This window comes from Canis lupus, chromosome 2 (genome assembly GCF_011100685.1).
Source record: "Canis lupus familiaris isolate Mischka breed German Shepherd chromosome 2, alternate assembly UU_Cfam_GSD_1.0, whole genome shotgun sequence".
Lineage (NCBI taxonomy): Eukaryota > Metazoa > Chordata > Mammalia > Carnivora > Canidae > Canis > Canis lupus.
This window is the reverse complement of record NC_049223.1, coordinates 57,228,004-57,514,261: the sequence shown is the minus strand read 5'-3', so window position 1 is coordinate 57,514,261 and position 286,258 is coordinate 57,228,004. Positions and strand designations below refer to the sequence as shown.

General features: G+C 44.3%; 6 protein-coding genes, 5 long non-coding RNA genes, 2 other non-coding genes and 1 pseudogene across 35 annotated transcripts in view; 7 read left to right on the top strand and 7 right to left on the bottom strand.

The window, feature by feature from the left end:
• The window catches only part of GINS3 (GINS complex subunit 3), an 11,019-nt gene extending 612 nt beyond the window's left edge, over nt 1–10,407 (top strand). The window contains exons 2-3 of the mRNA XM_038530905.1: nt 7,067–7,300; nt 8,935–10,407. Coding sequence (XP_038386833.1) covers nt 7,067–7,300; nt 8,935–9,165 — 465 coding nt within the window. The 3' untranslated portion in view covers nt 9,166–10,407. The remainder of the gene's footprint in view (nt 1–7,066; nt 7,301–8,934) is intronic.
• Nucleotides 10,408–59,673: 49,266 nt separating this feature from the next.
• NDRG4 (NDRG family member 4) lies at nt 59,674–99,389 on the top strand. Of its 8 annotated transcripts, none has more exons than XM_038530898.1 (17): nt 59,674–59,799; nt 78,502–78,596; nt 82,635–82,679; nt 89,998–90,103; nt 90,325–90,445; nt 90,537–90,599; nt 90,746–90,806; nt 91,900–91,986; nt 92,066–92,122; nt 92,472–92,575; nt 93,420–93,476; nt 93,554–93,605; nt 94,549–94,596; nt 94,774–94,809; nt 94,912–94,963; nt 95,086–95,160; nt 95,250–96,370. In XM_038530898.1, the coding sequence occupies exons 2-17, from the start codon at nt 78,525–78,527 to the stop codon at nt 95,516–95,518; spliced, it is 1,305 nt and encodes a 434-aa protein (XP_038386826.1). In that variant the 5' UTR covers nt 59,674–59,799; nt 78,502–78,524; the 3' UTR covers nt 95,519–96,370. The 8 variants fall into 8 exon arrangements, with proteins under 8 accessions (XP_038386826.1, XP_038386825.1, XP_038386829.1 ...); XM_038530897.1 differs by lacking the exon at nt 59,674–59,799 and adding an exon at nt 60,237–60,388; XM_038530901.1 differs by lacking the exon at nt 59,674–59,799 and adding an exon at nt 60,238–60,388 and having other exon boundaries at nt 95,263–95,488.
• Nucleotides 99,390–100,615: 1,226 nt separating this feature from the next.
• On the top strand, nt 100,616–104,772 carry SETD6 (SET domain containing 6, protein lysine methyltransferase). Of its 2 annotated transcripts, none has more exons than XM_038530895.1 (9): nt 100,616–100,679; nt 100,801–100,971; nt 101,081–101,225; nt 101,305–101,446; nt 101,579–101,773; nt 101,891–102,011; nt 103,359–103,539; nt 103,701–103,843; nt 104,018–104,772. In XM_038530895.1, exons 1-9 carry the CDS (start codon nt 100,653–100,655, stop codon nt 104,321–104,323), a joined length of 1,431 nt encoding a protein of 476 aa, XP_038386823.1. In that variant the 5' UTR covers nt 100,616–100,652; the 3' UTR covers nt 104,324–104,772. The 2 variants fall into 2 exon arrangements, with proteins under 2 accessions (XP_038386823.1, XP_038386824.1); XM_038530896.1 differs by having other exon boundaries at nt 100,625–100,679; nt 100,870–100,971.
• Nucleotides 104,773–105,146: 374 nt separating this feature from the next.
• Nucleotides 105,147–206,031, bottom strand: CNOT1 (CCR4-NOT transcription complex subunit 1). 7 transcript variants are annotated; one of them, XM_038530888.1, is made up of 49 exons: nt 205,883–206,031; nt 180,103–180,378; nt 168,473–168,580; nt 167,796–167,894; nt 167,304–167,372; nt 167,168–167,222; nt 166,479–166,682; nt 165,109–165,277; nt 162,646–162,772; nt 162,387–162,497; nt 160,738–160,908; nt 159,990–160,117; nt 157,828–158,068; nt 155,775–155,894; nt 154,523–154,645; nt 154,138–154,289; nt 142,608–142,758; nt 141,205–141,406; nt 139,996–140,142; nt 138,733–138,857; nt 138,028–138,314; nt 137,012–137,090; nt 134,754–134,984; nt 134,294–134,434; nt 133,223–133,402; nt 131,361–131,477; nt 130,905–131,015; nt 130,495–130,572; nt 130,136–130,313; nt 129,206–129,336; nt 126,910–127,206; nt 126,100–126,240; nt 125,903–126,007; nt 124,813–124,932; nt 123,483–123,674; nt 122,585–122,727; nt 121,975–122,083; nt 121,518–121,687; nt 120,622–120,874; nt 118,145–118,393; nt 117,289–117,452; nt 116,971–117,088; nt 115,168–115,269; nt 111,756–111,929; nt 110,846–110,995; nt 109,881–110,061; nt 108,014–108,146; nt 106,381–106,515; nt 105,147–106,225 (listed from the first exon to the last, which is right to left on the bottom strand). In XM_038530888.1, exons 2-49 carry the CDS (start codon nt 180,202–180,204, stop codon nt 106,147–106,149), a joined length of 7,152 nt encoding a protein of 2,383 aa, XP_038386816.1. In that variant the 5' UTR covers nt 180,205–180,378; nt 205,883–206,031; the 3' UTR covers nt 105,147–106,146. The 7 variants fall into 7 exon arrangements, with proteins under 7 accessions (XP_038386816.1, XP_038386819.1, XP_038386818.1 ...); XM_038530891.1 differs by having other exon boundaries at nt 120,643–120,874; XM_038530890.1 differs by having other exon boundaries at nt 140,011–140,142.
• Nucleotides 112,880–120,234, top strand: LOC119870303. Its single transcript, XR_005355703.1, has 2 exons — nt 112,880–113,158; nt 119,443–120,234. It is a non-coding gene; the product is annotated as an uncharacterized LOC119870303 (long non-coding RNA).
• LOC119870563 lies at nt 132,178–132,315 on the bottom strand. Its single transcript, XR_005356230.1, has one exon. It is a non-coding gene; the product is annotated as a small nucleolar RNA SNORA46 (small nucleolar RNA).
• On the bottom strand, nt 142,175–142,310 carry LOC119870566. The gene has a single exon (XR_005356233.1). It is a non-coding gene; the product is annotated as a small nucleolar RNA SNORA50 (small nucleolar RNA).
• Nucleotides 149,090–151,448, bottom strand: LOC102154058 (annotated as a pseudogene).
• LOC111092669 lies at nt 205,840–207,484 on the top strand. The gene is made up of 2 exons (XR_005355702.1): nt 205,840–206,560; nt 207,191–207,484. It is a non-coding gene; the product is annotated as an uncharacterized LOC111092669 (long non-coding RNA).
• Nucleotides 207,485–215,950: 8,466 nt separating this feature from the next.
• On the bottom strand, nt 215,951–218,168 carry LOC111094661. The gene is made up of 2 exons (XR_005355017.1): nt 217,986–218,168; nt 215,951–216,012 (listed from the first exon to the last, which is right to left on the bottom strand). It is a non-coding gene; the product is annotated as an uncharacterized LOC111094661 (long non-coding RNA).
• Nucleotides 218,169–232,443: 14,275 nt separating this feature from the next.
• On the bottom strand, nt 232,444–244,864 carry SLC38A7 (solute carrier family 38 member 7). Of its 9 annotated transcripts, none has more exons than XM_038530880.1 (12): nt 244,803–244,862; nt 244,072–244,212; nt 242,122–242,543; nt 241,271–241,469; nt 240,899–241,043; nt 239,709–239,807; nt 239,062–239,119; nt 238,732–238,846; nt 237,274–237,421; nt 236,712–236,911; nt 235,840–235,894; nt 232,444–234,452 (listed from the first exon to the last, which is right to left on the bottom strand). In XM_038530880.1, exons 3-12 carry the CDS (start codon nt 242,389–242,391, stop codon nt 234,350–234,352), a joined length of 1,392 nt encoding a protein of 463 aa, XP_038386808.1. In that variant the 5' UTR covers nt 242,392–242,543; nt 244,072–244,212; nt 244,803–244,862; the 3' UTR covers nt 232,444–234,349. The 9 variants fall into 9 exon arrangements, with proteins under 9 accessions (XP_038386808.1, XP_038386810.1, XP_038386809.1 ...); XM_038530882.1 differs by having other exon boundaries at nt 244,072–244,209; nt 244,803–244,861; XM_038530881.1 differs by lacking the exon at nt 244,803–244,862 and adding an exon at nt 244,541–244,796.
• Nucleotides 244,865–248,650: 3,786 nt separating this feature from the next.
• LOC119870302 lies at nt 248,651–250,025 on the top strand. The gene is made up of 2 exons (XR_005355701.1): nt 248,651–248,918; nt 249,321–250,025. It is a non-coding gene; the product is annotated as an uncharacterized LOC119870302 (long non-coding RNA).
• On the bottom strand, nt 249,530–274,734 carry GOT2 (glutamic-oxaloacetic transaminase 2). Its single transcript, XM_038530878.1, has 10 exons — nt 274,529–274,734; nt 261,008–261,164; nt 258,599–258,727; nt 257,187–257,246; nt 256,282–256,443; nt 255,951–256,055; nt 254,544–254,694; nt 253,860–254,025; nt 251,703–251,853; nt 249,530–250,765 (listed from the first exon to the last, which is right to left on the bottom strand). The coding sequence occupies exons 1-10, from the start codon at nt 274,615–274,617 to the stop codon at nt 250,643–250,645; spliced, it is 1,293 nt and encodes a 430-aa protein (XP_038386806.1). The 5' UTR covers nt 274,618–274,734; the 3' UTR covers nt 249,530–250,642.
• LOC111092647 lies at nt 274,212–276,988 on the top strand. Its single transcript, XR_005355700.1, has 3 exons — nt 274,212–274,703; nt 276,044–276,383; nt 276,922–276,988. It is a non-coding gene; the product is annotated as an uncharacterized LOC111092647 (long non-coding RNA).
• The last annotated feature ends 9,270 nt before the right edge of the window (nt 276,989–286,258 follow it).

The following is a 286,258-nucleotide window of genomic DNA, read 5'->3' as shown; positions in this document are numbered from 1 at the left end:
CACGTCTGTCTTTAAACCAAAGCTTTGGTTCTGTAGGAGGACGTGATACGTCTCGGAGCCGCACGCGGCGAGGTTCGTGCCTGCGCAAGGATGAGGGCTCCTCCGCGAGCGTCCACGGGCCACGCGGGCGTGGGTGGAGCGAGGGAGAGGCTCCCTCCACGACGCCTTTGATCCTGCGACCCTGTGCTTGGACGCGGCCGCACGCTAGGGATCGGGCCAGGACCGGTTGTGCACCTGCTCAGGGCCCCGCCGCCCGCGGTGCGCTTAGGACTGCAGTCTGGAGCTGTGACTGCGCACGCAGGTCCGTCCCGGCAAGGGCTCGTCGGCGTTATTGTTATCTTCTCTTTCATCTACATTTTGTTTGGAAGGGTGTGTTACTTCGGCATATTTGTTTTGTTTTGTTTTGTTTTTTTTATCGAAGTAATGCATATACGGCGTTTTAAAGGTCAGAGGGTACCAGCAAAATTTATGTCAGAAACTAGTAGTAGGTTCTGCCTTGCTTTCCCTCACTTTCTGGCGACTTTTTAAATAGTTTCTTCAGGATTCGCCTTTGCTTTTCTTTCTTTTTTTTTTTTTTTAAGATTTTGACAGAGAAACAGGACAAATAGTAGGAGCCGCAGGCGGGGGGGGGGGGGGGGAGCAGAACCCCTGCTGAGCAGGGAGCTCAGCGTGGGGCTAGATCCCAGGCCCGGGGGTCACGACCTCAGCCCAAGGCACAGGCGCAAGCTAGGCCTGAGCCACCTCGGCGCCCCACTTCTGTTTTTAAATAAGAGTCTTAAGCTTGTTTTCTTGATTTGTAAAAAAATAAATTATTTCTTGGCTTTGCGTTTTAGTAGATAAAGGATTTTGTACTCCTACACACTGGTAAACTGAGATGCACTGCCCTTTTTTACTTTAATTAATTAACATATAATGTATTATTAGTTTCAGAGGTAGATGTCAGTGATTCATCACTTGCATAATAACACCCAGTGCTCATTGCATCACGTGCCCTCCTTAATGTCCATCACTGGGTCACCCCACCCCCTCCCCTCCAGCAACCGCTCCTCTTGTTTCCTGTGAGGAGTCCGTTATGATTTGTCTCACCCTGATTTCTTTTTTTTTTTTTTTTTAAGATTTTATTTATTCATTCATTCATTCAGAGAGAGCGAGAGACACAGGCAGAGGGAGAAGCAGGCTCCATGCAGGAAGCCCGATGTGGGACTCGATCTCAGGTCTCCAGGATCACACCCCAGGCTGCAGGCGGCGCTAAACCGCGGCGCCACCGGGGCTGCCCTCTCACTCTGATTTCATTTTATTTTTTTCCTCTCGTTTTATTTCTTCTTCTCTTCCCCTATGATCCTGTTTTATTTCTTAAATTCCGCAAAGGAGTGAGATCATATGATAATTATGTTTCTCTAATTGAGTTATTTCACTTAGCATAATACTCTGATTCCATCCATGTCATCACAAATGGCAAACTTTTTTTTTTTTTAAGATATTATTTATGTATTCATGAGACACAGAGAGAAAGAGAGAGAGGCAGAGACACAGGCAGAGGGAGAAGCAGGCTCCATGCAGGGAGCACATCGTGGGACTCGATCCTGGGTCTCCAGGATCACACCCTGGGCTGAAGGAGGCGCTAAACCACTGAGCTACCCAGACTGCCCAGACTTCATTTTTTGATGGCAGAGTAGTATTCCATTGCATATATATTCCACATCTTCTTTATCCCTTCATCTGTTGATGGACATTTGGGCTCTCAACGTAGTTTGGCTATATGTCCACAATAGCTCTGGACATTGCAGCTATGAACATTGGGGTGCAGGTGCATCGCTGCCCATACTTTATTCATATTACCTTCTTTTACCTAATGTCACTTTGTGTTCCAGGATTCCATCTAGGAATCCCCATTGCATTTAGTATCTTGTCTCCTTAGGCCACTCTTGGCTGTGACAGTTTATCAGCTTTTCCTTGTTTTTAATAACTGACAGTTTTGTGGAGTGCCAGTCAGATAATTTGTGGAATGTTCCTCTATTGGGATTAGTCTGACATCTCCCTCATGGTTAGATTGTAGTGACAGGTTTTGAGGAGGAAGAAAACAGAGGTAAAGTGCTGCTTTTATCGTATCATATCAAGAGCTCATGCTGTCAGCATGACTTATCACATTGATAGAACCTTGATCACCCAGCTGAAGTAGTGTTTCTCAGGATTCTTCACCGTAAAGCTACTTTTTTCCACCCTCCATACTGTTCTTTTTGGGGGGGAGTCATGCACAGCTTCACTTAAGGAATAGGGAGTTACGTACTTCTTTTAGGGCAGAGTGTCTATGTAAATTATTTAGAATTCTTCTGTATGGGAGCTTTGTGTAGGAAGGTTTTTAAGGACGTGTTTAATTTCATTTGTAGATATAGAACTATTCACGTTTTCTGTTTCTTCCTGTGTTACTCTTGGTATATTGTTTTCTCCCCTAGGAATTTGACAATTTCATTTCCATTTTCAGATGGAGTGGTACAATATTCGAAATCTCCTTTTACTGTCTTTTTGACATCTGTAGGATTATGTTGGTGTCTTGGTTTTTTATTCTTGATAAGAAATGCCCCCTTCATTAGTCTTGCTAGGTGTTTATCAATTATATTAGTGTTTTTTTTCTTCAAATTTTTTATTTATTCAAATTTTTTATTTAAATTCCAGTTAACGTACAATGAAATATTAATTCAGGAGTAGAATTCAGTGATTCATTACTTACACATAACACCCAGTGCTCATCATAACAGGTGTCCTCCTTAATCCCTATCACTCATCTAGCCCATCCCCCACCCACCTACCTCCATCAACCCTTGTTTTGTTTGCTATTGTTAAGAGCCTTTTATGGTTTGTTTCCTTCTGTCTCTCTTTTTTCCCCTCTCCCATGTGTTCATCTGTTTTCTTAGGCTTTTATTTGTTTTTTAAGATTTTATTTATTTGGGAGAGAGAGAGTTCAGAGCAGGGGCAAAGGGAGAGGTAGAAGCAGACTCCCCTGCTGGGCAGGGAACCTGATGTGAGCCTCAATCCCAGGACAACCCTCCCCCCCTCCCCCATCATGACCTGAGCCAAAGGCAGACACTTAACCTACTGAACCACCCCAGTGCCCCTGTTTTATTAGTGTTTTAAAAGAACTTACAGCTCTGTTAGTTTTCTCCTTTGTACCTTTGTTTTCTAGCTCATTAAGCTCTTAATTAGTTCTTTCCTTCTACTTTCTTTGGACTTAATTTTCATTGTTTCCTACCACCACCACCCTCAGCACTAACAATGCATTTTGAGATGGGTCCCCAGGTTATTGATTTTTCTTCCTGCCTTTATGCATTTTCTAGCTCTACATTTCCTCAGAGCACACCTTTAATTGCATTCCACAAGTTTTGATTTGTTGTATTTTATTTTCATATCAATGAGTTCAAAATAATTTCTAATTTCCCTTGTGATTTCTTCTTTGACTCATGGGTTATTTAGAAGACAAGTGCTTAATTCTAAACATGTTGGGATTTTGCTCTTTATTTTTTGCTTTCGATTTTTAGCTTAATTCATTCCACTGTAGCCAAAGAATGTAATCTGAATGATTTCAGTCTTTTGAAAGTTAAGGCTTGCTTTATACTCCAACATAACACTTAACCATTCTATATGCACTTGAACCAGATGTGTATTATGAAGTCATGGTGTGTGATAAATAATGTAAGGTCAAGTTTGCTGTTTGTTTTGTTGAGATCTTTTATATTCTTACCTTTTGGCTGTTATTTATCTAAAGAGATATGCCAAAGTCTCCCACTCAGATTATAGATTTGCATGTTTCTCCTTTTACTTCTGTCAGTTTAAACAGCTACCTGTCTTTTTTTAAATTTATTTATTCATGAGAGACACAGAGAGAGGGAGGCAGAGAGAAAGGCAGAGGAAGAAGCAGGCTCCATGCAGGGAGCCCGACGTGGGACTCGATCCCGGGTCTCTAGGATCATGCCCTGGGCTGAAGGCGGTGCTAAACTGCTGAGCCACCCGGGCTACCCACCTCTTTTTCTTGTGGATATGATGATCCTGTTATTCTTGTCAGATGTCCTTTTTATCTCTAGTATGCTTATTTCCTTTGACTACTATTTGCATGGCATTTTTTCAACCTTTCTGTGTCTTTATATTTAAGATATATCTCTTTTAAACAGCGTATAGTTGGGTTTTGTTTTTCTTTGGTTTGACAGTTTTCCAATTGGTGTACTTAATTTGTTTATATTTAATTATTGATATGTTTGTGTTTATTTTTGCCTTCCTACTATTTACTTTGTGTCCTGCATTTCCATGTTTCTTTCTGGGATCATTTTCATTCTCCTTTCAAGATTTCCTTACTCTGTGTCTTCGGGTCTGTCTCCATTTCTGTCTGTACAAGGATCCCCAGGACCAACCCTGGGTTTGATGATTCACTAAGAGAACTCATAGGACTCAGCATACAGTCATACTAATGTTTAAATTTTAATATAATAAAAGGATACAGAGCAAAATCAGCAAAGGGAAAGAGTGTGTGGGGTGAAGTTTGCAAGAAGCTGGACACAAGCTTCCAAGAGTCCTGCGCCAGTGGAGTCACACAGGATGCACTGAATTTCTCCAATAATGCATTATGACCATGTGCGTGAAATATCGTGACCAGGGAAGCTCGTTAGACTTCCTAGTTAGAGGCTCACTACCCAAGGTTTTATTGAAGGCTAGTTACATAAGCACTCTACCTAACATATATCAAGATTCCAGGCTCCCAGAAGGAAAGCAGGTATTCAGCATAAAGCACGTTGCGTAAACTGTTTAAGCACAGTGACTCACTCATATCCATCCTGAGAATACTGGGAACCCTCCTGAAACCCAAGTTCTAGGACACCCACCAAAGACCAACCTTGTAAGCAGGCCCTTCCTAGGAGGGCAGTCTCAGGCTATGTTAACTTTCTGTACACTTCCTATCTGGAAATGTCATTATTTCACCTTTGCTTTTAAAGGTTATTTTCACTAGGCATAGAATTTTAGATTTGCGGTTATTTCAGGCCTTTTTAAGAAGCTGTCATTCGGGATCCCTGGGTGGCCCAGCCTTCAGCCCAGGGCGTGATCCTGGAGTCCCGGGATCAAGTCCCACATCGGGCTCCCCTTATGGGGCCTGCTTCTCCCTCTGCCTGTGTCTCTGCCTCTCTCTCTGTGTGTCTCTCATGAATGAATAAATAAAATCTTTAAAAAATAAGATGTCATTCTATTTTCATTATTTTGTGGCTTCCATCTGTTGAGAAGATGACTTTGACTCTTTTTGCTCCTTTTGTAAAAGAGATGTGAAAAAAAAAAGAGAGAGATGTGTTCCTCACTCCCACCAGCAGGACCTTCTGGGATTTTCTCTAGGTCTTCATTTTTTCAGCAATGTAAGATGTGCCTAATTGTGATTTTATTAATATTTATCCTACTTGGTGTTCATAATGTTCCTGGAATCTGTGATTTAATATCTCTTTTTAGTTTGGAAAATCCATGGCTTTTGTCTTTTCAGATACTTTCTTTGCTTCAATGTACTCCTCTCTTTCCAGGCTTCAAATTCCATGCAGGTTTGACTTCTTTCTTTCTTCCTTTTCTTTCTTTCTTTCTTTCTTCCTTTCTTCCTTTCTTTCCTTTCTTTCCTTTCTTTCCTTTCTTTCTTTTCTTTCTTTTCTTTCTCTTCCTTCCTTTCCTTCCACCATATTCCATATGTCTCTTACGCTCTTTTCTCTATTTTCCTTTTATGCTTCAGTTAGATAGTTTCTATTTACCCTTTTTTCAACTCATGACTGTGTCAAATCTGGTAAGCTAGTTAATGTGACTTAATCTATTTTCTTTTCTTTTTCTTAAGGGGTGGAGGGGCAGACGGAGCACTATTCTCTCTGATAGTGCTCAGAGAGAATCCTGATGCAGGGCTCAATCTCACATCCCTGAGATAGTGATCTGAGCCAAAATAAGAGTCAGAAGCCTAATGGACTGAGCCACCTAGGCGCTCCCTACTGAGTTTGTTTGTTTGTTTGTTTTTATTCATAGAGACACACAGAGATAGGCAGAAACACAGACAGAGGGAGAAGCAGGCTCCATGCAGGGAGCCCAATGTGGGACTTGATCCCCAGTCCGTGATCACACCCTGAGCAGATGGTTGACTGCTGAGCTACCCAGGCGTCCCTCCCTACTGAGTTCTTAAAGTTCAATTCTTGCATTTCTCAGATCTGGAATTTCCATTTGATTTTTAAAAATTTATTTAAAGTTGGTGCCTAATTAGTCTTAATATTCGGTACCAGATATTGGACTTATTTCTCTCTCTGTCCCTTTTTTCTCAAATCTTGGTCCCTTATGTACTGGCTGCTTGGCAGCCTTGAACTCAGGATTTGTCACTCCGGCCCTGTGAGGTTGGCAGAAAGCTCTGCTCACACACACCACAGAGCCATTCCTACCTTTTGCAGCAGTTTTATGCTGTTGCTGCCTCCTTTGATTCAGTTATGTTTGACTTATATTTTTTTGGACATTTCTCTTCATTTCTGGTCTATCATGGCCATCTCACCATATTTCCCAATTCTCTTAATGTTTTAAAAATATAGACATTTATCTTTTCTGTCACCTCTGAAGCTGTGAAGCGGGACAGAGAGGCGCTGTGGCCTGAGCTCAGGCTGATGCCACTTTTCCTGGGAGCCCCCAGCACCCAGGCTGGTGATTAGCACACAGTAGGCCCCCAGCACATGTATGAGCAATAGATATTCATAGGAAGCAAAAATGTTTATTATACTTCTGAAGTATCTGCAATTAGAAGTTTTTATTTGTGAGTTAGAAAACTTTCCCTTTACCCCATTCTTCTGTTCTGTGCTTTTGTGGACTAAATCCATTTCTCTCACCATTCCATCATGACATTTATGAAACTTCAGCCCGTGCAGCTCAGTTTTTCAGGTCACATCCAGATCTTCTGTGTTTGGTAGCTCTGCCCCCAAAGAGAATAGGCAGCACTGATAGTGCTCAAGCTGTGTATATTTCCTTTCTGCCACACACATTTACTATGGTATTTGCTCTTAAAAATCTCCATTCTTGTCTGAGGCAGGGCTCCAAGCTTGAACTCCCCTTGTGGCTGGCGAAGGGACTTTTTGACAACAAGCGGCGGATCATTTCTGTGGAACTTCCCAAGATCTACCAACAAGGTTGGAGGACAGTGTTCAGTGCCGATGCCAATGTGGTGGACCTCCACAAGCTGGGGCCACATTTCTATGGGTTTGGCTCCCAGCTCCTGCATTTCGACAGTCCAGAGAATGCAGACATTTCCGAGTCTCTCCTGCAGGCAAGTAATTAATGTGAAAAGCCAGGACACTGCACATGCCCCGGAGCTGGCATGGCAAAAGCCCCAGACTTGCATCATTTATACAGTTAGTGTATTTGTCATTCCATGTCAACCAACAGACTGTGTTTTCCAATGATATACATACTTAAAAGTGATTGGTCTGGGCTCTTCATATTTGTTTATTAAGAATTGGGAAAAAAAAAAAAAAAAAAAAAGAATTGGGACCAGCAGGAAGTCCTGGAAATAAGAAAGGGATGATGGTTGAGCACACATGACAGGCACTCAAATGCACCCCAGCCCAGTCCAGCCCCAGGACTGGCAGGAATGCATGTGTTCTTGTTCACTTCCCTTGTTCTGGGGTTAAGATGTGGCCCTGCCATGTACTCACTGTGTAATTTGGTCAAGTCACTTAACCTCTCTAGGCTTCTCAACTTTTACCTGCTAAATGGAAATATAATAGTACTAAAACTATCACATCGCAGTGAGATGATGTCGTGCTATTTCATAAATGGTGCCTATTACTGTCAGGTTACAGATAAAGTAATGTTTTATGTATATTATCATCCTTACTATATGACCTTATTTTAACTTTCCATAATTACTTTTTATCCTGCTAATATTAGAAGAAACCATCCTTCCTACCTCCTGTTTTACTTCCTCATTTCTAGCTTTAGAAGAACTGGAGGCTGAAGACACATTTTCTCCCTGGGCTGTGCACATGCCATCCATCAGGCTCAAGGGTTGTTTGGCCTAATATGTACAGGTGCTGTTTTTAATGTGGATAAGAAAGAAAAACTTTGTTGCAATCCATTCAGATAATACCTAGACTATAGACAGTTGGAGCTTAGGAAACTTGAACAGGAAACTAAAAATGAGGAAGACCCATTGGTCTAACAATGTCACCAAAGCATGTTCTTGACCAGGAACACTGCCCTTTGTTAGTGAGTTCTGTGTTTTCTTTTCCCAACACTGCTCTGAAGTCCTATAAAGTTGCTTATATAGGAGGTGACATTGCCATGAGGCAGTTGATGAAACTTCAGCAGGGGCTTATGGTTTGGCCTCAGAGCCCTAGGGTAGAATGACACTCCTAGATCACACGTGTCTCTGTCCTGCTCTCAGACTGAAAAAAAAAAAATAGAAAATGTATTCAGTTAGATCAGTTTCTGGTTAAAACCTGTCATCATGTGTCACAGGACATTATTATGGCCTTTGTCACTAATAACAGATGGGTAAGGCTTTTCGAGGAGCTTACTCTTCCTAGCCATTTGCTAGGTGCTCTACATGTGTTCCTTCACTGGTTTCCTGACAACCATTGGATTTTCCTAACAGTCCATTTCACAGATGGGGAAATTGAGATGTAGCAATGTCATATAACTTCCTCGAGTGGTAAAGTTGCCTCAGACCTCCTTCCGACTGAGTCCGAGACCAAACCCTTTCCCTCCATGACTTTTAAACGTTCAGGGATGGGGCCACCAGGTTGGCTTAGTCAGTAGAGCATGCAACTCTTAACTCAGGGTTGTGAGATCGAGCCCCACTTGAACTCAGTGTAGAGATTACTTAGATACAAAATCTTTAAAAAGAAAATGTTAGCCATAAAGATGGATCTGATTTCTCTTACTCCCTTCTCCCTCCAGACATTCATTGGACGATTTCGCCGCATCATGGACTCCTCCCAGAACGCTTACAATGAAGACACTTCAGCTCTGGTAGCCAGGCTCGATGAGATGGAGAGGGGCTTGTTTCAAACAGGACAGAAAGGACTAAATGACTTCCAGTGTTGGGAGAAGGGCCAGGCTTCTCAGATCACAGCTTCCAGCCTTGTTCAGAACTATAAGAAGAGAAAACTCACTGACATGGAAGGCTGAAGGCCAGGAGAACACAGAAGTGCTCCTGGTGGAGTTATCACTGTGTGTCCTTGAAAGGAGCCTCGCTGACTTTGTCTAGGACCAGAACCGTGTCCCATGTCATGACTTATTCCTGGCAGCAGTCCCAGGAGTGGGACCATCTGGTTGGGACATGCTGAAGGATGTCCCTAGCCTGTAAGGCTTACAAAACTATCCTATCCTGCTGATCCACAGCCAGGGAGAAACCTAAGTCCTCCAGAAATAGGGGTAGTTAATACATGCATTGCAATACAGTTGGAACTGGGATCCCTCATGCTTGGGAGTGTCACAGCCTCCCATGTCCACTTTCAATGGCTCCAAAGCGCAGGTACAAATGGGCCATCTTAGCCTGCTCATAAATATTCTCTCAAGCCTAACTGCCCCATCTTCCTTGTGTTTGTCCAGAGGACGGCACCCCCAAGACACCGGCCTTACCTGTATCTCCTGCCTCTGGGGAGTTATCAGTTTCCAAAAACAGTTGCCACGAATAAAGGAGAAAAAGGAAAAGGCAGATGAATGGCAGGGCTTCTAAAGAGAAGGCAGTGCTTTCCTCCTCTGTCATCAGGGCAGGGACTGAGCGTCTCAGAACTCAGCAGTCAGCCTGGGGTGGGGGCGGGGGGAATGATTAACCTGCGCCTGTCTTTTGGCTTGAGAGCTTCAGAACCACCTGCACAGCAATCAGTTCCCTCCCTAGAAGAGCCAACAGGGAGTCATTTGGAATTGCAAAGTAGTTATTAAAGGGTGTTAGCCAGCCCTTATTACTACATTGAAAGCTGGACTTTTAGGGTTGCTGGTTAGGAAGAGCCCCGTTTGAGAAGCTTAACATGACAAATTTAAGTGGGCAGGAGGCCGTGACTATGTTTCTCCTCTTCAGTAAATTCAGCAGCTTGACTACGGAGAGGATTCCTGACCATTTATCAAGGATCTGTTTAAGCAAGCACAAAGCTCTTCCTCCGAAGATCAAGGCAGAAATGCTGGCTCAGGAAGAGGCCTCATTCCCTGCAGGCCAGCATGTGAAGGGTAGTTGTGCTGCCACCAGCCTCCCACGAGTGACAGTTGTCTTTGTCATTAGAAATTATAAAGGGGTTTGGGTATCCAGATTGTGCACGTCTCCCTGCAAATTTAGAATGCCACAATGGCTTTTTAAATGCATGTTTCAAGATGAAACCAATGTTTTTATAATTTAATTTTGATGCTAAATAAATGATCTATTTTGCACATGAATACATTTTGTACAAGTATTATTTCTGTAACTCGAGTACTACAGACGATCAAAGTGATCAGAGAATTTTGTCTTTGATCAAATTCAACAGTAATGCCCAATTAAACCTGTGTGTCAGTGACTCCTCTTTTGTTTGCACCAGACTCATGAATGTGAGGTACGTTCTCTGTAGGAACAAGACGTGTCCCGGAAAGGTGGGACTTCATTGCTAGCATAGCATTTACATATAGCCAGGGCCCTGGAGAGGATTCATAGGGTAAGAAGAGCATATCATTTCATTTTTGGAGTCACTATTTTCACAGATAGCTTTGTATTTAAAGTCTGGCCAAAGGCAGCTGCCATTTTTTTTCCTCTTACTGGAAAAACAAATGCGCCAGAGTCACATGCCAGGGCTATGTGGGGATGCATGTGCAGAATTTATTCCCTGTTTTACGTTTTGAACAGATTATTACAAATAGCTTTTGAAACCTATTTCCAGTCACAAGTTTGCCTTCAAGCCTTTCAATTACTACCCTTCTTCCCTGCGGTCCTTCCCAAATCAGGCTTAGAGATCACTATTTCAAAAAGAGTCCAAAATGATTCACATAACAAATTACTCTTAAAATCAAGGAGTGGGGGAAATGTATGTCCTTTCCCCTTAAGGCTTTGTTCCCAGGTAACTGGCCTTAAGTACAAAGACCTCACCATATTCAGGTTTTTTTCCCTGAGACCATCTGGGCTGCAGAAGGAGTGGGGGAAGTCTTGGCCTCCTGGGTCAGTCCCTTGACCTCTGAACTTTAGAGAGCCCCAGGCTCAGTCCTGGGTCTCCCCTAGCGGTTCTCATCTCTGAGGGCATCTCATCCCATCTCAAGCTTTAAATACCATCTATGTGCTGTTGACTGCCCAAAATTTTATCTCCAGCTCAGACCCCTCCCTCCCACTCCAGATTTTGCATCCAGCCACCTGTCTGACATTTCTACTTAAACATCTGACCTAACATCGCTGAAATTGAGCTAGTATTCCTCCATCTGCTCCTCCTATAATCTTTCTCTTCCCTGTTTCTGACTAAGGCCAGAAAAGTACTCCCTGTTGCAGGGGACAAAAACCCAACTACTTCCTTGGCCCTTTCCTTACTCTCTGTGTCTTTTGGTTCTACCTTCAAATCACTTGCACAACCTGACCATGTCTTACCCACCTTAAGACCTCACCATAGCAGCCAGAATGGTCTTATTCAAAAATAAATCAGATCTTATTCATTCTCAGCTCAAAACCCTATCTCTGAGAAAAAGGTCATTCCACCATCCCAATCCCTTTTGTTAAAAAGTTCACTTAACCCCAGTGATCTGGTGTAGAAATTGTTTTTAATCTGCTTTTTGAAAGATTTATTTATTTGAGAGAGAGAGGGTGAGCAGGAGGAGGGGCAGAGGAAGAGACTCTCAAGCAGATTCCCCACTGAGCAGGGACACCTTGCCCCCCCACCCCCCCGCCCCCCATGCAAGGCTGTCTCAGGACACTGAGATCATAATCTGAGCCAAAATAAAGAGTTGATGCTTAACCGCCTATATCAGACACCTCTGGTGTAGCAGAAGTAATTTTTTTTTGGTTTGTTTTTGTTTTAAAGATTTTATATATTCATGAGAGACATATACATAGGCAGAGACACAGGCAGAGGGAGAAGCAGGCTCCATGCAGGGAGCCCAACGTGGGACTCGATCCTGGGTCTCCAGGATCACCCCCTGGGCTGAAGGCAGGTGCTAAACTGCTGAGCCACCCAGGCTGCCCTAATTTATTTTAAATAAAAATTTCACATTCTGCCTAAGAAATTTTTTAGTATCTTAGAGAGTTTCTCATTAATGTCTCGGCACCACTGGACCTGAAAAATTTCTGGAACGCTGCACCTGAAGTAGTGAAATCAGAATGCAGAAGTACTGAGTGATGTGCTCGAGCACTGTGAGTCTATCTGTTCTCTTCGGTCCCCTGCCCATCCTTCAAGAAATCCCCAAAAGTGCTTTTTTCACCTTTATGCTTGAAACAGTTGTGCTTAAATGAAAATTAATATTTTACACATTTTAGCAAAGGAAAATGACTATGCAGAGGCCATATGTTTCTGAAAGTAGATATCTTTGTATTTAAGAGAAAAAATCTATACTTGAAGTAACTGGTTGAACAAAATGTAGGATAGATGCTTAACTATAAGAACCTTAATTTTACAACATTTACCTAGTATGGGCAAACTGAAATTTTTTTATATTGGATACACACTGCTTGATAATTTCTTTTTTTTTTTTTTTTGCTTGATAATTTCTAAAAGACCATTAAATACCCTTAACCTAAAGACAGGTGTCTAAATTTGGAGTTCTCTTGCTCACTCTTGATACTACTATTTTGACTGAGCAGTAAGCCTCCATATGAATCAAGGGTAAGCCTGAGACAATGCAGAACCACACTCTCTTACTTCGAGCAAATGATTAACAAAGGTGACGGGCCCAGCCAGCTTTTGTTTGAGCTCATTTTGTTGATTTTTCCAGGCTTGTGCATTTCTGTCTAACTCAGAGACACTGAGACCCAGCTTATTGCCTGGCAGCCTTACTTAGGAAGAGCATTCTTCTTTCGGGGTACTCTCTCCTGTTGCCTGTGCTGGGTCTAGGAAGGTACCAGTGGGGCTGCCCCCAGAAGCCAGAAGTCACCTTGTGTGTCTTCCGAGATCAGAGTCAAGTCGGCTAAAGGGGCATCATTCCATTAAACCTCTTTTATTTGGGAGTAGTTATAGATTTATACGACAGTTGTGGAGGCAGCATGGAGAGGCACCCTATCCTTCCCCCAGTGTTCCCCCACATCTTATGTAACCATGTGCATTTATTAAACACTGTTAACTAAGCCACAGGCTTTATTGACATTTCACCAGTTTTCCCACTAATATCCTTTTCCTGTTCCAGTATGCAATTTTAGAATCATCTTGCATTTAGGGGGCAGTCATTTTTGAAAGCAAAAAAGGACATCAGACTCTTCCCTACATTATTTTCAGGAGTTTAGGGTATTGGAAACATTTCATTGCATCGATACAGGTAAGGGCGGCCAAGTAGGGGCCTTTTAGGCCTTGTCCAAGAGCAAGCTGCTGGTCAGTTCATCAAGAAGGCAGAGAATCTGCTTTTCACCGGAAAATTTTACTCCCTTATATTTGGATCTGATGGGGAAAGGCCTCTTTGATTTTACTTAAAATTTTAGCATTCTCTCTCGACAGCAATAACATAATTCTCTCTCCTTTCCCTTCTGGTGCATACTAGCTAATTTTCTTTGTGTCTAAATGAGTTTAAAAAGAGCACAGCTTTATACACCAACATTATTAACAAGTGTCAGGACAGCTCTGAAAATAGTGCCTGGGAACTGCTAGTGTTTCAGAATCCATAAAGGGAGCACACAGAACCAGCTAATCCTGGCAGATATCTCCCACCTATGCCCAACTGGAAAAAAAAAAAAAAATCCCAGAGTTTTAAATCTTTATGACATTCTTTGCTCCTGTATCACCCTTGAGAGTTTATTTGATTCTCACATAATTTTCATGATTCCCTTTGTGCAATGAAAATTCTTCCCTGAGGACAGTTTCTTTGCTTTGGATACAAAAAAGCAAATGAGTGGCTAAGGAATACAGATTCAAGTGCAACCAGTGAGACAGGTCAGAGAAGGAGGCGGTGTGATTCATTGAAGGGAACGTGTGGTGAAGATGCATGTTGACACTTGAAGACTAGAGACAAACCTGTAATTAGAGTCGGCATTTGCCAGAACCGTAGGATGGGAAAGGTGACAACAGTTGTTCCCAGAGAATGACCTTATGTTAAATGGAAACAAGAGGGCTTGGCAGTCAGCTATCTTATAGGATCAGGAGCAAAACACTTACAAAACTTTTCAAAAGACACTGTCATTTTCTAATTTAGCATTTCGTGCTCATGTCTTTATCTAAGATTCCAGATAAATATTAAGTAATGTGCCTCTTTTCAAATCATTGGGAAGCCCAGGAGAGGTTTTTCTTGGGTTTTAAGCCAGTTCAGGCCTTGAACCACATTTTGGAGGATTCTCCTGGCTGACTGTCCAGATCATTTCAAATATCTTTAAGGGGAGCTGTCCATATAACATGATGCAGCCATGTTTCTGTATGGCCAGCAATGAAAATCAAGTTCTGCAATTTTTAAGGCATTTTCAAAAGACATTAGCCCAAACTGACCAATATCACTCCATTTTAAAAGACTGTTAGCTCCATTGACTGTTGTGATTTTAAAAGGCTTCCCTGCCACTGCAATAAAACAGAGAAAGCATAAGAAAAAAAGTGTCAAGTTATGTATCTGTTTTTGTCAAAGAAACAGTGTAGCTGAGTTACATGGAGATGATGGTCTTACCTTACTTATTTATAGCTTGAGGCATGCCCACCTCCTCAGTGTCATCCACGGGATGCAGCAAACTTCCATGAGGACCTGTACCATATAACAGATCTCTCAGGAAAGAGGTCATGTCTTCAGGCCCCTGATGTGGTCATTAATTCTGGAAAGCCAAAGAAAGTGAACTAATGTAGGGATGACCTCTTGATTGTATTCTCTGTGGGACCCCTTTGTTTAGTGATTCCATTCCTGTCCTTTCTAGACACGCATTCCGTGTCTGACTTGGGCCACAGTGCAGGAAGGTATAGGCTAAAGAGTTCTCACAGTCCTGGGGTGGTGGGGGAGTTGGGTCAGGCACAGTTCACCATCTGGCTCTTTCCTCCTGTCCACAGGGTCTTTCCTGATGCCTCCTCTCACCAGCCTCCAGCCACCACTCTGGGTTCTAGGCCCAGAATTTGTTTTGGAGGCAGTGACACGCCTGCTTTTTCCAAATTCCTCCCCAAATAAGCAGATGTTAGAATAATGGAGTGTTTGTTATGAGGTCTCCCTAAACTGGTAGCTGTGACACAATAGCTTAGAGCTGAAGGGACCCAGGAGGATTAACTAGTACAGGTTGTAAAAAATACTTTTTTAAAAAAGTAATCTCTACACCCAACATGGGGCTCAAACTCATGACCCTGAGATCAACAGTCACATTGGCTGTCTGAGCCAGCCAGGCACCCCATAAAAATTTTTTTTTATCGGGTTATATTTACATGTAAATACACATGAAAGAATCTGTACTTTAGATTATGAAGCATTACAACATGAAACCCCATGAACTTCCGCTCATTTAAGTTCTAGAACATAATCAATGCTTCTTGGTTCTTTATGCATGGTTTCCCTGTTGCCTCCTACCCCAGAGTAACCATTATCTTGGATTTTACACATATGACTCTCTTGCTTTATATGTCTAATTATATTATTTTGGTTTGGTTTCAAACTTTGTCAAATACCATGCTGCATGCACCTTGCCTCTTTTACTCAATTTTATGTTTTAACTTCCAACCACCCTATTGTAGCTCCTTTTTACTGCTGAACATTATCCTACTATGGGAATATGTCACAATTTCTAAGCCTTCTCTCATTGCTGGACATTTGGTTCACATCCAGTCTTTTTTCCTATCACAAACATTGTCACTGCGCACATTCTTTGACACATCTGGGTCATTTATTTGAGAGCTTCTCTCGGGTGAGTTTCACCCAAGAGTGAAATTGCTGGCTGGTAGGTTCTGTGGGTGCTTGACCTCACAAGGTAGTGCTGAAAGGTACCAATCTGCTCTCTGATCAGCTATGTTTAAGAGTCCTCATTATTAGAGTTCTTAACTTTTGCCCATTTAATGAGTATGAAATAACTCATTGTGATGCTAATTTGCATTTTGCTCAACACTAATGAAGCTGATTTTTTTTTTTATATGTTTACTGGACGTTCATGCTTCCTCTTCTCTGAAATGTCTTTTTATGTGTCTTGCCTGTTTTTCTAGTAGGCTTTTGTCTTCTCCTTACTGATCTATTGGACTATCCTGGATACCAATCCTTTGTTGATTTTCCATGTTGCAAAAATATCTCCCAGTTTGTTGCTTGTCATTTAATTTTCTTTGTTGTATCTGTTGATGGATAGAAAAATTCTTAACCTACTTTTTTAGTTGAAGAGAGAATAGGCACAAAGAAGTGATAGGAACTCCTCAATACAAACATGTTACTGCGGAAGAACAAAGTTGGACCCTTACCTAACACCATATACAAAATTTAACTCAAAATGGATTAAAAATCTAAACATAAGACCTAAAAGTATAAAACTCCTAAAAAAATAGGGAAAATATTCATGATTTTGGATTTGGTAATGAATTCTTGAACCTGACACCAAAAGCCTAGGTGACAGAAGTAAAAATACTTAAATGGGAGTAAGCACTTCTGGACAGCAAAGGAAATAACGTGAAAAAGAAAACATGGAATGGGAGAAAATATTTGCAAATCATGTATCTGAGATGAGGTTAATGTTCAAATATATAAACAACTCCTACAACTCAACAACAAACCAACCTGATTAAAAATTGAGCAAAGGAGTGTATAGACATTTCTCTAAAGATGACATACACATGGCCAATAAACATGAAAAGATGCTCAACATCCCTTATCATTAGGGAAATGTTCATCGAAACCACAGTGAGGGATCCCTGGGTGTCGCAGCGGTTTAGCGCCTGCCTTTGGCCCAGGGCGCGATCCTGGAGACCTGGAATCGAGTCCCACGTCGGGCTCCCGGTGCATGGAGCCTGCTTCTCCCTCTGCCTGTGTTCTGTGTGTGACTATCATAAAGAAAGAAGAAAGAAAGAAGAAAGAAAGAAAGAAGAAAGAAAGAAAGAAAGGAAGGAAGGAAGGAAGGAAGGAAGGAAGGAAGGAAGGAAGGAAGGAAGGAAGAAAGAAAGAAAGAAAGAAAGAAAGAAAGAAAGAAAGAAAGAAAGAAAGAAAGAAGAAAGGAAAGAAAGAAAGAAAGAAAGAAAGAAAGAAAGAAAGAAAGAAAGAAAGAAAGAAAGAAAGAAAGAAAGAAACCACAGTGAGATACTATCTCACACTCATTAGAATGGCTGCTATCGGGATCCCTGGGTGGCGCAGCGGTTTGGCGCCTGCCTTTGGCCCAGGGCGTGATCCTGGAGACCCTGGATCGAATCCCACGTAGGGCTCCCGGTGCATGGAGCCTGCTTCTCCCTCTGCCTGTGTCTCTGCCTCTCTCTCTCTGTGTGTGACTATCATAAATAAATAAAAATAAAAATAAAAAAAGAATGGCTGCTATCAAAAAACAAAAACAAAAAAACCCAAAACAGAAAACAACAATTTCCAGCCACTGTGGAAAACAGTATGACGTTTCCTCAAAAAGTTAAAAATGAAATTATCACATGATCCAATAGTCCTACTTCTGAGTATATACCCAAAAGAACTGAAAGCACAATTTTGAAGTAATATTTGCATACTCATGTTCATCGCAGCATTATTCACAATAGCCAAGACCTAGAGGCAACTCAAGTGTCCATGGATGGATGAATGGGTAAACAAGATGTAGTAATGCATACAGTGGAATACTATCCAGCCTTAAAAACAAAAGAAATTTTGACCCCTGCTACAATGTCCATGGACCTTGAGGACATCATAGTAAGTGAAATAAGCCAGTCATAGACAGACAAATACTTATATGAGGTATTTAAAATAGTCAAACTCTTAGAAACAGAAAATAGAGTGGTAGTTGTCAGGGGCCAAGGGCAGAAGAAATGGGGAGTTGTTCAGGTATATAGTTTCAATTTTGCAAGTTTAAAAAGTTCTGGAGATCGGTTGCACAACAATGAATATACATAACACTACTGAACTATACACTTAAAAGTGGTTAATATCGTAAGTTTTATGAAATATATTTTTCACCACAATTTACATTTTTTAAAGTTTTTTTTAAAGATTTTATTTATTAATTCATGAGAGAGAGAAGCAGAGACACATGCAGAGGGAGAAGCAGGCTCCATGCAGGGAGCCTGATGTGGGACTGAATCCTGGGTCTTCAGGATCACACCCTGGGCTGCAGGCGGCGCTAAACTGCTGAGCCACCGGGGCTGCCCCCACAATTTACATTTAAAAAAAAATTTAAATATCATAGCTAATAATAGCTGTCATTTATTGAGCACTTACTCTGTTCCAGGCACTGTGAACGGACTTTGTATGCATTATCTCATTTACTCTTCTCAACAACCCTGAGGGATAAATTACTATTTCCCCTCATTTTCCTGGGAAAGTGGCTCAGTGAAGTTAAGTAACTGCTCAGTGTCACACAGCAGCAAACGCTGAGCCCAGGGCTGGAACCCAGGTCCAGTTGACTCTGAAGGTTGAACTCTTCACTGCTCTGCCGACTTACGCAGTGAGCCGCAGAGCCAGGCCAGGAGCCATGGGAAGAGCCCTCTTCCCAGCACACCACCAGGTGTCTCGTTCTTTAGCTGTGGTCCTTCCAACACAGCTTCTGCAGGCATCACCATGCTACTACTCCTAAGCATCGCCTTTAGGGAAATTGGCCCAACTCCTATAAATAGGAGTCCTAAAAAAATTTTTTTTTTAAAAAGGAGTCCTCTTTCTGTTTCAAAACACTGCTCATGTCTTTGACAATTCATGCTCATTCTGGAGATTGGAAGCTGCTATTTTTGAAGATATTTTGCATTGCGTCTTGCTCCAGGGGCCCTTGGTATCTCAATTGACAGAACACAGTGCAGCCCTCTGGATTTGATTATATGTGTCTAATCTGCAACTTTGGCTGTTCCCAAAATTCCCCTCCCTTCCTCTCTGTTCCCGCCCCAACCCCTCACTCAAAACAAAGTGCTGGGTTGGGGGGGGGGGGTGTTCCTGGGTGGCTCCGCGGTTTTGCGCCTGCTTTTGGCCCAGGGCACGATCCTGGAACCCCGGGCTCGAGTCCCGCGTCTGGCTCCCTGCATGGAGCCTGCTTCTCCCTCTGCCTGTGTCTCTGCCTCTCTCTCTCTCTCTCTCATAAATAAATAAAAATAAATCTTTAAAACAAACAAACAAGCAAAACAAAGTGCTGGGTGGTTGGTCTGTTAGAAGGGAGGTTTGCAGGAAGAAGAGCCCACAGAGCAAGGCTGGCTGGTTTCTGACCTCTTCCAATGTGGATTTCACTGAGAGCAGAAACCCCATTCATTTGCTTCTCTGATGAGGATCCACTCGGAGCCAGTGCTAGACGCCAGGTCTACAGTAGGGAGTGGAATGCTCACCCCTGCTGCCTCCTGGGGGATTATATCTGTGACAAGACCTGTCATGAATTAAGGGACATGTGAAAGGGAAGAGCTGGAGGGAGCTTCTTTAAATGGTACATTCATGGAAGGCCTCTCTGAGGAAGGATGTGGAGCCTGCCAACTGAAGAGCCCAGAGAAAAATGTGCCAGGCAGTAAATGTAGCAAGTACCAAGGTCCTGTGCAGGAAAGGATGAGGTCTGTAGCTTGGCCTATTCTAAGAAAAGGAGGCCTGGGTGGCAGGTGCATGGAAGACAAGGAAGGAGAGTGACAGAGGGGAAGGTAGGAGGAAGTCAAGGGGTAGGAAATAGGGGCTAGATCCTTTGAGGGGTAAATACAACAGACCCCCACCCTGTGCATGGAGCTGATGGGTAGAAGGTGGGGGAACACTACTGAGTCATCGCAAGCAAGACCCCAGGAGAGTCTATATAGATTGCTTAAGAACCTATGGCACGAGGACCCTCCCCAGTCAGTGTGTGTCTCGGGGCAGTGACATTTAAGCAAAATCCTAGCAGTGGTTCTCAAAGTGTGGTTCCTGACTAAGAGGACTGGCACCACCTGTGAATTCTTTGGAAATGAAAATTCTCAGGCCCTACCCTAGACCCACCGGATCCCCCACAACACGAAGCACAGAACCTTGCACCCAGTAAGTGCTCTGTTATTGAATGGTCGACTTACAAGCCGTCCAGTTCCAGAAGGTGCTCCTGTGTTAAGACACAGAAGTGCAGTGGGCACGGTGCACCAGCGGGTCACACCCACCCTGCATGGAATGAGGACACGGTCAGGCTCATGTGGGTATAGCTGATTTCAAGGTGCAAAGGTAGAGACAGAAATGCATCTCTATAGCCAAGTGAAACTTCACACTTGGCCTCCTGGGGCCCTGGGGTGGTGCTTAAACTTTTACAAGGTGTGAAAGGAATGAACATTTGCTACTGGTGGTTGGAAGCCCTTAACCAGTTTCAAGTTACAAAAATCAAGCAAAAGGAAAAAAAAAAAAAGGCAGAAGGGAAATGATGTTATGTTCAAGCTCAGCTCAAGACCAGCTGCAGCCAATGTTGCCAGATTACCTGCTAAGAAAACCCATCATGGGGTTAAGAACCAGCCCAAGACTTCAGCCCCAAGAGGCCTTTATTTTTTTATTTTAAAAAAATTGTATTTATTTATTTATTTAGCAAAGTGAGAGCACAAGCAGGGCGGGCAGCAGGCAGAGGGAGAGAGGGAAGCAGATTCTCCGTGGAGCAGGGAGCCCGACGCGAGGCTCAATCCCAGGACCCTGAAATCAGAATGTGAGCCAAAAGCAGACCACCAGCTGACGGAGCCACCCAGGTGCCCCCACAAGGCTCCTTTAGGAAAGAAAGTGCTCTGCCTGCAAATAGAATAGCTTCACTTAAAAAAAAAAAAAAAAAAAAAAGTGTCTTGTCCACAACAATGCAGAGCATCAGGCCTGACACCTTGATTGCTCTGATAGAAACAAGTTAATGGGGTTTTGAACCCAAATAGGCATGGAGTCCCCTACTTTTGCAAGCAGAGGCACTGCAGGGTTCTAGTCCCACAGGTGTTAGGGCTGGGCCCCCTTTGGCAGCGGGACCCTGTGGAGAGACACAGAAAGGGAATGAGTTCATGGACTCAGGACCCGGAGAGTCAACAAAAAGCAGAACTCTGTGGCCTGTTCTATCCTAGATTCAGGCAGATGCAGACCGAGTCATGTCCCTGAAATCACCAGAGGCAGTGAAAGCTTAGGGGTGGCAGCCCTATGGGCTGTGCCCCCAGCGCCAGCTGTGTGTAAGGCCTTCCCCTGCTCCTCCAGCCAATTCAAATCTTCACAAGTTAAATAACGGATCAGTTTCTATGTCACTGGTGGTTTGGGACAGGGCCATTTAGTAGTAAAGGGCCCCGGCTCTGGACTGAGGCCACCTGGGTTCAAATCCCTGCTTTGCTTGCGTTTGCTGCCTGATATAGGGGCAACTCCTTACCTCTGAGCCTCACTTTCTCCCTCTGTAAAATGGGCTCATAGTCGTACTTACCTTGTAGGGTTTTGAGGAACCCTCAAAAGGGCGCATGGAGGCCCTCAAGGAACGGTGGCTGGTGGGGAGATTGGGAGGTGAAGGGGAAAGGAAGATGTCGGGTGAGCATAGACTGCTGAAGATGGGCAGGCGGGCGCACAGAGCCTGGGGCGCCCGCAGGGTGGGGTGCTCCAGAGGGGCCCTCCCTGGGGAGTCTAAGGAGCAGCGGTCCAGGGAGGCCGGGAGGCGGGAAGGCTGGGAGTGTGGTCCCCAGGGCGGGGCTGCAACTCGGCCCTGGGAGGGAAGAAGTGACGGGCGCTGTGGAGATGGGCCTGAGTGAGACCAGGCGAGGCTTTGGGGACGCGGCCAGCATGTGGTCACAGAAGCAGTGGGCACGCGGGGCGGGGCCCTGTGCAGAGGCTGGAGGTCACTGCGGCTGCGGCGGGGCGGCCGGGCAGGAACACCTCGCAGGAGGGAGGAGGCCCTGCGGTGATGGGGTGAGAGGAGGGGGTGCCGGGCCAGAGGGGTGGGGGGCGGAGAGAGGACGCGTGACCGCTGGCTGTACGGGTGAGACACCTACAGAGTCCAGATGACCTGCAGGTTCCAGGAAGCCCCAGGACGACACAGGTCTGGGCCAAGATCCTAGGTGCCGTCTGGTTCACCTCCGCCCTTCTCCGGGGGCCTTACGCGTGCCGCCGGGCCTTGCGGGGTCTCACTAGACTCCTGTCCCTCAGTCCCCGCCCCCGCCCGCCTGTCCCACCTTTTACAAAACGGCCCGCCCCTTGCTGGTGACTGAGCCTGTTTCTGGTCCTGAGCGGAACCAAGATCCCAAGCCCTTCCTGAGACACTGTCAGCTGGGAAACGGAGCTCTGGAGCAGCCAGTGGAGAGGCATCTTGGGGTTTGGAAGCTTTTTAAATTTTAAACGATGTCATAGTTTGACCGTGTGCTTTTTACATAAATAATACGTGTTGGTGCATATATAGACTCGGGAAAGATTCAAATCATCCAGAACAAAACAGAGTCCCCTCCTCCACCAGCTCCCACCCCCCAGCCAGCGCCCGGGGCCTCCCCGGAGACACCCGCACCAGCCAACCGCTGGCTTCCTGCCAGGCCCTTGGCAGCCCCCTGACGCCGCTTGCCCAGCCCCGATCTAGGGGACCTCGTTATACATCCTGTTCCACTGCTTCCCTCCAGGGATCTGTCGACTTAGGCTTTTTTTTTCCTTTCTCTGTAACTGCTATGCTGCTTTTATAGTATGAAAATAATCATATTTTATTTAACCACTCACCTTCCCTGAAAGCTTTTAGAAATTACCACAACAGGGGCATCTGGGTGGATTGGTCTGCAAAGCGTCTGCCTTCAGCTCGGGTCATCATCTCAGGGTCCTGGAATTGATCCCCACATGGGCCCCCTGCTCAGCGGGGACCCTGCTTCTCCCTCTACCACTCCCCCTGCTTGTGCTCTCTCTCTCTCTCTCTCTGTATATATATATATATATATATATATATATATATATATATCAAATAAATTAATTAAATCTTCAGGGACGCCTGGGTGGCTCAGCGATTGGGTGCCTACTTTCAGCCCAGGACATGATCCCAGAGTCCCAGGATCGAGTCTCACATCAGGGTTCCTACGTGGAGCCTGCCTCTCCCTCTGCCTATGTCTCTGTCTCTCTCTCAATCTGTGTCTCTCATGAATAAATAAATAAATCTTTTTTAAAATCTTCAAATAAAAAAAAAAGAAATTTTCACAACAGCGTAGTGAATTTCACTGGACCTGAATTCAGACTCATATGCAAAGATATCTTTTTTTCCTTTTCTTTCAAGTTTTTTCCTTTTCTTTCAAATTTTTTCTTTTTTAAAAAATTTTTAAAGATTTTATTTTTATTTATTAATGATAGACACAGAGAGAGAGGCAGAGACATAGGCAGGACTCGATCCCAGGGCCCCAGGATCACAACCTGAGCCAAAGGCAGATGCTCAACCACTGAGCCACCCAGGTGCCCCACAAAGATTTCTATAGAGTACGTTCCTGGAAATGGAATTGCTCAAAGGGTGTGTACTCCTAAAATGTTGGTACCTACTACCCAATTATCTTCCCAAAAGCTGTCTTTTCCTTTAAAAGAAAATCTCCTTAATTACAAAAATAACTCATATTCTTATAAAAACTATACAGAATATAAACAAGACCAGAAAATAAATTTTAAAACACTCATAATTCCATTACCCAGAAATGACAACTGTTAACATATGATCTGTTTGAGTCCTTTTAGTATGCATATATGTACGCACAAATTGTTATGAAAATGTGGTCATAATGTATACCCTTTTTAGAAACCTGCCTTTTGCAGTTAAGTATATATCACAAAGATCTTCACAAGTCATTCAAGATTCTTCCTTGGTGACATTCAAGATTGCCTAACATGGTTTGAAGGCAAGAAAGACAAAGCTTATGCGGAAGGAGGGAAGCTAAAAAGAATTTTTTTGAAAGACTGCTAAAAACATTATTGACAGCCCATGTGTAGGCTATATTCACATGCATCTGTTTATGTAGAAAAAATATTCTACAACCCTAGTTCTTAGACATCTTTGAGAATCTGGTAAAGCTGTTTTCTTCCCAGTAATGTGTATGAGCACATAATTTGTATGTAATTTCGGGGGCCCATCCTCCCCACCCCCACCAAAAAATCCCTAGTCTACAGCATCATTTTATTTTATTTTATTTTTTTAGAGAGAGAGCATGTGAGCCGGGTAGGGGGGTAGAGAATCTTAAGCAGGCTCCATGCTCAGCTCAGAGCCAGACACAAGGCTTGATCTCATGACCCTGAGATGACTCGTGACCTGAGCCAAAATCAAGAGTCTGATGCTTAACCAACGGAGTCACCCAGGCGCCCCCACACCATCATTTTAAACAGTTGCATTGAATGCCTCAGTATGGGTGGAGCATAGATGATTTAACCCATAGAGTTTTTAAAGAATATGGACTCTTGAGTCAGACACCACATCAAATGCTGGTTGTATTTCATATTCCTCCGTCCCTCTGTCTGCCTGTGTCCTGGCTTGTAAAATCCAAACAGTAACAGGTCGGTTATAGGGTAGCTGTGAAGTTTAAAGTGTCCGTATGTGTAAGATGTTTAGAACAGGGTCTGGCACATGGTAAGTGCTAATTAAATGTCAGCTCTTATTGTTTCCAGAGTTTGGCTTTTGCAACATTTCTAACTATACCCTTGCACACATCTGTGATTACTTCCCAGGGATAAATTTCTAGATAGGGAGTCGCTAGGTGGGATTAGCATATTTATAAGATTTGAGATACATAATGTGAAACTCCTCTATAAAGATTCAGATTAAGTAATGATTCTTTTTAAGATTTTATTTACTTATTTGTGAGAGATTGAGAGAGAGAGAGAGAGAGAATGAGAGGAGCCCAAGCTGGCAGTGGGTGCGGGGAGGGGCAAGGAAGAGGGAGAAGCAGGCTCCCCGCTGAGCAGAGAGCCCCTTGCAGGGCTCTATCCCAGGACCTGAACTCATGACCTGACCTGAAGGCAGACGCCTAACCTAACCAACTAAGTCACCCAGGCGCCCTTTAATGATTCTATGGCTGGGTTCACAATGGTAAGTAAAAGGACCAAACTCCCTGCCCCTAAGGGGCTTACATTAAAAGGTAGGTAGACAATAAACAAAATAAAGAGGTAACCTATTTGAAAGTGGCAAATACTGCAGAGAAAAATTAAGCAGGTTTGAGAGGTGGGAAAGCTGGGACAAGGTGAGCATTGCAATTCTAAAGAGAGTGGTCAGGGAAGCTCCCTGAAAAGATGACACTGGAGCAGAGACCTAAAGCCAGGATGTAGAGAGGAGGACATCTGGGGGTGGAGTGTTCGGGCAGAGGAAAGAGCAAGTGCAAAGGGCCTGGGGCAGGAAGTGCCAGGGTGTGCATTAGGGGAACTTGGAAGGGGAGACGACAGGGCTAGAGGAGGGCAGGGACATGTCACAGAGGGCTGGGCAGACCAAATCCAACTTCACTTTGGGAGCAGTTCTACTTTTGTGCAACTAGAGGTCTAGGAAGGATGAGGTAGGTGTTCAAGGAGACATTTAGAACAACTTGAAATTATGCTTTCCTTGTTTGCAGTCTATGCTGAAAGGAAGTGATAATTCTCTTAATTGCCACCCCCCCCCAAAGAGAATCAGAGGCTCCCTGTTTTCTGAGCAAAACATGTGACTGTTTCAAATACTTAAGTCCAGTCTCTTTTTCCTAGAACCCTGAGAACCATGAATAAAATGAAAAGACACAAGATTGTTTTGCTTGTTCCCGGGCGGTGTTCCTAGACAGCCCATTTGCCAGGTGTGTGACTTCGAGGCAGTATTTACCAGGGGAATTTAGGGCTGTGAATCTGAGATGACACTGCCAGGGTGGAGGGTCCCAGGTCCTCACCCCTCCTGTTTTCCCTGCACCCCACGGAGCCCCAGCCACAGAGACACATGGAGAGGGCAGAAAGGCGTCCCCGAGGCTGCAGTTCAGGCAAAGAAGTAGTGAACCATAAGTTCATCATGGGGCCCACTGTGGCTGAAATAGTGACCTTGAATTTCTACCCACTTCTCGAACTGCAGAACCTCTGGGATAAACTAGCACTTCCCAGGGGCTTGGGCAGGACCAGGGCTGAGCTGAACCAGTTATAGATGAGGGGAGATGAATTTTTTCGGTGTGGACTTGAGGCTGGTGGCGGTGCCTGCTGCCATATAGGGTCAAAGACAAACGCTGGCAGGATGCTTGCTGTCCTGTTCAGGCTTCATCTACACCTTTCAAGGCGCTCCCCTTTGTAACTTGGCCTGTCACCAATGCATCACTGATCACCTGCGGCAGACAGGCCCAGGGCAGGGTGCCAGAGGAGGGCTCTGAGGGACCACGTCTTCAGAAGCTGCCAGTTCCTGCGGCAGGTTGGGGGGGTTGGGGACACTGGGCTCCGTGCCCCACGAGCCTTGCCTTCTCCAAATTAACATCAAGCAGCCTGTTGGTTTTCTCCACCTGTTTTCTTTTTTCCGCTCATTTTTCCCTTCCTTCCTTCCTTCTGTTTTGTAGATGGTACAGTTTTATCATTATGAAATGGGATTAGGCAGGATAACCTGTCCTCATAACTATATCTTAGTTTAATAAATCAGCAGAAATAAATTCTTGTTGGGAAAAATCAAACTGCAAAAACATCTAGATAAAAAGAGCAAACATTCACTGCCTGCACTCTCTGCTTTTCCTCTCTGGAGTTAGTCACTGTTAACAATTTTTTTTTTATTTTTTTTATGATAGTCACAGAGAGAGAGAGAGGCAGAGACATAGGCAGAGGGAGAAGCAGGCTCCATGCACCGGGAGCCCCACGTGGGATTCGATCCCGGGTCTCCAGGATCATGCCCTGGGCCAAAGGCAGGCGCCAAACCACTGCGCCACCCAGGGATCCCAGTCACTGTTAACAATTTAATGTTTACTTTCCAGATATTTGTTTTTCATGCACACATGTATTTCAGTATATTGTTTTCGTACAGAGAGGGACTATAAAGTTCTCCTGTTTAACTTACTGCTGTGTTCCTAGTTCCTGGCACATGGTATACACTGGAAATACTTATACAACAAGTGAATTTTGAAGTTCTGAAACTTGTCTCTCACTCAGATGTGCACCACGACATCCTTCCATGTCCTCTAGCTCATTCTTTTCACGGCTGCATCGTGGCCTAGAGAACGTCTGCACCATGGTTTAACCAGACATCAGGCTCTCTGTGTGTTTTCAATATTTGAAGTCCTGTTCCTCTGTCCTCACACACTCCTGTGAGTGTTTCTGCAGACAACTGTGGTCAATAAAATAACAGCCTCCCAAAGATGCCCGTGTCCTAATCCTCAGAACCTGGGGATCTGTTTCCTTACATAGAAAGGACTTGCAGGTATGAGGAGTTAAGGGTCCCAAGATGGGTGTGTCTCCTGGACGAGCAAGTGGGCCTCCTATAATCACAGGGCTCCTTATAAGAGAAGTTTCAGCAGGTGACATGAGAGAAGGCAGGGGTTGGAAGAATGTCCTTGTTGGAAGGAGGCCACGAGCCAGAGAACACAGCCGCTGGCAGCTGGAAGAGGCAGGGAAATGGCTTCTCCTTTAGAGCCTCCAGAGAGCATGCAGCCTTGCCAGCCTGTTCAGGACTTCTGACCTCCAGAACTGAAAGATAATCAGTTTGTGGATTTTTTTTTTCAGATTTTTTTCCTGTGGTAAAATATGTGTAACATAAAATTTACTTTCTCAACCATGTTTAAGGATACTGTTCAGTGGCTGGTAAATACATGCCTAATGTTGTGCAACCATCAACACCATCCATCTCCAGAATTCTTCGGCTTGTAAAGCAGAAACTCTGTACCTCTCCAACAGTGACTCCCCCTTCTCCCTTCCCTGCCGCCAACCAACTGACTTATTTCACTTAGTATAATGTCCCCAAGGTTCTTCCATGTTGTAGCAGGGGTTAGAGTTTCCTTCCTTTTTGAGGCTGAATAATATTCCATGGTGTGTTGGTGGATTTCCAGAGGGAGTCACACATTTTTAGCTGAGACCCCATGAGGTGGCAGCTGATTCCAAGCAGAAAACCCAGCTGAGGATGCATCAACGAATTTGAATCAGTTGACAATGTAAAAGATATCCATGAAAAAAAAATCAGTGACAATTCTACCTAACTCATGCTGTTTAAACTTAACAAAGGGGTTTATAACTGGATTTCAGAAAGAAACCAAGTCTTTTTAGTTTTGTTTTTTAAAAAATATAAATGGGCTAGATCAAAGTTGACTTGATGTAGAATTCTAAGAAACAAGTGGGTAATGACTAGGGGTTATACCTGCCATTGGAGACGCAAACACGCGAAATTCTATGCTCTTGGTGGGTCAAAACTAGTGTGTAAAGTTCTAGAGAAGCTTTAGAACAGTTCAGAAAAAGTAACTCCTACCCACAGATGTTCTACAGACTTTGGTCATTGCGGATTCTTTCCATTGCTGTGCTATTTACTTTTTTTTTTTTTTTTTCACTTTTAAAATTATCCACTCATCTGTCAATGGATATTTGGGTTTCTTCTGTTTGGGTGATTGTGAATATGCTGCTATAAGCATGAGTCTACAGATACCTCTTTGAGACACTGTTTTCAATTCTTTTGGGTCTATATGCAGAAATGAAACTGCTAGGTCATACGGTAATTTTAATTTAAATGTTGTGAGGACCCTTGTGCTGTTATCAATAGTGGCTATACCATTTTATGCCCCCCCCCACCAAGATGCACAAGGGTTTCAATTTCTCCGCATCTTTACCAACACTTGTTTCCTGTTTTTTGATACTAGCCATCCTAATGGCTGTTAGGTGGTATCTCATTGTAGTTTTGATTAGCATCTCCATAATGATTAGTGATGTTGAGCATCTTTTCATGTGCTGTTGGCCATATGTTTACAAGTATCTCCTGTTTTTCAAAAGTTCACGTTATGCCACTTTTCTGGAAGACTTATTTGAGAGAAAACATGTGTGCACTTGGGGTGGGGGTGTACAGAGGTAGATGAAGAAGCAGGCTCCCACAGTGCAGGGAACCCCACTCAGGGCTAGATTCCAGGACTCTGGGATCATGACCTGATCCAAAGGCAGGCGCTTAATGACTGAGCCACCCAGATGTCCCATCGTTTGTCTATTTTTAAATTAGGTTGTCTTTTGTTGTTCTCTATATATTCTGGATATTAAACCATATATATATGTGTATATATATACACATATATACACATATATATATGATTTGCAAATAGTTTCTCTCATTCTTGTGGGTTGCCTTTCTACTTTGTTGATGGTATATTTTGATGTGCAGAATTTAACTTTCATGAAGTTCAGTTGATCTATTTTTCCTTTTGTTGACTATAATTTTGGCATCTTATCCAGGAACTCATTGCCAAATCCAATGTCATGAAGCTTTTGTCCTGCTTTTCTTCTAAGAGTCTTATAGTTTTAGATTTTATATTTAGGTCTTTGATCCATTTTGAGTTAATTTTTGTATGTAATGTTAGGTAAGGGTCCAACTTCATTCTTTTGCATGTGGCCATCTAGTTTTCCCAATACTATTTGTTAGAAAAATTGTCCTTTTCCCATTGAACAGGCTTGGCACACTTGTCAGAAGTCTTTTGACCATATATATGTGGGGTTTTTTTCTGGGCTTTCTATACTACTCCATTGTTCTATATGTCTTTATGCCAATGCCACACTATTTTGATTACTGTAGCTTTGCAGTAAGTTTTGAAATCATACAGTGTGAGTTCTTCAGGTTCGATCTTCTTTTTCAATAATGTTTTTGCTATTCCAGGTCCCTTGAGGTTCCAAATGAATCTTAGAATAGAATTTTCTATCTCTGCAGAAACATCACTGGGATTTTTGATGGATTGCAATGCATCTGCAGATCACTCTAGGTAGTAATGACTTCTGAACAGTATTACGTATTTTAATCCATGAATATGGGATGTGTTTACATGCATCTCTCCTTTATTTTTTCCAGCAATGTTTTATAATTTTCATTGTACAAATCTTTCGCCTCTTTGGTTAATTCATAAGTATGGTATTCTTTAGGATACTATCATAAATGGAACTTTTATAATTTCAGATTGTTCGCTATTAATGTACAGAAATGCAACTGACTTTTATGTGTTGACTTTGTATCCTGCTACTTTGCTGAGTTCACTTATTACTTCTAACAGGCTTTTATTCTTTGTGCAGTCTTTAATGTTTCTTACATATAAGGTCCTATCATTTTACTTCCTTTCTAACTTGGAAACCCTTTATTTCTTTTTCTTGCCTAACACCTCTGGCTGGAACTCTCAGTACTGCACTGAATAGAAGTAGTGAGAGTAAACATCTTTGTGTTGTTTCTGATCTTAGAGGAATAGCTTTCAGTCTTCCACCATTGAGTATGATGCTTGGAGGTGGGTTTTGCCTAAGTGGCTTTTATTCTGTTGAAGTAGTTTCCTTCTATTCTTTAAGTGTTTTTATCATGAAAGGGTGTTGAATTTTGTCAAATACTTCTTCAGCAACAATTGAGATGATCATGTGGTCCCCTTCCACCTTCATTCTATGAGTGTGGTGTCTTACATTGACTAATTTTTGTATGTTGAACCATTCTTGCATTGGGGAAATAAATCCTGCTTGATCATGGTTTATAGTCCTTTGACTATGCTGCTGAATTCAGCTTGCTAGTATTTTGTTGATTTTTCCAACAATGTTCATAAAGGCAATTAGTCTATAGTTTTGGTTTTTTTATTTTATTTTATTTTATTTTATTTTATTTTATTTTTTTGCTTGTAGTGTCTCTGGCTTCAGTATCAGGGCAAGGCCAGCCTCCTAGAATGGCTTAGGAAATACTCCCTTGTCTTCAATTTTTTTTTAGAAAGCTTGAGGAAGGCTGATAGTTCTTTAAATGTTTGATAGAACTAACAAGTGAAACCATCAGGTCTGGGCTTTTCTTTGGGGAGATCTTTTTTTAAAGATTTTATTTATTTTGGGAGAGAGTGAGAGAAAACACGATCAGGGTGAGGGGCAGAGGGAGAGGGAGAGGGAGAAGCAGACTCCCACTGAGCAGAGAGCCTAGTTCAGGGCTTGATCCCATGGCCCAAGGATCATGACCTGAGCTGAAGGCAGATGTTTAACTGACTGAGCCATCCAGGTGCCCCTTTTAGGAGATTCTTAATGACTGGTTTAGTCTCCTTACTAGTTACAAGTCTGTTCAGATTTTCTATTTCTTCATGATTTAGTTTTGGTAGGTTTTATGTTCTTGGAATTTGTCCATTTCATCTAGGTTTTCCAATTTGTTGGCCAGCCATTGTTCACAGTAGTCTCTGTGTCCTCCTTATTTCTGTAAAATCAGTAGTAATGTCTCTTCTTTCAGTTCTGATTTTAGTCATTTGTCTTTTTCTTTTTCTTAGTCCATCTAGCTAAAGGTTTGTCAATTTGTTGCTCAAAGAACCAATTTCTGGTTTGTTGATTTCCTCCCCTTCTATTTTTTCTATTTTCTTTTTTTAAGATTTTACTTTTTTTTTTTTTTTTTTTTTAGGTAATCACACCCAACTTGGGGTTTGAATTCACAACCCCAAGATCAAGAGCCACATGCTATACTGGCTGTGCCAGCCAGGCCACCCATTTCTATTTTCTATCTCATGTATTTCTGCTCTAATCTTTATTATTTCCTTCCTTCAGCTAGCTTTGGATTTAGTTTGCTCTTTTTCTAGTTCCCTAGGCTGTAAAGTTAGGTTCTTGATTTGAGATCTTTCTTGTTTGTTTATAACTATGACTTTTCCCTTAGGATTGTTTTCATTGCATTATAGTTTTTGTATTTTGTGGGTTTGTTTTGTTTTCATATTTAAGTATTTTCTAACTTCCCTTATGATTTCTTTGATCCATTGTTCACAAGTGTGTTTAGTGTCCACAGATTTGTTGAATTTTCCAGTTTTCCTTCTGCTTCTGATTTCTGACTTTGTATTGTGTTTGGAGAAATCTTTTTAAATCTATTGAGACTTTGGCAGCCTGGGTGGCTCAGCAGTTTAGCGCTGCCTTCAGCCCAGGGAGTGATCCTGGAGACCCAGGATCAAGTCCCATGTCGGGCTCCCTGCATGGAGCCTGCTTCTCCTCCCTCTGCCTGTCTCTGCCTCTCTCTCTCTCTCTCTCTCTCTCTGTGTGTGTGTGTGTGTGTCTCTCTCATGAATAAATAAAATCTAATAAATAAATAAATCTATTGGGACTTGATTTTTGTGGCCTAATATATATATATATATAGTCTATCCTGAAAAATCTCTGTGTACTTGAGAAGAATGTGTAGCTATTGGTGGTAGTTTAGAGTGTTCTATATCAGTTAGATCTAGTTGGTTTATTGTATCTATTTCCTTCTGTCTGGTTGCTCTATCCATTATTGAAATTGAGCTATTAAAATCTCCAACTATTACTATAGAACGGTTTCTCTCTTCATTAATTATTTTTTGTTTTGTCTATTTTGATTGTCCTTAGATATGTAACTGTTATATCTTGGTGTATTCAGATTTTTAATACATATTGTCCTTCTTTATTTCTTGTAACATTTTTAAAAATATTTTATTTATTTATTTTAGAGCTAGGGAGCATGAGCAAGGAAAGAGGCAGAGGGAGAGAGAGAATCCCAAGCAGACTTCATGCTGAGTGCAGAGCCTGACAAAGGACTCAATCCCAGGACCCTGAGTTCATGACCTGAGCAAGAATTAAGAGTCAGAGACTTATCTGACGGAACCACCCAGGATCCCTGTCTTGTAACCATTTTTTTATTTGTTTCTTTTTTCTTTTTTTCCCATTTTTTTTTATTTGAAGTCACTTGTAGACTATTAGTAGAACCACCTTGTTCTCTTTTGTTGACTGTTTGCATGGAATACCTTTTACATTCTTTTGATCTATTAATGTTTGAGTCTAAAGTGAGTCTCTTGTAGACCACATATAGTTGGATCACATGTGTTTATCCACCTTTGCCAATCTTGATCTTTGGTCCATATAAAAGTAACTATTGGTAAGGAGGGACTTCTGTCATTTTTGTTTTCTTTATAACTTAGAGCTTTTTCTTTTAACTCATTTGTCCCTCATCCCTTTGTGTTGACTTTTTTTTTAATTCTTCATTTCCTTTTGTGTACTACTTTATTTGTAGTTACCATGGGGATTACACTTGATATCCTAAAGTTATAACACTCTACTTTAAATTTATACAAGCTTCTATAATATACAAAAACTGCTCCTTTACAGCTCCACTCTTGATGTTATCACAAAATTATGCCTTTATATATTATATACCCCAAAATGTAAATAATTATTTTTAATGCATTAGTGTCTTAAATCACACAGGAAACAGTGGAGTTACAAGCCATTGCTAGAATACTAGCTTTTATAATTGACCAGGTATTTACCTTTATTGATGTCTTTGTTTCTTCTTATGGCTTCAAGTTACTGTTTAATGTCTCTTCATTTCACCGGTAGGACTTCCTTCAGCATTTCTGGCAGGACAGGTCTAGAGGCCACAGACCTCTTCCATTTTCTTAATCTGGGAGTGTCTTCATTCCTCTCTTTGAGTGACAGTTTTGCTAGATATAGGAGTCTTGGTTGACAGTTTTTTCTTTTAACACTTTGAATATATCTGCTTACTGCCCTCTGGCCTCTAAAAGTTTCTGATGAGAAATCTGCTGATAGTCTTATCAAGGATCCCTTGTACATGATAAGTAGCTTTTCTCTCCTGCTGTTTTTGAGATTGTCTTTGTTTTTTGATGGTTGGTGTGTCTTGGTGTGCATCTCTTTGAATTCATTTTACTTAGGTTGTTGAGCTTATTGGATATTTATATTCATAAAATTTAGAAAGTTCCCATCCATTATTTCTTTGAATGTTCTCTCTAACCACCACCACCCCCAATTCTTTTTCTCTTTTTATGCTGGCTCTTCCTTCTGGGACTCCCACAATGTGTATCTTGTCCACTTGACGGTATCCCACAAGTTCCTCAGCCTTCATTTACTTCAGTCTCTTTCTCTTCCTCAGATTTGATCATTTCCTGTGTCCTATCTTCAAGATCATTCAAGATTTTTCTGCCTGCTCAAATCTGCCTTTGGGGGATACCCAGGTGGCTCAGTGGTTGAGCATCTGCTTTTGGCTCAGGGCATGATCCCGGGACTCCTGGGAGCAAGTCCTGCATTGGACTCCCTGCATGGAGCCTGATTCTCCCTCTGCCTGTGTCTCTGCCTCTCTCTCTCTCTCTCTCTCTCTCTCTCATGAATAAATAAATAAAATATTTGAAAAAAAATCTGCCTTTGAATCCCTCTAGTGAATTTTTTACTTCAATTATTGTACTTCTCAGCTCAAATACTTTTTTCTTCTTATGCTGTCTATCTTCTTATTGATATTTGGATTTTGTTGATATATCATTAGCTTAAATTTCTCCACATCTTCCTTCTGTTTCTTTGAGCATCTTTAAGATAGTTGTTTTTAACGTGTTTTAAGACTCTTGTTTCATCTAGTATAACTGCCACCAGGTCTTTGGGAAAGAATGTGTTGATGTACTTTTTTCCTTTGGGTGGATTGTACTTTTCTGTTTCTTTGTAGGCTTTATAATGTTTTTGAAAAAATTTGGACATTTGAATTTAATAATGTGGTAACTGTGGAGATCATATGTTCTTCATTCCCCAGACTTGCTCATGTTTTGTTTTTTAACTTTATGGCTTTTGTTTTTCTTTTTTGATTACTATAGACTGTCTCTGTGCCAAGGATCAGCCAAAAGTGTAAATTTAAGGTCTTGGGTCTTTTTTAGCTTTTCCTTGGACATGTGTGGTCATTTTCCATTTTTGTGGAAATATGCAGTTGTTATGCAGTTGTTTTTAAATATGCAGTTGTTTTTAAATGTCTGTGATTGGCTAATTCTGTGTGTCAGCTTAACCGTAATAAAGAATGCCCAAATAGTAATGGTATACATTATTTCTGGGTGTGTTTGTGAGGGTATGTCCAAAAGAGATTAGAAGGGGTTCAGTAGGCTGAGTAAAGATCCATCTTCACCAATGTGAGCAGGCATTGTCCAATGCCTTGGGGATCCAAATAGGTAGCAGAAAACAAATTCTCTCTTCTTGAGCTGAGATGTCTATCCTCTCCTGCCCTCAGATATTCGCTCTTCTGGTTCTTGGGCCTTCAGACTCAAGGACTCATACCAGCAGGCCCCCCACCTCTGAGGCTTTCAGCCTCAGACTGAGTGATACCAGTGACTTTCCAGATTCTCCAGAGGTCACTGGACAGAGGTCCCTGGACTTCTAACCCTCCATAGCAGGAAGTAATCCTTAGGTACATATATATAGGAGATTTATTATATCTACATATAACATATAATATATTGGTTCTTTTTCTTTGGAGAACCCTGACTGATACACTGTCCTAGCCTTAATATCTGGCTCCCAGAAGTAGAAAAAGGTAAATGTGAAGGGGGTAGAGGAAGGGTGCTGGACCTTTAAATCCCTTGGAAGTCACTTCAGCTGGAGGGGGAGGGGTTACAGCAACAGGGGGAGATGCCACAACAGTGGTGCTTTGTCCCTTTATCTACACCTCTGTGATCAAAAGCAGTAATCAGCACTCAGAGCATAGGTCTCTGATATTTGGAAAACAAGGTCCTTTTTTCCCTACTCTGGCCCCTATAAGCTGTTCCAGGAATATGGACACAGTGGTCTACCATGGGGTTGAGGGATGGGTACTTCTAAGCTCTGAGCTGAAACTGACCAAGTAAACTATAACTGACCTGTCCAAACCCTTCCCCTGGAAGTTATAAGCCTTCAATAGATTCCAGAGATCCAAAACACATCAGACAGACCCTGTCCATGCAACTTTTGTCTAGGTGGGAAGACCCACTTCAGGTGCTTCCTATTCCACTGTCTTTTCAGGGTCCTCTTAATATATATTGTTTTAATCAACTAGTTTGTAATAATTTGTCATAGCAGCAATGAGAAAATAATTCAACAGGAGACCCGAAATGACATTGCTGGTTCAGAAGATAAGGCCATTCTCTTCATTCATTTATCATCATTCACGTACCCATGGTTTGTATCCCAGGCCCTGTCTTCCAGATAATTTCTAAGGTGTTTGTGTCCTTCTCAAAATGTCAATCCCAGAATGACCCATCACTCCAGACCCTGCTGACTGGAGCAAAGTAAGCGTTTTCTAGATTTGATCAGCACATCTGGGAATCTCACATTAAACTATGCTCATCGAGCTGAAAATGAACTGAACACCTAAAACTTCTTCCATCACATCTCTTCCATCCTGTTCTTGAGTCCTTGGTCTGTTTTTGACTTCGGGGCAGGACTTTGATTCCTCCTAAACTTCATGTTGTGTCAACAAACAGTGAAATATTAGAATTGCCCCTATCACATTACTGACTAGTTCCTTGTTCTCATTTCCATTCCATGTGCTCTCAGAGAATGGAAAGACCAGGTATATTTGGCCCATTAAATCTCAGAGAAAGGCTGCTAAGAGAGGTACCATCATAAATAATAGAGTAGGAAAAAGCCTCTATTATAAATTAAAAAAAAAGGTTCAACTTCAGCGCCTAATTTGTATGGGAAGAATTCACAGGAAAGCCAGCCTAATGTGCTCCTAGCCTTGTGCCTTTCTCCATTTGACCTAAGAACAGCAGACACCCTCACTCCCCTACCCCCAGGACTTCACGGACCATAAGGACCACAATGGCCAAGAAGAAGAAAGTCTGAGTGGGTCCCTCCCAGTGGCCCAGAAGCATGAGATGACAAATAAGTGACCATCTCCATAATTACTGTGCCACCCAGAGGCCCCTGGTTGTGTCTACTCTAAAGCAAGGGTAGATGAGGCTCAGGGCTTTAGAATCTGACCCAGGTTCAAGTCCTGGTTCTTCTATGGTATTGGCCTCATGACCTCAGGCAATTGAGCCAGGCTGGCAAGACTCTGGCCTTGGACTCCTCTCACCCTTGCCACTGCTTGCATTCTAGTGCAGCACCCATACCCCCCCAACCAGTGCACAAATGTGCCAAGATATGCCCAGAGTTTGGGGCTCAATCAGTCTACAGAGAAGGAGAAATCCTCTGCTGCTTTACCAAAGTGGCTGTAGAAGGGATAGCCAACTCCTAGGGCTTCCCCCACTTGCCGTTATAGTAATTTCTGGTTTCTCCATCCATTGAGCATTCCTTCATTTATCACATGCTAAGTGGGAGCTGGCCAGGCATGTACTAGGCTCTGTCACGGGCCACAGCGGTGGATGGGACAGCTCCTCCTTCCTAGGGTTTTTCCTCTACCTGCTGTTTGAGCCCTTGAGCCTGCAGCTGACCTACCCAGGAAGGACAAGCAACTCTCTGATCCTCAGGCTTGATTCCTCCTCTGTCAACAGGGTTCACAGCAGTCCCCATGTCCTGGTGTGATCATGGAGGACCATAGGAAATGGAGAAGGGAAGGTTAGTAGCTGGAACTGGACCATTATCTAGTAAATGGTAAGTATCTTAACATTATTATTGTATAATCATTATGTTTTACTAGAATAATAAACCTCCTCAGGGCAGGTCTGATGTCAGACTCTTTGGTTCATTTCCCTTCTAGAATATAAGGTGGAAGAACATTCAATTAGCAGTGACAGGACCCAAGTTCAATGACTTTGCCATTTATTTATGTAATCATCCACTGACTCTGGATTGAGTTCCCACTCTGCTGAGCTACAAAGGTGAACACAGCAGACAAGGCCCCTGGCTTTATGATGCTCACAGTCCATGGGGAGAAGCAAGAACTCAAAAAGTAAGCCCCTGAGTTAATTTCAGAGAGTGATCAGGGCAGGAAGACAACACAGTGACAACCCAGGTAGTGAGCAAGAGGGGGCGGACTTAGCGTGGTACCTGTCAGGTGCACCCAGACATGGCACGCTCCAACGGGTGAGGGAAGGGAATTGCTGAAGGGACTATACAGTGGTGTGAGCACAGTGGTGCACCCAGGACTAGCCCCGGTGGGACACCAGTACCTCTCCTGGCTGAAAGGTCAAGGAGAGGAAGCCACCACCAGAACCAGGGAGACCTACATGGTCAGCTGGTCTGAGACATGAAAACATGTAGCAGTGACTTCAAACTTTAAAAATACATACATACATACATACATACATACTTTGGTCTCCTTTGTTGGTGACAGGCCAAGGGGTTCCTACATGTTTTCATGTCTCAGACCAGCTGACCTGCTGGATGCCCTAGTACTGTGGTGGCAGTGCTGCTGTTTTGCTCCAGGCTCACTTCCCTGGCTTCCAGGAGCCTGGTCAGTGCAGATTCCTGGCCCTTGGAGGGCTGTGGAGCCCAGCGACTTAGTGTGTGGGCTTGGAGCCAGGTGAGCTCAGGTTCAAACCCTGCCAGTGCAGGCGCCAAGACCTGGGCCTGTCTGTCCCTCACCCCTGCTAGCATCCTCATTTGTAAAATAGCACAGAGTACCACGCAGGCAAGGCTGGTCGGGGCACAGAGGAACCCCACAGGTGCGGCAGGCTGAAAGTGTCCCCTAGGCTCCTGGGTTGAAGCACTACCCCCCGGTGCAATGGCATTTGGAGCTGGGGTCTCTGGGAGGTAATTAGGATTTGAGGGGGTCATGAAGGTGGGCCCTCATGGTGACATGAGTGCCCTAACGGAAGACAGAACCTGCATATCTCTTTGCTTCCCTCCTCCTTACCTCTTCACACACTGGAACAAGAGGATCTGTGAGCCTGCAGCAAAACGGTGGCCACGCCCAAGCCAAGAGGAGAGGTCTCAGAATGAAACCTACCTTGATCTTGGACTTCTGGCCTCCAGAAGCGGCAGATTATAAATTTCTGTAGAAGCCACCCAGTCTCTGGCATTTTGCTAGGGCAGCTTGAGTGACGATGGCCTGGCTCCAGTCATGGTGAGAGGGTGCACTTCCACAGCTTTGGGTTCATTTCTTCCAATAGCTTCAGGGCTGGGTACCGGCCAGCTGGGGAGCTGCCACCACTGTCTGAGCTTCCTTACAGCCAGTGACTGGCACTGCAGCGCCCGCCCACCTGCGGCCCAAGCCGAGCACCCAGCTCCTCTGCCGCTTGGCATCAGACTCCCTGTGTACACAGCCCCAAGCTGGTGGGATTGGTGCCGGGTCACTGTTCCCACAAGCCCTGCTCCAGGGGAAGCCCACTGCAGGGCTCCCAGTCCCTTCCTAGCCACCCCTCCAAGTCTGAGGGATGTCTAGAACCTGCAGGCTGTGTGTGTGTGTGTCCGTAACCGTGTGGGCTGGATTCTTTCCTCATGTTTTACTCTAGACCAAGCTCTGCTGCGAAAGAGGAGGGGAAGTTGAGAGGGGCTCACCTTTGGGACAGAACCCAATTTCTAGAGTGGGAGAAGCCACGAAATGGGTGGGTGCCCAGAGAAAGAGGGTGCCCCAGCAGGCAGGTGAGCAGAGCATGGCACCAGGAAAGTCACTTCACCACACAGGTATTAAGTGGCCACTGTTTGCCAGGCATGGGGTGGTAGGGCAAGGAGGAGCCATGGGATACACATGGGTCACAGACCAGGGAAGCATGGAGATCAACAGCCCCCCATCGAAGCCTCACTCCTCCACTTAGTATCCATAAGAAGCCACGAACATCTATTGTTTTCTGTCAACATTCTCTACCTGCCCATACCTATACTCCTATTGTCCTCTGGGAAGCCACCCCTTTGACTCACATGGTCACAGAGAAGCTGAGTTTGAGCCCAGTTCCCAGGATCCTCCTTGGCCCAGGCCAGTCCATGCCTCCCATTCCCCTGGCCCAGGCAAGAGCAGGCACACAGCCAAGTCGAAGCCCTGGACGCAACCCTGGTTGTGCATGAGTTCCTGCTGGACCGGAAACTGGAGAGGAGGTAGGTGCCAGAACTCCTGTGTCCATCTGGCCACGAAACAAAACCTGGAAGTAAAGTGAACACTGGAGAAACAAGAGCCAGAAATGAGGAGGAACTGAGGACTGTGGCATCTGCATCCCTGGATTAGCTGTGCCTGAACTAGCTCTATCCCCACACCTCCCAGCTCTATGAGCAGATTAGCGGTTTCTTAAATTATTTTTTAAGATTTATTTATTTTAGAGAGAGAGAGAACATTCAAGCAGGCTCCCACTGACTGCAGAGCCCAACGCAGGGCTCAACCTCACAACCCCAAAATCATGACCTGAGCTGAAATCAAGGGTCAGCCACTCAACCGACTGAGCCATCCAGGTGCCCCTTAAATTATGTTTTATAAGCCCCTTTGTTAGATTTCCGCCCCATACAACTGTTCTAACACACATACATACCCAAACCAATGGCAGATTTCTAAACTTGGAGTACAGCAAGACCACAGCATACCAGGTTGTGCCTGACTACTCAGGGCTGGTGGGGACGATCAATAAGGGGCAGGTTTGTCATCAGCATTGGAGAATATCTAATGTGGGCAGAAAAGATGCTCACCTAAGTGGCTTTGTGGATACCAGATAGAGCCTGACCTTTGCCCCCTCCTTTGAGGGGGCCACCCAGGCAGACTGGTTATCCCATTAGGTACCTTCAGCCTCCCACCCCCATATCCTGGGATGGCCCCAGTTCCAGGCGTGTTCGCTAACCCCAGGATTAATGCATTTAATTCCTCCAGGAATGGGATTCTTAGGTCAAGAGAGGGACAAGGAAAGGTACATTTTCAGAAAGAAGCTGGCAAAGCAGTAAAAGGAATCCCATGTCCAGATGGGGAGTGGCAGGAAGCTGCTAGATCTCTGTCAACTAACAGGCCTGGCACACAGAGATGTCAATATACGATGGAAATGAATGAATGAATGAATGACCAGACCTCACAGAAGATCAGAGTATGGAGATGGTTATTATGCAAAGAATTTCCCAAGACCTCAAAAGACCTTGGGACGTCACTTGGCATAGTGCGTCTCAAGTTTGTCATTCAGATTTTCACCATGTTTGCTTGCCACCAGTTTTATTTCAAGTAACCCACTCTTTAAAACTTCAATGCACAGTGGCAAGTCCGAATACAACACAGAGGAAATAATTCTAAGTCTAGGGCCTGTCTCTCTTTGGTAAGAACCATTAACAAGAGCTAGAGAGATTTTTAAGACCATCAGCACCAAACAGAGACTTTCTCTTTGTATAATCAGCGCTGAAAGGAATAACTCCCCATGAGATTTACGGCCACTTAAAACCATATGGTACATCTTGGACGTCATAAGAGGTATGTGCCTTGGGCTGTGGGGACACAGAAGCATGGAAATAGAGGATGCAGCAAATCTGTGGCTTGCAGTCTCGAGTCTGGGACCTCCCAGCTGGTCTAGTGACCCTGCCGCCCTTCAGGGCTGCCCTTTGGGACCATCGTCTCCCTCTTCAGGTTGAAGTTCTGGTCCTGGATTTCTCTGCTTGATTCACAGGAGGCCAGCCAGGGCTTGGAGGCCAGGCTGGGTGGCTCAAAGCCCTCTTGCCCCACTCCCCATCTTTCTACAAACTTATTGACTACCATCATTTCAAAGTAGCAATGAACAAAAACAATATTTCAAATCATCTGCAATAACCATAAAGTAATATGAAAATGCCTAGTATCACTGGAACCGGGGCACTGGCTCTGCTGACCCTACTGGGGTTTGCAGTTAGAGGTTAGTGAAAAGAAGGGTGTAATTTTGTTAGCATTGGTTTAAAATGTAGATTTTATTAAGCATAATAAAGCCAGAAGATTAAGAGATGATTGCCCTGAGGGAGAGATCGTTACAGATCCCCAGAAGATGGGTCACATGGGGAGGCCCTGGGCTCAGTCAGCAGGCTGGGGGAGCAAGAGGAAACCAAGGCCACAAGCCTTTGTTGTGGTTTCAGTGAATCATCTATTTTGAATCCTTTCAGCGGCTCTGAGGTGTAGGAGCAATCTCTGGTTGCTGGTACCTTGCCCTGGGGAGGTGAAGATATGAGAATAGTGGCCCAGAGTGTTAAGAGCCCAATAAAGAGGTGGTTGGGGGGACGCCTGGGTGGTTCAGCAATTTAACGCCTGCCTTTGGCTGGGGGTGTGATCCTGGGGTCCCTGGATTGAGTCCCACATCGGGCTCCCAGCACGGAGCCTGCTTCTCCCTCTCCCTGTGCCTGCCTCTCTCTGTGTCTCTCATGAATAAATAAATAAAATATTAAAAAAAAAAAAGAGGTTGTTGGGGTATGGGTTTAGATTTAGAAGGTTTTAGGTTGAAAGATGTACTCATAGGCTAGACATTTGCCATCTCCAGGAATTAACTAGCCCTGGGACGCACAATCTCTCTAGGCTTGGCAAGTCCCCAGAGGTTAAAACATCAGGAATACGTAGTTAATACAGCCACCCAAATTCATAGGCCCCCTGAATTTGACCCAAGGCTGCCAGATGGAGAATCCTGAGAAAACTCCCCACTGTAAAAGGCAGCATTAACACTTGAGAGTCAGAGATCCCAAACAGTGTCTTTGAGGGGCAAGCAGGAGACATTGGTGAGTGAAATGAGCCAAGTGAGAAGGATGGCAGGGTGGGACTGTGGGACTCATGCCCCAGCCAGTGGCCGGTATGACCTGATCTTCTGAGCCTTCAGGAGATGCCTGATACCTAGACTGTGTGTGTGTGTGTGTGTGTGTGTGTGTGTGTGTGTGTGTGAGAGAGAGAGAGAGAGAGAGAGAGAGAGAGAGAGAGAGAGAGAGAGAGAGGAGAGAGAATCCCTGATTTTTAAATGTTTGCAAAGATTTTTTATAAAGTAAACACTGCATAAATAAGCACATCTCTGAGTTGCAAGAGGCCACCGGCCACCAGCCATGGTTTGCCCCTGTCCCTGTCTGCTCCCCTGGCCCCCCTTGGGACTTTCTCATTCATGGGGACGTTTTTCTTTTAATTTTATTTATTTATTAATGAGAGACACACACACAGAGAGAGAGAGGCAGAGACACAGGCAGAGGGAGAAGCAGGCTCCATGCAGGGAGCCGGACGTGGGACTCGATCCAGGGTCTCCAGGGTCACGCCCTGGGCTGAAGGCGGCGCTAAACCGCTGAGCCACCGGGGCTGCCCAGGGGACTCTCCTCTTGCTGCAGGAAACCGTGCCTCTGATTCTGGCTTGGTTTCTTTCGTGTAAGGAGTCACACCTCAACATCTCTTCCAGGCTTAATTTTTCCGTGGTATTCTAGGGAGCAAGGAGAGTTTGTGGGATGATACAATACAGCTTTTTAAAGACTGTTTTCCTCTAAACTTTGAAGTTCAGCCCCAAGTCCCTCGGGTTCTCAGACTATGGGTTTCCTCACTTGTCCAGTGAAAGCTGAGGACAGTAACCCCACCCAGGCCGCAGTCCCTCCCCAAGGAGGGGCCACTGGCAGTAAACAGGCCAAACACTGTTGCGTACTGTGAGCCAGTACTGAGTCGCCCAGCCTCACCTCATCAGGCCTCCCTACCACCTTCCAGGTTGGCTCTGTGATTAATCCTACCTCCCTGACAGGGAAGTGGAACCAGAACACCAGGGACCTGCCAGGGAGTGTCCTGAGGCAAAGCCACCCAGGGGCTGGGAGATGAGAGATGGAAGAAGCCCTCTGCCCCTGGATAAGGCTCAAACCTGGAGGGATGTAGAAAGCAGAACGGATGGATCAGAGGTTCAATCATAAAATAAGAAGGATCATTGTTCAGCCATACGCTTGTTTGAGGAGGGAATCCTGATTCTGTCAACAAGGTGAGCGCCCCGAGACCGGCGCCTGCCAGGGTGGACGCTAGCAGAGGCTCGCTGTTCTCCAGTGAGGCCGTATGCAGAAGCTAGAGCTGCTCAAACAAGTATCACAGACCGAGGGTGGGGGGTGGGGGGTGGGGGGTGGGGGGGTTGGGGGGTGAATAAATCCCACAAAAGGGATTTATGTTTTCACAGTCCTGGAGGCCAGAAGCCCAAGATCAAGGTATCTGCAGGTTTGGTCTCTCCTGAGCCCTCTCCCCTTGGCTTGTAGATGGCCTCCTTCTCCCTGTGTCCTCACATCATCTCTCTGTCTGCATCCACGTGTCCTCTATAAGGACACCCACCTTAGAGGATTACAACCCACTCTAATGATGCCATCTTAACTTAATCACTTCTTTAAAAACACTTCTGAAGTCCTGGGGACTTTAACATATGAATTTAGAGGAGAACACAATACAGCCCATAACAAAGGCACATGAAGGTGGCACAGGGGACTGCTCACTGCTCTCCAGGGAGGCACACTTGGGGGGTGGGGTTTGCTGGAGGGGAGGCAGAGCAAAGCCCCACCCCCTAGCCCAGGGTGCACTGGGTTCACCAGGATGCTATGATGCCCTCAGGAGCTCAGCCCCAGGCCAGCTCCTAGCACGCAGGAATAGTGCTATAACTGAGTCCTAGCCAGGTAGATGATTCAATGTGAAACAAGCAAAAGATGTGAACAGAGCATTTGCAAAAGAGGATACACACATGGCCAACAGTACAAGTGCTTAGCATCATTATTCATCAGGATAATGCACATTCAAACCACCGTGAAAAGCTAACCCTCGCCAGAAAAGCTAAAATTCAAGACTGACAAGACCAAACGTTGGCAAGGATGTGGAGCTGGTACAACTCTGATAACTTGTCTGTGGGAATATAAAATGGTTCAACCACTTAGGAAAACAAAATGATGATGATCCTTAAAAATCTAATTATATACCTACTCTGTGACTCAGCAATTCCTCTTAGTAATTAGCCAAGAGAAATGAAAACATATACAACCAAAAAAGTTGCACAAGAATATTTATAGCAGCTTTCTTCATAATAACCCCAACACTGGAAATGGCCCAGGTGTCCATCAACAGGAGAGTGGATCAAGTGTGGGGTAGCCAGACAATGAAATTCCGCTCCGCAGTAAAAGAGGCACAAACAATGATACACAGAACAATATGGATGAATCTCATAAATATCATGTTAAATGGAAGAAGCCAAATGAAAGAGGATATATTCCAATGACATTAAGGTCTAGGAGCGGCTGGATAATGCACAGGACAACCTCCAAGAACAATGAGTTACTTGGACCAAAATCTCAATGGCTCTGAGGTTGAGAAGCCTCAACTAAACTAATTTACGGTGGGGAAAAATCAGAACAGTGGTTGTCTCTGGGAGGTGGAGACTAGGATTGCCTGAGGCTGGACATGAAGGGATTGTCTAGGTGACGATAACATCTCATATTTTGACAGCAATTTGGGTTACCCCAGTGTATGCATCTGTCAAAATTCAACAAACATGTGCTTAAGATTTTTGCATGTCACTATAAAGTTTACATTAAAAGAAAAAAAAAACAGAAAAGGTTGAAGTTTAATTAATGATGTGTATGCTGAAGTGTTAATGGAATCACACTGCTGCCCACAGTTTACCTTGAAAGACAAAAAAAGAACATGGATGAAGGATGGATAGATAGATCTAGTTAATTTTTTAAAATTTATTTATTCATATGAGAGAGAGAGAGAGAGGCAGAGGGAGAAGCAGGCTCCATACAGGGAGCTCGATGTGGGACTTGATCCCAGGACTCCAGGATCACACCCTGGGCCGAAGGCAGGTGCTAAACCACTGAGCCATCCAGGAATCCCCAGATCTAGTTAATTCTTAAGAAGAATAAACACTGGGCAGCCCAGGTGGCTCAGCAGTTTAGCTGTTTCTCCCTCTGCCTGTGTCTCTGCCTCTTTCTCTGTGAATCTCTCTCATAAATAAATAAATAAAATCTTTTTAAAAAAGAGAAAAATATAAAAATTATTTAGTGAACATAATAGCCTGGATCTTGTTTTCTCTCTTTTTTTAAAAAATATTTTTAAATTTAATTTATTTGAGAGAGTATGAGAGAGAGTGAGATCCCAAGCAGGGGGAGGGTTAGAGGAAGAAGCAGACTCCCCACTCAGTGGATCAACATGGGGCTGGATCCCAGGACCCTGGGATCATGACCTGTGCTGAAGACAGATGCTTAACCAGTTGAGCCACCCAAGCACCCCATTGTTTTCTCTTTTTAAGCAGAGTTCTGCTCACTTTCTGCTTCTCTGACTGGCTTTAACAAGTTCATAAAAGTTCATTTAACAAGTTTATAAAAGTTTATTTCACAAATTCATAAAAGCCAGACTTGCTGTGATGGTCTGCCTGAAGGATCAGATCCCTTCAGAATCTGATAATGCACATTATTTTTAATGATAGTAACTTTATTATTGTTTTATTATTGGAATGTACATCCTCTTATGTAAAAATCATGGGAAGTAAAACAAGAGACACATTAAGAAAAAAAATCAGAGACACATAAAGAAACAAAAACTCCCTTAAAATCTGCCACTCAGGGGTGCCCAGGTGGCTCAGTTGGTTGAGTACCTGACTCTTGGTTCCAGCTCAGAGCCCCATCTCAGGGTCATGAGATCAAGATCCACATAGGGCTCTGCGTTCAGCACAATGTCTGGGGAGATTCTCTCGCTCTCATTCCCCCTCTGCACTTCTCCTTGGCTCGTGCGTTCTCTCTAAAATAAATAAAATCTTAAAAAAAAAAATCCACCACCCCAAATTAACCACTGTTAGCATTTGGTGAACCAAATGCACCAGTAAGAACCCAAGCTGCCTCTTTTAAAAATGATCCGGTACTTTTTATTTTTTGATTTCAGACTGTCCTGTCTGGTTGCTGAGCCTGGGCACCCAGACAGCTGAGCTCTGGCCCTTGGTGAACAGACTTTCTGGTCACAAAACGCAAGTCCCAGCTCTGAAATCTACAGGGCTTGTGTGAGCATGGGTTCAAAGGAAAAATAGCAACATTGGGAAAATATCTGGAGGGTAATAAAATGACAGCCCAGTGAACAAATTTTTAAAGCACACTCATATTTGAAAAACAGAATTATTAATTAGCACACGGGAACACATTAGACATGACACAGCTGAGTTTCCAAATGTCTTTTTGGAAATAATTAACTCCTGGCGGCAGGAACTGAGTACATTCGCTGCAGGTGGGAGGTAGCTACAGGACTAGAAACTGGAAGGTGGCCCTGGCAAAGGGCTGTGTGGAAGGCGCTTGGGGAGCGGTGGTCCTAGAAAAGCAGGCATTTCTACTGGCACCAGAAGGCACCTCAGAAAAATGCTTAAGAACACAAGGTGGGAGATCTGGGCCAGCCTCTGCTTTACCACTTACCGGCGCTAAGATTGCCAGCAAGTTTCCTAACTTCCCCAAGCCTTGGCTTTCCCATGTATAAGACAGGAATCATCTAGATTCCTACTTCGTAGGATAGTGGTGACAAACATATAGAACATTTCAGATGAATTAGCAGTCTGTGGCCTACACTCAAGGCTTGCAGGTGATGACTGTGGTTGCTCCTATGATGAATAAGAAGGAAGAACAGGCGTGCATCCAGGAGGCTCACAGCTGATTCTGGAGAAGGGAGGGACTGAGCACTGTGAAGGTCACCAAAATGACTTGGAACTTTAACATAAGACTCTTGCTGATTCACTAGAGGCAAGAAACCACTCAGTGAGATTTAAAACAGGCAGAGTAAAAAATAAAATAAATAAATAAAATAAAACAGGCAGAGCTAACCTCAGGAGCCTCTGAGAAAATAGATTGATCCCAGTGAACTAGTCAGCTATTGCTGTAGTGCTGCTGGATAACAACCATCTCCAAAATTCAGGGGCTTACGTTCATGAGTGTTTGTGTTTTGGTTTGGTTTGCTTTGGTTTGCTTAGGGGGTCTGTAGATGGGCTGGTACAGCTCTGCTTCAGTCCCTAGGGCCTTGCCAGGCCACACTCCCTGCATCTTATTCTGTGGCCCAGGTCATATAGGCAGTGGCTACACATTGTGTGTCCTTTACAAGTCAACAGGCAGGAGAGAGCAAGAGCCAACCCAATCTCAAAAGTACATGTGTGGCCTCTGCTGGCATTGCATTGGCCAAAGCAAATCACAGCCAAGCCTGAGGTCAACAGAGGTAGAAACTTAACACTCACCTGAGGAGGGGGGTAAGGGCAGCAGGATGGGGGGGAGGGATACATAGCAAACAACATCGCCGTCAATCTCTCATATCTGGAATAAGCAGCCCTGTGGACCAGGAGGTGTTTAGGTGTCTAGGTACGCAGAGCTGGCTGCACCAAGTACCGATGCAATGATGGGGATGCTGGCACTTGGGGCTCACTGGATTGACCACACAGATACCCCAGCTGTCTCATTGCTCTCAGGACCTGAGAGTTTTGAGTTTAAAAGTGGGAAGGAGAGGGGCACCTGGCTGGCTCAGTCAGAAGAGCATGCAACTCTTGATCTTGGGGTTGTGAGTTTGAGCCCCACGTTGGGTGTAGAGATTACTTTTTTTAAAAAATCTTTATAAAAGAATAAAATGGGGAGGAGAAAGACAGAGATGCCTGCTCTCTGGTTTTATGTGTTAATTCCTTTTCCAGAATTCCATGGTGATGTTAAGCAACTGCTAAATTCAGTTATTACCCATTTTATAGACATGAAAACTGAGGGGAAGTTGACCCTGCTACTGTCTAGATACCAGCCAGTTTGGTCTGTGGAACCCTTTGCTTCTCCTTTCCTCCAGGGGCCCTTTCTCCCAAGAGCCCGTGATCCAAACTCATCCTGCCTTGCCTACAGGGAGGCAGGATATGGTGCATTGTCCAGAGACATTTATCAGCATTTACTGGCCTTAGGCTTTTTGCTGATTGCTTTACACATTCTGTTAGTCCTGTAAAGATCCAGTGATGTAGTTAATGAGGAGGAAAATAATGTGCAGAGAGAGGAAGCAACTTGTTCAATGTCACACAGCTCCGAACTGTGGGGTCCAGCAGTTTTAGGGTGTCTTGCCCCAACCCTAACCCTCCACCTGAACACCTCTTCCCAGTGCCCCCAGTAAAGAAGGGAGAAGAAAATCATCCTTTCTCATTGGGCTCTCTGGTGCAAGACCCAGAAGAGGTAAGTCAGAGGTGTCCAGCTGTTAGTACTTTATCTCTTTCCCCACCACCACACACACACACACACACACACACACACACACGCACACGAACACATACCAACCACCCACTTGCATGTGCTGGCCATGTCGGGTGGGGGGGATGGTGAGTTTGGACTTTGCTGCTGCTACTGCTTTGCTCAGAGAGCTGGGAGCTTGCTGAAAGTGTCGGCTGGCTTGGCAAAGAGGAAACTGCTCACAAGGTGGTTCTCGTGGGTGGGAAGAGGGGACAGGCTGTGCCAGACACCAGGATCCTGCTGAGACCCAAAGAAGCTGCATGGGGGGAAGGGAGAGAAGAGAGGGAGGATGAGGGCAAGGAGTTGCCCTTGGTCCTTTCCAGGGGACACAGCGAGGTCACGACTGTGGCAGGCAGCATCTGGGCGCCTGCAGGAGGTGAGTAATGGGTCATAAATAATGCATCACAGTAAGGCAGAGGAGAGCTGATAGAAGAGAGAGACTCTGGACTTGGAGCCAGGAGCCAGGGGCAGGAATCCCACCCTTGCCTCGAATGGCTGGGTGCCTCCCTCTCCTGAGCTGTTTCCCACGATGTAAGGCAGGGGCCCTACTCATAATGACTGGCCACCTCAAGGATAATGAGAGAGGGTGTGTGAACAGAAAGGTCTGTGTAGTGTTCCTGCTATTGTGGCCACTATGCCATCTAGAAAGGCAGGAGATCACAGTGGGTAAAAACAGAAACTCTGAAGCCCCACTGCCTTCATTCACTCTCAACCATGGGCTATGTGAGCGGACAAGTGACTTTACCTTTCTAGGCCTCTGTTTCCTAATCTGTAAAATGGACATAATGATAGCACCTGCCCCATGGAGTTTTGAGGAGAACTGGAAGGGGTTAAGGATGCTTAGCATTTGGAACAGTGCCCGACACAGTGAACTATACAAGAGCTGGCTGTTCCCTCCTCTGGCCAATTGGCACTACCATGGTACTTGCATGCCAGGGCTTGTTAGGGACTGGTTGTGTGTTCCCTCCCCAAATTCATATACTGAAGTCCTAACCCCCAAGGTGATGGATGGTATTAGGAGGTGGGGCCTTTGGGAGGCAACAAGGTTGTGAAGGTGGAATCCTCCTAAGGGGGTTAATCACCTTATAGAAGAGACTCCAGAGGGCTCTCTCCGCTCCCCACCATGGGAGGAAACGGCTGTCTGCAACTCTGAAAGGACCTTTACCAGCCCCTGACCATGCTGGCACCCAGGTCTCAGACCTCCAGCCTCCAGAACTACAGAAAAGACACCTCAGCCTTTAGTTTTTGTTAGAGCAACTAGAGATGACTGAGACAGGGAAGTTGAGCTGCTGTGTGTGTGTGGGGCGGGGGGGGGGGGGGGGGGGGCGGCGCGCTTAGGATGCTTCCCTACAGTATGTGATGTCCCTGATGACTATGGAGGCAGCAGGTGCAGTGCCCAGAGATGGCACCCTTAGGCCTAAGGCTGTGGGTGCTCCAGGATGCTAACTCTCCCTGCCTAGCATCAGTGCTCCCTTGCTAGCCAGTGGCTCTGTACCCCTAGAAGGCAGCTCATGTCTTCCCTGCGGCCCCGCCCAACCCAGTCTGCTGAGCCAACGGCTTTGTCTCAGGCTCAAACTCTAACCCATCTTAAGGCTTGAGACCTCCCCATTAGGCCTCTACTGTAATAAACCCAAAATATTTAAAAAGCCCTTTTATGTGTCTTTTCTGAGAGGAAGTGGGGTGCTTACAGTCATAATCCAATTCAATTCGATGGTCATGGAATAAGTGACCACCAGGTGTCATCTTTGGCATCAGGAGGGACTGGCCTGGGTTTTGATGGTGACTGAGAACAAGACTTAGAGCCACACAGATGTATTTTCTTACAGATCTCCAGGTCCAAAATCTGAAATGTGTCTCACTGGACCAAATTCAAGATATCTGTGGGCTGCATTGTTTTTGGAAGCTCTAGGGGAGAATCCACTTCCTTGCTTTCTCCAGCTTCTAGAGACTGCTTTCCTTGGCTGGTGGCCTTCCCTCATCTTCAAGGCAGCAGTGCTGGCAAGCCACATCCTTCTCCCAGTGCCGTCCCTGGCTCTCTCCTGCCTCTCCCCCACTTTTAAGGACCCTTGCAATTACATTGGGACCACTCAGAAAATACAGGACAACCTTTCTATGTTGAAATCACCTGATTAGTGGCCACCTGGGTGGCTCAGTCGATTGTCTGCCTTTGGCTCAGGTGGTCGAGCCATTTACTTCACTTCTCTATACCTGCTTCTTTATCTGTAAGATCAGAAAAATAGTCTATGGCCATACCACCCTGAACACGCTGAATCTGGTCTGTCAGAAAAATAAAGTGGCTCTATGCCTGACACACAGTAAGGGCTTAATGAACGGTAGAGTATTAATCCTGGTATATTATTATTAAGCACGAAGAGGGGAATCAGGGAATCAGGGAGTTAGGTGAGATCTAAATTGACACCCCAGGGATAAGCAGGATTAGCCAGGGGCAGTGTCAAAAGTAAAAGGAAGGGTCCCAGGCAGAGAGAATGCATGTGCAAAGACCCTGTGGTGAACAGGCCTCTCAATCTTCGTGAGACCCTGAAACCACACCAGGTCTCTTCATGCTATGTGTGTATATGAGTTGTGCTTCCTCCCCAGAAATCCAGAAGCCATAGGGGTCCCCTGATTTCTCAGCATCCAGCTCTAGGGTGATTGGATATGTCACTGTACCTACTTTACTCATCACAAGAATCCTCACTGGCCCCACACTTTGTGCCTGGAGCCACAAGACTCATCATCCTATCAGCCACTAACCAATGGGCCTTGACAAGGTGCCAGGCCCCGGGCTGAGGCCTCTTCAGTTACAGCGTTTAACTCTTCATGGCTTTATCATAGACCCATGTGATAAACGAGAAGACTTGCCTAAGGTCACGCAGGTAGTAGATGCTGGAACCAAGGGCTGTCTGACTCCACATCAGGAGGACCACACAGGCCAGCAGCCTCAGCCCTGATGGCTCAGCCCCATGCATGGGGCCTGCACACAGGAAAACGGGATGAGGCGGAGCCTTGGAAGAATAGTTGGTCTACCCTTGATTCGACTTAGGGAGGCCAGAACCCCAGGTGAAGGCCAGGGCAGGGGGCGGGGCATTTGCTAAAAAGAACACATTCCTCTCTTTCCCAGGATAAACTGCAACAGCAGCAAGCCCCACGAGCAAAAGGGATGCATGGGCTTGGACACTTATACAAGGGTCCCAGACTGTGCCCTCCCACCCTCAGCAGGGCCAGGCGTTTCTCAGGAGCTGTGCAGGAGCCAGAGGGAGCATCTCAGCTCATCTGTTCCTTACCTGGGCACAAAGCTGAATAGATCAAAAGGGAAAACACACATGGAGGCTTCCTGTTAGATGGCTGGCTCCTGGCCCCCTACCTCATCCTCAAAGCAAGCAAAATTGGGCCAACTGTTTTCTCTTGGGGAGCACTGACCCATATCACATCATGATATTCAGCGTACCTTCCTAGAGTTAAACTTCCTTTCTTTTATAAAATCATGTAGATAATGGAGGGCAGTTTGGGTTTCCATTTGGCAGAATAAATGACTGGCGCCCATGTGGTAAGGGTCTGACCCAAGTTAGACTCTTAGTAAGGGTCTAGCCTACTAAGCTTGGGTTGCTCAGATCCTGCACATTCCAAAGAAAGGACTGGCTGGCCCTTGACAGCTCCGGAGAGATAACCTCTGAGGCTCTGGAATATCCTGCCTAATAGCAGCTTCTGTATGTCTGGAGCCTTGGGCCACACAGTATTAGTTAGCCCACATGGTTTGCAGTAACAATGTGACTTAAGGAGAATGCATGTTTGGGAGCATTTAAGGCCCAGGCCATGCTGTATCACTGACTTCTTGGGCCTGGACACTGAGTGGCTAAGGTCAATCATGTTGAAGCTGCGTTCTCATGTGACCAAGCCCAATACCTGGACACCAAGGCTCAGGCAAGCATGTCTGGCTGACACTTGGCACATGTTCTTGTACATTGGTGCCAGAAGAAGTAAGTCTGTCCCCATGTGACTCCACTGGCAGGGAGTGGGAGGTCCTGGAAGCTTGTGCCTGGTGGATCCTGGACACTGCTCATGCACCTTTTCTCTTCACTGATTTAACTCCATATCTTTCAATTAAAATCCATGGTAACTGTGAATGATACAAAAAGAAAAGAACTCACAAAAGCTATTAAGATTTTATTTATTCATGAGAGACACACAGAGAGAGGCAGAGACATAGGCAGAGGGAGATGCAGGCTCCCCACAGGGAACCTGATGCAGGACTCGATCCCAGGCCTCAGGGATCACACCCTGAGCCAAAGGCATGCTCAACCCCTGAGCCACTCAGGCGCCTACTTTTTTGAGCCCTGTGAGTTCTCCTAGCAAATCACTGAGCACAAAGGTAGACTTGGGGGCCCATGACATGGCATCATTCGTCACTTCCTTGGTTTCTTCAGTTTCTAGTATCAGGTGATACTCCGGAGGACTCTGCGGAGCCTGCTGTGGTCTGGAGAGGGGAGGGAGCCCCCGTCCCGGGGCAGTCCAGCCACAAGGCCAAGTAGTCCCCAGGTGTACCAGCAGCACGCACCCGGTGTAACTCAGGCCTGAGCCCAGTCAAGCACATTGCAGAAAAGGGGTTGCTTCTCCCCAGAACTTTCAGACAGAGGCTCCTCCAGACATGTGTGTCCTCTTTGTGAAGAAAAATGGCTTTGCTCTTCTCCAAGAGAGAGAACCTCAGCTTTTGTCTGCTTCCTGCCAGACTCTCCTCTACCTGGGAACTTGCTGGAGCCCAACCACAGGGAGGCTGTTCAGCTCTTGGGTCCCCTCCTCTCCTGAGGCGGGGAGTACTTGCTCAGGGCCAGCAGGAGAGTTAGGACAGAGGACAGCCTGGAGCACCACCCCCCCTCAGCAGGTCTGCCTCCTCCTAGAATGATTCCTACCCTTCAGGGGAAACTGAGGCAAGCTCAATTAACCCAAACTTAACTCTGGTCCTTGTGACAAAGTATGGACATAAAAACATTAGTTCCTGAGACTGGAGCCAAATAGCTTACCCCCAGTCCTGCCTCAGTTTGTCTTTTTTAAAACTTGCTATTTGAAATGATTATAGATTTATAGGAAGTTGCAAAAAAGTACAGGAAGTTGCAAAAGGTCCTATGTGTGGGGCACCTGGGTGGCTCAGTCAGCTAAGCCTCTGCCTTTGGCTCAGTTCATGATGTCAGGGTTCTGGGATCGAGCCCCAAAATGGGCTCCCTGCTCAGTAAAGAGCCTGTTTCTCCCTTTCCCTCTGCTGCTCCTTCTGCTGTGCTCTCTCTCAAATAAATAAAATCTTAAAAAAAAAAAAAAAAAAAAAAGAGAGAGAGAGAGGGGATAGGGTCCTATGTACCCTTCACTTTGTGTTCCCACTGGTAACATCTTACAAGTAAGTACAAGATCAAAGCCTCAGGTTTTATTTATTTTTTTAAGGATGATTTCAACTTTTTTAAGATTTATTTATTCATGATAGACAGAGAGAGAGAGAAACACAAGCAGAGGGAGAAGCAGGCTCCATGCCGGGAGCCCGACGCAGGACTCAATCCGGGGTCTTCAGGGTCACACCCTGGGCCAAAGGCAGCGCTTTAGCGCTGGTAGTTTACCACTGAGCCACCCAGGGATCCCCCAAAGCCTCAGGTTTTAAAATGGCATTGGTACAATCAGGAAGGTGAGGGCTGACAACTAGTTCACTCCTTCCCCAGAATTCCCCCCAAGAACCTGCATAGGTGTGAAAACAATCAGGGATTCTAAGCATCCATGGGCCTCCTTCTGAAGACAGATGGGCTGGCATTAGCAGAAGTCAAGAGACTAAGCAGCCAGGCAAAAGGTTGCTGCAGAGTGGCCTTAGGAGGTCATCCAAGAGATGTGGGCAAAGCCGGTCTCGAGTGGATTGCTTGCAACTTTGTTTCCAATAATGAAAAAATATCCTGAATGCCTGGCGATTGACAGTGGCCAAGAAAAGAATGAAGCTCCCACACAAGAAGAACAATGCAGCTATTGTGATGTTACTGTAGAATAACTTTTATCAAGGTAAATGTTCATGATATACCCCAGAGGGAATAAATGAGCATGGAAATAATACGTGCAGTATGATTCTTTGGGGGGAAACGAACACACACACACACACACACACACACACACACACACACACAAACTGCTGAAGGATATAACTCCCGAAATGTTAACATGTTAACACTGATTATCATTAGACAGTGGAATCATGGCAATGGAATTCCCTCTCCATCTTATAAATTTTCTGCATTGAATATATGTCACTATTAGAATTTTTTAAAATATTGCCAGATCCACCCCTTGTCTTGACTCAGCACAAACTTGGGGGGCTTCATGTGTCTATTAAAATTTCCGGGGCTGGGGGAGGGTTCTGCTTCCTCTGGGGTGGGTGGCGGGGGTAAGATGGTAAGGTGTCTGGAGTCACCCGGAGCACAAGGGCGACTACCTGCAGGAGAAGGGTCTTTGCATGCATGGGAGAAAGAAGACAACACGTCCACCAGTGAGTGGCCCAGGGTGGCCCAGGAGCAGGGAGCAGGTAATCTGGTGCCTGGTGAAATTCCAGAGACTAGATGCTCGTTCTCACCCACTTCTTTGTTCCAGTTTCTTTACCTTCTGCTCTCGCACATCCAGCATCCTGCACCTCCATTCAGGAGCTCCTGGCAGGGGCAGGGCTGCCTTGTGTCTAGCTCTGAGCCTCCCCGAGCTTTGCAAAAGGCCTGGGTGACCCAAGGGATGGTGGATGGATGGCATCTCCCCATCCCCACTTTCCCCATCTCTGCAGTCTCTGAAGCCTCTTCCTCCAAGAAGCCCTTGCTGAGCCCTGCAGGACCCCACCATGCTGCATGGTAACCTCAATCACGCATTTTAGCAGAGTCGACATCATACCTAAATTATGGGACGCTAACCTGGTTATGGGACACTAAGATGGCACTCCATCAGGTGCATAGACTTTAGCAAGGTCAATGTCCTGGTCAGCTCTGGTTCTCTAATGTACCCCACAGCACAGGCCTTGGCACCAAAGAGGCACTCAACCAATCCTATAAAAGAGAAGGGATCCACTCTTCTCCTCCTGAGGCCCTTGGACTCACGATCAGTGAGTGGGGAGTATCAGTGGGGAGTGGGGGGCAGTTCCTGCATCACCCTCCCCTGCTAAGAGAACAAGCCTCTGTGGCCCTGGGCTCATCTGCACCTCCGATCCCACCTGCTAGCTCTTCTTACTTGCTCCAGTCATGGTCACAAGGGGCCTGGAGAGGAATGGTGACTCAGCCCAAATCATCACCACAATGGAAAAACCCAGTCACCTGTCCTCCTGGCAACAGGACCAGAGCTGCCTCTGCATCTGGAAGGGCAGCAAGCCATAGTGTTTTCAAGGTCCTTTTGTCTTTCACCTGCTGAAAAATCAGACTCAACCATGGAGGAGCACCACCAGTTGACACTGTAGGTTCGCAGCGTGATATGAATCTCAGCGACCAGATGTGGTGTGTGCCATCCGTCAAACTCACAGTGGCTTCACAAGTCCGCCATCGTTGGAAGTAGGTGCTGTCACATTTTTGGCCACAGGCATCTGAGTTGTCCCTCCTGTAGGGCAGATCCCCCTCGTCCTAGAGGGTCTGAGAGCATCTTTTCCCAGCCTCCTTCGCAGCTTTGGCAGATGACCTGCTCTGGGTGCCTCGGATCAGACACGCCCAGGCTTGACTGTGATTGAGAAACGAGTAGCATGAGGAAGCCAGGGCCACACCGAGTCCCTCCTAGCGAGGGCGCAGCAGCAGCAGCAGTACCACCTCAGGCTTCAGAGGCAGCCATGGTCCCGCTGGACGGCAGTGTCCAGTGTCCTTGCCCACGGGTGGCACTGGCCACAGCATCTGTGCCTGGGGATGGCAGTGGCGGTTTTGACAGCAGACTAACACTGCAGTGTTGGGCCTCGATCCTGAGATCGCAAGAGCGGCCTGCCCTCCTTTTAACAAAGCATTTTTCTGCTTCAACTAGCCAGCATCAGGCTCTATTTCCTGCAACTGCCCAGACAGTTACGTATCCAGAATTTCCAGATGGGGAAATGAAGGCTCAAAGGGATCTTCAGAAATGCTGTGTCTTGTCTCCAATAGAGGTGCAGGCAGGTCTCCTACCCATTTTACAGATGGCAAAGGGGAAGTCCAGCACAGGCAGTGACTTACACAGCACTTTTCAGGTAATTAGGAGTGAGGCCAGGGGACACAATGTAGAGGTCCCCAGTCCCAGCCACCAGCTTGGCCCTCCACCCTGCTCTGCTTTCCTCTGTTCAAAGCCCCACCATCTGGCCTGTCCTCAAGCATCATGCCTCCTGCACAAGGTGTTAAAGAGGAAGAGAGCCTGGGAGCAAAAGAGATTGAGAGCTGGCCCTTCTGCTGCCTCAGCAGGGCTTCCTCTTTTCCTGGCCTGTCTCCTCCAGAAGGGGCCAGGACCCCCTCTCTAAGCACCTGTGCTTGGTGCAATAGCCCCACTCCCCAGGGGTTGGGGGGTGAGGGTTCTTACATTTCTTCATCTATATTGTCTGCTTTTAAGTGTTCAAACCTACAACCTGACCCACCTAAATGCTCGCTTGGGATTCGTGAATTATCTGAGCCTTGTGGATTGTGCACATCGTTTCAAGGCCTTCATAGATGCCATTCTGCACAGACAGACATGTCATAGTGTCAAAGCTTTTGTTAGGCAGCCCTAACACCCTCCTGGGGCCTGTATTCCCCTCCCCCCCCAAGGAATTCAGAACAGCCTAGACCTCATGAATTATGCTACCAGAATATTAACAATTAGTTTTCTGTGATGGCTAGGTCTGAATTTATTGAAAAGGGTGGAACTCAGGCACCTGGGTAGCTGAGTGGTTGAGTGTCTGCCTTTAGCTCAGGTTATGATCCCATGGTCCTAGAATTGAGTCCTGCATTGGGCTCCCCATAGGGAGCCTGCTTCTCCCTCTGCCTGTGTCTCTGCCTCTGTGTGTCTCTCATGAATAAATAAATAAAATCTTAAAAAAAAAAAAAAAAGAAAGAAAGAAAAAGGTATAACTCAGGGAAGCCTGAATCTCTAATACAGTCATAACAATTTAATCAATAACAACAGCAACTATTCAGTGAACACTTAAACCACACAACGAACCCTACACTAAAATTTTCTTTATGTCCTCTCATTTAATTCTTATAAGAACCCTCTGAAGGTTCATCATTCCAATTTCAGAATATGGCATGAAGGCTCAGAGACGGTAAGTAACTTGTTGGACATTACACAGCCAGGAAATTATAGAACCTGCCTGTGCTCTTAAGGACTGGCATATATAGAACCATAGTCTCCTGGATGTCTTGGACACACAGGTTTACTTTGTCACCACCGACCTTCCACAGCCCTCTTACAAAGGTGTAGAGTGAGAGGCAGGGATTTCCCCAAGGTGAGACCTGGGGGGCTGTAAGGCGAACTCAAGCTTGCTGGCTTTTATGTGGTTAATATACTGTATTCCAAGCAGGAGCATGTACCCCATCTCAGGCCACCAAATCTTACCAGCATCTTCAAGACAGATGAGTCAGTTAATTCAGTGTCATGGCAGCTTCCTCCACAGCCCAGAGCTGAAGGAAAGCCAGGACCTTACACAAGCCAGCCCGGACAGAGGGGAGGAGGTACTGCAAATCTTCTTGACCTCCCACCCAATGTCATCCTGGACCTCCGGATGACAGGTCCAACTCATTGACTCTGCGCAGAATAGGCTGTGTGATCCGAGAGAGGCGGATGGGTGGCCAAGATCACTGGGTGGGCCTCCACAAACTCCTGTCTCCAGAAGCACTGTTGTTGAGCGTCTTGACCAAGTAAATTCTTTCAGGTCATCAAATTTTCCTGCTCCCTACAGTAGGACTCTATCTAGGGACTTCAGCGCTGCCTCCTTTGGGGTGACAGGCGAGAGCAACTGGGCCAGACCAGAGTGAGCCCGAGGAAGACAAGGCTAGGCCAGTCCTCCCTCCCCCTTCCTGCTCAGACAATGAAGGGTGAACTGAGGAGAGCAGGAGCCCTGAGGCACCGAGCGGGACCCTGGGGCCCCAGAACATCTTTGCCTGGAAACCATCACTCCCTCCCCCGCCCCTATGAGCCCCTCCAAGGAAACCCCGGGGCTCTGAAAACTGGACGAGGCTCCAGGGCCCCTGAGCTGCTGGTTCGTTCCGACCGCCCTGGGCTTTTCCCGCCGGGCTCCCAGGCGCCAGGCAGGTGGGGCGCGAGCGGCAGCGGCGGAGGGGGCTCCCGTCGGGAACCTAAACAAAGACCGGGACGGAGGCCCCCCCCCCGCGGGGGTCCTACGCCGCGCGGCCGGGGGCAGGGGGGCGGGCGGGGGCCAGCGGCGGGGCGCCTCCCCGGACGCCCGCGGAAGGAGGGGGGCTGCGGCTCCGCCCGGGGACTCCGCGGGGCTCGGGCGCTCCCGCCGCCCCAGGAGGAGGAAGCCGGGGCCGGGGCCGGGGCCGGGGGGGCCGGGGCGGCCTGGGGCGCGGGGTCCCCGCTGCCTGCCGAGCGCCCACGCCCGCCACACCCACGTGGGCACGCCCCCGCGGCGCACCGCCCCCAGCCCGGCTCCGCCCCCCCCCCGCGGCCGCGGCGGCCCGCACCCGAGCCTGCACCCGCGTCTGCACCCGCACCCGAGCCCGCACCCGCGCCCGCACCCGCGCCCGCACCCGCACCCGCCGCGCCCAGGCCCGGCTCCCCGCCTGCGCGTCGCTCTTCCTCGCATCACCCTCGGTGAGTCGGCGGCGCCCTCGGCCCGTCTCCCCGCCTCCCGCCCCCTTTCCCCCCGCGGGGGCTGCGGCCACCCCCCCCCACACCCCGGCAGACCTGAGACTCGCGAGCCACGCGCCCCCTCGCGCGGGCCACATTTTGCTTACGAGGGTGGCACCCCCTCCCTCCTTTCCAGACGGACTCGGGGACCCCCGTGTGTCGCGCTGGGGGAGGCGCGGGTGGCAGGGCCTCTTTGTTAGCGCGACGCCCCCCCCCCCCCGCTCGCCCTCCGCCGCCGACGGGAGTGACCCCGCATCCACCCCGCGGCCCCCTCCGCCTCCCGGAGTTCACCCCGACCAGGTGGCGGCGCGCGCCTTTTAGGGGTGCGCGGTCGTGCAATTGTTGGATTTTTTTTTAACTCGTTTCGGAGGGGGGAGCGCGGCGAGGGGGGCGGCGAGAGCGCTCCAGGCTCCCGGCAGCTCCGCCCGCCTCGCTCCCGGCTCCGCAGCTGCTTCCCTCCTCGCCTCCCGACTCCTCTCCGGCCGGGCCGAGCGCGCTCCCCGCCGCGGCGCAGGGATGAAGGTGCTGGGACACAGGATCGAACTGCTGACAGGTACCGCCCGCCCGGCCCGGGGCGCGGCCCTCGCCTCCCGCGGCGTCCCGAGTTGGAGCGGGAGCCCGGCGCGCTGCTCGGGGTTCGGGGCTGCTCGGGTCGAACCAGAGGAAAGGGTGCGGACGCCCGCTGGTGCGAGCCCGGCGCCGGGAGGAGACGTGGGGCTGCGCCCGCCTGGCTCTGCTCCAGTCCGCTCAGAGTCCCCCAGCAGCCCGAGCCCTCCACCCAGTGTGGCCCTGCCGGCACAGGAGCCCGGCCATAGGCCTCTTATTTCCTGCTCCCTGTGACAACTGAGCGCCTCTCCCTTGCAGAAGTTTATTCCTGGGAGTAGAGGCCAAGTGGTGTGGGAAGTGGGAAACCAGATGGGACCCTCAGCCTTGGGATCCCTCTGGAGAAGCAGTGGGACACCCCTGCTGGAGACCGCATCCAGGTTGCTGTGGCTGGAGATCTACAGAGGATGCTTGAGTATGCCCAGAAGTGGAGGCAGGAAACAGAGCAGGGATGGGGGACCTGGCATCTGAAAGGTGGGAAAGCTCCCCCAGCCCTGAGGTCCCAGAGAGGTTCATGAGGAAGGGGCTAGAAAGGGAAACCCCCTGGAGCACCATCATTCCCCACCCACAACCCCACGGCAGGTGGAGGTGCTCAGTGTGCACTGTGTGGATATGTGGAGTCCCGTGCATGTCCTCTGGCACCTGGAAGGCTTTGGTTTCTGACCCCCAGGACCTTAACTGTCTGGTGTGTGAGAACAGAGCACAAGAACCCTGTTACAGGGAAGGGGACAGCATGGTGGGGGTAGACTCAGGAAACAGATTGAAGTCTGAGGGCACTGGAGGGGAGCAGAGAGATTTGAGCATGTAGCAATGTTAGAAGTGGATCCTAAGGAACGCTAGGATTTCCTAAGAGAGGATTTCTATTACTGGAGAGAGAGGTGGCATTCCAGGCTGGGGGCGGGGGGACCCGCTTACACAAGGGCCCTGGGAGTGATGCAAGGGCTGGAGGAATGAGGTCTGCTGAGGTTTTGGTCTGTGAGAGAGCTAACTCACCTGCAGCTCATGAAAGACTCACGGACAAGGGATGGGGGGCTGCTGTGAAGCGGGGGGAAAATCTGGCCAGGTGCTCAGCAGTGCCGCACCTGAGCCCAAGAGCAGCGGGGCTGACCTGCCCTCCAGTCCCTTGCCAGCTTTTCCTTGTAGAGCTCGCTTGAGGCAGGCCAGCCTGAGGCAGGCCAGCCGGCAGGACACTGCACTTGCCAGTGCCCTTGAGGGAAAAGTTTTTACAACCGCTCGGGTGTTTAGAGCCCTACATGGAAGGCAGAACTTCTGGATCCTCCCCTTCTCTTCTTTGGTCCCAGAAGGGCCTGGAGGAAGAATGCTCTTGGGAGGCGGGTCTGGACGCTCCAGTGGGGGCCCAGCTTTACCCTCCTACCTCGTGCAGTGTGATGTGCCTTTGTCTCCTGAGTACAGGGGTCAAGGCCTCTCCTCCCTCATCAGACAGACTTGCCCAATGCTGACAGACTCTCTGACCCCCAGTAGGCTGGAACCTGGAACGGGAGCCCCTTGGGCACTGTCTCCCACCCCCTTGCACTCCTCACCAGGCCCCGGGATTCAGTGTGTCCCTTCAGTCTCTGCCTCGTGCGTGGTCTTTGCAGCCATACTTCCAACTCATTCCTGTCCTACGGACCGGGGTTCAAATCCCCATCCCACTGTTGGCCAGTTGTGTGACTTCAGAAAGCTTGCTTAAGCTCTCAGGCTTCAGTTTTCTTGTCCTAGAGGTGGAACTGTCGACCCCTCCCTCTGAGAGTTGGCCTGAGGCTTACGGAGGTCGCACGGGTGAGGGGCCTGGCCCCGGTGGGCACCTCTGGGCTTCACCTTCCTGGTTCCTTGGTCTTGGCTGGTCCTATAATGGAGAACCTCCCCCCTCCTCTGGCTGGTTGGCCACTAGGAGGTTTGGATCTGTCCCTCTCCCCTGCCCATTGTTCCTGCTCACCTGCACCTGTGAGACGTTGACCCATTTCTCCTGCCCGAAGATTGTGGCGGCACACAGCAACCGCTCCATTATCGTCCACTCGGTCCAGGCTCACATCTCCCACCCATCGCATGTGTCTCCAGGATACCTTCTTAGAGGCCTGTGACTCCCCCCGCCCCATGGCAGCAGTAGGGAGTTGTTTCATTAAACCTGTTTGCTGAATCTGTTTCTCCAGCTGTTCTAGTTCTCGCATTCTCCCCTCTGTTACCACGCCCCCTACCCCGTGAGATCACTTCTTCCTACAGCTGGAGAGAGGTGGAGCCCAGCTTCAGCCCTGAGCCCTGAGTCATCTCGTGTGCAGACTGCCTGGCTTCTGGCCAGCCTTGGAGCTGCTTTGCATTTCTTTTTCCCATCTGTAAAATGGGATCGTCGTGGTACCCACCTGGTTGTGTTTTCTTCCGCAGTTAGCCGTGAGAGCGTGAACGCTGAGTACAGTGTCCGGCTCGTGCTCAGCAAATGGCAGCAGCTGTGGGGCTGATGTCCATGACCCGCTCCTCAGTGTCCTGGGGTCTCTTCTTCCAGGAGGTTTACTTCCTTTTCTGGCTTCTCCACACAATCCAGATCTCCCTGAGATGTGCCTCTGGGGGACTCTGCTGAGACCTCAGCTTCCCATCCTCTCGGACACGTTGGGGCACGGTGTCTGGAGTTGGGCCCTGCTGGTCAGATGTCACAGTTCTGACATCTGCCCCTCACCTGTGGGATTCAGAGGATGTCCATAAATTGTCATGCCCACCCTGAGCATGTCTTTTTGTTGCAGAGAGAATTGGGTGGTCAGGGCCATTCTAGGAAGTCTCATGGGTGACTGATGCATATGGTGGCCAGCATTTTCCAGGCACCCTCAGTGTCTTGAAATGTAGAGAGGGCAGAGATTTGGTGATCAAAAGTTGTAATGTCAGTGTCTTCTCTCTTGTTCTTAGCTCCTCAGAAAAACTCTTAATTTCTCTGAGGCTCGGTCTCCTGATCAGAAAATGGGAATAAGGGCCCTCCATCATTAGCACTGTGAGAAGGAGCCCAGTACACTGCTGTGTCCACACACAGGCTTGCTGTGGTCCTCAGAGGGCAGACTCTTGGTGCCTTTTGTAGCTTTTATTTCTCAGTGTGATGTGGGAAAGTGGGACATTAGTCTACCTCCAAATAGGAAGGTGATGGCTTGTGTGCATTTGTAATTAAAGGATCTGTCTCCAAGGTGGTTTGGAATCCCGAGAGAGAGCTCTCGAATGGCAGATTTGGGGCTCTGGTATGGTCCCTTGGGAGCCTTGATATTGGATGCTGGAAATGTTTTAAAATATCCAAAGTTTAATCACTCAATGTGTGATTAAAAAGCAAAACTTTTGCCCGTTCTGTCTGGAATTATGGTGTCATTTTAATGCATGGAATATGTAGTCCCACACAATTTCATAGACTACCTTTAAATAGCGTTGGATTCTTGGCAGGTGTGTTGACCCACATTTTTACATGTGGGGGTAAATGAAAAGCGCAGATTTATCCAGGAGGCTGAAAATAGGATCCCCAAACCTCATCTCCAGTTCCTCCATTTCAGCAAACCTCACTGCTGGCTGGGGGGGGCAGGCAGTGATGTGGGTATGGGGGACATGCAGAGGGGTGAGGAGGCCTGAGCTGCAGGAGGGAGAGACAAGCAGGTAGGCCCAGGACCCCAGGTGAAGGTGGGGTATGTGGGGATGTGTACACTGCCCAACCGCGTGTGCGTAGGGTAAACTGGTGCAACTTTTTTGAAGGGCAGGTTGGCAATGATGTTTCAAAAGTTTAAAAATATGTGTGATCTCTGACTCAGCAGTTAAATTTTTAGGAACAAATAAAGATGTGTGCAGAGGTGTTCAAGGATGTTTATCTCATAGTTGTTTATAGAAGATGAAGAAAAAACCCTGGAACAATCTAAATGCCTAACAGCAGAAGAGGTTAAATTAATGCAAGTACCATCATACCAGGAAACCCCAGCAGCTGCAGATTATGCTACCAGAGGTGATTTAGCCACATGAACCAACATTCCCTTATTTATCTAATAATAACAACAGTGATGACAGCTCACATTTGTATGGCATTTGCCATGTGCCAGGCACCATCCTGAGTGCTTTCAATATATTAACTCATCATCCTAACAATCCTACAGGGGATATGCTATTGTTTCCTCCTTTTTGTAAATAAGGTCAGTGAGGCACAGAGAGGTTAAGTAACCTTCCCAAGGTCACACAGATGGTAAGTGGCTAGCTGGAATTTGAACCAGGATATCTGCTCCGGAGTCCAAAAATATGTTTCAAAACCGTGTGTTTTTGTTTTTGTTTTTTGTTTTTCTTTTTGTCTTCAGAAAAATCCTTATTCAGCATATTGATGAGCAGTGAAAAAAGATGAAAGAACATAAGTAAAAATGTTAACGGTGCTTTCCTTTGGCAACTTAGGGATTATATGTGCTTTTTACTTCTTTTTCCTCTTCTGTGTCTCTGACTTTTCCCAGTGAATGTGTGTTACATGAAACTCAAGTTCTATTTTTAAAAACTAAAAATGAACAAACACAGAGGGGAACGCGCTTGTTGCTGGGATTCTGATGAAATCAACCCCATGGGAACTCTGAGGAAGAGCTACAGCCCAGTGCTATGGAGGGGGGTGTCTTCTTGGAAAACTTGAGCGTGGAGCAGTCCTTCAAGGTGGATATTGAAGTGGGCTTTCCCTGAGTGGAGGGAGGAGGAAAGTCACCAGGACACACAAAGGGCTGCAGACCAATGGGGAGGGGGTGCACTAGGCTGAGTAACAAACCCCAAACATACTCAGATCCTAACCTCTAGAACCTGTGAATGTTACTTCAGGCAAGAGACTTTGCAGGTGTGATTAGGTTAAGGCACCTGAGATGGGATCATTGTCCTGGATTAGCTAGATGGGCCCTAAATGCAACCACGTGTATCCTTACAAAGGGGCAGCAGAGGGGGAGTCTAGCAGAGCACAGAAGGAGGAGGCAGATGCCTGCAGGAAGAAGCTTCCCTTGCATGATGCTAGCCTTGAAGAGGACCATGGATCAAGGAACACAGTTCTAGAAGCTGGGCAAGACAGAAAATAGATTCTCCCCTAGAACCAGAGGAAGTGGTCCTGTCAACACATTGATTTCTGCCTGGTGCAGTGGAGTTTGGATTTCTGACTTCCAGAACCATGAGACAACAAATAGGTCTTGTTTGAGGCCACCCAGGTTGTGGTGATTTGTTACAGCGGCCCAGGAACCCAGTTCCGGGGTGTCAGCAGGTGAGATTCGCTGCCTCCGCGGGGGCTGGCAGCACAGACAAGGGGACAGACCATGGGCTTGGGGTCTGGAAAGCTGGTTACCACCAGCCCTGGCCGTGTGACCTCGGACTGAGCCCGTGAGCCCACAGGGGTCAGCTGAGAGAGCACTGTGATGCTGTTTTGTCAGCTTAAGCGTGTCACATAAACATTGACACAAACCTGGTCTCTGCGTGGTGACGGAAGAGCTCTCGTTTGCATTAATCCGCAAGTGGGCTAAACTCCAAACCACGGATGGGATGTACACTCCAGCCAGAACGATCCTAGCTCTTAAGCTCTATAACAAATACCTTTGAGGACCTAAGGGCTTTTTCAGCTCACCTTTCAGGAGAGACATGGCAGGGCAAGTGTGCCTGCTGATACACCTTGTCTTGGGTGTGATGGGGGTACCCAGCCTCCTTGGAGGGGACAGGGGGAATATTTCTGGGATGTCATCTCCCTAGACCGGGGGGTTCCACAGCCAAGTCTGTGGTTTATAGCCAGGACCTTTTTCTGCACTGAGACCATTTCCCGATAGCCTAGTCCAGGGGCCAGGCTTAAGAGTGCCAGAAGTAGCTTTTATTTATTTATTTTTTTAAAGATTTATTTTTATTTATTTATGATAGAGGCAGAGACACAGGCAGAGGGAGAAGTAGGCTCCACACCGGGAGCCCGACGCAGGACTCGATCCCGGGACTCCAGGACCGCGCCCTGGGCCGAAGGCAGGCGCGAAACCGCTGAGCCACCCAGGGATCCCCCAGAAGTAGCTTTTAAGCATCCTTCTCATGTTGGTATTCAGGAGTAGAGATGGCCTGTTGGGGCTCAGGGCCTGGGAGGGGAACAGTGAGGCTGGCCGGTTGTCCGTCGGGTTGCCTGGAGAATCCCGTCCGTCACACCCTGAGCCCTTGCTCCTGCATTTCCTCCTGCCTACGGTGAGAACTCTAAGCCCACTGCTCCAAAGCCCTGACCAGCTCCAGAGTGTTCGTCAGCATACTAGGATAGGGTAGAGGGGACGTATAGTGGACGTATAGTGGAAGTCCCTTGCAATCCCAAGTGGTCATCCAGGAGGGCCGTAGGCCCTAGGATGTTCAGGGTTGGAAACGCCCTGAGCAGCTGGAGTGGACCATGATGTTGCCATTGGAGTGTGGTGGGGAGTCCTGCCTCCAAGCCTGTGAGCCCTCCAGCCCAACGCTGGACCTGGCTAGCCCCGTGTAAGGCTAGATGGATGGGTGGGTGCTGGGCCATGTGGGAGAGAAGATGCTGACATCTTGACTGCAGAAACTGAACACAGAGGGGATTTGGGGGTGTCTGTGCAGCATGGTGGACCCAGGGCACATGGGCCACCAGACTCGCCCACCCCCAACCCCACCACTCCTACTTGTTCAGGTCTTTGAGTTGGTTGGGTTCGAGATTGTGCCTTGAGATGGCGAGGCAGCTGCTGGCTCGTAGACCATCCTCCTCGTCACCTCAGTGAAGAGTCTCTTCCCCAGGGAGGCCAGCAAAGACCTGGTCCTGCCTGGAGCTCACAGGCCTCCCTGTATGTCTCTGAGAGCGGGCCCTCTGTTGTGTCCACCTGGTTCCCACCCTCCAGCCCCCACCACTGCTCTCCCCGCCCTCCAGCCTCACAGCTTTCCCCTCCTCTCCTTTCTCTGGGCTCACTCACCCCTTGGCTGGCCCCATCCAGTCTCATGACTTTGGGCACTGTGCCCAAAGTCCGCAGCCCAGACATTTGCCACTCTACCTGCCCAAGGCTAAGCCTGCCCCTCCCCAGCCTCTTCTTCCCAGCTCTCTTCCTCCAACAGCTTCAAGCAAAACCCAAGTCACCCTTGACTCTTGTCCCCCCCTCATGCCTCATACCTGCTGGCCCACAGCTCCGCCTTCAGGATGCACCCAGAATCTGAACACTTCTCCACTGTAGCTGTCAAGTCTCTTCTGGGTTTTTGCAACTGGTCTCCCTGTTTCCACCTGTTTCCTGTTTCCACCCCCACATCTGGACCACACAGAGCAGGTGGAGGAAGTTTTTCAAGTGCCAGAACCCTCCAGGGCACCCCACTCAGAGAAAAACCAGAGTTTTTCTTTTTTCTTTTTTCTTTTTTTTAACCAGAGTTTTTTAAATAACATTCGAGGCAGAATAGGATCTGATGCTCCTGCCCTAATCTCTCTGTCCCCAGGTCCTTCCCCGCCACCCCTCTTCCAGCCACACTGGCTTCCTCGCATGGACCTGAACAGGCAAATGCCTGCCTCACAGCCTCTGCGCTTCTCTCTGCCCTCGGTGCCCTTCCACACCTGCCCTCTGGACCCTCTCCCTCACCTCCATGCCCCATTTCAGAACGCAGCCCCCAGCTTGCTGTCTAGCTCCTTCTCTGACACTGCTTCCTCTATTGAACTTGGCACATCTGACACACCATATACTTAGACTTGTTGATTGCTGCCTCTACTAGAAAATTCCACAAAGGCAGGACATTTTGTCTGTAATGGTCAGCAGTACATCGCCGGTCCTGGAACAGTGCCTGGCACATAATAGGTGCTCAGTCAGTATCTGGTGGGTGAATGAAGGAGGGACTTCTTCCATCTGAGCCACTTGGCCACGCCTGGGGGGGTTGGTTATCCCTTCCTGAACCACCTGGATTGGCAGTGGAGCAGGGGGGATGTTTCCCAAAAGGAAGCCGGTGCCCTTCCGAATAGAAGGGACCTGGGTGCTGAGTGGGTCCTGACACAGGGCCTCTTCTGAGACATTGTGTTTGAGGCAGGAAGACTCTGAGAGCCGCTTGGAGTGAGTCCTCTACTAGGTGAGTGGTGTTCCTGCCAACGCTGATGCGTTACAGCACTTCAGAGGAATAGGGGCTTCCTGTGAACAGATGCCCAGCAAGAACGCTGCTTCCTCTGTCTTTAATTCAGGCCACATTACAGACCCCTGAGCTGAACAAGGCTTGTTGCCTTAGCTTACCTCTTTGAGTCTTGTACAAAGATCCAGGACAAGTATATATTCGTTTCTGGGAAACTTGCCAAATGAGGCAAATACACAGAATCTGTGGCAAAAAAAAAAAAAAAAAAAAAAGCCAGACTCGGCTTTTTAACTAATTAGGTCAGTCGTGGTTACCCATATCAGCACAGTTACTGGGGGCGGGGGGTGGGGGGTGGGGTGGGGCTGGGCCCATTTGTCGAAGAGCTAACGGAAAGGATTGCCTCGTGGATTGTGCTGCCCACAGGGGAGTGGAAGCTGCAAGTTCTGGCCGAGCTCTAGCTTTCTCCTGGTTTCTCTTGGGTTACCCCTTTCCTTTCCCTTGCTTTCCACTCCTTCAGCATGTTTGCGTGGGCCTCCAAGAAAAATGCCCCACATTTAGATCGTTTCAATAATATGGAACAAAAGAAAAACCAAGATAATATATTAAGATAAAAGTGTATTTCCCTCTTTTATAAACAGTCTAAAGATAGGCCATTCAGAATCATGGCTTCATGATTCTCCAGTACCTAGACTCCTTACGATACCCCCACCCAGGACCCAGAATGGCCCTTGAAGCTCCCACCATCACATCTGTATTCCTGCCAGCAGGAAGGAGGATGGATTGAAGAATGGCATGTCTCCTCCTTTTAAGTCACATGCTTCCATTTACATCTTACTGGCAGAATGTTGTCATGTGGCCAATAACTTTTATTCCCATAATACACATGTGCATCTAAAATGTAGGGATGTAGGGTCTCCTGGCTGGCCCAGTCAGTAGAGCATGCAACTCTTGATGTCAGAGTCTTGATGTCTGCGTTTAAACCCAGATTGGGTGTGGAACATACTTTAATTAAGTGAATGATGGATGGATAGGTGGATGGATGGATACCAAGTTTAAAAAAGAAAGGAAAATGTGGAAATGTATTCTTTTTTTTAACATGTTATTTATTTACTCATGAGAGACACAGAGAGGCAGAGATATAGGCAAAGGGAGAGGCAGAATCCCTGCAGGGAGCTGGATGTGGGACTTGATCCTGGGATTCCGGGAACATGCCCTGAGCTGAAGGCAGATGCTTCAACCACTGAGCCACCCAGGCGTCCCTTGGGGATGTATTTATTCCTAAAGAAGAAGGGGAGAACAGAATTAATAGTCTCTGCCACAGTGGGACTTTTTTACTGGTTCCCTATGCAGCTGCCCACAGAGATGTGTTACTGGGATTCTAGTTCCATCTCTCCTTGGTCCTGGTCTGCGGGTTGGAGGTTTATGATGTCTATGTTTAATCCCTGGGGCCATGTTGTACTAAGAAACAGCGCTCCCACGTTGGTGCTGAACCTCAGTAGAAGGAAATTTTATGAAAGAGCTCTATTATGTCAACTCTGAGATGCATAACTTTTTCACACTTTAACATCTAAAATGCAGTCTGTGTTGGTGAGGCAGGCTCAGCAGCACTGTCATTGCTGCCTCAAGCATCTCTGAGTTTGAGGCTCGGAGGGAAATCCTGGAGACAGTAGCGGAGCCCTGGTGGGAATGGGGCACCGCCAGCATACCTGATGTCAGAGGAGCCGGGACTGTGGAAAAGCATGCAGGCAGCAACAACTTCAAGACGGAGTGATTCAGGGGCATCAGACCCTGAATGTAGAGAAGTTTTAGGAAGATCCTAAACAATTTATCTCATGTGTATGTTCCTTTTCAATTTATAAGAGTGATAGATACTTTTAAAAATCTGGGTCTATGAGTGCCTGGGTGACTCAATCTGTTAAGCAGCCTACTCTTGATTTTGGCTCAGGTCATGATCTCAGGGTTGTGAGATCCCACGCCCAGCACAGAGCCTGCTTAAGATTATCTCTCCCCCTCCCCCTCTCAAAAAAAAAAGTTTAAAAATTCAGGTATAAGTCTAAAAGAGTAAAGTCCAAAAACATAATTAAAGTACAAAAAGTTTTGACCAATAAGAACTCATTATAGGAGCATCAGTTCTAAAATTACTTTCTGTGTATGTGAGGAATGAACAAATAAGCATAAGTATTATGGATAATGAAAGCCAGTTTTCTTATCACAGCAGAAAAAATTACAAAGAAAGAGGGAAAACTAGAAAGTTTTTGAGCATGTGACTCAGTCTCAGGGTCATGAGTTCAAGCTCCATGTTGGCTATGGAGCCTACTTAAAAAAAAAGAATTTAAAGATTTCTTTTTTAAAAAGCCTGTGGTAAATTGGAATCAAATGTATCAATATCAATTTCAGATTTATGTACACACACAGATGGTTGTAGACGTGTGTATGTGTTAGTATACTTACATACATATTCTAACTCTGCCTGTTGAGACAGCCTAGAACAGTGGCACCCCAATGACAATGAGCATACATAGTACCCAGATCTTGGTTTCTAAACAGTAATATGCAATACAAAGAAACTTGGCTCCCTGGAGAAGGGGTTGATTCCAGGATTCAAGCAGAGAAAATATGAGTTTCAAACATCATAAGGGACTGGAAAATTAGAAACTACTCAAAAGTTGCGGGTGGTTCTAAAAGAACCCAACTTGGAGGAATCCCCAATAGCCAAATCTGACGTAGTTGAAACAACAGAGTAATGATAGGAGTGGATTATAACCCATTGAATAGAATAAGTTTCCATAATCCAAACTGATGTAAATGAATAATTGAATAAATAAGTGGAGGAGAAAGGACAGCTGTTTCTCACAGGAGAACTTGAATTAATAAATGCAGAAGGGATGATAGAAAAATGCCATTAAGAAAATAGGACAGGGGGTACCTGCTGGTGGCTCAGTGGTTGAGTGTCTGCCTTTGGCTCGGGTCATGATCCTAGGTCCTGGGATCGAGTCCCACATCAAGCTCCCCACATGGAACCTGCTTCTCCCTCTGCCTATGTCTCTGCCTCTCTCTATCTCTCATGAATAAAAACATAAAATCTTTTTTAAAAAAGAAGACAGGATAGTTATTACTGGTAGGCACGAATCATCCATGGTTGCAATTTGTGGGGAAAGTATGATAAGAAACAGGAGGTTGCATACTCTCAAAGTATCTTCCCACAAGATATTGATTAATCACAAGGAGAAAAATACTAACTATAGAGTAGAGAAACCTGCAGACACTACCTTAATCAAGTGATCAAGGGCAGCATCCCCAGAAATAAAATAGACTGACATCACCTGCTTACTGATTGGATGCAGTGAGAAAGGCACACAGCATCTGTTCTATTCTTGCCAAAAATGCATAACCTCCCTCTGATCATGAGGAAACAACAGATGAACCCAAACTAAGGAGCATTCTGTAGATTTAACCCATCAGTATTCCTCAAAAGTGTCAATGTCGGAGGACTTTGTCGAAGACAGAGGAGTGAAGAATTGTCCCCAGCCCTATGGCGATTAAATGCAACATGGATCCTGGATTGGGACATTATTGGGAAAACTGATGAGATTCATGTAAGGCCTGTAGATAACTCTATTGTATCAGTGTTTTATTTCCTGCTTCCTCTGGTTGTGTTTTGGTCTTATAGCATGATAGCATTAGGGGAAGCTGGGTGAAGGGTATGTGGGAAATTTCTGTGCTTTGTTTTTTCTTCAATTTCTCTATAAGATTGAAATTCTTTCAAAATAAGTTAAAAGGGGGCATAACGTGTTATGTCTTAATTGGCAGTGTTTTTTTTTTTCTCTTTTATGGGTACATAAAATGTTAATTTGAGTTACAATCAGTGATATCTTAGATCTGATCAAATCTGCTGGTAGAATAAAAATCTGCTATATCCTTCCAAACCCATATGAGCACTGTTGCAGCTCCCCTGAATCATGTGAGGGCTTTTATTTTAATTTGCAAATATATGGACCTGTGGTGCATATATGTTTTGCTTAAATGGGTTTGTTTAATACTTAATATTCTGCGATATCTTTTTTATCTTAACTGCATATTTTAGAATGCTTTCCCTATTTCAATAGAAATATGGAAATCGGGGATCCCTGGGTGGCGCAGCGGTTTGGCGCCTGCCTTTGGCCCAGGCGCGATCCTGGAGACCCGGGATCGAATCCCACATCGGGCTCCCGGTGCATGGAGCCTGCTTCTCCCTCTGCCTGTGTCTCTGCCTCTCTCTCTCTGTGACTATCATAAATAAATAAAAATAAATAAAAAAAAAGAAATATGGAAATCCCTCATATTTTAAATGGCTTTGATGCTCCAGGTGTAGATGTCCCATTCTCTTGACATTCATTTGGACTGTTTCCACTTTTTTTTTTTTTTTTTACTATTCCAAACAGTGCATCCTTGCACACACTGCCTCATAGTGTGTCCTGTGATTGGGATAAATACCTAAAGATAGACTTTGTAGAGTTTACAGATATTTGCATTTCTATAAACTACCAAGTTCCCCTCCAAATAAAGTTGAACTCACTGCAATCCAGCCAACAGTATATAAAACTCTGTGCTATTTCCCCACAACCTCACCAGCCCTGAATGCTATCAGTCTTTTGATACTTGAAATCTAAGTGAAGAATCAGTCATTCATTCATCTCATTCAACAAAACCTATTAAGGGCCAGCAGAAAATATTAGTGATTGGTTCTGTTGTCATGTGGGTATACGATGGGGAAAAGCACTGCGGTTGCAGGGAGCAGCCCAAACAAAGGCATGTGCTTGCTGTGGGTAGAATGTGCCCAAGGAGTCAGCTGGGATCCTTAGCTATGAGTGTCAGCATCCACATATGGCTGCCTTAAGCACTGGAAGAAGCACAGTGGAATGTGCTGGAAAGATGTGTATGTGTGTGTGTTGTCAGAGTGACGGTAGTTGTGGAGAGATGGGAATTCATAGACTCAAATCAGGAAGAAAACAGGAAATCTGGTCTGGTTCAGGCTGGGCGTAAACCAAGGGGCCAACATGAGAGATAAGAGGTAAAGGCTGAGCCAGCAAAAAGTGATATGCCCTGTGTACGCCTGCCAAGGGAGGCAGGATACACATGGAGTATGGCTTTATGAGCAGAGGCTCTGGGTTCTCTTCCCAGATCTGCCACCAGTCACTCCCACCTTGTGCCTTCCTTGTTTTCTGGCCTGTGAAGGGGGGGATAATGAAGGAAGGTCTAGTCCTCACCCCAGCTCCACCCTCTGGTGCTGCCCCAGCCATTTGAGGTCAGGATAGGGACAGGGAGAGTGACCGAAGGGACCAGCTATCTATAAGGTGCCAGACTCCCAATGGAGTGCATCTGGAAGTTGAATTCCTCATTTCTGGGGATTCTTTTCAAACCATGGTGCTGGTGTGGTGAGGGTGGAAAGATGGAAAGGTGTTTGGGTGCACAGGCTTGAAGGAGTCCTGTGCTGCCCTCTGCAATGTCATTCGCCATTTGTTATCTGTGCAGAGACCCTTCCCAGAGGGTGGAATCGGCCAGGCCCAGTTTGACTCTGCTCCTGGTTGCAGCTTATTTCATTTGCTTGTGGCTTTTCCCATAGTAAGGGGACCTCACAACCGGGACTTTCAGGAAAGCAGCATACACAGGGCACCTTGGACCATGACCTTGACCGTGACCTGCCAGAGGCTCCATCACTCTTGTAGTTGACAGAATATGAACCATTTCACAATCCCGCCTCTTTTCTCTCAGTACAGTTTCTTCTTGTCCCGTGGGGTCTGGTGCCCCATATAGTTTCTCCCATATACTAACTTCACTCTCTTTCTGTCTTGCCTTTCTTTGGCTGCAGTTCCCATGCTGCTCAGTGGCACAGCGATGGGTGTTGGGGGCGGGGGGAAGCACTGTCCCTGCACAGCACCCTTCTCCTCTCTGGCTCCTGGACACTAAACACTGGTTGGAGTCCTTAGTTGCTGAGAGAGCAAAGATCCCCACAGTATATTTCCAAGACATTCCCTTCCAGTGTCTGAGCAGTGCTTTCATTCAGCAGTTGCTTTACTAGAGTGGGTCACTACTGTTGATCAGTTTAACTGACATACTGAATAATATGAATATATTGAATAATTTCAAGAATGACCATAGTAATCACTTGCACATGTATGTCTTTTTTTTTGAAGGGCGGGAGCAAAGGGAGGGAGAGAATCTTAACCAGACTAAAAGCCTGGGGCAGGGCTCAATCTCATGACCCTGAGATTATGACCTGAGCTGAGATCAAGATTCAGATGCTTAACTGCTTAGCCAACCGAGCACCCCGGGCACCCTAATCACTTATATTTTTAACCCTAACACATCCAAGGGTTTACATGGCCCAGGCCTCAGCATAGAGTCACATGGAAGGAAGCACAAAACAGGAACCAAAAGTAATTTGAAAGAAACAAACCTCCTCTGAAAGAAGCACCCACATTTGTACTGCTTAGGAGACCCTGTCCACTCCCAGATCCCCTTGTACTGTGACATGTCCCTGTCATGCAGGCAAAGAGGCCGCATTGCCCTCTATTACGAACATCAGTGTGGCCTCTGCCACTAGGTTGGATCCTTCCTCGAGCAAATGACAGCAAGAAAAGAGCTCTGAGCTGCCTTAAATATGCAGAGGAGGTCAAGGAAGCCCCCAGTCACCTGTGTTAAATTCTTTGTCTCATCAAATGGGTACCGAAAGCTTCCATTGCAAAGGCATCTTCCTGCCCATTGTCTGGTGCACCTCCCAAGTGGGCAGAGGATCACCCATGCTCCTGCTTCACAGATAACATCCTTTCAGTGATTTACCCAAAATCTCACTCACTGTGAGTGGGACACTTGCACTGTGTGTGATACCCATTGTGCCTCAGAGAAGTGACACAGAAGAAATACCGGCCAGGGTTCCAGTGACTCCTAAGCCCCGAGAAAGCAGAAGAATAATCCCAAGCTTGTTTGGATCTAACATACTAGGTTGCCTGAGGGGAGAAAGAATAGGAGGGTGAGAAGAGCCATCACTGTTGCTTCCCAGATCCCTGGGGTCACCCACTCCCCTCTCCCACCCCTCTCTACCCTGTGCCACCTGAACCCGGCTTCTTTGCAGGAGGTTGATAGAAATCTCTCTCCCCCTCCCCAGCTTTATGAAGATAGAATTACTGTTTAACATTCTGTACGTTTAAGGTGTACAATGTGTTGATTTGATAAGGAATCTCATTTTCCTTCAACTTAGCATCTAGCTGCTTTTTTTTTTTTTTTCTAAACCCTAAATTTCCTAGGAGGAACCTTCTATGCTGGACCTGTGGGGATGTCTGTTCTGAAGCCCCACATCACCCCCTGCTGGGCCTTGGGCTGCCTGTGTCTTCTGCAGGCTGCGACATTCCCGACATTCCTGGCTCTCTGGATTATGAGGTTTCTTCCCAACCCTGTCCCCACCGCCCCCTCCATCATGGGCCATCTGTCCCGGCACTGCCCACCCTCAGCCCTTTCAATAGCACCACCCTTGGGGAGGGTGGTCTCCAGAGTGGTTTCATAACAGGCTCCGGGTGAGGGTGGGGACACCCCAGTGCTGCCAGGCGGTTTAATTGAGTTGGTTATTCAGAGAGACTGCAGCTAAAAAAAGTCCTAATGGGGGAAGAGTTTTCGGGGGGGGGGGGTTCTTTCAGCCCTCCCCCCTCAACCGGGTGGATGAAGGAGTGTGCACACATGAGAAAGGATGGAAGGGAACCGGGGAGGGGAGAGGATGCCTTTCTAAAAATACAGCCCATCTGCACTGTGTTAGCTGGTTTCCCCGGAAACCACTGGGAAGAGCCTCTCCAGCGTGGCACAGAGCTGCGGGGCCTGGGTGGGGGGCTGAGTGGGCAGGGACCTTCTGGCCTGGCCTGTTCATGCTGGGGGTGAGGCTCTCCTAGGGGGGCCCTGCAGAACTCTCTCTTAGCCTTCCATGAGGCCTGGGCGGCCAACAGCCCCCAGTCTACCCTCAGCACATCTAAATCTTAAACTAGACTCAGGTGGAGACCCCATGACATCTTGAGGCACTGTCTTCCTAATACTCTGGAGGACTGATGCTTCCTGCTTCTCACAGGAGGGAAGGAAGCCCGGGGAAGGTCTGGAGACACTCCCCCCCCCCCCCCCCCCCCCCCCCGCCGGTGTCCTGACATTCTGCCACAGAAATAGGTTCCATCTGATGATTCCCTTCGCCCTTGGGTCCCAAGGGCCACTGTGCCCACTCTGCAGTCCCTGGGCCTTCCACGGGGAGAAGGGATGGGCAGGCGCAGGGTGGGGCAGAGGGCGCCTTCTGATCAACCAGCTGGTGGGATTCAGGGGCAGAAGGGAAAGTCAAGGGCTTTACCCCTAAAAAGACTAAAATAGAATTGAGGGAGGACAATCGAATGAGAGGAAGGAGAGCAATCCATCCTTCCAGGTCACGCAGCTGTGGTGCCATAGAGTGAGCACTGGACCCAGATAGGAATCCCAAGACCCTATCTGGGCACGCCACGGAACTTCTTGGTTTCCCCATTGTGCTTCCCTCAGGGGCGATGTGAAATAGTGCAAGGAAAGTACTTTGCGAGCAGTGAAATGCTTGCAAGAAGAAGGAATGATCGTGATCCTCATATAGTCTTTAAAAATGTTGGTTTTTCTAGATTTCAGGTCGCATAGCCTGGTTTTCAGTCCTCTGCCTGAAAGGACACCTATGACCTTTATGGTGTACATCTTCCTAGGCTTGTCTGTTGTGGAGCTACTCCTATTTCGTAATCTCAGTGATACTGTGTGGTTTATAACTTCTTTTCCCATTTATGAGGACACAAGCATTTCCCCCGTGTTATTACATAATCGTTTACAAGTGACTGACCTACAGTTTGTCTCATGTCCTATGGATGGACATTTAGCTTTTTCAAGTTTATTATTATTTTAAAAGGCATTGTGGTGAGCATTCTTACAGGTAAATCAATAGGTGCCCTCTCTGGCCTCCTTAGGAAATTTCTTCCAGGGAGAGGCTTGCTAAATCCAAGAACATGAACCTTTTTAAATTACTTTAATTCATTTTGCCAAACTGCCCTCCAGAAAGAGGTAGCAGTTTATACACCCACGAGCAGTAAGAGAAGTGCCATTTTGGGTGCATCACTGCCAGCACTGCCAACTCTGCCAGTTCGGTGGGGGGGGGGGGGGGGGAAGCATCGTGTTTTAATTTGAATTTCTTTGACATCTAGTGAGCCTTAAAATTTTTTCGCGTATTTATTGGTCAGTGTTAATTCTACGGACTTCCAGTTCACCTCCTTGGCTGCTTTTTCTCTTGGTACATTCTAATCTATTCTGTCCTAAAATCCAAGTGAGGATGGCAATGCCAGGCTACACAGATCATCTCCGCCTCCCCCGCCCCCACCACGGGCTCCTCCAAGCACACACAGGCGTGCACGCATACACACATGTGCACGGAGAACCCTTTCTTGAAGTTCAGACTGAAAGCTCATCAGTCTCCCAGGGACACCGAGCCTTTAGGGCCTGGGATCCATCACCTGCTGGCTGTGGGTTGAGCGGTCATCCCTCCCTGCTGCTGGCTGGCCTAAACTGGCACCGCCTCTTTCATCCTCACTGTACACAGACTGCCCCACTGCCAGGGCCATCCCCACCCAGGCTTTTCCTCCCAGGCCCCCGGACAGCCATGCCCTCCAGGCCCTCACTGTCCACTTCCGACCACAGAGGGCTTCCCTCTGCTTCCCGCCCTGCATTTGACCTCCCCACATCATCTCTCTGCAGCTCAGTAAGTGCAGAATTCACCCTGGCATTGTTTTAAGGATCATCCTGTGGTGCTTTTTCTCTTTTCTTTCTTGCTGAACGTGTTTTAACTTTTAAGAGCCAGTCTTAGAAGAGCCTCGCCCGCCTGCGGAGGGCCCCCCCACGCCGCCGGCCCGCAGGGGCCTGCACTCGGGGCGCGGGGGGCGGCTGCGGGGTGTGCTCGCCGGTGCCCCTGCCCGCCTGTCCACCCGGAGATTCAGCAGCAGGGCCCAACCCGCGTCCTCCCCCGCCCTCCCCTAGGGCTCCTGCTCCACGACGTGACCATGGCCGGGCTGCAGGAGCTGCGATTCCCCGAGGAGAAGCCGCTGCTCCGGGGTCAGGACGCCGCCGAGCTGGTGAGTGGCCCGGGCGCTCCTGGGCGGGGGGCGCCACCTCGCGGCCAAGAAGGAAACCTCGCGGAGGAGCCCGCGGCCGGTCGGGGAGCCGCGCCCGAGTCCTCCCGCGCCCCGCAGACCCCTCCCCCGCGGGGGCGCGGGCTGTCTCCGAAGCTGGGAGTCTCTCTCTCTCTTTTTTTAAATTTATTTATGATAGTCACAGAGAGAGAGAGAGAGAGAGAGAGAGAGAGAGAGAGAGAGAGAGAGAGAGAGGCAGAGACACAGGCAGAGGGAGAAGCAGGCTCCATGCAGGGAGCCCGATGTGGGATTCGATCCTGGGTCTCCAGGATCGCGCCCTGGGCTGAAGGCAGGCGCCAAACCGCTGCGCCACCCAGGGATCCCGGGCAGTCTCTTTAGGAGAGTTATTCCCATCTCAGTGATGAGAAGACTGAGACACAGAAAGTTAAGCCACTTGGTCAAGGTCGCAGAGCTACTGGGGAAGATACTCAACGTCGGTTCTGGGAGGCCCTGGATCCCCACAGGGGTCCCCAGTGGGCAGCAGAAGAGCAGCGGAAAGGCAGGGCCTTTCTTTCTTCATGGTGCTGTCAGGAGCAGTGGGACAAAGGCACTTGAGATTGTTGTTTTTGTCCCAGAGAGCCCCCTCCTGGGCACCAGGCTTTAGATTCCAATTGTTTGTACCCCGTTTTCTTGTGGGTGACCCCTGACCTGGCCTCCCTTACCCTTTCTGCAAGGAAAAGCCGTGGGTGGACTGCTTGTAGAATCCTTGAGTGTCAGGCCCCCGGGTCTTTGCAGGTTGTGCTCCCACCCCTCTGACACTAGGTCTGATACGGCCTAACAGAGAGCCTGGCCATTTTATTCCCAGTCTTCCCCCGGGGCCTAGCACAGCCTTGCACACTGAAGGCTTTCAGTGCGGGGTCAGGTCATCACAGATTGGGATGCACCTGAGAATAAGGAAGTTTTCCAGAACTTCCTGAAAAAGTCCCTCCTCCCAACTACCACCCTTCTGAGGTAAGCAGAGACTGGCCTGCTTGTGAGGCTTAGTAGTGGACGGTGCCCCTAAGGCTTTTCCCTGGAAAAGCTCTCCTATAAAGTGCATCAACAAACTGAAGGTACCTTTTTATTACTCCGTGGGGGAAAACATACAGACCTCTATGTGTACATACGTTCACACCCACCAAATTGTTACCACAGTGGGCTGTGTTTTCTTACAAATGTAAATTTTGAGAGAAAAGTCAAAGGTGCTTCAGCCGTGTACTGTGTATATATATTAAAAAACAAAGTTTTGTGTGTTTTGATTACTTTAAATTTTGTTATAAAAAGCCTGGAATTTTTAATATGTGGCTTGGGGGGATTTTTGTTTGTTTTCCTGTTTGAGGGTTTTGGTTTTTTTGCTTTTGTTCTTCTGGGCAAAAAAAAAAACCCTTGCTTTTAGTGTTTGTACTGCTGCTGGTCAGGACATTAAAATATTGAAGTGTTTTTAGGGCTGAGGCGTGGGTTTAGGCAGCGGCTGCACAGAGGAGGTGTCGCCTGCAGGTGTATGCTGTTGTATGTCCCTGCGAGGCCCAGAGGACAGACAGAGGGCACCATGGCCTTGCCTGGCCCTTCCTCCCCTCGTCTCCTGAGAGCTGCCCCTGTGCCCCTTCCCTCCCACCCTGACTTGGTGGTGTGGTACCTTGACCAGCAGCCTGGCCCTGCCTTCTGTTGGGTGCATTTGCTGTCGCTCACCTCATCCCACTCCAACAGGACCAGAGGTCCCCACCAGGTCTGCGCTTCAGCCCTGCGTCCCCAGCAGCTTCTCTCCTCTCCTGGCCACAGACCTGGTCCCGCCTGCATAACAGCCCTGTCCCCAACCTCCCAAAGCCCCTGTGCTGGTGGCTGCAGACTGTGGTGAGCTCGCGCTTCACCTTCCAGAGCTATTCTCTTTCCCGCCATTCCCCTGATTCTCCTTGTGTAGCTGCAGTGCTGGAGGGTGTGTGTCCCTGACTTCATAAACCGTCTGTGCAAATTCTGAGTGAGGAGCAAATAGCACCCCAGTGTTTACCCCACAGGGCTCTTACCATCTCAGGCTCGCTTGCCTTTGGAGGCTCAGGCGCCAGGTGTCCAGGGCTCCGGGAGAGCTGTTGCTCCTCCTCCCCCTGCCTGCATCCCGGTCCTCTGCCTCCATCCCATGCTCCTGGGCCTCCTCCCAGCCGGGCCCTCTCTCCCACCTGTCTTCCTCCGAAGGTTCCTGTACTCCTTCCAGGACCTCCCGGGGCCCTGTATTAGCTTGTGTCATTCCTGCCATTTGTTGGTTTGGGGTCCTGCCCCTCCAGAGACTTTCCCACGTCCGGGGGTCCCCAGCACATGGAGAGCACACAGTGCACCCTGCCATTATCTGCCTCATGGTTTGTGTTGATTTTGTTCCAAAAGAAACCACTTCCTTCTCTATAGCCTTAGGGCCTCTGGAATAAACAATCTCCCCATCTCTTTCCCTGCCCTCCCCCACTTGGGCATGATCTTCTGGTGAGATGATTCATTAGTAACCAGCCTGGTCCCCTTCCCTGAGCCCCCATCCCCTCTCTTAGAGGTTCCAGGAGTGGCCTGGCTGCTGCCTCTCCCCCCTGACACCTCCCACACCCAGGGAGAACCCCCAGGCCCTGAAGGAGCCAGAAGGTGTGGCCAGAGGACAGCCACTGTGTATGATACAGTCCCAGCTGCAGGACACCAGGCTTCCCTCTTGCAGTGTGAGACCCTTTCGTGCTGTCTCCCTCTCCCACCACCCCCGCCACCCCCACTGCCAGAAAGCAGGTGGTTGAACTTTTCCTTATTGTGAGAGTAAAACATCTAAATTGCTGGTTTTCATTTTTTCCCTTTTACTCCCATGATTTGGGGTCATCTTCCTTCTTGTACATTAGCAGCTCACCCCTGTTCTGATTGTCTCATTTATCCGTGTATTTATTCGGTAGAGCCTTAGGGAGCTTGTGCAGCATACAAAGTCAAGTGCAGGAGTATAAAGGAGTGACAACTGACACCGCACTTCTCTTTGATCCTCACGGACATTGAGGCCCGGAAGCTAGGTGGCCTGCCTCGTTTGTCACAGCTGAGCGGAGGGGAGGACAAGTTTCTAGACAGACACGGTGGAAGACAAGGCAGAGGCCCAGGAGCTCTGCTTGTCCTGGACATGTGCTGCCCCACCCCCCTCACTGCCGTGACTGCCTTCCCTAGACCAGACCCACAGAGGACACACACATGGAGTTCTAGGGCCCCCTTCCACTCCACACCTCTGCTGCCTTGCAAACAGTGGGTGCTTCTGAGCTGAGTTCCCCTCATTTGCAAAGTCAGGCTTATTCATCCAGATCTGTTTGGGTTTGGGGAGCCCACTCCATTCCAGGCTTTATGGAGAGGGCACAGCCAGCCTGGCACTTGCAGCCCAGTAGGAGGGACTCGGCGCACCAAAGATGCCCACTGTTTGGGGTAAATGAGCCTGGAAGCAGGGGACATCTGTGCTTTGAGAACACAAAGCGGGCAGGTCTGGAAAGGTGGGAGGCACCACAGGCCCAGGCAGAGCCTTTGTGCAGCTTGGAAAAGCCCTGCGTTGCTCCCCTGCTGCATGGCCTCAGCTCCCCTGTCCCTAAAGTGGGTGCGGTTGTCCTGCCTACCACTGCCCTCCTTCCCCGGCCTCTGCAGCCTTGGCCCAATGGCTGGGGGGTATTGAGGGGGGAGGGAGCAGTGGGGCAAGGTGACAGCAAGGATCTGGCTTCAGAGCTGTCACCACTGCCTAGCTGTGTGAGTCAACCTCTCTAAGCCTCACCCTTCCCACCTGTAAGATGGAAATCTTCACATTTTAAATTAATAGGTAAGAGTGAAATGAGTAGCTACTCGTAGGCTTATCCACCGGGCCCTTAACTGGCCTGCTGCCTGGGAAGCCCTGGGTCGCTTCTGTTAACCTAAAAATGAATGGGGATACAAAGCAAGTGAGCCTGCTTGGGGCTGAACCCCCGTGAGCCTGCTGGGCCAGCCAGGGCCTGACATGCACCCTCTCTGTTTGCCTTCCCTTAGGAGAACTCCGACACCTTCCTCTTGGCTATGGACACAGACTGGAAGGTAGGTCTCAGCTCGGCCTTCCAAGGTAGGAGCCTAATAGCCGGCCAGCCCCTTACCTTGCCCAGCCTGGTCCCAGAGGAGGGTCACTGCCCTTCTGGTTGGCATCTCCAGGACCACCATCCCTCCCTCCCCCCAGCCCCCTGCCCCCACCGTGGTTCACAGCAGCTTTGCCTGCCTCCTGCTTAGTGGAGACCTGGCTCCTTCCCTGAACAGGGCTGAAGTGGGGGGGTGGAGATGGGATACTGTCATCTGAATCAGCACTTTCCTCCAATGAGGAAAATCTCCAGCGGGGCTGGTGCTCTGAAATAGCTCCTGTTTCCATGGAAACTGTTGCCGGGACACCCGTGTCCTCTTTAGTTTGATGCCAGATTCCTTGCGAAAATTGAAATTGTTCTTTGTTTCTATTCGTCTGCGTGATCAGTTCACTCCCTTGACCAGCCTTTTCTTCCCTCTGAGTCCCATCCTGGCCATTTATTTCCGGGTCTTGGAACACATCACTTCTGACAGCAGACACAGTGGGAACCTCTGCGGGTTCCAGACAGAGTCCTGCTGGCAGTCAAAACCTGCTGAACAAAATCAGACCCTTCTAGGACCTTCCTCCTGGCTAGATGGAACTACCCTCTCCTGGGGCCTGACTTTAATTTGGTTTGGTCTCCTGTTTCCAAACCCCATGACAGCCCCAGCCTCCTTGTCTGGACACCTCTGGGGTGACGCCAGAGGTGGGGTGGCCTACAGGCTCCTCCCCTCCACCACCACCACCACCAGGCACACAGTGCTGCAGCAAGGACCTAGATCCCAGGCCTATGCCTCAGGCCTTGGGTCATGTGCCCCTTCAAGGACACCAGAGGAGGCTTCAGAGCAGCCTGTGCACACGTGCTCATGTCCCGGGGGTGGGGGTGGGGGAGCACCAGCACCAAACACAGAGGGCTCTGGAGCTGAGAACAGGAGTCTGGGCAATAGACAGGAGCCCAGGAGGAGGGAAAGGAGGAGACGCCCCAGGCCCAGCTAGAGATCAGAGCAGGCCCCTCAAGGGGGACTTCTTGTCCTACCCACTCAAATGAGGGCAGGAATATATGGATAAATAGCCCCTTTGCCCCAGGAGGGCCTGGGGAAATAAAATCTTGGAGCAGCCAGCCCCTGCCTGACACCAGGTGGGACCCACCAGACTAGTAGTGCTGACTGCCAGCCCCCAAAACACACCTGGGGTGGGGTCATGAAAGGGGAGAGGGAAATCCTGGAGCTGTGGGCTGGACCTAACCCAGCACTGCTGCCAGCAGTGTTTGGGACCCTTTGCTTGGTAAAGGGCAGTATGTGTAAAAAGGCATCTACTCCTCTACTCCACTGTGCCGCAGAGAGGCTAGCTTTTTTTTTTTTTTTTTTTAAAGCACTAAGAGGATGGATGACTCTTATCTGGGCCAAGACCTGGCAGGGATTTTATCCTCTTTCATTCCTTGCCTCAATGGACCCAGCCAATCTCAGGGGGAGGAGAGCAAGGCAGACAAGAGCCAGACAGACCTGAGTCCCAGGCCTGTCCCTGCTAGTTGTGGGCCATGTGACCTCCAGCACACGTCACTGCCTTATTTGTACAGTGAAGAAAGCTGGGACCCCCCCGGATATTTGTAGGGTTGGGGGACGATGCCCCAGGCCTGACACTCAGCTCCTAAGCTCTCTGTGACTGTGTGGTCACCAGAGCACATGGAGTCCGAGGCAGGCTGCCTGAGTGTGGTTCTGGGTTCTGTGTCATGTTGGGCACGTTACAGAACCTCTCTGTGCTTCATTTTCCTTGTCTGTAAAGTGGATGTTAAGAGGATAAAATAAGGTGACACGTGTAAGGCACTTGGAGGAGGCTGGCAACTGGGAGATAGGCTGATAAGGATTTGCGACTCTTAATCATGTGACCTAAGGCCCAGAGTGCTAGGGTGCTGGTAAACTCCATGGTTACTAGCTGAGTGGGACAGTTAATGTCCCTATGCTTTAGTTTGCTCATCCTTTTCCAGAGGTGTGTGAGGACTGCGTGTTATCCTTGCAGCTACCTACACAGACGGCACAGCTCTTCTCCCATTTATAGGTGTGGAGGCTCAGAGAGGTTGATTGCCTTGCCCACGGTTAAACAGTAGAGAAGTGGCAGATACAACTGGTACCTAGGTTTGGCTGGCAGGACCTGAGCCTGCCTCATCAGCCACTACTGCACAGCCTCCAGGGAAGGGGTCAACAGTTAGAAGAGGCACGCCAATTGCCCTGTCTCTCCCCAAGGGGCCTGGGCGGGCATGAGTTCGGGTCTGTGGAACCCCTCTGGAGCTCTTTCTCTTTTTCATAACAACTCTTCAGGAAAGCACAATTGCTGTTTACAATTGAGGAGCCTGAGGCATGGAGAAATGAGAAAGCCTTACCCAGGGTTACCCAGCTGGTGGGTGGGGGAGCCAGGACTTGAACTCGGGTCTGTGGATTTGAAGCCAGTGAGCTGAGCAGGAATGGGGCCATGGCTGGAAATGGGCAGTATCCAGAGTTAGCTTCTCACCCAGGGCAAAGGGTGGCAGAGCCACTCAGAGGTCAGAGGCTGACTGGGCATAAAGTTGAATGGAAGAGCAGGGGTTTAGTGGCAGGAAGAATGGGAAGATGCCCTCCCACCCCCACCCCATCCTTTTTAAGGAGCAGGTAGGAGGGTCATGTGGACGGGGCAGGGCTGTGCTGGTGGCTACAGGGAACAGGGAGCTTGGCGAGTACCCAGGGGCAGTGGGACACCCTGATCCATACCCTGGCTGCTCTGGGACAGCGCAGGGCGCTGGGCCCCCAGAGCCAGAGGTCACAGATGGGGCATGGAGAGTTATTGGTGTGCCCCAGACAGAGAACGTGGCCAGGAATAGCACACATGACAGGTGTTGACCAGGACACTGGGCCCCTAGAGATGGGGAGGTGGCCCCCTCCCCACAAGGCTGCCAGCCAGTGTGTGGGGCTAGCGTTGCAGGCTGGAGTGACTGGCATGTTCCTTCACCAGAGAGACAGAATGGGGTCTGTGTCTGCCCTCCCCTGTGTGCCCAGCACCCTCCTCTGTGTTGCTTCTGCTTCTCTCAGTCCTTGGGCTCCCTCCTGGGCTCCCCTCCCTGACCTGTTTCCTTTTGTCTGTTCTCCTTTGCCTCCTCCTCCCCAGATTCCTCTACCTGCCAACTCCCTACACAAGTCCTTGCCATCAGGAGGACAGGGCATGGAGCCTGTGGTGGCCCATGCATCCTGCTCCCCAGAGACCTGGGAGCCAAGCTGCACACTGGTTGGCCCCAGGAGAGAGAACTGGGGAGCTTCTGCAGGAGGTGGGCATGTCCACTTTGACAGGCTGACTCCTGTCCTCTCCCTGGTGGCCTCCAGCCCCTTGATGTAGGATGGGGGTGGGGAGGGCAAGCAGGTGTGTTCCCCACCATGCTGTTCATCTTACCATCAGCTCAGGCCCCTTGCCCCCAGAAGCCCCCATTTCAGCACCAAGGGCAAGCGCTGGGCTTACACGGGGATGGGGCATGAGGGGTGCCCTAGGGGAGACCCTGGGGAGTGGTGAAGGAGCAGTCCCTGGATCAGGGTCACAACAGAAGGTTGCCCCCAGACAGCCAGTCACTCCCCCATCCCTTCAAGGTTAAGCGGTGGATTCAGACCTTCCTGAAGTGGAGGCTGGGCATGGGGCCCTCTCAGGCCCTCCCTGCTCCCCAGGGAATGGGTCAAGGGCTGCACGGTCTGGGGCGTGCCTGTGAGCCCACCCTGCCCTATGTTGGTGTGTGTGTCAGTGAGTGGCTCCTGTGTACCTGACACAGGGCACACCTGTACATGTGACTCCTGGTCTCATCTTCCCAGGGCCCCGCGTGCAGCAGTGGCTGTGGGGGGGGGGGGGTGCGCGCACGCGCTTGCGTGCTGGGGGCAGGCAGGATGCGGGGCCTGGGGACCCTTTAGGATGCTCTGTTGCTGGGATGGGGGTGGAGCTGGAGGAGGAGCAGGAGCTGGGCTGAGCCAGGACTTCGGAAGCCAATGGGAGCCAGGTTCGTCTCCCGCCCGCCAATCTGGAAGCGGGGCTTGGAGAGCGAGTGGCTGCCTGGAAAGCCCGAGGGGGGCCGGGCCAGCGCCGCATATAAAGGCCGGAAGGAAGCGGTGCCCCAGCTTCGCCGCCGCCGGCTCCCCTTGGCGCTGTCCCCTCCCTCTGGACCCCGGTGACTCAGGCCTTTGTTTGCCCTTCTTGGGAGAGGCAGATCGCCTTCTCGCTCGCTCGGCAAGATGCCGGAGTGCTGGGACGGGGTGAGTGAGGGCTCTGGGGGCGGCCGGGGGGTAGGGAGGAAGGGACATCCCTCCGCTTCTGTCTGGTGCCGCCCCGCTTTCGGGCCCTCCTTACCTGCAGGTTCTGGCAGCCTCCGCCGTCGGGAGTCAGCGCCCGGCAGGGCCTGCGGGGAGGGGCTGGGATCCGCGGGCCGGAGGGGGCTGTGCGAACCGCGCACCCCGCTGACCTGACCGTGTGCCCTTCGCAGCAGGTGCCCGGCCGGTGTCTGCCTCGCGCCCTTGAGCGCCTCAGCCCTGGGGGAGACACGTACCTGGACGTCCACCCTCCTGACCCAGCAAGGATTGTCCTGGTGGTTTGGGTGGCTGCACTGGGCTGGGAACAGAAGGGCGTCCCCTTCCTTCCCTGGGAATTGCCTGCAGCTCCGCCGTCGTCCCCAGGGAGCCTCGGTGCCAGCCTGGCAGAGGCGGGGAGGTCTGGGCAGGGTGCTGACCCAGCCTTCAGGCCGAAGTCCCTGCCGGGAAGGGGACGAGGAGGGGGTCGCCGTGTCTTATTTTGTGGGTGGGGAAAGGCGGCCCAGGCAGCAGTGCCCCTAGGTGCTATTCTTCAAAGAGGGAGAAGCAGGGCACAAGTCCTCCTCCACCCCCACGCTGGGCCTGCCCTGCAAGGGAGCACAGACCACCGGGCCTCCCCGCACCCAGGCAGCACCCAGGCAGCACGTCCGCGCCTACCCCGCGGCAGACCTGGTTCACCAAACTGCTGATGTGGTTGATGGAATGAATCACACTAGACAACCCCTCCCCCAGCCCCTCACCCGTTCCTGCTCGCTGCTACCCTGATACCCGGCTGGGAGCCTCCCCTCCCATTGCAACCCTCAAGGTCACTGGCGAGACCGAGACCGAGAACGTCAGAGCCCCCTCCCTGGCTGCCGCAGTGCCGGCGCCCACCTGGAGGCGGGGGTTCTGACGTCACCAGGAGCCAATGGGAGTGCTGGGCCCTGGGGGCCCGGGCTCCGAGCAGGCCAGGCTGCGGCCCTCAGGTCACCCCTCTTGTGGGGCATCTGGCTCCCAAGGGATGGGGACGGGGCTCCTAGCCCGCTGAGACGGGTCAGAGTTCCTGGATTGGTGGAGGGAGGGTTCAGCCAAGTCACTGGGCCGCTGCCCTCAACAACCCATCCCACCTGCGCCCCCGAGCCTCAGTCGGGAGAGCACTGCACCCAGTCCCACGACCCAGGGACTGGTGCCGGGGACGGCGCGGTCACACCAGGCCTGGGAGGGGGCAGACACCCCCATGCACAGCCACTGGCAGTGGAGGACTGCACCCTGCACCCTGGGCCCTGACCCGTAGCCCGCAGCGTTAGCACTAGAGCTGACCCGGTGGAGATCCACCCTTCACGCGGAGGCAGCGCATTGCAGGTCTTGTGCAATGGGCGTCCCTCCTGCCCCCACCCTTCCCACCCTCCCCACCCTCCCCACCCTCCCAATCTTTCCCTCAACCCCTGCCCTCCAGAGGTAAGAGCATGGAGGCTGGTGGGGGATGCAGCATGCCCCCCCTACCCCAGGGCAGGGACAGGCGGCTATAGAGAACTGCCTGCTTGGAAATTTTTGGGGTGGTGTCTTCAGTGCATACCCTTGGCCTCTGGGGCTGGCAGCTGGCAGGGCCTGCTTTGCCCTCTGTGCACTTGACCTTGGGCAAGTCATTTCTCCTTTTGAACCTCTCAGTTTGGGGCTTGAGTCCCTGTGAGAAGTAAATGAGGAGACACATGAAAAGTAGCTGGTCAGCCGCCAGTGAGCAGAAAGTGTTCCTCATGTTGATGGCCCTGAGGGAGGACAGGCCGGGGATGTGGGAAGGCTGTGGTGGCCCTGGGCCCACTCAAAGGACATCAGGTTTATTTAACAGGGCCTCACAGCAGAATTGTGGCTCGCAGGGTGTGGCCTTTGTCAATGGAGTTGACACCGCCTTGTCATTCCCCCTGGAGACACAGGCCTGAACAGTGGTCCTCTGAGCTCCGACCCAAGAAGACCAGACTCCAGGAAGCTGTCCGCTGTCTCCCGAGTCTCCCCTTTTCCATCAGGAGCAGGAACTTGGGTTCTCTCTAAACCTAAGTGTCCTCCATGTGCAAAAGGGGAAAATGTATGCATAACATGCTTGGTACCTGGCCCACATTTGGGGGTCAGTCCCATGTTCTTCCTACCCTTGACCTTAGCCCCACCTCCAACGTACAGGGCCAACTCCCAGTGTTCCCCATGGTACAGGGCAAGGCTGGTATAATTCAGCTCTGACAGACCCTCTTGGAATCTGTCCATTGAGTGACCGAAAGTGACTAGTTTGCTGAGCCTGCATGGCACTTCCCCAAGGCTTAAGGATGTCTGAGCACATCAGCCTCCTCCTATGGTGTCCAGCACCCATTCCCAAAGGACTAGTAAGCCTAAGCCACAAAACCAAAGGCACAAACACAGGAGGATCCCAGAGTAGTCACTGCAGAAGGTCTTTGGGGTGGGGGTGAGGGTCTGAACCTACCCTGCCTGGAAGGGAGGCCCTGGGGGTTGAGGGGAGGGGGATTCAAGGTGGAAGGAACAACATGAGTAGGAGTCTGGCAGTGGGAACCAGGGCTGGTGTGGGGGGGTTGGAGGCTGGGCTTGGCTGATATGGGGGTGGTGGCTGTAATTCAAGACTGTCAAGGCCACTCACCTTCAGGGTAGGCACTGAAGGATCCTGAGTGCAGGAGGGACATGGTGAGAGCAGGACTCACGCTGGGTGACAGAGCCGTCCCTGAGGGGCTGCAGCAAAATGGAGAGGACGAACCTCACTGGACCGTGCAGGGCTGCGAGCAGCAGGACCTGGGCAGTGGCAGCCCAGGGACTGGTCAGCAGAGGGTCCCTGAGCTGGACACCTCCAGGCAGGGGTGCACCATCTGGTCCGCCCTCCCCGGGGATTGCTCGAGGGGGTGACGAGAAGGAGATGCCTTCCTGTTGGCAGGTGGGAGCCCCAGCACAGGCCCCACTACCCCCGGGCTACCCCATGGCCAGGAGGGAGAGCTGCCCAGAGTGTCCAGTGCTGTTTCCCTTCCAGGAACATGACATCGAGACACCGTACGGCCTGCTGCATGTGGTGATCCGGGGCTCCCCCAAAGGGAACCGCCCAGCCATCCTCACCTACCATGACGTGGGCCTTAACCGTAAGTTCACCCCAGCCTCATCCCGCCTTCCTCTGCCTCCCGACCTTCCCCACAGGGGCCCGCAGATCCCCATTTGCACTGAGTTCTGTGACCTTAGCTATTTGGGCCTTTGGTGTCCCTGCTGGCCCATAACACTGATCACCTCCACCTTGCCCCTCCTCTCAGGCCTGTGGCCCCCCCACCCTTTTGCTGAGCCCCCGCTGAGAAGTGTGTCTTTGCAGACAAGCTGTGCTTCAATACCTTCTTCAACTTCGAGGACATGCAGGAGATCACCAAGCACTTTGTGGTGTGCCACGTGGATGCCCCTGGTCAGCAGGTGGGGGCGTCACAGTTTCCCCAGGGGTAGGTACCTGGGAGCACCCCCTCCCAATCCCCCCCTGCAGCTCTGTGGCCCCATCTGCACCTGTGCCCTGACTTCCTCCTCTGCCTGCAGGTACCAGTTCCCCTCCATGGAGCAGCTGGCCGCCATGCTCCCCAGTGTGGTGCAGCACTTTGGGTGAGAAACCCCCTCCCCAGACTCTATCCCTGTGCTGGGGGCCAGAGGGTGCCTCCTGCCACTGCAGGGCCACCAGGCTCCAGCTGACAGCAATCCTGGGAAGTGGCTCCCCTAGCCCTCAAGTGACCAGCCATGCTTTCCACCAGGTTCAAGTACGTGATTGGCATCGGAGTGGGAGCTGGGGCCTATGTGCTGGCCAAGTTTGCGGTGAGTCTCCCAACACCCACCCCACCCCCACACCCATCCAGGGGCTGACTCCCTCTCCCTTCAACCCTTCAACCACAGGAACATTTGCTCTTTCTTCCTGCTCCTTCCCCTCCCCCTACTTCCTCATTACTTAGAAAAGCTCCTTTTTCCCCCTGTTTTTCATCCTAGGAAATTAGAAAAAAAAGGAGGTATTTTTTTTAATACATTTCCTCCAAAGACTATAAATTATAACGTGTTTAACCACTAGCCAGAGAATTTTCTGTTATCCACAAACTACACAAAGAATTGCTTTGGCCTCTAAGGGAGGATTATCCTAATCATTTGTGCACTGATTCGGGTAATATTTAAACATGAGTCATCTCTTAACCAAAAATTACGCTCACGTGAAAGTTTGGAAGGTTTAAAGAAAGTTGCATTTCAGAAACATTATGTTGGGCAGGAGCCCACAAGCTTCTCATCTCTGAAAACAAAAGCTTAATGTTCAGGATTTAAAATGTTTTTTTCCAAAGAAAAGAGCAAGAATTTTGAACCCCAGTACGGATTTCAGCACTTCACCAACTTGTTAACTGTCAGCCAACCCCCTGTCACCCTAGATGAACCCCACAGGATAACAGTGTCATACATATGTGATCATTCTCCCCTGAAGAAATCATTCCGATTTCTTTTACAATCAAACACAATGCAGGCTTTGGAAAGGTCACTTTGTTACTCCGCTACAACTTCTTTTTCTATGAAAGCAAAAAAACAAAATGCTTTATTGAAGATGTGTATTCCTCAGGCTTACAATAGCAGTATCCTCAAAGATCTGTTAAAAGGAGTGGAAATCAGTGTGATAGGCATAGGTTCGAAGTTGATCAAAGAATTTGGAAAGATTCCAAGTGGGAAGGAGGACAAGCAGGGGCAGCTGGAGGGAGTTCCCAGGAAGGTTCCAGCTGTATGACCCACTGGCATCTTGAAGTCCTTCCAGGACTGGGCCCCTCCTGCCCTTGTGAGATAGGCAGGCCCAGCACCTCCTTACAGCCTTCTGGGTGGGAAGACTGGGGCTCCCTATGCATTATTCCGCCTCCCAAGCCCTATCTTCCTCTCACGGCAGCTCATCTTTCCCGACCTGGTGGAAGGGCTGGTGCTGATGAACATTGACCCCAACGGCAAAGGCTGGATTGACTGGGCGGCCACCAAGGTGAGCATGGGACACTTAGATGGGGTAGGGGGCAGGGGTAAGGGGCCCCGCTCACACTGGTCTCCATCCCGGCCCACAGCTCTCTGGCCTGACCAGCACTTTACCTGATACGGTGCTAACCCACCTCTTCAGCCAGGTAAGGGGGTGGATAGTGGCTGGACTGGTGGTCTTGGGAGCCTCTTGCCCACTCTCGGGGGTGCCCAAGGCTTCTAGTCCCCTTCCTAGCCGGGCAGCAGGAGGGGGTCTGGGTTGTGACCTCTGCCCTGTCTCACTCTACTCCTCTGAGACAGATGTGGGGGGGCCTACTCCCACCCCTGGCTAGAGCCCTCCCCTCACTTCATGGGGCCCTGCCCCCAACACCCTCATGGTTGCTGGGAAGGGGACAGGGGCTGCTCTGGCTGCGCCTCCTGCATGACCCCTCTGAGACCATGTGGCTTCCTGTCTACTGTACATCTTCCCCTCCTTGATCCCCCGGGGGCCCCCAGGAGGAGCTGGTGAGCAACACAGAGCTGGTGCAGAGCTACCGGCAGCAGATTGGGAACGTGGTGAACCAGGCCAACCTGCAGCTCTTCTGGAACATGTACAACAGGTATTGACGATGGGGGTGGGTGGGGGTGGAGCTCAGCTCTGCGGCACCAGGCCACACAGTGCTCACTCTGTTGGGGTCCCCTCTGTACAACAATCATAGAAGGAGGCCAGCAGGGGACATGCTCTCCCCAGTTTGTGGATGAGCAGCTTGCTGTATCTCTGACAAGAGTCACTTCTTGCTCAGGGTCACCCTCCCTTGAAGGGCAGAGGGGAAGCAGGGCTGCAGACTCTGGTTCTTGGTTCTCTTCCACGCCTTCTCCGTTGGGGCACTGCTGTCCAGCCAGGAGCCATGGGGGGTGTGGGCAACATCACTGACCCCCACAGCCTGAGCCTCAGGCCTGACATCGGAAGATGAGGAGGAGGTTGGATGAAGTTCATGGTTTTCAAGCTGTGCTCCTTGGAGCCCACTGGCCTTCCCTCCTCTCTCCTCCCAATATTTATTAAGCACCTGTGCATGGTGCTGGGGATATCATGAAGAATGAGAATCAGGCCCGGCCTCCTGCTATGACCCGGCAAGTCCACACACAGGTGGCGTTGTATGTTAGAACTGTGCTTCAAGGGGGAGAGAGACCCAAATTCGAGGGCCCCCTGGCATGAATTGGGGTGGTCTGAGAAGTTCCACCTGAGGGGAGACCTGAAGACCCCCCTATTTGTGCAGAGCATGACCCTGTCTCCCTGTTTACCAGCTGGGATCTGTGAAGCCTTTTCCGTAGCGGAGACAATTCAGTAACCTTAAGCCCCAACTCTGGGCCCAGCCTGGGATGTTGGGCCATACTGGTGCTGTGGGAGGATGGGCTATGGCCCCGGGGCACACGGCCCCCCTCCACCTCTGTCTCTCCCTGCAGCCGCAGAGACCTGGACATTAACAGGCCTGGAACAGTGCCCAATGCCAAGACGCTCCGGTGAGTGCCCCTCACCCCCCGGCCCGCCCCTGCCCCCCATGCCCAGTCCAGACAGCTCTTTTCCTCTGTGTCTACAGCTGCCCCGTGATGCTGGTGGTGGGGGATAATGCACCTGCTGAGGATGGGGTGGTGAGTCTGGGGCCGCCCTGAGTAGGGGTGGGAGGTGGGAGGGAAGGGACCACTGGCCTCTGGCCAGCGGGGCAGGCCCTGATTTAACGGCTCTCAGAGCCAAGCATCCCCACCTGGCACAGCCCCACCCTTCCAGTGAGGGAGGCATGGAACCCTGAGGGAGCTGGGGCCAGACCACCTGCCTGCCAGTCAACCCCTCCACCCCTCCCTTCCCGCAGTGCAGTCCCACCTTGACCTCGCCCACTCCAGGCCCAGACACAGAGCTCTCCTCTCTACAGCTTGCTCCGTTCACTGTGAAATAACTCCTGAGCATTTGCATCCTTTGACTACGACTTGCACCCACTGCATTTGGGGATTATAACCTTTCCCACTGGAACTTTGGAGGCAGGCGGCCAGGGGTTTCATGTCCCCCTTAGCACAGAGGGTCCAGGAGTCCCCAGGGCAGTCCCCAATGTGTACAGAAACTAGTATGCCTTCCCTATGTCTGAGGGCTTGGGAATGGGGTGTGGGCTGTGCTGTCCAGGCGCAGGCCTCAGCCTCCTGCCGATGCTTGGCCCTCCCCCACCTCACCGCCTGACCCCTGTGGTCCCTGGGTCTTCCTCAGCCACTCCCACCAAGGGGGCCCCTGGCTCCCCATGAGGAGCTGGCCCAGCCCCTGCCCCTGCCCCAGGCCTACCCTGCCAGCAGCCATGGGTGGGAGTCCAGGGGTCTCAGGGCCCTTAAGGGCTGCTCCCTTACCTGCAGAGGCTTGGACTTTGGGAAGGCAGCCTGGTGAGGGGCAGCCTCAGCCAGGGCTGCGTTGCCACCTGTGTCTGCCCCCTGCACGCTGAACCTCCCCAGTACAGTCTCCGGGCCTGGCAACAGACCCTGCCTTAGTGACTGGGGTGGGGGGCTCCCTGGATATGGGGCTGGGGCTGCCTTACTGTGTTGACCTTATCCCTAGGTGGAGTGCAACTCCAAACTGGACCCAACCACCACTACCTTCCTGAAGGTGAGACCTTCCTCCCCTTCCTCCACTTCCTCCCCAGACAAGGGCCCAGCCTCAGGGAGGGGCCTGCCTGGGGTCCTAGGGCAGGCAGGAGGGAGCAGGACAGTGTGTCTGCTCAGGGTGGCCTGGGCAAGGTGTGGGGGGACCCCTGCCCAGCTCACCCCCCTCTTTTCCCTGCAGATGGCAGATTCCGGGGGGCTCCCCCAGGTCACACAGGTGAGCCCTCTCTCCCTCATCTTAGCCCAGGTGGGAGGAGCCTCCCCTCCCCCCAATCCCAGGCAGCCAATCAAAGCATGTGACTGTCCCTCTGTCCTGCAGCCAGGGAAGCTGACTGAGGCCTTCAAATACTTCCTGCAAGGCATGGGCTACAGTAAGTTAACTTCCCCCTGCCCCTGCCCTGGGGACTGGTGGGCAGGGGGCAGAGTGGGACTGGCACCAGCAGCAGCAGGTGACACCAAGCAGCCTGGGGGCATATGAGATCTGTGTCAGCAGGGCCCAGATGCTGTGCCACTCACCACATGCTCCCCACTATGACTGGAGACTCTCTAGGGCACCTCCACCTGAGTTGTGAGTAGATGATCCCAGGCTGTGTCTGGCTCTCCCATGCCCTTGGGGAGGCTGTGGGACACGTTCTCATGGCAATGTTGAAATGGTAGGCTCTTTTTCCAGGCCTGGGGGACCAGAGCCTGGGGTGGGGGCCTGCCCAGAAAGGCTACCTAAAGGTGAGTCATACACACCACCCATTCCCCTGCCAGACCTACAGCACTTGAGAAGGGCTTTTGTCACAAGTGGTGGATGGTCCCAGGGGCAGCAGAGTGGTCTTGAAGTCTGGGGCCTGACAAAGGCGCGTGGGGCCATCTGGGTGTTTGGAGAGAGCCGAAGGCAGCTGAGCCTGGGGGTAGCATATGTGAAGACCCCAAAATGATAGGGGCTGTGGGGTGGCAATGCCCACTCTCCTCCCCTCTCCAAACCACCTCTTGTGCAGGGATGAGCCACCCAGATTGCTCAAGAGCACCTCCAAAACCCACGCACACATACACACATGCACGCAAGCACACTCACACCTTATCAACTTGATTCCTCCCCTTTCCCGAACATACCTGGCCCTCCCGCTGGAAGCAGAACTCCCCTACCTGAATATCTCTCCACCCAGACCTCAGTCCCTGGAGCTTGTGCCTCCTTGGAAGGCCTGCAGGGGAAGGCTGGGGGCCCAGCCAGGAGAGGCGCTCCCTCTCTGTGAAAAAGTGGGGCAGAGAGAGGCCGAAGCTAGCGGTGGGACACAGTGGGAACTCAGAGGTTGGGCCTGAGCCCAGGGGGCTCTCAGTGAACACCTGTGAGATGAGGAGATGAGCAATGCTTGTTGGGCTGGGACATATGCTCAAGGCCCTGGGAGAAATACCACCAGGCAGCCCAAGAGGTGGGCAGGATTTAGGAGCTGGTGCAGGCCTCCCCCATTTTGTACCTGGGGAGACAGATCCAGAAGGGTGCAGGTGCTGGCACTCAGATATGGGCCCCAGAAAGCCCTGTCAACACAAGGCCCTCAGCGCTGCAGCCCAGGCTGGAGAAGAGGGGGCAAGAGGATTGCCCCCACTGTGGTGTCAGGGTTCCCTCCGGGGCTGCTACTCTGGTGGGTGGCAGGGGTGGGCTTCCTGAGGCTCTGGGCCTGCCCTAGCCCACTCTGTGCCTGCTGTCTTGTCGTCTTCTCTCTCCGACCCATTGCAACACCCCGGCCTTGCCGGATCACACTCTTCACCCATGTTCTGTGTCTCCCCCCGCCCCACCCTGCCCCGCCCCGCCCCTCTGGCTCTGTCTTCTCTCTTAGTTGCATACTTGAAGGACCGAAGGCTGAGTGGAGGAGCAGGTAGCCCTGTGGCCCCTCCCCTGATGCATGGACCCCCGCCCCAGTCCCCCCTGCTCCTGCCTCTGTGTGGTGCTGCAGCCGGGCCTCATCTTGCTGTGGTTGGGAACTCTCTTATGTCCTGCTCGCCTCCAAAGCCCAAGAGCGTCCTGCTTTTTCACTGATCCTGGGCCAAGTGGGCTGCATCCCACATGAGGCTTGGGTGGGGTTTAGAGCAGTCTGGTTTCTGGGTTGCCATGGGCCACGTGGCTTCCACAGCTCAGGCTGTTGGAACCAGAGCCTCTCAGAGGTACTGCCCGGGCCTGGCCACAGGGGCAAGGGTGCCCAGCCATGCCTGAGCCGAATGGGTGGCCAGTTGAGTCCAGGAAGGTGGAGCTTGCCCACCTGAGCTTGCTCTCAGGAGTCTTGTCAAAGTCCAAATAAGGACAGAAACTAGACTTATGGCAGTTTGTGGCCACCACACCTTGTCCTCCTTTACAGAAGTAGTCCTGCTCCCCTATCCCATCATCCTCTTAATGGAGGTATCGTTGGAAATAACGTCCCATCCCAGCAGCAGCTCAGGGGTACCCAGTCGGATCACCCTGTTCTGGCCAGAGCTCTGGCCAGTTGTCACCCCCCACCTCTTTGGCTCAGTTACGGTTGCTGATGCTGCATGCCTCTGGCTTAACAAAGTAGGTGCCAGAGCCGTGGCTTGAAATGGGCCTCTGTGCCGTTGGAAGAACGGGTCTTGCTGGCCGCTTTGCTTGCGTCAGTCCTTTTCCTGCCTGCTGGCACTCAGCCCTGCCTGCCAGTCCTCATGCCTGTCCCTTTTCTATCCACAGTGCCCTCGGCTAGCATGACCCGCCTCGCCCGCTCCCGGACCGCGTCACTCACCAGTGCCAGTTCGGTGGATGGCAGCCGCCCGCAGGCCTGCACCCACTCAGAAAGCAGCGAGGGCCTGGGCCAGGTCAATCACACCATGGAGGTGTCCTGTTGAAGCCCCTGGCCCAGCAGAGCCACCCAGCTGCCCCCCACTCCCTCATCCTCTGCATCAATGTCCCATTGCCATCCTCGCTCCGGCTCATTTCCCTTTTAGTTTATTTTTGTGAAGGCCAAGGGGAGGAAATGGGTTTACTTCTTTTTTTGTTAAAAAGATGAGGGGATTCATCCTAGATGCTGCAGAACAATGTCCAGATGGTTTGAGAGGCTCCTCCCCCCACCCCAGCTCACCTTGTTAACTTGGCTGACTTAGATTCCCTCTTCCAACTCCCCACAGTCAGGGCGGGGTAGAGGGAGGAAGGGGATTTGCTAAGGAGAGAGCTGGAGTCCTTCTCTGGGCAGGATCCAGGATATCCTAGGCGGAAGAAAGCATGGGATGACCCCCTTGGGCAGACAGGTTTGAAGATGGGGTGGGGTTTTGAAGTGGTGTGCTGGGACAGCAGGAGCACAGGGTCCAGCTCAGGTACTGAGGTGACAACCAGGAGACAACACTGGGGAGCAGTGGGAGGCAGGCACCCTGCAGTTCTGCAGGCCCCTTTCTCCCCATCTCCTCACCAAGCACATCTGTTTGTCTTTTTGCACATATGACAATCATCTGAACCATAGCCACAAGGGGGTGCTCCTACCAGGCAGCAGTTTTCCTGGTGCTCTCTTGGCTGGCCTGGTGATGTGGGCCAGGCAGGCAGGGACTAACAGAGTTTCTCTGCCCAAGGAAGACAGAACACAGAGGACCATAAAGGCAGGAACCCCACAGACTGTCTCAGCCCATACACTACACCACCTCCTGGCCTTGTCCGATGTCTGTACCAAGGCCTTGAGGTAGAAAGTTGCCTGATCCTCTGTTTCCATTGGGACTGGATTTGGGGGCTGAGCTTAAATGCTAGGAGAGCCCATCGGGGTTGGGCAGACCCGACCACTTCATGGTGCCTGCCTTGGGGAAGCAGTATGTGGCCAGAGGCCATGGTGGCTGATTCCCAATTCCATAGAGGACAACCTAATCAACAGCAGCGTGTCCAAGGCCACCGGAAACATGGTGGTGTTAGATTTCTGGTCAAGCTATGCCAATATTTTCTGTGGGTATCACTAAGAAAGGAAGTTTACTTGGAGATAACTGGTCTAAGGCAGACTTCTGCAGGCCCACATCACCGTCTCAGGACTATTGGAGTGGCTTGGGCCTTGCTGGGTCCTGGGGTGGGAGGTGAAGGTTCCTAAAGTGAACAAGGGCCAGGCAGAGGAGAAAGGCTCTCCACACACCCTGGTCCCCTCCCCGTTCACGTGAAGCCTAGGACTGTGCCATACACATCCTACCCACCCACACAGGGAGAATTTCCCAATCTGAAAACTGGAGCTACTGGTCTCAGAGACTCAATTGCACAAAACGAAATAGTAAAAGGGGAGAGAGAGCAATGAAAACTGCAGGGCTGTGGAGGGGACAGTTGTGTGTGGGGTGCTCTGAGGCTGAGCGGACACCTGCATCCACCTTTCCTTTGCACATATCACACCCTTCTAGAATCTTAAGCCATTACTAGACTGCTCTAGAGCCTGGTGGAGTGTTAGTCTGTGCCCAGTTCTATTCATTCACGTGCTTCCTTTGAATATCAAATGTGACTGTTTGAAAAGCTGGTAGAATTAATCCCTCTTTACTGTAGATAGTGCTGCAGACCTTGGATTTTTTTTTTCTGTGTTCTTTCAGATGAGATATCTATAAATATCTATACATTATATATATATATATATGTGTGTTTGTGTGTGTGTGTGTGTGTATGTATATTGGGTCTTCCTGGGTGTGGTTTTCCATCAGAGGTGGTCTCTTTGGTCAAGTGAACTTCTACTGGAGTTTATTATTTTCCTCTCTGTATAAAGTGAAGAACCTAACTTTATGTATTCTGGTGGCTGATGTCATGAAACTTTGAGATGACAAAATGTAAAACAAATAAAAACCCTTGTCAAATAGAGTTAATTAACTGTGTTGACAAACTAATAAGTGAAGAATTCAAGTATAGTGCCGCCAGGCCCGTTACGGGAAGCTTTTGAGATGGCAGCATTGAGGTCCTTCCTGGGTTTAGGTGGGACTGAGTATGCAGGAGTTCCCATTGCTGTTTCTACTTCTAGTTCTATTTAAAAAACTCAACTCCTGGGGACCTGAACTCAGGACCACTCAGATCAAGAATCACATGCTCTACCAACTGAACCAGCCAGGTCCCCCACTTATTTACAGTTCTTATCACATTATCTTACCAATCCTTATGTGTTTTTGTTTGTTTGTTTGTTTTTTTAATTAGCTAGTGAGGAAGAGCAGCGAAGAGGGGGAAGTAAAAGGAGAAACAGATTCCCTGCTAAACCGCAGCCCGGTGCTGCGGGATCCCAGGACCCCAAGATCATGACCACAGTTGAAGGCAGATGCTTCACTGAGCCACCGCCCAGGTGCCCACCCATCCTTACGTTAATTCCACATGGTATATGTTATCTCAGTTTCACAGCTGAGGAAACAGAGCCTCAAGATAAAGAATTTGCCATCTTATTAGGCTTCTTATTAAGCCAAGCTGGGAGCTGGCTTTAACATTGTGTGACTGCAAAGCCCTCTATATTCGCTGCTTCAGTTTCTTAAAAGTATTCTACTTTCCTGTGTTTAACCACCATTTCTGATTCACTCATTTACTTAATAGATACTGCGTACCTGCTATGTGTCAACTAATAAAGCACGTAAATAAAACCCCATGTATACGATGAAAAACAGAGGGATATACTAGCAAGTGCGGCGGAGGGGCTATTCCAGCCCTGGGAACTCTTCCCGTGCCCCTTCCCGTGCCCCTCGGAAACACACACGCACGCGCACACGCAACCTGCTCTTACGGAGCAAATAACACGGGTTGGACGAGCTGAGTGGCTGGGACTCGAGATCAGGAAGGCAGACTCAGACCCTCGCTCGATGCGGGTCCTCTGGAGGGACCCGACCGCACGTCTTCTAGACCCCGCTGGGGACACCCCGGCCCCGGGAGCACGTTCCCGGGAGGAGCGATCGCGCAGGCTCCAAGCCCCGCTCGCCCTCCACCCCGCGGCCCGGGCCACGTCACGTGGCCCGCGTCCCCGCCCCCGTCCCCGTCCCCGCCCCCGTCCCCGTCCCCGTCCCCGCCCCCGTCCCCGCCAGGCCCTTCCCCAGACGCCGGAAGTGCGCGCGCGGGGCTCTAGGGCCGCGGGGCCGCGGGGCCGCGGGGCCGGGACCATGGCGACCCGGGCTAAGCGCCGGCGGGTAAGTCGCAGGGTCCTCCCCGCCGCGCCTCGTCCCTACCCTGCCCGCAGCGCGGCCCCCCGCCCCCTCCCTCCGCTCGCGCAGGCCCCCGCCCTCTCACCGCGCCCCTTCCCCCACCCAGAGCACTTCCTCCACGCGCGCCTCGGCCTCCTCCGGGGCGGGCCGTCTCCGCGGCGCTCGCTCGTTTCAGGTGGCGGGGCCCGTGCGCGGTAGCGACCCGGACCCGGACCTGGACCCGGTGGCCGGCTTCCTGAGCTGGTGCCGGCAGGTGGGGCTGGAGCTGAGTCCCAAGGTGAGGCGGCGGGGGCGCGGGCGCGGGCGCGGGCGGGGGCGGGGGCGCGGGCGCGGGCGCGGGCGGGCGGGGGCGCAGGCCAGCTCGGACCGGCCGCTCCCCCGTTCAGGTGACGGTGAGCCGGCAGGGCACGGTGGCCGGCTACGGTATGGTGGCCCGGGAGAGCGTGCAGCCCGGGGAGCTGCTGTTCGCCGTGCCGCGGGCCGCGCTCCTGTCGCAGCACACCTGCTCCATAGGCGGCCTGCTGGAGCGAGGTGGGTGCGCCTGCGGGAGCGGGACGGGGAGGCGGGCCGCGGGGTGGCGCCCGGGCTCTCACCTCCCCGTCTCCCTCAGAGCGAGGCGCGCTGCAGAGCCAGTCGGGCTGGGTGCCGCTGCTGTTGGCGCTGCTGCATGAGCTGCAGACCCCAGCCTCGCTCTGGAGCCCCTACTTTGCGCTCTGGCCGGAGTTGGGCCGCTTGGAACACCCCATGTTCTGGTGAGAGCCTCAGTACGGGTGGGGAGCACCAGCACCATAGCCTAGCTCAAACAGCCCTGGCCCGGGGACAGGGCTCCCAAGCACTAGTCTCGGTGGGATGTGTGAAGGGAACCCGGTGGGGTCTCCCTGCAGGCCCGAGGAGGAGCGCCGGCAACTGCTGCAGGGCACGGGCGTACCGGAGGCCGTGGAGAAGGACTTGGCCAACATCCGCAGTGAATACTATTCCATCGTGTTGCCCTTCATGGAAGCCCACCCGGATCTTTTCAGCCCCAGGGTTCGCTCCCTGGATCTCTACCGCCAGCTTGTGGCTCTTGTGATGGCCTACAGGTCAGTGAGCAGAACGAAGGACTTTTTTGCTTTAGAATTCTATTGAGGGATGAGAGGGGAAAGAACACTGAACCACACCCCAGTCTCTGGGCTTTAGCAAAGTTCTCTTTGTGGCAGCTTTCAGGAACCACTGGAGGAAGAGGACGATGAAAAGGAGCCAAACTCCCCTTTGATGGTGCCTGCTGCAGACATACTAAACCACTTAGCCAATCATAATGCCAATCTAGAATACTCTCCGGTGAGTGGATCCCTCTTAGTTATTCCTTTAAAAAAAAAATGTATTCATGAGAGAGGCAGAGGCAGGCTCCCCATGGGGAGCCCAATGCTGGACTGGATCCCAGGACCCTGGGACCACGACGTGAGCAAAAGACACTCAACCATTGAGCCACCCAGGTGCTGTTATTATTGCACGGATGATCAGGCATTTGATTCAAACCAGTGCTTGTCATTTATGCTGGTGGGACAGTTGGGCTAAGTGGGCTCCATTCTTGGCATGGTAAAAATGCATAGGTGAAATTAGCTTTTTTTTTTTTTTTTTTTTTTTTAATGTATCTTCAGTTTGTGTATTCCCGTCAAATAGTTTGAACACAAAACCTCAGCCCACAAAGAAAGTTTTGGTTAAGTCTCTGCTAAGCTACTGCAATCATTTTTTTGGTGCTGGAGGTTGGCTCCTCTATGCAGTCCGTACCAGTGAGCCAAGGCAGTGTTGGGGCCCTCCTGACATCAGCCTGGAACAGCTATACAGTCATTACTTTTGGGGAAGGGGGAGAAAAGGGCATGGCCATAGGTCAGATCTAAGATGATACCAGGGTTATGTATCAATTCCATTTGCTTTGTGGAAAGTTGCAAGAAAAGATCCGAGTTCTTGAAATTAGGGAATGGCTGTTTTTTTAATCCTAGCCTCTGTCTGCCATTCCTACTTTGATCTGAGTTTAACTGTTCATTTTTAAAAGCTAGTAGCTTTAAGTTCTGAAGAGGACTAAGGAGAGAGACTTACTTAATCAAGTAATGGGGCTAAACTTGACCTTTCTAAATCACACCTCTTTCATCCTATTGTACAGGCATGCCTCACTTTATTATACTTCAGATAGATTGTGCTTTTTACAAATTGAAGGTTTGTGTCAATCCTGTGTTGAGCAAGTCTATCAGTGCCATTTTTCTAACACCACATGCTTCACATCTGTTTTATTTTGGGAAGAATCTTAGTACAAAATTTCTCATTACTATATTTGTTTTGGTGATCTGATCAGTAATTACAACTCACAGAAAACTCAGATGGTTAGCACAGTTTAGCAATAAAGCTGTTTTCTACAATAAGATTTTTATATGCACTGGGATGTCAAAGTTCATTTCACTCGCATTTAAAAAAACTTGTTTTGTGGTGGTCTGGAGCTGAACCCTAAGTACAATTTCTGAGGTGTGCCTATACAGGATCATAATAGGAACTAAAAGTAGAATGTTGGTAGGTATGTGATCAGTCCCATTGTTGAACTGTACCCACTGGGAGGCTTTTCCTAAGAGGGAATTAATCTTCATGGAGCTGCCCAAAGAAAGGCCAGGTCCCAGCTTCTCCCTTCCACCCTAGAATTGTCTTCGGATGGTGGCCACTCAGCCCATTCCTAAAGGCCATGAAATTTTCAACACTTACGGACAGATGGCTAACTGGCAACTGATTCATATGTATGGTTTTGCTGAACCATATCCTGACAACACAGATGACACAGCTGACATTCAGATGGTGACAGTTCGTGAAGCAGCATTACAGGGTGAGTGTCTGATTGATCCAGTCTTGGGAGACTGGTGGACAGGTCTCTATCCCCACCCCGGGTGCTCTTACATAGCAGCAGTTGTTTTTTGGATACTGGGTTGTAGACTAAAAAGCAATGATGATTTTAGACGGAGACTTTCACACTATTACTATCTACAGGAACAAAAGTTGAAGCTGAAAGGCTCTTACTGTTGGAACGGTGGGATTTCTTATGCAAACTGGAGATGGTTGGGGAAGAGGGAGCCTTTGTGATTGGGCGTGAGGAGGTACTGACTGAAGAGGAATTGACCACAACACTCAAGGTAAAGGGCTGAGAATGGCTAAAATGTTTAGAGGTAGATAAAGCTAGATGAGAAAGGAAAGGTGGGATGGAGGGAGAAGACACTTATTAAGCTGCCAAAATAGGCTTCTCTAAATTCAGAAATTGACAAAGGACAATCAAATTCCTAATCAAAAGGCCCAACAATTGCTTCTAGGTACTATGCATGTCTGCTGAGGAGTTCAGAGAGTTTAAAGACCAAGATGGATGGGGAGATAATAAAAGGGAAGAGGACAGCTTGACAATCAAAAATATCCCCAAACTTAAAGCATCATGGAGACAGCTTCTTCGGGACAGTGTTTTGTTGACCCTGCAAACCTATGCCACAGACTTAAAATCTGAACAAGATTTACTAAGTAACAAGGAGGTCTACACCAAACTCAGCTGGAGGGAACAGCAGGCCTTACAGGTTCGCTTTGGTCAGAAGATGATCCTAAACCAGTTGTTGGAACTGACAAGTTAGCAGGTTCCCTGTTGTCTGAAGGAACATGCACGAGAAGAATTTTATTTGAAGCTAATATTCACTGATATTTGAAAAAAAGGAAATTTGCATCTTTTGCTTTGGTTTCCCTTTATTAAATACCAAAAGGAAAAGTAGCAAAGATAGTGTGCTAGGTAGGGTTAACTAAGAACTGTGTAAGAACCGGGCATAGCAGACTCGGGAATTGCTGCTGGTCACTAAGACCAATAAATTTTATAACTATTTTGTTCTTGGTTTGAACCAGAGTTAGCAGAAATGTGATAGTAATAAGGTCTTTAGTATAAGCTAGCATTTAGTAACATGGACTTTGAAAGTAGACCTGGGTCTGTTTTGAGCAAATTTTTCCCAAGACCTTGTTTCCTCTTTAAGGGAAGAAACCCTAAGACACCAATGACATTCAAACCTCATTAAAATTTCTATTTAATCTTGAACCTTTTTGTCCTCTGTGGCCATGAAACTTGACAGTCATTAAAGGTAAGGTATATTTTAAGTGGCATAAATTTTAAATATTTTTTAAAAGGAAGAGGTATATATCAAAATACTATGAGGATAAAAGGGTAAGAAAAATAGTTTTTTAAACTGTTTAACCACAGAAACCTGCTCCAGTGATTTCCTACTGTTGTAACACTGTACAAAATTCACTTCCTTGCTTGTTTAAACAGCCAGATTAGTGGGAAAGATCTATCATTCAGTAAGAAGTGATGTTTCCCAGTGGCCCCAGGCTCTGAGAGACTGGGTTGTCCACTTCCTCCTCACCACCAGCACTGGCTGCTGCTACTGAGAAAGGCACAGTGGACGACTCACATGTGTGTCATGACTTTAATGTTTTGACTACAGTATGCATACACATACAAGAAAGGGAGCTAGAGCCCAGGAACTAGAAAGGCTACAAAATACAACACGTGGACCAATACATTTACAAAACATTCAAAATCCTTACAAAAGGGGCTGTATTGGTCCTTTTGACTTTTTTGTTGTTGTTCACCATAGCCTGTATGGCTATTCACTGGGATAATAGGGAAGGGTAATTCATCCACTATTTGTTCCCTTTCCCACAATTTACAAGTATGAGAGAGCTAGGGGCACTTTTAGGCCTGGTCTGGTTTCCCTTTATAAAAAGAGGTGACTGCATCTCACAGGGCCTAAGGGGGTAGTTCTCCAGTAGAAATGAGAAAATGATGCTCTCCCAGCAGTCAGCTTTAGATTTGGGGAAGAGGCAAAACAAAAACCCATGGGATCTCCATTGTGAGCTCTTCCCATGTTCCCTAAGCATACCAAATAGTAGCACATACACATTTTTAACAACTTTGTGATTTTTCAGGGTCCCCTGTCCACGTTAAAAAAATAAGTTACACAATATTTAAACTGGCTTTTTTGCTATTCTTTGGGACACCAGGAATGTCAGAAGACATGGAGCTATGTTATGTCCCCGGACAAGTGCATGGCATCAACAGCCTTTTCAATTACAAGCTGGGCAGGTACCAGTTTATCTACTTGCCTTGGACACATTTTGCACAAACCCAAGAAGTTCCAGACAAAGGTTTTGTCTTTCATATATTTACACAAGTTCAAAATGATATTCACAGCATCTTCCAAATTTTGGCCAAGAGTCAAAAAAATGCATTTAAACTTTGGAACGTGCCCACATAGACAGGAAGCTGACCCAAACAGTAATTGGGACAGGTACCCGAGAACCAAAGGGCTGGGAAAGTCAGGAAGAGCTGAAAGGATTCTTCAGCCGGTTTATAAACCTGGTGCAGTGGGACCTCCAGACTGACATGTTTACAGCAGAGATGCAGTTCCATCTAACTGGCACCTGTCCCTTCCATTACTTGCTGAGCCTGCTTCTGTCCCATGCAGCACTGTGCAACCGATTGGAATAACCTGAAGAACAGAGACAGTTAAAAGTTTGAGAAAAACTTCAGGCCAGCAATATCTTGTGTCACATTAGCTTTGACTATTATTACCTTCTTAATCACCCATCCTAAGCTAGAGCCATCATATGTTTCTCATTCTCAAACAAATTACTTTGAACTCACTTTTCAATTTCTGGGGCACAGTGTACAAACTCATGGTTCCAGAACTTAAACGCTGGATTTTTAATCAGCTCAATGAAGGTAATAAGAAGACCCCAAGGATGTGGCCTATTTACAATCAACCGTTCCAAGAGAACCCTGAAGGGGAAAAAAAAAGATTAGTTAATGCATAGAGAAACCTACAAATTTATAACCACACTTCTCCTTTACCTTTTTTCCTAACTTTTCTCCTTGATTACTAAACCACATGCAAAAGTTATTACCTTTACAAAAGACAAATGGATTAATGTCTACATACAGCATGGTTACTGCAGATGGATTCTAGAATTAGAAATTCTGCCTCTTACCATTAGTGAGCCTAGAAAACTAAGTTACGGTAAAGGATAGTATTAGATTACATGGTTCACAGAAAGTAACACACACAGTGAAAGAGGAAATGAATTCTACCACCAGTGGATGTGTAAATTGCTGTTTTTCTGAATGGTGGTCACTATTAGCTTACATCTTCCTATCTTTTGCCCTAACCAATTATACTTCTAAATTTACCATAAAAATACAAAAACAAAGATTTATGTACAAGAAGTTCACTATAGCTTTATAATCACAAATAGAACATTCTCATTTAATAATGAGAATATGATACATAATACACAGACTATTGGGTAAAGGGACACATTTTTAAAGTCTGGCCCACTTTTTAAAATGTGTTATATATATCTCTATCACCTACTGTCCAATATCCAATGCTATACACAGTCCAAGCAATCTGCAATAGATTCCTATAATTAAACAAACAAAAAAAACTACAATCTTGTTATTTCTCCTTCAAACCTCTCATCTTAGAGGATGAAGAAAAGCCCAAGCTCTTTAATGTGGCTTTTGGAATGCCTGGGTGGCTCAGCAGTTGAGAGCCTGCCTCCAGCTCAAGTCATGATCCTGGGGTCCAAGGATAGAGTCCCACATTGGGCTCCCCGCAGGAAGTGTGCTTCTCCCTCTTTCTATGCCTCCGCCTCTCTGCATCTCTCATGAATAAATAAATATTTAAACAAAAACAAGAAACATGGCTTTTAATAGGCTTGTGCAGATTCAAGACTCTGGATAAGAATGTTCTCATTAAAAAAAAAAAAAGTTGGGATCCCTGAGTGGCGCAGCGGTTTGGCGCCTGCCTTTGGCCCAGGGCGCGATCCTGGAGACCCGGGATCGAATCCCATATCAGGCTCCCGATGCATGGAGCCTGCTTCTCCCTCTGCCTGTGTCTCTGCCTCTCTCTCTCTCTCTCTGTGACTATCATAAGTAAATAAATAAAAATTAAAAAAAAAAAAAAAGTTGTCATCACCACCTGAGACAAATTGATTTATAATCAAAATGCTGGTAACAACCTTCCATTGAAAACCATTTATTTTAGTAATGATTAGAATCTATAATTCTCTGCTTGTGATTTTGTGTCCATCAGACTTAATTGCTAGGGCAGGAACCATGTCCATTTTGTTCACAACTGTATCTCCTATTTAACACATGTAAAAGATGTCTTAAATGGACATGTAGAAGATACTTAATGAACACTGCACAGGAAAAAAAAAGATTAATAAGAAAAGGGAAGAGGCATTACTTTAAATTATCAAAACTTCTCCCTTACCTTGTAATCTGTTCTTGAATAGCTTCAGTGTTGGCTTCTGCAAAAAGGTACAGCATGGTACAGCTGAAGTAGTGAGTGTGGCTATTTGGGTACCGCAGTTGATTTGCAATGGCATTCAGGAAGAGATACCGACCTAGAAATTCAGAAAACTTAGTTTATTGCAAACCTACTGTGAAAAGCCAATGTAAAAAAGATAAATCATTCTAAGTGGCTAGGGTTTGATTTTCTGATACAGGCTTTCGTAGTATCCTTTCAACCAGTGGTACTTGGGATCCCCAATGCTCCCATTTCTGGGGGGTTTATTTTGTATTTTCCGCATTAATTTTTTTTAATATTTAAAAACAGGTCCACTGCATATAAATATTTTCCAAAACAATGTAGGTAAGAATATTACTGTTTTACATTTCACAGGTTTCTTTAATGTCACTTAATAGGAGACAGCTAGATTCTTATTTCTGCCTCTGTGTTCAATCTGTTCCAGTATTGTTTCATGTAGCTCTGGAAAACTCCACTGTATACTCATGACAACATGAGTGCAAACAAAACAATAAAACACAAATGTTGTCATTATTTTGAAAATAGTTTTGACCTTACAACTCTTCTAAAAGGTCGGGACACCCTCAAGGGTGTCCAGACCACATTTTAACAACTGCTAATTTAGACTATAATGGAGTAAGTATTAACTGGGTTTGGCTGTCTGCCTCTGCTTGGTATTAGTCATGTGTGATATGGCTATATCCAGGTGAGCTTTAACACTAAGGGCTACCTTTTTAAAAATTTTTTGCTGGGCTCTGGATAATCAGGTATTCAATTTTGTTAAATCTTGATTTTAAGCTATCTCAAATCCTTTCTACAAATAGACAAGCAAGTGTATGTATATCTCAAGATTAACCTCTCAAGAACTGATAGCAAAGTAGGCATCCATTCTAAACTATGCGTGTTTTAAGGGCACCTGCATAGCTCAGTGGGTTAAAGTGTTCAACTCGATCTCAGAGTCGAGTTCAAACACCACAACACCACATTGGGCTCAAGCCATATGTGTTCAAATAAGCAAGACTACGTAGTTGGTTAGTACCTACTGGAGTCTCTGTAATAAGAATGAATCTAGAAGCTCAAAAGAAATGTGATTACACCATGCAAGATGCAACTTATGGGAAAAACTATACTGCCAACTTTCTGCAAAGCAGGTAGGGAAAGTCTCATGCATTAATTTGTATATACCTAATACTTAATACATTGCCTAACAGACACTAATAAATGGGGGGAAAGGCAGACTAACAAAACAATGTAAAATGAGCTTATTTTTAAAGAGAGCCTAGTAAAAAGAATGTTGTTTATTTTCACACTTAAATAACACTGTAATCATACACATTGAAGTATTAAGTGATGTGGTAAGGATTCTGGATTATTTCTTTCCTTTACATTTTCTGAATTTTCTGCATTAAGCAGATACTATGCAATTGAAATAGCCAGCAGAGAAAAAACAAATAACATGATTTCACATGTATATGGAATTTAAGCAACAAAACAAGCAAAAAAAAAAAAAAAAGAAAAAAAAGACTTTTAATTATAGGAACAATCTGATAGTTATTAGAGGAGAGGGGGACGGGGAGATTGATTAAATAGATGATAGAAATTAAGGAATGCACTTAGGATGAGCACCAGGTGATGTATGGAATTGTATTACTATTATACACTGAAACTGCTATAACACTGTATGTTAACTGGATTAAAATAAGAAATTTTTTTAATAGAGCCATAAACCTGTTGACAAAATATTTGTCTGTTGTGGCTAAAGCATTTTATGACCAGACTGTAGCAAAAAGTGCAAAGAACTTAACTCTGAGAATTGTCTGGCTTCACTCACCTTCAGTGTCCAAGTCCACAGCCAGGTTCTGGAAGATGTCCATGTGAGCCGAGTGGGTGATCGTGCTCATTGATGGCGTGCTACCCTTGTTGTGGATGTGCGCAATGGCCTGAGTCCCTACATAGAGCACCAGTGCATTGATGAGCTGGAGGTTGTAACGATTGCCAGGCTCATTGGATACCTAAATGAACAAAACAGAAAGCTCCTTATTCACAGAGGATTCAGTATTTCTAAATCGTTTTTATGCCTTCACAGAAAAGGTGAACTGCTCTCAACAGTTTTTTTTTTTTTTTTTCCAACAGTTTTTGATTTAAATTTTAGAAATCTGCTGGACTTTGTGAGGTTGCTGAACAAAATACACAGCAGCCTAAGGGTGGTTGGGTCAATAACAGAAACAGGAGTTCCTTTTAGAAGCCAAAGCTTCAACAGGTACCAGCAAAAAAAAAAGTTTGTAAAGTCAGACTGCATTATCTTAATTACAGAAAGTATTTGGAGGGGTGCCTGGCTGGCTGTGGGTGGAGTGTGTGACTCTTGATCACGAGGTTGAGTCTGAGCCCCGTATTAGGTGTGGAGATTACTCCATGAAATCTTCTATTTGGAGGGGGTAAGTAGTGTGGTGTGGAAAGACTGGAAGGTAGTAACACAATTTCAAGTCCTCTTCTGTATAGCAAACTAAACTAGAATCCATTTAGAACAATCTTGAGCGTACTAACAGGTGCCAATTATCAGCAGTACAATTCTTACAGAAAATAAACCTATTTCCTGGTTGTCTCTTCCAAGGCAATAGCTTTGTGTTGGTGATAAGACAACTAGTAAAATGCATAATCTAGTTAATCTCATCCAACCATTAGAAACAGTATGTTTTAAAAATTTTAAATCCAGTTGAAAACACTGACTTCCAAATAATATTATACATAGTGTTGTGGGTAGCCTGAGTGTTTTTCTAAAAAGGCAAACAAATTAACCTGTAGGTTGCTTCGCAAATCAGACAGAAAAGTGACCGGTGATCGAGTTTTAAGATAAGAATCCAAATCCTTTTTGAACTGAGGTGGCATCACTCCAGTAAAATTGGTAAGAATCCGGGGTGCAATGTTAATTTCACTCAACATATCCACCTGCCAGACAGATAAAACAATCAAAACCAGAAGCATGTGTAGGAGTTAACAGCAAATTTTCTCTGCCTTAAAAAAATAAACTGCACATTGTAAATGTCTTGATAAAAGCTGCCACTTTTTATTAATTTTTAATTAAAAGAATCTAGCTACAAAATGATAAAAATCTCTCATTCTATAATAAATTATCTTTTCAAATTAAGGCAGGATAGGTACCTTTTGTGAAGAGGTCTAATGTATATTACTAATTGTTTCCTGGACTTGGATTTCAAAGAGTACAGAGGAAATTCCTCACACCAAGATCCCTAGTCTTTGAAAAGATGCCCCAGCAGAACAGAACATCATACTTGTTACTTTAAAAAGAAAATAATGTATTTGAAATAGACAAAATACATAAAAATTACAGTAGCCAAATCAGGGCTATAGACATAAAAAACACCTATGGAAAAAAAAAACACTTATGAAATATGAGCATTACAAAGGTCTATCCTGCAAATCTATGCCATCAGGGCCAGCCAGCAAATAATACCTCAGTTGAGGTTCTATAAAAATTAATTGAAAATAGCAAGTAGGCAAATACTGTGAACCAATATTCAGCAAGCTTAATATTAATAACATGATCACCCCCGCAAAGACCATCCTTACCTAACAAATTTGTGCGTGTGTGTGTGTGCAAGGAAAGGGGTTAAATAAGTCTACTACCAGAGAAAGGACTAAAATACTAAGACAAAACTTTCTTTTCCTTAAATTGTTTGGAATTTACCTTCAGATTAGGAGTGAATGGGTCCGGGAGCCTCATGTTTCTTGGGAAGGCACTCAGAATGAGATTTCTTAGCTGAATACAATTAGGTGGGATCACATCACAAAATCCATAATGGTAATCACAAAGGAACTCAGGGAAATCATGCAAAAGAACCAGCAGCACCCTCAAAGTGCCCTATTTTTTAAAAATGAGAAAAACATTGGCTGTTTCCACATTGTTAAGAAATGAGAGTAACATTTATACTATTATGAACATAACAAGTAAATACAAAAGTATATACCTCAGTAACAAATTACAGGCTTAAATCACCAATAACTAGCTCTGAGGAGTTTATACATTAAATGTATATGCTCAAAGAGGCTGGCAAAAAGTAATTAAAATGACATAAGTCTGCAGAAGATGGAAAAAGCAGCTAATGAAAACCAAGAAAGTAAAAGAGCCAAAATCAATTACATGTTTTAAAAGTACTGAAGGAAAGATGAATCAAAGCTCGTTCTTTGAAAAGATTAAAATCCAGGCCTCGATAGCTTTACTGGTAAAAAATTAATTATCAATATTTAAGGAAAAATGAATACTATTTTCATGATCTCAAAAATAAATTTAGAAAGAATATTTTCCAGCTCTTTCAATGAGATTTGCGTAATATTGATACCAAAACTTGATGTGAAAAATCACACAAAAATGCCAAATATCGGAACTAGAAATCACAATGATATATCATGACCAAATGGCCCAAAATGTAATGGCAGTTTAAGTATTTGTTGGAGTTAACAACAGAAAAACGTTTTTTATTTAAATATTTTATTTATTTATTCATGACAGAGAGAGAGAGAGAGGCACAGGAGAAGCAGGCTCCATGCAGGGAGAGCCTGACATGGGACCCAATCCGGGGTCTCCAGGATCACACCCTGGGCTGGGAGGGCACCAAACCGCTGGGCCACCGGGGCTGCCCGAAAAAATGTTTTTTAAAAAAGATGTTATTGATTTATTCATGCAAGACACAGAGAGAGAGGCAGAGACGCAGGCAGAGGAAGAAGCAGGCTCCCTGCAGGGAGCCCAATGCGGGACTCAATCCCAGGACTCTTCAGATCACGACCGGAGCCAAAGACAGAGGCTCAATCACTGAACCACCCAGGCGCCCCCAGAAATAATATTTTACATAATCTTGAAAAGGCACTCAATACCCATTGAATGATTTCAGAACTCAACAAATTATGAATAGCAGGGCATTTCCTCATTTAGATAATGATACCTGCAAAACAAAACCGTAGATTTATAAAAACATTACACTTAATGCTGAATTACTGAAAGCTTTTTTTTTTTAAGGAGCATTAATGAGACAAGCATGCCATTATCACTCTTCTATTCAACACTGTCCTGGAGTTCCTGGCCACTGCAGTAAGGTAGGTAAAAAGCAAAACAAAAACCCACTGTTATATGCAGATTTAATGACTGTGTATACAGAATATACTTCTCCCCACAAAAGACACAAGAAAACTCGCAGAGAAAGTAAATATTGCAAGGTAGCTGGCCAATATACAAAAATCAATTTTGTTTCTATACAGGATCAACAAATACGAAAAAATTTAAAAGCTGTTCTACCACTTTACAAAAAACATCAAATATCTACAGATAAGTCTAAAGAAAGAGGCTGAAAACTTCTACGCTGAAAACTATACAAAAGCACTGCAGAGAGAAATTAAAGACCTAACTAAATAGAAATACACATGTTCAGGATTGAAAGTCTCAATATTATTAAGAGGTCTATTTTCTTCAAAGTGATCTACAAATCCCCTGCAATCTCAATCTAAATCCCAGCCAGTTTTCAAAGTCAAGCTGACTGCAGTTCTTTATGCAATGGCAAATGACACAAAATAGCCAAAATAATTTTTAAAAGAGAGCAAAGTTGAAGAGCACTTACTCTGCTTGATAACTCTGACTTTATAAGTTTTATGAATCAAGACAGTTTGGTACTGGCCTCTACAAACAGATAAAGAGATCAACTAAGACAGCCATACACAAATAGTCAATTATTTTGACAAAGGTGCCCAATCAATTCAATATGGAATGAAGAATGGCACTGAAAAGCCTTGTATTATTTATTGGGGTGGGAATATAAAGGAAAAAGAAGGAAAAGAACCTCACCATACACAAAAATAAATACGAGACACAGATCATATCACCTAGGCATAAAAGCCAGAGTAACATGGCTTCTTGGTCAGTGAACAGAGTGTATACAGAACAGATTGCAATTTGGGATTGGCAAAGATTTCTTACATGAGATTTAAAAAGAAACATTTAATGAAAGCAAAAACTTGATTATTTTTGAAAACTTCCATTCCTCAAAGGACACCTAACGTTTAAGGGAGTTAACAGGCAAGCCACAAGAGTGACAACGGTTTGAATACGTATTAAAGGGTTTATATCCAGAAATACATAAAAAATTCCTACAAAAAAAATACAGATAATCTAGTGGAAATTTGAGCATAAAACTATAAAAGGAACATCACAAAAGAATACCCAAATGGCAGGGTGCCAGGGGGGCTTAGATGGTTGAGGTCGTGATCTCCAGGTCCTAGGATGGAGCCCCACATGATAGGCTCCTAGCTCAGCAGGAAATCTGCTTCTCTCTCTCCCTCTGCCTTTCCCACTGCTTGTGCACCCACATGTGTGCTATCTCTCTCTAATGAATAAATAAAAAACTCTTGAAATCCAAATGACGGGATCCCTGGGTGGCGCAGCGGTTTAGCGCCTGCCTTTGGCCCAGGGCGCAATCCTGGAGAACCGGGATCGAATCCCACGTCGGGCTCCCGGTGCATGGAGCCTACTTCTCCCTCTGCCTGTGTCTCTGCCTCTCTCTCTCTCTCTTTCTGTGACTATCATAAATAAATAAAAATTAAAAAAAAAAAAATCCAAATGACTAATCTATACTCACAAAAAGAAAAAAAAACCAAGAATATACAAAATAAATCCATAATGAGATCCTACTGTACAACTGCCCAAAACAGTTAAAACAAAAAGCAGACAATAATAGGTATATGCTGGTGTAAGAGTTAATGGACATATCTATTTAGTAAAACTAGTAGTATATACTAAAGTTGAACCTATGAATCCCTGTTCAGGGACTGACTGCGCAAGCACATTTGATTTTTGTACTTTTCTGAATATGTTATCCTTTAAAGGCTTTATAAAAAATTGGGGTAACTGGGTGGATCAGTTGGTTAAGTGTCTGACCTGAACTCAGGTCACGATTTCAGGGTCCTGGGATCTAGCTCCGCATCAGGCTCCCTCTTCCTTTCCCTCTGCCCCTCTCCCTGCCCTCTCTTGCAAATAAACAAAATCTTTTTAAAAAACCCCCGAAACAGAAAACTTAATAAAAGAAAATTAGGCTTTATAACTCCAAATTAATTACCTTATAGAGGATTTGCATAGGTTTGGTGAGTTCCACATTTCTAAGGAAAGGAGCCAAATATTTGAACAAATCTATCAGTAGCTGGGCATACATAGGCCATCCCTGAAAGAAAGAAATATACATGAGTCATAATTATACTCAGCTGCTGATCTACCACCAAAAAGTTGCCCAAGCAGCTACATTGTGACTTATTATCTTCCTCTTACTAATATAACTAGAGAATACTGACATATATACCTCTCTTAAGGACTGACTGACATTAAAAAGGAGTAAGCGTAACTATGGCAATAGTGAGAAATGGTATTTAAAACAAAATTGCTCCAGGGGTGCCTGGGAGGCTGAGTTGGTTGAGCATCTGACTCTTGATTTCGGCTCAGGCTGTAATCTCAGGTCATGAGACTGAGCTTCCCGGCCAATTCCACACTCAGTGGGGAGTCAGCTTGGATTTCTAGCTCTTTTTCTCTAAAGATAAATAAATCAGGGGATCCCTGGGTGGCTCAGCGGTTTCGAGCCTGCCTTTGGCCCAGGGCGCGATCCTGGAGTCCCGGGATCGAGTCCCGTGTTGGGCTCCTGGCATGGAGGCTGCTTCTCCCTCTGCCTGTGTCTCTGCCTCTCCCTCTCTCTCTATCATAAATAAATAAAAATAAATCTTAAAAAAAAGATAAATCAATCAATCATGGGCGGGGGGGTACTCTCCAGAAATTCCTATAAGCAAAATTTAAAGAGGAGGAGATAACTGAGAAAATTTCAGACACAACACAGAACAGTCAACTAAGAAACTGACAGAGGTCTGTTTTAATTCCCTCTTTTAATTAAGCCCTAGGTCTCAACCATTTTTCCCCCACTTCCAACTCCTGTCAAATAACCTAATCCAGTTTACAAAAAGTTCACAACATAAATCCTCTATTTTCAGCCAAACTTGGACTGTCACCATCTCCCAATTATATTAATCATGTTTATTTTTGGACAATTTTATTGTTATTGTGTTCCTCCTCCTGAAATACCAAATAAAACCCACTCCATTTAAGGACTGTCTCACTTTCTTTTCTGCCAAGCATATTAGTCACATTTAATTGGAAGGGCCAATCAAGGATACTTTCTACAGTATTCATTTGCCATTTTCTCCCATTTAAATGGGAGAAAAATTTCTCATGTTAACTGTGTTTATTTGCAATTACACAATTAAAAACTCTTTACTAGAACTTGATCCTAATTTTCTTCAAATATAGACCAGTGGTCTTCACCCTTGAGTGTGAGAGCTTTAGCATTTAGAGTGAGAACTTATAAAACTGGCAGGCTGTAGAGCTCCATTAATTATCCAAAGCTTTATACAAAGGTGCTCCAAGGTTTTAACTTTTTTTTTTTTCAAAGATAGATTTATTCATGAGAGACACAGAGAGAGAGGCAGAGACACAGGCAGGGGGAGAAGCAGGCTCCATGCAGGGAGCCCGATGTGGGACTCAATCCTGGGTCTCCAGGATCACGCCCTGGGCTGAAGACAGGCGCGAAACCGCCGAGCCACCGGCGCTGCCCAGGTTTCAACTTTTTAATAAAAGTCCTTAAGAGAGATTAATACAGATGGCTCACAACAGACTTGGAAAAGCAATACCCTTATCATTGAAGAGTGGCTTCTAGGCAGAGGCAGTCAAGTACTGGTTAAACCTCTCTCCATAACTATACTCCACATTAAATAATTCTCGACTAAGCCTGGGAAAAGTGCAATTATTACTAAATGACTGAGTGCTAATAATAAGCTCCAAGTAGTTACAGTCTTCATCTGTAGAAGATAAACTGCAGCCACACCTTCTGCTGTGGCGTATGTGCCAGCATTCTTGCAATAAATATCCGGTGGGAGATCAGTTCAAGCCAGGCATACACAAAGCCAGGAGCTTTGGTAGGCCTCAAGATGTGGAATGTATTGCTGAAGGGAAAAAAGACTTAGTCAGAACCAAGGTCCAACTTAAATATAGTAAACAATAGATCAACATAAGTAAGTAGACAACATGGAAGCTATTTTTCAAATCAATATGCTTCAAAATCCACAAGATTACTACTTCTCAATTTTACCACTAAAACAGCAATCCTTAACAAGAACGGTCTATTAAATTCAACAATACTCACCAGAAAGCTGTAAGTGTCTGGAAATTAATGGTTTCCAATACATGCTCAGGTGCATTGAGTTCTAAGAGCAGCATGATAAAAATTCGATGGTAGGGAAGCTGCTGAAATTCACTTTGCCGAACATCATGGTCCTGCAGGAGAACTCCCACTACTATACCAAGGACCTACAGAGTACATAGATTAGAGCTTATAAATTATGAAGATAATTCACTTATCATTCACTAGACATACTTTGTTATCGTACTCTTAAGCCCCACATTAAAAGAAAGGATATATACCGTTTGAATACACAATTAAATGCTGGCAGCCAAGGGGGCCACCAAACACTGGTTTGATGTGGCCTGCAGATTTGTGTATTTTCTTTGAATTTCGATAATCTTGGACCAGAGATGTATACTCTTCACAAACACCCACCAGTATTAAAAGGTCTAGAAATGAGCGTGGTACATCATATTCTATTAGTTAATACAATCTAAAAACCTAATTTTTCTGGTCTGATGTGAAGTTGCCAAGAGGCGAAATGGTTGGCATTTAGTAGATGGAGGGCCAACCAGGAAAGATCAAGGCTGTAGAAATGTGTCAAAGGACCATCCTGCATTCCACCTGATTTTCCCACTTCACAGCAAAGGACAGTCATTACCAAATATTAACATACTGAAATATCCTGTTCCCCCCACCATCTTTGGTCTTTTAGTTAAGGCACCACACTCTTCAAGTATTTAGTGATTATCTTTATAATTTAATTTCAAGACAGAAAAAGGATGTTACTAAATGTTTTAGGGAATGGGTTGGGCCCTGAGAACCACTGTTGTAGATTTTAAGTGTACCAAGACTAAGGCAAAAGAGAAGTTCAGACCTTGTTCAGCAGATTAATCTTTGTGACAGTGTTGGTGGCTTCCCCTGAGTGCTTCACTAGCAGTGCAATGAGTCGGACAAAAGCATCCAGGTTGTGATAACACTTGGCTCGGATCATGGTAGGATTAGCAGCAGGATTGTGCTGCTGCTCTGCCTGAGCACGGTAACTGATTTCAACACACATTTCAGTACATAGACGAAAGAACCTTGTTATGAGGTCATCAGTCTTCAGGATTCCTTGCTGGTGCATCTATCAAGGGAACAACAACAACAATAATATATACACACACATATATAAAAAACAAAAACACAGTAAGATAAATACACAAATTTTAAATTTTCATGCTTAAGAAATATTCACTCATTTATTCCTTGTCACATTTCTAATTCTTACTTTAAAAAACGTGCCATGAAAATGATTTCTCCATTAAGGACTGGTGACAGAATTCCTCAGTTTTAAGTTTAATGGAGAACGAAAAAGACTAAAATTGAGAAAGATAATAACATGACAATTTATTGTCATAACATGAACAATAGTCCACAGCCAAATATTGTGGAAATTTAACTAGGCAAATAGACAATTTTTAGGAACCCACTGAAATCATATAAAGACATTCTAGACAACTCATTTCCCCAAGTATGAAATTAAATTACATATATTTCACTTTCCTACAGAATTTAAGATAATTTTTTCCAGCTGACTTAACCAATGACAAAATTTTCAAAACGCCAACTAGCTGCAACAGGAAAATCAAGTAATAATTTGTACAATTAAGTGGGTACACCAAAGAAAATAGCCACAGATCATATTTGGCTATTTTAATGAAAACTAAAGTTTATTTTAATGTAAATTCACAGTTTAAAATAAAATGTTAAAGGATAAAAGTACAAATTTTATGACATGATTTGCAAGTGAAGCGAAGCAGAGCAGTTACTTGGCTAGTACAAAAAAAGGCAGCAGCATAACAAAGGTTAAGGCTGCAGACGGAGAGCAAAGTCAGTGCTTACTTAAAGAAACCAAGCCCAGAATGAAAACTTGATCATTATCTTGGAAACTTTAAAACAATTTCACTGTCCCTTGATAAAAATAAAATAGCTGAATTGACATTAATGTACCCTAAGGCAAGACAGGAGGTCAGCAGAGGGACTTTTGTACATTGAAATCTGAAAAACTAAGGGGTGGTGGTGGTAATGAAGACAAACTGCTGTGATCAAAAGGGAACGCAAGGAGGAAAGAATTCTCAAAAGGATGCAAAAGGGAACAAAAAGTATAAATTATCCTTTTTTTTTTTTAAACAGAGAGAAGAAACGAGTAAATAAGCCAGCAGGAAGAGCTGAGACAGGTGCCACATCCATACCCATGAAATACTGATGATCACAAAAACCAACTGATTTAAAGTTCTTCTATCCAAATCAAGTATCAAACTATAACATTCAATAACAGCTTTGCATTAAGGTATATTTTAGAATTCTGTTATGGTACAGACCTACTTAGTATGATTTATTTAAATAAGTTAACATTCATCTTGAAAAGTAAATTCAACTTTAACTTCTGAAATTCAAATCAGCTCTTCCACATTCCATTGTCATTTATGTGATAACAAATCTAATTTGCAATCTTTGGTAGCACACCTAAACTTTGGTCTCAGTTTAAAGAAATACAATGGTCAATCTGCAGAAATAACCAGATAAATATCTCTCCCTAAACAAAGAACAGTTCTACTAAAGGAATTCTAAGGCCAGTTCAGCAAAAGTACCATTCTTGCCATTAAGTAATATGATTAGTAGGACACACTGACTAATGGGTATGAATCCCTCACAGTGGCTGAAAACAAACAGTAATGATCAAAAACAGAATGCTAAATGGTACTATGGTTCTTTTCCTACATTTTTGTTCATCCTGTTCACAAATACTCTTTCCAAACCTAATTATTCTAGGAACTTGTTTCTTAACACTTTAACTCAAAGTCCAATTTAGATCAAATCAAATGAAAATAAATACTGGAAACTATTTCCCAAAAGAATATGTTAATCAGTTTTAGGTAAGTAAGCTACTTAATAATAAAAGGCTCTACCATTTAAATATTTTAAGTTTTTTGTTGTTTTCCTATTTTTTTTAACATGAGCTATTATGAGAATTTTATTTATTAGCCCATAATCCCCTCACTACTGATTATAGAGCTAGTGAAATTACTACATACATCTGGCAATTTCATTTTTCATTATCTGATCCACTGTACTTTGTAATTGTGACAACTGAAATGGGATAAAGTAGAACTAAAGGGGACATGAAATGTTGAATTTACTGGTTAGGGTCCAAAGATGAGGAAAGAAATAGGCTTTATCAATTTAACAGAATAATGATGATGACATTTTTGGTTTACATGAGTATGGAGGTAAACTGTCTGACCACAGGTACATAATACTGAGCTTAAATATTGGAGGCATCACACCCTACTTATGTTGAATAAAAAGCACCTTTCTTTCCAAAAGCTCTACCTGTCCAACAAACGCAGAGAAAGCTTTGGTACTGTCACGGCCAGCTGCTGCTGAATGGTAGAGATTCACCCATTCCCTCAGAAGATACTCTGCCTTCTCCCTCAGGCCTGGAGGATCATCGTACTCTGAGGCTTGAGAGATTCCAGAATGCATCATAAAGTTAGGGCCTCCATGAGCACGATCAATCATTGCTTCATAGTTGGATCGCACTACTTCCATCAGCTGGGGCAATCTAGTACAATAAATCCAGAGTGAAAATCAGTCTACTCATGGTTGTGACTTCACAGACATACAGTTGGACAATTTGTTTATTTAACAGAAACCACTTTAGTGATTTCCATACATAAACAAAATTATCCTTGGGTTCTTCTGTTTACTCATGACCACATAACATGCAAAAGACCAAACTTGGGTATGCCACTTCTTGACGCGCCCCCCCCCCCCCCGCCCCCGCCCCGCAAAAAGTGCCAGTTGAAATGGAGCTAATGTTCATGGTCAACAAATACTGACAGTTTGCCTACCCTGTGCCATGGTTTATTATTTATCTTATCAACAATTCTTTGAGATATTTTACTTCTATTTTATTTAAGAAAACATAAATCAACTTGCCTAAAATCAGATTTTAAAAGTGCCCTAAACACAGGGCTCTTAATATCAAGTCTAGTACTGTGTGTACTACATGCTCTATAGCAAGAAGCCTTGTCAATTAGTTAAGCTTTCATACTTCAAGGGACAACATCAGGCCTCATTAAAGTTTTCCCACATATTGTAGGTACAGCAGTTGTTAACAGGTATTGTTAGTAAGTCTGCACATTCATTTCTAAAGCTCCTTCATAGACTACATACACAAAGATCCCAAAACATTTCATCCTCACCCTTCTGGAGCATTGCCTCTGGAGTGAGCATTAATCCTCATGAGAGTTTCAATGGTGTGGAATAGATCTGCCTCAGTAACATGAGCAACACTCCTTTCATCCACCAATAGGATTTTTACCAATTGCATAGCAAATGCCACGGCCATGTAATTTAAACCATTCTCCATTGACTGGCAACACAGAAAGCACAATGTAAGATAGACAACACTTAAAGCAAACACACTTCCCAACTACCAGAGTCTCTTTTCCTTTTTAAGAAACTTTCTTCGGGACACTGGGGTGGCTCAGTGGTTGAGCCTTTCAGCTCAGGGCATGATCCCAGAGTCCCAAGATCGAGTCCCGCATCGGGCTCCCTGAATGGAGCCTGCTTCTCCCTCTGCCTATGTCTCTGCCTTTCTCCCTGTGTATCTCATGAATAAATAAATCTTAAAAACAAAAAACAAACTTTCTTCCATACCTGAGCTAGGTGAAGATCATACTGCTGCATATTAACCAAATGATTGCGAATGAGCAACTCCACTGCTTCCACATTATATTTATACTCATCCCGACATTCAATTAGGCACCTAGAAAAATTATGTCTTTAGAGAAAAGACCTAACCATACCGTATCAAGTAAAATAACCCGTTTTATCCAATTGTAATTTGTTCCAAATTAAGGATGCTTTGAGAACCAACTGCAAATTAGTATCTAAGGTTCAAAAGAGCCAATAATGAAGTAGAACAGACAGCCTAGTGTTATAACTCAAGTTTTTCTTTCAAAGCCTAGAAAACAAAGCATTCCACTTAAGACACTGAAATATTTATATATGAACACCACTGCTATGAAATCATCGAAACCTTCTAAAACCAATGATCTACAATTTATCCCCCAATGCAAGGTACTGGTTTTCCATACTCATCATGTGTACCAAATGGGAAAAGGCCAACCAATCAACTATTCTCAGTACTTAGAATTGGACAAATGTCCCATTTACCTTCTAGAAAAAGGAAATCTCTGGACACAAACAGGGCATGTATGTTAGAAAGCACTCCAATAAATAGTACTCTTCTAAGATGGCTACTAACCTTGTGATCTGTTTGTTACACCACGGAGACCCATATGCCCGGCCATCTTGAAGAGCTTTTAACACCAAAAGGTGGCACTCCCTGTAGCGCAGCAATAGGTCAGCATCAGCACCACTTGTGGCATCTAATAAACCCTCTACAGCCTATGGAAGAAAAACAGTAGTCACAAACATGGAAAATACAGGACTCGCGGCCCAACCATCAAAGTCAAAAACCAAACCTTAACAAAAACTACAACATAGCTTCTAAAGCCTCCATTTAACAATGCCTGCACTCACCAAAATGCTTTTCACTTACCCTAACACACACAACTCTTTAAATTTTATCTAGTTTATATTCAGTGTTCTACACAGGAAATGCCCCACCATCCCTACAGGGTGAAAATCCAATGTTCCCCACCAACCCTCCCAACATCACCCAAGTACTTGGATCAATCTATTTCACCAAATCTAAAGTGCTATCTTTTAAAGTTTCTTAACTATATTTTCAAAAACTCTTAATGAAAAATTTCTGTCCCATTTCACCATTGATGACTGTCATGACTACATTCTAGAGAAAATTACTTGCCTTATTACCAAACAGAATTTGTTTTATCTGAATTCTAAAATCTTAGGATAACTTAAGGAGATGGTGGTGTGAGTCACTATATTTTAGTCTCTTCTTAAAAGTAACATTTAAGGGGATCCCTGGGTGGCTCAGCAGTTTGGCGCCTGCCTTCGGCCCAGGGTGTGATCCTGGAGTCCCGGGATCAAGTCCCATGTCAGGCTTCTGCATGGAGCCTGGTTCTCCCTCTGCCTGTGTTTCTGCAAACCGCCCCGCCACCCCCCCGCCGTATCTCATGAATGAATAAAATCTTTAAAAAAAAAAAAAAAAAAAAAGGTAACATTTAATAACTAACCTTCTGGAGCAATCCAAGAGCAGCTATAGCATCCCGAGAGTTTCGAGATAATACTACAACCTCCAAAAGACTTCTAAGAGCCTGGGCTTGAGGATTCATGGCCAAAGTTGGTGGGATGGCATGCAGGTGCTGCTCCAATTCTGTAATGCACTTATCATAAATCTGAGCTACATCATCTGTTGCCCAAGCTTGCTGTTTTACAGAAGGAGACAACCAAAAAGGAAAATTTTAAAGATTTTTCGTGCAGCAATTAAAAAGTCATTTAGTATGTTTACTCACTGAATTTTTTTCTCATTGAAACATAGAAGGGTTCTCTTCCTTTCCCCTTCCTGAACTATTCAATCTTAATAACATTAGGTGGGGCAGTGAAGTGCAAGGCAGGGATTGCCAGTGGGGGTGGGTGGGGGTGGGGGGGTGTATTTCATTTGACTGAGGAAAACCCATCACACAATCAAGTAATTAAAGCAAGCAAGATAAATAATGGGATAGGATACAGCCTAGGAAATTAGGTAATCCAAATCATGGAAAATAGTATTCAGTCCAGCTATCAAAGCCTGATAGAATAACACAAAATCATTTCTGTGATAAACCTATCAAAAATGCACTATCTAGATCTATTCCTGAGAACATATATTGGACAAACCCAAATCAAGCCGTTCTAGAAAATAACTGGCCTATAGTCTGTAGAAGTCTTGAGATCATAAAAGAGGAGGAAGAAGTGTTCTAACAGACCAACCTGGGGTGAATTTAAAAAATATAACTAACTGAAATGTGCAATTCTGAAATAGGGCCTTTTACTATAAAAAAGTGATACTGAGACACTTGATAAAACCTGAACGAGGACTAATTAAGTATCAATATATCGGTGTTAACTTCCTGATTTCAATGGCAGTACTGGCAGGAGAATGTCTTTTTAGATAATACAGACCAAAGTATTCAAGAGTGACTGGGACCTAAGGGTCAGCATTGTATATTCAAATGGTTCAGGGGGAAAATGTTTCTTCCTATATATTCAAGTTTTCTGTATATGACTATTTCAAAATGTCTTTACAAAACAAACAAAACCAAAACAAATAAAAACAGGCGAAGCCATGTGGATCACCCATGTAAATTCCTCTAGTTAGGCCAAACATGAAAATCAATTTCATGGGGGGGGGGGTGTCCCCCATATGCCAGTGCTGAGCTGATACAAAGAACAGATATACTCAATAATTGTGGGGTTAAGTTTTCCTCCTAACTTAAGCTCACAGGAAGCAAGTGATAGGTTAACAGATAAAAACATTCAAAGTAAAATGTAAAACACTCAATTTAATCCCAGGCAATGACTTACCTTCATGGGTTGAGCTAAAAATCCCGTGGGCTGACTTAAATCATTTGTGGGCAAGAAGCCAGGCACATTGCGTGCAAACTCCTCATAAACAGCCAGCTGCTTTGGGTCCACACCACCAACCTGGAAAGAAGAAGAACAATTTTGACAGGATCCTCTTTACAGAACTGAACCCAAGTTTTTTGAAAGTGGAAAGTTTGCATAGGAATAATCACGGGGGTTCTGAGAGGGGACTGAGGAGTCACTGCAACATATTGACGTTGTGTGCATGACTGAGTACGGTTTGCACGCAATTCAGTGTTTCCCATTTCCCTGATTCCTGTCAAGAGTCCCCTTCATTGATAAATTCATTTGAGTTTTTCCACTGGAAAATGCTTCAGATTGGACCAAAACAAGTCCCAATTCTCCAGTGGAGCTGGTAAAATTATCAGATTTCTCACATGATCTTTTCATAGTAAGTAACTAGCAATAAAAACTTAAGTACCAGAAGGAAAGACCAAGTTGTAAAACCAAACAAGGACATGAACTCTTTATGGTAACACTTCAACCAACTGGGAGGTGCATACATCTAAGGTTATCCTTTTTTTTTTTTTTTTTAAGATTTTATTTAATTATGGGGGGGCGGGAGGCAGAGAGAGGCAGAGGCATAGGCAGGGGGAGAAGCAGGCTCCATGCAGGGAGCCTGACATGGGACTCAATCCGGGGTCTCCAGGATCACACCCTGGGCTGAAGGCGGCACTAAACCGCTAAGCCACCTGGGCTGCCTCTAAGATTACCCTCTTTAAATATATACGTATTTGAAAGATTTTATCTTTAGGAAATCTTTTAAAGTAAGTAACTTTAAGTAATCCCTCACATGAGGCTTGAACTCCATCCCTAAAGTCAAGAGTCACACTCTACCAACTGAGCCAGCCAGGCACCCCCATCTAAGTTATCTTTCATGCCTTCTCCACAGGTAGCCTTCAAATGATATGCTACTGAGGTAGGATCTGTCTCAGAAATATACAACCCCACTGTCTTAGTGAAGAGCTTAAGCAACAAGAATAGAAAGAAAACAAAGATGGTCAGAGAAAGACAAAGCCCCGATTCTCACTTTCAGCCTGATTTGCTCTGGCATCCGCTCAGCTTGGTATGTTAACACAACAGGATCACAGTACCTGCGCCCTTCTTGCCTAGCGTGTTTTCTCAGCTCAAATTCCTGCAAATAAAAAAAGTCACTGAGGTTCTTGTTATGAGGCATTTTCTTAAATAGAAAAAAAAAATACTTAAATGGTAAATGTAAACACTTACAGTTGCTAATCTCTTGTCCATCTCAGGGCCCGCTTTTTCTACTGCAGTCTTCTGAATAAAACAGCAAGCTAATTCACAATTGTCCTGAGCTAACTGAGCAGCTGCCTGATCCATCATTTCCCTTTGTTGTGGGGATGCAGTCTATTGGAAGAAGAAACAAAAAGAAAACAATTTAAAGTTTTCTGTGGATGGTTAAGACATAAGAGTGGATGTCTTTCTGTGGATGGCAATACCTAGACAAATAAAAAAAACAAAACGAAACAAAAAGCCCTGACTCCACTTATGACTCATCAGCTGTGACCATGAAATAGCCTAATAATCATTTTCATCTGTATACAAGATGAAAATACTATTCACCCAAAACATTTTACTTATCAGGCTGTTCTGATATGCACAATACGAAAACAGTAAGCAATGAAAGAAAATATGACATGCAAGACTCAAAACAAATGAGTTACTGGAGTGTGTGCTTCTGCGTGTGTGTGCACGAAGTCACTTTCCAAAATTACTTTGTACTATCCCTATTCCAAGTGCTTTAATCTAAATTTTTAGTGATAAACAAGATTGCTAACTTAGACACTTTTTTCTATCCGTCACTTCCTTAAACCAATAAATATTTGGAGATCTACTATCTGCCAAACACCATACTGAGGACATAATAGTGAGCAAAAAACAAATGTGATGCTTCACCTCATGGAATTTACAATCTGAGAGAAAGGAAGGCATCAAACAAATGTGATATGCAAAGAAAAACTCTTTCAGACAAGAAATAAAGAATTGTGTACTACACCAAGAACATAATCAACGTACACGTAGGGCTGAGGCAAAACTGTTTTTCAGGTTGGTAGATATGCTCATTAGCAAAGGTTCCCTGCAGGTAATCATAGCCATTCCAGCTGTTAAATTACGCATCATGTGATGAGCTGCTATTCGCATTCGAGATTCCTCAGAATCCAGGGCAAAATCCTTCCTGACTATTTGCTCACAAGTAGTCATGGCAATCTTAATTGATCGATCCACCACAGGATGGACCAGCTCCTGGACAGCCCGTTCAATTGCCTGGCGCACACACTGCTTCAACTGTGGATGGGCCTGAAACAACGGAATCTAGGTGGGGAAAAAACAAGTTAAGTCAACAGTTGTTTAAGACAACCCAACTTTCATCGGTAATCACACCCATGACTTTTGGAAGTTACTACAAATTAATCATTAACTACCAGTGTCTACCTTAAATTAAGCAGTGAAAAACACAGGAAATAGAAGCTAAGCTACAAAGAGAGTAGTATTCAGTATACCTTGTGATATGTGACAATAGATGTATCTTCAATTTTTTTAAAAAAGTCTAAGACAGATGGGCAAATTTTTTATTATAGGGTACATTACATGCTTGCTTAGTTAAAATCTGTGGCTTAAGTACTTTTTTTTTTTTTTTTTTCCTTAAGATTTATTTGAGAGAGAAAGAGAATCTGTCCAAGCACATGAGCTGGGGCAGAGAGGGAGGGAAAAGGAAACTCCCTGAGAGGGGAGGCCAACACGGGGCTCAATCCCAGGACCCCAAGATCATGACATGAGCCAAAGGCAGATGCTTAACAGACTGAGTCATCCAGGCACCCCATGTAGCTTAAGTACTTTTTTAAGGTTTTATTTATTTACGAGAAACACAGAGAGGGAGGCAGAGACTCAGGCAGAAGGAGAAGCAGGCTCCTCAATCCCTGAATCCTGCTGTGAATCACACCTAGAGCCAAAGGCAGATGCTCAACCACTGAGCCATCCACGCGTCCGTAGCTTAAATACTCTCTTAAAGAAAGTAATTTTTTTAGTTGCTTGGAGAATTGCAAAAAGAATCAAGTTTACAGTGAAAAGGATTTCTTAAAAAACATTACTACAAATAATTCAGAATAGCAAACATTTATACTACCATATGTTGAAAGCCATTTTGCTTTACTTTAAAGACTATTTACAATCTTTTATCTCAGGGAAACAAACTATGCCCTAATACTTCATCTATTTAACTAATGGCTTTGTAGGAAATTTTAAAAATATTCATGCTGGATACAAAAAAGTATTCAGATTACTGACAGTGTCATAAAGGGAAATCACGTTTTCTAGATCCAGGTCTGCCCCCTCTCCCCAAAACATAGTGCAGGGGGCAGGTTAAAATGATCTCTTTCTTTATGTCCTTAAGGGGGGGAGGGGAGGCTCGATGTATTAATGTTATTTACTCCTGTATTTGTGAATATTTTCAGTTTCTAAAAAACAAAGATCAGGGACCCCTGGGTGGCTCAGAGGTTGAGCGTTTGCCTTTGAGCGGTTGAGCGTTTGCCTTTGGCTCCGAGTGTGATCCTGGATTTTGGGATCAAATCCCACATGGGGCTCCTTGTATGGAGCCTGCTTCTCCTCCCTCTGCCTGCCTCTCTTTCTCTGTCTCTCATGAATGAATAAATAAAATCTTAAAAAAAAAAAAAAGTAAAAAATAAAAAAGACCATTATCATACTCCAAGTATCTGATTTTGAACAAGTGTAAAGGAGAATAAAAACCAGAAGATAATCATCACTCTGAACATACCAGAATAAAATACTACCTTTTAAAAATAGGAATCTTAAAAAAAAAAAAAAGAAAAAAAAATAGGAATCTTACAGGACTTCAAACTAAACTTCCTCCTATAACCAAGCTACAGAAATTTAACTTAAAGTATTAAGTTCCACTTCTAGACCCTTGCCTAGAGATTTAAATACACACATAGGAAACAACTCAGTTCAAACCATCTGCCAAAAGAAATGGCATAATGTAACGCTAAAGATGGCATGACAACGAAAATAAAGAGCAAAAAAGCTATGAACACCCCAAGGATCTTTTGATTTCTGGAAGGAATTCCTGGTGACTGTAATTATATTGCCAGCTGATTAATCTCGGGATTTAGATATGAGGAACAATACAGATGATACTCTACTCTTAGAGTAGAAAAAAATCCAAGCTGTACTACATAGCAGTTCCCAATTCCTGCTCTTTGCTAAAAATCCAGAAGAAGGGGGAAAAAGGAAAGGAAGGTGGCCAATTTATCCTGTCACAAAGTAGGAACTGGGGAATGGAGCAGTGTTTACTTACTGTTGGATTTAGGGTAATGTGTGGTGCCAGGCCTGCAAGGGAATAGACATTGATGTCGTGGTAGCTGTACTGAGGTTGTGGTGGAACCGTGGCTGTACAAGTGGTACTGGTAGCTGGTGTTGTAGAAGTTGCTAAATATTAAAAGATAAAACAAGAGCTAATAAAAAGCAAACTTCTTTACTGTAACATTAGCAGGCTATCAAGTGATTTTTCATTAGATTAACTAGATTTAGTTTCCTGGTGGACCGGAATACAGGTCAGATTTTTTCCACCCTAAATTACAATAAGAAAACTTCTGTTGTTTTAAAGATTTGAACAAAGTATGTAAAACTATGTCAGTGACAATGCCCCAGAGCAAGTAAATCAACTGTGAGGACATGCTGCATTAGTAAACCCAAGCCTTGCTGGATTATTCTTTGTTCCAGTCTAGGCTGTTGCCTGGTTTCATTTGGGGATTCTTAGATACTGCAGACTAAGAGAGAATGAAAAGCTAGTTTATTCTAACTCACATCTGAATCTTTCATTCAACACTCCCATAGCCCCCATACTTCCAATTTACATGATCCAAGTATAATAATTCACTCCCCATGCAGTCTAGTTGGTAGTCTGGCCAGCCTAAGATTTGAGGAATAACATAGACCATCATGCCATGCAGTTCTGAGAATTCAAACAATGTAAAAGATAATCTGGCTTATTTGGGATATGATTAATGATACTGAGTTAAGAATATTTTATGAATTATTAGATGGCTTCTAATACCTAAGGCAATGCCTACCTAAAACTAACTTTTCCTTAATAATTTAGATAGCTTACCAAAAAGTTTGTGAAATTTCAGCACCACATTATGTGGATATTTTTAACTTGCTATATGCATGAAGATGAACCATTTAAGAAGATTCTGGTAAGCAGAGGGCTAATTATCACACTTACTTGTGGTTGTGATGGGAGGGAGTTCTTCTGGCTGCTTGACATCTTTCTTTGGAGCAGAGAGTTGCTCATCTAAGTTCTTTAGGCGATCTTTATCCTTTAGGAGGTTTCCAGGTTTTAGCTCATTGATGTCTAATGCGAGGTTCTTACAGAGGACCTCAATTTCAAACTTCAAGTTTAACTGCAGGATTCAAATATTTGAATAGAATTGTTTTAATGTAGCTTTATTCACAACATCTACTGTTCTCACCCAAATGTTACAGTGCTTCCCTTCCCCCCACCAAATACTCTACCTTTCCTGTAAATTTTAATAATGTGAAGGCAGAGAATGCCCCAAAGGATAAAGCAGCCTTTAAATTTACCTTTAAGTCATGTTCCTGATGTAGCTCTGCTAATACATTCATAATTGCCATTGTCCAGGGGTTGGGTGGCCTAAAAACCTAAAGAAAAGCTACTATGTTAAGCTGGCCCCAAAAACCATTATTTAATTTGTATTATTTAAAATAGTTAAGCACTTATGTGCCCATAACAAAATCCTTACTTTTCCAATCTATATCATATTTTACGAAAACACCAAAACCAAAAGCCATCCATTAAAATCAGATTTAAAATAATGTTACCTTAGCCTCTCACACTGGAAATCCAAGTTTCTCTAAGACTGACTAAACTAGCTCTACATTCCTAAGAACTAAGGATATAATCTCTTGCCCTTTTGCTGAAACAAACTAATTATTACAAATTAACCATCAATAAAGTATTAAAATCTACTCACCACACTACGAATGCTAGATTCTAAGACTTTGGCAACAAAGGGCACTACATAGAGCAACTCCTGCTGTCCTTTTACATAAGCCTCTAACAGCAAAGATTTTACATCCAAGTCCTAGAATAAGAAAAATATTTTAAAAGTTGGGAATATACTTCAAAACCCCTCAAAAAGTACTAAAAGAAAGGTATCTTGCCAAACGGATTCCCAAATTAGGAATCAATATAATAAGACCCTGCCTTACAAAAAGGAATGACAGCCATCCCTTACTGGCTTGTGTTTATCCTGCTAAATAATGTAGGATCATAAGCATGCCACAATTTGATTCAAAACATGCGCCAAACTCTTACAAACACCCAATAATCATTAAAAAAATAGTACCAAATAAAGTCCAGATTTTTAGACATAATATGCTATATATGAACATTCTCAAGTTTTACGTAACCTCTGGCTGGAACTCACAGTGTGTAAGATGGGTTTATTTTTAGCTAGAGTGATCATTCCTAGCCAATGTCCCAAATTCTTCAGCAAAGAACGATCTGAAAAATTTGCTGCGGCTTTATCAGAGGTCAGGAGCACCTGAAATGGTATAAGATTAAGAAAGACAGAAAATGAGCTTAAGAAAAAAAATTCTCAAAAAAAGAAAAAAAAGAAAGAAACTCAACTGAGAATTCCACTTTATCCTACATTTAAAATGAGCCATCAATTGTGAGAACATGTCCCCAGAGTAGATCTATTCCATATAACTCTACAAAGGCTCATTTATAGTCCCAGAGAAAAGTATTTGAAAACTGATAATTTTAGCTAGGTTTGAAGCAGACACCCAATTGCAAATCTAGTTTTGAAGAGCAAACATTCAATTCAAATGATGATTAAAGCGATGCTTCCAAGTCCTTCAAGACAACAAGCATATGGAAAAACGTAACCACGTTCACAATTACCTACTGCAGTCTTTAGTATTATCCAGGTCACTATTTATCACTACAGAGAACTAAAACAGCTTTCTGAAACACAGTATAATAACACTTCTTTTAAAATTTCTAGAATAGCTATTTCATTAATTCTCTAGTTCTTAATTTCCAATGTGGGACATAACCATCACATGAATGTTTTGGGGCATGCACATTACATACATCTACTATAGGTTACCCCATAAAATTTATGGCTACAAAGTTATAATTTAAATTTGTTTAAAAGTATCTTGAAATTTTGCTTTAGAATATGTGGAAACTTTCACATCCCAATCACACTGCAATCAGATAAAAAAAGGTGATTATAGTTATGTTCCTTAACTCTATTCAGCAACAGCAGAATGGCACAATGTCAGCTGTGCAGCATAAAGAGCCAGGAATTCTTTTGCACTACAGCGTAACCAAGAATGGGGAAAATTCCCATCCACAGGTTTAAATATAGTGCTGATTCCTAAACCAATGCCCCAAGTTTTTTTTTCTTTCTTTTTTTTTTTTTTACCAATGCCCCAAGTTATGCAAAGAATAATTAGAGCTGTATGCTGCTTTCTTGAAACATTAATCCTCCTGAAAAATAAAATACCTAATTTTATGGAACAAGTGTTAGCACACTAGGAAATCTCTGACTCTAAACTGCGGAGAATCCTTCACAATAGCTATTCCACAAATAAGGCTAGAATATGTGGCACTTAAGAAGACATAAAAGGGGATCCCTGGGTGGCGCAGCGGTTTGGCATCTGCCTTTGGCCCAGGGCGCGATCCTGGAGACTCTGGATCGAATCCCACATCAGGCTCCCGGTGCATAGAGCCTGCTTCTCCCTCTGCCTATGTCTCTGCCTCTCTCTCTCTCTCTCTCTCTCTGTGACTATCATAAATAAATAAAAAAATAAAAAAAAAAGAAGACATAAAAGATTCACTGCAACATTGTCTTTTTAACAAAGTTATTATAAGTTATTAATCTTTCTATAAGACCTGAAAAAGAACCTGAGGGACTCCAGCTAAGAGCCTATTACATATATGAAGGGGAAAAAAGTTAAAGACATCAATAGAAGATAAAGATTCTAAATTGTGCATGGAATGATGAAAATAGAATAGTATAGCTACTTTCAAAATAAACAGTACACGTCTATAAAACTAAATTCTTTTAAAAAATAAATAAATAAAAATAAAAACAAATTCTTCGTGAATTTTAATTCCATATTTGAAACAAACCCTAGGGCAACTTTCATAAATAACCTAATATAGACAACATATAGGAAAAAAACAGCCAACCTATCCCCCAAAATTCTGCTTGTACAATCAGGTATTTCCAAATTCAGAACAGTAACGAAAAGAAATACAAGAACTAAATTTTACTTTGATGTTTCTGTAGGTCTCGTTCAGAACCATCTTATTAAATTCAGGGTTCTTCAGCGTGTCAAGGAAGTTTGAATAGAGGCTGTGGAAGTTTGGCTCAATACTGACTCTCTTCATAACCAGGTATTGTGAAACCCAAGGCATAAATTCTTCCTTCACAGTTTCCTTTAGTTCTTCAACCTAGCCAACCAATATGACAATTAAAAGATAAAATACAGTCTTGTGTTTTTTCCTGTGATCAATACCACAACATGTGGCTCCTTGCAAAATTTGATGCTAAAGCACCATGCTTTATTTGCTCCCCATATCAGACATATGCCATTAAGTATATATATTCAATTCCATGTTAGTACAATCAGTCATCTCTCAAACTGTGGGAGATAAGGACTAAAACATCTATGGCCGCTTTCAGCTTTAAAATTATAAAACATGAAGTCCCTCACCTCCATTTTACTCAACTCTCCATTTGACAAAAATTGAATAAATTATTAATGTACAACCTATCATAAACAGACCTAATGCCAAAACTTTTTTTTCCCTAAATTTCCATCTCCAGGAAACTTCTCTTCCAAAAGGACAATAACAGCTTATTTCCCCCTAATCAATTCTGGTGGGATTTTGAAAGATGGCATATGGATAATATCTCAAAAAATACTTGTTCAGGCTAATCTTACTGGCTAAAGTACACATTTCCAATACCTTATAATATAATCTTGAAAGGTAAGGATTTCTTATGCTTTGCACAAAGTCTACCTCAGTTCTTAGACACTTAATAAAAACTCTGAATGGTCTCTGGGAGGACATGAGTTGCGATGAGACAGAAGTGAAACCTTCCACCATGATGAGACCATTACTTCAAAAGCCTGTGAAACTAACTGCAAAACTAGTGCTGTTTAATGTCTACAAAAACCTTAGCCACTAATTGTATATCTACATTCTCCTTGTTTTGATTCTATCAACCTTTAAAGTATTACAAAGGGTGCAAAACATCAAGAATAAATCCCCCCAACCCGTTATGGGTAAGAATAGACAGCATTCATAATGGTATATAAACTATTACATTGTGCTCACCTTTTGGGTCATATTTGACTGTGAGAGATTATTGAAGATAAAAGCAATCTTCTCTTGGATATTTTCTGGGGGCTCTACAATTCTCTCAGTTTGATCTGTGGCCACAAGCAACGTGTCTATATTTGTAGTATTAATAGAAGGCTAAAAAAAATAAAGTACAGAACATAAACTGAAATGCCTGCTTGACAAATCCCAGGGGAAAATGTATACTGATTCCTTTAGTAAAAAAACATACACATGGTATATACACAACTGTACACTGGAAAGTGTTGGCAAAAATATATATTGAACTATTAATAGTGCCTGCCTCTGGGAAATCTGGGGAGGGGAGATAATAAAGAAGAAATGCTGGTCTTTACATTTAGTAGGCATGTGATATTTATATTAAAATTAAAATAATGCTCACTACTGGAGACATTACAACATAAAATACCCGAGAAAAGAAAAAAGATCTACTTACTGGCACATCTTTCTTAAAGCTGACTCCGGTTGGCCTGGTGACTGTAACCGTTTTAGCAACAGTGGTGGTTGTTGAGGTGGTTACCATCGTGCTAACCTGACCAGCAAGGGGAGCTTTTGCTGGAACCTGGGCCTGAGCCTGGGCCTGAGCCAGTGCAATACTTCCAGGGGTTGTAATAGAGCCCTGCATTTTCACAGGAGGATCTCTAGATTGTTGTCCATACTCAATATACTAGGGACAGGGAGAGGGAAAGACATTAAAAGACTTTACAAAAACTGAAAATTCAGAATTACATTCCCCTCACTTCTCAGAAGGGAGAAATCCTCAGACCACTCCTCTGGTTCATCTATATCCCTCACTCCTTGCCTCATTCTGGTCCATATTCATATATATATATATATTATACATAAGTAGATACCATGAACTCTTTAGGAGGTAAAATATTGGTATGTCTTAAAATATTTACAAGGGAACTACTCTAGAGAAGAACTTACAAAACAGCCGCCACCGATACCTTCATATATACTTCCATAAATCCCTTAATACATGTAAACTTTAACATTTTTAATTTCTATACTGAATTGATCTCTTTTATTGGATGCTGATGAGAAACCTAAGGCCTAAAAAAATACACTGTGAGTTACCTCCCAATAAAGCTATAACTACAAAATAAAGGAACACATTGTAGAAAGCCCAGCCAACGAGAGAGTAATAAGCAAGAGGGCAGACTTCTTTCAATTTCACAGACCACTCAACCACCTTTCCATACACAAATTAGAAAACTGATAGATGGTTCCTGATCCTATTTCCAGCAGTTTAGGCCTGAACAAAACAAAAAAAATACTATCCAGAGGTGGCTGGGTGGCTCAGTCGGTTAAGTGTCCAACTCTTGATTTCAGCTCAAGTCATGATCTCAGGACTGTGATATCGAGCCCTGCACGCATCTGGCTCTGAACTGGGTGAAGAGCCTTGCTTAAGATTTTCTTGCTCCCTCTGCCCCTCCCCCTCCCTTTCTAAACAAAAAACAAAAAACTATCTAGACATATAACTTTAATCAAAAAAGGACATTTTCGATGCACCTGGGTAGCATAGTTGGTTAAGCATCCAACTTTTGATTTTGGCTCAATCTCAGGGTTGTGAAATCAAGCCCCGTGTTGGGTTCCACACTCAGCAAGGCTTCTGTTTAAGACTCTCTCCTCCGCCCTTCCCCCCCAACCTCACTTTTGAAATAAATAAATCTTTAAAAAAAATAAAGGGCATTTTCAAATAGGAAAGGCAATTTCTGAATAAAGTATAACACTTTAAATTGACTAAGTATAGGGACGCCTGCGTGGCTCTGAAGTTAAACATTTTGCAATGTTCAACCTTCGGCTCAGGGTATGATCCCAGGATCAAGTCCCACATCGGGCTTCTTGTAGGGAGTCTGCTTCTCCCTCTGCCTCTTTCTGTCTGTGTCTCTCATGAACACATAAATAAAATATTTTTAAAAATAAATAAATAAAAATAAATTGACTAAGTATAGAAATACAAATAACCTCTCTCTCACCCTCTAGCTATTATCTTGTTAAGAGGGGTTGCTGGAGACCACTATTTTGTGTGATCATTTCCATGCCACTTCTCTTTGTCTTCACTTTTCCAAGGTCTATATTCCCAGATCTGAATTCCAAACACATTTTATTGTGGTAAACCTCTGACTTCTCATGTTAGTATTAAAAACTCTGCTTTCCTACATCGTACTACAATAGTGGCATATTCTCCCAATCCCTCACATGAATGAGCAATACTCGTGGCTCATATTAATATTTTTTAAAAGATTTTATTTATTCATGAGAGACAGAGAGAGGCACAGGCACAGGCACAGTCAGAGTAAGAAGTAGGCTCCTTTCAGGGAACCCGATTGCAGGACTCGATCCCGGACCCAGAATCATACCCTGAGCCAAAAGCAAATGCTCAACCACTGAGCCACCCAGGCATCCCACCATGCAGGAATTCTTAGCAATAGCACAAGATGTATATTCTTCAACAGCATTATAAAGCTAAAATAGCTGATAAAAACTTTTATTATATGAAGCAAAAGCACTAAGATAATCCAAGCATGACATTTTTCATGACCTATTATTAAGCTGCAAAATGGCAAATAGTATATATCCCTGTATCATGCCAATCATTAAGAAATCTTAATGCCAGTCCCAGAAATTCCAAAATCAAATTAAAATAAACTCTCCAACTAATAGATTTTAGATATTAAAGACACTTACCTCCTGTAAATGATGTGGAAATTGCATAAAGTGACTGATAGAAGCCAAGTGCTGACAATACTGGGGATAGTCCTTCAATCTGTCAACAAAAACATTTACTCATTCATTATTTCATGTAAGGGTCCTATTTCAGTTAAAATTTGATTACAATGAACCACTAAAATTACTATCTGGAAATAATTTCAAATGTTCATGAACAGGTAAATGGAAAAACAATTCACAGTTAATCCAAACAATGGAATGCTACTCAGCAATAAAAAGACACAACTACTGAAACATACAATACAGAATAATTTCAAAACCATCATGCTAATTCCAAGAATACTGTGCAAGGTTCTGCTTAAAGAACACTGGAAATACTAGAGAGAAATCAGATCAGTGACTGCCAGGGACCAAAGATGATCACAAAATTACAAAGGAGGAAACAAGAAAACTGCTTGGGAATGACAAAAATATACAGTATCTTCATTACGATAGTGGAGGCCACATAACTGTGTAAATTTTGCCAAAACTCAAAGAACTAAAAGCTAAAATGGTGACTTTCACTGTATCTAAAGTATATTTCAATAAACAGTAACAAAAGAACTATTTTAGTTTATACTTTTCCTACCACTTCTTTGGTAATTATAAAGAAATTTTTTCAATTCCTCCTCTTTTACTTCATACAGTTGTTAAAATACATATAATAATAAGGCATAACAAGAACTAGTTGATAAATGATAGTTATTATTTTTTATTATATTAAAAAAGAGATGCTTCAGGGGTGCCTGGGTGGCACAGTAGTTTAAGCACCTGACATTGGTTTTGGCTTAGGTCAGGATCTTGAGGTGGTGAGATCAAGCCCCAAGTTGGGCTCTCTGCTTAGTGTGGAATCTGCTTGAGATGCTCTCTCCTTCCGCCCCTCCCACTCTGGCATATGCTCTCTCTAAAATAAATTAATTAATTAAAAAAGAGAGAGAGAGAGAGAGAGAGAGAGAGAGAGAGAGAGATGCTTCATAGAAAACCTATTCACTCACCTATTTTTAAATCTATCTAGTGCAGCAATCCCAAAATAATACATTTTGGAACCAAAAGGCTTGCGTAAGGCTTCAAGAACGTATCGCAGGGCAAGACCTAATGCCATGTAAGTGACCAGTCCTTTTTCAATTATCCCACCAAACAGGCAGGCTGTTATATGTAACTCTTTATCAGGGTACTGGGGGAAAAATCGATATTCTTCAAATAAGTTCCTCAGCATACAGTTAAAGACTTCTCGTTCCCTCTTTATGGTAGAATCTTTAAACCTCTGTAACATTTCTAATACCTAGAAAAGGCAAGACAAAAACAAAACACGCATAAAGAAAACTATTATGGAAAGCATTCCTTACATATTCTTCAAAGAATTGTTAAAAAGAATATACTTTTAAAAACAAAATCTTTAAGGTTGGAGGAGGCTGGCTGGCTCATTTAGAAGAGCAAGCATCTCTTCATCTTGGGGTCGTGCATTCAAGCTCCACATTAGGTGTAAAGATTACTATAAAGAATAAACACACTTGAAAAAAATCTTTAAAAAAAGAATTGTTAAGCAAAATATTTAACAATACACTGAGCCTGAGATGAATGTTAAGATTTCAAAGGGTACATAGATATAGGAGAACATTCGGAACTGAATTTCTAAAAACTTCGAAAGAGATATTTACTTTCACATTTACATAAAGTATTAGAATACCCTAGACACTTACCTCATCAACAGACATAGTTGGATGTGGTGGGTGATTATATATTCTCTGAAAATAGCTGTTTGCTTCATCATCTATCTCTTTACTAAAGTGCTGATTTGCCTCTGGCCACACCTGAGACAAGTCCGCTGTTAGAACAGAAAGGCAACCAGTGGGCATTTCAACTTATTCCCCAGTCGCCCATAAAACACACAGGATAGCCAAAGAGAACAATACGATTTTAATTTTAAGGGAAAAAATGAAGAAAATGAAGAAATTATTAAGTGGCCATGGATCAATATTCAAGTATTTTAGGTACATATAAAAGATTTTATCAAAATTGTCTTGTGACTATAGTTCTTATTATTTCTTCATCAGGCTTTAACCATGAAAGCTCACTACATTCAAATTCACAATGCACTTACCCTTAACCTCACTTGCCATGAACAAGTCTTCACTACTTTATAATAAAAACATCTAACATGTAAGAATTACCAATGCATGTGCATGACACACTGATATAAAACACAAAGCATGCTACAGAACATAACATTCAGACAAGCCTTTCACACTAACATTTTCAAGTCAACTGGTATACTTTCAAATCCTGTATAATGAGTATTTTGTCCAAAAACACGGGTATTTGTAAGTAAATCACACTTATGTATTTACAAAGAGGACTTCTGACTTTGAGAGTTAACTTACATTAAAAACTGTTTTCCAAGTTACATCATACATGTTATATGGCAATATTTATTAAATATAAGGCTAGACATATCATAAAAGCTTTAACCTTAAAATAAATTGCTTTATAAACTGCCAGGCTGAAACAGAAATCTGAAATTCTCATGGCTGCTCCTGTATTGTTAAAAACAAAAACAAAAACCACCACCAACACAATTTTAGGGCAAGTATAAAATTTATATACATACATTTAAATTCCTAAAAGTGACTTTTTACAGTATTTCTTACTTTTAGAGTAATGCCCCTAAAAGATGCTACCTCTTACTAACCGTCATACTTTTCTAACAATCCAGATCAAAGGTGGAATGATACCTTAATTCATTTTAGTAACTCAAAGTTTGTAAAAAGTAATTCCTACTGATCCAGGAGGCACATCAACATATGGCCCTAGTAACAATATATTAGGATAAGTCAATATTTTTAAGTTAAGAATAAGTCAATGTTTATTAAGTCCACATAACTCTAGTGGCAACAAATTGGAAATCTAAAGAGCTTTATGTGCATCAGTCACACTTCACAATCACAGACAACACTACCACTTACAAGGTTTCATCTTACTCTGCTGGAATGTAGGCTGGTTCAATCCAGAGGTGCCCAGTTTCCTCTGTACAAAAGGATCGTTATTCACTGCAGGGAGTCCGAGAGCCCCAGTTCCTATACCAGTCAGGCTGCCTGTGCCAAGACCACCTACTAGAAAGAAGGAAAGCAGCCAGAAGTCTTATCATTACTCATATTCTTGACTTCACTTACATCACAGATACAGTATCTCATTTGAAAGAGTGATCTTTGTAAATTCCCTTAGAACGTCTAATTTTATAGAGAATCTAAATTAATAAAAGTAGATAAAAATGGACAATCCCTAAAATGTCATCAGCATTTAGAATTATTCATGAGTCTACTTTCTTAATAAGATTATAATGCAAATCTTTAACTGTATATTCTCATGTGATATGACAAATAAGGGAGTCAAAATAAAAGGAACTGATTTGCTTTTCTAAAGAATTTCATACTATCTTCCAGGTGGCATGAGCCGGGACTTTCTTATTCCTCTCAACTCTGGCAAACAGAATTCATAATAATTAGAACTATGCTAAGAAGTTATTTCCTTCCTTATGAAGGAAGTTAGCTTTGACTTAAATAAATCAACAATCAGGGCTAAAACCATATAGCAGCATTGTTAATTAGGTTACAGTCATACATTTTCAGTCCTTAAATTTTTGTACACTAAAACTTACACTCTGAAGATAAAAGATGCAGAGAGCTTAGGAGAAACAAATGGGTAAAGGAGAAGAGAAAAAATGTAATCTTCACTTCAATATAAAGTTCAAAGCCAAAATACTTGCAGTAACTGAAAAAGTTTTAGGGTTTTACTATCATTTTCAAGGTAGGTGAGGTGCAATGAAGCAGAACATATACCTCAATCAGATATGTGAAATATTTTCTACCTTTATTATACCAACCTTGAATGATTCATAAAGCTATGAATTCTTTAGCTAAACCCCCATCTTTCAGAGTGTGATTAATAGTTGTTACTGTCTATACTATCATTTGGTAATACAGAATCCTTACAATTTGAATATTATCATAGTATAGTTTTCTCTTCCCAGCTTTGAAGATTGAAACAGCCTTTATAATTTAAACAGCTTTCATTATCAAATTGATTCCAAACACTTTACCACACACTAAAGTGAAGTGAGATTTACAAATAATCTGCACTCTCATCAGCCACCACTACCTCCCCTCCCCCCTTACCTGGAAGCTGTGACGAAATTCCTCCAATAGCACTGAATGCAGTTGTCTGATTTGGGGTTGAAAGGGGTGGAAATGCTTTTGCTGGTGACTGAGGGGTACTGAATGCAGAACCCAAATTTGGAGGAAAACCCTGCATACTCTGGGTGTGAGGGGCAGCTGAACCACCTATACTAAGAGATGCCATTCCAGCAAGAGGGTCAATCTAAAGAAAAACATTATAAAAATGTATTAAACATACTTCAAGAACATACAGACATATGACACAGGTAAAGAAATCTTTAGCTCTTCATATAAAACTGCAAAACCCCGAGCAATCATGATGATACCTAAATCCTCAAATCAAGTCAACTGTGCTAGTTGTTTTTCTTACTGTATGACAGTAGGTTTAAAGAGTTAGCCTCTGCCAAAGGACCAGAGCCATAATATGAGGAATACAAAACTTCATGAATAACAGTAACATTTAAAAGAATTGCCCTGAGGCCATAGCACTAAGCACTTAATAGTGACACAGGACAATTGTTAAATAAGGTCTTTAAATTTTCCAATAAACCCCTTTACAACAGAAAGAAACTATGTTATTTAATTTTCAACATAATAAAAGTTTAGCAATTAGAAATAAATCTTTCAGTCAAAACAAATAAATCTACTCAAAATGTGAAGATCTTGAGGGTTGGAGATCAGCTCTAATTTAAAACAAACAAAAAACAAGGTATGCTATTTACCAAAAGATCTTTTAAAATATCTAATAACTGAACTTTCAAGTTTCTTAGTTTGTGGCATTCTTTTCAAACCTTCATGACACAGAAAATGGTAAACAAAATGCCTTTTATATAAAGTGGCCCCTGCGGAATCACTAAATGTTCTTTTTTTTTTTCTTAAACCCCAATCTGCCAATCAATGCAGATGAAAACAGAAGTAGAATATGTTGCTCCCAGAGAGAAGGGGGGTGGTTGGTGTCAGGGAGTAACTTAAATGTACCTTGTTTTTAAAAGAGCAGTTCAGTTGAGAGCTGAAGAGCCCCAGTTATAACAAGTCCTTATGCTCTAGCACTGTTGCTTGGCCCGTGAAGCTACAAACAAGACACATCAGGTTCAAAGGCAGTGCTTATTTCTCGAGTCTACGTTATTCTTATTTTAAAAAGCCCTTACCATTTACCTAAATAAACTGTTTTGCATCTTTCCTCTCAGAGTTATGTTCTATTTAATTATTAAAGTCTATCCTCAACTACAATGCCTATTTATGGATCTCCTTTAAAATGTAGTAGTGGATGCTAGACATGCAGGTATCTATAAGATAATAAATTTAGACAAATTTTCCTTTGAGAGATTACTAATGATGTAGAAGTTTATTCTATTCCAAGTCTATGAACAAATGCAGATGTACCAGTTGTAGCACTCATTTACCTGAACAGGAGAAATGGCATCTAAGCTGCTAGCACTAGGAGGGCGTCCTTTTGGCATAACTCCAGGTGGTGGCTGTCTGGCCTTGTTCATAACATTACTGCAATTGGCTACCATGGTGAGAATGGTTTCTGATAACTCCTGAGAAACACTCCTAAAGACAGAAGAAAAGTGAAAAGTGTCACTTTCTATTCCTCAGAACACCTAAATAAACAAATCTGATTTTTTTTTTTTTTTAAGTAGGCTCTATGCCCAACCTGGAGCCCAATGTGGGACTTGAACTCACAACTCTGAGATCAAGTCCTGAGCTGAGATCAAGAGTCAGATGCTTACCCAACAGAACAGGTACCCCAAACCTAACTTTCTTTTTTTAGGATTTTATTTATGTATGTATGTATGAGACACACAGAGAGAAGCAGAGACACAGGCAAAGGGAGAAGCAGGCTCCCTGCAAGGAGCCTGCTGCGGGGCTCGATCCCACGTCCTCCTGAGACAAAGGCAGACGCTCAACTGCTGAGCCACCCAGGTATCCTCCAAACCTAATTTTCTAATAAAGAAAACCTGCTAAAACATATAGCTAAATTTCCACCATACTCCATGTCTTTGCAACTATCACTAATCAAAAGGATTTTCTGAGCCCTGGCTCGATCTTGAAGAGACCTAATTTATACCTCTGAAACTAAACTTTGTATATGGTACAACAAACATATTTTAAAACACTGTAAGAAACATTACATATCCTCAACCAAGTTTTCAAAACTTATGCCTACACCTCAACATACCAAACAGAGAAGAAATTTCAATACTATTTTCTCATAGTTGAAGACAACACATTTACTTAAGTATAGATAAAAATACCACATGCATAGTCACTACACTTGACAAGCACGTAAAGAATTGACTTCTAAAACATCAAGTAGGATAAATGTTTATTTAGTGAAAAACTCACCTTCCTTTCTTAAGGTGTTATTGCTTCATAAAACTGTAGAAATCCCTTGTACTCCTCAACCCTAACAAACTTGATACCATCTTAAATCTTCCCTCCTAAATTCAGAATCTAACTATTGGGCATCAAGAGATAAAAAGTAGTCACTCAAGAGAACAACGCGGTTTCAAGTTTGGGGGGAAAAAAACTGTACATTAAATCACTACAGCAAAATCTACAAAATTCTTGCTTGTAAAAAAAAAAATTCTTTCTTGTGCCAATATGAAAGACACAGTGACTCCAATATAGATTACAAATTTAAATGAACAAGGAGTTATTTTTTTCACCCATTAAAGAACGCAAGGAAGAAAAATATTAACATAACATGGAAAAGAAGAAGCACATGCCAAGTACTAAAGGTGTGAGTCTACTTATTTACCTTAGTAATAAAAATTAAAACTGTTAATTTCCAAAAGATGCTGCAAACACAGTTCAAATAGGAAAAATGTGAGTAGCTCTCTCTAGCCTCTATGTATCTAGGTTCAAAATACCCACTCTCCTACAATTAAAACTTCATGGACATATGAGTTTCATCTTTCAGATTAGCAAATACTCCATCAGCAAGGCTACGGGGAAACAGATATTTTCATCACTACTGGTAGTTATATAAAATGGAAAACTTCCTATGGAGGGAAATTTTGCAGCACCCTAACAAAATTATACATGCATTTAACCCAACAGCTCTACTTCTTATGATCCCAAATATATACTGGCAAAGACAATGGATACAACATATTATTTACTGCAACACTATTGATGATACATAGCAAAAACAATCAGAAATCTCACCAAGGAGACTAGTTTACTAAAGCATAAGCATCTATTCAATGGAGTACTATGCAGTAATTAAAGGAACAAGGAAGCTCTCTAATTCTATGGAGTGAACTCTAGGATATATGATCAAATGAAAGCATATTGCAATAGTATATAATATACTGCCTTTCCTATAAGAGAGAAACATACAAATAAATATTTTTAAAAATGCAAAGATAACATCAATATAAATGAAAATTATTACCTATAGAGGAAGACGGGGGTAAGAGCCACAAAGAACCCTTTTAATTAAAAAAGAAACCATTCCAGGATGCCTGGTGGCTCAGTGGTTGAGCATCTGCCTTTGGCTCAGGTCGTGATCCTGGGGTCCTGGAATTCTGGGGTCCTGGGATCAAGTCCTGCATCAGGCTCCCCACAGGGAGCCTGCTTCTCCCTCTGCCTATGTCTCTGCCTCTCTCTGTGTGTCTCTCATGAACAAATAAATAAAAAATATTAAAAAAAAAAGAAACCATTGCAAAAATACCTATGCCATGAGTTAATGACTTCTAGTAGTAAATAATAATCATTATGCTGCACTGAAAACAAAATGCCTACAATTTTAAGACACATTATTTTATGTATTACACAAAAAAGAAATGATTAGCTAATTTTAACTATCAAGATGTCACTAATGATAGGAATCATTTCAGGTGTTAAAATATTAATTTAATATACTGGGTATCTTAAATTCATCAACTATGGTTAAAGTATTTTTTACTATTTGAAAAAACTTTCAACTTTGTGAAAGAACTTTCTTAGACAGTTTCAAACTAATAGGAGGCTAGAATATCATTAGGAACTCTCATAAATGCTTTACTCACTAATTAGATACATTTTGTCCAATTTGTTTAGCCATTCTTTCTACACTCTCCTCCAAAAAGTTTGTGATGACATTATCTTTTGCCCCTAAATACTGTACTATGTTTTTCTAAGAACATGGACATTTTCTTATATAACCACGTAGAACAATAAACACCAGGAAGTTTATAACTGATAAAATAGGCCATATTCAAATTACATCAATTATTCCCACAATGTACTTCACTGATATTTTTCCCCTGGATCAGGATCCAATCTACTACATTGAGTTGTCACCTCTTTAGTTTCTTTAAATGGAGAAATTCATCAGCTATGATTTGTCTTTCTTGAACTTGATTTTTTTTAAAATAGATATTGTATACAATATCCCTTGGCTTGAGTTTGTCTGATACCTTAGATTTTAGATGCATTTATGGCAGGACTACCACATAAGTTATATCATATTCTTCTCAGTGCATTGTTTTAAGTAACCTCTGCACCCAACATGGGGCTTAAACTCACTACACCCCAAGAACAAGAGTCACATGCTCTTCTAAGCCAGCCAGGTACCCCTTTAGTGTGTTTTATTAGGAGGCACAAGACAGCTGGTGATCACTTTGACCACTAAATTGTCAGGTTTCTCCACTGAATTGTTACAACGCTCCCCTTAATAATAACATTATTAAGTAATTTGTGGGGAGACCCTCCAAAATCGGGTGCTTGTCCTGATCCTCATTCTTTCACAACTTTTATCATCCACTGAAGTTTAACTCCATCATAATTACTTCTATACATATTAACTGGAAGAACTTTCCTTCTTTGGCATTTTACATGCATTATTTCATTAAATTTCTCAAGAAGATAGGTTTTTCTAATACATCAACAAAAGAAACTGAAACCTAGAGTTAGGTAAATTACCTTCTCAAAGATAAAAAAATAATTTTCCCAATTTCAATATGCTCTTAAATTTTCCAATATTTAATTCCAGGTGGATTATAATATATAAATGTGAAAGGCAAAATTCTAAAACTTTATATTTTAGAATATTAAGAATATAAAGCAGTGTTTCTCAACGGTTGCACTATTAGCACTCTGGACTTGACAACAAAGAAATATCCAAGTGTGGGAGGCTCTACTGTGCATTATAAAATGTTTAGCAGCAACCCTGTATTTTATCTGCTAGATGCCAAAAGGACGTGTCTCTCTGATTATAACAATAACAATATCAAATGACTTTGAGGGAGCAACATACTCCTTGGCTGAGAACACTGTGTTAGGGATATATATGCGTAAATTTTCTTAAAAGCACAGAAAAGCAAAATAAAATTCAAGATCTACATGGGAGAGGTTTAGAAAACAGGAATGGAGAAGACGACAAAGTGAGCTCCAAAAAATGTTATAGTTTAAGCTGCACAGCAGACTCACAGGTGTTTAATATGGTTCGGAACTTACAAAAAAATAATACAGAGTACATAAGAAAAAATGGTGGAGTAAAAAAAAAAAAAAACAAAAAAAAACCCTCCAATATTCTTTCCTCCATAAAAAGCAACTAGAAAAGTGGCAAAAACTATCAGAATCAACTTTATCAGAACTCTGGAGACTAAAGGCTTACAATAATCCAGAAATTTTTATTTCAGGAAGACTAGATCTTAGTAATAAAAGAAAGCTTTCTGGCATCTCAATTTGCTTTATTCCCATGCCCCCTTCTCCAGCTGCACAGCAGCCTTGAAAATTAATAGCCCACAATCACAGAGAAAACCAGTGGCAGGACAGTCACAGGACAGGGTTTCAGGACTGGTTTGAGGCATATTCAAAGCCTCATTCTGCGATAACTGTCATTATTTCACAAAAGGATTCCCTTTGGACTACAATGGCACCCTTATCTTTATCTGACCTAAGAGCTGGTCAAGTGCAAACAGCCTTCTCCTCCTGAGGTATTTGTTGATGACTGTCTTTTAATTTTCTGGCTGCCTGGGGTGGAAGATAACAGTTTGAGCAAACAACAGGTTAATCAAAATGTTTAAAAGGAAAACTTGGAAAAACTCTCATTTTCCCAGAGAATCAATTAGTCCTCAGATATGTGTAGAACATTGCCAATACCTAAATCTGTGAAAGCCCCACAAAAGACCTGAAAAGGAACAAGCTCTCGCCTCAAATTGACCTTCATGCTCTATGAAGTAAAGGCTAACAAGGAATTGTTAAGTGACTGGCTTAGTGTTAAGATGTGCCCCAATATGCACACAAAACCATAAGGTGAAGAGTAACTTACTGATTCTGACATTTAAGAAAATCACCCAATCTTAACTCACCACAAGGTTACCCAAACATAGACATCAGTGCCCAAACATGACCAAAAAAGAATATGGACACCACAGAAATAATTCAGAAAAGTCGCTAAACAAAAGAATAAAAGTAACAAAACAAAAAAATCCAGGTGAAGGGGGAGAACCTGATTTCAAGAACTGCCACATTATTTAAAATTACCAGTTTTCAACCACAAATTACAATATATGCAAAAAACACAACAAAACACAGCCTGTGCACTGCAATAAAATGCTATCAACAAAAACTGTCCTGAGAAAAAGACATGTTGGACTTAGTAGACAAAGACTTTAAATCAGGTATTTTAAATATGTTCCAAGAACTAAAGAAAAACAGGTTAAAAGAACTACAAGAAAAAATTTAAAAGATGCCCCTCAAAGGATGACCAGATGGCTCAGTTGGTAGAGCACAGAACTCTTGATCTCAGGGTTTTGAATTTCAGCCCCAAATTGGGCGTAGAGATTGCTTTAAAAAAAAAAAAAAAAAATCCTTATAGGTGGCGGAGGGGTGCACAGAGATGGATGACTCAGCCAGTTGGGCATGTGACTCTTGGTTTTGGCTGGGGTGGTGATCTCAAGGCTTGGGATTTTCTCTCTCTCTCCCCCATCCCTTTGCCACTCACTCCAAATGAGCATGCTTTCTCACTCTCCATGAAGTAAATAAATCTTAAAAAAAAAAAAAAAAAAAAGTTCCTCAAAGTAGAGGATGTCAATAGAAATTATTTCCTAAGGCATTTGGCTGGTTGTTATAAGACTCCTCATCTCAGGGTCCTGAGTTTGAGTCTCACATGTAGATGTAGAAATGGCTTGAATAAATAAACCTTAAGAATTATTTCCTTTGAGGATCCCTGGGTGGCTCAGCAGTTTGGCGCCTGCCTTCGGCCCAGGGCATGACCCTGGAGTCCTGGGATCGAGTCCTGCATCAGGCTCCCACAGGCAGCCTGCTTCTCCCTCTGCGTGTGTCTCTGCCTCTGTGTGTGTGGGTCTCTCATGAATAAATAAATAAAATCTTAAAAAAAAAAAAAAAAGAATTATTTCCTTTAAAGTTGAAAAATATAGAAAAAATGAATAAAATTGAAAATATAGTAATTGAAAACTTCATTACAAGTTCCCAAGGACAGATTCATGCAAGCCAAAAGAGAATCTATGAACTTGAAGATAACTAAAATTATCTAGCCTGAAAACTGAAAGTAAAAAGAAGGGAGGGAGAGAAAAGGACATAGAGACAGGTGGAACACTACCAAATGTACCAACATATATATAATGGGAGTCCCAGAAGAGATGAGATGGAAAGGGAGAAGAAAATATTTGTTGGGATTCCTGGGTGGCGCAGCGGTTTGGCTCCTGCCTTTGGCCCAGGGTGCGATCCTGGAGACTCAGGATCGAGTCCCACGTCGGGCTCCCGGTGCATGGAGCCTGCTTCTCCCTCTGCCTGTGTCTCTGTGCCTCTCTCTCTCTCTCTCTCTGTGACTATCATAAATAAATAAAAATTAAAAAAAAAAAAAAGAAAGAAAATATTTGTTGAAGTAACTTCAAATCTATTGAAATAACAGCTGAAAACTTCCTGAATTTGATGAAAACCATTACACTACACACCCAAGAAGCTCCACAACTCCAAGTAATATAAACACAAGTCCAAACCTGGAAACCATATAATCAAACTGCTGAATTAAAAAAAGACCGTGAGAGTAGCTTAACAGCAAGGAGGAAACTCAGTGCACACAAAGGAGCCTTAAAAAAATTTAACAGCTGACGTCTTATCAGAAACTATGGACTCCAGAAAGCAGTGGAATTGCATAGTCAAAAAGCTGAAGGAAAAGCAGAGTCAATCTGGAACCCTATTTTACAAAACTGACCTCCAAAAACAAAGAAGAAACCAAGACATTCCTAGATAAACCAAAGCTGAGGAAATTCATTCTTAAAAAAGACCCACCCTAACAAGAAATAAAATAAAGGGGATCCATAACTGAAATGAAGGACACCGCACAGTACCCTGAATCAATATGAAAAAAATAAGAGCATCAGTAAAGTAATATAGATTAATATAAAAACATAGTACAGAAGTGTGGTTTTTTTTGTTTATAATCTTTTTTTTAAATCTCCTACTTGTTCTTTCTTTTTTGGCTTGGTGAATAAGTTTATTACGGTCTTTAGCCAAAAAAATCTTCATAGAAATTATAGTTTATTAGTTCTCAGTGGCCACTTCCTAAAATCTACAAAAGCTTGTGTTCTTCTAGGCTACCTCATCTTTCTTCAGAGCGAGACACATTTTGGGACAGTTCCATCTCTTCTTTTTAACTTCTTTCTTAAGCTTCTTCTCATAGATTCAATTCTCTCATATAGCACTGTGAGCTTTCTTATACATCCCCTCCACCATGTTTAGAGTTACTTTGTTCTTTATATATTTAGAGAATGGTTTGGGTTTTTTTAAAGATTTTATTTTTAAGTAATCTCCACACTTAACATGGGGCTTGAACTCACTACCCCAAGATCAAGAGTCACATGCTCCATCAGCTGACCCAGCCATGAGAGCGGAGAATTGTTTCATGTAAGCATCTTCCTCTTCTTTCATTAGATAATACATATAACCTGCAACATTCTGACCCATAATGTGCTTCTGATGTACTTAGCATTGAATTCCCTGCTTTCTATATTATAAGCAGGGAACTGTTTGGTACTATGAGGGACAGACAAGAAAGCCTCTATCTGCAGCTCCCATGAGGATCCCAAAAACTTCATTTCCAGTAGTAGTTCTGGCCAACCCTGCATCCAAATAGCAGGTGAAGGTACCAGGCTGACCATCAATGCTTTCCACATTGTATTCATCTTCAGTCATCTCCACTTGGCCTTCATAGATGCTGTCCAATCCAAACCTACTAATAATAATAAGTCTGTAGGCCAGCAGCCGACCAGTAGAATATGCTGCAGCATAATTTGTCAAGTTAAACTTCACACTATACTTTGGTATTCGTAAGTATAAGCTGCAGAAAGTATCGTATCTCCTCCTATACCAGCATAAACAATCTGACAAATGATATCTGTTATGTGAACTATCATCCTATATTTGGATGTGCTGTTCTTATTTTTATCCTAATTACCAAGACTTTTTAAGCATAATAATCAGTTTTACCCTCTTGTCTTCTAAATTTCACTTGGTATCTCTTGAGATAAGCCTTATTCTTGACAACTTTAACAAACCCATCTTGCAGAACAGAGACCAGTGTCCACAGCTTGCCACAGACCTAGCTCCTACTTAAAGGACATTTACTGTACAAGATAATTATACATTTTTTGATAGACACACAACATACAGAGGTGTAATCTAACAGCAGCCAATGAAGGAGAAAGGGAACCTAATTGAGTAAATTTTTGCATTCTACTGAAATTCAGTTGGAATTAAACAGAACTAGGTTGTTTTATGTTAAAATGTTAATTTTAATACCAGGTAACTACTAAGTAAAAAAAATTTTTTTTTTAATTTTTTTTAAAAACCTCAAAAGCATATATTCAAGGAAATAAGAGACTTAAGATGACACACTACAAGATATCTACTTAACAGTAAAGGAGGCAGTAACAGAGGAATGAAAGAAAAAAACTGACATAAAATATATAGAAAAATAGTGACATGAATAAATTATCAGTAATCACATTAAATATTAATAGATTAAATACTCCAGTTAAAAGAAATGGTCAAAATGGATTTTAAAAAAATTATCCAACTATATGTTGTCCTGTAACTTGAAGGTAAAAGATGAAAGAAGATACCATGCAAACATTTACAAAAAGAGAACTACAATGGCTCCACTAATACCAAACAAAATATAGCCATTAAGAAAGAAATTAACAGGAACTAAGAAAAGCATTTAATACTAACAAAAAAAGCCAATCCTTCTTACAGGAAGACATGTAATAATCATAAGCATACATACCTTTAAAAACAGAGCCCCCAAACACATGAAGGGAAAACTGAAGGGAGAAATAGACAACTCAAAAATAGTTGGAGGCTTCTATACCCTACTTTCAATAATTGATAGTCAGCAATACTGTATTATACAAGTCAAAGTTGCTAAGAGACAAGAATTGTACCTACCACAAAAAAGAAATGATAGTTACATAATGTGACAGAGGTGTTAGCTAACATTATTGTAATAATTGTATATTGCAATATATAAATGTATCAAATCAACACATACACAAACTAACACAATGTCAAGTATATCTCAACTTTAAAAAAATAACAGAACCACAGAGCAGTTAAACAAGGAATAGAAGACTTCAACAACAGTATAAAACCAACTAATCCTAACAAACATATACAGGACACTCTACCCAACAGCAGACTACACATCCTTTTCAAGGGCACATGGGAAATCCTCCAGGATACACCACAATTAGGCCATACAATAAGTCTCCATAAATTTCAAGAGACTAAAATCGTATAAAGCATATTCTCCACTCCCAATTGAATAAAACTAAAAATCAGTAACAAAACAAAAATCAGGTAGTCCCCAAATATGGGGAAATTAAATACAACATATTCTTGTGGGGTTAAAGGAAATACAAAATACTTTCAGATGAAAACAAAAAATATGTAATACCAAACTTAAAGTATTTCATAGTGAAAATTCAAAGCCATACATGCCCCAGTTAAGAACAATCTCAAATAAAAAGCCAAACTTTCCATCTTAGCTTTAAAAAGTTCAAACTAGGGGATCCCTGGGTGGCTCAGTGGTTTAGCGCCTGCCTTTGACCCAGGGCATGATCCTGGGGTTCTGGGATCCAGTCCCACGTCAGCTCCCTGCATGGAGTCCACTCTGCCTGTTTCTCTACCCACCCCACCCCCCGTGTCTATCATGAATGAATAAATGAAAAATCTTTAAAAGAAAAAAAAAGTTCAAACTAAACCCAAAATAGGAAGGAAAGAAAATAATAAAGTTGAGAATTGAAATAAATGGAGAACAGAAAAACAAGAAAGAAAAACAAACCAAAAGTTGTCTCTCTGAAAAGGTAAACAAGATTGACATCCATTTAAGCCACAAAGACAAGAAAGGGGTCAAATAACTAAAACCAGGAACTGAGAGGATATTGCTACCAAACTTAGAGAAATGAGAACGATTACAAGGATATAGTATAAAGGAATAAAATGAAAACTCCTAGAAAAGACACAAACTACCTAAACTGATTCAAAAGGAAAAAAAGAAAAGAAAAAGAAAATCTGGATAGGGGCACCTGGTTGGCTCAGTCAGTACAGCATGTGACTCCTGATCTCAGGGTTGTAAATTCGAGCACTACATTGGTTATACAGATCACTTAAAAATAAGAATCTTAAAAAAGAAAAGAAAATCTGCATAGATCTATAACAAGATATTGAATCTGTAATTTAAAACTACCCAGAAGATAAAGCCCAGGACCAGATGGTTTCACTGCTTAATTCTATAGAACATTTAAAGAATCGACACCAATCTTTCTCAAAAAATTAAAAGGGAAGAGAAAGAATACTTATCAATTCATTGTATGAGGCTTTTATTATCCTGATAATCAAAATCAGACAAAAACAACATAAGAAAACTAGGATACAACATCTCTTAGGAATGCAGACGCAAAAATGCTCACTGAATACTAGCAAACTGAATTCAGTGGCATATAAAAAGTACACACACAGACCAAGTGAATATAAGATACATCAACAAAATAAAAAACAAAAACCACATGATCATCTCAAGAGATGCAGACATAAAAGCATGTGACAAAATACTTTCATGATAAAACATGCAACTAACTAGAATTAAAGGTAAGGAAGCATTAACCTGAAGGGTATCTACAGAAACCCACACAGCTAACAACAAACTTAATGTTTGTTAAAGATAGGAAAAAAAGATAGGAAAGGAAAAAATAAAATTCTACTCAAACATGACATGACTTTTACAAAATACTTCATAAATGCAACAAAAGAAGACTTGTACATGAAAATGATGAAACATCACTGAAAAAAATTAAAGATCTAAAAAGAATTCATGAATTAGAAAACTTAGTATTTTAAGATGGAAATATTCCCCAAAATAATGTAAAGATTCAATATAATTCCAGTGGGTTTCCTCACAAAGTAACAAAAATTAACAAGCTGATATTAAAATTCATATGGGAATATAAGGGACTCACAATAGCCAAAAAAAATCTTGAAAAAGAACAAAGTTGGAGGAGTCACATTTCCCAATTTCAAAGCTCACTGAAATGCTGCAGTATCAAGATGATGTGGTATTGGCATACGGATCGACATGTATAAGTCAGGAGAACAGAACTAAGAATCCAGATAAAACATTTTGTGCAACTTATTTTTCAGAAGACAAGTCAAAAGAGAAAGACCAATCTTTTCAACAAATGGTATTGGGACAAATAAACATCCATATGAAAAACAATGAATCTGGACCTCGTATAGTATATGAAAAAAATTCAAATAGATCTATTATGTATTTTTAGTATATTACTTTAGACTTAAAAATTATTGGATTATCAAAGCTGCTGTCACTTTTAATCATTCAATCCCTCTTTCCCTCCCCAAACAAGTTATTAATATAATCCAATTCCAACATTAGTTATTCAAGCATGCTCTTCTTACCCTGCACAAGCTTGTAAACAGGCCAACATTGTTGCCAGAGTTTCTGGGGGAAGTTGAGCACTTTTGGGCTGATCTTTCTCTGGAGCAAGTCCACCCAAAATGGAAGGGCATCGTCTCTTTAAAAAAGTCATACATGCTTGGATAAAGGGCTCCTGAAAAACAGAAAGTCTCTTGGTTTATTTGAAATTGACCTTAATTGCTTTGAAATTTAAGATAAACTGCTTTCAGATTACAGACTATTAAAGACAGTATGACGAAAATCCACAAGTAACATCTTCATTGCCATTTAAAAAGGTTGTTTCAAAAAAAAGGGGGGGGGTTGTTTCTTTAGCTATTTTAGGCATCAAAATTTTAATGCAGTAACAAATGGACAAATCCTGCTTACTCCATGCTCTCGAATTTTATCTGTGAGCCACTTGTCAAGTTTGAGGTATTCACGACGTGAAGCAAGTGCAGCAAGGTCAATAACAAAGGCAAATGGAGTACCATTTAGCAGCATTGACAAGGCCTAAAACAAAAGAGTATTAGAAACTTTAAGTCAAGGTGTCTAGGTGTCTCAGTGGGCTAAGCATCTGACGTTTGATTTTGGCTCAGGTCACAATCTCGAGGTTGTGAGATCAAGCCCCACAGCGTGCTCCCTGCTCAGCAGGGAATGAAATTCTGTCTGTCCCTCTCCTTCTGCCCCTCCCCACTCCATATGTGTGCCCTCTCTCTCAAACAAATCAATAAATCTTAAAAGAAACAAACTATAAATCAAGCAATTCCATATCTATCATCTATCCTAGTCTCTGTTCCCTGCTTTTATTTTCACAAACAAGTCTAAATAAAACATATTGCTAATATTTTATTGGTCATAATTTAAATAGCTCAGTAAAATTCAACAGTGACATTAGTTCTTACTTAAAATAAGATCACATCTCAAAGGTGGACAGACACATGACTTTACCCTGTGCTTCTTAAACTAAACCTAAATAAGAGCAAGACATAATACATTAAAAAGGATCCTTACTCCATTTTTTTTAAATCTAAACTCAGGCTTATTCTAACCTAAGCCCAGCCTCAACATAAGTACTAAGCACCTACTGGTCAAAGACATCAAGTGAATGAGAGAATGCATGGGGGGGCGGGGACTGAGAAGGGGGAAAAGAAGACTCCCCATTTAGCAGAGGGCCTAATGCAGGGCCAGATCCCAGGACCTCAAGACCATGGCCTGAGCTAAAGGCAGATGCTTGACCAACTGAACCATCACGGCAGCCCCATTTTTTACATTTCTAAAACCACTCTCCTTCCAATACATTTGAACTTAAAAGGCAAACTGTAAATCTCAACATAATTTAGCTAAAAGTTAGTTACATTTGAATTATTCTTAAGGCATATGTTAAATGAAAAATTTTGGGGGCACCTGGGTGGCACAGTTTTAAGCATCCAACTTGATTTCAGCTCAGGCTGTGATCTCAGGTGATGAAATCAAGCCCCGCGTCAGGCTCCATACTCAGCAAGTCAGCTTGTCTGCTTGAGATTCTCTGCCACTCCCCACCCCCCACATGCCCACTCAAGCTAACATATATCTTTAAAAAATAATGTTGTGATTTTCTTCTCGTTAATATATAAGTGCTAACCTGTCCCTCCAAGCTCACCTTCAAGTCTTGGGCCACATCAAGTATTCGAGACAATTTGGCCTGGTCATACTGCTCCCCTCGCATGTACCATTCTGCCATTGCATGCATGATAAGTTGGCGGATTGAGGGAGACTGTCCCTAAGAAAAGAAAACGGGGGTTACATATCAATACTGATTAACATTTTCATAGGCACTACTGCAAACACCCAGCTAATTTAAATTGTTATATTTATGTAAAATTGAAATGCATCAATAAAGACATTAAGTTTAATCCTCAAGCAGTGATGCAGTGACATTCTCTATAGTAAAGTAAAGTTACTTCCACATCTTCCAAATGAAAGCCTGTCCCTAAACCTTGGGTCAGAGTCATTCAATAAATGTCCTATAAAACGTCTGTCAAAACATTTTCAAACAGAATAGAATATGATGTGAACATACGGGTACAAGAAATTTGTATAAATTCCTTATTATTTAAAAAAAATCCTTATTAAATTATAAATTAATGGTCTATAAATTTTTAAAAAATATTTTAAGGTAATAAGTTCTCATGTCACACAATGCAGTGTTCCATCAGTATTTCCAAGAGTGGTATTCTACATCTAGCTATTTTCACAAATAAGAATGTTTTTTTTGGTAATCATTCAATTTCCTTTTTTTCCAGAAAACAGTCTGGCTTTAAGGACTGATCTAAAGGCTTGCAGCTGAATGATAGAAATAAACAGTTGGTATTTCGGGAACAGTTCTCATAGAAGCAATGGCAAAGCAACTGCTATCACTGTACACCTAAATCCCTTTCCAGTAACTGTCCTAGAGCAACAGAAGATCCAAATGAAACAAATATTCAACAAGAAGTGAGGAGATGCAGCTCCTTTTGGCCTGCCCTTCATACCCTCATAGTTATGGCAAGAAAGACCTTAAAATATCTGGGCTGCAAACTTTTGAATAAATGTTTGTTAAACATTCTGTAACCTGTAAGTTTACTATGTAATATGAATCTCTAGAAATGGAGGGCTGACTGAATAGCACAGAACCAAAGCTAACACTTTCATTTATAAATGAGAATCTTAACAAATATTTTAAAGGGCTTGTGTATGGGCAGCCCCGGTGGCTCGGCGATTTAGCACCGCCTTCAGCCTGGGGTATGATCCTGGAGACCCAGGATCAAGTCCCACGTCAGGCTCCTTGCATGGGGCCTGCTTCTCCCTCTGCCTGTGTCTCTGTCTCTCTCTCTTTCTGTCATGAATAAATAAAATCTTTAAAAAATAAGAAATAAAAAAATAAAGGGCTTGTATATGTCAACTATTGAAAATAAAATGATTAAAGAAAAAAGTAGCCAAAACAAGGCACTTGAGGGACACCTGTGTGGCTCAGTCAGTTAAGCGTCCAACTATTGGTTTCAGCTCAGGTCATGATCTCAGGGTGATTCGATGGAGCCCCATGTGGGTTCCACACCTTGCAGGAAGTCTGCTAGGAGATTCTCTCCCTCTGCTCCCTCTCCCATGCATGCTCTCTATTAAATAATCTTTTTTTTTTGTCTTATAGGGATAAAGTGCTTGATAACTGCTTTTCCTAAGCTTCTGCATTATTAAAAATATAGGCTATTATGGGAAAAAATTTCAATGAACAAAAAATATTTACAGGTAAAGTAAATTCTACAGGAATAGGGAGTAAAAGCACAGAGCTTAAAAGGCATTTTCAGCAGAAACCAAAATAAAATTTAGACGTTGGGCTTGGATAAAAGAAAAATATCAATTAATTTGTAATCTCCCATTTACTATTAAAAAAGTGACAGGAGCACCTTCTCGTTTCATGGTAAGTAATTAAACTCCTTACAATTATCAAAAGCATACTGATGCCTCGTAGTACAGAACTTTCATGATACTGAATGTGGGGCTTTTTGCCTCCTCCCTATTTTTCTTTGAAGTCTTAGATTTTAACACCCATGATGCTAAAAGATAAAGTAAGTTTGATGGAAGAGCCACTTTCCATAAATGTCATAAACTTAAGATTGACAATTCTGTTGAACATCCTCCAAAGAATGTCAATTATTAAAGAAATGCTCATGTCTTACCTGTCCATGCCATGCATAGTGCAAAATAATAGCAGAGTTGGGATGGTTTCCAAGGAAAATTGGCATCAGTGTGGAGATGAGCTCATGGCGCAAGGTGTGCCAAGAGGTGTTGATCTGTAGTAAGGCCAATACCAGCATGTCTGGACAGTGTTTAATGGGGAAGCTGAAGAGCTGTTTGACTTGCTCATATTGCCCCACCTCTGCAAGCCTCAGCAGAGATTCAATCAAATCCAAGCTCTTCCTAACAAGAATGGAAGTAAGATACTTCGTCAATGAAGACCTAAGTATACAAAAATCCATTTTTCCAAATGAGTGATACCAGCTATTAAAACAAAATTGAGTTATCAACTTGAAAAATATTTAAATTGGAGGTGTTCATACTAAAATTATATGCTGGTATACTTTCAAACTAATTTCAAAGGCAGTCCAAGTTGACAGTAAGTGATGAAGTAGGGGGGGACACCACAGACCAGTAATATAATCATGGATCCTTCTTACCAAGGAATTAACATCAAAGATTTTTGTGATTAGTGTAAAAAATAGAAACATCACAAACTTTAGAAAGTCAAAAATCCAAAATATAAACATAGACCTAATTTATACACACACAAAAAATCTACACAAAAATATAGCCTGAACACTTACTTTGGTAATACAAAGGTATAACTTAAGTGCCTCCTGATGTCAAGCAAGTTCAGAAGTCCACAGCATCCCCTATGCATTATTCTTGCCCCAAGAAGCTGAATTTGGTTGACTTTAATCAAATCTCAAGATCTTACTCTACCCTAAGTCCATGAAAACTATGGGGATAGAGATCAAATTAAATGCCACGAGGAAACATAAACCCCCTACCAATGAGTAGACTAAAAGATAAATTATCCTATTACTTCATCCAAGCGATAGAAAAAATTATACTTCAAAAGAGAATGAGAAAAGGAAGACTTACAGAATAAAAGAAACTATGTGAATCCTGTCTGGATTCTTCATCATACAAACTGTTAAAAAGACGTTTTTGATACAAATTTGAATATACAGCTATGTTAAGGAATTGTTAAATGCACTATGACATTTCAGTTTTATAAAAGAAATACTGCTATACTATTAGACTGACAGAGAAAAAAAAGCAACAACTAAGCCTTCATATCCAATCTTCTAGCACCTGCAAAAAGGACACACTTTAAAACAAACTACTACATGGGGGGTGGGGGTGTCAATCTTTTGGAACAGGGATCAGCAAACTACATCCACAGGACCAATCTTACCTCCTACTGCCTATCAGTAAATGTTTTATTGAAAGAGCTACACCCATGTTTATACTCTGCTACAATAAAGATTTAAGCAGTTGCTACAGAGACCACCTAACCAGAAAAGCCAGACAGATATTAACTAATCCGTTACAAGAAAAGTTCACCATCTTCTACTTTAGTAGATCTGGCAATGCCTAAAGGGTTTTACACTGCCCTAAAAATCCCACCCATAACCCTCAAAATGCAATGATCTGCTCCATGTTGGAAAAGGGTCTCAGAAAACTACTTAGAAAAAATGTAAGAAACAAAGTAGTTACCTTTGAGGAGCAAGCTGGCCCATGTGTCCCCTCCCACCCCACCCCCCCGCTCAGTTGAGCTGCGGATATGTGCGTGTGTGTACAGTAATGGAAGAACTTTCACCATCCTTACCTCACATTCCTAGAGGAGGGACTTGAGTTCCAGGAGAAACGTACTGGCCCAGAGTCAGATTCTCCCTCAGAAATTAGGAATTGGAACTCAAATAAACTAGGTAATTTAGCTGAAAGGATTAGAATTGATGGGTTGGCCATCTTGAGCTACTTACAAAGGAAAGAAAACAAGCAAATCTGTACACAGAAGAAAGGGATCTAAACTAAGGGAGAAGTAAAACCTCATTCCAATATGTGACAGTTTCAGAGAATACCCACTGGCAGAACTTAAGAGTAAAAACATAACTATCTAAAGATAAAGAAACTAAAAATGGATGTTTATCCATCAACATCCCTCTATAAAAATTTAAAGTTTAAATAAGCTCATTAAAAATATGGTTTTGGCAAAAACCTTTTAACTAAGTAATTGCTCCCTGTTAATTTTGTACTGCAAAGAAAAAGCAAGCAGAAGTGGCCCTTGCAAGAAAAGCTAGTGGAGAGTCTTTACCATGTGGCAATTTCTCGATTGTCATCCTCTGGTGGTGCTTTCAGAATATCAGTGGCAACCGTATGACAGGGATAGTCAGCAAAACAGAAGATCTCTGGATTTATAAGGGAATGCTGAATGAAAGAGAGCTGGAACAAGAGAACAAAGTCCTTACCACCATAAATGGCTGCAAATGCTATAAAAATAGGAAATATTTTTATTAGGCTACTCTCAATCTTACTAGAACAATTCATCTTTTAAATCTTAATTACGTGCTCTTTCAAAACCATAGACAATTCAAACACATGAAAAGTATGAGATAAAATGGTCTTGGAGACAGCTGGGAAAATGGTTGCTATACATATTTCAGTTAAGTCTGACCGTACTAAACTATGATGATATTTTTTTTCAAAATTTATTGACAGTCTCTGCTACTCTGCACTGCACAAAGCAAATTCTACATTAAAACAATAATTTAGGGCAGCCTGGGTGGCTCAGCGGTTTAGCGCCACCTTCAGCCCAGGGCCTGATCCTGGAGTCCCGGGATGGAGTCCCACGACAAGCTCCCTGTATGGAGCCTGCTTCTCCTTCTGCCTGTATCTCTGCCCCTCTCTGTGTGTGTGTGTCTCTCATGAATAAATAGATGGAATCTTAAAAAAAATTTTTTTTAATGAAATAAAAAAGTAATCAATGGATAGATGGCACTATATTATATAAGGAAGAAGTCATTATTTGCTTCCCCTTCTACAATGAAACAGCATTCACTTACCTGGCCTTCTGCATGTTTCCAAGGTCTATATATGAGGTCTACTGGAAACACTTCCATACCTAAACCCCTCTGAATGCCATAAACCACATTATGAAGTCCTTTACTATCACGAATTTGAAATCCAGGATGGTCCAGTTCATAAGTTACTTCCTTGAAATTCAAACTCGGGTTCTAAAACAGAAAAACATTTTATAATCTAATGAACAAAAAGTGTACACATTTCTATGCTTTATCCAAAGAGCCAAATTAAATCTAAAATTAAAATGTTCTAATTATAAACTCAAAATAATCATAACCTGGCATTTCTAGAGACTTAGAAAAGTAATTCTTAATATTCAAAATGAACTGGTCCTGGGCACCTGGGTGGCTCAGTGGTTGAGCATCTGCTTTTGGCTCAGGGTGTGGTCCGAGGGTCCCAGGATTGAGTCCCACATGGGGCTCCTCTTGAGGAGCCTGATTCTCCATCTGCCTATGTTTCTGCCTCTCTTTTTTTCTGAGTAAATACATAAAATCTTAAAAAATAAAATAAAATAACTGGTTCTACTAGCAAGGCATTCCACCTTTTAGATCATGATATATTCTGACCACTGGAGTGTGTAAAGGGGATTTCTCTCTTCTGTACTTAGTCCAACAAACAATCCTACCCCAGTTTGGCAAAACTCTTCAATTAGTGCCTCTTTGTTTTTACACCAAGATTCTACTACCTTGAAACAAAGTGGTAAAGATAATTATCTCAAATATCAGTTTTTTTGAAGATTTTATTTGAGAGAGAGAACACATGCACCCATGTGTGGGGGCAATGGCAGAGTCTCAAGCCAACTCCATGCTGAGCACAGAGCCTGATGCAGGGCTTGATCTTACAACCCAGAGATCACGACCTAAGCTAAAATCAAGTTGGACACTTAACAGATTGAGCCATCCAGGCACCCTCCCAATACCATTCTTAATTAACTGAAGATCTCCCCCTAAAAAGTATATCAATTTTATGCATCAGGATAAGTGGTCTAAATTCTTTAAGTCAAAATGATTGAAAATTCCATTTAAAAAAATGTTCTATGAAAAGGTATTCAAAAAAGTAGTATGAGACTTCAGAAAACACAAAGCAAAGGCAACAAGTTTATAGAAGTTAATTTACCAAATAATCGGCACAAAGTACTAAGTTTATTTTATGCTTGAAAAGAAAAAGGCTGGGATGCCTGGGTGGCTCAGCAGTTGAACGTCTGCCTTCAGCTCAGGGCGTGATCCTGGAGTCCTGGGATCAAGTCCCGTATCGGGCTCCTTGCATGAAGCCTGCTTCTCCTGCCTCTGCCTCTGTGTCTCTCATGAATAAGTAAATAAAATCAGAAAAGAAAAAGAAAAAAGAAAGAGAAAAAGAAAAAAAGAAAAAGGCTGTCCAAAGTTTGTATTTAAAACTCTTCAAAGCACCATGGATAATTTAGTTTTGTTCTGTGACTTCTTGTAAACCATGAAGACATTAATGCTTGCTCTAAAACATAATCATCTCATAAACTTCATTACTATGAAGCCAATGAAGTCGGGACCCCCAAAACTGCTGCTCTCATTCGGCTGAGCATTTTATTTATTAAAAATTGCTTTCTTTGATCTATATTAACACCAAAAATATAAGATCATGATTTACATGTACTTACCAGTTCCTTGAGAACATCAATCAAGACTTCTACATTCCATGTGTGTGCCTGTGCTCCATCACTTTTATCTTTTCCATCACTCCAGATCCCACTGCCAGGAGCAGAGATACTCTGTACAAGTAAAATTTGAATTAAACAAACCCAACTACTTAAAGTACTTAGCTCTAGTTGGTAGATCAATCATACTGTAATTTGATAAATAAAATAAAGAGGGCAGGATATTAATTCACATGGCAAACCAGCTGATTTCTGTATTTACCTGTAATGGAATTCCATCTGTCAATCCTGAATGGGTGCGAGCCATCATTCCCAAAACCCTGGCAACCTGGGCAGCTGTGACCTCCCGAACACCAAATTGCATGATTATACTGCGACATTCTTCAATACTGAAACAAAAATTAAACCTCAGGAAAACGCTACCACCTTCATTACCAAGGTTAAGAGATGCTAGTATGAAATAAGCCCTAAGTGAAACCCTCGACTTTTACTAATAAGCTTCATTCCATGTTATTTTATATAGCTATAAATATAAAAAAACACCTACTTAACCAAGAAAATAGGAAAACTTTTCTTTTCACTTTGTCTATATGATAAGATGGATATTAGCTGAATCTATCATGGTAATCATTTCACAATATATGTAAATCAAACCATCATGCTATATGCTTAAGCTGGTACAGTGATGTCCATCAATTACTTCTCAATAAGACTGGAGGGAAAAAAAATAGAAGAAGTTTCAAAGATCGATGGAAGAAAAGCCAAGCCAAAAGGAATGATTATCTTTCACACAAACAAAATTTAATTCATCTTCAATATGAATCAAGTTGCTCTTTAAAATACTGATACTTAAGAGTGCCTGGGTGGTCAGCTGGCTAAGCATCCAGCTCTTGATTTCAGCTCACATCATAATCTCAGGGTCATGACACAGAACCCAGCAGGGAAATTAAGATTCTCTCTCTCTCCCTCTGACCCACCCCTAACCCCTCAAAAAAGATAAAAAATAGAATAATAAACTAAAATACTGAAAGTCAAAGTGAGTTTGATTATTATAATACATACAAAGTGAGTTTGATTATTATAATACATACAAATATTGAAAATATATCCTAACTCTTCTACTTTTTTCCTTGAAGTTTAACTAAACAAAAGTTTTATAACAGGCACATATTCACACCCACAAATGTATTTTCAAAATTGGAAATTTGGTTTGTATGAACAGTTTGAAAACATTAAAAGTTACACTGAAAGTCAAAGCAGAACGCATTAATGCCCTTAACTCTCAAGAAAACATTGACAATCTACTTTATCACGGTCATAAATTCCACTAACAGTGGAATTTAGTGTATTCTAAATACACTACAGTATTTCCTTTAGTGTCCCTAGCAAGTGAGAAAAAACCTTCAAGTGGCAGCTATGAAACAATAAAAAAAGGAAGCTTGGGGGAAAAAAAAAGGAAGCTTGTAGAAAATGAAGATACAGTGGGGATTTTGAAGGTGCAAGGAGGGAAAAGACAAACACATCCAGTAGGAATTGATACAGTTTCCACAAATACTCCCCTTAATGCTCTCTCCCCTCCAAAGGCTAAAAATGTCTATCCTGGCAACTAGACTAGGAAGCTCTGATTTCTAAATTGAGAAACTAGGGGAGGAAAAAGAGACAGAAATTTAGCCACCAGGATATTTACAGCTGCCACCAAAACTAGTACAGGCATATCCAGGAGATTTTATGAATTAGGCTCCAGACACAACAACAAAAAAAAAACCAAGTCAAATGAATTTTTTCATTTACCAGGGTATTTAAATTATGTTTACACTACACTGTAGGTCTACCGAGTTTGCAATAACATTAAGTCTAAACAGAAATACTTTTTTGCTTAAAATTTGCTGACCAACATCTGAGCTTTCAGTGAGTTATAATCACTGATGATAGATCACCATTAACAGAGTAATAAAAAAGTTTGAAATGTCAAAACGTGACAAAAAGGAGACAAGAATAAGCTAATGCTATTGGAAAAAATGTGCCAAGACTTGCTTGACACAGGGTTGCCACAAACCTTCAGTTTGTTTAATGGGGGGGGGGGGGGGGGGGGAAGCAGCCCTGGTGACTCAGCGGTTTAGCACCGCCTCCAGCCTGGGGCGTGATCCTGGTACCCAGAATCCAGTCCCATATCGGGCTCCCTGCATGGGGCCTGCTTCTCCCTCTGCCTGTGTCTCTGCCTCTCTCTCTGTCTCTCTCATGAATAAGTAAATAAAATCTTTAAAAAGAAAGTGCAGTATCTCTGAAGCACAGTAAACTGAAGCATACAAAACGAGGCATGCCTGTATGTGTAAGATTAAATTTAGAAGCATGGGACGCCTGGGTGGCTCAGGAGGTTGAGCATCTGTCTTTGGCTCAGGGCATGATATCGAGATCCCAGGATGGAGTCCTGCATTGGGCTCCCTATGAGAAGCCTGGTTCTCTCTCTGCCTGTGTCTCTGCCTCTCTCTGTGTCTCTGATGAATAAATAATATACATATGTCTATATATATATATAGAGAGAGAGAGAGAGAAAGATATCTATAGATCTATAAATCTCTCTATATATAAATAAATAAATTTATAAGAGAAATTCCTGAGAGGCAGAGATAATAGCACATTAACTAATCTTAGGAACTTGCCTTAAAAAAATTACATCATATTTGGCACAAGAGTAATCAAAAGTTTAATATGTCTTACTACCAACCTTGCACAAAAGCCATAGCCTACTTCCTGCATAAAATCAGCCAAGGAGCTCTCCATCATGGTTTTAGCTACCCCTCCGGAATCAGGCAGGATCCTGTCCATTAGAATGTCCCGTTTTTCAGGGTATAAAAGTGGTGCAAGCACCACGGGACAGCGTTCCTGGGGAAAATCTGAAGGAGGAAAAGAAGATTATGACTGCTATCCCGATTAAAAACAATCCTAAAAGCGCCTCAAACTTTAATCTTCCATAAGTTCATTTTCCAAGTTTTTTCAGTGTTTTCCAATCCAACAAACCCATGTTATGACCTTAACACCAATTCCAAAATATGAACATTTTCTCATCACAAAATCTGCTTGAATAATTTGTTTGTATTAGGATCCCAGTATCTAGTGGCCAGTTCACAATATCACTTTAAGTTTTCACAGGACTACCAGTTCCCAAAGACAACATTAGAGAGAATCAGAGTATCAATGTAACTTTACTGACAAGAAGAAAGCTTTCTATCATTGAGAAAGTTAATGTAGTTTAAAATTAAATTATACAGGGGGCACCTGGCTAGCTGAGTTGGAAGAGCACGCAACTCCTGATCTCAGGGTTCTGAGTTTGAGCCTCTTGTTGGGTGTAGAGATTACTTAAATATAATTAAACTTTAATTTTTTTTTAATTAAGAAGCACTTGGATGGCTCAGTTGGTTAGTCATCCAACTGTTAATTTCGGCTCAGGTCATGGTCTCAGGGTCCTCTGGGATTGAACCCCAAGCTCAGCGGGGAGTCTGCTTCTTTTCTGCCTCTCCCTCTGCCCCTCCCCCACCTGGCTCAGGTGTGTTTTTTCTCTCTCTCAAATAAGTAAATCTTTCCAAAAAAATTTTTTGAATAAACTAAGCCATAAATAGTCAAGTTTTAACAGTGAAAATGAACAGCAGTTAGTGTACAAAGATTTGTTTTTAAAAGACTACTTATGTCTCTAAAATAAAGATCTGAGAAAAGAATAACAACAGGACCAGGAGTTATCTTAGCACAGCAATACAAAAAGTCCACAAAATGGGGATATCAATAATGATCAATTTTTTAAAGTAAAAAGAACATACCACAACAATGTAGTCTCCATCACCCTAAGGTGATGGAGTCTAGACTACATGGAAATATACTAAGTCATAACTTAGACTGTATTTACAGAACAAGATTATTGAAGTCATGTTCATTTTATAACTTTTCCTATGAGGCTTTAGTCAGTTTCATATTTGAAATTACAAAATACTCTCTTTTTAAAAGTTAAACTTAAGTACAGAAATCATGGTCTTCACTTGTATTCTAATGTGTTTGTGTTCATCCAAAGAAATAATCTTTTGTAGGCAACAGATACTCCTTTACCTCTGCGCAACGTCTTAAGAAAAGCGTCTATTTGTTCCTGTCCAACTCCAAAGGCTCCCTTCTGCCCAAAGAGGAGATGGGAGAGGAGGAGATGTAGAACCTCTATTGCTATATCTTGGAAGCCACCTTCTTGATTTCCACTGACGTCTGCGTCAATGTAAGAACGCAGAAGATCAGGAAGCTTCTGTTTGATAAACTGGGCAGCTAGAAGTCAGGTAAACCAAAAACCACAAATTACTTTTGCACCACAATAGGTAAAAAGTCACATCAGAACACAGATGACCATCATTCTTATTCACCAACTCACCCCTTACCCTCTAATGTTTTCATAGTTATAGCTGGCAGGTATAAAATAAAGCCAATTGCCAGGGGCTGGGGGACGGAGAAATGGAGAATTGTTCAGAGGGTTTACTGTTTCAGTTTTGCAAAATGAAGAAGTTCCAAACATCTATTACACAACAATGAATATAGTAACACTACTGAACGATACACTTAAAAATGGTTATGAAATTAAGTTTTTTATGGCATGTTTTTACCATACATATATACATTCGAAAGACCGGCCAAAAGAAAATAATCCTGGATTATCTTACACTCTAAAATTTAAACTATGGAGCCTCAAGATTCAAAAACTCATGGATTTTAAAGAATTAACTTCACTACAGGATCTTTAAGAAAAAAGAACTTACCAAAACCTCTGAGATCTGAGCTGGAAGAATTCAAGAGGGCAAGGCCAAAAATTACCTGAAACAAAAGGGTCAGATTGACCGAAGAGTCAAGTAATTGTTTTTAATTCAATTTTGCCTCTCTTCTTTAATCACTTACCTCTTGTACTTTGCTTAACTTGAGAACTTTACTCAGCTGGGCAAATAAGTGGGGTGCAGGTTTTAAACTCTGAAACAAACCAAACTTTATTTTAAAACAACAAAAACTTAAAAAAGAGAACTTAAGATTTTCAGCAAGTTTATAAAAGCATCTATTCACCCAATTATGCTGCTACAGAGGAGTGACAGAATTCTCTAGTCATGCTAGAAACAATACACCATATCCTAGAACTGTGTGTGGACTGACCATTTTAAACCTTCAAATTATCTGGTTTTAGTGCATTTCTATTAATTATCAAACAGTCTTGATTTTGCTAGAAAATTTTTAAAAACCCAAGTAACTACTGAAATTTTTTAATTAAGACATGTCATTATGACATCAAGGTTTAAGGCCTTTCTAGAAAGTCACATTCTTAGGACTACTAAAGATAAAAGCAATACCAAAAAAAAAAAAAAAAAAAAAAAAAAAAAAAAAAAAAAAAGCAATACCAACCTTCTGATAGTGCAATGGATTATCAATGGCATAGGACAGCGTCGAGATAAAATTTGGCTTTGTAATCAGCGACGCACACTCCTGAATCAGAAACTGAGTCTTTAAAAATAAAAAGTGAATTTTCATTAGCAAGCACAAACATTCATCATCTTCACAGACACAGAGGTGCTCAGAACATTAAAGTGTAATTCAATATTGCACATTTTTTCTAAGCATTATCAGAATTAGCTCTTTAAAAATCCCATTTAAACTAGAGTCCATTAGCAACAAGTCAACACCAACACCTCTACAGAATAGTTTCCACTGACAAGAAGATAACTCTAAGGAACAACATAATGACAAACTATTGTCATACTGAAAATCAAGCCAGAGAAACTTTATCTAGAACAAAGATCCCTTCTCTGTCTTATTTATCAAGCAGGACTTCCCCCACATTCCTGCTTCCTGTAGGCAAGTCTGATCCCCAGCAATCTAAGCCTGAACTAGGCAGCTATTAATGGTCTGCAGCCAGGCAGAAGGGAGGAACAAAAAAAGAACAAATCCCAGTATCTTTTAGCCATTGAGCTAAGATTATCTCTGGAATGATTTATATGTGTCGTTTGCTACACACACTATGCCCAAAATGCAATTCATTGAACAACTAGATCTAAGTAAACATAAACTCTAAGTCCCAATACCTGATGAAAATCTTTGCCACTGCTTTTACCATCGCCACTGAAATCCACATGCGAAAATAGGCAGCGTAATAAATGCCTGTCTGCCTCAGGACCGTGCCGATTCACAATCTAAAAAGACCAAAAATATAAATTTGTAGTCACCATTAAGGAGGATTAAAAAAAATGTCCCTAGGCAAAATCCCAAACTACATTAATTATTCATTTTGAGTAAGAGTTACAGGAATTAATAAAATGGAGATACCAATATTTTATAATTAAATGTTTCCTACAGTCATTGGCAGGAAAAATAGAAGAAATTAATCAGTCCACATAACTGTGTGTACTTTGGTCAATATCTAAACCAAAACACCAAGTAGCATAAATGACATGTAGTAAGAATACAAAGTTTTTAATTATAAGGCAACAATTTTATACCAAACTAGAGTTACGAGAAAATCACTTTTTCTATGCAGTATTTGTACCCTAAAAATATAACCTGAACTCTAACACAACTGTAACTCTTTAGCTACAAGGCAACGTGCTTAAAAACAAAACAAAAAAGTATGGAGACGCCTGGGTGGCTCAGTCAGTTAAATGTCCAGCTCTTGATCTCAGTTCTCTCAGTCTTGAGAGTCTTGATCTCAAGATCTCTCAGTCTTGACTGAGAACTGATCTCAGGTCAGTTCTTGATCTCAGGGTTTTGAGGTCAAGCCTTCAGTTGGGCTCAGCACTGGGCATGAGCTTAAATTAAAAAAGAAAAAACAAAGTCTAATAAGTTCAGTACTTTAGTGCTGCCCCCAAGTTCCATTAGTTTTTTTTGCTATTTCTTAAATTTACCTATGTTTGTACTCACTATTCTAATTAGAGAGCTTCAATTATCTATACATGAGCTGTTCTCTCAGCTCCTAACTACATGACCTGCCCTCCCATCACCCCTTCACACTGCTTTACTTTTCCTAATAGAGCTTATGACCATCTGATAATTTATTCTCAATATCCCCCACTAGACTTTAAGTTGCATGAAAACAGGAAATTTGTGCAGTTCAGCTAGCTTCTTCACACCTGGAAAAGAGCTTAGCACACAACAAGGACAGAGTAATCATTTAAATATTACAAATATTTTCTTACACTTTAGGCTAAATATGGTACTGAACTTCCCTGGTTTAATCTTCAACAACTCTGCCAAAATCAACTGCAATTTTATAAAGAGATGGATACTTGTATCAGACTAATGAGCCTTAAATCCTATAGTCCATGAACTAAGAAATCAAGATCTGTAGTCCAACTCCACTGTACCATAATTACATGGCAGCTGGCTAAGTTAACTTATTTTAATTTCAGTTATCCCCACCCAGAAAATGCAGCAGTTAAATAAGACCTTGTGGGGAGCCTGATGCAGGACTGGATCCTAGGACCCAGAAATCATGACCTGAGCCAAAGGCAGACAGACACTCAACCAGTGAGCCACCCAGGGGTCCCCAGATTTTTTAAATTTAAAATGAAGGCAGGGGATCCCTGGGTGGCTCAGTGGTTTAGTGCCTGCCTTTGGCCCAGGGCGTGATCCTGGACTCCCAGGATTGAGTCCCACATCGGGCTCCCTGAATGGAGGCTGTTTCTCTCTCTCTCTGTCTCTCATGAATGAATAAATAAAATCTTAATAAATAAATAAATAAACAAACAAACAAACAAACTGAAACAAACTAACAAACTGAATAAACAAACAAACAAACTCTACATTCCAATGATCACAGTTTTGGACTGTAATATATGCAAGTAACGAAGCATCTTCCTAGTAATCATACTTACTAAACAATTTTAATTCTTAAAAATACTGATTCTAGGTTTTTATTATATTATCTGTATGAATACTTCAGGTTACTTTATTTAAAAATACTGCATGGGGATCCCTGGGTGGCGCAGCGGTTTAGCGCCTGCCTTTGGCTCAGGGCGTGATCCTGGAGACCCGGGATCGAATCCCACGTCGGGCTCCCGGTGCATGGAGCCTGCTTCTCCCTCTACCTATGTCTCTGCCTCTCTCTCTCTCTCTCTCTCTGTGTGACTATCATAAATAAATAAAAATTAAAAAAAAATACTGCATGTATTTGAAACTGTTTAGTATAATAAAAAATGAAAAAATTGTGCATCAAATATAAAGGGTAGTTCTAACTTGAAAATCATTAATTTAAAGGACAAATTTTTCAAACCCTTAAGTAAAACATGGTGAAACTATGAGTACTTTTTTCTGTTCTTGAATAACAAAAAACTTAATTTCCATTTTCAGTAAAACATACTCTTGAAAAAAGTGGTCCAGGGAGAAAAGGAATAGTTCATTATTACCACCCTCAAATGACAGGCCAAATGTAGATTTCTACCTGGGACTGAGAATTCCAGAAATAAAACTGTTAAGGACTGATGAATGTCCCAAAAAATGTCCCTCTGTTCAAGTGATGAATCTGGGGCACAATGAGCCATTAAAGAAAAGAGACTATACATTTAGAAACCTAGATCAACATACTGCATAAATGACAAAGGAGGTAGAGCTGAAAAAACAACAAAGCTCAAGATACCGCTTTTAACGTCTATGAGCAAGCCATCTAGCCAAAGGGGAATGCTGGAGAAGCAGAATGAAGGAGAACATGGGAGGTAGCAACCATTACATAATTAGAAAACAGAAATGACACTCTACCACAACATACTTCCCTGTCCTCAAACATCCCTAAGATTGTTTACATTTGAGTAAATAACGGAGTTGATTCAAAGATGAGCAAAAATCCAAAGACTTAGCATAGAACCTATTGAAAGAACTGTAAAATAAATGGAGCAAACAGTTAAGACAGATGAAAAACATACATTTAAAGGACTTACCCAAATAAACAGAAGAATTTAGATAAATAATATTTCATATTGTCAAAGAAATTATATGAACTGTTTTTAAGGGGAAAAGTCCTCAAAAAACACTGGTCCAAGGACAAGATAAGGAAATGAAAGTAAGCTTGCAGTACTTAAGAAAGAAACTTAAGGCAAAAATCTTCAGAAAAGGGATCCCTGGGTGGCGCAGCGGTTTGGCGCCTGCCTTTGGCCCAGGGCGCGATCCTGGAGACCCGGGATCGAATCCCATATCGGGCTCCCGGTGCATGGAGCCTGCTTCTCCCTCTGCCTGTGTCTCTGCCTCTCTCTCTCTCTGTGACTATCATAAGTAAATAAATAAAAATTAAAAAAAAAAAAAAATCTTCAGAAAAGATAACCACGTATCAGTAGATCTCAATCCACACGAAAAAAATTCAAAGATGGGATACCTGGGTGGCACAGTGGTTGGAGCACCTGCCTTCACCCCAGGGTGTGATCCCAGAGTCCCAGGGTCAAGTCCCACATGGGGTTTCGCTGCATGGAGCCTGCTTCTCTCTCTGCCTAGGTCTCTGCCTCTATCTACCTCTCATGAATAAATAAATAAAATCTTAAAAAAAAATTCAAAGAAAACAACAAAATCCAAAAAGATCTGAATGGGAGTATTAAAAGATATACAATAGGGGATCCCTGGGTGGCTCAGCGGTTTGGCGCCTGCCTTTGGCCCAGGGCGTGATCCCAGGGTCCTGGGATCGAGTCCCACATCGGGTTCCTCACAGGGAGCCTGCTTCTCCTTCTGCCCATGTCTCTGCCTCTCTGTGTGTGTCTCTCATGAATAAATAATTAAAAAATATATAAAAGTGAAAAACATATTCTCAAGCATAAAAGAATTTCATTAACACCACTCAAGTTCAAAATGAAACAAATCTGGGATCCCTGGGTGGCGCAGCGGTTTGGCGCCTGCCTTTGGCCCAGGGCGCGATCCTGGAGACCCGGGATCGAGTCCCACGTCAGGCTCCCGGTGCATGGAGCCTGCTTCTCCCTCTGCCTGTGTCTCTGCCTCTCTCTCTCTCTGTGACTATCATAAATAAATAAAATTAAAAAAAAAAAAAAATGAAACAAATCTGACAATAATCTGCAGCCAAAAAAGAAATGAACGAAAATAGAGGGCTTTTGGGGAATACAGAAAAAGGACAGGAGGCAATAAGAACTGAATCCATTCAATATATAATACACTTCTAGTAATGGGGCTTGATGGGCTCAGCTGGTGGAACAGAGACGACTCTTGATCTCAGGGTCATGAGTTCAAGCCCCACATTGGGTGAGAGCCTACTTAAAAAAAAAGAACACATGTCTAGTAAGACTATATTGCCTTTTGAATAAAAGTTGTCTTACAGACTTAACTTCGGGAACAAAAATTTTACATAATTACCTAGCAAAATTAAATTCTTAGAAGTATTCCCTAAATACTGAAAGTAATATGAAAACAATGAAGCCAATTGTATATCCAGTTGGTAGTATAACGATGCCAAGAACTTCTCTTAATACCTCAAAACATTAATTTGATGGTATATCTCTAGTGAGATACACAGCTATACCTCATTTTATTGCACTTCACAGATAATGTTTGTTTTTCAAATTGAAAGTTTGTGGCAACTGTCTATCAGTGACATTTTTGCAAAAGCATTCACTCATTTCTTGTCTCTGTCACATTTTGGTAATTCTCACAATATTTCAAATTTTCCCATTATATTTCTTATGGTGATCTATAATCTGTGACCTTTGATGTTACTACTAGAATTGTTTTGGGGCACCATAACTACACCCACATAAGACACCAGACGTAATAAACGCCATGTGTTTTCTGACTACTTCACCAACCAGCTGCTTCCCAAACTCTTTCCCTCTATTACCTGTGACACAACAGTATTGAAGTTAGAACAATTAATAACCCTACAATGAATGGCCTCCTAAGCGTTCAAATGAAAGAAGAGTCAAACATATCTCACTACAAATCAAAAGAAATGATTAAGGTTAGTTGAGCAAGGCATGCTGAAAGTCGAAACTGACTGACCAAAAGCTAGTCCTCTTGTGCCTAAGTCAGCCAAAATGCCTATGTCTGCCTATGTCTCTGCCTCTGTGTCTCTCATGAATAAATAAAAATTTTAAAATAAAATACAATTGAGTATAAAGTCAGTTTTGGGGGGCAACTGAGTGGCTCAGTCTGTTGAGCTTCTGACACCTGATTTCAGTGCAGGTCATGATCTCATGGCTGTGGGATTGAGCTACTATCTGGCTCTGCATTCAGCGGGAGTCTGCTTGAAATTCTTTCTCTCCCTCTTCCTCTGCCCCTCCCCCTCCACACTTTGTCCCTTGCTCTCTTTCTTGCGTTCTTGCTCTTTCTCTCTCTCTCTAAATAAAATTCTAAAAAAAGAAAACAAGTCTTTGGAAATCACATCACATGCTTGTAGTCCCTGCTTTAGTTAAAAAGTAACACATGCCCCTCATCCCCAGTTTTATCAAGAAAAATTTCACATGTATAGAAAAATCATAGTAGTACAGTGAACAGCTGTATAACTGCTGCCTAGATTCAGCAATTTAACATCTTACCATAATTATTTTTGTTATTTATATATATTTTTGTATCAAAGTATGGTTGACAGTACGACATAGTGATCTGACAATTCCATGTTCTGCTATGCCACCCAAGTGTTGCTACCATCTGCCACCATATAACATTACTACCATACTATTGACTATATTCTAGATCTTTCATTCCTGTGACTTACTCATTTCATAACTGGAACTCTATTTCCTGCTCCCTTTCACCTATTTTGCCTCTCCCTATTCATATTTCTTTTACTGGTTTGATGCTAGACACTTGAGTATGTTATTTCCTGCAAATGAAGACTTTTTCTTCTTTTTTTAAGATTTTATTTATTCATGAGACACAGAGAGAAGCACAGACATAGGCAGAGGGAGAAAGAGGCTCCCTGTGGGGAGCCCCAACTCCATCCCAGGATCCTGGAATCACAACCAGAGCCAAAGGCAGATGTTCAAACAATGAGCCACCTAGGTGTCCCAAAAACCACAGATTTTAAAAGAAATTCATTAAGGGCCAATGCAACAAACACTTATTTTATTTGGATCCTAATTCAAGCCCAAGTGTTATAAAAATTTTTTAATGAGGCAAAAGAGGAAATTTGAGTATTAACTAGACATTACATGTTTAAAAATTATTGTGCATTTTCTTTTAGAGAGAGAAAGTGCACATGCCCAAACGAGCTGGGGAAAGACTAAGGGGGAGGGAAAGAGAATTCCAAGCAGGCTCCACAACCAGTGCAGAGCACCCACATGGGGTTCCTTCTCGCCTCCCTGAGATCATGACCCGAACCGCATGTTTAACCAACTCAGTCACCCACAGAACCCATAGCTTTTTTTTTTAAAGATGTGACAGTGGGGGGGGGGGGGGGGGGGGGGGGGGGGAGACACCTGAGTGGCTTAGTGGTTAAGTGTCTGCCTTCAGTTCAAGGGCATGATTCCAGGGTCCTAAGATTGAGTCCCACATCAGGCTCCCCACAGGGAGCCTTCTTCTCCCTCTCGCTGTCTCTGATGAGTAAATATTTTTTTTTAAGAAGATGTGACAACAAAAAAATAAATTAAAAAATAAAAATAAAAAAGATGTGACAGTAAGGGGCACCTGGGTGGCTCAGTTAAGCATCCAACTCTTGATTTTAGCTCAGGTCATTACCTCAGGGTCATGAGATCAAGCCCTGAATCAGAAGCTCAGCATGGAGTCCAAATGTCCCTGTATCCTCCCTCCCTTTGCCCCTCCTCCAGCTCCATCCAGCACACTCTAGCTTTCTCTCAAATAAATAAAGGCTTAAAAATTTTTTTTGAACAATAAATGTGTGGTACAGAGCAGATGCTTAAATAGCTGAATGAAATTGTCAGGTCACATTCTGACCAACACAGCTTTCAGAATTTATCCTGAAGAATTATTCCAAATAAAGACGAGAAGGGGTAAGTCTTCACTAATGAGATATTATTGGATTTGTTTCTCCAAAATGGAAATTCCAAGATTTAAAAGGACTTAAAGGGCCCTAAAATTCAGATTGAGATTAGATTTTGTTCTCTAATCAAAGGACCCCTGAGCCCGGGGGGCTCAGAGGTTTAGCGCCGGCTTCAGCCCAGGGCCTGATCCTGGAGACCCGGGATCAAGTCCCACATCGGGCTCCCTGTGTGAATCCTGCTTCTCTCTCTGCCTGTGTCTCTGCCTCTGTGTCTCACATGAATGGATAAATAAAATCTTAAAAAAATAAAAAAGAACAATGAACTTAACCACTATAATTCATCAAAGCAGCATCAATTGCAATAAACCCTACAAGCATACAAAGCTGATATTTCAGGGATCCCTGGGTGGCGCATCGATTTGGCGCCTGCCTTTGGCCCAGGGCGTGATCCTGGAGACCCGGGATCGAATCCCACATCGGGCTCCCGGTGCATGGAGCCTGCTTCTCCCTCTGCCTACGTCTCTGCCTCTCTCTGTGTGTGTGTGTGTGTGTGTGTGTGTGTGTGTGTGTGTGTGTGTGTGACTATCATAAATAAATAAAAATTAAAAAAAAAATTTCAATATACTACATACACTGAACTACATGAAAAGAAAAAATAAGTACTGAGTAATTCCAAGAATTGAGCTTTTCCATTAGAAAAGAGTGACCCAAGTTTGAATATCTAAGAATTTATTCTACAAAAAAGCTAACACACGTAAAAAAAATGTTGTAACAGCAATGTCAATAGCAAAAACAAAAAATAAAGTATACAGGGATCCCTGGTGGCTCAGCAGTTTAGCGCCTGTCTTGAGCCCAGGGCATGATCCTGGAGTCCGAGGACCGAGTCCCACATCGGGCTCCCTGGGTGGAGCCTGCTTCTCACACCTCTCTCTCTCTCTCTCTCGCTTCTCACACCTCTCTCTCTCTCTCTGTGTCTCTCATGAATAAATTTTTAAAATCTTAAAAAAAAAAAGTATATAACCTAAATGTCCATCAATAGAGAAATAAATTATGATCATTCATATAATGGTGTCCTACACCGCCTTAAATGAAGAAACATCTTACGTATAGAATAAGGAGTACTTTATTTTCTTCTTTTTCTTTCTTTTTTTTTTTTTTTTTTTTTTTGAAAGGCAGACTCCATGTTCAACCGGGCTCAAATTCACTACCCTAAGATCCAGAGTCAGATGCTCTACCAACTAAGCCAGCCAGGCCTGCAAGGAATCATTTCCTTTTTTTTTTTTTTTTCTTTTTTCAAGGAATCATTTCTAAGACAGACTGGTAAGTTAGAAAAGAAAAAACCCAAGATACAGAAAACTATCATATGCCAACATATGAAAAAAGGATGGAAAATATTTTACTATTTTCTTCATTTTTAAACTTTTTAAGAATAATTTTGTTTAACATGGTTCAGCTTTATCAGAATAATATTTTACTGTTTTCTATGTGCAAGTATCTTCGAAAGAACAGTTAAGAAACAGAAAACATCAATTGCCTAGGGCAAAGAAAAAACGAGTAACTGGGGTAATCAGGTTAATAGATGATCTATTTTAAAAATAAAATTAGGGCACCTGGGTGGCTCAGATGGTTAAGCACCTGCCTTTAGCTCAGGTCATGATCGCCAGGTCCTGGGATCAAGCCCCCACATCAGGCTCCTGGCACAGCGGGGTCCGCTTCTCCCTTTCCCCACTTGTACTCTCTCCCCTGTCTCTCAAATGAACAAATAAAATATTTTAAATAAAAAAATAATAAAATAAATAAATAAATAATAAAAATAAAGTTAAACCACAACCTCTACATATCCCAAAAACAAGGAAAAGAGAAAAAACTTACCATACAAACTCTTCTTATATTTACCTGAAATAATTAGGCACCTGTTTCACTTAAAAGCTTGTACTTATATACTACCCACCTTATATAACAAATGTAATTTGTAACGGAGACAAAGGAGAATTCGTATTTTTTTTTAAATAATGCTTATGACAGGAACTGTATTAGGTGCTTTTTTTTTTTTTTTAAGATTTTATTTATTCACTCATGAGAGACAGAGAGAGAGAGAGGCAGAGACACAGGCAGAGGGAGAATCAGGCTCCATGCAGAGAGCCCGACGTGGGACTTGATCCTGGGTCTCCAGGCCCTGGGCTGAAGGTGGTGCTAAACCGCTGAGCCACCTGGGCTGCCCCTAGGTGCTCTTCTTAACTTCATTTATTCCTAACAAGGATGTCAGACAAATTTTATTTTTATCCTTATTTTGCAGATGAGGAAAATAAAGTTCAGAAAAGCTACCTACTACTATCACACAACTAGTGTAAGTTTTAATTTAACAACATATACAATTCTAAGTATGGAACTCCATTTGATTTATTTTTTAAAGATCTTGTTTGTTTATTCATGAGAGATAGATAGGAGCAGATAGGCAGAGGGAAAAGCAGGTTCCCTGCGGGGAGCCCGATGTGGGACTCAATCCCAGGTTCACAACTTGAGCCAAAGGCAGATGCTCAACCACTGAGCCACCCATGCATGCATCTCTCCATTTGATTTATTAATAAGAAAAGGGTACCATCACTAAAACTAAGATACAGTATACTATTTAACTTTCATAAACATTGCATGAGGGACACCTGGGTGGCTCAGCAGTTGAAAACCAGCCTTCAACTCAGGGTGTGATCCTGGAGTCCCATGCAGGGAGCCTGCTTCTCTCTCTGCCTATGTCTCTGCCTCTCTCTGTATCTAATGTCTCCATTCTTCCCAAAAAAAAAAAAAAAAAAAAGGCATGAAATGCTCAACAAGTCAAAACTATACTTGAGAACAAGGATTTTTTAAAATTGAAGGTCAACAGTGAAAACACTGAGGCAAAAGATTTGAATTGAACACTTCTCCAAAGAGGAGCATGGGAAAAGATGTTCAACGGCATTAGCCACACTACCAAACAATGTACTTGTCCATACTCATTAGAATGGGTACAAAGATATAAAATAACAAGTGTTAGTAAGGATAAGGAAAAATTGGAACCCTGGTAAACTACTTGTGGAATTGAAAAGTGATCGAGTGAAAAGTCTGGTAGTTCTTCAGAAAGTTAGTGTTACCATATAACCCATCAATTCCATTCTTTATTATATATCTCAAAAATTGAAAACAAAGATCCAAGAACTCATAAACAAATGTTGAAACTCTTAATAGCCACAAAATGGAAATAAATTAAATATCCAACTGAATAAACAAAATGTAAAATATCCACAGAACTATTTGTTCGTTATTATAAATAATATTCATACAGTATTATTACTCATAAAAAGGAATGAAATACTGGCACAGACTCCCAACATGGATGAAACATCTTAAAGGGGGGGAAGGAAGAGTTGAGGAAGAGAATCTCAAGCAAGGGTCCACATTCAGTGCAGAGCCCCACGTGTGGCTCAATCTCATGATCCTGAGATCATGACCTGAGCTGAAAGTTGGACATTTAAGTGACTGAACCACCTAGGTGCCCCCACGAGACAGATGAATCTTGAAAGCACTGTGCTAAGTGGAAGAAGGCAGACACAAATGGCCACATCTGGTATGATTGCATTTATATGAAATGTCCAGAAAGGCAAATCCATAAAAGCAGAAAGATGAGTGGTTGCCAGGGTCTGGAGGGAGAAGGAAATGGGAGAGCAACTGCTAATAGATTCAAGTATTTCTTTTCGAGGTGATGAAAACATTCTGGAGTTAGATGGTGATGATTAAGTAACTTAGTAAATCCACTAAAAACTACCAAACTGCACATTCATTCTAAGGGTAAATTTTAAAGTTTGTGAAGTACATCTTAATTTTAAAACATAGATAAGGACAGCACCTGTGGCTCAGCAGTTTAGCGCCACCTTCAGCCTGGGACGTGATCCTGGGGACCTGGGATCAAGTCTCGCATCGGGCTCCCTGCATGGGGCCTGCTTCTTTCTCCCTCTGCCTGTGTCTCTGCCTCTCTCTCTGTCTCTCATGAATAAATAAATATTTTTAAAAAATAAAAAATAGTAAAACATAGATAAGAAAAAAATGAGACTAAACCAAAACAAACCAGACATTTCATAATTTTTATAGAAAAATTTAAATCTGTGGCTTCTTTAAAGAAAAAATTGAGGGGGATTCCTGGGTGGCTCAGTTGTTTGGCACCTGCCTTTGGCCCAGGGCATGATCCTGGAGACCCGGGATCAAGTCCCACATCAGGCTCCCTTGCATGAAGCCTGCTTCTCCCTCTGCCTGTGTCTCTGTGTGTGTGTGTGTGTGTGTGTGTGTGTGTGTGTTTCACATCGATAAAAATAAAATCTATTAAAAAAAAAAAAAGGAAAAATTGAGGGGGCAATTGGGTGGCTCAGTTAGGCATCGCTCCCTGCTCAGCAGAGAGTCTGCTTCTCCCTCTCCTGCTTGCCACTTGCTTATGTACGGATGCACGGTCTCTATGTCAAATAAATGAATAAAATCTTAAAGAAAAAAAAAAGGATGCCTGGGTGGCTCAGCGGTTGAGGATCTGCCTTCCACCCACCAAGGCATGATCCCCAGTCTGGGGATCGAGTCCCGCATCTGGCTCCCCACAAGGAGCCTGCTTCTCCCTCCTATCTGTGTCTCTGCCCCTCTCTGTGTGTCTCATGAATAAATAAAATCTTTAAAAAAAAAAATAGATTGGGATAAAATCTTTTATATATTAAAGCTGAGGAGAACCTTCTTTCTACTGCATACTCATTCCTCTAATGGCACTTGTTTTCTAAGTTTACTTACATGCTGTATTTCCTGCTGGCTGGCTCGGTAGTTTTTCTTGGTTAAATTGTCCACCAGGTAGCTGATTTGAGACAAGGCCAGCGAGAGCGAGTCAAGATTCATTGCTGGTTGGGGCGGAAGCAGGCGGCCGAGCCCGGCGCAAAATCACCATTATTCCCCTTTAGTCACCTCAGAGGCAGGTTAATGCTTTCTTTGTAATTAGCCTATATCTGATGTCTGTACAGTGTCTTCAGTTCTTCTTTACCAGGGGTATTACTCTGTCCTGAAACATGGCACCTGTTTTTTTTTTTTAAAAAAAAAAAAAGAAAAGAAAAATCAGATTTTTAAATTAGTTTTTTTATATAGAGAAGAGTTGAATAGCCATTGTCTCTCCAACTTAATACCTGAAAGACCACTAAGGACTCAAAAAAAAAAAAAAATTTTTTTTTAAGATGTCTCGACCACTAGTTACAGAAGAAGATGCCAAGTTGGAAAATTAGGTAAGGCCAGTATAAGCAGGAAATATCCCCCCTCAAAAAAGTTGCAGTTTAGCAAGACAAAATATATGGATTTCTATTTTATCTACTTGAAAATGATTGCTTATACTATACTCTTTAGAAATAGCAGGAAAGTACTTAAAATTAGGACTAATGGAAAGAAACTCATCTGACATTTTCAGTTCCTCTACACACACCATCTACAACCTACTTTTAAGATTTCATTTATTGACTTTACTCCTTGTGTACTACACTTCAGAATCAAGTATGATAGTTTGGCCCTAAAGCTGTACCTTAGGGTGTATGTTTTAGGTTTTAAATGGCTGTCATAAATGCAAGTAAGAGCTTCAGAACCCAAATTCCTTCCCACATTGTTGAAAATATTACTAAGATTTAGAAAAGGAAGCCCTAAGCAGAAAATGACAGGATGCTTATCTGTTTAATTCCAACCTGGGGCTGAGTCAGAAAAACTATTCTGTATTAAAAAAAGGGGCGGAGGAAAAAAAAGGAGGGGAGAGAATCACAAGTTTTTCTTAGGAATTCACCAAGTACCGCTGATGAAACACAAAAATCTTTAAAAACAAGGAGCTGAACTTATGCAAAACTTCATGTTCTAAAATCCCCAAATTTCATTATAATCAGAAAATTCACGAAGATTTTTATTTTTTTTATTTTAAAGATTTTATTTATTTATTCATAGACACACAGAGAGAGACAGGCAGAGACACAAGCAGAGGGAGAAGCAGGCTCCACGCAGACAGCCCGACGTGGGACTCAATCCATGGTCTCCAGGATCACACCCTGGGCTGCAGGTGGCGCTAAACCGCTGCGCCACAGAGGCTGCCCCACAAAGATTTTTTTTAAAGATTTCATCCATTCATTTATGAGAGACAAAAAGAGAGAGAGGCAGAGAGACACAGGGAGAGGGAGAAGCAGGCTCCATGCAGGGAGCCCAATGTGGGACTTGATCCCAGCACTCTAGGATCACACCCTGAGCCAAGGCAGAAGCTCAACTGCTGAGCCACCCAGGCATCCTGAAAATTCACAAAGATTAAAAGGCTCTCTTAGAGACAGTAAAACCTTTACCTTTAACAATTTCTAAACAAATTAGAAACACTACATTGTTTTGGTGTTTCAACTTTATACAAAGCAAAAGTTCAACCTATGGTATCACTCCACATGCTCCCTAAAGAAAGAGAAGGAGCAGGTAGCCCGGGTGGCTCAGCAGGTTAGCGCCGCCTGCAGCCCAGGGCGTGATCCTAGAGACCTGGGATCGAGTCCCACGTCAGGCTCCCTGCATGGAGCCTGCTTCTCCCTCTGCCTGTGTCTCGGCCTCTCTCTCCTCGTGTCTTTCATGAATAAATAAATTTTTTAAAAAAAATTTAAAAAGAGGAGGAGCTTGAAAATGTGCCAAGATGTTTTGTTCATTCTAAATAACACATGAATTGTTTTTATCTATCCATTACTTGCAACTAAACTAGCCTGTTATAAATCTTAGAGAAGTCTCCTTCACATTCTATTTATAGCAATATTTCCTATATCTGACTAGTAAGACATCCAACTTTGAGGGCCTATATAAGTTTACAAGCAAAGGGCAGCCCCAGTGGCACAGCAGTTTAGCGCTGCCTGCAGCCGGGGTGTGATCCTGGAGACCCGGGATTGAGTCCCACATCGGGCTTCCTGCATGGAACCTGCTTCTCCCTCTGCCTGTGTCTCTGCCTCTCTCTCGCTCTCTCTGAATGAATAAATAAATCTTAAAAAAAAAAAAAAGTTTACAAGCAAAGAGAGGACTCATCAGACTGTTAACAACAGTATTAACTGTACAACCTTTCCTAAAATTCAAAATAAATAAAGTATCCCTCCAGATATAGAAGTTCTTTTTGCATCAAGAACTCCAAGGACACAGATTTTCAGGGAAGTCTATCTCAGCAAAAGGAAAAAGTAAAGTAAAAGAGTAAAAAGTAAAAAAAATTAAAAAATAATAAAAAATAAAAATTAAAAAAAAAGAGTAAAAAGTAACTCTTTAGGGGCTCCTGGGTGGCTCAGTTAGTTAAGCGTCAGACTCCTCATTTTGGCTCAGGTCATGATCTCAGGTGGAGAGATTGGCTAGCCACAGGCTCCCAGCTCAGTTAGGAGTCTGCTTAAGATTCTCAACCTGTGGGGACCCCCGGGTGGCTCAGTAGTTTGCACCTGCCTTCGACCCGGCTTGTGGTCCTGGAGTCCCGGGATCGAGATTCACATCAGGCTCTCTGCACGGAGCCTGCTTCTCCCTCTGCTTGTGTCTCTGCCGCGCTCTCTCTGTGTGTCTCTCATTAATAAATAAATCAATCTTGAAAAAAAAAAAAAAAAAAGATTCTCTCCCTATGACCATCCCCCTGGCTCCCACAAGCTCTCTCTCTCTCTCTCTCTCTCTCTCTCTCAAATAAATAAATAAATAAATAAATAAATAAATCTAAAAACAAAAATCATTTCTTAGTTGAGTCTAATGAAAGCCCTATACAATGAAACTACAAGACTTTGTTGAAAGACATCAAATATGACACAAACAGCCACCCAAAGGGAGCCTGCTTCTCCCTCTGCCTATGTGTCTACCTCTCTCTCTCATGAATAAATAAAATCTTCAAAAAAAAAAAAAAAAGACACAAATGGAAAGACATATGTTAATGGGTTAGAATAGTTAATACTTTTTTTTTTTTTTTTAATAGTTAATACTCTTAAAATGTCCACATCACTCACAGAGTTGCTTAAGCATCTGACTCTTGATTTCAGTTCAGGTCATGATCTCAGGATTGTGAGATGGAGCCCTGCATCAGGCTCTCCGGTGGGCATGGTGCCTGCTTAAAATTCTCTCTCCCTCTCTAAAAATTAGTAATTTAAAAAAAAATTTAAATTAAATGTCCACACCACCCAAAGCCATGTAGATTCAACAAAAACCCTGTGAAAATTCCAATGGCATTTTTCACATAAACAGAAAAACAAAAGTCCTAAATTGGTATGGAACTATAAAAGATCCTCAAGAGCCAAAGCAATCATGAAACATAAGAACAAAACCAGGGGGACACCTGGGTGGCTCCGCGGTTGAGCGCCTGCCTTCGGCCCAGGGTGCAATACTGGAGTCGTGGGATTGAGTCCCACATCAGGCTTCCTGCATGGAGCCTACTTTTCCCTCTACCTATGTCTCTACTTCCTTCTCTTTCATGACTAAATAAATAAAACCTTAAAAAAAAAAAAAAAGAACAGAGAGTATATACAGTCAACTAAAAACTTGATAAGGGAAGCAAGAACAACCTATGGGGAAAGGACAATGTCTTAAAATGGTGCTGGGAAACTGGATAAATCCATGCAGAAAAATGAAAACAGACCTCTATCCTAACACCACTCACAAAAATTAACTCAAAACTAAACAGAAGACCTGATACCAAAAAAATTCCTAGAAGAAGGACACCTGGATGGCTCAGAGCATGATCCCAGAGTCCCAGGGTCTGGTCCCGCATGGGGCTTCCTGCATGGAACCTGCTTCTCCCTCTGCCTATGTCTCTGCCTCTCTCTCTCATGAATAAATAAATAAAATCTTTAAAAAAAAATTCCTAGAAGAAAACGCACAAAGGATACTTTTCAGGGCCAGTCTTGGCAATGATTTTTTTTGGACATGAGGCCAAAAACACAAACAACCAAAGAAAAAAATAATAAACGCAACTACATCAAAATTAAAAGCTTCTGCACAAAGGAAACAATTGACCAAATGAAAAGGCAATCTACAGAATGAGAGAATATTTGCAAAACATGTACCAGATAAAGGGTTAATACACCCCTCTTTTTAATTAAAAAAAAATTCCTACAACTCAGTAACAACAAAAAAAGTCACAATCCAGGGGCACCTGGGTGGCTCAGTTGGTTAAGCTTCTGCCTTTGGCTCAGATCATAATCCCAGGGTCCTGGGATCAAGCCCTACATCGGTCTCCCTGCTCAGTGAGTAGCCTGCTTCTCCCTCTCCTACTCTCCCTGTTTGTGTTCTGTTGTCAAATAAATAAATAAAATCTTTTTTAAAAATCACAATCTGGGCAGCCCGGGTGGCTCAGCGGTTTAGCGCTACCTTCAGCCCAGGGCCTGATCCTGGAGACCCGGGATCGAGTCCCACATCGGGCTCCCTGCATGGAGCCTGCTTCTCCCTCTGTCTGTGTCTCTGCCTCTCTCTCTGTCTCTCATGAATAAATAAATTAAAATCTTTAAAAAAAAAAAAATCACAATCCAATTAAAAAATGGGCAGAAAACCAAAAGATGTCTTTTTCTCAAAGACATCTGCAAAGGTGCTCAACATCACTAATCATCAGGGAAATGCACACCAAAACCAGGATAAAACACCATCTAACACCTGTAAGAATGGCTACAACAAGAAAAGGGCTGGAGAGGACATGGAGAAAAGGGAACCCCTATGTACTGCTGTTTGGACTCTAAAATGGTTCTACCACTATGGAGAACAGTGTAGATCCTCAAAAAATTAAAAATAGAGGTGTCTGGCTCAATCGGTAGAGCATATGACTCTTGATCTCAGGGTTGTGAGTTCAAACCCCACATTGGGCATGGAGCTGACTTTAAAAGCACAATAATAATTAATAATAAAACTACCAGAGAACCCAGTAATTCCACTTCTGGGTACATATCCAAAGGTAATGAAAACAGGTTACTGAAAAGATACATGCACTCCCATGTTTACTGCAACATTATTCACAATAACCAAGATATGAAAACAACCTGGATGCGTGGCTGGCTCAGTTGGTAGAACATGTAGATTTCGGGGTTCAGAGTTCAAGCCCCACATTGGGTAGAAAGATTACTTAAAAATAAAATCTTTTTTTTTTTTTTTAATTTTTATTTATTTATGATAGTCACAGAGAGAGAGAGAGGCAGAGACACAGGCAGAGGGAGAAGCAGGCTCCATGCACCGGGAGCCCGACGTGGGATTCGATCCCGGGTCTCCAGGATCGTGCCCCGGGCCAAAGGCAGGCGCCAAACCGCTGCGCCACCCAGGGATCCCTTAAAAATAAAATCTTAAAAAAATATATGGAAACAATCTAAGTGTCAACAAATGAATGGAAAATATGTGGTGCATATATACACTGGAATACTTTTCAGCCATGGGGGGAAAAAATACTGTCATTTGTGACAACATGGATGGCCTTGAGTATATTATGCTGAGATAAATCAGACAGAATAAGACAAATACTGTATGATATCGGTTATATGTGGAATCTTAAAAACAACTCTGAAACAGAAAACATATTGTGGTTACCAGAGGTGGGGAAGGGTGGGGTATAGGCATGGGGGTGGTGAAATGATGAAGGTGGTCAACAGATTAACTTTCAATTATGATCAGTAAGTCTCAAAGATATAATGTATGGCATGGTGATTAAAGAGTAAATCTTAAAAGTTCTCATCACAAGGAATAAAAAATTCTTCTAGCTATGGGTGGTGGTAGATTTCTTGTTGTTGTTCTTATTGTTGTTTTTAAGTAGGCTCCAAGCCCAGTGTGGAGCCCAGCATGGAATCCAATGCAGGGTTTGAACTCATATCCTGAGATCGAAGACTTGAGCTGAGACCAAGAACCAGACACTTAACTGACTAAGCCACCCAGGTGTTCCTGGATAGTGGTAGATGTTAACTAGATTTATTAGTGTTCATTTCACAATATACAGAAATACTGAATCATTATGTTGTACACCTGAAACTATTATAGTGCTCTATGTTGACTCTACCTCAAAAACAAAATAAATAATTTAAGTACCAAATGACAAAACAGAGTGAGGGGCACCTGGGTGGCTCAGTAGGTTAGTGTCTGTCTGCTTTTGTCTCGGTTCATGATCCCAGGGTCCTGGGATCCAGCCCCGCATCAGGCTCCCTGCTGCACGGGGAGCCTGCTTCTCCCTCTGCCTCTGCCTGTCATTCCTCCTGCTTGTGCTGTCAATAAATAAAAATAAAATTAAAAACAAAAACAAAAAAAAAGCAGAGTGAAATAGTCATAACCAGGAAGTGAAGACAGGAATGTTTAAGGGTACAAACTTGTGATTTGTAGGTAAGTCTTGGAGATCTAATACACAATACAGTGATTATATACAACAAAACTGTATTATAAACATTAAACCTGCTAAGAGACTAGAAAAAAAAAAAAGATTTATTCATGAGAGACACAGAGACAGAGGCAGACACACAGGCAGAGGGAGAAGCAGGCTCCATGCAGAAGTCTGATGTGGGACCCAATCCCAGGACTCTAGGATCACACCCTGGGCCGAAGGCAGATGCTCAATCATGGAGCCACCCAGGTGTCCCAGAGACTAGATCTTAATTGTTATCATCACTAGAATAATCATTTGAAGTGACAGAGTATTAGCTAATGCTACAATGGTATGAATGTAACAAATCATGTAGCACACCTTAAACTTGTATGTCAACTATATCTCAATTTTTTTAAAAACATACCCTACTGGCGCCTGGGTGGTTCAGTGGTTGAACGTCTGCCTTTGGCTTGAATGATGATCCCAGGGTCCTCAGATTGAGTCCCGTATCAGTCCCCCCCCACCCCCGCCCCGCCCCCCCGTGGGGAGCCTGCTTCGCCCTCTGCCTATGTCTCTGCCTCTCTGTCTCATGAATAAATAAAATCCTAAAAAAAAAATAAATGCCCTAGATAGAAACAATGATATCCCAAAAGCAATGCACCCATGTAACTCCTAAATCTTGGTTTCTGAACACTAAAAAGCAATGGTTTCTTAGAGAAATGACTAATTCCAAGAGTCTGGATAAGGAAAATAAATACAAGGTTAGTTTGTATCCATTCCGTGACAAAAGGAAACACTCAAAAATCCAAGAGGGATATGTCAGGAAGATACAAAAGCCAATTAAAGGCAGTCTCACTTAATTCTGGGTCCATCTGGACATCGAAAAAGGACTTATATTATGATCAATGACCAACTGTGTATTTTGCCCCCAGTGCAACATCATTTAGAAATGCCTAAAGGAGAAAGAAAAAGAAAAAGAAAAAGAAAAAGAAAAAGAAAAAGAAAAAGAAAAAGAAAAAGAAAAAGAAAAAGAAAAAGAAAAAGAAAAAGAAAAAGAAAAAGAAAAAGAAATGCCTAAAGGGGGAGCAAAATTCAAAATAATGTGCATATTGTACTACTGTCAACCAATACATTCTAAATTCTTAATTTATCAAAACATATCATTTTGGGGGGCACCTGGATGGCTCAGTTGGTTAAGAGCCCAATTCTTGGTTTTGGCTCAGGTCATAATCTCATGGGTCATAAAGTTGGCTTGGGATTCTCCCCCCCTGCCCGTCCCCCAACTTGCACACAAAATCACAGACACCCTCTCTCAAATAAATAAATCTTAAAAAATATATATCATTTTTGAATGCATGCCAGTGAATACACAAGTTTATTATTTGGTGTCACAAATTTCTTTCTACATGTTGTAAGTTCTTCATATATGTACAGATATAAATAATCTAACACAGGGCACCTGGGTGGCTCAAGGGCTGAGTGTCTGCCTTTGGCTCAGGTTGTGATCCCAGGGTCCTGGGATCGAGTCCCACATTGGGTTCCTCACAGGGAGCCTGCTTCTCCCTCTGCCTATGTCTCTCATGAATAAATAAAATCTTAAAAAATAAAAACTAACACAATTAAATATTCTAACATAAATATATGATTAAAACAACAATGTGTTACTTAATCTGCAATTTCAGTAAAACACTATGGGTAAAAATGTCCTAACAAATCATAGCATAAAAAAAACTGAATACAGTAAATGAGAATCCCTGAATCCATGATTACACTTAAAGAGGAAGATGTACCTTTTACTAAAAGATGCCAACGAATAAATTGAAAAAGTAGGAAAGAAAAATAAAGATACCATTTTGTAACACCTGTAACCTGTATAAAAGTTGATTCAGGCAACTGGGGCGCCTGGGTGGTTTAGCTGGTTTAAGCATCCAGATCGTGATCTGATGGTTGTGGGATCAAGCCCTACATCAGGCTCTCTAGTCAGCAGGAAGTCGTCTTGAGATTCTTTCTCCTTTCCTTCTTCTACCCTCCCCTCACTCGCTCACGTGTGCATGCAACACACTTTCTCTAAAATAATCTTTTTTTTTTTTTTTAAGTTGATTCAGGCCAAAAATTACCAATGCCTAAAAAACATCAGGTGCAAGAGTGCTGGGACATTTGCACACTATCACCCAACAAATTACCTACTAACTAGAGAAGGAAAAAAATGTCCCTTTACAATACACCCTGTACTGAAGGCGGCACTAAACCGCTGAGCCACCTGGGCTGCCCTACAATACAGCTATGGCAGTCACTACCTTAACCAAATGAGTAACCAAATGTATTACTAATGGTAAAACTGCCCAACATATAGGTCTACTGATGTGTTGCAATATGAAGTTATCACCTTGACGTATTCTTGCCAAAAATAATTACCATAAGCCTAACCATACCTCCATACCTATCAATTCCCAGGAAATAAAGAGGTTAAAGGGACAAGTTTATAATACGCATGAGACTCTAACAAATATATCCAAATACTGGTTCATTCTACCAAGTCACTGGCCTGCACTTGTCAAAACATCAGCAGGGAGAGAAAAAAATGGGGTCTGTTCTACATTACGAAACTAAAATAAAGCTCCTCTATAGGGAGCCTGATGCAGGACTCAATCCCAGGACCCCGGGATCACGCCCTGAGCCAAAGGCAGACGCTCAACCACTGAGCCACCCAGATGCCCCTCTCAATTGTATTTTAATTTTTAAAACTATAAAGTAGTTTTTACAAACTTAAAGTTTAAGATAAGTAATAGCAATTTTAGGGGATGCCTGGGTGGCTCAGCAGTTGGGCTCAGCTCAGGGCGTGATCCTGGAGTGCTGGGAAAGAGTCCCACATCAAGCTCCCTGCATGGAGCCTGCTTCTCCCTCTGCCTATATCTCTGCCTCTCTCTCCCTGGGTCTCTCATGAATAAATAAAATCTTTAAAAAAAAAAAAAAGTAATAACAATTACTTTTTGTAAAACTTGGGCATCTTCTAACCAGAGCTTCCCCAAAAGGGTAGATCTTTAATGGGTAGGAGGTAGCACAGAGAATTAAGAATCTTCTAAGCCCTCAAGACAGTCTCGTAGAGCAGCTAACCCAGTCTACCTTCTGATAACATCAGGCGAATAGCAAGTATTTAGCATAAGCACAGTGGATGAGATATTCTATCACCTCATATCTGCTTTAAGAGTTTGCTGAAAAGTGAGCAGCTGGGGCACCTTGGTGGCTCAGGGGTTGAATGTCTGCCTTTAGCTCAGGTTGTGATCCTGGGGTCCTGGGATCGAGTCCTGCATTGGGCTTCTCCCTCTGCTTGTCTCTGCCCCTCTGTCTCTCATGAATGAATAAAATCTTTAAAAAAAAAAAAAAAGGAAAAAGAAAGAAGGGTGAGCAGCTGTCAGTCTTCAGTGGAGCTGTAGAAGTTTATAAAACATGTAACAAGGAGCATAGCCAGGCTGGACAAGATGTGACTAACTGGTGCAAAGTGATGATAGGCTGAGTGGCAGGTTCTTTTCTTTTCTTTTAAGATTTTATTTATTCATGAGAGACACAGAGAGAGAGAGAGAGGCAGAGACACAGGCAGAGGGAGAAGCGGGCTCCATGCAGGGAGCCCGACGTGGGACTCAATCCTGGGTCTCCAGGATCATGCCCCGGGCTGCAGGCGGCACTAAACCGCTGCGCCACTCAGGCTGCCCTGAGTGGCAGGTTGAGAGAAGGAATTAAAACTCACATCTCTTGTCGTCTATGTTTTAGTGGCATGTGAGATAGCTGTAACGCCTTACAATGCTGCAATGTAAACAAATTCTCATATTAAACATTTATCAGGGGGCAGCCTGGGAGGCTTAGTGATTTAGCACTACCTTCAGCCCAGGGCATGATCCTGGAGTCCCAGGATCGAGTCCCACGTCGGGCTCCCTGCATGGAGCCTGCTTCTCTCTCTGCCTGTGTCTCTGCGCCTCACTCTGTGTCTCTCATGAATAAATAAAATCTTTTAAAAATAAATAAATAAAATAAAAAATAAACATTTTTCAGGGACACCTGGGTGGCTCAGTGGTTGGGCGTCTGCCTTTGGCTCAGGGCATGATCCCAGAGTGCTGGGATCAAGTCCTGCATCAGGTTCCCTGCAGGGAGTCTGCGTATGTCTCTGCCTCTCTCTCCCTCTGTCTCTCATGAATAAGTAAAATCTTTAAAAAATAAATGAAGAAGGACAAACATTATAATTATATGGTCTCATTCATTTGGGGAATATAAAAAATAGTGAAAGGGATTAAAGGGGAAAGGAGAAAAAATGAGTGGGAAATATCAGAAAGGGAGACAGAACACGAGAGACTCCTAACTCTGGGAAACAAACTAGGGGGGGTGGAGGTGACTGGGTGACGGGCACTGAGGGGGGGGCACTTGATGGGATGAGCACTGGGTGTTATTCTATCTGTTGGCAAATTGAACACCAATAAAAATTAAATTTATATATAAAACAAATAAAATAAAAAATATAAAATAAAATAAAATAAAATAAATAAAATTTAAAAAATTTAAAAAATAAAATAATAAAATAAAATAAATAAATAAAATAAATTAAATTTAATTTAAAAATTAAATTAAATTAAATTAAATTAAATTAAAAAATAACATAACATAACATAACATAACATAAAATAAGGCAGCCCAGGTGGCTCAGCGGTTTAGCACTGCCTTCAGCCCAGGGTCTGATCCTGGAGACCCGGGATCGAGTCCCACGTCGGGCTCCCTGCATGGAGCCTGCTTCTCCCTCTGCCTGTGTCTCTGCCTCTCTCTCTCTCTGTGTCTCTGGGCTCAAATATTATTTACAAATTTTTGAAAGTTAATTATTACATTTTGTTAAAAAGAAAAAAAAAGAAGAAAGCCATTACCTTTAAATATTTCAATTTGGGGGCACCTGGGTACTGCAGTCGATTAAGCGTCACTCTCGGTTTTGGCTCAGGTCAGATCTCATGGGTCCTGGGATTGAGCCCTGTACTCAGGGGAATCTACTTGAAGATTCTCTCCCTCTGCCCTCCCTCTACTTGCATATGTGCACACTCACTCTCCCTCAAATAAGATCTTAGGGACACCTGGGGTGGCTCAGTGGTTGAACATCTACCTTTGGCTCAAGGCATGATCCCAGGGTCCAGAGATCGATCCCACGTCGGGCTTCCTGCATGGAGCCTGCAACTCCCTGTGCCTATGTCTCTGCCTTGCTCTCTGTGTCCTTCATGAATAAATCAAATCTTTTGTAAAAAATAAAATCTTAAAACTCTCCTCTGCCCCTTTTCCTGCTTATGCACCCTCTCGTTCTAAGATAAATAAATCTTAAATATTTCCATTTTAAATCTTTGAATGGATCTAAAAAGGTCTTAAATATAACACCCTTATTTGTGCAAATGAGACTTCCCTTTGAGGTCAACTATCAATAATTTGGAGATGATTAAAATGTACATAGGCTTTTCAAGCATAAAACCATCATAAAAACCTGACTGCAGAAACAAGCTCAAATTCATTCAACTTTGAAATTATTTTTTAATTGGGCAAATTTACTATTATCCCTTATTTTATCAGGATTATATAAAATGTCCCAAATGATCTCCTTCCATTTCACTACAGGATTACTTCATAAATACCTTCATTTGCTAAAGATGACACTCCTATTAATACAAACACTTGAGCCTAGCTCTAAGCCATGTGACTAATTATTTACTTTTTGTTTTCTAGAACACCTACCTCAAGGGGCTTAACAGAATAAATATAGATTTTACTATAGTGCTATGTAACTAAGGCAATTATATATATAAGAACTGGGAAACAAGGGGGCACCTGGCTGGCTCAGTCAGAAGAGCATGTGATTTTATTTTATTTTATTATTATTATTTTTTTTTAATGATAGTCACAGAGAGAGAGAGAGAGAGGCAGAGACACAGGCAGATGGAGAAGCAGGCTCCATGCACCGGGAGCCCAATGTGGGATTCGATCCCGGGTCTCCAGGATCGCGCCGTGGGCCAAAGGCAGGCGCTAAACTGCTGCGCCACCCAGGGATCCCGAGCATGTGATTTTAGATCATGGTTTTGAGTTTGAGCCCTACGGTGGACGTAGAGATTATTTAAATAAATTGGGGGGAGGGGGTGGAGCTTAAAAAAAAGAACTGGGAGATGGGAGAGACCGATTTAAAATGCTAAGCACCACCTTACATCAAAAAAATTAAAATCCTTAAGTACAGAACACTGTATTTTAAACACTCTGTATTCTTACGCAATTTATTATTTTTTTATACAATTTTATTTGTCCATGAGACACACAGAGAGAGGCAGAGACACAGGCAGAGGGAGAAGCAGGCTTCATGCAGGGAGCCCAATGCAAGCATCCCAGGACTCCGGGATCATGCCGAGCCAAAGGCAGACACCCAACCACTGAGCCACCCAGGTGTCTCTCTTACGTACTTTAAAGACTGAGAACCACTAAACTTACTAATAGCTCTGGGAAATGTTTTTAGAAAGTATACCAGGGGTGCCTGGGTGGCCCAGTGGCTGAGCATCTGATCGTGATCTTGGGGTCCTGGGATGGAGTCCTACAACAAGCTCCCCGCAGGCAGCCTGCTTCTCCCTCTGCCTCTCTGGGTCTCTCATGAATAAACAAATAAAATCTTTAAAGAAAAAAAAAAAAAAAAGAGAGAGAGAGAGAAAGTAAGTATGAATACCAAACTGGGGGACCTGGGTGGCTCAGTCAGTTGAGTGTCTGACTTCAGCTCAAAGTTGTGATTCAGAGTCCTGGGATCAAACCCCGCATCAGGCCCTGAACTCTGTGTGGAGTCTGCTTCTCCCTCTCCCTCTTCCCTCTACTCCTATTCTCTCTCTCTCATATAAATAAATAAAACTTTTTTTAATGGAATATTAAACTTTAATGTAATCTCTAAGACAACCAGGAAAGTCCTTCACATCTATTCCTTTTCCCCTAACATCCAGTTATGCCAGTTATGCCAAAAATATCTCTGTAAAAGCAATTTGGTGTCCCACTCACTTCTGCCAGCAATCTTGGTATTATCTCCTAACTGGCTCTAAGTATCAACAGGTACTTCAAGAAGCCAAAGAGGCCAGATCCAAGGCTATCAGTTTTTTAAAACTCCAAATGCCAATATTAAAAATATATGGGGATACCTGGGTGGCTCAATCAGTTAAGCATCCAACTCGATTTCGGCTCAGATCATCATCTCAGAGTTGTGAGCCTCCATAAGATTCTCTCTCCTTGGGATACCTGAGTGGGTTCAGTGGTTGAGCATCTGCCTTTGGCTCGGGATGTGATCCCAGGGTCCCAGGATCGAGTCCCACATCAGGTTCCTCGCAGGAAGCCTGCTTCTCTCTCTGCCTGTGTTTCTGCTTCTCCCTGTGTCTCTCTCATGAATAAATAAATAAATCTTTAAAAAAAATAATTAAAAGATTCTCCCTCTCCCTCTGTCCCCACCCCCACTTACACATGCTCTCTCTCTAAACATACATATATATGTATATATGTATATGTACATGTATATGTATATGGAGGGGCGCCTGGCTGGCTCAGTTGGTGGAACGTCCAACTCTTGATTTTGGAGTTTTAAGTTCAAGCCCCCTGGTGTGTGTAGAGATTATATAAAAATTATCAAAAAAAAAAAAAAAAAAACCAGAATACTTAAGTCTACCAACACTACAGACTGACCTTGAAAATTCTTACCAACTCTTATAAGTAGCATTCCAATATATAAGTCATCAAGCTGAGCGATCTCTTTTCTCCAACTATGGCAATGCTCTACATCGGTACTGTCCAATGTGGCAGGTACTAACCACATGTGGCTCCTTAAAGTGTGTCTAGAGTGACTAAGGAACTCAGCTTTCTTAAAAATTTTATGTAATTTTAACTAATCTTAGTATAAACTAAACAGCCAACATGTGGGTAGTGGCTACCATATTGTACAAAGTTGTAAATTTCTAATGATCCATATAAATCAAGAAAGGTAGCTTATTTTAGCATCCAAAAACAACCAATACGAATTTTCCTAGATGCCTCACTTTTCCCCTTGGTTTCCTTAAAAGAAAGAGCTCACTATTTCCTATGGGACTTTATAACCAATAACTAAATACCAACTCAAAACAAAATACTCATCCTGGTATTTAAAATTCCTTCAAGGGATCCCTGGGTGGCGCAGAGGTTTGGCGCCTGCCTTTGGCCCAGGGCGCGATCCTGGAGACCCGGGATCGAATCCCACATCGGGCTCCCGGTGCATGGAGCCTGCTTCTCCATCTGCCTGTGTCTCTGCCTCTCTCTCTCTCTCTCTCTCTCTGTGACTATCATAAATAAATAAAAATTAAAAAAAAAATTCCTTCAAGAGGCAGGGATTCTAGATTTACAGTACATAGTTCTGAACCCAAAATGTTGGTTCACTTATTAAAGTCTTAATTATAATTACTGTGTACAAAATAGAGCAACTTATCGAAGTATAATCACAACAAATACACAGAATTGTTCTAATCATTTTTCATATATTAACTTAAACCTGTTAAACTCTTTGTTAGAAAGGTATTATATCATGTTTATAGATGAAGAGGACTGCCTGGCACCCTCAGTTGGTAGAGCATGTATGTGACTCTTGCTCTCTGGGTTTGGAGTTCAAGCCCCACTTCAGTCCTAGAGCTTACTTTAAAAAAGAAAAACATACATACATAACATATGTATGTATGTAAAGAATAGTTTGACTTGCCATTACTAATAAAATTTTAAAGACAAATTTTTTTCTTGGGGGGGGGGGGGTGGCGGGGCACAGAGGGCAAGAGATAATCTTAAGCAGCCTCTACGTCCAGTGCAGCATCCAATGCCAACTCAATGCAGAGATTCATTTTTTTTTAAGATTTGATTTATTTATTCATAGACACACACAGAGGGAGAGAGAGAGAGAGAGACAGACAGACAGAGACAGAGACACAGGCAGAGGGAGAAGCAGGCTCCATGCAGGGAGCCTGACGTGGGACTCGATCCCTGGTCTCCAGGATCACACCCCAGGCTGAAGGCGGCGCTAAACCGCTGAGCCACGGGGGCTGCCCTCAATGCAGAGATTCAATCTCACAACCCTTGAGATCATGATCTGAGCCAAAATCAAGAGTGGGGTTGAGCCAACCAACTAAGCCACAGATACCCCTAAAGACAGTATTTAATAGAACTTTAAAGAACTGGACAGTAGAGGTAAGATGATTCAAAAAACAACATAAGCCCTTGTATTGTACCTTCAAAATCATTGTCTAAATCACTGTTTCATTTATTTAAAGATTTTATTAATTTATTTGAGAGAACATACAAGCATGGGGAACAGTAGGCAGAGGGAGAAGCAGGCTCTCTGCTGAGCAGGCAGCCCAACGCAGGGCTGGATCCCAAGACCCTGGGATCATGAACCAAGCCGACAGCAGATGCTCAATCAAATGAACCACCCAGGCAACCCTAAATAATTGTTTTAATACCAACTCCTAAAACAAGCCAACCCTGATCTAAGTAACTCCAACCTTACATAAAGTATAAAGAGTAAGAGTTTTAGAATTCTAAAGCCCCAATTCTGCAATGAATACTCAAGAGTCATCTTTAATTCATTTCCTTTTCATCCAGGAAATGAACTCTTTAAAAACATATCATGTGAAAATGGCCTACATATCCATCAAAAGGGCACTGGTTAAGTAAACCATAAAAAGGAATATTATGTAATAACAAAAAAAAAAGTTATAAAGATTGGAAATTATCTATTGGAAGGAAAACAAGTTACAGAATATATATATATATATATATATATATATATATATCCTTATATGCAGATATCTAGAATGATACAAAAATAACTATCTAAAAAGATAGGTGAAAGGAGCTAAGGGGAGGCACCTTGGTGGCTGAGTTAGTTGAGTCTGCCTTCAGCTCAGGTCATGATCCCAGGGTCCTGGGACAGAGCCTATCACACTACAGGAGCAGGCTCCCTGCTCAGCGAGGACTCTGCTTCTGTTTCCCTCTGTTCTTCCACCCACTTGTGTATGGGGGCATGTTTGCTCTCTCTCTCTCTCAAATAAAAGAAAAAAGAAAAGAAACTAGGAACTTTCTTTCCTACTGAAACAGAAAAAAAATTTTTTTTTTCAAATTTTTATTTATTTATGATAGTCACACAGAGAGAGAGAGGCAGAGACACAGGCAGAGGGAGAAGCAGGCTCCATGCACCGGAAGCCCGACGTGGGATTCGATCCCAGGTCTCCAGGATCACGCCCTGGGCCAAAGGCAGGCGCCAAACCGCTGCGCCACCCAGGGATCCCTGAAACAGAAAATTTTTAAGACAAAATACCAAGTCAACTAAGTTTTGCATATTCCTAGATTCTCTCTACAACATCCTTTTCAATGAAGATCATTCACCTTACTCACTGAGCAGCAAAGAGTTTAACACAGAAGGTCTGAGATTGCTATCCTTAGAAAGACATGCCAGGTTGGCCTTTGGCTGTTAGAACTTCTTTTGTGGAAAACTAATACACACTCCCAGAACCAAGTGAGAGTGGTTCCCTGTGCCTAAGCTGCACACACACACACACAAAATATATGGTTTATGTTGAACACCTGCCTTCCCTCCAGGAATCTGGAATTTTAGTGTGTAGTAGGTAGATGATGCCCACATGACAAGTTCTCAGGAACAATCCTAGGCACTGAGTCTCTAACGAGCTTCCCTGTTAATATTTCACACACGTGTTGTCACAATTCCTTGCTGAAGGAATTAACTATGTCCAGTATGACTCCACTGGGAAAGGCACTAGGAGAGGTTCAGCTTGAGAGCATGAGTGCAGTTTCCTTAGACTTCCCCTTGGTTTCCTCAAAAGAAAGAGCTCACTATTTCCAAGGGGGCTTTATAGCCAATAACTAAATACCAACTCAAAACAAATAAAAAAATAATATAAATGTCTACTCTGTTAAGCCACTGGTATCTTGGGGTTGTTTGTTACAACACTAACCTCATATGCCTTTTCCCTTTGCTGATTCTGCTCTGTATTCTTTTGCTGTAATAAATCACAGCCCTAAGTACAACCCACAAACTAACCTTGCCAAGGGCCAAAAATGAAATGTCTGCTGGAGGTAATTGAGACCCAATTTGTGCCTTTTTTCTCTCATGTAGATAATCCATTTCAGACTTCTGGATTTTATCATAAAGACGATCCTGGAAGCTATGTGGATTGGTCTGAGTATATTTTAGGGAATAAGTGAGTAAGAGAGACATGATCACCAAATCTGTTCCCTCTTCTTGGCGAAACAGCTAAACTACATTTCTCAGCCTCTTTTGCATAGGTGTGGCCAAGAAACTAAGTTCTAGCCAATGAAATGTAGACCATAAGTGATGCCAGCCACTTCCAGACCCGGTCCAGAAAACCTCTTACTCATGACCCTTTGGTTTTTTTCACAATCTGCCAGCTAAATGAAGAGGACTCCCTCTAGAGAAAACCAGAGCTATAAGCTGCAAAGACTCTGGTTTCCTGAATTACCCCACAGAAGGCAACCTAATGAACACCCAACGAAAGTTATCTGAGGAAAGTTATCTGAATATAAATGTCTAGGGACACCCAGGTAGCTCAGCGGTTAAGCATCTGCCTTCAGCTCAGGGCATGATCCCAGAGTCCCGGGGTCTGGTCCCACATTGAGCTCCTTGCAGGCAGCCTGCTTCTCCCTCTGCCTGTGTCTCTGCCTCTCATGAATAAATAAATAATTAAAAAAAAAAAAAAAAAGCACTGGGTGTTATACTATATGTTGGCAAATCAAACGCCAATAAAAAAATATACAAAAAAATAAAAAATAAAAACCTTGCTGTTCTGAGCAGGTGAAGAAAAAAAATTAAAAGAAAAAGAAAGCTAAACTAACATAAAACTATTTTTTAGAACAGAGCTGAAGCTGACAAGGGTTATGGAAATATTCAAAAGCATAGTGGTCACCAAGTAGTAAATAGATTTGAAATAACAAAAACAAAAAGAAAAAGAAAAAGAAAAAGAAAAAGAAATGAGATAACAAATGGAGAAAGAGCTGCAACTGCTTCCTAACCAGGACACTTTTTTTTTTTAAGATCTCATTTTCTTATTCATGAGAAACGGAGAAAGAGGCAGAGACACAGAGGGAGAAGCAGGTTCCTCGAAGGAGGCCAGATGCAGGAATCGATTCCCAGACCCCAGAATCAAGACCTGAGCCAAAGGCAGATGCTCAACTGCTGACCCACCCACGCATCCTCTAACCATGCCACTTTAAATAAGCTATTTTACTGGAATCAATAGAATCTTAATACTGTTAAAAAGAACCTTTCATAGCCTTTTGTAGATACTTTCAGAATTTTACAAGACTTAATCGAATCCATACATTAGCACAGCATGACATATTGTTAGTGTTAGCAAATAAACCATTTTACTTCTATATTTATTTATTCAGGTAAGCTCTACACCCAACGTGGGGCTTGAATTCATGACCAAGACCAAGAGACCCATGCTCTATGGACTGAGCCAACCAAGAACCCCAATAAATCCCTATTTCTTAAAAACAGAAAGTGAACCAGGAAAAGTACTCCAAAACCAAAAAAGAATCAAGTTCTTTTTTTAATATTTTTTTTTAATTTTTTATTTATTTATGATAGCCACAGAGAGAGAGAGAGGCGCAGAGACACAGGCAGAGGGAGAAGCAGGCTCCATGCACTGGGAGCCCGACGTGGGATTCGATCCCGGGTCTCCAGGATCGCGCCCTGGGCCAAAGGCAGGCGCCAAACCGCTGCGCCACCCAGGGATCCCAAGAATCAAGTTCTTGATCCGAAATCAACCGAATATTAAGAAGCACCAACCCAGTAGTAATTACAAAATTATAAAGCTACATAGTATATAATATACTTGACTACTAAAAGATAACGGAGTATCCTTCTTGGAGCTACTTAAAACTACACCAGGGATTCCTGGGGGGCTAAATCAGTTGGGCATCTGACTCTTGGTTTTGGTCCAGGTCCTGGTCTCATTGGAGGTAGGACTGGACTAGAGCCTGGCTTCCTGCTCAGCGGGGAGTCTGCTTGGGACTCTCTCTCTCCCTCTGTTCCCCCTACACACTTTCTCTAATAAATAAGTCATACACACACACACACACACACATATATAACTACACCAAGAGAAAACTTACTTGTATCTGTCAGAATTCAATTTATAGTGCTCAAGAACATTTTAAAACCTAAGTCCTTTCCTATCCTTTGGTGGTCTTAACAGAAGTGCGAGTTAATTTACACTAAGGTTAACTAATGACCACTCACAATAACTGTAACTGAAAAGGTCGACTTTTTGTCAGTTTAGAGTTTTATATTTTCACAGTGAAGAGAAGAAACACTCAAATCTCATGTCTTATCCTACAAAAAATTTCCGGGGGGGGTGGGGGGGTGGATTTTGTTTCCTTTAGTCACAACTAAGAAAATCTTCTCCAAATGAACATTGGAGGTATCTCACAATAAAGGTAGGTCAAGTCATTACTCTATACATATGAAACATATACAGTCCTGCGTGTCAATTATGTCAATAAAACAGGAAGAAACACTCATTAAAAGTAAAGAAAAGGGATCCCTGGGTGGCACAGCGGTTTGCGCCTGCCTTTGGCCCAGGGCGCGATCCTGGAGACCCAGGATCGAATCCCACATCAGGCTCCCGGTGCATGGAGCCTGCTTCTCCCTCTGCCTATGTCTTTGCCTCTCTCTCTCTCTGTGACTATCATAAATAAATAAATAAAAAATAAAATAAAATAAAATAAAATAAAAATAAAATAAAATAAAATAAAATAAAATAAAAGTAAAGTAAAGAAAAAAATCTCCCTAGGTAATTAATTACCCAAGAAACAATTTAATTCTGTAGAAAACTATTTTTAATAGATATTCATGATGTGCTAAAATCCAATCCACTAAATGAAAGTGAAATCCTGAACTACCAAACCAACCTCCAGAGATTTTAATTATACAATGACAAACTCCTTCAAAAAAACAAATGGTTGGGGAATCCCTGGGTGGCTCAGTGGTTTAGCACCTGCCTTCAGACCAGAGCGTGATTCTGGAGTCCCGGGATTGAGTCCCATGTCGGGCTCCCTGTGTGGAGCCTGCTTCTCCCTCTGCCTGTGTCTCTGCCTCTCTCTCTCTCTCTCTGTGTCTCTCATGAATAAATAAATAAAAATCTTTAAAAAAAAAAAAAAAAAAAACAAATGGTTAACCACAAAGATTATGGGTTTTTTGTTTTTTAAGTAGGCTCCACACCCAGCATGGAGCCCAACGGGGAGACTGAATTCACACCCCTGAGATCAAGACCTAAGCTGAGATCAAGAGCCAGATACTTGGGGCACTTGGGTGGCTCAATCAGTTGAACATACCCTTGATTTTGGCTCAAATCATGATCTCAGGATCATGAAATCAAGCCTCTCATCAAGCTCTGCACTCAAGCCAGGAGTCTGCTTCCCCTCCCCCGCTCATACATGCACACTCTCTCTCTAAAATCAATAAATCTTAAGGGGAAAAAAAAGTCTGAAACTTAACTGACTGAGCCACCCAGGTGCCCCTATGCTCTTCTTTGATTAGTAAATTCATACATCTTTCTTTTCCTTGTACTGAACTCAAGCAGAATATGGAAAGACAGAATGAACATCAGGATACAGTAGGAGGGACACCTGGGTGGCTCAGCTGTTGAGCATCTGCCTTTGGCCCAGGGCGTGATCCTGGAGTCCTGGGATTGAGTCCCACGTCTTCCTGCAGGGAGCCTGCTTCTCCCTCTGCCTTTGTCTCTCCCTCTCTCTCTGTGTCACTCATGAATAAATAAATAAAAACTTAAAAAAAAGAATACAGTGGAAAACCTGGTCTGTCTGACCTTAAACTAAGAAAGTCACCTTACTTTCCTCAGCTTCTATTTCCTAAAGAATGATACCATAATTCTGTATGACTAGCTCTCAAAGTGTAACCATCTAAAAGATGTCAACAGAATTATAAGTTTATAGTTCCAAGAAAAAGGCTCTATACATCTACCCTAGTGGAACAAATGAAGCATTATCCAATTACAATTCAGGGCAATGAGGCAGAAAAAATTTACAAGGCAAAACAGTATATGCTATATGTAACAAAACTGACCAAGAGGTATTTAAGAAACCAATCTTGTTAGGAATATCAGTGCAAAGACTTCTATAGACAGTATATTTGAGTTTGAATGATAGATGTTTTGGTAGACACAATGACTTTCCAGATAAAAGAGATAAAGGATAAAGATATATTTAGGAACCACTATGTAACAGTCTTTTGACTACTACAAGATAGTAATATGATGCCACAGGTAGGAAAAGGATCAACACACAGCTCCAGGCCAAGGGATTTGAAGGACTTTTGAGCAGAGAATGCCTATTTTTCAAACCAGTGACTTAGGAGGCAATCTGGCAGTAAAGAATTAATTATATTCCTGGAATTATTTACACTTGGAATGTATTTACATATTACTTATGTAATTAAAAAACACAATCAATAAATCATGGGGAAGATACGGGAGATTAGTTAGAAAGCTACTGCAAAGGGGTACCTGGGTTGCTCAGTCAGTTGAGTGCCAACTTTTTTTTTTTAAGATTTTTTTTTTTTTTTTTATCCTTGAGACACAGAGAGAGAGAGAGAGAGAGAGAGACAGAGACACAGGCAGAGGAAGAAGCAGGCTCCTCACAGGGAACTCGATCCCAGGACCCTGGGATCACACCCTGAGCCAAAGGCAGACACTCAACCAGAGCCACCCAGGCAGCAACTTCTGATTTTAGTTCAGGTCATGACTTCTGGGTCTGGGGCCCGGGGTGGGCTCCATGCTCAGTGTGTAAGTCAACTTGAGGAAAAAAGAAAGCAAGCTACTGCAAAAAGGCAAGGGTGGGCTTCAGGGGGCGCCCGGCTGGCTCAGTAAGTAGAGCATGGGACTCCATCGTGGAGTCATGAGTTCAAGCCCCACACTGGGAGTAGAGAAGAGAAAAAGAAAGAAAAAGTCTGAAACAAAGGGTTAACTATTCTTAGGATTAATCTAATAAAAATTTAAAAGTAACACTGCATTTCAATTATCTGAAAGGGAAAATGCTGAGCTCTTAATGAGGATTAAGAACAGAAGATAAAAAAAAAAAAAGAACAGAAGATGATGTCTTTTGAAATATGCTTTCATTCCCTTCTATATTTTACATAATTAGTACAACATACACACACACAAACACTTCTCCGGCAGACAATTTAACATCTCATTCAATTTTAGGAATTTCCTAACAACTGTTAACAAAATTAACCGAAACATTTTATCCTGGAGGTTTATGCTGAGCTTTCCAACATTAAAGACAGAAGTCCATTTCTTAAATCAACAGTCTACACTTCCAAAAGCTGTACTTTCTTCAAATCTCAACACAAGGTTTCAGATTAAGTCTACGCCTCTAATTACTGACTTCTTAAAGGTGCTTTTCAATTAATGTTTTATTTGCTTTGCTACAGTCTTACAAACATAAGAGTAAAAAGAACAACGCTAAACTATTGTGTATATATAGGGTGCTAAGGGTTTTGAGCCCCTTTTAGCTTTGAAACATGCTTCTTAAAAATTGTGAGCAAACAGAAAAGGAAATGTAGGACTTTGCTATATATAAGGTCTTAAAATAAGACTCGGTGGGATGCCAGTTTGAAATGTCCCAGCAGGAAGTTCAGTTTGGTCAGAGGGCCATTTAAAAATGCTTCAGCTAATATTTTTAAATGACCTGAAAGTTAGTTTTGTACTAATAAAGTATACCAAAGTTCATAAAATACAGCATTTCAAAATGGCAGGCTATTATTTTTGGTCATTCCAGAAGCATAAACATCTTAACAAAAATTAGTGCCTTAAAGAATGTGTGAGGGGATCCCTGGGTGGCTCAGCGGTTGGACTCCAGCCTTTGGCTCAGGGCGTGCGTGATCCTGGAATCCTGGGATGGAGTCCCACATCGGGCTCCCTGCATGAAGCCTGCTCTCCCTCTGCCTGTGTCTCTGCCTCTCTCTCTGTGTCTCTCGTGAATAAATAAATAAAATCTAAGAAGAAGAAAGAAGAAAAAAGAAGAATGTGTGAGCATTTAATTAGAATTATGGACAAATTCCCTTCCACGCACTGAATGCCCAAAATTTTGTTACCTCATGGAATGAAAAAAAAAATTCAAGTTCATCAACTCAGGCTGCTCAAAAAGTTTTTCATAACTACGTATCAGAATCTAACAAAAAACATGCTTAGAGAAAGCAACATGCAATGATGAGATCAGTCTTTAAGCAGGGTCTTGAACAGACAGCATTTCCTCTTGTGTTCATACAGTTATACAGTTTGTTTCTAAACGACATAACCCAAAGTTAAAACGTCACAGTACTTAGCCTGACAAGATTCCATTTTGAAGAGAGTGGGATTTAAACAAGCCTAGTAGAAATTTAGAGATTAGAGGAAAAAAACTAAGCCAGAAACTAATATATTTGACTTAGGAACCAAAAGCATTTCAGTCCCACCAAGATGCCACAAAACCCTGCTTTAAAACCTCTAAGGTTATATCTTAAGCAAGAAAGGGAAACGCTGTCAGTTATTAATGGTCCAGTCTTTGTTCCTTGATTCTAGAGTTAAGTTTCCAATAAAGGTCTTGGGACCAACACTTGTTGAAAAGGGACCAACCCTCTCAACAGGTTTTATCAACATACTACCATTTTAAAGTAAAACTGGATGCCTAAAACTTTATGTATCATCGGCTCATTTTCTGCTAAGACAAGGTAACAATTTGCAGTGTCCCAAAACAAGACTACTTAAACTGTTACCATATATATTAATAGCAAAAATACCACGCTGCCCAGCTTTAGAAGGATAAAGTCAACCTGAGCCACACATTACTAACATATTAAACCCAAATACCCCAACAAAAACAGGCTTGCTCTAAATGTTTGACCTTTCTAATTTTTTCCTTGTCCTCCCCTTTTTTCATATATGTATCCTTATTCCTATCAAACGGATTGTCACGAGGGCCATGATCAGAATTTTTTACCCCCCAAATACTCAATTATAGTTTATTCAAATTACTGGCTGTTAAATCTTCCAAGGCAACAGAATTACAGAGAAAAGGGGAAAGAAGCATCGTTACTCTGCTTACAGGAAGAAAACACTTTTTTTATTAGAGTCCTAAGCAATGGGACATTTGATTGGGTGGCTTCGGGGGGGGGGGGGGAAAGCCTACTTCTCAAAGTTTACTTTAAACACAGCATTTCCAAACCCACAGGTATCAGACATTTTCTTTCTTTTTTTTAAGCTACAAACCTCACTCCTAGCGGGGATAATGATCTGTGTGAGGCTAGCTGGGCAAGTTTTGCAGAGGAACTGGTACCGAATGAGTTATTTTGTGTTTGGCCTCAAGCAACCTCTCTGCTAGAGGTGCAGGAAGGAAGTCTCTCCCCAGCGCCCAGGCCTACAAGCGCTCCGCTCACTGGGGGGACACTTGGGGGGGGGGGGGGGGCCGAGCCGCCTCTACAGCTCAGACTCACCGGCCCGAGTGGGCGACTTCGGAGAGAAGTCGGAGCGCCCCGGCGCGCGACTGGAACAAAACCTGTGGCCAGAAGTAATGAGGAAGTGCTGGCTCCCGCCCGCCCCTCGCACCGGCGGGCACCGAAACACCCGGGGGGTGACAACGTGCTGGGGGCGCAGGGAGCGGGCGGCCGGCTCCGCATCCCCCAGAAAGACCCAGGCGCCTGCAGCCACTCCAGCCACGGACCCTCGCCTCGGGAACTAGGCCTCGGGGGCCGGAGCCCGCTGCACCCCTCCGGAAGCCCGCAGAGAAAGGGGCAGTTGAGGAGCTCGTGGGGTCCGACGAGGGTGCAGCGGGCGCCCAGCGCGGCCCAGCCGCCCCCCCGGCCGCCCCCGCGGCCCCCAGGCCCTGCCGCCTGCCGCCGACCGCCGCGGGGCTCACCCCGCGCTCTGCGCTCCGCTCGCTGAAGCCTCCGCCCCAGCCTCCTCTCTTCAGAGCCCGAAGGCTCCGCCAGCCGTGGAAAGAGCCCGCCGTCTCCCGCCTCCCCACTTCCCGGTCCCGACTGCCCCTCAGCCCGCGGAGCTCCGGGAAACGCTCCCAATGGCCCCTGGACCGCCCCCGTCCCTTCGCCCAGGGGCGCTCGCGCCCCGACGCTGACACCGCCAGCCGGCTGCAGCCGCCGACCCCGGCCCGCCTCACCTCAGGCGGCTCCGGCAGCGCTGGACACAGGAAACTCCTGAGTCCCCGTCTCCGGCTCTCGTCGACCCCCTCTTCGGTTAACTCCGCTTGTTTCTCTACAAAATGGCGCCGGAGGTCGCGCGCTCACGTCGCGGCCTTTCCCCTCCCCGTTCCCATTTCATCATTCGCTGCCCGCCCGAGGAGGGACGGCCCCGGCACCAGCCAATGATGGGCCCCAGCCCGGGGCTCCCGCCCAATCACCGTCAGGTGCCCGCGGATTTAAACCAATCATACACTATCACTTGCAGAAGTCAAGGAAGAAACCAGGCTCCTGCTAGCAACTACCAATCCGGACTCCTACTTCGCGGGCTCGGGCCAATTGCCGCTTCCCCGTCCCTGGGGACGGGAGTCGGGGCCCTCGCGCCTGCGCTCGAGAGGAAGACCAATGGGGAGACGCAGACAACTTCGATTTGGGGCTTCACGGACTTCCCACCGGCCCTCGAGGTCTTCGACCAATCGGAGCCTGGCAGTGCCTCTGAGAAACAATAAATATGGGAGGGGCCCCATAAACCCTCGCCACCCCGCGCGGGAAGTACTTTGAATGAGCGTTAGACACTTTTCCCGACTCTCCTAACCCCTTTCGAAGTGCCGGGTCCGGTATACAGCGGGGCTGCACCCCCCTCCCCTGGCGTCCCTTTGGTAAGAACGCCAGTTACCGGAAAACAAGCCAGGAGCCAGGCTATAACTACGGGCGGGGGGTGGGGCGGGGGGGGCTCTGCGTTCTGGGACGTGTAGTCGTCCCTCTGCCCCGCGCGCCATCCTTGACGCTGAAGTATCGCGTCTTCTTCCGCCACGGACTGCGTCCTAAGGGTGCATTGCATGCTGGGGAATGTAGTCTCCTACCTGGTCCTAGTTTGCCACACGTTTATCAGAACTTTCTCCTTATCTAGTCCTGCCTATTGAAGAAGGGACCCCTTACAGAAAGATGGGAAGCTAAGATTCTCTTTTTGACTTAGCCCTATTAGCAGTATCAGGATACCTATCAGAGAGGTATCAGAAAGGCTCTCATTAGAAAAAGCATAGAAACATACCTTTGCTGCGATTTACCTATATCGGATTGTAAGATTTTATGGTCACCTGTTCCCACACAAAGGTGGGAGGACGGGGAAGGAAGTGATGACTGCTTGGTTTTTCTACCTTTTGGGGGAAAAAAAAAAAAAAAAGACCCTCCTCATCACTCCATCCTGCATCCTGGGCTAGACTCAGTGGCTTGTCTCCCAACCATCTGTCTCATGCTACCTTTTGTGTCTAAAAATACTTTATTTTAAGATATTTATTTATCTGAGAGAGAGCATCACAGTGAGCGACCACAGACGGGATGAGCAGCAGAGGGAGAAACAGAAGGAGAAGCTGATCCAGGACCCCGGGATCACGCCCTGAGCCAAAGGCGGATGCTCAAACACTGAGCCACCCAGGCGTCTCTTTTTAAATTTTTAAAAGAGACAAAGTGAGACCCATAAAGGTCAACTATCTGAAGTCAACTCTGAAATTCTACAACTAGTTCAGGCCTCAAACATAGATCTCCTAAAATAAGTTGAAATAAAACTGAGTTGCCTTTCCCCACTTCAGTCTGTCTTTGCCAGAAAATGGTTTGCTACTTTATATTGAGGCTGTTCCAGGACATTCTTAACCCACCGACAGTCCCTCCCCTAAAACGACATCAATGCCACTCCTAGAATTTGACTTGCCTTGGGGACTTAGCCAAGTAGCTGTAGGATTCACACAGTAGCCTGGAGATCAAAGTTCTTCAACTGTATGTTGTCAAGAATTCTGGGTGGCTTCTGTCCCTACTCGAAAGCAAAGAGACTTATAGAATGTTCACAAACTAAGAAGTAATGGAGATCATGTGATGTACCTTTTTCATTTTACTGAAAGACATAGTAGGAAATCATGCCCAAACTATTTTACTAGAGACCTTCACAAAGGATTCACTGAATCACCTTAAATAACTCAGCAATTATGTGTCCTGGGGTTCAAAGGTATTTGGAAACAGGATATTTCAGCCAGCTGTTAATTACTCACCTGGCCTCTCCTCAGCCTTCATCTTCCAGTCCTTCACCCTCCAGTTAATTGTGCATCCCAGGCTCTGGAAACACTTTACAAACTCTTGTTTCCCAAAACAGCATGGAGGAGAAAACCTACCAGTTAGGAAACAAAAACCTTATGGAAAAAAAAAAAAAAAAAAAAAACCTTATGGAATTGGGTTGCAGTCAGTGGATGCAAATTTACTCAGAAGAGGAAGGACTTTGAGACTTTAAGACCCGTGTGAACTGTATTACTTTTGAAATGCTTGAAAGAAGGGTAAGCAGAGTACAAACCTTATTATTTCATGCTCCTATTTTTCAGTCCCATTTATCAAGTGATTCAGTAAATTCAATTTATAGTAGTTTTGACTACTTTACAACTCCCTGTCCAAACAACTTCCTGACAGCCTAACCCTTCCAGCCCATCACTACTGCCTAGTAACAAAGTTCCTGACTCCCCAGGCACACATGCTTTGGTATTACTCTGGTGGCTCTACCCCAAAGGGAGGATGTCTGGGGAGGCATATTGCAAACTCACAGAAAAATATTCTGAAACCCAAGTCCCAAACCGGGCTGTACCCCCAACTTTCTGTGTAACCTTGGGAGGGTCATGTACCCTCCCTGGGCCTTTTTTCTCCCCTTCTTCTCTACTCTGAGGATATTGGACAAACATTACATGGCTCCCAAATTGTGGGCTGTTGATTCCCAGGAAGCCAAGGATTTGCTGTGGGGTGCTGGAATTCTTATGTATGCACAGGTTTCTTTAGTCAACCCATATATTCTAAAAGTACACTTTTACTTGCTTTATCTTATTCACATGTCAGGACCCTAAGAGGTAGAGTCTGAGTTATTTACCCCATTTTACAGATCATAAAACAGAGGCTTAGAGAGGTTGAGTCACTCATCCGAGGTCAAATACCTGGCAGAACAAGTGTAGGAACCCAAGCTGTCAGACTTCAAGGCTCACATTCTCAGGCACCACACTCTCAGCTGCAGTTTGGAAAAACCCCTGCCCAGGAAACCTGCCAGCTGTGACATTCAGTGGCCCATTAAAAACCAGATTACTTTCCCAGCAACAACAAAAAATGTGACATGTCATCTGACAGGGTGTTGTGAGTTAGTAATAATGGGTTCTTCAAATACTGCTATGTGTTTGATGTTTTCCAGTTGAAGTTACATTTGAATTATTAGGTCCTCTCCTTAACAGGAAATTTGTCCTAGGGCTGTATAGGAGCTCCTGACTTAAGGTTATTTATCCCCCTGTCTCTTTTCATGAGAAAACAAGAAAGAAGCTAGGAAGTAAAAGGAAAGGCCACACATCTCCTCTGGTTCATAAGTACTTTAGAACTATCTAAATGGATGCTTGCAAACAAATTGGAGCAGATCTAGGAAGCCTGCCTGGGATCTAGACAGATGAGTGAAACATAGGACAACTGACAGAATTCTGAGCTGGACAGAGTCTGTGACTCTGCTCTAATTTTTTGTGTCCTCCCTGATTATAGACCTACTGTTTGAAGTGATTACCTGTAAGCTGGACCATAAGCCCAGATCCTTTTTTAATTCTATTTTTAAGACTTTATTTGAGAAAGGGAGAGAAAGCAAGAGCAAGGGATAGGGGCAGAAGGAGAAGTAGACACCCCAGTGAGCAGGGAGCCCAACTTGGGGCTTGATCCCAGAACCCTGGGATCATTACCTGAGCCAAAGGCAGATGCCCAACCAACTGAGCCATCCAGGTGACCCAGCCCAAACTCTTCATCTTTCACCCATCTGAGCCCCTGCCTTAGCAGATAGTTCATTTATTATTATAGACTTCTCAAAGAACTATCTCAGCCCCAATTTTAAACTTCACATTTTTTTCTCCCTTCCCCAGACTCAACTTTTTTTTTAAAGATTTTATTTATTTATTCATGAGAGACAGAGAGAGAGAAGCAGAGACATAGGCAGAGGGAGAAGCAGGCTCCATGCAGGGAGCCTGATGCAGGAACTCGATCCCAGGACCCTGGGATCACGACCTGAGCCAAAGGCAGATGCTCAACCACTAAACCACCCAGATTCCCCCCAGACTTAACATTTTTAACCTAAGATTCATCTCTACTATCATTTTAGGGACCTTAGAGATGTAAACTTATACCATATCCTGAACTTGGAGGTGGGAGGGGAGCAGTAAGTCTAAGGATTGTCCTCCAAACTCTTCAGCATTCCACATTTCTCTCTCTAAGGTATAAGTCCATCAGACATTTAATCTCTTCCAAATACAACATAGAGTCTTAGGAATCTGAGAAAAAAAGGACCCTGCCTTTAAGATGCTAACAGTCACTCTTTGGAGGAGCAAAAGATAAACCAGTTAATACGTAGTGAACAATTGAAGCCTGTATGTTACCTATAGAACAAATGGATCAAACATCTCAATGTTGGGACGCCTGGATGGCTCAGCGGTTAGGCCTCTGCCTTTGGCTCAGGATGTGATCCTGGACTTCCGGGATGGAGACCCACATTGGGCTCCTGCAAGGAGTCTGCTTCTCCTCCCTCTGCCTGTGTCTCTGCCTCTCTCTGTGTTTCTCATAAATTAAATAAATAAATAAATAAATAAATAAATAAGAAACCTAAAAAAAAAAAATCTCAACATTGAGGGTGCCTGAGTGGCTCTGTCTGCCACACTTCAGACTCCTGATTTTGGCTCAGGTCATGATCTCAGGGCCATGAGATCAAGCCCCGCAGTGGGCTTACGTTCAGCCCAGAGTCCACTTACCCCTCTCTCTCTGCTCCTCCTCTGCTTGCACTCTCTCCCCCTCTCTCTTTTTCTAAAATAAATCAACAAACCTGAAAAAAAAAAATTCTCAGGATGCCTGGGTGGCTCAGCGGTTGAGCAACCACCTCCGGCTGACGTCGTGATCCCAGGATCCCAGGATAGAGTACCACATTGGGCTCCTTGCAGGGAGCCTGCTTCTCCCTCTGCCTATGTCTCTGCCTCTCTCTCTGTGTCTCTAATGAATAAATAAAATCATAAAAAAAACTCAGTGCTGGAAAATGTTCCAAAAGAAATACTTTTGTTGAAACTCTTCCAAGATACATACCTTAAACAAATGTAATAACCCCTTACCCAAAAAGGTGGGCTGAACAGCCAACCTGACTGACCCAAAAAGACTTCCTGTGACCAGAAATCCTTGAACTCAAATACACTACTGGGGGCCTGTGAACAGTATTTCAAAATGCATATCCTTCTTCATTCTTTTACTAAGTTCATTATTTTTGGTAGGTAAAAACTCCCAAATTCAGAACCCACAGGGAAAATAATAATCAAAGATCTTTAGAATAGGGCAGCCCTGACAGCTCAGCAGTTTATCGCCGCCTTCGGCCCAGGGTGTGATCCTGGAGACCTGGGATACATGCAGCCTGCTTCTCCCTCTGCCTGTGTTTCTGTCTCTGTCTCTCTGTCTCTCTCTGTGTTTCTCATGAATAAATAAATAAAATTAAAATCTTAAAAAAAAAAAAACTGAGCTTTGGTAGCCTCATTTGCTCACCTGAAGGTAGGGATATGCCCATATTTGTCTTTGTAGCCCTGTGGTGCTTGGTCTGTTTTAGAGTAGTGAAAGATGAAAGAATGTACATGAAGAAGAAAGCATTTTGAGAAGGGTCTTAGTCCATTCACGCTGCTATAACAAAATACCAAAACTGAGTGGCTTCTAAACAACAGAAATGTATTTCTTACAGTTCTGGCGAGGGAAAGCAGACGGACGCCTTGCTGAGCGCAGAGCCCAACCCAGGCTGGCTGGATGTGCAGCTGGATCCCAGCACCCCAGATCATGACCCAAGCTTAAGTCAGATGCTTAACCCACTGAGCCTCCAAAACGCCCCAAATCATTTCTTTTTTTTTTTTAATCATTTCTTTTGTAATAGGCTATTAATCATATACAATAGCTAATTCTGCCACCTGATGCAGACAATAGACACAAACAGAAACATCTGTTCAGAAAGGGGGAATGGGTAGAGATGTGGGAAAGTGGCTTTCAAATTTACCTTTACGTGATAAAGCCTCTTAAAGTGCAACCTGTGTTAAGGTTTACTCTTTCCAAGTCAATGTCAAGAATTTGGTCCTTCCCATCAGCTCTGGGAGGCAGGATATGTGCAAGAGAAGGTTTCCTGTCACTCTGCAGATGGGAATACAGAGACTCAGAAGAGATTAGTGACTCCATTGAGGTCACATAGCAAATTAGGGGCAGGACCTTCACTGGAACCCAGCAGCTTCTGGAGACTTCCAGGAGCGGGCTACTGTCTATTCTCCTCACAGGAACCTTTTTTGTCTTCCCCTTTCCTTCTCCCAGGTCTCACTATATTAGTGACAGCAGCATAGAGCTTTGGAGAAGGAAAGTGAGAGTGCATGGAAGGGGATGCACCCCAAAGGAAGCAGATTGGGTATACAGGGAGGAAGACTCCAGCCTCTGGGGAACCTTACCCACAGCTGAGGAAGAACACAAGAAGGAAGTGCTCTTCAGGAATATCTTGAATGTCTCCAGGGACCAAACCAGTTGATATTGGAGCGCTATGACACCTGAGCCCTACCCAGAAGAAAGAAACAATTATCTGTTTTTGTAGAGCAGTGTTTCTCAAAGTGTAGTTCCCTAATCAGCAGCAGCAGCAGCACCATCTGGGATATTGTTAGAAATGCACATTCCTTTATACTCCCGCTCAGACCTACAGAATCCAAAACCCTGGAGGGGGTGCCCAGTAGCACACACCCTCCTAGTGATTCTGATATGTTCAAAATTTTGAAAACCACTGCTCTAGAGTTAACATTTTATTTTTCTAAAAACATTTTATTTGAGAGAGAGAGACAGAGATAGCATGAGCTGGGGGAAAATTGAAGTAGGCTCCTCAGTGAGTAGGGAGCCCAACACAGGGCTCTATCCCAGGACCCTGAGATCATGACCTGAGTGGAAGGCAGACGCTTTCCTGACTGAGCCACTCAAGAGCCCTGAGTTAATTAACATTTTGTATAAACTTTTTTTTAAGCAGAAAAAGTAGTAGCTTTTTTTTTTTTTTTTTTCTTATTCTACAGAGGCCTGGATAGAGAGATGGGACAGAACACTGGAGAAGTTTGGGGGTTTCTCAGGGAAGGTAGTGTTTGAATGAAGACTTGATGTCTCTAACCTCAGTCTTCCTAATAGTAGTCTCCGAGCTATGGGGCCTCTAACGCATCTACCTTCCTCAGTTCCCCAAACTGGGGCCACAGTGTTTGGGTCCCAAACCAGTCCTGAGGTCTCAAGCCAGGACTCTGGTTCTTTCTGACTGGGTCCTATTTGGCATCCTTCACTCACTGAAGGGGGACAAGCACCCCTGTCTACCCCCAGGAGGACCTAGCCCAGATGTAGTCCCAAGTCATCTCCCCTGTACAGGTTGTGGTGAGGCACTGGTGAGGAGTTGGGTGGCCCTACCTTGATTATGAGGAATGAGATCTCATATTGGGTTTTTTTTAAGATTTTATTTATTTATTCATGAGAGACACACAAAGAGAGGCAGATACACAGACAGAGGGAGAAGCAGGCTCCTTGCAGGAAGCCCAATGCAGGACTTGATCCCCGGACTCAGGATCATGACTTGAGCCAAAGGCAGACACTCAACCACTGAGCCACCCAGGTGCCCTGAGAGCTCATATTCTTTAAAGAAGCCAGCAGCCTATTTGTTCTAGTGCCAGGGATGGTGGGGGCTCACCATCTAGGAGACCAAAAAAGTGGGTAACTCAGCAACTGTGTTCTCTACAAGCTCTGCAAAGGGGTTTCTTCTTCGAGTAGTCCTCAGACCAATTGACTCCCATCTGGGTTTTCCGCCACAGTTATTGGCTCTGAGGAGATTGAGAGCTGGAGCCTCAGGTACTCCTCTATCTCTATAGCCACCACCCCTTGACTACCAGGGCAGAACTCTCATTTCTTCCACAAATAATCATTGATTAGGTATCCACTATGTCCTAGAATGTAGCTCGGAATAGTACAGGTGCTTGAGGTGCTGGTTGATGTTGCCCACAGACTAGCAGAGAAGCCAACTGTCGAAGAATTACAAGTGCATAAATGTTCATAAATGAGGAAGCACAGGGAGCTTTGGGGAGTCTACAACCCAATCTAGGGATTCAAGGGCTCTCTAAGGGTGTGCAAGGAGTAGTTTTCTGGATAGAGTGGCAGAGAGAGGATGCATCCCAGCAAAGAATTGAGCCTTACAGAGATGATACTGGCATCTTTGAACATCTTTGAGGAATTGAAAGGCCAGGAGAGATGGAGCTCAGGAGGTAGCAGGCTGCAGGTCTGCTAAAGCAGCCTTGGTCAGCCCTCTATCCTAAAGAGTCTGGGAGGAGTGCCAGGCTGGCTCAGCATGGGACTCTTGATCTCGAGGTAATGAGTTCAAGCCCCACCTTGGGTGTAGAAATTATTAAAAATACACAAACAAACACACAAAGAGACAAGCTAAGGGCTCTCAGAAGCCTTTGAAGGGTAGGGTAGAACAGGTGACATCCTAATATGGGCATTGTTTTAAGGTCACATTGGCTGTGCCCTGGAGAAAGGGTGGGTGCCCAACCAGAGAAGTTACTGGGAGACTAACCAGGAAGCTGCTGCCAATGCCAGAAGAGGGAGTGGTAGTGGTGAGAGGGAAGTGGGACCACCAGATATGTGGGAGGTAAAAGCATGGGGCTTTAGCAACTGGTGGGGTGTGAAAGATGAGAGAAAAAAAGTGAAGGATTGTGTGCTCCAGATGATTTCCCCTGTGAGGCAAGGAGACTAGAGGAGACTAGAGGAGTTTGAAAGCAGTGATGGTGGGTTCAGTTTGGGGATTGATGCTACCTGTGATTCACCCAAGTGGAGAGATTGAGAGGCCCTTGGGCTAAAGCTGCTGGAGATGGAGCTGGGAGCCTGACTTCTGCTGGGGGACTGAAGTCACCAACAAGAGAGCTGCAATGGGAGAGCCTTCAGAGAGCAGAGGCCCCAAGGCCCTGAGCAGAGCTGTCATGCTCCTGGTAGTGGAGGGAAGTGCTCTGGTGCCTGGCTGGCTCAGTCAGTAGAGCATGCAACACTTGATCTCGGGGTTGTGAGTTTGACCTCTACGTTGTGTGCAGATTACTCGGGGAAAAAAAAAATCTTAAAAAAAAGAAAGAAAAGAAAAGAAAAGAAAAGAAAAGAAAAGAAAAGAAGAAGAAGAAGAAGAAGAAGAAAGAAAGAAAGAAAGAAAGAAAGAAAGAAAGAAAGAAAGAAAGAAAGAAAGAAAGAAAGAAAGAAAGAAAGAAAAAAAGAAGTTAGAGTCTAAGGACAGCCCAGCCCAGTAGGATGAGAACTAGTAGAAGCTAAGTAAGGTCACGAAAGCCAAGAGCATTGAGGGAGGCCAGCAAGAGCTTGTGCCATCCAGCAAGGAAGGGGTTGACAAGGCCTTGGGCTGTGTGACAGGACCAGTGGCAACCTTGGAGAGAACCATTTCTCAGAAGCCAGACTGGAGTGGGAGACTGGAGTGGGAGCTGTAGCTGGAATGGAAGGGAGAGTTTGGGTTTTTTTAAGATGGAGAGATTTGTGCACATTTAAATGCTAATGAACTTGTTTTGGAAAGAAGTTATCTCTCCGTTTTAGATAGCTGGAGGGACAAGGTCTCTTTCTTTGTTGTTGTTTTTTAAGATTTTATTTATTTATTTATTTATTTATTTATTTATTTATTTATGAGAGAGAGAGAGAGAGAGAGGGAGAAGCAGAGATACAGGCAGAGGGAGAAGCAGGCTCCATTCAGGGAGCCTGACATGGGACTCGATCCGATCCGGATTCCGATCCCAGGTCTCCAGGATCACGCCCTGGGCTGAAGGCGGCTAAACCGCTGAGCCACCGGGGCTGCCCTCTTTCTTTGTTTTCTGAAAGGAAGAAAGAAATACTTTGATTTCTCCAGCCCTCCTGTTCCTGAGGATTCTTCTCCAGGGCAGAAGGGATCAAGGGCTGCAGCCCTCCACCCTCACCTAGCATCCTCTGGGGCATCAGGTCCTCACCTGTTCCGGGGCCTCCACACACCTCTCCCCACTCAGGAAGTTGCAAGCCAGGTCAGCATCCCCTTTGTAGACAAAAGGGGACAAGGGTCACGCTCCCAGCATAAAGGGGCCATGTCACATACCACCACTGGGAATGAGAGCTAACCTGGAAGCTGCAGGGAGAAGCAGCTGGGAACTGGGATTCCCAGGGTCCCTCTTCAACCAGGAAGAATTTGCTCCTCGACATGGGCCTTCTCACCACCCCAGAATTACAGCTCTTTCTCACTTTCTCTTCCTGGACCCAAGGGCCCCCACCTCTGTGTCTTCTGCTTCCAACAGCAACAGGTGCCTCTCAACCATTTCTTCTTTCAATAAATATTGGAGTACTATGTCCAGACACTGTACATGTACTGGGATTGTAACAGTGAACAAATATCCTGCCCTCCATTTATATATTCATTCATTCATTGATTCATTCATTCATTATTTTTAGAGACAGAGTTAGGGAGAGTGAGAGAGAATCTTAAATAGGTTCCATGCCCAGCATGGGCCCTAGGAGGGGCCATATCTCACAACTCTTGAATTGTGACTTAAGCTGACATCCAGAGTCAGATGCTTAACAGACTGAGCCACCCAGGCACCCCCTGCCCTACAGTTAATACCTCTCCCCAAGAAAACCCCTCAATCTTGTTAGGTCACAGCCTCGTCGTCCTGCCTTTACTACTGGCTGCCAGACCTCAGGTTCACCGCAGGGTTCCCAGGCAGGAAGGGAATCTGGTTCAGCTGCAAGTACAGGGTGGGGCATTGCTGCATTCAGGCCCCCCAGGGCTGGAACCATTAGGAGGCTGGAAGCAGTGAAGGTAGGAAGGGGTTATAAGGTAGAAAACCTCAGACATTCCCTCCCTCCATCACATTATTCCAAGCTCAGGCCCTCAAACTCAGTGTGTCTCATAGAGATATTCTTGGAATTCTACAGACTCTTTCTCTGTTTTATACTCTTGATCTGTTTCTGTAACTCTGTTCATCCCCTTCACATACAGACTAGTTTTTCCCCTTTTCTATACCTCAGAATCTCCTCTATAAAACAGAAGAGTTGGCTCAAAGGATCTTAAAATCCTTTCCACCTGGAACTCTTCTGTCACAGGAGCCCTTACTCTACTCTGTACTCCAGTGGGAGGTTCTCAGGAAGAGTTACCTGGGAAGGCAGGACGGAGAGGAGGGATGGCCAGGTCACTCCTGCATACCTGACTTTCTGCCTCACCATCACCATGCGATAGTCCCAAGAAATAAGGACACCAGAACATACCAGTTCCAGATGGGGAGTGAGCAGGGGGATGGACTCTGGAAAGGTGCCCCCGTTCCCTATTCCCACCACCCTGAGCACCACACCATCCTGAGTCCTTTCAGGCTCAGACCATGCTGTCCCACAGTCCAAGACTGCCCTGGCACAGAAGCACCCAAGTCAGACTCCTTAGAGTCATATTCCAGCTCTGCCCTATGTAGGGCAGCCTGGTCTGGTGGAAGCAGGTGGCACAGGCAGTGAAAGAATCCACCCAAGGCAGAACAAGAGAGATAGAAGTTTACCAAGTACACTTCAACAGTGCAGCAGGCAGGACAGCAAAAGAGAGATTGTCTGCCAGGAAGCAGTGGAGGAGGCTATAGCTAAGGGAGGGGAGGAGAAGGCATATGGAATTTCCCCTTTGGGTACCTGTGCCCGGTTATAAGTAGCCCATTGGTCAGCTAGGGCCTGTGGATATTTTGAGGAGGGTTGTCTGATGAACCTGTTTGCATTCAGCTCATCGTCCCTGTGGGCCCTTTGCCTCACTCAGCTTTCTTTTTTTCTTTTTTCTTTTCACTCAGCTTTCCACTGCTCAAGCCTGTTGCCTAAAATCAGCCTCTACATACCCACCTGACAGATCAACAATGGCAAATCTTTGGCATTTGAGCAGAGGTCTCATTTTTAGAGCCGCTGAAATGCTGGATGGGGCAATGCTGGATGGGGCAATGCTGAATGGGGCTTCCCTCCCCGGGGAAGAGGGGAGCATACTGTCCTTACCTAAATTTGTGGGTCCATCAGGGGTTCTGCACAGTTGTAGACAGAGCATGATATTATATTAATGTGCTGGTAGGTGTTTGAGTGAAATTCCTTGGTGGTGAGGTCCACAGTCTTTAGGGGGAGGAGATCCTCTAGTGATCTGGTCAGGAGTCCACTGAATCATCACTCCTATGTGAAGCTGTTGGATTCTAGAAGAGACACATTTAACAAAGAGAATTAAAGAGGGAGGACCAATAAGTAGGAGAACAAGTTTTGAAGCCTGGGATCCTAAGAAGGGAAGAAACCAGAATAGCCCTGACTCCTGACTAGGTTTCTTCCCAAGAAAACCATCTTTTGTGTTGCACGGTCCCAAAGGGAGGAAGCCAGTTGAAATCGAATGATGGACATTTTCTTGTATTTGTATTACAAAAAAAGAGTTCCATGGAGGGGCCCTATCTCTTGATCTGGGACTTTGTTTGTTTGTTTGTTTGTTTGTTTTTTGATCTAGGACTTTGTACTGGGGCCAGGAAACGTAATATAAAAAAATGAGACATTTTTCCTTAGGCCTTAGGCAGCAGTGTGTGTGTGTGTGTGTGTGGTGTGAGATGTGTTCCTTTTTTTTTTTTTATCTTTTTTAAAATTTTTATTTATTTATGATAGTCACACAGAGAGAGAGAGAGAGAGAGGCAGAGACATAGGCAGAGGGAGAAGCAGGCTCCATGCACCGGGAGCCCGATGTGGGATTCGATCCCGGATCTCCAGGATCGCGCCCTGGGCCAAAGGCAGGCGCTAAACCGCTGAGCCACCCAGGGATCCCTGTTCCTTTTTAAGAATACAGCCCAAGAGGAATGCCTGGGTGGTTCAGTGGTTGAGCAATTCCCTTCGGCCCAGAGCATGATCCTGGAGTCCCAGGATTGAGTCCCACATTAGTCTCCTTGCATGAAGACTGCCTGTGTCTCTGCCTCTCTCTGTGTCTCTCATGAATAAATAAATAAAATCTTAAAAAAAAAAAAAAAAGAATACAGCCCAAGGGCAAGTCCAAAGGAACAGAGGGGGTTTGTCCCAACATGGGGAAGATCAGCTATTGATTCTCAAAGGGGTGTTGCACTAAAGGGAACAGAGCTCCAACCAGTGGTCACAATTTCAGTCAGGGCACCCCACTGACCGAGAAAGGACCTTTTGCAGGGCAACTGACTCTTCCTAGGGCAGCCCACCAGCGGAAGGTCATGGTACATGGTAACTGGAATCCCTGCTGGTATGTCCCCTACAACAAGGAAGTGAGTACCATTGAGCAAACCAGGTCTGAAAAAGGAGGGGGACACTCACCACTCAGACACTTAGGAACATATTTTGCCAAGAGATCAGGGTGGCAGCTGGATCTGCGGAACAAAGGAGAAAAGGTAGGGCTCTACAGAAGCAGAGTGGCTGAAAGGCAGCCAGCATCAGGAAAGGGTTCCAACGGAGTCCGGGATGTGTGCAGATTCACCTTGGACAGACTGCTGCCGCCAAGGAAGCCACACACTGGAGGACAGAGGCCTTGGGAGGAATGGAGTGGGAGGAAAGGGGTCCTTCACCCTCACAGGCAGGGACAGTCCAATCTGCTCACCATGAGACCTCAGACCACACCTGGGAGCCACTCTCACCAGAGATCTTCAGTTGTCTGGGGAGTGGCAGGGTTAGACCACGCAAGGGCTGAAAAGAGAAAGAAGGAGGAAAGGATCCCTCCAAAGGGCAAGAGGGGGAAACCCTCACCCTTTTGGAGCAGTGGGTCTGGCGGGTTCCTCCTCGGACTTCACTGAGGAGTAGCTTCAGCTGGAGAATGTCAGTTCCCCAAGGAATACTAGAGTCAGTCCATGGAGAGGAAGTCTCCAGAAACTGCTGGAGAATCTGGGGGAAAGTCCCAGGATGGGCAGAGGGGCCCTGTGAGAGCCACCAAATGTGGGGGAGAGCCAATTGGGTGGAGGCAGGTGGCACAGGCGATGAAAGAATCCACCCAAGTCAGAACAAAGAGATAAAAATCTATCAAGTACACTACAAGGGAGCAGCAGGCTGGATGGCAAAAGAGAAGCTGCCAGGAGGCAGTAGAGGAGGCTATTGGTGGGGAGGATGCGGAATTTCCTCTTTTGGCATCTGTGCCTGGTTATAAGTAGCCCATTGGTCAGGTAGGGGTGGTGGATATTTTGAGGAGGGTTGCCTGATGAGCCTGCTTGCATTCAGCTCATCGTCCCTGTGGGCCCTTTGCCTCACTCAGCTTCCCATTGCTCAAGCCTGTTGTGTAAAAGTGCCTTCTATACCCTAGGCAACCTTGTGCTAGGAGACCACCTCTCTAAGCTTCGGTTCCTTCACCTGTGAAATGATGGTAATAATAGCACCTGCGGTGGAGGTTCTTTGGAGGGTGAAGTGAGATGAAGTATGGAAAGTGGGATCCCTGGGTGGCGCAGAGGTTTAGCGCCTGCCTTTGGCCCAGGGCGCGATCCTGGAGACCCGGGATCAAATCCCATGTCGGGCTCCCGGTGCATGGAGCCTGCTTCTCCCTCTGCCTATGTCTCTGCCTATGTCTCTGCCTCTCTCTCTCTCTCTCTCTCTCTCTCTCTGTGACTATCATAAATAAATAAATAAATGCTCTAAAAAATTAAAAAAAAAAAGAAGTATGGAAAGTGCTTAGTCCCAGGCACAGAAGTTCATGTATTCAACACATAGTCATTAGGTGCCTCCTGTGTGTGGCATTGAGAAGGTAGCAGCAAAAAAGTAAGTCCCTGCATTCACTGATCTTGCATTAAAACAGGGAGGGGCAGGGGATAAACAATAATAAATAAAGCGAGCTAGGGAATCAAAGGCTGTGAAGAGTAATGAAGCAGAACAAGCTGATGGAGTGACAAGGAGATGGGCACCTATTTTTGTCTAGGGAGATCTCTTTGAAGAGGATATGAACAGAGACCTAATGAGCTGAGGGAGGAAGCCAGGCAGGAATCTCATGGCAGAGGGTTCTAGGCAGGGGACCAGAAAGTGCAAAGACCTTTTTTTTTTCCTTTATCACTCTATTTCATAATGCTTTTCAGTTTAAAAAAAGTTGTTCAAAAAAAAAAAAAGTTGTTCATCTATGTGAACACATTTCTCAGATAATCAAATGATTTAACTGATTAGCTCTTTTATCTACATATTATACAATTTTTATTTTTTTAACTTATTTTTTGTACATTTTTTATTTTTCATTTTTTTAAATTTTTATTTATTTATGATAGTCACAGAGAGAGAGAGAGAGGCGCAGAGACACAGGCAGAGGGAGAAGCAGGTTCCATGCACCGGGACCCCGATGTGGGATTCGATCCCGGGTCTACCAGGATCGCGCCCTGGGCCAAAGGCAGGCGCCAAACCGCTGCGCCACCCAGGGATCCCTATTTTTCATTTTTTTGTACATCTTTTTTTTTTTTTTTTTTTTTTATGATAGGCACACAGTGAGAGAGAGAGAGGCAGAGACACAGGCAGAGGGAGAAGCAGGCTCCATGCACCGGGAGCCTGACGTGGGATTCGATCCCGGATCTCCAGGATCGCGCCCTGGGCCAAAGGCAGGCACTAAACCGCTGCGCCACCCAGGGATCCCTACATCTTTTAATTGGAGCTCGATTTGCCAACATACAGTATCACACCCAGTGCTCATCCTGTCAAGAGTCCCCCCCTCTGGGATCCCTGGGTGGCGCAGCGGTTTGGCGCCTGCCTTTGGCCCAGGGCGTGATCCTGGAGACCTGGGATCGAATCCCACGTCGGGCTCCCGGTGCATGGAGCCTGCTTCTCCCTCTGCCTGTGTCTCTGCCTCTCTCTCTCTCTCTCTATCATAAATAAAAAAAAAAAAAAAAAAAAAGAGTCCCCCCCTCAGTGCCTGTCACCCAGTCACTCCAACCCTCCACCCACCTCCCCTTCCACTACTACTTGTTCGTTTCCCAGAGTTAGGAGTCTCTCATGTTCTGTCTTCCTCTCTGGTATTTCCCACTCATTTTCTCTCCTTTCCCCATATATCATGAGTCTGCAGGTGAGGCTGAGGCAGAGCTCTGGTGGTGGAGATGGTGGTAGTGGTGGTGGTAGTGGCCGTGGAGGAGGGGGACGAGAGGGATCGATTGGGAGATCACAGAGGAGCCAGGGCTGTGGGGCCCTGTTAGCCAGGATGAGGACCCTGGGTTTCCTCCTAGTAAGAAGAGAAGCCATCGAAGATTTTGAGCTGAGGGTGATATGTGTTTTAAGACTATTGCAAGGACAAGAGACTATACAAAAGGAAGGGTGGCAGCAAAAATTTGTTTCAGAAAATCCAAGTTCAGATGCCAGCTGTTGGAAAAGCTAGTACTCAAGAGAGACAAGGTTTCTGTTTTGTTTTGATTTGTTTTGTTTTGTTTTGCTTTGTTTAAGAGACAAGTTTTGATTGGAAAGGAATATGAGCTTTATTCAGGAGGCTGCCCACCTGGGCAAGACAAACTCTTGTCCAAAAACCAACTTTGGTATTATGCTGAGTGAAGTAAGTCAGTCGGAGAAGGACAAACATTATATGTTCTCATTCATTTGGGGAATATAAATAATAGTGAAAGGGAATATAAGGAAAGGGAGAAGAAATGTGTGGGAAATATCAGAAAGGGAGACAGAACGTAAAGACTGCTAACTCTGGGAAACGAACTAGGGGTGGTGGAAGGGGAGGAGGGTGGGGGGTGGGAGTGAATGGGTGACGGGCACGGGGGGTTATTCTGTATGTTAGTAAATTGAACACCAATAAAAAATTAAAAAACAAACAAAGAAACAAAAAAAAAAAAAAACAAAAACCAACTTTGAGGGATCCCTGGGTGGCGCAGTGGTTTAGCGCCTGCCTTTGGCCCAGGGCGCGATCCTGGAGACCTGGGATCGAGTCCCACGTCGTCGGGCTCCCGGTGCATGGAGCCTGCTTCTCCCTCTGCCTGTGTCTCTGCCTCTCTCTCTCTCTCTCTCTGTGTGACTCTCATTAAAAACAAAACAAAACAAAACAAAAAAAAAACACCAACTTTGACGTTTCTGCCTGGCCCAGAGATTTTTAAAGGAATTTTAGGGCAGTTAATCAGTAAAAGGGGAGCACAGTGGTCTGTCACACTTCTTGATTGCATGTGCACTCCATGGTGCCAGCTACAGATGTTATCTTGGTTCTCAGAGGTTCTGCAAGGGGGGGGTGGGTGTTGTGTCAGAGGGTCTGGTTCCAAGTCCTTGTAGGAAACAATACATGATCTATAGATAATACAAAAAAAAGGGGGGGGGTAGTTAATCAATCACATGGGCTAAACATGCTTGCTAAAAAAAAGACTACAAAGGGGATGCCTGGGGCAGCCCTGGTGGCTCAGCGGTTTAGCGCCGCCTGCAGCCAAGGGCGTGATCCTGGAGACCCTGAATCTAGTCCCACGTCTGGCTCTCTGCGTGGAGCCTGCTTCTCCCTCTGCCTGTGACTCTGCCTCTCTCTCTCTGCATCTCTATGAATAAATAAATAAAATCTTAAAAAAAAAAAAAAACAATGGGGATGCCTGAATGGCACAATTAGTTGAATGTCCGACTCTTGGTTTTGGCCAGTCAGGTCATGACTTCATAGGTCATGGGATTGAACGCAACATCCACCTTGCACTGGTGTGGAGTCAGTTTCAGACTCTCTCTTCCTCTCCCTTGCCCTTCCTGCTCCTGTACACATGCTCGTTTTCTTTCTCTCAGTCTTGATATGCACATAATCTTAAAAGAAAAGAAAAGAAAAGCAAAAAAGAAAAGAAAAGGAGGGACGCTTGGGTGGCTCAGCGGTTGAGCTTCTGCCTTTGGCTCAGGGCATGATCCCGGGATCCAGGATCCAGTCCCCCATCAGGCTCCTTGCAGGGAGCCTGGTTCTCCCTCTGCCTGTGTCTCTGCCTCTGTCTCTGTGTCTCTCATGAATAAATAAAATCAAGAAGGAAGGAAGGAAGGAAAGAAAGAAAGAAAGAAAGAAAGAAAGAAAGAAAGAAAGAAAGAGAAGAAAGAAAGAAGAAAGAAAGAAAGAAAGAAAGAAAGAAAGAAAGAAAGAAAGAAAGAAACTACTAAGTTTGGCCAGAGGGACCAAGGCAGTGGCTTCAGAATCACCAAATTAGGGGGAACCTGGGTGGCTCAGTCAATTAAGCATCTGCCTTTGGCTCAGGTCATGATCCTGGGGTCCTGGGATTGAGCTGCATGTCTGGCTCCCTGCTCAGTGGGAAGCCTGCTTCTCCCTCTTCCTCTGCCACCTCTCTGCCCTACTTATGCTCTCACTCTCTCTCAAATAAATAAATTAAATATATTTTTTTAAAAAATCACCAAATTAGAAGTGTATTATAATAGTCCAGGCAATGGGTGATGGTGGATTGGACTAGTTGTAAAGGTGGAGAGAAGTGATACCTATAATAATTATCTCCAGACCACAGGGCATGGCTCTTCACCCTCTTATACCCCATCTGACCAACCACTTACAGTGTGGCCATGTGGAACTGGTATGTTCACAAGAGGTTGCTCCTGTTGGCAGCATCACACCCCTGGTAGCCATGTGCCCCCCAGCAGGGTGAGTAGAGGTGGAGGATGTTGAGGCAATGCCCTGAAGCATGCCAGAAGCCTTTGGGGCCCACAGAAAAGAGTCAGCCCAAGGGCTTCCCAGGGTTAAGGATAAAAACAAAATATGCTACACTTCTGGGAACAGGGTCCAATTACTTTGACACCCAATATAATGAGAATTTACAGTAGAGGACATGAGACTTGAGCTTGTGCCTTCTGGCCTCTCGGAGCTGACCCCGGGAACACCTGCATGCCATAACATGGGGAGCCGAAGGCACTGCTGCAACCCAGGAAGTTGAGTTCCAGGAAGAGAGTTCCCAAGTACCAGCCGGCTTTGACAAGCCAGTGAGCTCCATTCTGATCTAGGGGCTAGAGATTACTTTTTTTTTTATTATTATTATTTGGCTCATTCAGACAGCGGCAAAGGCTTTTGAGTCCTCTCATCCCACCTATTCCCGCTTTTTGTAGCTTTCCTTCTATCTCCACGTGGGCATGCGCAGCAGGAACTTTGCAAGTCTGCATGGCTCCCAAACTTCTTGGCAGGAATCTGAGCTAGAGTGGCCGGTAACTGCTCCTAAAGTGTTAATTCTTGTTTGAAAACCAAAGTTTGGTGACCTGTAATAGTTCCCTGTATATAGTAATCCTTTGTCAGAGGTCAAATGAAATTGTAAAAAAAAAAAAAATAAATAAGTAAGTAAACAAAACGGTGAGGCATTTCTGAACCCTGAGGCCCCAGCGTGAGCACAAGAAGCAGAGGCAGAAACACTGCTCAGGGGCACTCCTCTCCTCTGAGTTGTCACCATTCCTGGTAAGAGACCTCTTGCTCCTTATTTTGTTTTAAAAAAAAAAAATCGGGATCCCTGGGTGGCGCAGCGGTTTAGCGCCTGCCTTTGGCCCAGGGCGCGATCTTGGAGACCCGGGATCGAATCCCACATCGGGCTCCCGGTGCATGGAGCCTTCTTCTCCCTCTGCCTGTGTCTCTGCCTCTCTCTCTCTCTCTGTAACTATCATAAATAAATAAAAATTAAATTAAAAAAAAAAAAGATTTAAAAAAAAAAAAATCATAGAATGCTGGGGCTCTTGGCTGGCTCAGTCGGTAGATCATGTGAGTCTTGGTCTCTGAGTCATCAATTCCAGCTCCACGCTGGGTGGGTAGCCTACTTAAAAAAAAAAAAAAAAAATCAGGATGCCTGTGTGGATCAGTGGTTGGGCATCTGCCTTCGGCTCCAGTCGTGATCCTTGGAGTCCCGGGAATCCAGTCCTGCATTGGGCTCCCTGCATGGAGCCTGCTTCTCCCTCTGCCTGTGCCTCTGCCTCTCTCTCATGAATAAATAAATAAAATCTTAAAAAAAAAGTTTATATCAAATGCCAGTAGTCCTTGGTCCCAGTTCTTCCCACCCCTGTCAAGTCCTATTCCCCGTAATCATCTCTTTTAAGCTGTTTTTCATGGCATTTATCGCAGTATTTTATTTTTAAAAACATTTAATTAATTAATTTATTTGCTATAATCTCTGTTCCTTCCATGGGGCTCAAACTCATGGCCCTGAGATTAAGAGTCACATGCTTTATTGACAGAGTCAGCCAGATGCCCCTTATCTAAGTATTTTATTGTATTTTATTTTAAAGTAATTTCTATACCCAATGTGGGGCTTGAACTTACAACTCCGAGATCAAGAGTTGAATATTCCATCAATTGAGCCAGCTGGGCACTCCCCCTTGTGTCACTATTTTAAAACAATGTATTTATACTGCTATTTCTTTATTTAAAAATTAAAAGCAGTAACTATTGACTAAAGATTTAGTTTTCTTATACCTGTACCTTGAAGTCCTTTCCTCCTTTCTTAATTTTTTAAAAAAGATTTATTTATTTATTTCAGAGCGAGAGAGTGGGAGTGGGGATAGGGGCAGAGGCAGAGAGAATCCCAAGCAAACTCCAAGCTCAACATGGATCATGACCTGAGTCAAAACCAAGAGGCAATTGCTCAAACGAATGAGCCACCCAGGTGCCCCTATTTAATTTTATTTATTATTTTTTAAAAGATTTTATTTATTCATGAGAGACACAGAGAGAGAGGCAGAGACACAGGCAGAGGGAGAAGTAGGATCCACGCAGGGAGCCCAATGTGGGACCTGATCCCAGGACTCCAGGATCATACCCTGGGCCGAAGGCAGGCACTAAACCACTGAGCCACCCAGGGATCCCCCAATTTTATTTTTAAATTTTACTTAAGTATTATTTACACCCAATGTGGGGCTTGAACATCATGAACTTATAACCCTGAGATCAAGAGTAGCATTCTTTACCTACTGAGCCAGCCAGATGCCTCTCTAATTTGGATTTTTTTTTTAAAGATTTTACTTATTTATTCATGAGAGACACACAGGGAGAGGCAGAGACACAGACAGAGGGAGGAGCAGCTCCCTGCAGAGAGCCTGATGCAGGACTCAATCCCAGGACCACGGGGTCATGACCTGAGCCAAAGGCAGACACTCAACCACTGAACTACCCGTGGTGTCCCTCTTCTTGGATTTTTAAAAATTAGGCTATCACACTTTTAATTTTTAGTTGCTAACTTTAATTTTGCTCCTTCTTTAAAAATTACTTATTTATTTATTTATTCATTCATTCATTATTTAGCAAGAGCTGGTGTGGGTAGGGAAAGGGCCTGAGGGGAGGGAGACAGAGAATCCCAAGTAGACTGCTGAGCACAGAGCCTGACCTGGGGCTTGATCTTATGACTGAGAGACCATAGCCCAGCTGCAAACAAGAGTTGGACACTTTATGAACTGGGCCACCCAGGTGCCCCTATTTTGCTTATTCTTTAAAGCATTCTTTTCTTGTTTCATAATTGTAATATCTCTTTCATTTTCTTTCTAACTTTTAAAATTTTATTTATTTACTTGAGAGAGAGCGAGCGTGAGTGGGGTGGAGGAAGGAGCAGAGGGAGAGGGAGATGCAGATCCCTGCTAGTAGGGAGCCCAATGTGGGGCTCCATCCCAGGACCCTAGGATCATGACCTGAGTTGAAGGCAGGCACTTAACCATTGAGCTACCTAGGCACTGCTATTCTTTTTAAATTTTATTCATGAGAGACACACAGAGAGAAGCAGAGACACAGGCAGAGGGAGAAGCAGGCTCCCTGCGGGGAGCCCAATGTGGGACTGGATCCCAGGATCTCAGGATCATGCCCTGATCCAAAGGCAGACGCTCAACCACTGAGCCACCCAAGTGCCCCTAAAGAGCTTCTTTTAACACTTCTTTCAAGGCAAGTCTACTGGCAACAAATTCCTTCAATTTTTGTTTGTCCATGAAAGTCTTTAGTTCTCTTTCATTTTTTTTATTTTTTTATTTTTTTTCATTTTTTTTTAAAGTAGGCTCCACATCTAGCATAGAGCCCAATGGAGAGCTTGAACTAACAACCCTGAGATCAAGACCTGAACTGAGACCAAGAGTAGGACACTTAACTGAGTCACCCAGCACCCTCTCCTTCATTTCTGAAGGATAATTTCATAGGATACAGAATTCTTTCAATATTTAAAATATTTCACTCCATTCTTTTCATGCTTATATGGTGTCTGAGGAGAAGTCAGATGTAATTCTTATCTTTGCTTTTCTGTAGGTATTCTCCCCACCTCCCTACCCAAACCACCCCCAGCCCTTTCAGGATTTTTCTTTAAAGATTGTATTTATTTATTCATGAGAGACGCACAGAGAGAGGCAGAGACACAGGCAGAGGGAGAAGCAGGCTCCTTGCGAGGAGCCCTAGATGGGACTCAATCCTGGGACCCCGGGATCACCTGACCCAAAGGGAGATGTTCAACTGCTGAGCCACCCAGGCGTCCTGAGGGCAGATCTTGTGAAAGAACACACCACTTTGCACATTTCAAAAATGGTTTCTTCTACTCTCCCCTCCTAGAAACTTAAGAGGATTATCTGGTGTTAACTATGAGAACCTGTAGAACTCCAGAAGGTAAAATGCACAAAAGTGAGTTCACTCCCATGACTGGGTCCCCTGTGTTTTTATCTCTCCGATTTGTGCACACTGAGCCTCCTGCAATTTATCTGTTATATTTCTGGTTTCCCTAAGCTCGTGCTGGTTCCTGTGCAGGTTTCTGCTGGTGAGTTCCTGCCCTGTACGTGTCTGTCATTGTCTCCAGTTTTGGGGGAAGTGGTGTGACCTGTAATCTGATATCTTACAGATTTAAGTAAACTTTTCAGTGTGTGTAGCTTTTTACTTGTTAGGATGGAGTGGCCACTCCCAAGCTTCTTATATGCTGGACTGGAAACATATCAATTTCATGTTTAACGGAAGAATGACTGAATGAGTCTTGTGCCTATTCCCTCCAAGGAAACACAAAGTGTTCCTTCACAAGACAGTGTCTCTGGCCTTCTTCCATGCCTACTGAATTTTGTTTTTCATTGTATCATAGCAGTGAATTATTACTAAATCTGGATTTGGAACTTCTAATCTATATCTAGCACATGAATCTACACAATTGGATTTTGTGATTATTTGGCCTGCTTCCCCCACTAAACTGGAGGACAGAATCTAGAGGTGGTCCTAACCCCAATATAGGGGCATCACTCATGGGTAGCAGGCAGCAGCCAAATCACCAGGACCCCCAGTGACTCAGAGTTCAGGAATCTCAGCTTTCCGAAGAAGACATTACACAGAGATGACCCCTATTGACCAAAATAAGAAACTGCAGTCATACACTCCTTCCATACAGGGAAATGATCCACATAACCCCTGCCAGCTTCCAGGCACTTCACATGTTATTATGCCATCTGTCCTTGAATTTACAATATTTACATCTACAAGGTGAGCACCATCACTATCATTCTCACTTTAGAGTTGAGAAAAACAGGGTTGAAATAAGTGAACTAATTTCATGAGTTTCTTTCTTTCTTTTCTTTCTTTTCTTTCTTCCTTCCTTCCTTCCTTCCTTCCTTCCTTCCTTCCTTCCTTTCTTTCTTTCTTTCTTTCTCTTTCTTTCTTTTTCTTTTTTTTTTTATTTCATGAGTTTCCACAGTGTAACAAGCATTGCTAAGACCCACCCCAGGTCTGTCCTGAGGCTAAAGGCTTTGCTCTACCAGTCCCCTGCTACTGAAAGTGTGGTCCAAGGACCAGAGCATGGGCAACACTAGAGCATCAACAATACAGACTTCTCAGGGCTCCTGTGGGGCTCGGTCTGGTGAGCATCTGACTCTTGGTTTTGGCTTAGGTCATGATCTCAGGGTCAGGAGACTGAGACCTGAATGGGGCTCTGCGCTTAGCAAGGAGTCTAGTCTGCTTAGAGTTCTCTCTCTTCCTCCCCTTCTGCCTCTTCCCCACCTCATTCTCTATAATAAATAACCTTAAAAAAAAAAAAAAACACACATCAATACAGACTTCAGGCAGGCTCCCTGAATCCACACTTGCTGAATTGGAATATGTATCCTAAGGAGATAAAAATTTTTATCTGTACCTTAAAGGTTGAGGAGTACTCTGACTCCCAGGAAGTGATAGGGAAATGCCAGTTTGCCTTCTGGAGGAGACACTGAGTTCTCCTATTTATTCTGTGAATGTGGATTTCTGGCTACAAAGCACTTCTGTCGTTTTTCATGTACTGTCTCTACATTGGCTCCTTTTTCCCCGGGAGGTAAATAAGGTCAGTGATTATCATTCTGATTTTAGAACTGGGAAAACAGAAGCCCAGAGGGGTGAAGCAATTTACCCCGAGCCACTAGTCAGCAGGCATCCCAGCACTTGACATGGATTGGCTGGGAGTACGATCCAAGGGTTCCCAGATCTGGCATCGGCACCAGCAAGGAAGGGGACCATAGGTTCCAGAGCTTGCCTTCAGGGGTCAGAAACCACTAGAGAGGGCCTTTTGCTCACTTGTTTATCTATGCATGATGAGTGCTGAGTCCAATTTTGCTACCTGCATGTCCCTGAGCAAACTATGTGATAATCTCTCTTAGCCTTGTCTTCAGAGCTATTGTAAAGATCAAATGAGGAGGATGCAGGTGAAGTGCTGGCACAAGGTAAGAATGCACAAATATTTGTTGCTATTCAATCATTTGCTCCACAACTATAGGACACTTGCTTACTAAAGTGCCAGGCTCAAGGCTCTGGGCTAAGATACCAGATGGATACAAGTGTTCAAAAAAACCAAAGGCCCAAGGTTGAGTCCTTTGCCCCTAGGCAGCAAAATGAGACTTAGATGCAGTTTCAGCCTCCCCCAGAACTGTCTTAACTGATCAGTTAGGAATTTTCTGGTCAGCACCAAGGAGGCAATCTGTCATCTGGGCCTCTCAATCCCCCAGGGAAGATGAAGTAATCCACCTAAGCTCCCTGCCCTCCTTCCCTTTAAGGGAAGGTGACTTTGCCTGAAGCAGTCTGTTCTTTTCTTTCGCTAATAACCAGCTTGTCCCACTCCTCTTCCCATAAAAACCTTCCATTTTGCACAACTCCTTGGAGCCTCTCTATACTTGGATAGGATACTGCCCAGTTCATGAATTGCCTAATAAAAGCCTTATTAGATCTTCAGATTTACTCAGTTGAATTTTTTTTTTTCTTGAGAGAGAGGGGGTGGGGAGGGGCAGATGGAGAAAGAATCTTAAGCGGACTCCATGCTGAGCAAAGAGCCCACCAACCGATGTGCCGCTCCATCTCACAGCCCGGGATCATGACCTGAACTGAAATCAAGAGTTGAACATTTCAGCAACTGAACCACCCAGGTGCCCCTAATTTTTTTTTTTTTTTAAAACAAGAAATATGCCCTTGCTCCCATGGAGCTTAGTGTAATGGAGGATATATGATCAAGTGCTTATAAGTAAGGTGAACAAGACTGGGAATGTCTTGAGTATCATGAATGAATGGATGATTGTTTGCTTTTAGCATAGACGTAACCTCTTCTTCTCTCTGTTCACTCAGAGAAAGTGAAACCAAACCTCAAGTTCTGGTGTCCAGAGTCCCGTGTGAGACATGGCCTGAAACTGTCTCACCCCTCTAACCCTTCAGAAGTACTGGGCCACTTCATTAGTATTTTCCCCCTGGAGAGTCTCCACTCCCACCAGGAGGGAAAGGGAGCATGGTGGGAGATAAGCTGGTTAAACTTGACCCTCCAGGCAAGACTCTCCTACACTCACGTGATAATCCCACAGACAATGGCCACTTTTCAGTTCTTCAAATATCAAGTGCCGAATTCCAAATTCCTCCCCACAGGGCTTTTGCACATGCAGCTTCCATGGTCTGGAAAGGTTTCCCTATCTCTCTTCATTTAGTTTATCCCTACTCATCATCCAGAGGCCAGCTCAAATGTCACTTTCTCCAGGAAGCTTTCTCTCACTCCCCAAACTTCAGGCCCCCAAACACCACATTCTGTATATTCTCTTCTTGGCACCTATCACAATTTGTAAGTGTGTACTTATGTGACCACTTGCTTAGTATCAGTCTTACACAGCAGTTTGAGAATGGAGCTGCATACAGCTGAGTATCTTGCAGCCCTGGAAAGTGCCTGGCTTCACAACCAGGACAACCAGGGCCTGCTTAACACATGCCTCTGAAGGGATGAGGGTGGTTGTTCAGGCAGGAGTCTGAAGCTCATCGCAGAATGTGAAGTCAGTGAGCCCTGCAGCATGGAGGCCAGTCTGAAGGCCTATGGTGTGGGGAAGACAGGAGGACTTGAAACAAGGCAGTGGCTGTGGGAGACCAGGGCAAACTGTCAGGTTGGCAGGTAAGGGCTGGTAGGATGTGCAAGAAAGAGGAGGCATCTAGAACCACTTGTATGCTCCCATCTTGGTGAAGGGAACATAGCAATACTCATGCCTGAGACAGGGGTCAGAGTCGATAAGGCCAAAAGTCCCCACCCCAACCCCTACCCCCGCAGCCTATTTTCCTGCTGTCAGTGGCTTGGATTCTGTCCCCAGCACCAGACATAGGCCACACAGCTCAGCAGCACAGCCTCTTTTTATTAACCACCCTCTCTGGTATGAATGCGTACAAGTAGAAAAGAAACAGTAAAATACCCTGGAGGGGAGGGCAGAGCAGGGGGCTCCCGAGGTTAGGCCAAGTGGCCAGATTCCACTCCTTTTCCTGACTGGTCTGTTTTGTGTGATGACTCCCCTCACATCCTCCATCCCTCGGCTGAAATCCAACATTAGGAAGCTGTTCAGCCCTGCTGACTGGACCATCCTAAGCTTGGAAGGGATGGGCACTGGAAGGGCCTGATGCTGAGTACAGGCTAAGAGAACACAGCAGCACTGGTCTGGCCCCAGGGGCTGTGGGTGGATCTGAGGAAAGGCAGGTCATCCAGTCTGGGAACTGAGCAAAAGTCTATCTGGCCACCAGCCAGCCAGCCAGCCTCTGCTTCTGCGATCTCACAGCCCTGAGTGGTGGGTGCTGGGTGGGGGTCCTGCTCACCCCTGGAACAGAGGTTTTGAGCAGAAGGGGCCAAGGATATGTTGGGAGTTCCAGGTGGAGGAAGCCTGATTCAATGCCTGGGATTGGTCAAAGTGAGCAGCCAAAAAGGGAAAAGTGGGACTGCAGACCTAGAAAGAAATGTCCCTCTTCTCCCCACCTGGGGCACAATCCATGTGTGACCTCAGTGTGATTGACAGACCGCTGAGGCCAAGCCTGGTGGACCTGTGATGCTGAGAAAGCTGGCAAGAGAAGGTCTTGCATACCCCCTACCCTCAGTCTTATGTGAGCAGGAAAGCCTGCACCAGAAAAATGGAGTAGGGAGTGAAGAAACGACAGAGGGAGGGAACAGACAAGATCTGGACTGGAAGGGAAACTTCCAGACTGTCATGACTACACGAAAATGTTGCCCAGTCAGTGACAACTCAGCTGTTCTTCTCTGTGGGCTATCCTGCTAGGGTTGACAAGGAGAGGTGAGCAGAAGGCCAGCAGAAGAGAAGCAGTCAAAAAAAAAAGAAAAAAAAAAAAAAAAAAAAGAAGAGAAGCAGTCACTGAAAGAGAAGTTATCAGAGAGGCTCACCTTGACACTGACCAGCCCAGCCTACATGGGTTTGAAAGGTTCTCAGACTTATCACCCTCCCTGTGTCTCTGAAGCACGGGGCACATCTGGAATCTGAGAGAGCAAAGTAGACTTCCTGCCAAGGGAAAAGCTAACTGAGGAGTACTCACAGCACCGTGGTGGCACGGTATGGCCCCTGGCCTCTGCTTCAGAGCCGGGCTGGCACCGTTTGTAAACATTAGACTTGATGATGTCTGGGGATAGAAGACGACAAGAATGCCTGGACTCTCAGGTTTGGGGAAAGAGGCCCCAGGCTGAGGTGGACGAGGCATGACTCTATCTACCTCTGTGCATCTGTATGACTTTTGTGCTACCTTTGGAAGCTGCCATCCCAGAGAAGCCACTGTTGGCCAAGCGGCTGACAAACTGGAGCAGGCACTGAGTCTCAGAGTAATACGCATGGTTCCTGCTCAGGACAGGCTGCTCTGAGGAGGATGGCGGTGGCCCTTTGCCCACACTCTTTCTCCAAAGGAAAGTCAAGCCAGGTTCTCTTTTCTGAGATGTTCTGACCCTCTTCACCCATGTTTTTCAGGCATGGAGAAGCTGAGAGCTGGCAGACAGGGAAGGTTCTTCTGTGATACGAGACCTCCTCCCTGCATCCTCACACTGCTGGGACCAGAGAGCAGGAGGGGAGCTGGGTTTGAGCTGTCCAGAGGTAAGAGGCCTGATTTCACTCCAAAACTGTCCCTGGAAAAGGATGTCCAGATGTCATCCCATCAGGAAAGGGGAATGATGCTGGACTCAGAGTGGTCCCACAGCTCTGAGAGATGGGCTCCTGGGTTCAGTGGCAAAGGCCATGTGTTGCCTGGGAGGCAGCTGTTACGCCAAGAGATCCACAAAGATGGCGTTGGTTGTGGTCTGGCCGAAGATGAAGGCTCCCAGGGTCACCAAGAGGATACCATAACTGACCAGCGCCCACCAGCTGTAGGGCAGAGGGAGAGAGGGACCTAGTCAGTCAACCTACCCTTGACTTTGCAGACTTCTATATATATCAATATATATCAATATATACATATATATATCAGTTAATTACTGTAATTACTTATCCCACTTCTTTACAATTAATTATTGTAATTATACCACTTCTCCTGTGGGTAGAGCACTTCCTACTTCTTTTTTTTTAAGCACTTCCTACTTCTAAGTGACTTTTCATATAAAGGTATGTGAGGCCAGGTGTGTAATCCCTAGACCATGGGCCAGAAGACCAAGACCTAATGGGATTTATTGACTGGTCATAGTAAGCCAAGGACAGAACCAGGATTAGAACACATGTCTTCTGATGGAAATAGGTTCAGGACAAAGCAGTTCACATGGAGTATGATCCACTTCATTTACAAAAGAAAGCAGACATCTGTAAATCTATGTATCAAAAACAGCAACAGGGAATTAAGAGGGTACAACAGGGCATCGAGATTAGGGTGACTTTATTTTTTTTTTTAGGGTGACTTTAATTTTCTTCCTCAGACTTGTATTATTAAGGTTTTCTATAATGAATATTACTAGCACAATTTTTAAAAAAGCTTGCAGCCACCTGTTTTCAACCTCTGTACTATTCAAGGAAATGTGGATATTAAAACAATGTCATGTTTTTCATCTATCAGACTAACAGTAATTTAAAAGCCTGTTCTATACAGTACTGGCAGGGATGTGGAGAAGTGAGCACTCTGCTGCTAGAACTCTGACTGGTACTGCCTTTCTGGAGGGAAATTTGAACCCATGTGCAAAGGTAAAAATGAGCATTTCCCATGATCCAGAAATTTCCTTCAAAGAATTGATCCTACCAAGATCCTCAAACCAGGTGTGCCAAGATGTACATGTCTAAGAGTATTCATACAGTCACCAAACAGAATCCTCTGCAGCCCTCAAAAAAGGGAAGAAGTGGACGGATCTTCTTGTGCGGACACAGAGTGAACTCCAAGACACATGGTTAAGTGAAAGAAAGCAAGTGGTAGAAAACTTTGGCCTGAAGCCATTCTTGGAAAAACCAAACTAGACACACAACCTCACATGCTTGTGTATACATACGCCTCGTTTATGTACACAAAGCTCTCTCAGGAGAAAGGATACAGTGCGGAGTCGGCTGTGGGGGCAAGAAGGACTTCCACTCTTTTCTCTAAAGTTCTTTAGTAGCAATTTGAACAGTTGGAAGCAGCATGTGCCACCTGGTCTTTTAAAACTGTATTTAGAAAACTCTTAGGTTTAAGTATACAAGTCTCTTGATCCTTCCCTGTTTTAAGCCTCCCTGCCCCTACTGGACCATCCCTTGTCCAGCACCTCCCTGACAGAACCATAGATGTGCCCGGCTTTACCTGGCTGGCTTTACTTCTTCCATCTCAGAGAGTTTGGCTTGAATGAGGCACAGCCCTGGAAGAGAGGAGGTGGCCCCAAGAACTCAGGTGGGCTCCTTCCCTCAGGCCCACCCACCCCCTTTACCAAGAGGTGGTGGCAATGAATGGACAAAGGCCTCTGTGTACTCGTCCAGATATTCCATCTCTGTCCTCAATCCACACACAGCTGGAGGCCTTGCATCTGCTCCTCCAGAAGAGGCCAGCATCTGACAGGCACCTCCTAGGCTGCACAGGAACCTCAGAGCTAACAGGGCAGCCGTGGAAGATAATATAGCAGTAGCCCCCACCATACCCGGGGCCCTTCCAGTTACTTCTAAGAAGTGGTCCCCCTGGTCCAGGCAAAGTGGCAGCAGCTTTCAAGCTGGCCTCTTGGAGAGGAATAAGCTGGGTATAGGCGGAACTCGTGGCTGGGCACACGAGACCACTTCCTTGGAGATCTGGCGGCAGAATCGTGTCTGAAACACAGGTCTCCCGACTTCTGCACCAGACCCCATGGCCGTCTTGCCTATAATGGGCTGAACCAGCTCAACCCCTCACAGTCAGGCAGCAACAAGTATGTGCATGAAAGGTGATGAGTGCAGGCTGCACACCCAGACAGACCTGCATCAGAAAAGCTGTTACTCAATACTTGAGTATGTTAACTTCCTCCCATCTCACCAGCAAAGTGGAGATAACACCTGTAGCTTCTTTTCAGGAGGGGCAGGGGTCAGCACAGAGCCTAAGTCGGGTGATTAATAAGCACTAGTGGTAGTTCTTCAGGCAGGAAAGCAAGGGAGGTACTGAGGCTGGGAGAGCCTGGGGGCCAATGCTGTGGGGGTACCGGGAGTGCCCACCTGGGAAGACAAAGATGAAGCAGGCGGCCAGGCCTCCAATGACCGAGATGACCTTGCCGATGTCAGGGATGAAGAGGGCCAGCAGCAGGGTGAGCAGGAACCAGACCAGCGTCTGCAGCACACGCCGCCGCCGCTCCCGCCCCACGTCCTCCTCCACCGGCATCCCCTGGTAGCGCAGCCATAGGCCTTCGACTACAGCCCTGCCCCCAAAGACAGTGGATCAGAGGCCCCTACCTCCAGCTCAGGGAGCCAGGCCTCTGAGTGGGTGGACTGGGGGTCTGGCCCTAAGCTCCCAAGCCTGTTTCCTGTTCTGTGAAGTGGGCCTGACAGGATTCTTCCCGTGGTTGCCACGGAGACTGGATGGGATGGTGGACGTGACACGCTCAGTGCCTGGCCTGGCCCCCTGGGAACTGACACTGATTCTCCTGAAAAGGAAGGGTCTGGGAACCCACAAGACTAGGTGTTCAGGAAAGGACTCACAGAAGGTCAAAGGACCATGTCCAAAGGGCTTTTGTGAGCCCTGAGAAGAGGAAGCACCCTATGGGGTAAGGAGGGAGCTCACCGCCCGCAGAAGTGCAGGATGGGGTAGGAGGTGAGCACGCTGAGGATGATGAAGGCGCGGGCAACAGCCACAGCCATGTCCTCTGAGGGGTAGGACAGGAGCACATCGGGATCCACAGCAGCCCCAAAGGTCAGGAAGCCACAGATGCCTGAGGACAGGGACAAGAGGGCTGGGCAGGAGCAACCCTGGTAGGGGAAGGGGGGGCGGCCATTCACTCCTGGGTGGCACACCAGATGGGGAGCGTCCTGGGGCAGCTCTGGAGGCTGGGACCCGAGGCCTCACAGCCCATCCGCACCACCACCTTTGTCATCTTGAGCTAGCCCAGCACGTTCTCGTTCCCGTTCCCGTGTCAGAGTGTCAACACTCATATTGTCTGCCCAGCCCTTCACACCTACATCCCCTCAGCGTTCAGGTCTCAGCCCAGACAGCCCTTCCTCAGAGAAGGTATCCACCCTGTGTGTCCACGATGCTCCTGACACTGGGCACTCACTCACATCACCCAGCTCTACTTTTCTCAGAGCACGCCTCTCTCTGCATTTTTTTTTTTTTTAACACTTGTTCACTGTGTCTCCCCAGCCAGAACACGAGCCCCAGAAGGACAGGGACTCTGTCTATTTGCCTCTTTGGCTCCTGGCTTTGTCTCCAGAGGTAGGACAGTGCTGGCCCCATTACACCTGCGGAAGGTCTTCTGTCCTGCTCTGTCATCTAAATCATTCCCCGCATGGCGCCCATAGCCATTTTTTGCTGAGACATGCTCCTGCTTGAAACGCTTCCTCTCTAGTTCCCCCGGTCCTCAGGCCCAATCGGACCTATCAGTCCCCTGTCTGGCCTCACTGCCTGCCACTTGCTCCCAACTCACTCCACTCCAGACCTTTCTGTCTCTGCCTCAGGGGCTTGGCATTTTCTGCCTGTCTGGAATGCTCTTCTCCTAGCCCTTCAGATTCTGGCTCTTTCTCACCACTGGGGCCTCCCCAGATGTCACCCCTTCAGAGAGGAGCCTTCTGTGAACCACTTCTTTCCTGCGAACCATGGCAGCTGTCACCACCTTTCCAGTCCCACTCACATCTCCCCTGTTTGACTGTCATGGTGGCACTCACCACTGCCTGGAATGCTTTACTGATCCCTGATTTACTCTTGTAGGACTCTCTTTAGCTAGATTGTCAATTCCATGAGAGCAGAACCATGTCTGTCAATCTTCACGGCATCCTCCATGCTGGGAATAGTTCCTGGCACTTACTAGGCACTGACTGAAGCTGCTGAGTGAATGGATGAATATGTCTCTCTCATTTGGGCCCACAGAGGAGGCCCAAGGCAGCCCAGGGTCAAGCCAATGCCTATGGAAGTGTCTGATATGCTGGGAGTGCAGGGCTGTCCCCAGAAGAGCTGGGCCAGGGGACTTGGAGCCAAGAAGGGAAACCAGGAGCACTCCAAGCCCAGCCCTCAGAGGGGAGCACTCACCTGTGCCCATGTAGACAGCGAGGGCTATGACCATGGCGGCTGTCACCACTCCACCCCAGGTCTTCACCTTGGGCCGCTGCATGCTGTTAAAGACGGGCACACTGCTCACATGGCACTGTTAGGGTGAAGGTCATGGTTATGGGGTGAAGTGACCCCTTCCTCAGTTTCCAGAGGGAGGTACTTTGGGGACAAAGGCCACGGGGAAAAGGGACATGTCCCAGGGCCCTGACTCTTTCTTCCCAGGATGTCCCCATCCTCCCTGTAATGTGGATTCCAGCCCAGGGAGGGGGCAGTGAGCTAAGAGGACGACAGGAAACTTGCAACTGGCACCTGAAATCCGAAGCAGATGGTGGGCATAGCATTGAATACGGCTACCCAGGAAGCTGGCCTGTGGACAAACACATAAGAATCTGCTGCCTGTGAACCCCCCAGAGCCACCAACCCGTGGCTTGTTCCCGTATTCTTCACTCAGCCCACCATGCCCACTCCCCAACCACTATTCCACATGTTCAACCCCCCTAAGTCTGGAAACAGGGAGAGGGAGCATCTCCATTTCACAGGTCATTAAAGTGAAGCTCTGGAAGACCCTCCTGGGACCAAAATCTGGAATTTCTGGATCCTGCACTGGGGCTTTTGCTTCCTTTTCTCTTCAAAAACAGGATTTTTTTTTTATATGACAAAACAGATTTATACTGTATAGAAGATAGAGAAATTACAGATAAGCACAAGTTGTAAAAATGTCCAAGTTCACCACGGTAGGCTCCATAAGCAGGGGCCTAGTCTCATGATGGCTCATCTTTTGGATATTGGTGGCAAAGTCTCCCTGGGTCTGGACCTCTTGCCTCCTTCCTACAATGACCAATGGGTCAAGCTCTGGTGAGCTAACGAGGCCTGAGAAGAGCACTTGTGTGGCCTTTTGATGGTGGCCAGCACCTCCACGGGCCCAAGAGGTGGGTTCCCCAGGGGTTCTTACCCACCTAGTCAGGATGTCCCCTGGGGTCATCTCTTTATCTGGCCAGATATATTTGATGATAATGATGGCAGTGACGTACCAGGTGCCCACGACGCTCAAGAAGCTGCCAGAAAGAATGGGTTGAGCTTCCTCTTCTCCAGTGCCAGATGTTCTCTGACTCCACCCCAGGAGTATCCACCCTCAGCTCTAGTGACCATAGTGTCAGAATGAATTGGGTGACTATTCCAAACAACATTTATTTATTTATTTATTTATTTATTTATTTATTTATTTATTTATTATTTATTTATTTATTTATTTATTTATTTATTTATTTATTCCCAAACAACGATTTAAAAAAATGCACAAGAAATAGGTTTTAGAGGGGTGCCTGGCTGGCTCAGTCAGAAGAGCATGTGACTCTTGATCCTGGGGTCATGAGTTTGAGCCCCATGCTGTATGTAGAAATAAATAAACTTAAAAAAAAGAAATAAGTTTTAGAGAAACTGGTCACAGCTTGGAAGGAGCTAAGACCTCAAGAGGGGAAGAGACTAACATTTCAGACCATTAGGAAATGCACTGGTTCAGCTCCATAGTTCAGACGTCTGGGCTTCAAAGCACATCTGTTACTTTGATTAGTGCAGCCCACACTTGGTGACAGCTGCAAGCAGGGCCCTTGAGAACCAGGAGCCGTTGGAGGTAAAAGAGTTGAAGATTCAAATACTGGAATGTCAACATTAAAGGGGACCTTAGGAGACAGCTGAGTATGACCCTGTCAATTATGGATCACAGGAAACAGCTCAGAATTACACAGCTTTTCTGACTCTGAGCCAGGAAGCCAGTCCTTTCCCTTCATACCAAACTGCATGGAGCATGTGGCCAGGCTCAACGATTCCAAATGATCAAATATCCCACTCTCCCTGGGAAAACCACAGCCCTGGCCAGGAAGCTGCCCTCACACTCCTGATTATCATCTGTTCTTCCTTTGACAAGGACATCTGGAGCTGAGTCTCTCACTGATGCAAAGGGTCACTGTCTTGCTTGTTGCTGACACAAAAGTAAATCTTAGGCTGGAAGCCTCATAAGCCCTGGTCCACCCTGCCTTGCCCACTCTTGCTGCCCCCGAAGGAGAGGACTTCTCCAGTAGCACCTGAGTCTCTAGCTGCCTGTGATTAGAGCTTCCATCCGGCCCAGGTTGAGGTGGGGTCTCCGAACCTGGCATATTTCTGGAAGCCAATCTCTCTGGGGATGGAAAGGGGCAGGATGAAGAGGATGGCAGTGAGGCTGATGGTGAACTTTCGGTCTGTGTACCAGGGGCTGCCGCCGCCCCCCTCCGGCTCCTTTGCCATCACAGCTATAACTGCACAGGGAAGAAAGAGGGAATATCACTCCAGGCTCCTATAGGCTGTGACCCTCCTGCTCTGGTGAGCCTCAGGGCCTCCATCAGTCTAATGGGCTCAGCAGCCAGAAGGCAGGATTTGTAGAAGAATGCTGGATCCAGGCTAGGCCTTGGGCAGCTGTTCATGCCCGTTCCCTCCCCCCAGGGATCCCCAGGGTCGAGGGGGAGGTATTGATGGGGAGCCTCACTCTTGTCTTGTTGGTCCCCAATGATGATGAGGAAGGCGATGCAGGTACCGAAGGTGTAGATGGCAATGGTCACCTCACAAAGTACTCCTGTCAGCTTGCCACACACGGCCCATACCACCTCCTGGTAGGTCCTCTCATTGCTGGCCTGGGAGCAGTAGGCCAGGATGACGAGGCCGCTGATGATGAAGACCAGCATGCCCTGCAGGCAACACAGAGCCAGAGAGTGTGGGAAAGGCCCGGCTGCAAAGGGCAGCCGGGTCTTGTTCAGTATTTACCAGGCCAATGCCCAAAGCCAGTTTGGTAAAGGAGTCGCATCCTGTAGGCAACTGTACCAGATTGCTGGATGCTGCCGAGTTGAGGTTTTCTTTCAAAACAGAAGTTTTGTAGAAAATTTCGAACACACCCAAGATTTGACAGAATTGTATCATGAACTCCCATGCACCCATCACTCAGCTTCAAAAATAATCAATTCATGGCCTATCTTGTTTCTGCTATTTCCCCTCGAACTCTGGATTATTTGGAAGGAAATACAGGCTATTGAATTATTTCACCAGTAAATATTTTAGCATGTAGTTCTAACACATAAGGGACCACTTTCTAGATGTAAACTACAAAATTAATTATGTAGTTGGTGTCTAAACTTCTCTGATTGCTGGGAGGCCTTCTGAAGCCTCATCTGGGCTCAGAGGAAAGAACACTGGAATAGATTAGTAATGTCTGCCAAGTATGAGGGTGGGGAGAGTGGTCACCTGTGTCACTGACCATCTTGGATGCAGCACCTCCCTTCTGAGGTACAGAGCCCTGGCCTAGCACCTGACCTGCATTTCCACCCTAAGGGCCAGCATACTCACCATCTGCAGCGTGACACCAGCTGCCACACCCCCTGCAGAGCTGAAGGCCGCGGGGAAGTTGAGCAGCCCTGCACCTAAGCAGGCATTGACGACGATAAAGATGGCCCCCACTGTGGAAGTGGTGCCTCTACTCAGGCCCTCAGGAGAGGCCTCCCCTTCGCTCTTGGGGGCTGTGTCCACACAGGGACTCTGCAGCAGACGGGCCCGCTCCCCAGAGTCCGTGCTCGAGCCCCACTCGCCAAGGTCACTGTTGATGCTGACCTGGGCCATGGCCCTGGGAGCCCTCTTCTCGCAGGGTCTGTGGATTTGGCCTCACAACCACATCTCCTGGGTAGCTGAGGGAACGCCTTCAGCTGGAGACCAGCACCAGCCTGTTTGGGACTATTATCCTAGGAGGCCTGTGAGCTCCAGCTCTTTTCAACCTAGATGGGAGACAGGTACTACCGTTATCCTGAGATGGGCACAGAAAGCTGAAACAACATTCCCAAGGTCAGATGGCTGAGATTCAAACCCAGGTGTCCCTCTGTGCAGAACACTGCAGTGGGTACCACAGTGAAGGGTGGCAGAGACAGAAATACATCCTCTGCAAATCCTGCTTGCTTCAGGCTTACAGACCCATAGGGTCAATAAGACATAAACATTAAAGAGAGGGGTACTAACACTATAGCACTACAGAGAAGCAGGAGTATCGTAGACATATCTTATCTCATTCAGTCCTTACCACAGTGGTCCTTTTTCTTTCCTTTTTAAAAACATCTTATTTATTTATTCATGAGAGACATGGAGAGAGGCAGAGACATAGGCAGAGGGAGAAGCAGGCTTCCCGGGGAGCCCAATGTGGGACTTGATCCCAGCATCATGCCCTGAGCCAAAGACAGACACTCAATCACTGAGGCACCCAGGTGTCCCATACCACAGTGGTCCTAAGGTTCATTGAGATTGTATAGCTGACCTAGGGTCACATATTAGCAAGAGGAAGAGCAGGATTTGGATCTAAATTTATCTGGCTTCCCAGCCTGTTTCCACTTCACAAGGTTGCACAAGAGCAGCCCTCAGCTAGAACTGTAGGTATTTTAAAAAAATATTTTATTAATTTATTCATGAGAGAGAGAAAGAGAGAGAGAGAGAGAGAGAGAGAGAGAGAGAGAGAGATAGAGAGAGAGGGGCAGAGACACAGGCAGAGGGAGAAGCAGGCTCCCTGCAGGGAGCCCGACACGGGACTCGATCCCAGGACCCTGGGACCATGACCTGAGTCTAAGGCAGAAGCTCAACCACCGAGCCACCTATGCGTCCCAACTGTGGTTATTTCAGTGAATTACAGTCCAACATACCTCTTTCTGGTCCAGACTCTAAATTCTGCATAGCCTTCGAAGTCCTTCAAAACTCAAGGCTAATTCTCACTCTTCTCTTGCAGCACTGATCTAACCACCGCCCATCAGAGAGACATCCCTTTGATGCCCTCAATACATTTAGAATGGCTAATGAGAAGCTTAGGTAGGTAGTCAGATGCTTCCTATTTCTCCTTCTGGTGATGGCTGAACAAAGGTAGGAATCGTACACTCGTGAGAGGGAAAAGGAAGAGTGGGGGCGCTCTCAGACAACTGTCACCAAGGATGCAACCAGGGGACCCAGTTCCAGAGGAAATACCTCTCTGCTGCCTCCAAGTCCAGAAATATCAATCTGATGCCACAGGGCTTCCTCCTATGCAACCTGTTACCCAACCAGTAACTCAGCCAAAAAAATCAAAGCTGTGAGTAGTGGAGGTAGAGATTTGGGCTCCCAGCTTTCCATCTGGCTCCAAGGAGAGCCTTGCAAAGTCAGCACTCCCAGAGCTGTGAGACCTCCGCTTTCACCCCGCTTACATCTCAGACACAGAAGTCTCAGCACTGGTCCAAGAGCTCTCAGCTCTTCTTCCTCAAAACATCCTCAGCTCCACAACCCCCAGCTTACCTGCTTTTTCCACCTGATGGCCTACGGTGGAGGGTGTGTTGCTCCTTACAGGTCTTTCTCCCCAAAGATCTGGGATCTGATTTTCCTCACTTCCCTCTATGGCACCAATTTATTCTTTCTCAAAACTTCACCTAAAACCTGCTGTCAGCAGGAGGAAGAGTTTGAGCTGTTTCTGGGCTGGTCAGCAGAGTGAAGGGAACCGAGCAGCTCTGACGCTAACTCACAGAATGGGAGCACCAGATAGGTCAGGGGAACAGGCCCAGTGAAGGAAAAGGGCTAGACTAATGTCACAGCAGGTAGTTGGCAGAACCAGAACTAGAAGCCTGATGTGCACAGGCTCAGGCCAGAGCTGTAACCATTGCCGTGGGCCCCCGGAGATCCCAATCGGAGCGGGTTCCCTGTACAGCCGGGGGGCTGGATCCCAGAGATACGCGGGGTGGGCTGCATAGGGAGGTGGGTCAGGGCGTACCCGGAGGGTAGGATGCCCAGGCCCGAAGCAAGGCGAAGGGGCTGCGGTGAGGTAAGCTAGGAAGGCGCTCTGGGACGCGATCCGGGCCTAGCACTAGGCGGAGTCAGTCGGTCGGGGCTGCGGCGGGGCCAAGCTGGCCGAGGGCGGGCGGGAGGCCGAGGACGCCTGGCTTCGGAGCCCTGCAGGGAGTGGGCAGGACCCCACCGCAGCGGGGGCCCCGACACTGAACGCTTCCACCCTCCACAGTCCTCCTGCCACCTACCTACAGCGCTTCACACCCGAGCCGGCGGCAGGGACACGTGAGCAGCCGTCACATGACCGCCGGGACTGCGGCGGCCGCGGGAGACGCCGGGAGTTGTAGTTTTCTGCGGCTTTAGTCTTGGACGGCACCAGCTCCTGCAATCCTCAACCCCACAGCATTGACCTGAGCCCCTCTCCGCGCCCAGATCACTATACAGATCACTATACTTACACTGTTAGTTTTTTTTTTTTTGTAAATTTTTATTTATTTATGATAGTCACACACAGAGAGAGAGAGAGAGAGAGAGAGAGAGAGGCAGAGACATAGGCAGAGGGAGAAGCAGGCTCCATGCATTGGGAGCCCGACGTGGGATTCGATCCCGAGTCTCCAGGATCGCGCCCCGGGCCAAAGGCAGGCGCTAAACCGCTGCGCCACCCAGGGTCCCCTACTGTTAGTTTTAATCCTGGTATCTTGGTCAAGCCAAACACTTCACTTTCCTCCTAGGAAGAGCATTAGAAGCTTTGGTGTCTGAGCAGTCTCATGAAGTGGGCAAACCTAATTGGCCTCCTTAATCCTTGTCGGTCTCCCTCCTTGCCTTCAGGCTCGCAACCAGAGACCCTGTAGTTTCTTTCACTGAGGACAGGGAAGGACCTTCTGTGCTGTGTGTTCTCTACTATGAGAAGACTGGTCTGAGTGTTGCCCAGGGCCTAGATTCTAAGTTTCTGAGGCATCTAGTTACTCATGTAAATAAATAGTTGCATGAAGGAATGGGTGTCCAGAGCCCTGGCTTCTGTTCTTGGCTCTGTGACACTTGCAAGTTGTCACAAAATCTTTCCAATGTACTAGGTCTGTGTTATATGAGAAGATGCTCTCCACTATACCTACCTGTCCATGTGTCAAAGGTCCTCACTAATGAGGGAACACAGGGAATGTCATAGAAACCCATCTTTTTTTTTTTTTTAAGATTTTATTTATTTACTCATGAGAGACACGGAGACAGAGAGAAGCAGGCTCCATGCAGGGAGCCTGACGTGGGACTCGATCCGAGGTCTCCAGGATCACACCCCGGGCTGAAAGCGGTGTTAAATCGCTAAGCCACCGGGGCTGCCCCCCGTCTTTTTTTTTTAAACTGAAATTTTTATTGAGATCACTGTAGATTCATATGCAGGTATAAGAAATAATACAAGAGCTCCTATGTACTTGAGGGAGAAACAGGCTCCCCTCAGGGAGCCAAAGTGGAACTCAGTCCTGGATTTGGGGATCTCACCCTGAGCCAAAGGCAGACGCTCAACCACTGAGCCTTCCAGGCATCCCGCTCCTGTGTACTCTTTACTGTTTTCCTCAGTGGTGACATTTTGCAAAACTACAGTACAACAGCCAGGATGTTTTTTTAATTTATTTTTTATTGGTGTTCAATTTACTAACATACAGAATAACCCCCAGTGCCCATCACCCATTCACTCCCACCCCCGCCCTCCTCCCCTTCCACCACCCCTAGTTCGTTTCCCAGAGTTAGCAGTCTTTACATTCTGTCTCCCTTTCTGATATTTCCCACACATTTCTTCTCCCTTCCCTTATATTCCCTTTCACTATTATTTATATTCCCCAAATGAATGAGAACATATAATGTTTGTCCTTCTCCGACACAGCCAGGATATTGACATTGACACAATCCACCAATCATATTCAGATTTCCTCTTGTTTAGGTATTTCGTTCTATACAGTTTTTTAAAAGATTTTATTTATTTATTTATTTATTTATTTATTTATTTATTTATTCATTCATTCATTCATTCATTCATGAGAGAGAGAGAGAGAGAGAGAGAGAGAGAGGCAGAGACACAGGCAGAGGGAGAAGCAGGCTCCATGCAGGGAGCCCGATGTGGGACTCGATTCAGGTCTCCAGGATCACACCCCGGGTTGAAGGCGGCACTAAACCGCTGGGCCACTAGGGTGCCCCCATTCTATAGTTTAAGCACACGTGTAGGGTTTATATACATCTGCACCACATTCAAGATACTGAAAGTTTCCCTTGCCATAAGGATCCCTCCTGTTGCTTTATAACCATACTCATCTTCTCCAGCAAAGCCACCCCTTCCATAACGCCAGCAACCACTAATCTGTTCTCTATTTCTAAACATTTGTTGTTTCAAAAATGTTATGTAAGAGGCTCAGTTGGTTAAGCATCTGTCTGGCTCAGGTCATAATCCCAGGGTCTTGCGATTGAGTCCTGCATTGGACTCCCTACTCCGCAGGATGTCTGCTTCTCCCTCTCCTTCTGCCCCTCTCTCCTCTGCTCCTGCTCTCTCTCTCAAATAAATAAAAACAAAAACAAAAAAAGTTATATAAATGGAATCTAACAGTCTGTAGTCAGGATTGGCTTTCTGTACTCGGCAGAATTCCCCAGAGACATGTCCAAATTGTTGTGTATTAACATGTATTTTATTACGGAGTAGTATTCCATGGTAGGTATATACCAGTTTGTGTAATCACTTGTTGAAGGATATATAAGCTATTAGGAAGTTTTTTAAACATAAGTAACTTTATTGAGCTTTATGCATTTTATAATAAAATTAGAGAGAGAGAGAGAGAGACGGGGAGAGGGGCAGAGGGAGAGGGAGAGAAGCAGATTCCCTACTGAGTGTGGAGCCTGATGTGGGGCTCAATCATGACCTGAGCTGAAATCAAAGGTTGGACACTTGGCACACCTGAGTGGCGCAGTGGTTGAGCACCTGCCTTTGGCTCAGGGCATGATTCCCTGGTCTGGGGAATGAGTCCCACATCAGGCTCCCTGTTGGGAGCCTGCTTATTCCTCTGCCCGTGTCTCTGCCTCTCTGTGTGTCTCTCATGAATAAATAAATAAAATCTTTAAAAAAAGAGAGAGGCAGAGACACGGGCAGAGGGAGAAACAGGCTCCATGCAGGGAGCTCGACATGGGACTCGATCCCGTGTCTCCAGGATCACACCCTGGGCTGAAGGTAGCACTAAACCGCTGAGCCACCAGGGCTGCCCTAATCTCAACATTTTAAATAAGACTGTCATTTTGAAAAAGTGGGTCTTTCAGGTTGCTAGATATAAATTTATCTATTTAAAAATAAACTAGTAATTTCTTAAAAAAAAAATTCCTAAGCCTAGAAGGAAAAAAGTTAAAAATTTTTTTCTAGGAGGATGAATAAGCTGGGCTTTGGTTATTTAAATGCAAGCCTGAAGCAGTCTAGGTCTACTAGTGCCCAATGGCTGTCCATGGGGCAGCTATATATGAACCACCTAGAATGTTTTATTTTAAAAAACAGATTCCTAAGCCTTATTTCAGACATACTGAGTCCGCATGCCCAAAGGTAAGAACAGGGAACCAGTATTTAAAAAATCAATCCAGGTTGGGAACTATTATACTTTAAATTATAACAGAACAAAGGCATGATGACTATTCTGAACCACCTCCTCCATCATGTGCAAGAATGTTAACATCTTAGAGCCCAAGAAACATGGAAGGGGTAAAACAAACAGTCTGAACAGTGGGGAGAAGCATCAGGTTCACACCTATCAGGTCTGTTTTCAGTGAGGAATGGGACTTAGTCCAGGGCAAGCTGGTAATACATGCGTTTAAAAATAACAAGTCAGCAGGGTGGCTAAGTTCCTTTTTGGTTGAAGTCTTGGCAGCCAACTTTCAACCTACTGGCCCCAGACAAGGAGACTTAAAGCAGTTTCTCCCAACCTAATCAGTCCTTTTATGGACTACTGCTTTTCTTTTTAAGATATTTCCAAAGACACCCAGTAATCCAGTCTGTCTACTTCCTTTTACCACCTTGGTATTTCCATTAGCAATAGGAACACCCCCGCCCTACCCTGTGCACTGTGTCCCTCAGGGAGGGAGGAGAAACAAGAGCTCACTTCCCCCTCCCCCTCCAACTGTCACAACACCACAGATGGGGGATGGGCTCTGGGCCTGGCTCCTGTTCCACTGTGTGTCTGGCCAGGAGCCGTCCCTTCTTGAATGGTTCCTAGCACTCAGCAGAAGGGGACAGAATAACCTTGGGCAGGACTGATGCTAAGCAGATGCCACTGCTAAATGCTGACAGAACACATGACTTCATGCTAAAGGCTTCACACTGGCAAACTACTGTTTGCATCTTTCTGGTAAACCATTTTATTTTTTTATTTTTTTTTTATTTTTTTTTTGGTAAACCATTTTAAAACAACTGAATTAGTTGCTAACTTTTAAGTTTTAAGCATCAATAGAACCCCTTGAAAAACCAGGACTTCCATTTTATTTAAAGACCTTAAGACCTGCAGTCCTGAACATTTTCTTTCAGTGCTGTCACTTCCCTACTGCCCTGCAACACCAAGGGATGAAGGCTATGCACCAGGCATGATCTCCTATCTATTTCACATCACTTTCTACTTTACATTCATACATTCACTGTTTGCTTGTATTACCTACTTGGCTCTTGTAGACACCTAAAGTCGCCACTGCCCCTCCATTTCTTCACTGCTGCTCTATCTACAGGTTTCTTCACAGTATTTCATTTGACCCCACAGTGCAAAGGATCATACCCACATTTTCAACATCGTTGGACTGGACAAGCTGAATGGCAAGAAAAACAGAAAGCCATGGCTTTGGTTTACATTCGGAATAGTCACACACCTACTGGCTTACGGGCAGCTGAATAGACTGCAGATTTCTGGGACAATTGGCCACTCCTACCCACTCCCCCATTAAAAGAAAAACGTAACAGAGTAGACAGTGGTGGGATCTACAGTAAGTTTATTTTCAGAGAAACCAGGCTGCAAGAAGTCTACATGATTGGAGCAGATGGTGGTTATCTTTCCAAAAGGTGAAGCCTGAGTCCAGCTGGCAGCACACAAAGGTTAAAACCAAAGCCCAGATATCTGCTTTCCTGGTTCTGCCCTGCATTGCCCACTCATGATGTGAAATGCGAGACCGCACAACAGTACTGAACGAAGAGGTCCAACCAGGCAGAGGCAACATTCCGGCCAGGAGACAATCAATCATTGAAGAGGATGCTGATCTAAGAGCCATTACCTACTCTCTGCTATTCTTTGATGAGAAAGGTGAGGGTATGGGATGAGCAGTAAATTATATTCTTAGTTCTTCAAGTAAGTAAACTCTATAGGATAGGGCAGGTGGCCAATCAAGCAGTAGAACAGGATGAAAATCTAGGCTAGTTATAGATCTCTGTGCCTAAGGAAAAGAACAGAACTTAAAATGCCCAAAAGTACTGGAAAAAAAAAAAAAAAAAAAAAAGAACCTTATTTCCACTCCCCCAAATAAGACAGGAAATAGCATCTTTTATTTTCCTCACTGCAGTGGCAGCAGACCTGCTGGTTTTTATGAAACATGATTTCTGTAATGAGGTCTGTTGATAAGCTTGCTCAGTCACAGGATGACAAACACGAGGCTGCCTGCTGATGTTAGAATGGGCTCTGCCCACAACACCTTGTAGGTGCTATTCTCATACTAGATCTACAGAGGTGCCCCAATACCGCTGGTAAGGGACTGCAGTTAAAGCTTCTGAAATATTGCAATGGTATGATTGACAGAATTTTTTGGGCTATGTCTTTCTTGTACATGTAAACTCTTTTGGAACAGCTGGAGTTAAAGGAGGGGCAGGAGTTTGGTTTTGAGCCCCAGAGTTTCAGACACCCACCACAGGTGCCTCTGCCCTATTTCACTACACCTTCTTTTCTGCAAAACACATTCAGTGGTTGAGTGTTAACTACTGTGGTTGAAAGAAAAGACCTGATTGCCACCATCCACCCTCCTCCTCTCTCCATGTGAATCTCACAACAGCAGAGGCCGTAGGCAGGAAGGTTGTCTCTGTTCCCTCTCACCAGGGAAATTACTTGGTAACCTGGTGAATGGCATGGGCAAGGTAGCCCACATTGCCAGATGTGACCCCTGCCACAGAGATGCGGCCATCCTTTGTCATGTAGATGGAGAACTCCTTGGTCAGCCTCTCCACCTGCAGGGAGACAGTACAAGAGCACATTTGAGGCAGGGGGATTTGCCTAGCCTGGTGCAGTAAAACAGGAAAATAACAGAAATGATTTTCTTGCTTAAACCCTGTTCCCAGAATTTGGTGGGCTAGTGTTGAGAGAAGGAAGAAAAAACTATTTTATTTTTTTTCAAAGATTTTTTATTTATTCATGAGACATAGAGAGAGAGGCAGAGACACAGGCAGAGGAAGAAGCAGGCTCCATGCAAGGAGCCTGATGTGGGACCCGATCCCAGAACTCCAGGATCACACCCTGAGCCGAAGGCAGATGCTCAACCACTGAGCCACCCAGGCATCCCAGAAAAAACTATTTTAAAGTAGGATGAGCAATTCTGAGGTGTGTATAGGTAAAAAAAAAAAACCCTTCCGTCCAGCATTTCTAGAAACAATAGTTCCAGAATCCAGCTATGGAACAGCTTTGTCTATCAATATTCAGGCTCTTGCTTGCTCTGATATCACTTCAGAGGAGCAGCAAGGGTCACAAAAATGACCAAAACACACTCTGCTCAACAGTGGTTCGCAGTGTCATGGGAGATACAGAGAGGTGAATGACTAATAAACAAAAGAAAATGAGGGACACCTGGGTCGCTTAGTGTTTGAGCATCTGCCTTTGGCTCAGGGCATTATCCTGGGGTCCTGGGATCGAGTCCTACATTGGGCTCCCTGTGATGAGCCTTCTTCTCCCTCTGCCTATGTCTCTGTCTGTGTCTCTCATGAATAAATAAAATCTTTAAAAAACAAAAAATAAAAATAAAGAAAATGAATGCTACACTCTTCTTTTACCTAAGAGGGCTGCAAAATGCCTGTTTTAAGTGTAATCTGAACAGGTGGGTGATCTATGAGGAATTCTAATTTGCCAGGACTGATCAATTGTTTAGCTGAGGAGAAAACAGAGCCCACTAACCTGTTCAGGCTTTAGTCCTGTGAAACAAAACATGCCAATCTGGTCAGTGATGTGCTGCCAATTGTGGGAGGAGCCCTCCTTCTTGAGGTTGGAGACCAGCTGAGTACGCATGCTAATGATGCGGTCGGCCATGCCTTTTACTTCCTGCAACCTGCAAAGAAAAAAAACAAAACCAAAAAACCCTGGGATGCAGCTCAATTTTGGACAAGCACTGACAGATAAGCCGCAGTTCACAGCAATTTTACCTTCCTTGAGGATTCCCCTAGTATGCTTTAATTCTTTGTCCTAGCCTAAGTCAAATGCTGTCACTGGTTCAGGAAATAAAAAGCTATTTTACAGCACTGTGCTCTATCAGAACACTATTTTGATCAGGCAGCTAAAATGACTAATATAACTGAATTACTAAGAAAGATGGGAAAAAAAAAAAAAAAAAGAAAGATGAGGGGTACCTGGGTGGCTCAGTTGGTCAAATATCCAACTCTTCATTTTGGCTTATGTCATGATCTCGGGGTTGTAGGATTGAGCCCTGTATTGGGCTCTGTGTTCAGCATGGAGCCTGCTTCGGATTCTCTCTGTTCCTACGCCACCCACCCTCTGCTTTCTCTCTCTCCCAAATAAACGAATAAATCTTAAAAGGAATGAATGACCCTTTTTTTTTTTTTTAAGATTTTGTTTATTCATGAGAGACAGAGAGAGGCAGAGACACAGGCAGTGGGAGAAGCAGGCTCCCTGCAGGAGCCTGATGGGGTACTTGATCTCAGGACCTCGGGATCATGCACTGAGCCACCCAGGTACCCCCTTTTTTAAAAAAGATTTTATTAATTTATTCATGAGAGAGAAGCAGAGACCTAGGTAGAGGGAGAAGCAGGCTCCTTTTGGGGAGCCCAATGCGGGACTCAATCCCAGGACCCTAGTATCTCGACCTGAGCTGAAGGCACTCAACCACTGAGCCACCCAGGCATCCCCTTAGCAAATTTTTTATAAAAGGCTAAATTATAGGGATCCCTGGGTGGCGCAGCGGTTTGGTGCCTCCCTTTGGCCCAGGGCGCTATCCTGGAGACCCGGGATCGAATCCCGCGTCGGGCTCCAAGTGCATGGAGCCTGCTTCTCCCTCTGCCTGTGTCTCTGCCTCTCTCTCTCTCTCTGTGTGACTATCATAAATAAATAAAAATAAAAATTAAAAAAAAAAGGCTAAATTATAAATGTGTTAGGTCTTGTGGGCTATTTGCTCTCTGTCACAATTACTAAACTCTGCTCTATGGCACATAAGCAGCCATACATAATTCATCAAAAATGGGTGTAGCTGTGTGCCAACAAAACTTTGTAATAGAGAACAGACTAGATATGACCCAAGAACAGTTTGCCAACCTCTGATCAAATGTAAGGTTTTCTAAATTATGTGGCACCACCCATTCATATCTCATATATTCAAGGTAGTTGGATGCAACTGGCATTTAGAAAACATTAGAATATAATACATGAAGCCCAACTGTTGAATTTTTGACAAGCGTTTCAGTTACGTGTATGTTTTATAGGTAATGTGTGTTCAGGGTCATGATACAAAATATCTGTTTTATGTGGACTACAAGAGACTGAGTAGCTAAGAGCAAGCACAGATGCCAAGAGATTCAGACAGTAAGCCTAATAAAACCCCAAGATATCATGTTCTTTTTTATTTTGTTTTATTTATTTATTCATGAGAGACAGAGAGATATAGAGGCAGAGACACAGGCAGAGGGAGAAGCAGGAAGCTTCCATGCAGGAAGCCCGATGCGGGACTCGACCCCAGGACTTCAGGATCACATCCTGAGCCAAAGGCAGACACTCAACCACTGAGCCATCCAGGCGTCCCAAGATATGATGTCCTTAAAAAAGTTTTCCATGTAAGGCACTTCAATTTGAACTTCAGTTGAGGAGAGGGCAGATTCTACCTAACGTGGAGATGATGGAATAAAAAACCCTGCTGTTTCTGAATTACGTGTCTCCAATGTATTTATTTGAAAGGGCTAACAAAACGCACACTCCTCTCTCCTCTCTTCCCCTTCCACATGTAGAAGCTGTGTGATATTTTATGGCACTACTTGCTGATTATAAATAAGATCTGAAAGATCAGTGGCAGGAAAGGCAGATGGCTGGGGAGTGGCAATGTGCTTTTACCATTGTTTTCGCAGGTCAGGGCTGGTCAGGATGGTTGAGGCAATTCGGGCCCCATTGATTGGAGGGTTGGAATACATGGGACGGATCAAGATCTTCAACTGTGACTCCACCCTTTTAGCTTCATCAGCATCCTTGCAGACCACAGTGAAGGCTCCTACACGCTCACCTGAAAAGACACAAATAGATCTTCTCTTCTAGTTTTCCAATCTAACATGCTAAAGCAAATCACGATTCAATTTGCTAGGTTTTATGCTTCCATCAGAAGTGCCATAAAAATATGTTATAAATAAAAAGGTTTCAACAACCAGTATGGTAAATCTAGAGACAACAGGAAGTTTGAGTACTCAAAAGTCTCTTTTTATTATATCCATCTTCTTTTTTTTATTTTTATTTTTTTTAATTATATCCATCTTCTTGGCTCGTGGAGCAGTCACTTTTTGTTTAGAGAAGCAGTCATTAGTTTTCTCTGCTGGAAGAATTCAGAGACACGAAAGAAGATGTGACTAAGATCAGTAAAATCCATGTCATCTTTTTTCTCTGTGTAACACACATACAAATGTGCGTGTGGACAGACACACAGACATCCCAGCCCCCAAACTGGTATCTCTGTGGCATCCTCTTCCAGCACTTCTTCAATCTCATCAGGACACACATCTCATGCACTGGGTGGGTCCCTTAGCTTACCGTATAAGCCCATGTTCTTGGCATAGGATTGGCAGAGACAAACATTAATGCCTTGTTCGATGAAGTGGCGTACAGCCCAGGCATCCTTGTTACCATCACCACTGGCAAAGCCTTGGTAGGCCATGTCAAAGAATGCAAAGAGATTATTTTTCTGGGAAAGAAAAGAGAAGAGCAAAGCTTTAGGGAGTCCCTCTCAAGATGTCCACATGCTTATTGGGACCATGTGTCCCTCACATAGTTAACACAATTTTTTCACCCCAGTGGCAATTTGGAGATGTTTAATTTTCCCTGAGTTAAGACATCATCATATATATTTTTACTTTGGTGGATATGGCCCCTCACGAAGACATTAAGAGAAGATACTCTTAATTGCAATCTTCCCAGAAAGCTGCTTGATCAATTGGGAAGCTATTTTCAGGCTCATAGGAATTTGGGTAATTACTCTGGCCCAGTCAACACAGGACCAGCATCAGCCTAATGTAACTTTGGCAGCCTCATCTTACACCCAGGACTCATGGGAACCATCTCATCTTCAGAGTGCTCTCTGAATGCTCTCTCTTTATTTTCCTCTGTTTAATTCTGTTTGTACTCCAGGTTTGACAGAATATTAAGAAAGGGAAACCAAAAGAAGTGAAAATGGGGACACAAGGCAACAGGAATATTTTCCTTCTCTGGAATTTTTAAAGTAAACTCTCCCTCCAATGTGGCACTTGAACTCCTAACCCTAAGATCATAAGTTCCATGCTCTACAAACTGAGCCACCAAGTGCCCCTCCTCCCTTAAAACTGACTAGTGCCTTCTCTGACAGCTGATCCTTTGAATGATAATGGTCATGCTGAGAAAACAGGCAAGGATAGGAGACATGACAAAGTATATAAAGGACAAATAAGTAACCCTGACCAGGGCAAACGTAGGTGCTAATAACAGACATCCTGGGACCAGTGGATGCCCACTGTACAGGCTAACCAACCACAGAATTGATCAGAATTCCCTACATCCAGGCTGAGGAACAAAAATTACTTTCAAGCTGTTCACGTATCATCAATTAAGAACTGCGAATTATGCAGGGCGCCTTGGTGGCTCAGTCGATTAAGTGGCTGACTCTTGATTTCACTCAGGTTGTGATCTTGGGGTTGTGGGATGGAGCCCTGTATTGGGCTCTGTGCTCAGCAGAGTCTGGTTGAGATTCTTTCCCTCCTTCTGCCCCCTCCCCCCACTTACATGTACACTCCCTCTCTTCCTCAAATAAATAAATAAAAATCTTAAAAAAAAAAGGAACTGCTAATTATGCAAGTAAGTTTTTTCCTGACAACAATGTGGGCTCAAGAGTAACTAATTCTCACCGTTCAGACTTTGCCCAGTTAAGCATCTCATAAGGCCAGTTACCAAAGAGAGAAGTTTCCTTACCTTCACCACTGTTGCTATTTCCTTCCACTGCTCAGGGCGGGGGTCTACTCCCGTGGGATTGTGGGCACAGGCATGCAGGAGAAGAACACTTTGCTGTGGCATTTTCTAAAGAGACAGCCAACAGATAACTTTGCAGCTCTGAAGGAGATAATTTACCTAAAGTGTCACAGGGTCACTATTTTTGATCAATAACAGATAATCTGAGATCTGGGAACTAGTTGATCCTCAGTATTTTAAGTCAGCTATTGAGACTCAGCTGTGAAACATCAAATCTCTGCAAGGAGGTTTGTTCCAGTTCCTTTACCCCTCTTGCCCTGAAAGTCACACTTACCGAAATGTCCTCTATAGCGCCTGTGAAATCAAAGCCGCACGTCTTGGGGTCATAGTATCGATAACCATGTAGCTGCATGCCAGCGTCCCTGAAGATTGGTGTATGGTTTCCCCAGGATGGTTTGGGCAGAAAGACATCTTGGCTGAACTTAAAAAATCTTTGCTAAAAAGTGGGATGAGACAGAATGGAAAAGTGAAGAGGAGGAAAAAGAAAGAGTTGATGTATTTTATTGAAGAAGACATTTTCTTTTCTTTTTTAAGATTTTATTTTTTCATAAGAGACACAGAGAGAGAGAGAGAGAGGCAGAGACACAGAGGGAGAAGCAAGCTCCATGCATGGAGCCCGATGTGGGACTCAATCCCGGGACTCCAGGATCACGCCCTGGGCTGAAGGCAGGCGCTAAACCGCTGAGCTACCCAGGGATCCCAAGAAGACATTTTCTTTTTTTTTTTTTTTTTTTTAAGAAGACATTTTCTTTACTGAAACTCAGCTTATCTCTGAGTGAGAGATAGTAATGACTCAGCAGCAGCACTGTGAGTTGGAATCCAGGCTCTGACAAGTAAATTCACTGTGTAGCCAAGGACCTACCTGTCTGGCCCTCACTTTCTTCATTTGTCAAATGGTGGGAGGTTCACCTCCTTCACAAAGATTAAATGAAGAGTAAAATAAAAGCTGGTAGTAACAGATGTGTATAACAAATTATATTTATTATTATTCTATCTTCCTTTTAATTTCTTCTAAGAACTTTCACTCTTCTTAGCCTGACTCCATTTATCAGACTCCATTTATCCATTTTTCCAACTTTGTGGAAAGAAGGCAGCAAACACACATGCAATAGGAAACCCCATCATCCTCAACTTCTGGACTGTCTTACATCTTTCTCCTAAAGGAATTTCCAGACTCACCAGAAAACTGGCTCCAATCCTCAATGCCCCTGTTCCAGAAATGGTCTGCACGGTGACATACTGAAGGAGAGACAGCATGGTCAGTAACATGGGGCACTCTCTACAGGCCCACAATGAACAGAACCAAGGCCAGGCCCACGGAGGCACTGTTCTGTACAGTCAGTCCCCTTCCTTCTTCAGAATCTGAAGACAATGTTCCAAATTGTATTTGGAAATGAGCGAGAATGGCACTATTGTTTCATTTCCCCATTTCCTAAGAGATAGACCGACTCTCCCTGTGAGTCCTCAAACAAACCTCTCTTTAGTTGCCAACACCCTTGCTGATGGAGAAGCTAACTCCTCATGGCTTATTGTCAGTATCATACTGTATTATATGACGAATCATCACCCATGAGAAAAGGCTGATTTACACAGAGAAAAGAAGACACTAAGAACAGTCACTATATTAAAATATTCCAGGGGCAGGAGAAGAAATGGAAGAACCTAACAAACTCTTTACCAAACAAAATTTGTCTCTACAAACTTTGCCGTGACAGAAATAAAAACCTAATTGTGGGGACAACTGATTGGCTCGCTGGTGGAGCATGGGACTCTTGATTTAAGGGTTGTGAGTTTGAGCCCCACACTGAAGAGATTATTTAAAAAATAAACTCTTAAAACAAATCTAACTGTGGATCTGATAATACTAATAATTCACAAAGGCACAGCAACTTCTGGAACAAGCTGATGTTATTTTAGCTAGATAGATACAGATTAAGCAAAAATTATGTAATCTGTTTATAAGAAGTCTATGTTCAGTGACCTTTAGGGACATCTTTCTTCTACAATAAGAGGGTCCCCAGGGAGATAGGAGGAGATGCTAGGAGACACTTGTGTTTCCCCCCTCATTGCTGCATGATGCTCTCTGGACCAGAGAAGAGGGAGGCAGCAAGAAGGAACCATGGTCTGCTCTCAATGTCCAAACTGGCTGTGAAAGGGCAGCAGAGCAGTACCAGACTGGTCTTGTCCCCCAGAGCCCTGCCTGTGTGCTTCTTCCATCTAAGCTGCAAGCTGAGAACTTTAGGGTAGCAGCTAATTATTGGCCTAAAATTGGGCATAGTCTGGCATTTCTAAAACATATTCAGTGTAAAATGAGTATAAGCACACACAGAGCAATGTCAACTCTTCAGTCAAATTATTCTTCCATTTCAGGATTACTGCTATATTTTTGGAATTGGTTATATGAAATCTTTGATTTAATAAGTGCCATCTTACTTCCTAAAGAAGAGATATTAGCAGTAGTGTGGTCACCTCAAAACAATCATTGCAAAGTGATATCTTTATTTATTTATTTAAATTATTTCAAATTTGTTAAACTGTTAAATTTAAAATTTAAAAACAGACTACATGATGCCAGAGTCTGCTCTGCTTACCCGGCTACTTTTCAACACTTCATTGTTCTCACCCAGGGCTAGTTCTGCAGATGCCTTACAAAATTCAGCAAGTCCAGCAATGGGCAGGTATTCTTTGTCCAAATTTTTTGCAGCAATCTGGGCCTCTGCCTAGAGGTGAGAAAGGTTTCCTCTTAGTTTCTTCTCCTTACATACAATTACTCTGATTAATATTTAATGTTTTATAAATTCAATTTATATATTAAATATAAAGGAAGTAAAGCCTTGTTTTTATCTGGAAATACTGTCCAAGAAAAAAGGATAAGTAGTACACCTGAAACTAATATGACATTGTATGCTAACTAAATGGAATTTAAATAAAAACTTGAAAACACATACCAAAAAAAAAGATATATATATATATACAAAGTAGAATACTTACTATTTTATATTGTAGAATAGAAATATTTGTAATTTTTATTTTTTATTTTTATTTTTTATTTTTTTAAATTTTTATTTATTTATGATAGTTACAGAGAGAGAGACAGAGGCAGAGACACAGGCAGAGGGAGAAGCAGGCTCCATGCACCGGGAGCCCGATGTGGGATTCGATCCCGGGTCTCCAGGATCGCGCCCTGGGCCAAAGGCAGGCGCCAAACCGCTGCGCCACCCAGGGATCCCAATATTTGTAATTTTTAAAGTAATATTTTTTCTTTTACAACTAGGTTTTATATGGATGAGTACGCAATGTTCTCTTGGTTAATATGAAATATAAAATGGCATTCTTGGAATGCTCAAGAACAAAGTTTATGAGCAATGCTTTAAAGATATAGTAAAATCAAACTAAATACATAGAAAAGAAGTATTTCAAGATATATGCTAGTCTAAGAATGTCAAAGAGTTACTAGTAACAGCCACATCTCTTAATGCTTTGGAGACAGGTGTGCTGTCCCTTATTAGCTATGTGACCCTGAGCAAATCAGTAACCTTCCTGAGCTTCAGTTTCTTCACCTGTTGAATCGGAGAACAAACTGTTGCTATGACTCTTACGGTTGGGTGAAGACCTGATGAAGGAACATAGAGCAGTGTGTGGTGGTATTCCAGCTTATAAAATAGCTAATACTTGTCGAGTACTTGATACTGAGACCAGAACAATTCCTGCATGACTTGAGACACGGGAGCCAGCAATTTTTTTTTTAATTTTTTTTTTTTAATTTTTATTTATTTATGATAGTCACAGAGAGAGAGAGAGGCAGAGACACAGGCAGAGGGAGAAGCAGGCTCCATGCACCGGGAGCCCGACGTGGGATTCGATCCCGGGTCTCCAGGATCGTGCCCCGGGCCAAAGGCAGGCGCCAAACCGCTGCGCCACCCAGGGATCCCAAGGGAGCCAGCAATTTGTAATGGGTTTTCTCATCATGATTGTTTCTTGTTTCTTGAGTCCTTTTTTCTATTCAGAGAGTTCTACAGATGACCCTTAATCTATACACTTAAAATTTCTTCTTTCAGGGGTTTATTCAGCTCATTTTCTATTACTTCAGTGGCCTGAGCCATGAGGGCCTGAGCCAACCTGCTGCAGGGTGGTGAAGTTCAGATTATGGAGTGCCTTACCTTCACCCAGAAGTATTTTTTTTTAAGATTTTATTTATTCATGAGAGATACACAGAGAGAGAGAGAGAGAGAGGGGCAGAGACACAGGCAGAGGGAGAAGCAGGCTCCATGCAGGGAGCCTGACACAGGACTTGATATCGGGACTCCAGGATCATGCCCTGAGCTGAAGGCAGGGCTGAGCCACCCAGGCATCCCACCCGGAAGTATTCTTTTGTAACTTTCACTCACTGTGCCCAGTTCTGCTGTATGGAGAATGATGCATTGCCACCTCACTTTTGGAAATGACAAAGAAGCATTCATATTATCAACAGAGGTGGTGTAGATGGAAAGGAAACTGTTCTAAGGGGATTAATTATTTAAAGTTACAGTGATAACCAACAGAAAGACTACTGAAAAAAATACAACAAAAATAAAGCGTATTACTCTATAGCTCAATAGGAAGAGAGGACAGAGCATGCCTGTGTAGGAGAGCTTATTAAGGCAATCAACACGAGAGAAATGGAAAATAATGGCAGTAACCCTCCTCCACAAAGGGCTATTCTTACCACCAAGAAGCAATGTTTAAATTGTCAGTCCTTTTGTGCACCCTCAGGATTAAACATGACGATGTATCTGCTTACAGATAACCACATAAATTCAATCTTGAAAAAGACCACATAGTTACAATATGTCACTTTTGGGGCTAAGGAGACCATAGCCCAGATGACCTGAGTGATTCGAGAAGTTAATGCCAGGACTAGAACCCAGGTCTCCGGACTCCTAGCCCTGCACTCTTTCTGCTACTCTTCAGGAGCTTCAGTTTATCTCTCCCAAGAAGGCAGGGACAGATGGCAAACTCACCTTCCGGACACTAGGGAGCACATAAGGCTTTCCATTATCATCCCGATAGGCGCCAACTCCCAGATTCATCTTTTTGCTGTTAGTGTCTCTCTTAAAGGCTTCTGTGACTCCCAGGATGGGGTCTGGAGGCCCCATTTCCACATGGGTCCACCAGGAACTGAAATGGGAAATAAAAGATGTGAGATACAGTAGCTAGACTTCCAGGGCCAGAGACAGCTCAGATCCTTCAAAAATCCATTTCAAAAAAGCACTTTACAGAGGAGTATGGGAGACCAAATATTTGCAAGTGCAACGAGGAGCAGGAGGGAAATACCCCAATCACCCTGGGAGGACAGGGTGCATGTATAGACTTTCAAAGCAGTCCAAACCTGACTCAAATTCCCAAAGACTATTTCACATAATGTGGCTGTGAGAAACTGAGGGTGGTAAGAGATGACCAAAAGAAGGACAACTGTAAGAATATTATATGACACCCTCTCGCTCCCCAAAGGTATTTGGGTTGTACCCTGTTCTCAAACTTATTAAAGGGTAGCATTTGGAGAGGTTGTTAAAAACATAGGTTCTTGTGTCCCATCTTGGATATAGTGAGAACATGTAGAGTCATTAAAGTTTTTTTTAGGGGAGGGGGCAGGTTGATTAAGTGGAATGACACGAGTAGCCTTGCAGTTTTAGAGCCCATCTGGTTGCAAAGTAGGGTACTAAATGCAGAGTGGTAAGAGCAGATGCAGAAGGATCACTGGTTCATTACTTGGCAAAAGAGATAGAGATGAGGGCCTAAACCAGGACAGGACAGGAGGGGGTATAGAGGAAGACAGAATTTTGAGGTATTTAGGAATTAAAAACGAACAGGAACTAGTTATAACATCCTGTTGTTACTAAGTTAAAATGCTTACTACTAAGTTAAAATACTAGATGTTATTCTACATGTATACGAGTCATGATTTTACCTTAAAAAATTATCCCTTAAAAAAAATTATCCCTTTGCAGACTTAGGGGGTCATCCACCTGGGCCAGGTGAACTTTGTTGCTAGGGAAGTATACCTCATCTTTCTTGGTGCCCTGAGGTAATTTCAAGAGGCAACAGACTTTATTTTTTGAAAGATTTTATTTATCTATTCATGAGAGACACAGAGAGAGGCAGAGACATAGGCAGAGAGAGAAGCAATCTCTCTGTGGGGAGTCTCCCCTGATGCAGGACTTGATTCTAGGACCCTGGGATCATGACCTGAACCAAAGGCAGATGCTCAACCACTGGGCTACCCAGGTGCCTCAACATATTTTTTTTTTTTTTGAAAAAATTATCTTCGTTCTTTTTAGAGAAAGAAGGCGGCGGTGGTGGTGGAGGGAGAGAATCTTAAGTAGGCTCCATGCCCACCACTGAGCCCAACATCGGGCTTGATCTCAGGACCCTGAGATCATGACTTGAGCCAAAATCAAGAGTTGGATGCTTAACTAAGCCACCCAGGTGCTTCCCAAAATTATCTTTATTACAAGTAAAATATACAGCTGCCTAAACACGGCTTCCTGCTGTGGGGGACAATTATTGGCTCGTATCTTTCCTGCTTTTCCTGATTCAAAAAAACCACTCTTAGGACCGGGCCCCATTTTCCATTCTCTTCTCTTCCTTTGGAAGAGAAAGGTTACGAAGGGTTGTCGAGTTCTCAACTTTCAAGAAGGCAATATGGAAAAGGAAAGGATGTCACAGCCCTTTGGTCCAGTATTATGCCCAGGCCCATCCCTCAGTATTTGTTGATGCCAGAGAGATAAGCCTCATGGAACTGGGGTAGTTTAAGCAGCAGTAGGCTGAGCAATGAGGCTGTGTTGATGAGGAAGTGAACAGCATCATACTTGGTGTAGAAGTAGGCCAGGAGATAGAGTACAATAGGAGAGATGCTGAGAAATTTGAGGGAAGAGGTAAATTGGAGCTTGTAGTCCATCAAGGAAAGCCAAACCTTTCCTTGGTCAGGGGTGTCAAAGGGTGTCCCTTTCACTGTATATATTAAAAAGACATAAATAGCCAAGTTATGGATGATATTGGTCGGGGTCCAGACAACACGAATGCTGAAGGATAGCCCTGACTATTCATCACTCGAGTGTTAGGGTTTACTTGCTGTGTCCTGCTGGCTTCAGAAGCCCTTCCGGCTGGAGGCACGGCACTCACTTCCATACCTTCAGTCTCCAGGGAGCAGTCCGAGGCAAAAGAACTTTAAATAAATAACTTTCTCTGGTTCCCCTCCTGCTACTGACTGGGGGCTTTGTTTCCAGTTTACCAATGGCCAATTGGCTAGTTTTCATTGGCAGCAATGATTGTGAATCTGGTTTTATGGTCTGACCATTCAGTAAACTCTGAAAATGGGTAGTAGAGATCTATTCTCTGTTGGGTGAGAAATTACACATAATCTGGTTTGACTTTTGTTTGTTTGTTTTTAAGATTTTATTTATTCATGAAAGACACAGAGAGAGGCAGAGACATAGGCAGAGGGAGTAGGCTCCATGCAGGGAGCATGATGTGAGACTCGATCCCAGGACCCTGGGATCATGACCCGAGCCAAAGGCAGATGCCCAACTGCTGAGCCATCCAGATGTCCCGACTTTGTTAATTTGAAGCTTAAATCAAGAACTTTGCAGCTCTGGGGTGTTTGGCTGGCTCATCAGCAGAGCACACGACTCCTGATTTTGGGGTTGTGGGTTCAAGCCCCAAGTTGGGAGCAGAGATTACTTAACATCTTTTAAAAAAAGACTTTTGCAGCTCTTTTTAATATCATAGCTGTGAGGTTTTTGTTTATTCTAGGCCTGTGACTGAAGTTATAGACCCGAAGAGCTGTAGAATCTGTGTAATTCAGAAAGGTTTTGTTTACCTCTGAGTGTCTGATGTGAAATGTTTTCCAGCTCTGTAGGGTACTGATAAATTGGGATCATAAAAATCGTAAACATCCGACTTTTATTCTCAGGGTCCTGAGTTCAAGCCCTGTGTTGGGCTCCATTTAAAAAAAAAGGTGCTCTGTTCTGGTTGTATTATAGAGATTGAATTTCTAGTACTTTAAATGTGCTAAAGTTTTTTTCTTTAAAAAAAAAAAGAGATTTTTTTTTTTAATCTTATTCATGAGAGACACACAGAGAGAGGCACAGACACAGGCAGAGGGAGAAGGCGGCTCCATTCCATGCAGGGAGCCTGATGTGGGACTCAACCCTGGGTCTCCAGGACCACACCCCGGGCTAAAGGTGGTGCTAAACCGCTGAGCCACCCGGGCTGCCCTAAAGTTTTTTTTCTTAAACTCAGAAATGTTTAAAAAAAAAATTCAAGTTCACATCAGTGATATAAACCTTTGAGACTAGTTTAACGGATTTAATCAAAATAGCTAGGTCTTTTATTTATTCATGGTAAGTATGATGTAAGCATACATTTTATTCTGTGTGGCTTTGTTTTTCCTAAACTTATATTGGTTAACTGATACTATAAGCTAATATTATTCCTATACAATGTTTAAAATTATGAAAAATGTAAATTTGTGTTCAGCTAATTATTATTCTGACATATTTTTACCTCACATTTGCCAGAATAGCTAAAATCAAAGACCCAAAAACAAGCATTGGCTAGGATGTGGAAAAAAAAAGGAACCCTCATGCACTGCAGGTGGGAATGCAAGGTATAGCAGCCACTATTGGAAAGAGTATGGCAGTTTTTCAACAAATTAAAAATAGAGGGCACCTGGCTGGCTTAGTCAGTAGAGCATGCAACTCTTGACCTCAGGGTTGTGAGTCTGAGTCCTATGCTGGGTGTTGAGATTACTTAAAAAAAAAAAAAAAAAAAAAAAAAAAGTTAAAAAAAGATTAAAAATAGAATAACCATAATATCCAGTAATTCCACTACTGGGTATTTACTCAAAGAAAGCAACAACAAAAATAATTCAAAAAGATATATGCCACCATATGTTGTTTGCAACATTATTTACAATAGCCAAGATATGGAAGCAACCCGAGTGTCATCTATCCATAGATGAATGGATAGAGAAGATGTGATATGATGGAATATTACTCAGCCATAAAAAAGAATGAAATCTTACCATTTGCAACAACATGGATGGATCTAGAGGGTATAATGCTAAGTGAAATAAGTCAGAGAAAGACAAATGCTGTAAGATTTCACTCCCATATGGAATTTAAAGAAACAAAACAAATGAGCAAAGAAAAAAAAGAGACAAACAAAAAACCAGACTCTTAAATACAGAGAATGGATGGTTTGCAGATGGGAAGAGGTGGATGATGAGTGAAACAGGTGAAGGGGAGTAAGAGTACACACACTTTTTTTTTTTTAAGATTTTATTTATTTATTCATGAGAGACACACACAGAGACACAAGACACATATGTAGAGGGAGAAGCACGCTCCCTGTGGGAAGCCCAATGTGGGACTCAATTCCAGACCCTGGGATCACGCCCTGAACCAAAGGCAGATGCTCAACTGCTGAGCCACCCAGGCATCCCAAGAGTAAACACACACCTTGGTAAGGATTGCCTATCATACAGAATTGCTGAATCATTATATTGTGCACCTGAAACTAATATAACACTGTATGTTAGTTATACTTCAATTAAAAAAATTTAAAAAGTACATTTTTTGGGGAAAGATTTTATTTATTTTTTGGTGGGGGGACTGCACACAGGTGATGGGGAGGGGCAGAAGGAGAATGAGAAGCTGACTCCCTGCTGAGCAGGGAGCCAGACTTAGGGCTTGATCCCAGGACCTTGGGATTGTAACCTGAGCCGAAGGCAGATGCTTAGCTGACTAAGCCACTCAGATGCCCCTTTTCTCTTTTATTAGTAAATTATTCATTCATTCATTCATTCATTCATTTTGTAGTAGACTCCACACCCAGCATGGAGCCCAAGATGGCCCTTAATTCACAACCTTGAGAACAACACCTGAGCTGAAATCAACAGTTGGAGGCTTAACTGGCTGAGCCACCCAGGAGCCCCAGTAGGTTAAATTTTTTAGAACATTTTTAGATTTACAGAAAACTGAGTAGCTAGTAGAGTTCCCAACACCTGCCCCTCAATAGTTTCCTATTATTACTAACATTTTATATTAGAATACATTTGTTATAATTAATGAGCTGATAGTGACACATTATTAAAATTAAATCCACAATTCATTCAGATTTCTTTAGTTTTTACCTAATGTCCTATTTCTGTTCTAAGATTCTATCCAGGATACCATATTGTGTTTACTTGTTATGTCTCCTTAGGCTGCTTTTGGTGGTGGCAATTTCAGACACCCCTTGTTTTTGATCACTTTGACTGTTTTGGGAAGTACTGGTCAGGCACATTGCAGGACAACCCTCTACTGGACTCTGATATTAATTTTTTTTAAGAAAAATTGTATTTATTTGACAGAGAGAAAGAGAGATAGCACGCCCGCACAAGCTGGGGGAGTGGCAGGCAGAGGGAGAGGGAGAAGCAGGCTCTTCACTGAGTAGGGAACCTGATGTGACGCTTGATTTCAGGACCCTGGAATCATGACTTGAGCTGAAGGCAGATGCCCAACCGATTGAACCACCCAGGTGTCCCCAAAATCTTGGATCAATTATAAGTTAATCATTGGCTACCTAGATGATTTCTTGGTAATCACCATGCATAATTTTTATTTCTTATTTTTATGTGTGCTAGGAGGCTATAGCTTTGGGTCATTTTATTAAAATTTTTTTGGGTTAAACAACAGAATTTTATTTTCTCACAGTTCTGGAAACTAGAAGTCCAGAGCTTTGGGTCATTTTAGTGAATATGTTCTTTGTTGACTATATATATATATATGAAAGTATTAAAGGGATATACTACATATGGGTGTAGAAGCTGAACTATGTGAGTCCACTAGTCTTCTAAAATGTCTGTGTAGGATTGACATCAATGCCTTCCCCTCAGTTTGTTGAAATGGAAGTTACTTTAGTTAAAAGTTATTATTAATGAGTGGCTGAGACTATACTTGGATCAAATGTGACAGAAATGCAATTTTGTCTATGTTTTTGTTTTTCAAGGAAAAAAAGTTATGTAGTCCTAAAGCAGCAGTCCTCAAACATTTTGGTCTTTAGATCCCTTTTTACTCTTAAAACTTGTTGAGGGCCTGAAACAACTTTTATTTATGTAGAGTATAACTACTAATATTTACTGTTTTAGAACTTAAAACTGAGAAATTGGTCAATACTGCATTAAAGTATCAGTTTGTTGCAAATATGAAAGACCATACAAGGACAAAACTTGGAAAATGAAGTTTGTCTTGATTCATTAGAATTTAGTCTGAAAAGAAACTATGAAATGTGTTAACATTTTAAAAATGTTTGCCGTCTTCCTTGGTTTAGTGATTAATGACTTTACCTTTAAAGATTTTTTAAATTCATTTGAGAGAGAGAATGAGCACAAGCAGGGGTAGAAACAGGGAGGTGAAGAAGCAGACTCCTCGCCCCCATTGAGCTGGGGGGCTCTATCCCAGGATCTGAAGATCACGATCTAAGCTGAAGGCATATGCTTAACCATCTGAGTGACCCAGGTGCCCCTTAATGACTTTACCTTTAAAACAAAAGGTTAGGGGATCCGTGGGTGGCTCAGTGGTCCTGGAGTCCCAGGATCGAGTCCCAGGATTGAGTCCCATGTCAAGCTCCCTGCATGGAGCCTGCTTCTCCCTCTGCCTGTGTCTCTGCCTCTCTGAGTCTCTCATGAATAAATAAATGTTTTTAAAAACAAAACAAAACCCACAAAAGGTTATTTTTTTACCTTCTGTGTAATCTGCCTAGATAGTAGAGATTCTTTGTTAACAGAATACTTCTCTATGCTTTGTTGACTCTTACGTCTAAAGAAAAAACAAAAACAAAAGTTCCTCACATATGAAAGGGTTTTAAAGTCATGTTGTGTTTAATTTTAATGTTTTTCCATTTCTTTTTCTTTTCTTTTTTTTTAATTTATGATAGTCACACAGAGAGAGAGAGAGAGAGAGGCAGAGACACAGGCAGAGGGAGAAGCAGGCTCCATGCACGGGGAGCCCGACGTGGGACTCGATCCCGGGTCTCCAGGATCCCACCCTGGGCCAAAGGCAGGCGCCAAACCACTGCGCCACCCAGGGATCCCTGTTTTTCCATTTTCATAGGTAAACAATGATTAATTCTCAACCACTCACAATATTATTTTAATCAAGTGATCAAATATCTAACAATTTTTTTGAATTAGCCTTCCCAGATTGAATCCTAAATATAGCAAACAGAAAACTTTCAGGTTATGTTTCACCTAGAACTACTTTGAGACTTCTAAGAGGGCACGGAAGAAGCACCATCTTTGTTTCTAATAAACAGTTTCTTGGGCAGCCCCAGTGGTGCAGCGGTTTAGCACCGCCTTCAGCCCGGGGTGTGATCCTGGAGACCCGGGATCGAGTCCCATGTCGGGCTCCCTGCATGGAGCTTGTTTCTCCCTCTGCCTATGTCTCTGCCTCTCTCTCTCTCCATGTCTGTCATAAATAAATAAAAAAAAATATTAAAAAAAATAAAAAATAAAAAAAAAATAAACAGTTTCTTGGCAGCAGTTAATGTATCAACTGAGGTTTTTTACCTCAAGGTAAATTACTGTTCTGCAAAAAAGATTATTCTACCCCTTTTCTTCAGGGCAAATAAGCAAAAAGCTTTTTACAGTTTAATATTATGGAAAACAAAGTCTTTATGATCTCCTAAATTAATTATTGAGAATGTGCTATCTGCTAAAAGCTGGGAATGTAGAGTAAAACCACCCCTCCCTACCACATTAGCCCAGTGGGACGACCCGTAGGGAGTCCTAAACAATGCAGGCTAGAGTGTGTGGGGGGTGATGTACAGTGATAAGGACAGGCTCAGAGCACAGAATATTATTTTTCAGAGCCTAAGGACAGGACCTACTAACCTGGGGGAGGGGAAGAAAGAAAAGCTTCAGGAGGCTTCCTAGAGGAGGTGACATATGAGGTGAGTGCTAAGGATGACAGGAGGAAAAAGGCATTCCCAACAGAGGCATAAGAATAAAGGCTAAAGGTGAAACAGACCGTGTGTGTTGTGTGTGGGGGGCACTCTACAGTGACAAGTGGAAGCTTGGGAAGCAAGGGTCCAAATTACCCAGGTGAAATAGCTCAAGTTTTTTTAGTAATCATTTATCCAATCTCAAGCAATCAAACGTTTTAGCACAGCACAGTGAAAGTTCTCTCTGCTTATCATGCTGACAAGCTCAGCGAATTATTTAGATTTTTTTCCTCGAAAATGGTTCCCTTGTTGAACTAGTCAGTGACCAGTCAGCACTTGTACACTTCACTCCTCCATAAGGCACACTGGATAGCTCAGCACAGCATTAGAGTTAAATTTATGCTCTTCTGACATGCTAAAAACTACCTCAGCATTAGTAGCTGTAATTGTCACACACAGTTAATTCTGTTATTGAAGGGTAGATTATTCCATTTTTGGATTTCCCAGGCATTTATTTCTTTTATTAGCTTGCCTTAGATAATGTCACACTGCATGGATTTAAATAACAGCTCAGCTGTATACCAGCTTGGGGGAGGGAGCACAGGCAAGCCAGTTAACTTCTAAGTCTCAACTTTCCTGATCTGAAAAATGAGGGCATAAGAGTCCCTCTCCTACAGAGATGTTATAAGGATGAAAGGAGTTATTTTTTAATTTTTTATAATAAATTTATTTTTTATTGGTGTTCAATTTGCCAACATACAGAATAACACCCAGTGCTCATCCCGTCAAGTGCCCCCTCAGTGCCCGTCACCCATTCACCCCCACCCCCCGCCCTCCTCCCCAGAGTTAGGAGTTTCCCAGAGTTAGGAGTGAAAGAAGTTATTAAATCTAAAACACTCAGGGCCTGGAGCAGAGTGAGCGCTTGATGTTAGTATCAACACTCCTAAGTTATTACTTGTATGTTTTCATTTATAACTATAGTGCCACTAGTAAGGTGTCTGGTGAGGCAAATATGTAGATAATTCAAGAAGCATATGGTCATAACTTTATGACTAAATACAGGTCTTTCTTGCTTTTCAATTACTTCTACTTAGTTTTTTTACAATCTTATAAGACATTATTACCATTCTTCCCCCTTACTAGCTCTATTGCCAGGACTCAAAATCTCCCTCTTTTTTCATTGTTGTAGGCTGCTTAGTTTTTCCAGTCTCTAAGCAAAAGTAAGAAAGATACTTTGAAGTGATTGCTGAACTGGGCCTGAAGAAAGCTTCCTTTATTTCCTACCCACAATTCAGACTCTGAAAACATGTAGCCACTTGCCACTGATGAGTGAAAGGAATACTCTGAATGTCAAGGACATATAGAAAACTTCCAGTAAGCAATTATCATTTTAAAAAAGATATCTCTGGGCACCTGGTTAGCTCAGTTGGTTAAGCATCTGCCTTTGGCTCAGGATGTGATCCCGGTGTCCTGGGATCAAGTCCCATATCGGGCTTCCTGCTCTGCAGGGAACCTACTTCTCTGTCTCTGCCTCCCTCTCTCAGTCTTTCATGAATAAATAAAATCTTAAAAAAAAAAAAAAAAAGATATCTCTGTTTCTAAGGCCTTTAATCAACAATGACAAGACTTGGAATGCCTGGGTGGTTTAGTGGTTGGGCGTCTGCCTTTGGCTCAGGGGTGATCCTGGGGCCGGGGATCGAGTCTCACAGTGGGCTTCCTGCATGGTGCCTGCTTTTCCCTCTGAGTGTGTCTCTGCTTCCCTCTGTATGTCTCTCATGAATAAATAAGTAAATAAATATTTAAAACAAAACAAAAACAAAACGAAAAACAATGACAAGACTGCTGTCCCAAGGACGGAAGGCACCATTCTTTTTTTTTCTAATCTTTTTTTTTTTTTTTTTTTTAATATTTTATTTATTGGGCAGCCCCGGTGGCTCAGCGGTTTAGCGCCGCCTTCAGGCTGGGGTGTGATCCTGGGGACCCGGGATGGAGTCCCACGTCGGGTTCCCTGCATGGAGCCTGCTTCTCCCTTTGCCTCTCTCTCTCTCTCTGCCATGAATAAATAAATAAAATCTTTAAAAAAATTATTTATTTATGAGAGACACACAGAGAGAGGCAGAGGCACAGACAGAGGAGAAGCAGGCTCCATGCAGGAAGCCCGATGTGGGATTCGATCCCAGGACTCCAGGATCATGCCCTGGGCCGAAGGCAGATGCGAAGCCGCTGAGCCACCCAGGCGTCCCTAAATAAAATCTTACAATAAATAAATAAATGAATAAATGGAATAGTAATAGATGAACACAAGATGGGACAAAAATGATGCTGGTAACCTGTGGCCTACAAATGGATTCCTGCCAATGTACTTTGGACTTAAGAGCAAAGCCCGGTCATTGAGCAATGTTGACTAGCAAACGAAAAGATGTTAGATACAAACTATTCAGATAAGCCTTTCTAATTCCTTGCATTTTTTTCTGGGAACTTGTCTGGTGCTTTATAGTTTAAAAAAAATGCTTTCCCTCACATTCTTATTTTAAAATATGAAGAGAAGTGAATTAATTTGCTCGTGATCACAGAGCTAAATATGGCAAAGATGATACTACAATTTTGATCTTCTAACTACTGGCTATTATACCACTATTGCACACTGCCTTTCTAAAGGGTCTCATGATATGCCTTCACTTATTTCCCTAAAAACTAATCAGGATAATTAAGAACAGATCATTATAAATCAAGATATATTAGCATATTTCCCTTTCTTTACTGACCTGGGACTAAGCCTGATTTCATGTCACTATGTTTTCACAGCACGGTCAACCAGAAAAGGTTAAATGTTGAGTGTTTTCTGTTTAAAACGTGCAGCTATGGGGATCCCTGGGTGGCTCAGCGGTTTAGCGCCTGCCTTTGGCTCAGGGCGCGATCCTGGAGTCCCGGGATGGAGTCCCATGTCGGGCTCCCAGCATGGAGCCTGCTTCTCCCTCCTCTTGTGTCTCTGCCTCTCTATGTCTATCATAAATAAATAAATCTTAATAAAATAAAATAAAATAAAATGTGCAGCTAAATGGGGGCGCCTGGGTGGCTCAGTGGTTGAGTGTCTACTTTTGGTTCAGGGTGTGATCCCAGGGTCTGGGGATCGAGTCCCATACTGGGCTCCCTGCAGGGAGCCTGCTTCTCTCTCTGTCTCTCATGAATAAATAAAATCTTACAACAAATAATACAGCTAAATGAAACATTTGAACTTAAGAGTTCCATTAAAATGACTCAACACCAGGCAGCCTGGGTGGCTCAGCAGTTTAGCGCTGCCTTCAGCCCAGAGCCTGATCCTGGAGTCCCGGGATCGAGTCCCACATCGGGCTCCCTGCATGGGGCCTGCTTCTCTTTCTACCTGTGTCTCTGCCTCCCCCCTCCATGTCTCTCATGAATAAATAAAATCTTAAAAAAAAAAAAAGACTCAACACCAATTAAGTATTTTATAGGATTAACCCTCAGTTCTTCAGAATGCTGACTGCCAAGATTGAATTGTATAAAAATGGGCTGTTTAAAAAAATAAAGAAATTTCAATTAGTGGAGTTTACTTTAAATAAACTTTAGATTTTGGTAAAGATCAGGATGCTTGGGTGGCTTAGCAGTTGAGTGTCTCCCTTGGTTCAGGGCGTGATCCCAGGGTCCTGGGATTGAGTCCCACATTGGGCTTCCTGAATGGAGCCTGCTTCTCCCTCTGCCTGTGTCTCTGTCTCTCTCCTTCTGTGTCTTTCACAAATGAATAAAATCTTAAAAAAATATACTTTGGTCAAGATCACTTCTACAGTGGCAGCAGTGAAGGTTCTCATTTCCTTGTTGTCGGAAGGGTTACCTGTCATGGCCAAATATGGCAGCTGGCTCTATCACCCAATCATGTATCATTGCTTAAATCTGAACAGCATCTTCTCAGCTGTAGATGCTCAACTACTTTAAGACTTTACAGCAGTGAGCAAAGTCGTTATGGAACTTACATTCTCATTGTGAAAAGACTGAAAAGAAAAATGAGTCAGCCACTCAAACTCAAAGAATGACTAAAAGGTCACACCCATAGGGATATGCACCAAGCACTTTAAGTAAAGCTTTAGGCCACCCAGCCAAATCTATAAAACAATAATCACTTTTAAGACCACTACAATATTGCAAAACTTTCTCTTGCCCATAACTTTAGGCACCCCTTTCTCTTCTCCCTAATTCTGGTCCACTAGGTAGGCTGGCTTAGAGAGCACACCTTGAAAGAGTGCCAAGGAGGAACTAAATCAGGGATAGACAAAGTGTGAAAGCCCAAGCAAAACTGTACTGCCAAGAGTGTGAGGCTGTGTAAAGGACAAACTGTTCTGCCGGTTGAGGATGACAGGCATACAATCAAGGCACACAGAACAGGCCAGGGCTTTGCTCCTTGTAATCAGTATCTGGCCCGTGGTGGGCTGGAGACTAGGCTCCTCTTTAGGTGGTACTTAAAGCATACAGTCTCAAACTGCCTTCTTGAGTCACTTAATCGCCTGGCTTGGGTCTTCACTAGGAAGGAATTACTAATTCGTTTTAAACTCCATACTTTCTTATTGCAACACTTAGCACAGTGTGAAGTTACATATTTGTAAATGTCTTGAGTGACACCCGTCACTCGTTCACCACTGCCTCTATCATTTGGCCTAGCACCTGGCTCTGTGAGACTGTGACGAAATATTTAGTAAATGAGAGCACAGAGAGGTGGAGAGGAAGAGCGGTGACTTCCCTATAGTCAAACAAAAAGGAGGTGAACTACACCTTGAACCTTTTCCATGTGAAGGCCACATGGTCCAGGGGTCACCGGGGACTCTGGTGGTAACACGGGGGAGGGGGAAGGAGGGAGGATGCACGCACCAAGGTCAGGGGATGCAGAAGCGAGAGCTGGGCCTGAAAGCCAGGGCCCCGGGAGCCTCCCTGCCCTGTACTTCCTTTCCCGCGGCCCACGGCCAGAAGCACGCCGCGGCCCTGCAACCCCGCTCAAGCCCGCGGGAGGCCACGACAGGTGAGCCCCGCCGCGCGCCCCAGGGCAGCGCACCAAGGGCACCCGGCCCTGCGCGCCGCAGCCAATCCGCGCAAGGCAGCCTCGGCGGCGCAGCCAATGGGCGCCAGGCCGGCCGGGCACCGCAGCCGCGAGAGCCTTCCCCTCGCCACCTCACCTCACCCCACCCCCCCGTCCCCCGCCCCCCGCCCCCCGCCCCCACGGCGCCGAATCCGCGTCTCGTGACCCCCCAAACCCTGAATGGGAGTCCGGGTGCTGGAGAGGGCCGCAGACTCGGAACCCGGGGGAATGCGCTGGCACGCTGTCCTGCGGTCCCGGGACAAGGGAGGGGAGGGATGGGGATGTAAGACCCCGAGGGTCACTTTGAGGCGCCGACGCTCAATTATCAGCCCCCACTGAAGCCGAGGGGGTGTCAGAGAAAGTGTGTGTATGGTGCCTGTGCTTGGGGGGCTGGGGGGTTAGATGCCCTGGGGCGCCGGCAGCCCGGATGGGCAGGCCCGTCGTCCCCAGCTCCGTGTCCGTCTCCCCTGCTTACCTGGCTCTCGCAGAAGCCGCACCAGCGAGGCCTGGGTGGAAGGCGGCGGCGACCCCAGACAGGACGCGGCCGGAGTGCAACAGGGCCATGCTGGGCGGCGAGAAGGCAGTGGGCAGCGGCACGACGGAGCGCAGGCCGGCGGGCGCAGACACGCAGGCGCGGGCTCCCGCGGGAGGTAAGGACAGCGACTTACCCGGGCGGCTAGAGCGGCCGTCCGCCGGCGCGAACGTCGTCACAGCGCACCCTGGCGGCGGGGGCGCCTCGGCGCGGCCGCCGCCTCTGAGCCGCGTGGGCTCGCCCGGGAGTCGGCTCCCCCAGGGCCACGTGGTCCCGGAGAACTGTGACCCTGCGTTGTATCGCGGTTCGCAGCGCCTGAAAAGCTTTGGCTTAATCACGACAGACCCGACTGTAGAGGTAGCAGCTATTATGCCAACTCGAGAGCTGGGAAAATATATACCGATGTAGGTGAGAGTAATTTGCCATCTGCCGTACAGCCAGTGCCCAAGGTGGCCAGTCCTCAGACTTTAGCAAGCTGTTTCCCTAAGTGCAAATCACCCACCTTCTTCCTGAATCTTTCTTATCCCTGGTTTGTAGAGGATAACAGGCCCATCTCGTGGGGGTATTTGTGATGATTGAGATTAGCCGATTATGTCTAAGAACGGCCTGGTGTAGTAGCGCAAGATAATGCATGGTTTTTTGTTTTTTTTTTTAATTTTTATTTATTTATGATATATATATAGAGAGAGACACACACACATAGGCAGAAGGAGAAGCAGGCCCCATGCACCGGGAGCCCGACGTGGGATTCGATCCCGGGTCTCCAGGATCGCGCCCTGGGCCAAAGGCAGGCGCTAAACCGCTGCGCCACCCAGGGATCCCCAATGCATGGTTTTTAATGACAAACTTGTGTTTGTCAGTCAAATCCTTACAGTTGTGTGTGGAATGGAATGAAACAGTTTTAAAGGAAAAAGTGAATAAATTTGAGATATCAGAACTAGAATGATTCAAACAAGTCAGCTCTCAAGAATGGCTGTTTCTCGGGGATCCCTGGGTGGCACAGCGGTTTAGCGCCTGCCTTTGGCCCAGGGCGCGATCCTGGAGACCTGGGATCGAATCCCACGTCGGGCTCCCAGTGCATGGAGCCTGCTTCTCCCTCTGCCTATGTCTCTGCCTCTCTCTCTCTCTCACTGTGTGCCTATCATAAATAAATAAAATAAAAAAAATTAAAAAAAAATGGCTGTTTCTCAGATACTTCTCTAAACCCCAAATAGAACCGTGTCCCTTGCCAATTTAATTTGTCTTCTGTGGCATCTCATTGCCTGAGGTCATATTCTAGGCCCTTCCCAGCCCAGCCCCAAGCGACTGTCTCAGATTCATCTGCTCTCTCCCTGACCTCAGCCTGTGCTCCCATAGGCCACAACTTTCCATTCCACTACTAGATTAGCTTCCTACAAGTGCTCTAACAAAATGCTACAAACTGGATGGTTAAAACAATGGAAATTTATTCTTTTACAGTTCGGGAGGCTAGAAGCCCAAAATCCAGATGTCAGCAGGGTTCGTTCCTTCTGGAGTCTCTGGGATAGGAATCTGCTCCCTGCCTTCTTCCAGCTTCTCGCAGTTGCTGGCAATCCTTGCCAGCAAGCAGGTCCTTGGCTTATAGACACATCACTCAATCTCTGCCTCTGTTTTCACATTGTATTTTGTTTTGTTTTGTTTTTGTTTTCACATTGTATTATCTCCCTGTGTGTATCTCTGAGTTTGTTCTCCTCCTCAAGGACATGAATCGTATTGGATCAGAGCCTACAGTGACGGTTTCATCTTATACATCTGCAGAGACCCAGCTTGCAAATCACAGGTACCTGGGATTGGAACTTAAACTTATATTTTGGGAGAATGCATTTTGACCCATAACAATCACTATCTTAAGATCCAGCAATTTTACTTCCAGGTATAGCCTTCGAGACCTCAAACATGTATAGGATATTAGTGAGGCAATGTTCATAAAAGAAAAACACAAGAAACAGCCAAGTTGCTCATCAATAGTTATATAGATGTGCTCTTATAGTCATGTGATGGAGTGCTATAGAGCTACGTGTAAGTGAGCTCAAGCCTCAAAAACATAAAAAAAACAAGTTGCAAACTCATTTAGGTAAAATTTTAATATAAGCAAAATCATTTCATGTATTCATTTGTAAATGTATGTAAAAGTCTGAAAAAAACATACACCAAGGATACATTTCAGTACAGGAGAGTATAGGAAGGTGTTTGCCCTTATGGAGGGAATGACACAACTTTGTCATATTTGCTTCACAAAAAAGTTACAAGTAATATTAACAATGGTCATTTTGGGTGTATTTGTTATACTGTTCTCTTATATATATATTTAAATATAGGGATCCCTGGGTGGTGCAGCGGTTTGGCGCCTGCCTTTGGCCCAGGGCACGATCCTGGAGACCCGGAATCGAATCCCACGTCGGGCTCCTGGTGCATGGAGCCTGCTTCTCCCTCTGCCTGTGTCTCTGCCTCTCTCTCTCTCACTGTGTGCTTATCATAAGTAAATAAAAAAATAAAAAAATATATAAATAAATATATATAATATATATAATAATAAATAAATATAATAATATATATAAATATATATATTTAACTTTCTCATATGACAGCTAATTTGGGTTACTGATAGGAAAGATAGATGGAAAGGGACAACCCTTATGTGATAGGGAGACTAGGTAGAAAGAAGGCTGAGTAATCCAGGTAAGAAATTCTGATTGTTTTTTTTTTTTTTTTTTTTGAAATTCTGATTGTTTAAGTTCAAGTGGAAGTAGTAATGTTGGACAAAAGATTACAGATCTGGGCCATATCACAGAGGCAGATAAAAGGGGGTTAGTGATTACATGCAGGAAGAGGTGGAAGGGAGTTCAAAGTAACTGCCAGTATATCAGTTAAAATTGGGGTTGTCTGGGGAGCCTGCTCCTCCTTTTCCCTCTGCTGCTCCCCCTGCTGCTTGTGGTCTCTCTCTGTCAAATAAATGAATACAATCTTAAAAAAACTAAAAAAATTGGGATTGTCTTAAGTAGTAGAGACCCCAAATAATTGGCTTAAATAAGATAAACTTTACTTCTTTGACATAAAAATCTAGAGATAGGGATGCCTGGGTGGCTCAGCAGTTGGGCTGCCTTCAGCTCAAGGCATGATCCTGGGATCCAGGATCGAGTCCCACATCGGGCTCCCTGTGAGGAGTCTGCTTCTCCCTCTGCCTATGTTTCTGTGTCTCTCATGAATAAATAAAAAAGAAACTTAAAAAAAAAAATCTGGAGATAGGTAGCCCAGGGCTGGCATGACATTTGTGCCCACAAAGTCCTCAGGAACCCAGGTCCTTCCAGCTTGTGAACCCACTCTCCCTAGGTGTGGCCATCACCCAGTCTTCCTAGGTGGTAGCAACAACTTCAGCTACATGTCTCTACTCTGGGCAGGAGTCTCAAGGAAGGGACCAAGACAACAGTGCAAAGGGTTCACACTAGCTACCTTTTAAAGGAGCTAAGAGGAGGAGGCAAACATGGCAAAGATCAGATGGAGAAGAGGGAGCCAGGGAGGGCCCAGGAGGGAGGGCTCAACTCTAGCTGTGGAAATCAGACATCTCATCACCATGGATTGACAAAGCTTTGCTGGAAAATCAATAATTCCTCTCAACCAAAAGCCACATGTTCTCTACTCCAATCCTGTTAAAGTTGATGCTTATTGAACTCTAGAAACTGAAAGGTTTTCAGAGCTCATTTGGGACAGTGCTTCTCATTCTGTGATGTGCATCAGCATCACAGAGGGATCTTGTTAAAATGCAATATCTGATTCAGCAGACCATGGGAGGGGCCTGCAATTCTGTGCTGCTGCCAGTGGACCACATTTTGAGTAGCACATCTAAACCATACCTCACCAGCCTCCCCCCTGCCCTTTTAAGATTTTATTTATTCATGAGAGACACAGGCAGAGGGAGAAGCAGGCTCCATGCAGGGAGCCCAATGTGGGACTCAATCCTGGGTCTCCAGGATCATACCCTGGGCTGAAGGCGGTGCTAAACCGCTGAGCCACCCGAGCTACCCTCTCGCCAGCCCTTCGTAGATATTACAGGAAGCTGTGTCTCCAATGCAGGCTTCCTGCTACATATATGGAAAATCTGAGGCCAGAAGAGGGAAGTATTGTCTAAGGTTGCATAGCCAGCTGGAGTTTCAGACTGGACTCCAAAGCACAGATGAAGGGTAGATCCCTTTTACCGACTTCAGCACCAGTTACAGATATTTGGGAGGGTCCTCAGCCTGTTCCCAGCCCTGAGTCAGCCCTTTGGTAGCCTGTTCAGGAATCCTCTAGGGCCTTCTGCTCCAGGCCCAGGCTATAGGATAGATGCTGTGGGTCAGCCCTGAGGCTGCAGGGAGAAAAGAGCTGGTTTCCCTTGTCCAGAAGACTGAAGATGCTGAAAGAAAGGGAGAGACCCACACAGACTCATGGCTTTTTTGGGGAGCCCTGTTATGATCAACACCTGGGGGATCAATACCTCTTTTCAGTGGAAAGAGGGCCCAGGGGATCTGAGCAGCGCCTCACAGCATCTGATACATAACTGTGCATATAAAGTCAATAAGGAGAGAATACTTGAAGTGTGTATGTGTGTCTGTGTGTCTGTGTGTGTATAACTGTATATGAACATGACTGTCTTTAGTGTTTATGGAAGGCATACGTGGGCACTTGGGGTGATTGTATTTGAGTGTGACCTTGTGTTTGGCATTTATGTGCATATGTGGAAGTATGTGGTGTGTGTCTCTGCAGATGTTTATGTGTGTGCCCGTTTGCATGTGGGTATTCAGTGTGTGGGAGTGGTGGGGAGTAGTTGTATGCCAGCTTTCAGATCCATCAGGCAAGAAGTTCTGTGGCCCCCTGTTCCTCAGGAGGACAGAGGAGGCCATCTGGGTCAGGGTGGGGGATGATGGGCTGCCTCAGTGGCCTCGGGTGGAAAAAGAGTGCTGGTGGAGAGGGCCACGGTTTCTTTGGACTGACCAGGGTCTTTTGGATCCTCATGACTCTTATGCCCAGCCTGCCCCAAGAGAAATGCATAGCCTCAGAAGAATAGCTTGGGGGATGTCTGCGTGAAGACACTTCCCTGCCACGGTCAGCTTCCTAGCAGGAAGCAGGAGGAGGTAGTTTCTGGTGACTGTGGCCCTCCTCAGAGTGGGAAAGCATCTCCTGAGCTCCCATAGAGCATCCTGTTCTCTGATCAGTGGACCCTCTGGAAACCTCTCCCACTGGCTCACAGAGTATCTGCAAACACTTTTCTGCATATGTGAAATTGCTCTGGAGAAGTACCTCCACCCTTCTCCATCTGATAACTCTAAGGATTTTAATAATGATTGAAAAATACTTTACTAATGGTGTCCAGCTGTGGCTCCCCTGCTGTGCAGCCCTTTTGTACAGGTATGTCTTGATTTCCCTTGGTTCTGCTTCACACTCAGACTTTTCACTAGGAGGAAAATCATACAGTTCCCCTGTTTACTTGGAACCTGGCAGCTGGAGCTGTGGGTTCTGGACTAGCTCTGGGCTGGTGCTGGCTGCTTGCTGTGAGGGGGGGCAGACCAGCACATGTAGCAAGGAGCAAAAGTGTGGGCCAGACAGAGCCTTATAAGTGCTCAGGGTGTGCAGGTTTTAGGAGCCCCGAGTGGAGAGTGGTTACTGCTGGCTGGGGAACCAGGAGAGGTGACGGGGAGGAGATGGCCCATGAGTGGGACCTTGAATAAAGAGATGTTTCAACATCATCGTCTGTGCGTTCTAGCTCTCAGTGTCTGGGAAGCCAGGGCTGGGACATGTCTCCCCCCACTCATATGTGTGTTAGCTCAGTTCCCAGGCAGTGAAGTGACTTACCTAAGCCCATACAGAGCACCTGTGACAGGACCTAGCCTTTCAGATAATTAACCTGTTGTTATTTCTAATCAGTTCCACCCTTTCTGGCTGCCTATGCTGGATCTACTCTGCCCTGCCCATGGGAGTGAGGACTAGGCATCAGAGCCAGGGCTGAGATATATAAGGGTCTAAACACATTCCACACACAGATCCCAAATATGTTCTGCTCCTCTCTATCCCAAGACCGGACATGCTCATAGTTGAGTCATTTTTAAAATTTATCTACCTATTTTCTTAAGCCAGAAATCCAAGAGACGTCCTTGATCTGGCTTTCCCTCACCTCCCGTATTCCCTACTACTACTAAGACATTTATTCCTCACAATGATGCTGTGAAGTTGGCACTCAAAGTCCATAGCCAAGGAAGGCCGAGCTGAGATTCAACCCCAGCTTTCTCCTTATTATGGGAAGTGGAAGCTGCCTGCCTTTTGTCATCCACATGACCAGCACCATAAGCCCTCTCTTGAGTCACACCAAAAACTACTCACTTGACTCTAGTTTTGTTCCTTCTATACATTCTCCATACAGTAGCCAGTGGGATCCTTCTGAAACATATGGCCAATCATAGTCCCTGTCTTGCTTAACACTCTTCAGAGGCTTGATATAGAGTCCAATTGCTTTCACATCCCCCTTGAGAGGCCTTACAGGATCTTCCTCCCATGGAGGGAGGCTTCCTTCCATGCCGCAGACAATGCCAGTGCTGCACCCACATCCCTTGGGTCATTGTACTGTCTTGGTGGCCCCTGCACCCCATATGCCTTCACTCTCAACAGTCAGCCATTATGTGCCTAGACTCATATTAGCTAGCTGAGGGGACATGGCAAAAAAGCCCAATTATAGAAAAGAATACGTTGCATCTGTCCATGAGCATCTTAAAGGTGGAAACTGTGATTTCGGGTTCTCTAAGTACAGTAGCAAATGTAAACACAGGTGCTACTTCAGAAGAATGCAGAACAGAGCCAGTTAGCCTGGGATGTTAAGAAAAATTACTTGGAGGAGGAAACACTTAGCCTGGTTCTAGAAGAATGAGGAAAAGTTTATTAAGGAAAAAAAAAAAAAAGAAGGACATTACCAGGATGATGGAGGAGCACTTGTCAAGCCTGGAAGATACCAGAGGATGAGGTAGATAGACAAGGTCTAGATGCCCCCAGATATCACAGCATGAGTTGGGGAGAGGCAAGAAATATCCAATATCCCACCAGCAGCTTGACAAAGTTCTCATGGCAAGATTATCATTTTACAGGGAAAGAAAGTGTCTGAAGCCCAGAGAGACTGCATGACTGGCTCAAGGTCACAGATCAGTAAAGTCAGAGCCAACCAGATCTTGCTTGATCCTCTCTCTGCAAGGGCAACTTAAGGGATTCAGACAAGCCCCAGGCCTCATGCAGCTCACAGTAGAGAGGGCAGGGAGAGGGTGAAGTCAGTGACCTCAAAGCCAAGGCTGGAGTCTGCACTGGGGGGATATTCTTTGTGCTCAGTGGTTAAGAGGATTTGAGCTCTGCAACACAGTTCAGAAAGTAGAAGCCAACGTACACGTTCATAGCATTTAGTTCCCCAAAAGTGAGCTGTGCTTAATCATGCTAAGGCCTGGACAGAACCACACAGCAAAAAGTGTGGAGGCCGAGAAAATTAAGGCCATTCCACCTCAAGTTTAGCATTAGCACAAGTACAGCCATCTCAGGTCCCTGTGAATAAGAGCTGAACTTTACAGGAAAAACTGCAGAATGCCTTGAAAGAGAGTCCCATATCAGAAAGAAAAACAGAGCTCAAAACGCCCTTGACAGAGACAGAAAGGAAAGGAAAGGAAGGAAAACAGATCTTAAGAAACTCCCCTACCCTTTCCCCCATATCAGAATGAAAAAATTCCTCTACCCCTTCTGAAAATCCCCTTGACCAGCCCATAAAAACTCAGCTATAACCTACCTCGGGGTCCAAGTCCCTGCTCTGCTGTGTCAGGTATACTTGGACCCAAGCTCAAGCTTGTTAATAAACCCTCATGTATTTGCATCAGTGTCGGCTCCTTGGTGGTTTCTCAGATTCACGAACTTGGGCACAAAATAAGAACAAACTTGAACTTCAAACTTGAAACCATTCTTTTGCCTTAACCTATGTGTTAAGCTATGTGTCTGGCCCTGCTTCCAGGCCCAGTGTAGCTTTCATTCCTTTTGAAGGTTGAAGTGAACTCTTTTACACAACTTAAATGAGTGTTTTTGTCATTTTAAAAAGATGGGAAATTATTAAAAAATGGGAAAATGTCAGGATCACAGCAATCCAAGCCACTGATTTGGTGGACACAGGCTGTTCCCAAGACTGGAGAGAGCATTTCCCAAAGAATAAGAGTGATCTCAGTGTGGCATTGACCGTGAGAGGTGTGGAGCAGCTGTGTTGAAAAGATTCAGATGGGCTTGAGCTATTCCCATCTCCAGCTTTGCTTGTTGGAGGCTCCAGAGGCTAATGCCTACTGAACAGGTCCAGAAGGCTGCTGCTGCAGAGGGCTGTAGTGATAAACCATGAACTTGATGCATCAGAGAAAAAAAAAAAAAGCCATTTCTTCAGAGCAAAGCAACAATCTCAATTTTTGCATGAGAACACAGGAACCACTTAGCTCAACTTCTTCACTGTCAAGATGGGGAAAAAACAAAAAAACCCACAAGATTTGATAAGGAAGATGACTCACTTCAAATCAGGAGTGAGTTCAATGGTGTAGGCGGAATTAGAATACAAAGCTTCCAGATTCCAGGCCATCATTCTTATTGGATTTAGCTGTTTAGGAAGCAGGAAAAGGCTTTATGGTTACAAGTCCCACCCCCACCCCCACCCCCTCCTCGTTACTAAAGAAACGGCTTCCCAGGAATGGTGCAAAAACAAAGGATGTTTGGTGGCAGTAAGAATGTTGGAGAGTTCATTTGTAAACTTCCAATTTCACTGTCGTCTTTGTGCACTCGCTGATGGGGTGTGTGTTTTATTGATGTGACTCTATGTATATAGACCTGTTTGTTGCCTATGTCCTGTGATTTAGGAGTAACAAGTGTGGTTCCCATCTGCCACTCATACCTGAGGTTGTAACTACAGAAAGAGACATTAAATATGGGTAAGTGATGATAGAGAGGAACAAGGTTGTTGACCTTTGAAAGAACCTCAGATCACGTGGTCCAGCATTTTCTACAATACAATCCATGGGCTGATAGTTTGCTGTCATGAGGAAGAAAGATCCTGTGGTCAAATCACATTTTGGAAACGTTGGTTTAATTTAAATCAAACAGGTTTCTTTTCTGCAGGGCTCTCTCTTTTTACTCTATGCCTTATAGATTTTCAGGGGAGACTTGTAAGATGCAAAATGTCCCAGATGTCTGTCCACAGGGCCCTTTTATCCTCCAGAATAATCTCATGAGTCAAATGCTTCTAGGAAAGCATCTTCTAATTGTTGACCTTTTCTAGTGTCCTAATTTTGCAGATGAGAGTACAAAGGTCTGAGAGAGGGATGACCTGTCCTGGGTCACAAAACTGGTTAGTGATGAGTTAGAACAGAACTCAAACTCATATTTGCAGACAGAAATCCAAGAACCAAATCCCTTTTTTTTTTTTTTTAAGATTTTATTTATTTTTTTTTTATGAGAGACACAGAGAGAGAGAGAGAGGCAGAGACATAGACAGAGGGAGAAGCAGGTTCCCTGCGGGAATTTGATCCCAGGAGCTCCGGGATCATGCCCTGAGCCAAAGGCAGCCGCTCAACCACTGAGCCACCCAGGTACCCCCCACCCAAATCCCTTTCTTGTTGTCTACTGTGCCCCTAACTTTGTGTCTTTAGTAGAGTGATTAATAAAATAAGGCACAATGACTGACAATAATTAAGTGCGTTATTCACATAGTTTGATTAAAACCCTTAAGGGATAAGCATTGTTATTACCCATTTTACAAAACATTAAGTTAGAAATAGTGGAAGGTCTGAGATTTTACCTTACTTGCAAGCTTACAAATTGACCTGGCACAATTTTATATACATATACTGACAGAAAACATGAGACCCCTAGATCAGTGACACAGATTTATTATAGCAAAACCAGGAGCTAGGGCAGCACTTCTCTATGCTCCAAGTTCTGTGGCGAAATGCAATGAAGGCCGGTTGTTAACTGCACATCACACAAGAGAAACCCTAAAATTAGGAAACTGATGACCTGTCCCCTCTGGAGAGAGAGATTACTCATTACCCTGGAATGTAAGCAAATCTCCCAGGGGGAAGAGAAGGCTTATGTTTCCTACTCTGGGACATCTCTGGGGAGGTAATATCCAAATCTCTCAGGAAGGAACATATTTCTAGCTTCCAAGGTTTTTGTTATTCAAACACATCTTTGGCTCAAAAGGCTCAGACCACGCAGAAAGTGAGAATTCCAGGGAGTCTTGTCTCCCAAGAACAATGTGGAAATTGAAGCATAATGTGCAAACTATTTGACCTTGCACAAATGAAAGTCCTGGGAAGATAAATTAATGAGTGAATGACCTAGGGAAAGCACTTTTACTACAGATGTGAATGACCACCTTTATATATTTTCCTGATAGCAGGTAATAATAGGGGACAAGGGAGGGGTAAAGGTGTATAAGTGCCTTGCAATCATTGCCAAAACCCTTCTATCAGAACTGAATTCAAGAGGTTTTCTGACATTCACAACCAGGTCTGTAACTCAGGCACATGACCAACACAATTTATGGATGACTTTTTTTTTTTTTTTTTAATGATAGTCACACAGAGACAGAGAGAGAGAGAGAGAGGCAGAGACATAGGCAGAGGGAGCAGCAGGCTCCATGCACCAGGAACCCGACGTGGGATTCGATCCCGGGTCACCAGGATCGCGCCCTGGGCCAAAGGCAGGCGCTAAACCACTGCGCCACCCAGGGATCCCTATGGATGACTATTTTGCACAAAATAGACCACACTGGCCTTGCAATATAGCTTCCCTGGAAACCTGGCTAAAGCCTGAGAGATACCATGCTAGCCATGAGGAAGGCCATCTAGCTAGCCTTAATGTCAGCTTCCATTGTCTCTTTTTTTAAAATTGAGATATAATTCACATGCCATTCACACCCATAAATGAGCCATTTTATTTATTTATTTTTATTTTTATTTTTTTAAAAGATTTTATTTATTTATTCATGATAGTCACAGAGAGAGAGACAGAGAGGCAGAGACACAGGCAGAAGGAGAAGCAGGCTCCATGCACCGGGAGCCCGACATGGGATTCGATCCCGGGTCCCCAGGATCGCGCCCAGGGCCAAAGGCAGGTACCAAACCGCTGTGCCACCCAGGGATCCCAAATGAGCCATTTTAAAGTGTACAATTCAATTGTTTTCAGCATATTCACAAGATTGTACACCTGTCACCACCTGCTAATTCCAGAACATTTTCATCACCCCAGATAGAAACCCCCAATCATCAGCAGTCATCTCCATTCCCTTTCTCATCATACCCTCATGTGATGTATGTCTTTTGTGTTGGTTCTCTTACTAATTTTCCAAAGTTTACTCATGGTAAACATACATCCACACCTCATTTCCTTTTGGGGCCAAATAATATTCCATTAGTTGATGGATGTTAGGTTGTTTGCACTTTTTGGCTATTACGAATTAATGCTGTTATGAACATTCATGCACAAGTTTTTGTAGGATCATGTCTCATTTTTCCTGGATGTACACCGAAGAATGGAAATGCTGGGTCATATGTTTACTCTATGTTTAACTTTTTGAGGAACTGTCAGATGTGTTCTGCAGTGGCTCCACCATTTTATATTCCCACCAGC

Bases quoted from the DNA above. Each gene is read 5' to 3' on its own strand.
- NDRG4 (XM_038530897.1), top strand. From the start codon at position 60,352: ATGAAGGTGCTGGGACACAGGATCGAACTGCTGACAG. The intron at 90,807-91,899 runs GTGAGTCTCCCA...CTCTCACGGCAG, and splicing joins ATGTGCTGGCCAAGTTTGCG to CTCATCTTTCCCGACCTGGT. The intron at 93,477-93,553 runs GTGAGTGCCCCT...CTGTGTCTACAG, and splicing joins CCCAATGCCAAGACGCTCCG to CTGCCCCGTGATGCTGGTGG.
- SETD6 (XM_038530895.1), top strand. From the start codon at position 100,653: ATGGCGACCCGGGCTAAGCGCCGGCGG. The intron at 101,447-101,578 runs GTGAGAGCCTCA...GTCTCCCTGCAG, and splicing joins TTGGAACACCCCATGTTCTG to GCCCGAGGAGGAGCGCCGGC. The intron at 103,844-104,017 runs GTAAAGGGCTGA...AATTGCTTCTAG, and splicing joins AATTGACCACAACACTCAAG to GTACTATGCATGTCTGCTGA.
- CNOT1 (XM_038530888.1), bottom strand. From the start codon at position 180,204: ATGAATCTTGACTCGCTCTCGCTGGCCTTGTCTCAAATCAGCTACCTG. The intron at 123,675-124,812 runs GTAAGTCATTGC...TCTGTAAAACAG, and splicing joins TTTTAGCTCAACCCATGAAG to CAAGCTTGGGCAACAGATGA. The intron at 110,062-110,845 runs GTTAATTTGTTT...TTGTTCATTTAG, and splicing joins ATTTGCGAAGCAACCTACAG to GTATCCAATGAGCCTGGCAA.
- SLC38A7 (XM_038530884.1), bottom strand. From the start codon at position 242,391: ATGGCCCAGGTCAGCATCAACAGTGACCTTGGCGAGTGGGGCTCGAGC. The intron at 239,120-239,708 runs GTGGGTAAGAAC...GTTTGTCCACAG, and splicing joins CCAGGGGACATCCTGACTAG to GCCAGCTTCCTGGGTAGCCG. The intron at 236,912-237,273 runs GTGAGCTCCCTC...CTTTGGGGGCAG, and splicing joins ATCCTGCACTTCTGCGGGCG to GGCTGTAGTCGAAGGCCTAT.
- GOT2 (XM_038530878.1), bottom strand. From the start codon at position 274,617: ATGGCCCTGTTGCACTCCGGCCGCGTCCTGTCTGGGGTCGCCGCCGCC. The intron at 261,165-274,528 runs GTAAGCAGGGGA...TTCCCATTTCAG, and splicing joins GCGGCTTCTGCGAGAGCCAG to TTCCTGGTGGACCCATGTGG. The intron at 250,766-251,702 runs GTTAGTGGGCTC...GTCTCCCTGCAG, and splicing joins CAGGACTAAAGCCTGAACAG to GTGGAGAGGCTGACCAAGGA.